Source organism: Hemitrygon akajei, chromosome 11 (genome assembly GCF_048418815.1).
Source record: "Hemitrygon akajei chromosome 11, sHemAka1.3, whole genome shotgun sequence".
NCBI classification, from domain to species: Eukaryota; Metazoa; Chordata; class Chondrichthyes; order Myliobatiformes; family Dasyatidae; genus Hemitrygon; species Hemitrygon akajei.
Genome location: NC_133134.1, coordinates 165,837,607 through 166,125,964, shown reverse-complemented (window position 1 = coordinate 166,125,964; position 288,358 = coordinate 165,837,607). Strand labels below are relative to the sequence as shown.

General features: G+C 43.7%; 2 protein-coding genes and 1 long non-coding RNA gene across 4 annotated transcripts; 1 reads left to right on the top strand and 2 right to left on the bottom strand.

Annotated features, from left to right (window-relative positions):
- Positions 1–52,053: 52,053 nt before the first annotated feature.
- On the bottom strand, positions 52,054–101,002 carry fam83c (family with sequence similarity 83 member C). The gene is made up of 4 exons (XM_073062173.1): positions 100,364–101,002; positions 86,706–86,873; positions 75,989–76,113; positions 52,054–55,215 (listed from the first exon to the last, which is right to left on the bottom strand). The coding sequence occupies exons 1-4, from the start codon at positions 100,898–100,900 to the stop codon at positions 54,414–54,416; spliced, it is 1,632 nt and encodes a 543-aa protein (XP_072918274.1). The 5' UTR covers positions 100,901–101,002; the 3' UTR covers positions 52,054–54,413.
- A 12,992-nt stretch (positions 101,003–113,994) lies between these two features.
- On the bottom strand, positions 113,995–284,626 carry uqcc1 (ubiquinol-cytochrome c reductase complex assembly factor 1). 2 transcript variants are annotated; one of them, XM_073062171.1, is made up of 9 exons: positions 284,526–284,626; positions 268,992–269,126; positions 262,752–262,862; positions 253,204–253,276; positions 245,560–245,617; positions 210,952–211,060; positions 150,445–150,522; positions 140,275–140,388; positions 113,995–115,902 (listed from the first exon to the last, which is right to left on the bottom strand). In XM_073062171.1, the coding sequence occupies exons 1-9, from the start codon at positions 284,541–284,543 to the stop codon at positions 115,768–115,770; spliced, it is 831 nt and encodes a 276-aa protein (XP_072918272.1). In that variant the 5' UTR covers positions 284,544–284,626; the 3' UTR covers positions 113,995–115,767. The 2 variants fall into 2 exon arrangements, with proteins under 2 accessions (XP_072918272.1, XP_072918273.1); XM_073062172.1 differs by having other exon boundaries at positions 262,752–262,859.
- LOC140736242 (uncharacterized) lies at positions 202,795–214,621 on the top strand. The gene is made up of 3 exons (XR_012100908.1): positions 202,795–203,258; positions 204,756–204,831; positions 214,488–214,621. It is a non-coding gene; the product is annotated as an uncharacterized lncRNA (long non-coding RNA).
- Positions 284,627–288,358: the final 3,732 nt, after the last annotated feature.

The window sequence follows — 288,358 nt, the reverse complement described above, 5'->3', positions numbered from 1 at the left end:
TGCACCATTTTTTTTTACCATCCTTGCCAAATTCCCACTGTTGTGACTGTGAATTGTCACCAGAGAGACTCTGAAGCTGGTGATATCAAAGTCTTTATTCAGCGCAACAAACAAGCAGTCTTCTAGAGACTCATAGAACACAAACAGGTCCTTCAGCCCATCTTGTCCAGCCTGAACCATTAATCTGCCTAGTCCCATTGACGTGAACCTGGACCATAGCCGTCCATACCCCTCCCATCCACGTACCTATATCCAAACTTCTCTTAAATGTTGAAATCGACCCCATATCTACCATTTACTATAGAAGCTCGTTCCACACTCTCACTGCCCCCTGAGTGAAGAACTTCTGCCTCATGTTCCCCTTAAACATTTCACCTTTTACCCTTAATCCATAAGTTCTAGTCGTAGTCCTACCCAATCTCAGCATAAAAAGTCTGCTTGCATTTACCCTAACTATACCCCTCATAATTTTGTATACCTCTATCAAATTTCCCCTCAATCTTCTACACACTCCAGGGAATAAAGTCCTAACCTATACAACCTTTCCCTATCAGCCATGATCAGCCATGATCTCAAAATGGCAGTGCAGGCTCGAAGGGCCAAATGGTCTACTTCTGCACCTGTTGTCTATTGTCTATTGTCTATAACCCAGGTCCTCCCATCCCAGCAATATCCTTGTCAATTTTCTCTGCACTCTTTCATTCTTAGCTACATCTTTCCTCTAGGTAGGTGACCAAAGAGGCACATAATGCTCCAAATTAAACCTCACAAAAGACTACTCCAAATTAGGTCACACAATTAGGTAGAGTCTCACAAACTCAAAATACATCACACTTTTATTCCCTTAAGGTGAAAGGTAACAGCAGGTGACTCAATGAAATGATATTGTTTTCTTCAATATTTTGGGTTGACATCCTTCCTTTAATTTACTGTGGGAGACACCTGTGGTGAACTACATATACCTGTCTGGACACACCCCCTGCTGACTGCTCCTGTGGCTCCTCCCACAGACCCCTGTATAAAGGCGATTGGAGGCACTGCTCCTCCCTCAGTCTCCAGGATGTTGTGTGATGGTCTCTTGCTGCTGACAGTGCTTTCTTCCAGCTAATAAAAGCCCATCTCTCGCCTCACGTCTCCAAGAGTTATTGATGGTGCACCAACACCTCTGAATATTGAAATACCTATGCTGGGACAAAGTAATTCACACAGATGGTCTAAAAGCTTCTGGGGACCGAGATCTCAGACACCCAAAAGTAATGTTGTCAGGGCTGACAATGAGTACACAAATAACCCAACTATTGATTCCAACTATACCTGTGATCATGTTTGATATGCTAAGTGTCAACATCAGTCTGGTCTGCCAACTCAAACTCAGGTCACAATGGTGCAAATAACATGTTGATGCTGACCTATTAACGTCACCCCATTGCACACAAGAATGATTGTGGTTACTTCGCTTTGCTAACCATATCTGCTAGCAGTCAGACGCCCACTGCAGGCCAGAGAGTGCTCTGCAGACAGTATTTATTTGCAAAGATGTCTTTTTGACTTCAAACTGGTCACTGCTTGCAATTTACAATTTACATTAAGAACCGAAGAGTGGTTCTTCAATATTGGCTATATTCACATAAGCCCAGAGTACTCCCTCACAGCCACACCCTCATCTCTCGCTGGGACACTGCAGAATTAAAGTGCCACTCTGTCCGACTGTGCACCTGATATTTACCCTTGCTGCCACAAGGGTTGAACTGAAGACACCTGCTGTCTTAACTCAGTCAGCTTGCTGAAGAATCAGTGTGGAACTTCAGACTGCTGTGTCAAGATTCAAGACTATTTAATGTCATTTCCAGTACACAAGTGCAAAGGAGAACGAAATAATTGTTACTCTGGATCCGATGCAGCAGAAGTAAAATACATAAAGTGACTCTAGGCTCAGAAGTATCTGTACACAAGAAGGCTCTGACAGGAAATGATAAAGTAGTGGTGGGGGGGGGGGAGTGTAGAAGGGTGAGTTATTGGATGAGATGTTGATCAGCCTTACTGCTTGGGGAAAGTAACTGTTTTTGAGTCTGGTGGTCCTAGTGTGTTACGTAGCCTCCTCCCTAATGGGAGAGGGACAGATAGTCCATGAGCAGGGTGGGTGGGATCCTTCATAATGTTACTGGCCCTTTTCTGTCCTTGATATACATCTTTCTGTATATACTGCATGTCCATGATAACTCTCCCCTTATCTGGGCCTTTAATACGATAAAGGTCCCAAGGCCCTATGTGAGAACATTGTCAAGGACCACTGTTCCCTCTAGCTTGCGAAGTTTTGCGGCCGCACAGTGACTGAAATGCTCCCACACACATAGCCTTTGTTGCCACATAGCTGGAGTTTCCTTTTATATAATATTAATTTTGAAATGATACAAATATAATTTTTAAATCTATGTTAATATAATTGTGAAATACCCTGTAATTAAGTGTGTTGATGAATATGATCCATAGGTTCTCTAAATAATAAATACTTTCTTTGCAACATTTTAAAGCTTCTATGTATTTTCATTGTCACTGTTACAAATTGCAACAAAAAACACAGAATGGGAGTTGGTAACTCGTTAATAAACCACCAACATGGGGAATGCCGATCCGCCTCGTCAAAACGTTTTACTTTTTCCATTGTGCCTTTCAGTTGTTTTGACTGCCTGACATCGTTTACTTGTGTTGTGCATTTTGGTTTGTATTTGCCTGATTACAAAAAAAGAAACATTGAAAGTGCCGCACAGTTTTCAGTGCGTGTAAAAATTTCCTGCTAGGAGTAACGGTCGGTCCGCGCAGCTATAAGAATAATTAGAGGGAACAGAGGCAACGTTGTCAAGGATGCAGGAAAAATTCTATCTGGCCTCTTGAAACTGCACTGGCCAAAAAGCAAAACTTCTCAGCCTAATCTGCCCTCCAGTGTTTGCCCTGTAGCCCGGCTGATTAAAAGATAAAATCAGCTTTATTTGTCGCATGTACATCAAAGCATCAAAACATAGGAAAATGCTTCGTTTGTGTCAACGACCAACACAGACCGAGACTGTGCTGGGGACAGTCTACAAAGATTCGCCATGTTTCCAGTGCCAACAGAGCCTGCCCACATCTTACTATCCCTTACCTGTACGTATGCTTTTCTGGAATGGGAGGAAACTGGAGCGTTCGGAGGATCCCACGTGGTCATGGGGAGAACGGACAAACTATCGTGCCTCAAGTTCACATCTGAGTAACGTTTCAGAGTGAGAAGAGTCCTTGCTTCAGGCAGTGAGTATCAGACCCCCCCAGTGCTCTCTGCCTGAGAAAAGTTTCTCTCATTTCCTCTCTCATCCTTCAGCCAGTGATGTCAGATTGACCTGACACTAAGGGAAGGAGGTTCTCACTGTTCTGTTTGTCCCAGCACCTCAGAACTTTACAGTACACAGTTACAGAGCTCAGGCAAGTATGTTCCCAAAAAAATAGCATGCTCTATCTTTCTAATAGTCCCAATCGTCTCCGAAGATCGTCATCTTGTTTTGGTGGAGAGGCTTGTGAGTTTCTGAGATCCCGAGAGTCTGCATGTTAGGGTCACCCGTGGTGGTAAGGTCAAGGGAGAGGTTTCAGACAGAGAGCAATTCAATCAAGACCTTGACAGTGCAGTTGGTGGATAATGATAACACACTGCTGCAGCAGTGAAGGGTCCCCAGTTGTCAGGCATTCCCCGCCACTGGGCCCTGTCCCCCATCCTTTAGGGACCATGTGGTGGTTTAGGCACTTGGTGTACAACAAAGTTCACACACAGGCGTTCTCCATTAAGGGAGTCCACCCTAACATCCGGGTTATGTCACCTACAGCCACCTGACAACCCACCGATAGACAACAACCCGTTAGGGGAATATCATGCTTGACTTGAGTGATCGAACTACTATTAAACATTTCCAAACCTGGTAACATTCTCACCAATCTTCTTTAATTCCTCTTAAGCACAATCTATCCTGTGGTGTATTGACCAGAATTGTACACCCTACTCATGCTGTTTGTGTGGCGGGGTGGAGGTGTGAGGTGCTCCTTCCCTCCGCTAGCCTGCAGGTCACCCTTGGGCAAGGTGTAGCATCTGCTCAGCTCCTCCTGCCCCGATCAGGGTCCGGTGAGGCCATGGGAACAGAAAGTGGATGGTCATTTGAGCAGCTGGTGCATATCACAGATCCTGGTTTTGTGATGTCACCCGTCTTGTAAAGACACTGCCCAGGAGAAGGCAATGGCAAGCCACTTGCGTAGAAAAATTTGCCAAGAACAATCATGGTCACATAGACCAGGATCACCCGTGTCACTCGACACAGCACATAACGATGATAACTCACGCTGTGGTCTGGCAGATAGTTGTATGTAAGCAGCATAGCCTCAAAAGTAATTTTTTTTAAAAAATTGCTGCAGATACTGGAAATTTAAAATAAGAACAGAAAATGCTGGTAAAGACTCTGCAGAACAAGCTGCATCTGCGAGAAAAGAAACAGAGCAGGCATTTCAGCTCAAAGACAGGTCAGGCAGCATCTGTAGAAGGAGAAACAGTTAATATGTTAGTGCTGGGATTTCCTGTGCCAGAAAATGGGGGAATAGCAAAGGTTTTCAGCAGGAAAACCTGAGTGGGATGGGGGGGGGGGGGGGGAATCTTTAGAACATATCGAATACATCAGATAGGACACGTCCATATAGCTTATTGAGAGCAGCTAACAGCAAATTAAATCTTTGTTGTCTGCACAAAGTGGCATCCCACAGGGACTGATGCTGGGGCCTTTGCTGTTTGCTGTTTACATAAGCAATTAGGGTGTGACTGTACAAAGTAAGTTTGAAGATGATACTAAAACAGGTGGTGGCATAGACAGTGAAGAAAGTTCTCACAAACTACAGGGAAACCTTGATCAGCTGAGTAAGTGGGCCAAGGGTGGGCAATGGCTTTCTATCCAGGTAAGTGTGAAGTACAGTCATTGGAAAGTAAAACCAAGGTAGACTTGTACAGTGAATGATTAGACTGGTGTGGAACAAAGAGATATGTGCACAGTCTGCTGGAAGTGTTGTCACAGGTAGACAGGACGGTAAAGAAAGCAATTGGTATGTTGGCCTTTATCAACACTTTACATGTTTTAGTAATATGCATACTATGAATATTTAGAATGAAAATTGAAAAATCACATACTTCTGATTTTATTTATTAATTGAAGGGTATAATGAAATTCAGTACGACAAAGGAAATCTTTTACTTTTCATAAACTTTTCCTCATCTGTCTTTATTACAAATCCATCGTCTGTAAACACTGTCCAGGTTAATTTCCTAACCAGATGAAAGGTAAATCTTAATTCTCATTAGATCATCTAATTGTTCCACTTCTAGTCTGTTTCTGGATTTACATTTGACTGAATTCATAAGACTGAATCCACGTTCACAATCGGCACTGGAAGATTGAAATGTTCCAACAATGTTTCCAAGAATTGACACTTCTTCCAGTTCTTCATTTCTAAGCAGATAGTTCAACTTATCATCTTACAGGGGCTCCCGACCTTTCTTATGCCATGGACCAATAAGCAAGGGTCCGTGGGCCCCAGGTTGGGAACCCCTGTACATCTTAATTGAACCAGTCTTTCTGAGAAACATCAAATTTGAAATCACAGTTTAGCTGTGATATTTTTGAGGCAATGCTTTCTTTGTAGTTTGTAATAGTAGCTGAGTAAATTTTGTCAGTCATACAACATTCTCTTTTCCACATTCAAAATGGGTAATATTTGCAGTAGCAGCAGGGTCAAAAGCTTTCCATTCTCCTAACTCATCACATCAGGAAATCTATTATCTAAGTGATTACACACACATTGAATGAACTGAACAACAGAGGCAGTATCAACATCAGAACTTATAGAAAGAAGCAGATATTTCACTTTACGCAAACACGAGGAAATCTGCAGATGCTGGAAATTCAAGCAACACACACAAAATGCTGGTGGAACACAGCAGGCGAGGCAGCATCTATAAGGAGAAGTACAGTTGACCTTTCAGGCCGAGACCCTTCATCAAGACTAACGTTAGTTGAAACATCGACAGCGCTTCTCCCTATAGATGCTGCCTGGCCTGCTGAGTTCCACCAGCATTTTGTGTGTGTTGCCAGATATTTCACTTTGTTACTCCAGAATGAGAGAGTGAGCCCAAAGCCTTCTATGCCCACTTTGAAAGAGAGAATACAACTACAGCTGTGAAGATCCCTGCTGCACCTGGTGACCCTGTGATCTCTGTCTCAGAGGCCGATGTCAGGCTGTCTTTCAGGAGAGTGAACCCTCGCAAGGCGATAGACCCTGTTAGAGTACCTAGTAAGGCTCTGAAAACTTGTGCCAACCAACTGGCAGTTGTACTCAAAAACATTTTTAATCTCTCATTGCTACAGTCAGAAGTTTCCACCTGCTTCAAAAGGGCAACAATTATCACGGTGCCCAAGAAGAGCAGTGTGAGCTGCCTTAATGACTATCGTCCGGTAGCGCTCACATCTCTGGTGATGAAATGCTTTGAGAGGTTGGTCATGGCTACAATGAACTGCTGCCTCAGCAAGGACCTGGACCCACTGCAATTTGCCTATCGCCACAATAGGTCCATGGCAGACACAGCCTCAATGACTCTTCATGTGGCCTTAGGTCACCTGGACAATACGAACACCTATGTAGGGATGCTGTTTATTGACTATAACTAAGCATTCAACATCATCAATTCTACAGCCCTGATTGAAAAATTACAGAACCTGGGCCTCTGTTCCTCCCTCTGTAATTGGGTCTTTGACTTCCAGTTATGAAGACCACAATCTGTGTGGATTGGTGACAATACCTCCACCTCGCTGATGATCAACACTGGTGCACCTCAGGGGTGTGTGCTTAGCCCACTGCCCTACTCTCTCTATACCCATGACTGTGTGCCTAGGCATAGCTGAAATGCCATCTATAAATTTGTTGATGATAACCATTGTTGGCAGAATCTCAGATGGAGACAAGAGGGTGTACAGGAGTGAGATAGAAACATAGAAATCTACTCACATTACAGGCTTTTTGGCCCACAATGTTGTGCTGACCATGTAACCTACTCTAGAAACTGCCTAGAATTTCCCTACCACTTAGCCCTCTATTTTTCTAAGCTCCAAATACCCATCTAAGAGTCTCTTTAAAGACCCTATTGTATCCGCCTCTACCACCTTCGCTGGCAGTGATCTCCATGAATCCACCACACTGTGTGAAAAACTTACCTCTGACATCCCCTTGTACCTACTTCCATGCACCTTAAAACTATGCCCTGGGAAAAAGCCTTTGGCTGTGCACGTAATCAATTCCTCTATCTTATACACCTCTATCAGGTCACCTCTCATCCTCCATCGTTCCAAGAGAAAAGGCCGAGTTCACTCAACCTCTTCTCATAAGGCATGCTCCCCATTCCAGGCAACATCCTTGTAAATCTCCTCTGCACCCTCTCTATAGTTTCCACATCCTTCCTGTAGTGAGGTGACCAGAACTGAGCACAGTACTCCAAGTGGGGTCTGACTAAGGTCTTATATAGCTGCAACATTACCTCTCAGCTCTTGAACTCAATCCCACAATTGATGAATGCCAACACACCATATGCCTTCTTAACAACACCGTCAAACTGCGCAGAAGCTTTGAGTGTTCTATGGGCACGTGCCTCAGGATCTCGCTCATCCTCTACATTGCCAAGAGTCTTACCATTAATACTATATTCTGTCTTCAAACTTGACCTACCAAAATGAACCACTTCACATTTATCTGGTTTGAACTCCATCTGCCACTTTTAAGCCCAGTTATGCATCCTATTGATATTGTGCTGCAACCTCTGACAACGCTCCAGATTATCCACAACACCCTCAACTTTTGTCTCATCAGCAAACTTATGAATCCACCCTTCTACTTCTGATTGGAAACCTCTGAACGGGGGACAAGGAGCGTGTCAAAATCTAGACAAAAAAGGAATTTGATCCAGTATTCACCAATAATAAGGACCTCAGCAATTGTGGGGATGACTTATAGTGGACTGAAATGCTTGAGTGTATAGACATTAAGAAAGAGGTTGTGCTGGAGCTTTTGGAAGGCATCAAGTTGGATAAGTTACCAGGAACTGATGAGATATATGCCAGGCTACTGTGGGAGGTGAGGGAGGAGATTGCTGAGCCTCTGGCAATGATCTTTGCATCATCAATGAGGATGAGACAGGGTCTGGAGGATTGGAAGGTTACGGATGTGCCCTTATTCGAGAAAGGGAGTAGAGATAGCTCAGGAAATTATAGACCAGTGAGTCTTACTTCAGTGGTTGGTAAATTGATGGAGAAGATCCTGAGAGGAAGGATTTATGAACATTTGGAGAGGTATAATATGATTAGGAATAGTCAGCATGGCTTTGTCAAAGGCAGAACATGCCTTATGAGCCTGATTGAATTTTTTGAGGATGTGACTAACCACATTGATGAAGGTAGAGCAATAGATGTAGTGTATATGGATTTCAGCAAGACATTTGATAAGGTACCCCATGCAAGGCTTATTGATAACGTAAGGAGGCATGGGATCCAAGGGTACATTGCTTTGTGGATCCAGAACTGGCTTGCTCACAGAAGGCAAAGAGTGGTTGTAGACGGGTCATATTCTGCATGGAGGTCAGTCACCAGTGGGGTGCCTCAGGGATCTGTTCTGGGACCCCTTCTCTTCGTGATTTTTTTAAATGACCTGGATGAGGAAGTGGAGGGATGGGTTAGTAAGTTTGCTGATGACACAAATGTTGGGGGTGTTGTGGATAGTGTGGAGAGCTGTCAGAGGTTAGGGTTAGGGTTAGGGTTAGAGGTTGTCAGAGGTTACCTCCTCTAACTTCATGCACGTTTCCACTATCGCTCCTGATCAACCTATTCTCACACAGAAAGACGACCAGCTGGTCGAGTGGTGCCACAGTAACAACCTGACACTCAACATCAGTAAGACCAAAGAGCTGATCGTGGACTTCAGGAAGTGTAGGACGAGGGAACATGAAGCAATCCTCATAGAGGGATCAGAAATGGAGAGAGTGAGCAGTTTCAAGTTCCTGGGTGTCAATATCTCTGAGGATCTAACTAGATCCCAACATATTGACGTACTATTAAGAAGACAAGACAGCAGCTATATTTCATTAAGGGTTTGGGGGGATTGGGTTTGTCATCTAAAACACTCGAAAACTTCTACAGATGTACCTTAGAGAGCATTCTGACAGTCTGCATCACCGTCTGGTATAGGGGAGGGGGGTGTGGGGGTGGGAAGCTACAGAAAGTTGTAAAATTTGTCAGCTCTATCTTGGGTACCAGCCTCCATAGTGTCCCTCTTCTCAGGAAGGAGGTACAAAAGTCTGAAAGAATACGCTCACAATTCAGAAACAGCTTCGTCCCCTCTGCTATCAGATTTCTGAATGGACGTTGAACACTGCATCACTACTTGTTTATTACTTCTGTTTTTGCACTACTATTTGTAATTTAACTATTTTATATATGTACTTTATTTATCTATTTATTCACTTATTTTCCAAATTTATCATGCATTGGATTGTACTCCTGCTGCAGAGCAAACAAATGCACGACATATGCCAATGTTAATAAACGATTCTGGTTCTGATTCTAATTCAATAAACAGTATCACCAATATACTATGACAGTAACTTTGTAAATTTTGCTTTTGTGTACTGCAGTGCTTCAAGTGTATTCAAACAGCTTTTTTAAGGAATCTTCCAGATCTGCCAGATCATCTAAAGCATCATTAAAGACACTTATGAACAAAATCATCAGACAGTCATTGCTGATTGTATCATTAGAAAATTCATGGACTATATTCATTAACGTAATTAATTACAGGGTACTTCACAATTAAATTATCATAGATTTCAAAATTATGTTAACATAATTCCAAAATTATATTAATACTGTATAAATAATATTCCAGCCGTGAGGCAACAAAGGCTATGTGCGCGGGGGCATTTCGGTCACTGCGTGGCCTGCACACCCGCCCGTGGAGCAGAGAGGGAACAGCAGTATGGATCCATAGGTTCCTGCAGTTTTACCTACAGAGACAAAGCCACTTTGTCATCTGACCACTAGAGGGAGCAGATTCACAATAATTTTAAACAAACTTTCTCTGAAGGATTGCCACAGTTCCTCCCTCGCAGTGTAGATTAAAATAAGTATGCATGAAATGTAATCAAAAGAGTACAGTAAGACCCTTAACGATGCCGACGAGCAGAGGGCTCTTGGTGTCCAAGTTCATAGCTCCGCAGGTTGATAGGGTGGTTAAGAAGGCATATGGTATGCTTGCTTTTCTTAGTTGAGGCATTGAGTTCAAAAGTCAGGAATTTATGTTGCAGTTTTATAAAACTCTGGTTAGGCTACATCCGGAGTATTGCAAACAGTTCTGGTCACCCCATTATAGAAATGATGATGAGACTTTAAAGAGGGTGCAGAAGAGGTTTACCAGGATGCTGCCTGGATTAGAGGGAATCTTTCATTGATTCTATTACGGTTCTTGGATTTATTGAGTATGCCGGCAAGAAGATGAGTCTCTAGATTGTCTGTAGTGACATATATGTACTTTGATAATAAATTTACTTTGAACTTTGAAACCGGAGCACGAGGTCATGGAGAGAATATACAGACCATGCTTCTTCAAGTGGACATACAAACTGCTTGCAGACAGTGGCAGGAACTGAGCTCTGATCACAATCACTGGCCTTGTAAAGTGATGCATTATGCTGCTCTCTTCTCGTTACTATCATCAGGGAGGAGGTGCAGGGGACTGAAGCAGGTTTATTCATTTACTGAGATACGGTGTGGAACAGGCCCTTCTGGCCCTTCGAGCCACGCGGACCAGCAACCCCTGATTTAACCCTACCCTGATCATGGAACAATATATAATGACCAGTTAACTGACTGACCGATACATCTTGGGACTGTGGGAAGAAACTGGAGCGCCCGGAGAACACCCATGCATTCCACGGGAAGGACGTACAGACTCCTTACAGGGGACGCCAGGATTAACAAATGAACTCTTGTGTCCCGCTGTGCTACCATGGTGCCCATGATGGCGATATAGAAGAAGTCTGAATTGTCCTTCATGCATCAGCATCAGAATGTCTGCTGCCTTCAGTATCGACTGACATGCAGAAAGATTCAGTTGAATCACGTGATGCAATTGCATTTCACCTTCATCAAGTTCATATCAAAGGTTCAGTGGTTCAATTTAATATCAGAGAATACGTACGGTATGTTGTTGCATGAATGAAACTGCCAGAGAAAATTACTGGTAGATACAAAGCAGCTTCTTTATTCAACAAAACAAGGTACTGCAGGCATCATATGGAGAGGCATCTGGTTAAAAGGTCTTCTGGCCCAACATGGGACTCGATAGCTTATGTGCCAAACGTCAAAAGACAACTCCATATTTACAATGTATGGACAAAGCTTTCTTTGAAATTTCACACTTCCTGATTCACTTCCACACCAAAGCCATCCAAATTAATTTTAATCAGCATTATCTGGTCTGGGATTCACAGCTTTTAGGAACTCATTATTCAGAACTGCACTCCAAATTAAATCCACAAAACATTTTCAGATGTGAAGACTGGCAGCCAAAGTCAATTGTTAAATGTACATGACCTAAACCCAAAAATCAGTCGAGCACCGTATACAGCCTGAAATTCTTTCTCTCCGTAGACATCCACAAAGCAAAGAATGAATGTCAGAAATATCAGAACTCCAGAACCTCCCCTACCCCCTCCCACACACAAGCAGTAGCAAAAGCATCGACCCTCCCCCACTTACACCAGCAAAAGCACCAACCTCCCCCCCCCCACCACGCAAGCAATAGAAAAGCTCCCAAAGAGACCCTGATCTGGATCCATCAAAACTACAGCCTGGCTCAGACTAGCGAGGGAAAGAGAGCAACATCAAGAGCCGGAGACAAGCATGTATTTAAATCCAGAGCAACACACAGGAGATGCTGGAGGAACTCGGCAGACCAGGCAGCATCCGTGGAGGATGACAATAAACAGCCGATATTTCGGGCTGAGACTCTTCATAAGGACCGGAAAGGAAGTGGGGAGGGGGTGGAAAGCAGGAACAAGAAGGTGGGGTGAGGGGAAGTAGTACAAGCTGGCAGGTGATAGGTGAGACCAGGTGAGGAGGAAAGTGGTGGGGGAGGGGTGAAGTGAGAAGCTGAGAAGTGAGAAGTAAGATTATGCATATGATGATTTTCAATTTTGCCAGTGGGCTTCGTGGTGATTGGTTGTCTGAGATTGCCATTTCTAGGCATAGAAACGTAGAAAACCTACAGCACAATACAGGCCCTTCGGCCCACAATGCTGTGCCGAGCATGTACTTACTGTAGAAATTATCTAGGGTTACCCATAGCCCTCTATTTTTCTAAGCTCCATGTACCTATCCAGGAGTCTCTTAAAAGACCCTATTGTATCCGCCTCCACCACCGTCGCCGGCAGCCCATTCCACGCACTCACCACTCTCTGTTTAAAAAACTTACCTCTGACATCTCCTCTGTACCTACTTCCAAGCACCTTAAAACTGTGCCCTCTTGTGCTAACCATTTCAGCCCTGGGAAAAAGCCTCTGACTATCCACACAATCAATACCTCTCATCATCTTGTACACCTCTATCAGGTCACCTCTCATCCTCCGTCGCTCCAAGGAGAAAAGGCCGCGTTCACTCAACCTATTCTCATAAGGCATGCTCCCCAATCCCCTTTCTATGGGTTCCACATCCTTCCTAGAGTGAGGTGACCAGAATTGAGTACAGTACTCCAAGAGGAGTCTGAACAGGGTCCTACATAGCTGCAACATTACCTCTCGGCTCCTAAACTCAATCCCATGATTGATGAAGGCCAATGCACCATACGCCTTCTTAACCACAGAGTCAACCTGCGCAGCAGCTTTGAGTGTCCTATGGACTCGGACCCCAAGATCCCTCTGATCTGCCCTCTATTTTTCTAAGCTCCATGTAACTATCTAGGAGTCTCTTAAAAGACCCTATTGTATCAGCCTCCACCACCATCACCATCAGCCCATTCCACAAACTCACCACTTTGTACCTTCATCAATGTGTTCAGTCATATCCTCAAAAAATTCAAACAGGCTCGTAAGGCATGACCTGCCTTTGACAAAGCCATGCCGACTACTCCTAATCATATTATGCCTCTCCAAATTGACCCCTTCCTGTTTCTAACTTCCACCCACAGAGACCCAGTAGACAACCCCTCCATGACTTCCTTCTTTTCTGCAGCCCTGACTCTATCTCTGATCAGCAGTGCCACACCCCCCACCTCTTTTGCCTCCCTCCCTATCCTTTATGAAACATCTAAAGCCTGACACTCTTAAGTAACCATTTCTGCCCCTGAGCCACCCAAGTCTCTGTAATGGCCACAACATTATAGCTCCAAGTACTGATCCACGCTCTAAGCTTATCTGCTTTGTTCATGATACTCCTTGCATTAAAATAGACACATCTCAAACCATTGGTCTGAGTGCATCCCTTCTCTATCACCTGTCTATCCTCCCTCTCACACTGTCTACAAGCTTTCTCTATTTGTGAGCCAACTGCCCCTTCCTCTGTCTCTTCAGTTCAGTTCCCACCCCCCAGCAATTCTAGTTTAAACTCTCCCCAATAACCTTAGCAAACCTTCCCACCAGGATATTGGGTCCCCTTGGATTCAAGTGCAACCCGTCCTTTTTGTACAGGTCACTCCTGCCCCAAAAGAGGTCCCAATGATCCAGAAATCTGAATCCCTGCCCTCTGCTCCAATCCCTCAGTCACGTATTTATCCTCCACCTCACTCTATTCCTATACTCACTGTCGCGTGGCACAGGCTGTAACCCCGAGATTACTACCTTTGAGGTCCTGCTTCTCAGCTTCTTTCCTAACTCCCTGTAGTCTGTTTTCAAGACCTCCTCCCTTTTCCTACCTATGTCATTGTTACCAATATGTACCACGACCTCTGGCTGTTCACCTTCCCACTTCAGGATATCGTGGACGTGGTCAGAGACATCCCGGACCCTGGCACCTGGAAGGCAAACTACCATCCGTGTTTCTTTCCTGCGGCCACAGAATCGCCTGTCTGACCCCCTAACTATAGAATCCCCTCTCACTGCTGCCATCCTCTTCCTTTCCCTACCCTTCTGAGCCACAGGGCCGGACTCTGTGCCAGAGGCATGGCCACTGTTGCTTTTCTCAGGTAGGTTGTGCCCCCCAACAGTGCTCAAACAGGAGTATTTATTGTTAAGGGGGACAGCCACAGGGGTACTCTCTAGTATCTGCCTCTTGCCCTTCCCTTTCCTGACTGTTACCCACTTATCTGTCTCCTGATGCCCCGGTGTGACTACTTGCCAACAGATCCTCTCTATCACATCCTCACTTTCCCTGACCAGACGAAGGTCATCGAGCTGCAGCTCCAGTTCCCTAACCCGGTCCCTCAGGAGCTGCAGCTCGAAGCACCAGGCGCAGATGTGGCCGTCCAAGAGGCTGGGAGTCTCCCGGACATCCCATACCCGACACCAAGTACAGAACACCGGCCTCACAGACATACTGTCTGCCTGTATTCTTCACAAGAAACTTACATCACCTCGACCCATTATCGCTGAAGTCCTCTTGCTCTGAGTCCCTCTACTCCAGCACCCATTCTATAAAGGTGTCTTCGTTTTAAGTTCTTTCCGCCGGTCTAACTCACTGGTGTCTACGCACCTGCGCAATCATGACTTATTTTGATATTTATCATGCATTGCCTTGTACTGCTGCCACTAAGTGAACAAATGTCGCAACATATGCTGGTGGTATTAAACCTGGTGCTGGTTCAGATCTTACAGTAAGTCCTGTCCTGTGCTTTACGTTCTGTGTTATCTAAAAGTCCATTCATTAAGACCATAAGATGTAGGAGCAGAATTAGGCCATTTGGCCCATTGACTCTGCTCTGCCATTTCACCATGATGAATCAATTTCCCTCTCAGCCCCAATCTCCTGCCTTCTCCCCATGTCCCTTCACGCTCTGAGCAATCAGCCTCTACCTTAAATATACCGAATGATCTGGCCTCCACAGTTGCCTGTGGGAACTAATTCCACACATTCAACATTCTCTGGCTAAAGAAATTCCTCCTCTTCTCTGTATAAATGGACATTCTGAGGCTGTGTCCACTGGTCTTAGACTCCCCCACCATAAGAAACATCCACTCTATCGAGGCTTTTCACCATTTGATAGTAGTAAGTAGTGCAAAAAGAGAGAAAATACTGAGGTGGTGTTCATGGGTTCATTGTCCATTCAGAAACCTGATTGCTGTGGGGGGAGAAGCTGTTCCTGAATGAATGTCATCAATTCTTCAAGTGTCTTCCCTCCAACTTTGGATGGAGCCGGTCTAGGTATTGTTTTGATTGAATTATAATTGTTTGTAGCAAACAAAAGCTAGGAACTAGATTCTTTAGTCACTTATGGAAAACAAGTGATCCGTTGATTCAGTTTATTCAACACATGACTTGGTTGAACTAATCTAAGTAATCAATTCAAGATTGTTTAATGCACAAGTGTAAAGGAGGATAAAATAATTGTTACTCCGGATCTGATGCAGTACAAAAAAAAACACAGCAAGATAAGGAACATGATAATAAGTTTTAAAAGCACATCAAGCATAATTACTCAAGATAGCTTACCGATATGTACATATTTATTTATTTTAGTGATACAGTACAGGTAGCCATTCCGGCCTCAGCAACCCCCAATATACCCCATCGCCCTAACCCATATTTACAATGGCCAGTTAACCTACCTGATATGTCTTTGGACTGTGGGTGGAAACCCGGAGAATCCCACGCATCCCGTAAGACCAGCGGACCATAAGATATAGGAGCAGAATTGAGTAATTTGTCCCATCGAGTCTGCTCCGCCACTTCTGCTCTCAGCCCCAATCTTCTGCCTTCTCCCCGTATCCCTTCATGCCCTGACCTATCAGGAACCTATCAACCTCTGCCTTAAATACACCCAATGACTTGGCCTCCACAGCTGCCTGTGGCAGTGAATTCCACTGACTCACCATCCTCTGGCTAAAGAAATGCCTCCTCATCTCAGCTCTAAAAAGATGCCCCTGTATTCTGAGGTTGTGCCCACTGGTCTTAGACTCTACCACCGTAGGAAACTATGGTTCCACAGGACTCATTGTAGAATGGCAACAAACTCTGAACCCTGGAAAGGCCTGAGTTTAAAGAGCATTGCACTAACCACTACGGCTACCCTGGTGCAATACAATAGATTGATTGTATGTCTGTAAAGTGAATGAAACATTCAGCAGAAAAACTGGATTCTTTTGAACCACCTTGCCTAGTGGGTTTTTGCTGTGACATTCTAATACAATGACAAATAAAGTTCAACTCAAATCTCAGTAAAGCTCCAAAACTAATTCCCCAAGATACCATCAAAGATAAACAATACTGACTCTGAAAAGAGCAGGGTTAATCCTTGCTGATTTCTGTTCAGAACCTGTAAAAGTTGAGTAATTCAAATTCAAAGTAAATTTATTGTCAAAGCATGTATATCCTATCCAACCATAGAACCATAGAACATTACAGCACAGAAACAGTCCCTTCGGCCCTTCTTAGCTGCGCCGAACCATTTTTCTGTCTAGTACCACTGACCTGCACTGGACCATATCCCTCCAAACCCCTCTCATCCATGTACCTGTCCAAGTTTTTCTTAAATGTTAAAAGTGAGCCTGCATTTACCACTTCATCTGGCAGCTCATTCCACACTCCCACCACTCTCTGTGTGAAGAAGCCTCCCCTAATGTTCCCTTTAAACTTTACCCCCTTCACCCTTAACCCATGTCCTCTGGTTTTTTTCTCCTCTAGCCTCAGTGGAAAAGGCCTGCTTTCATTCACTCTATCTATACCCATCATAATTTTATATATCTCTATCAAGTCTCCCCTCATTCTCCTACGTTCCAGGGAATAAAGTCCTAACCTATTCAACCTTTCTCTGTAACTCAGTTTCTCAAGTCCCGACAACATCCTTGTAAACCTTCTCTGCACTATTTCAGCCTTATTGATATCCTTCCTGTAATTTGGTGAACAAAACTTCACACAATATTCCAAATTCGGCCTCACCAATGTCTTATATAACCTCACCATAACATTCCAACTCTTACACTCAATACTTTGATTTATAAAGGCCATTGTACCAAAAGCTCTCTTTACAACCCTATCTACCCATGACGCCACTTTTAGGGAATTATGTATCTGTATTCCCAAATCCTTCTGTTCTGCTGCGGTCCTCAGTGCCCTACCATTTACCTTGTATGTTCTATCTTGGTTTGTCCTTCCAAAGTGCAATACCTCACATTTGTCCGCATTAAACTCCATCTTCCATTTTTCAGCCCATTTTTCCAGCTGGTTCAAATCCCTCTGCAAGCTTTGAAAACCTTCCTCACTGTCCACTACACCTCCAATCTTTGTATCATCAGCAAATTTGCTGATCCAGTTTACCACATTATCATCCAGATCATTGATATAGATGACAAATAACAATGGACCCAGCACTGATCCCTGTGGCACACCACTAGTCACAGGCCACTCAGAGTAGCAATCCTCCACTACCACACTCTGGCTTCTCCGATTGAGCCAATGTCTAATCCAATTTACTACCTCACCATGTATACCTAGTGACTGAATCTTCCTAACTAACCTCCCATGTGGGACCTTGTCAAAGGCCTTACTGAAGTCCATGTAGACAACATCCACCGCCTTCCTTTCATCCACTTTCCTGGTGACCTCCTCAAAAAACTCTAATAGATTGGTTAAACATGGCCTACCATGCACAAAGCCATGTTGACTCTCCCTAATAAGTCCCTGTCTATCTAAATACTTGTAGATCCTATCTCTTAGTACTCCTTCCAATAATTTACCTACTACCAACGTTAAACTTACTGGCCTATAATTTCCCAGATTACTTTTAGAGCCTTTTTTAAACAACAGAGCAACATGAGCTATCCTCCAATCCTCCAGCACCTCACCTGTAGATACTGACATTTTAAATATATCTGCCAGGGCCCCTGCAATTTCAACACTAGTCTCCTTCAAGGTCCGAGGGAACACCGTCAGGTCCTGGGGATTTACCTACTCTGATTTGCCTCAAGACAGCAAGCACCTCCTCCTCTTCAATCTGTATAGGTTCCATGACCTCACTACCTGTTTGCCTTGTTTCCATAGACATCATACCAGTTTCCTTAGTAAACACAGATGCAAAAAAACCCATTAAAGATCTCCCCCATTTCTTTTGGTTCCATACATAACCAACCACTCTGATCTTCAAGAGGACCAATTTTATCCCTTACTATCCTTTTGCTCTTAATATACCTGTAGAAGCTCTTAGGATTATCCTTTACCTAGACTGTTAAGTATTTTTTTGCACTTTTTATACTCCTCAGGCACCTTATTTGTTCCCTGTTGCCTATACATGTCATACATCTCTCTCTCTCTTCTTCTTTATCAGTGTTCTGATATCCCTCGAGAACTAAGGTTCCTTATTCTTATTCACTTTGCCTTTAATCCTGACAGGAACATACAAACTCTGCACTCTCAAAATTTCTCCTTTGAAGGCCTCCCACTTACCAATCACATCCTTACCAGAGAACAACCTGTCCCAATCCACGCTTTTTACATCCTTTCTAATTTCTTCAAATTTGGCCTTTTTCCAGTTTAGAACCTCAACCTGAGGACCAGATCTATCTTTATCCATGATCAAGTTGAAACTGATGGTGTTATGATCACTGATATCAAAGTGGTCCCCTACACATACTTCCGTCACCTGTCCTAACTCGTTTCCTAATAGGAGATCCAATATTGCATCCTCTCTAGTCGGTATCTCTATATATTGATTTAGAAAACTTTCCTGAACACATTTTACAAACTCTAACCTGTCTAGACCTTTAACAGTAAGGGAGTCCCAATCAATATGTGGAAATTTAAAATCCCCTTCTTGAAATTCATCTTCTTGCAGGCAGCCGTAAAACAAAGAAATACGATGGAACCCATGGCAAACCACACACAATAAAGACCGACAAACATCCAATGTGCAAAAGTGGACAAACTATGCAAGTAATAAAAAAGTAAATAAATAAAACATAGAACAAGAGCTGCAGAGTCCCCAAAAATGAGTCCACAGGCCGCAGAGACCCTGAAAGTGAGTCCACAGGCCGCAGAGACCCTGAAAGTGAGTCCACAGGCCGCAGAGACCCTGAAAGTGAGTCCACAGGCCGCAGAGACCCTGAAAGTGAGTCCACAGGCCTCCGGGACCCTAAAAGTGAGTCCACAGGCTGCAGAGACCTTGAAAGTGAATCCCCAGGCCTCCGGGACCCTGAAAGTGAGTCCACAGGCCGCAGGCTGAAGAGTGTTCTGCGATGAAGCTGGTTAAGATGGTTGAACATGATAGCGTGAGACCCAAGACCCGTCACACCTCCCACCCAATGGGAGATAGTGAGAAGAGAGCGGGGCTGCTCAAACACAGGCAGATGGGACTGGCTCAGGTGGAGGGATTTTGGTTGGCATGGAGTAGGGAGCTGAACACTGGTTCATATTCCGATCTTGGGCCTCAATCCTTTAATGTGGCCTGGTCCACCCCAGCAATGGCCACCCTGTCGGTGGCCAGCCTTCATCTTCAAGGTGTCATACCATCAATAACTCTCGGAGACGTGAGTTAAGGTAGGCTTTTATTGGCTGGAGGAGGAGCCACAGGAGCAGTCAGTGAGTGGGGGGAGGGGGGGGCGTGTCCAGACAGGTATATGTAGTTCACCACACATACCTATATTCCCAGGAGTCAAATTCACTGAATCATAAAATCAAAAGTTTGGTTAGTTGGTTCAAAAGTTCTTTAGTTAAAGGGAAATTACAGCTGAAGATTGCAGTGATCATAGAATTTCTCTCATGGTTTAATCATACGCTTTCCCACACAAAACTATTTTCTGCCTTTGTCTGACCACTGGAAGGAGTTGATAATGCGTATCACATCCTGGAATGATGGCTCCAATGCACAGGATCGCAAGAGACCGCAGAGGGCGTAGAGTCAGCAGCTCCATCACAGGCACAAACCTCCCCATTGAGGACATCTTCAAAAGGCGATGTCTGAATTGAATTGAATTGTATTGACCTTATTTCTTACACCTTTCACACGCGTGGAGTAAAAATCTTTACATTACATCTCCGTCTGAATGTGCAAATTATAGTCATTTGTAATAAATAGTATGTACAACAGGACAGGCAATATAGCATAGAAATACAATTGTATCAGCGTGAATTAATCAGTCTGATGTCTCGGAGCCTGTCGGTCCTGGCTTTTATGCTGTGGTACTATTTCCTGGATGGTAGCAGCTGGAACAGTTTGTGGTTGGGGTGACTTGGGTTCCCAATGATCCTTCAGGCCCTTTTTACATACCTGTCCTTGTAAGTGAATAGTGGGAAGTTCACATCTACAGATGCACTACTGAGCTGTCCGCACCACTCTCTGCAGAGTCCCTAAGGTGACATCCATCATTAAGGACTCTTAACATTTAGGAGAAGCCCTCTTCTTGTTAGTACCATTGGGAAGGAGGTACAGGAGCCTGACGACACACACTCAGAAATTTAAGAACAGCTTCTTCCCCTCCACCATCAGATTTCTGAATGGTCCATGAACACTGCCTCACTGTTCCTCTTTTGTACTATTTATTTATTTTGTAACTTATGTATTTTAATGTCTTGCCTGTATTACTGCCACAAGATAACAAATTTCACAACATATCAATGTAAATTTTATTATCAAAGTACATATACGTCACCAAATTTGCTGATGATACAACCATTGTTGGTAGAATCTCAGGTGGTGACGAGATAGTGTGCAGGAGTGAGATATGCCAACTAGTGGAATGGTGCCGCAGCAACAACCTGGCACTCAACGTCAGTAAGATGAAAGAGCTGATTGTGGATTACAGGAAGGGTAAGACGAAGGAACATATACCAATCCTCATAGAGGGATCAGAAGTGGAGAGAGTGAGCAGCTTCAAGTTCCTGGGTGTCAAGATCTCTGAGGATCTAACCTGGTATCAACATATTGATGTAGTTATAAAGAAGGCAAGACAGCGGCTATACTTTATTAGGAGTTTGAAGCGATTTGTCATGTCAACAAATACGCTCAAAAACTTTGATAGTTGTACCATGGAGAGCATTCTGACAGGCTGCATCACTGTCTGGTTTGGAGGGGCTACTGCACAGGACCGAAAGAATCTGCAGAAGGTTGTAAATCTAGTCAGCTCCATCTTGGGTACTAGCCTACAAAGTACCCAGGACATCTTTAGGGAATGGTGTCTCAGAAAGGCAGCGTCCATTATTAAGGATCTCCAGCACCCAGGGCATGCCCTTTTCTCATTGTTACCATCAGGTAGGAGATACAGAAGCCTGAAGGCACACACTCAGCGATTCAGGAACAGCTTCTTCCCCTCTGCCATCCGATTCCTAAATGGATATTGAAGCTTTGGACACCACCTCACTTTTTTTTAATATACAATATTTCTGTTTTTGCACATTTTAAAAAATCTACTCAGTATACATAATTGATTTACTTGTTTACTTATTATTATTTTCTATTTTATTTATTATTATTTTTTTCCTGCTTTTTTTTAGATTATGTATTGCATTGAGCTGCTGCTACGAAGTTAACAAATTTCACATCACAAGCCGGTGATAATAAACCTGATTCTGATTCTGATTCTGATATATAACCTCACGATTCATTTTCCTGTGGGCATACTTGGGATCTTGGGGTCCGAGTCCATAGGATGCTCAAAGCAGCTGTGCAGGTTGACTCTGTGGTTAAGAAGGCATATGGTGTATTGGCCTTCACCAATTGTGGAATTGAATTTAGGAGCCGAGTGGTAATATTACAGCTATATAGGACCCTGGTCAGACACCACTTGGAGTATTGTGCTCAGTTCTGGTCGCCTCACTACAGGAAGGATGTGGAAGCCATAGAAAGGGTGCAGAGGAGATTTACAAGGATGTTGCCTGGATTGGGGAGAATGCCTTATGAGAATAGGTTGAGTGAACTTGGCCTTTTCTCCTTGGAGTGATGGAGGATGAGAGGTGACCTGATAGAGGTGTATAAGATGGTGAGAGGCATTGATTGTGTGGATAGTCAGAGGCTTTTCCCCAGGGCTGAAATGGCTGCCACAAGAGGACACAGATTTAAGGTGCTGGGGAGTAGGTACAGAGGAGATGTCAGGGGTAAGTTTTTTACTCAGAGAGTGGTGAGTGCATGGAATGGGCTGCCGGTGACAGTGGTGGAGGCGGATACGATAGAGTCTTTTAAGAGATTTTTAGATAGGTACATGGAGCTTAGAAAAATAGAGGGCTATGGGTAACCCTAGTAATTTCTAAGGTAGGGACATGTTCGGCGCAGTTTTGTGGGCCGAAGGGCCTGTATTGTGCTGTAGGTTTTCTATGTTTCTATGTCACTCAGTAAATCTATAGAATAGTAACTATAACAGGATCAATGAAAGGCTGAGCATCTAGGGCATTCAACCAGAGTGCAGGAGACAATGAACCCCACAAATGCAAAAGAAAAAAACATTAATAATAATTAAGCAATAATTATTGAGAACATGAGATGAAGAGTGGTTGTGGGAGCATTTCAGTGAAGTTGAGTGAAGTTATCCCCTTTGGTTAGAGTCTGATGTCTGAGGGGTAGTAACTACTCTTGATGGTATGATTCCTAAGGCTCTTTTACCTTCTTCCTGATTGCAGCAGTGAGAAGAGAGCATGGCCTGGGTGGTGGATTTCCCATTCTAGGGAATTGGTGTTTCCATACCAGACTGTGAGGCAGCCAGACAATATCCTCACAACTACACATCTATAGAAGTTCGTCAAAGTTTTAGATGTCACGCCAAATCTCTGCAAACTTATAAGAAAGTAGAGCTGCAGTTGTTGTTAATCAGCCCGATTTTGATTCTGGTACTTCTATCAGATTTCTAAATGGACAATGAACCCATGAACACCACCTCACTTTTTGAACAAGTTGTTTATTTTTTTCTATTTCTTATTATAACTTCTAATAATTTTTTGAGCCTTGCACTGTTCTGCTGCTGTAAAACAACAAATTTCACAACATACAGGACAAGTTTTTTTCAAAAATGTTGCTTTCTCAGAATTTTATTTTTGTTTGTGATAGCCCACTTGAGGCTGAACACAAATATAATTTCAGATACTTGTATCATGTAGGAGTTTGGAGAAATGAGAAATTAACTTTTATTGAATGTAAATCATTTAGTTGCATAATTGTGCTGACCCTTTGCCATAGTTCAACAAAGCTAAAAATGTCTTGTTGATGATTTTCATTTATACTAAGTGTCTGAGGTTTCTCACTTCAGCATCCAACAATAATCAGCCAGGATTGATTGATTCCATTTGTCCTGATACCGTTTCTCTATGACCACAATCTCCTGGTAAAACCTTTCACCATGTTCGTCACTGACAGTGCCAAGATTTGCAGAAAAGAAGTCTAAATGGGAATGCAGAAAATGAATCTTTAGTGACTTCATGGTTTTGTATGCTTGAAGCATTTTATGAACCAGCTGCGTGTAGTTTGGTGCTCTGTAGTTGCCAAGAAAGTTTTCAACAACATCCTTGAATGCCTTCTGTTGACTGTTCGTCAATGGAACTAGGTTAGGAAACACTACACAACTCATAATTAATCAAAGCTCGCACTTTATTGTCTCTGTACAAACAACAACGTAACTATGTTGACCCCGGGCCAACAACTTAGAACATGAATTGTACTGCTTCCTCAGTACCAACACTCACTCAGACCACTTTTCCAATTTACAACACCAACATAGGGGATTTCCATTGGCCAGATGATCGATTCTTTCTTCACCCAGCCCCTGGCATGGCGGTTCTTCCTTGCCACGGTGGGTCTCTTGAGAGATTTATTGCTGATCGTTCCTTCCCAATTCAAATATTGCATTCCAGTGTCATTGGCTGTAAGTCCTCTGATTGACCTTGAACAAGTTTTATTGGCTCTGCTCCAGATCAGCATCCATTTAGTGCCCTCTTCCCAGCAAGTGACAGCTCTTTGATCTCTTCAGTAACCACTTCAAATCGCTCCAGGCAGGCACCAACCCCAACATTCACAAACCTGCATGTAATGTTAGATCAAAGACACCTCGCAAATAACTTGTTATCTGGAAATGATCTCCAGCCCAGCAGATGACCTGAAACATTATTGCATCTAATTTAAAACACAGAGAGCAAAGGAACTCCATCTCACAAAATGGAGGATGTAAAACAGTTCCACAAAATGGTAGCCTCCGTCTCCAAGCACATGGCAGGAACAAAGACAATTGCTCTGTCTGCTTCCACTGTCCTTGACCCATTCAAGTTCAACATTTTCAACAAGTAGAAGATACACTCAACAGTATTCAGGAAGCAAATCTTTGTTGTCCAATGTAATCTGCCTGATTTTGATTCTGATTCCAACTGGGATTTCCAGAGTTTCAATGAAATCTCCACTTCAGAATCAGAATCACTTTATTGCCAATAAGTGAAACATCCCAGAATTGAAAAGCACAAAATGCTGCCAGAACTCAGCAGGCCAGACAGCATCTATGGGAGGAGGTAGTGACGACGTTTCGGGCTTCTCAGAATTGATTGTGGTTTGGTGCCAAGCAGAAAACACAGGGCAATACCATTACAGACACACAATAACAACCAACAATTTGCAAGATAATTGTGTAAACAGCCCTGAACAATCAACAATTAGCAGAATAGTCACATGTACAAATGTAAATAATCAACTTTAAATAAATGTGAACATATGAGCAGATCAAATAATTCTCAACAGAACAAGGAGAGCAGAAAAGACCATCTAATGGATGTTGTGCAGGGGCAGCCAGGGTAGTTGTGGTGAACTACATATACCTGTCTGGACTGCTTCTGTGGCTCCTCCCACAGACCCCTGTATAAAGGCGATTGAGGCCTGATGCCTGGCCTCATTCTCCAGGATGTAGTTTTGTTCATTCTTCCAGTCAATAAAAGCCGATATCTCGTTTCTTACGTCTCAGAGTGAGTTATTGATGGTGCATCAGTAGTATACCCGAGTGAGTTTTGTTGAGAAGCTGGATAGTTACTGGAAGGAAGTTGTGGAAATGACGTGTAGCCCTAGTGGCAATGGACTTGCAGTACTTTCCTGATGACAATTTAGCAAATAGGTGACTGCTAGGGTGGGTGGGTTAGCAGTAATTTTTTCAGCTCTTTCCTTTGCTCTGACGATGAACAGGTCTTTTAATGCCGGTAGCTGACAGCCCGTGATCTTCTCTGCTGAGTGGGCCACTCACTGCAACCTAGACTTGGGAAGGGAGGAGTCGGCGGGAAACCGAACGGTGATAGAGGTGATCACATCACTGTCAAAGATGCCTGAGTAAAAATTTTTCAAGAAATGCCCTGAGATGTTCAGTTTCTAAGCTGCCATAGGAATTGGCCATAGGCCAATCGAGTCCGCTCCATCATTTCATCATAGTTGTCCAATTTTCCTTTCAGCTCCAATATCCTGTTCGTATCCCTTCATGCCCTGACCAATAAAAAAAATCTATCAACCTCTGCCTTAAATATACATAAAGACTTGGCCTCCAACCTGTCAGTCAATGAATTCCACAGATTCACCACTCTCTGGCTTTACTATGTGCCTCCAAGTACTCTGAAACCACATCCTTAACAAACGTCTTCCCAATCCAACATCCAACATCCTCCCAACCACTGAGGTCAGACTAGAAGAAGAAATCATTGGGAGGCCATCAAGACGGCGTTTTTTAGCAGGCTTTTTATTTTTACAATAGCCGAGTTGCTAGCTCGACACTCGAATCAGCAAGGATGGAAAGTGTGCAAGACAGTCAGCTGGATTCGAACACAGGAGCCTTTGCTCCGCAGTCCGGCGCTGATGCCACTACACCACCAGCCAGCCTGAGGCCTATAATTTCCTTTCTTCTGCCTCCCTCCCTTCTTCATGTGGAATGACATTTGCAATTTTCCAGTCTTCCGGAACCATACCAGGATCTACTGATTCTTGAAAGATCATTACTGATGCCTCCAAAATCTCTTTGGCCACTTGTTTCCGAACCCTGGGGTGCACACCATCTGGTCCAGGTGACTTATCTATCTTCAGACCTTTTACTTTCCAAATAACCTTCTCTCTATTAATCAGTGGTTCCCAACCTTTTCTATGCCCCACACCCCTAGGAAATGTTTGATTAATGTTCGCACCCCCTACAAAAGTAATATCACATTTGAAGATGAAGAAGTCTAATTTCTAATTTTTGAACCACGAATTGAACCACATACAATACTGTGGGTGAACAAATTAAACTTTAAAAAATAAGTTTTTAACTCAGTGCATAAAATGCAAATATAAATTGAGCAATTAGATTCTAATTTATTCAGAAAAAATTGTAAACAGTAAATTGATGAGACTCTTCAACTCTGAGGTGTAACTCCCAGGTAACACTGATGAGAATCCTCAACGCTGACTCGGGCAGTGGGAGACTGGAGTGAGTTTACGTCTCTCTCGACTTGGGCAGCGGGAGACGAGTGTGCTTGGGACAAACGTTACTACCACTTCTCAAGGCACACTGGCAGCTGGCTGAGTGATGACTCGTGACTCATCACTCATGCACACAAGCCACTCTTTGTCGCACCCCCTGAAATTCCATCTTGCCCCTCCCCCCCCGGGGGTGCGGGCACCCCAGGTTGGGAACCCCTGCTATTAATGGTAATTTCACATATTTTATCCTCCCTGACAGCTGGAACTTCCAGCATACTGCTAGTGTCTTCCACAGTGAAGACTGATGCAAAATACTTATTCAGTTTGTCAGCCATTTCATTGTCCCCCATTACAATCTCTCCAGCAATGTTTTCCAGTGGTCTGATATCCACTCTTGCCTCTCCTTTACTCTTTATGTATCTGAAGAAACTTTTGGTATCCTCTTTAATATTATTGGCTTGCTTACTTTCATATTCCATCTTTACCCTCTTAATTACTTTTTAGATGCCTTCCATTGGTTTGTAAAAGCTTCCCAATCCTCTAAATTCCCACTAATTCTTGCTCTATTATATGTCCTCCCTTGGGAAAATATAAGCCCATGATGTATTTCCTGGAATGAAGGAGATTGAGGGGAGGGGGGACCTGAGAGAGGTATGTAAGATCAGGAGGAGCATAGACAGGGTGAAAGCAGGTAGTCTTTTTGCCAGGGAGGGAGTTGCTAAAAACAGGGACTTGGTTTGAGATTTCCAATGCTGCTCGGAAGGAGTTTGTACGTTCTCCCCATGACCTTGTGGGTTTCCTCTGGCTGCTCCAGTTTCCTCCTACAGTCCAAAGATGTACCAGTTGGTAGGTTAGTTGATCATTGTGAATTGTCCCATGGTTAGGCTAGGATTAAATTGGGAATTGCTGGGTGGTGTGGCTCAAAGGGCTGGAAGGGCCTGTTCTGCCCTTTGTCTCAATAAATAAAAATAAAAATCAGAAGCGAGTGATTTAAAGGGGCAGCATCTTCACACAAGTGGTGACGCATATTTGGAGTGAGCTGCCTGAAGTAGTGGCTGAGGCAGCATTTAAAATCCATCTAGTGAGGTACGTGGCCGGGGAGGTTCCGAGAGCTATGGCCAAGTGTGGGTAAACAGGACCAGCTCACTGGACGGCACAGTCGGCACGGACGAGATGGGCTGAAGGGCCTGTTCCATGCTGTACGACTCTACTCAATTTCTCCTTAAGGCCTGCCTTCTCATTCTACTGAGCCTTGAAGCAATTTGTTTTGATAATAAGATTAAGGCAATCCAGGTGTGGTTTCACCAGAGCAAAACTTCCTCATTCTAATCTTAACTTTCTTGCAGATGACTCAGATGACATTTCCTCTTCCTGACTGCTTGCTAGACCAGCTGGTTAACCTTCTGTAATTTGTGTCCACTGCATGACTACATTTTACTTACTTATCTACTGAGGGATGCCGAGAAGAACCTGCCTTTCCAGCCCAACGAGCTGCACCATCCAGCAAATCACCTACTTAACCCTAGCCTGATCACGGGACAATTTGCACTGACCAATTAACCTACTAACCTGTATGTCTTTGGACTGTGGGAGGAAACCAGAACACCTGGAGGATACCCACGCGGTCACGGGGGGTAACCGTACAAACTCCTTACAGATGGCATTGGAAATAAGCTCTGGAATGCCCCGAGCTGTAGTAGTCTCGCACTGGCTGCCACGCTGCCAACTTCTACATGTATTAATCATTTAAAAACTACCTTGGCTTTACAGAGGAGAACTGTTAAACCAGTAGGCGTGGAGCTTTTATCATGCCAGAGAAGCTGCATTATTAAGTCCCAGCAACCACCTTGTAAGTCTCCTCTGCACTCTTTCCAGCGTAACGACATCTGCGTTTACAAGAACATATAACACGTAGATGGAGTGCTGCCACAGGAAAGCAGCATCCATCATCAAGAAGCCCCCAGCATCCAGGTCATGCCCATTTTCATGACTACCATCGGGCAGGAGGTACAAGAGCCCACAATTCCCACACCACCAGGTTCAGAGATGGGAGCATGTGGACAGTTTTGGTCTGGGTGCAGGTTTATGGTTCATTATGGACTAGATGGGCCGAATGGACTGTTTCTGTGCTACGATGTTCTATGACTCTATCGCAACATAATTCATAAGAACCAACCGTCCCAGTGTGTGATTAATCATGAAAATATTTGACAATAGATGTTGGGATAATTTGCTCCATGTTGAGAAGCTGCCTGTTAGTTTGTTATTGGTATTACCATCGGGATAGGAGAGAGATGAAAATTGTTCTGGCATCGTGAGCTTGAATTCACTGCCTGAAGCATGTTCAGTTGTGCCTTTGCAAAAGGAGAAATTTTCACCGTCAAGCACCGTCACAAAAAAGCAACGTCCATCATCCAGGACCCCCACCATCCACACCGTGCTCTCTTCTTGCTGTAACCATTGGGCACAGAGGTACAGGAGCCTTAGGTCCCACGCCACCAGATCCAGGAACAGTTATTACCCTTCAACTATCAGGTTCCTGAACCAGCGTAGATAACTTCACTCACCTCAATTCTGAACAGATTGCACATGGTGTGCAATGTACGCCACCAATCTAAGCATAAAGACTCTCCAATCTTCAAGGACTTTACAACTCATATTCTCAGTATTACTTATTTACCTGTTTTCTATCTATTTAATTTTAACTATCTGTCTATTTTGTATTTGGACTGTTTGTCTGCCTTTGTGTGCAGCTTTTTATTGTTCCTATTTCTTTGTTCTACTGTGAATGATTGCAAGAAAACGAATCTCAGAGTAGTATAGTAGTACATCCCACTTCGTAGTCCTAAAGGACTACTGAAAAAACGATAAGAAACCTTGACACCCGCCTGGAAGAATGTGCAGGGGTTCCGTTCAGAAAACAACATTTACCACAAGCTTCATCATTTCTTGTTTGCACTATTTATTTATACTAGTAATTGAAAGTCATTTTATGTCTTTGCATTGTACTAATGCTGCAAAACAACAAATTTCACGTCATATGTCCTTGATGATAAACCTGATTCTGATCCAGGCTCCTGTGGAATGGTCTTGAGAAACGAGCAGCTTATCAAGTGCACGTCTGACACTAGGACACAGTGAGCTCTGACTGGCTACCTGACATTTTCACTCAGTACAAACAGGCAGCCACAGTTGCAGCCAATCGTCAATTCATTGGTTGCTAAGTACTTAGATCATGAGACATGGGAGCAGAATTAGGCCATCTGGCCCATCGAGTCTGTTCCACCTTTCAATCATGGCTGATCCTTTTTCTTCTCCCCAAGGCCTTCTCCCCATAACCCTTGATGCCACGACTTAGAGATAAACTGAATTGATACCTCAGTCACTGCATTGTAAACACTTTAAATCACTTCTCACCTACCTATCACTACCCCCTGAGTCCCCCCCTCCTTCCCTTTCTCCTATGGTCCACTCTTCTCTTCTATCAAATACTTTCTTCTCCAGGCCATGTAACCATATAACAATTACAGCACGGAAACAGGCCATCTTGGCCCTTCTAGTCCATGCCGATGCTTACACTCACCTAGTCCCACCAACCTGCACTCAGCCCATAACCCTCCATTCCTTTCCTGTCCATATTCCTATCCAATTTTACTTTAAATGACAATACCGAACCTGCCTCTACCACTTCTACTGGAAGCTCATTCCACACAGCTACCACTCTCTGAGTAAAGAAAATCCCTCTCGTGTTACCCTTAAACTTTTGCCCCCTAACTCTCAAATCATGTCCTCTTGTTTGAATCTCCCCTACTCTCAATGGAAAAAGCCTATCCACGTCAACTCGATCTTTCCCCCTTGACCTTTCCCACCCAGCCGGCTTCACCTATCATCTTCCAGCTCGCGGCCTTCCCCTCCCCCTACCTTTCCATTCTGGCATCTTCCCCCTTCCTTCTCAGCTCTGAAGAAGGGTCTTGTCTCGAAGCGTCCACTGTTTATTCATTTCCATAGACGCTGGCTGACCTGCTGAGTTCCTCCAGCATTTTGTGCGTGTCATCTTTTATAAAGCTGTTTATTTTGTTAATACATGCTGGTGTTTATGCATTTATGCAAATTTTATTCCATTTCTGTGCTTTAACCTCTAACTTTATATTTTATATAACTTTTATTCTTTATGCTTATTGAATGATGTCACTTTTGTTGCACGTTGTGCTAACATTCCACAGCAAATGCTGTGAGACCGTAAGACGTAGGAGCAGAATGAGGCCATTCAGCCCATCGAGTCTGCTCTGCCATTTCATGGTTGATTTATTATCACTCTCAGCTCCAGTCTCCTGCCTTCCCCTCATGATCTTTGACACCCTTTCAAATTAAGAGCCTATCGACCTTCACTTTAAATTCCCCAAGAAGTCTGCCTCCACAGCCAGCTGTGGCAATCAGTTCCACAGTTTCACCACCCTTTGGCTAAAGAAATTCCTCTTCATCTCTGTTCTAAAGGGACATCCTTCTTTTCTGATACTGTGTCATCAGGTCCTAGATTCTCCCGCTATAGGAAACATCTTCTCCATGTCCACTCTGTCAAGGCCTTTCGATATTTGATAGGTTTCAACGAGATCCTCGTTGTTCTAAACTCCAGGAAGTACAGACCTTTATCAAATACATCAAATGTTCTTCATACATTAACTCTTTCATTCCCAAGAACCTCATGAACCTCCTCTGAACACTCTCCAATGCCAACACATCCTTAGCTAAGGAGTCCCAAACTGCTCACAGCCCTCGAAGTGTGGTCACCAATGCCTTAGTATTACAATGCTTGTTTTGATATTCGACTAGATGCAAAATTTTTCTGGCAAGTAAATATGATCCTTGATCCCTGGCAGATTCGCAACTTCCCAGGCCAAAAATAAAGATGCAGATGACCATAAAACTTACGGACACATCAGGCATTGCAGTAGTTTCTGAGACAGGACGGTCTGTGCCCTGAGGGTAGATTCCTATCGTCAGAGCTGGAGAGGTGGAAAATAACACACACTGCTTCACTGTTCACTGGCTGGCCTGTCAGGTTAAGGTGATTATTGAGGCAAAAGTCTGCCCAGATTTCAATACAGGTCTGTAGGTAATGATGCCATTGGTCTGTCAGAAATTTAGTGGGGGTGACTAACTAAGCTGAATATTATATCTTTCATTTTTACTCCACTGTTAAATATTCATAAGGAAAATTAAAATGGATGTCTCAGGGCTGTCTCACACTAGAAACCTCACAGACTCAGGACAGTATCACATATTGTGGGGCATAGTACCGAACAGCACAGACACAGGCCAGAATGTTGTACTGAACCAATTTGACACCTCCTGCCTGCACAATGTCCATATCCCTCCACTTCCTCCATAGGTGTGCCTATCGAGATGTCCTGGATGGCGAGGCCGATCAGCACCTCCACCCACTGACCCAGCCCACCACTACTACTTTTATATTTCCTGTCAGAGTCACCGTATGCACAAACACTCCTCTACCTAATATCATTTTATGTATATGCAGTCAGTCTATGTATACAAGCAAATCTTATGTATTTGTACTTGTTGTATTTTTGTTGTGTTTTTTATGCTGCTTCTGATCCGGAGTAACAATTGTTTTGTTTTCCTTGACACATTTGTACTGAAGGATGACAATAAACAAACTTGCACCTTCTATTGTGTATCTAGGAGTCACTTAAACACCTCTTACAAATGCCTAGGAGGCAGAAAAATTAAAGAATCACAATCAACTTTCTTCATCATCATCATTATAATACCATAAGACATGGGAGCAGAATTAGGCCATCTGGCCCATCGAGTCTGCTCCACCATTCAATCATGGCTGATCCTTTTTACACTCTCCTCCTCAACCCCAGTTCCCGGCCTTCTCCTTGTAACCTTTGATGCCATGTCCAATCAAGAACCTATCAATCTCTGCCTTAAATACACCCAACGACTTGGCCTCCACAGCTGCATGTGGCAACAAATTCCACAAATTCACCACTCTTTGGCTAAAGAAATTTCTCCGCATCTCTGTTTTGAAAGGGCGCCCTTCTGTCCTGAGGCTGTGCCCTCTTGTCCTAGACTCTCACACCATGGGAAACATCCTTTCCACATCTACTCTGTCTAGGCCTTTCAACATTCAAAATGTTTCAATGAGATCCCCTCTCATCCTTCTGAATTCCAGTGAGTACAGACCCAGAGCCATCAAACATTCCTCGTATGATAACCCTTTCATTCCTGGAATCATCCTTGTGAATCTCCCCTGGACCCTCTCCAATGCCAGCACATCTTTTCTAAGATGAGGGGCCCAAAACTGTTCACAGTACTCAAGGTGAGGCCTCACCAGTGCCTTATAAAGCCTCAGCATCACATCCTTGCTCTTGTATTCTAGACCTCTTGAAATGAATGCTAACATGGCATTTGCCTTCCTCACCACCAATTCAACCTGCAAGTTAACCTTCAGGGTGTTCTGCACAAGGATTCCCAAGTCCTTCTGCAACTCAGATTCCTGGATTTTCTCCCTGTTTAGAAAATAGTCCACACATTAATTTCTGCTTCGAAAGTGCATGATCAGAATTTTCCAACATTAAATTTCATTTGCCACTTTCTTGTCCATTCTCCTAATTTGTCTAAGTCCTTCTGCATCCTACCTGTTTCCTCAACACTACCTGCCCCTCCACCAATCATTGTATCATCTGCAAACTTGGCAACAAAGCCATCTATTCCATCATCTAAATCATTTATATACAGCATAAAAAGAAGTGGTCCCAACACCAACCCATGTGGAACACCACTAGTCACTGGCTGCCAACCAGAAAAGGATCCTTTTATTCCCACTCGCTGCCTCCTACCAATCAGCCAATGCTCTAATCATGTTAGTAACTTTCCTGTAATACCATGGGCTCTTAACTTGGTAAGCAGCCTCATGCGTGCCACCTTGTCGAAGGCTTTCTGAAAGTCCAAATGTACAACATCCACTGCATCCCCTTTATCTAGCCTTCTTGTAATCTAAAGAATTTCAACAGGTTTGTCAGGTAGGATTTTCCCTGAAGGAAACCATGCTGACTTTGTTCTATCTTGTTATGTGTCACCAAGTACTCCATCACCTCATCCTTAACAATTGACTCAAATATCTTCCCAACCACTGAGGTCAGGCTAACTGGTTTATAATTTCCTTTCTGCTGCCTTCCTCCTTTCTTAAAGAGTGGAGTGACATTTGCAAATTTTCAGTCCTCTGGCACCATGCCAGAATCCAATGAGCTTTGAAAGATCATTTCTAATGCCACCACAATCCCTAATGCTACCTCTTTCAGAACGCTAGGGTGCAGTTCCTCTGGTCTGGGTGACTTATGTATCTTTAGGTCTTTCAGACTTTTGAGCATCTTCTCTCTTGTAACAGTAGCTGCACCCACTTCTGTTCCTTCACACACAATATCAAGCATACTGATAGTGTCTTCCACAGTGAAGACTGATGCGAAATACTCATTTAGTTCATCAGCCATCTCCTTGTTTCCCCGCTATTATTTCTCCTGCCTCATTTTCTAGTGGTCCTTTATCCACTCTCATTTCTTTTTTTATTTTTAACATACTTGAAAGAACTTTTACTATCCACCTTGATATTCTTTGCTAGCTTGCTTTCATATTTCATCTTTTCCCTTCTCTCTGTAGGCTTTTAAAAACTTTCGAATCATGTATCTTCCACTAATTTTTGCTTTGTTGTATGTCCTTTCTTTTGCTTTTACAATAGGTTTGACTTCCCTTGTCAGCCATGGTTCTACTATTTTACCATTTGAGTATTTCTTCATTTTTGGAATACACATGTCCTGCACCTTCCTCATTTCCCCAGAAACACACGCCATTGCTGCTCTGCTGTCATCCCTGCCAGCAGCTCCTTCCAGTTTACTTTGGCCAACTCCTCTCTCATAATTTCCCTTACTCAACTGAAATACTGCTACATCAGATTTTATTTTCTTCCTATCAAATGTCAAGTTGAACTCAGTCACACTGTGATCACTGGTTCCCTAGGGTTCTTTTACCTTAAGCTCCCTAATCACCTCCGGTTCATTACATAACACCCAATCCAGTATAGCAGATCCCCTAGTAGGCTCAATGACATACTGCTCTGAAAAAATAACTCTTAAGCATTCAACAAACACTCTCTCTTGAGATCCATTACCAACCTGATTTTCCCAATCGACCTGCATGTTAAAATCTTCCATGACTACCATAACATTGCCCTTTTGACTGGCCTTTTCTATTACCTATTGTAACCTGTGGTCCACATCCTAGCCATTGCTGGGAGTCCTGTTTGTAACTACCATCAACGTCCTTTTACCTTCACAGTTTCTTAACTCAACCCACAAGGATTCAACATCTTTCAATCCTGTCACATCTTTCTACCAATTTGATGCCATTCCTTACCAGTAGAGCCACACCACCTCCTCTGCCTATCTTCTTGACCCTCGGATATAATGTGTAACCTTGGACATTCAATTCCCAACTACAACAATCATTCAGCCACGATTCAGTAATGGCCACAACATCATACCTGGTAATCTGTAGTATTTCAACAAGATTGTCCATCTTATTTCTTCTGCTACGTGTATTTAGATACAACACTTTGAGTACTGTATTTGCTATCCTTTCTGATTCTACATCCCTAATGATTTGATACTCAGCCTGTTAGCTGCAACTAAGTCCCATCACCTGCCTGCCCCTCTTGACAGTTTGACTGCACTCTATCTTTGCTTTTTTATTGTCCATACTATCCCAAGTCCCTTCACTCCAGTTCTTACCCACTTGCCGAGTTAGTTTAAACCCTCCCCAACAGTTCTATGTGCTGTTCCGTATGATGTGGGAAATCATGATCTTTGACTGTGATTATTCTTGGCAAATTTTCCTACGGAAAAATTTGGGCTGTGTCTTTACAAGACAGGTGACTCCAGCCATTATCAATACTCTTCAGAGATTGTCTGCCTGGTGTCAGTGGTCACATAACCAGGACTTGTGATCTGTACCAGCTGCTCATATGACCATCCACCACCTGCTCCCATGGCTTCACATGACCCTGATTGGGGGCTAAGCAGATGTTTCCTATGGTGGGAGAGCCTAAGACCAGAGGACACAGCCTCAGAATAGAGGGACATCCATTTAGAACAGAAATGAGAAGGAATTTCTTTAGCCAGAGTGGTGTATCTGTGGAATTCATTGCCACAGATTCACTAATCTCCGGTTAATGAAGTTCCTCTTCATCTCCATAACGACAGATGCCACCTTCTTGACATAGTGAATGTTGAAAATGTCCTCGACAAGGGGGAGGGTTGTGTCCATAGCTGAATCCACAACCTCTGGACCCCTTGTGATTCTGTGCAGTGAAGCCTCCATACCAGGCTGGGATGCAACCCACAGACATTTGCAATTCTCCTCAAACTCATAATGAAGTAGAGATGTTGGCAGGCCCTCTTCAAGATTGTATCTACGTTAGTCCCATTTACCTGTGTTTGGCCCAGTTCTTTCTACACTTATCTAATCCAAGGATTTAAGCAAGTCTCTCTTAAATGTCCTTATTGTACCCGCCTCAACCAGTTCCTCTGGCTGCTCGTTCCATATTGTCATGACCATATAATAACAATTGGATCCCCCCTTTTCCAGCCCTGTATCTCTTTCACCAATCAACTTCCCAGCTCTTTACTTCACCCCCACCGCCCTGGTTTCACCTATCACTTACCACCTTGTACTTCTTCCTCCCTACCTTCCACCTTTTCACTCAGACTCCTCATCTTCTTTTCTCCAGTCCTGATGAAGGATCTTGGCCCAAAACATTGACCGTACTCTTTTCCATAGATGCTGCCTGGCCTACTGAGTTACTCCAGCATTTTGTGTATATTGCTTGGATTTCCAGCTTCTGCAGATTTTATTTTGTTGGTGTTCTCCTGTTGGTGAATCTTTCACACCATTTATTGATTTATTTTAATTGGAACTTATAATATTTATGTCTTGCACTGTACTGCTGCCACAAAACAACAGATTTGACAACATATGTCAGTGATAATAAACCTGATTCTGATTCTCATCTTCATTTTTGTTAACTTTCATTCCCTCTCTTTTCTCCATTCCAACTGCCCTCTCTGCAGTCTTACATTTATTTGATCATATTTCCAATTCGAAGGAAGAATGCTTGACACCTCCCTTTTCTTCCAAAGCTTAAAGTAGAAAGTTCAAAGGAAATTTATTATCAAGGTACGTTTATGTTACTGTATTCTGTGCCTTCCTCATGCTCTGGTCTGATTTATTTTCCTTCTTAAACCCAGTCTCCTGCCTTCTCCCATAATCTTAGGAACCCTTACCAATCAATTTATCAACCTCTGCTTTAAATACACTGAACGACTTGGATGAGAGTCTTTTTCCGTGCTGTGCTCTTCGACACTCTGCACTTTATTAGGTACGCCTGTACATCAGCTTGTTAATGCAAGTATCTAATCAGTATAAAAGCATGCAGACATGGTCAAGAGGTTCAGTTGTTTCTCAGACCAAACATCAGAATGGGGAAGAAATGTGATTTAAGTGACTTTGACTGTAGAATGATTATTGGTGCCAGATGGGATAATTTGAGTATCTTAGAAACCTCTGATCTCCTGGGATTTTCACGCACAACGGTCTCTAGAGTTTACGGAGAATGGTGCGGAAAGCAAAAGAAAATCTGGTGAGCAGCTGTTCTGTGGGTGAATACACCTCGTTAATGAGAGAGGTCGGAGGAGAATGGCCAGACTGGTTCAAGCTGACAGGAAGGCGACGGTTACTTAAATAACCGTACGTCACAACAGTGGTGTGCAGAAGAGCATCTCTGAATGCACAACACATTGAACCTTGAGATGGTTACAGATGGCTACTGCGGTAGATAACAACAAACATACACTTGGTGGACACTGAGTGTGCGTTCTACGTCAAAATCCAAAGTAATCAGTGTGGCAATTAGCGTAATGTTACTGCAGCTTGGGGAGTCAGAATTTGGAGTTCGATACTGACACCTTCTGTAAGAAGTTTTAAAATCCATCCCATGAGCAAGTGCTCCAGTCGCACCCTCATGCCCATAGCCCAGAAACGTGCTGGTTAGTAGGTCGTTGTAACTTTTTCTGTGATTAGGCCAGGGTTAAATGGGTGGGCTGCTGGGAGGTATGGCTAATTTGGCTGGAAGGATCTGTTCTGCATTGTATCTCTGAATAAAAATCAATGAAAAATAAAAAGAAATAAATTCAGGATATTACTGTGAAATTTCCACTTAATCCACTGCCTTAAGGAAATGAACTGAGACTAAGGCACCTGGTAGGTTGATGCCTCTTGCCCTGGTTAAATATTTATATCAGTGATACACTAAATGCTCTCAAGAGACATAATGAAATATTCAGAAGTCCTACCATATGGCAATCTTAACTGGGTTTCATCCCAGAGCTCAGCAGCTGAGGTTGGAGTCCCTCCATCAGTTTGCGTGTGTTACTCTGGATTTCCATCCTCCTGTGCTAATGGGCTTCATTCTAGTTTCCTTCGTGCTGTTCCTCAGAGCTCTCAGGAGGAGATGGTTTGGATGCTAATTGTTACTGAGTAAAAGTTTTTGTTCTGGTGAATTAATAAGGAGTTTTAATTAACTAGCACTAGTTGTGATGATTATGTTCATGTGCTGAAGACATTAGGTTTTAAGCTTCCTAATTTATTTTCCTTATTAAATCCAGTCTCCTGCTTTCTCCCATAATCTTAGGTACCTTTACTAATCAGGAAATTATCAACCTCTGCTTTAAATATACCAAATGACTTGGCCTGTACGGTACACCCATCTGTGTCAATGTATTCCAAAGATTCACAACCCTCTGTCTAAAGAAATTACTCCTCATCTCTGTTCTAAATGGATGTCCCTCAATTCTGAGGCTGTGCTCCCTAGTCTTAAATTCACCCACTATAGGAAACATCCTCTCCACATCCGCTCTAACTAGACCTTTCCAGATTCAATAGGCTTTGATGAGATCTCCCCTCATTCTTCAAAACTCCATTGTTGGTAGAATCTCAGGTGGTGACGAGAGGGCGTACAGGAGTGAGATATGCCAACTAGTGGAATGGTGCCGCAGCAACAACCTGGCACTCAACGTCAGTAAGACGAAAGAGCTGATTGTGGGCTTCAGGAAGGGTAAGACGAAGGAAAACATACCAATCCTCATAGAGGGATCAGAAGTGGAGAGAGTGAGCAGCTTCACATTCCTGGGTGTCAAGATCTCTGAGGTTCTAACCCGGTCCCAACACGCTGATGTAGTTATAAAGAAGGCAAGACAACGGCTTGAAGCGATTTGACATGTCAACAAATACCCTCAAAAACTTCTATAATTGTACTGTGGAGAGCATTCTGACAGGCTGCATCACTGTCTGGAATGGGGGGGGCTACTGCACAGGACCAAAAGAAGCTTCAGAAGATTGTAAATCTAGTCAGCTCCATCTTGGGTACTAGTCTACAAAGTACCCAGGGCATCTTTAGGGAGCGGTGTCTCAGAAAGGCAGTGTCCTTTATTAAAGACCTGCAGCACCCAGAGCATGCCCTTTTCTCACTGTTACCATCAGGTAGGAGATACAGAAGCCTGAAGGCACACACTCACTGATTCAAGAACAGCTTCTTCCCCTTTGCCATCCGATTCCTGAATGGACTTTGAAGCTTTGGACACTACCTCACTTTTTTTCAATATACAGTATTTCTGTTTTTGCATATTTTTTAATAATCTATTCAATATACATAATTCAGACAGACAGACATACTTTATTAATTGATTTACTTGTTTATTTATTATTATGTTTTATTTTATTTTTTTCTCTCTCTCTGCTAGATTATATATTGCACTGAATTGCTGTTGCTAAGTTAACAAATTTCATGTCACATGCCATTGATAATTAATCGGATTCCGATTCTGATTCTGAAAACTCCGTACAGGCCCACAGTTATCAAACGCTCCTCATACATGAACCCTCTTGTCCCCGGGAAAATTCTCGTGAACCTTCTTTGGGCCCTCCCCAATGCCGGCACATCTTTCTTTAGATAAGGGGCCCAAAACTGTTTATGATACTCTGTGTGGCCTGTCCAATAAACCCTCAGCATTACATCCTTGCTTTTATATTCTCATCATCATCGCCATTTTGTGCCGTGCCTTATGACGTGGGCAGTCATGGTATTATGACCATAATTGTTCTTGGCAAATTCTTCCACAGAAGTGGTTTCTTCTGGGCAGAAACTTTACAAGACAGGTGACCCCGGTCATTATCAATAACCTTCAGAGATTGTCCGCCTGACGTCAGTGGTCGCATAACCGGGAATTGTGAAAAACACCAGCTGCTCGTATGACCATCCACTACCTGCTCCTATGGTTTCACGTGACTCTGATCGGAGGGGTGGGGAGGCTAAGCAGGTGCTACACCTTGCTCAGGTGTGACCTGTAAACTAGCACCTTACACATTTTTTGGTAACTCCACCTCGGCATCTGATGACTTGGGTTGACTTTATATTCCAGTTCCCTTAAAGTGAATGCTGCCATCGCATTTGCCTTCCTTACCACTGAATCACCTCTGATTTCTGGATCTTTACCCTGTTTTGTAATTGTGCCACCTGAAATGATGCTATCTCCAAGATGCTAACTGGTAAATTAATTTCTAGATGACTCACACAGCCAGTATTTCTTATTCATCCCTCTTGCCCTTGAGATAGAGATCAGCTGTGGATTTATCCAAAAGATAAAGAAAATCTAAAGATTAACTTTATTAGTCATATACACTGAAACATCGAAACAGGCAGTGAAATGCGTCATTTGTATCAACGACCAAAACAGTCCAAGGATGCGCTGGGGGCAGCCTGCAAGTGTCAACAAAGCAAGCTCACCAACTTACTCTCCTTAACTGGAACGTCTTTGGACTACGGCAGGAAACTGGAGCACTTGGAGGAAGCCCATGTGGTCACGGGGAGAACGTACAAACTCCTTACAGACAGCGGGGGGATTGGGACTCTGATCACTGTACTGTCACACTAACCACGATGCTACTTTGGCTCGCAAAGCTAAGTTTGTCACTGAATGGTGGCGTGGTTGATAAGCAGTAATAAACAATAGCTTTGTTGTTTGTGCTGAGTTCCAGTCTGAATAACCAGTTTATCCACTTCTTATGTGACTCAGCCTCAGCTGACAACTGGCAAGCTGCAAGAGTACGCATTACAAACAAGAGAAAATCTGCCGATAGAAACACAAAACGCTGGCAGAACTCAGCAGGCCAGACAGCATCTATGGGAGGAGGTAGTGACAACGTTTCGGGCCGAAACCCTTCATCGGGAGTGAAGTAACATGGGATGGTGGAGAGGGGATAAGAAGTGGGGGGAGGGATGAAGTAGTGAGCTGGGAAGTGATAGGCTGGAGGGAAATGGGCTAGGGGGAAGGTAGAGAATTATGGGAAATAAAAGAGAAAGAAAAGTAGGGCTGGGGGAGATGTGAGGGGGGAAAGGGGGAGAAAGAGAACCAGACTAAAATAATAGATAGGGATGGGGGTAAGGGGGGGGGGCAGGTGTATCACAGACCTCCGTTGATACACTTCTTCCCTCACCACCATCCCAGGCCCCAGACAGTCCTTTCAGGTGAGGCACCACTTCACCTGCGAGTCAACTGGGGTGATATACTGTATCTGGTGCTTCCGATGTGGCCATTTATACATTGGGGAGACCCGCCGCAGACTGGGAGACCGTTTCGCCGAACACCGGCGCTCGGTCCTCCAGCAGTGGCGGGATCTCCCTGTGGCCGCACACTTCAATTCCACAGACCACTCCCACTCCGACCTGTCTGTCCATGGCCTCCTCTACCGTCAAGATGAGGCCACACGCAGGCCAATGGAGCAATACCTTATCTCCCGCCTAGGTAGCCTCCTACCTGGCGGCATGAACATCCAACTCACAGACCTGTCTGGCCTGCTGAGTTCTGCCAGCATTTTGTGTTTTTATTTATCTCCAGCATCTGCAGATTCACTCGTGTTGCCTTTGAAAATCTGCCGATGCTGGAGATCCAGAGCCACACACACAAAATGCTGGAGGAACTCAGCAGGCCAGGCAGCATCTATGGAAAAGAATAAACAGTCGATGTTTCAGGCCAAAACCCTTCATCAGGTCTCAAGTCTGAGATGTTGCTTGGAACTTTGTTTGTCAAATGTACCAACGTTGGCAGTGAATGAAGAGTTGTTTCGACAATGGTAGAGCCTTTGATCAATGAAGTGCACCATTGCGTGTGATTACTCTGGATGGGCATTGCGAAGCTCGGGGCCATTGAGAGCAGTTATCATGTCACACGCTGGTGATAATAAACCTGATTCTGATTCAGACACAGAAACCCCGTCTAAGTGGCAGAAGGGACACACGGTGTCACAAACCACCCACCCGCCTGCCTAATCAGTCACCTTCTGGTGGAACAGTCCCAATTTCCCTAGTCAATCACCTTCAGAAGCTGCAGAACTAGCCAGAAGCAAATCACCAAAGAGGAGAGGATGATAAATCTGGTCACTAGATAATGAGACATAATTGCTACCCTTTTTAAAGAGCCAATCAAACAGTGACGGAACCACACAGTGAAGGGAAAGAATTATTGCTGATCTGTGAAAATTGGCTGAAGTAAACATGCAGTGAACCTCTCGCACCATCGGTCACAGGGTAAATTCATTTTGAAAATCAGCTGCTCTGATACAGGAGCAGCTGGTAATTGATCACCACTGAACTTATTTACAAGGAGCGCTGCCACGGGAAAGCAGACCCATCATTCAGGACATTCCCTCTTCTTAATGCTTGGTGCTGACTGCAGCCTCCACCAGGAAGGGCCCACACCACCAGCTTCCGCAAGAGTTATTACCCCTCAACCATCAGGTTCCTGAACCAGAGTGGATAACTTCACTCACCTCAACACTGACTCACTTTCAAGGACTCTACAACTCATGATTTCAGTATGATTAATTTATTATTATCGTTAATCTTATTTACATTTGCACAGTTTACTTCTTTTGCACATTGTAGATTTTTCATTGATTCTATTGTGTTTCAAAGTTCAAAGTACATTTATTATCAAAGTATATATGCATTACACAGCCTTGAGATTTGTCTCTTTACAGGCAGCCATAAAACAAAGAAACCAATTAAATAGACCAACAACAAACACCCAAAGCGCAGAGAAAAAACAAACAAATTGTGTAAACATTAGAAGTAAGCTAAATGGCATTCAGAGTTGACAGACACAAAGCCTGGCATCAGTGCAGCCAGAGCGGGCCACAGCCTCAGTTCCGCACAGAGCAGAGTAAATGCTGCAAAGCAGTGAGCAGAACGGCCTGTCCCTTGCCTCTAGCCCTGACACCCTGCCTTTTCAATCTGGCCCAGCATTTAAATCACCCAAACATTATCTTGCTCTCGGACCTGGACCCTGTTGCTTCAATATGCTCTGACTCTGACTTCTCATCTTTTATCTCCGGTCCTGATGAAGGTCTTGGACTGGAACATTGACTATTTACTCTTTTCTATTGAGGCTGCCTGGCCTGCTGAGTTCCTCCAGCGTTTTGTTTTTGCTTAATAAGGTATTTAGTCGTTTTCTTAGTTTTGTTTGCTGCTGGTAAGTAGTATTCACCAGTGCCATCTTAAACCAGAAGAATTTCTTTGTTCTGCTGTGAATGCCTACAAGAAAATGAATCTCAGAGTAGAATTTGGTGATATATACATACTTTGATGATTAATCTGTTTTGATCTTTGATGAATAAATCTGTAATAAAAAGGTTGTGTTAGTAATGAAACTGCTAGACTGTCCGAAATGAAATTAAAATTCTCAGTACAATCTCCGATTGATACTTTCTCACACACACATAACAACAATAACGTGTCCGTGCATGGAAATAACTTGGAAGCTGTGTACTTGAGTGGTTAATGGTTGGGCTGAGTTGTTCTCTGATCTTGACCATTTACATACAAACGTTTTGTCACCACACGCGAGGAGACATCATCAGTGCACTGGTGACTGTGCTGTGTCCTCTGAATGGAATTTTAGATAAGACCAACGTGGTCTATAACATCCAATGTGGGGACCGCAGCATATGTTACGTCAGCCACACTGGGAGAAAACTGTCAACAATGATCCAGGAACATCAACTGACAGTAAAACGGCATGACCAACTCTCCCTGGCCTCTACCCACGAAGATTGAGGAGATCACAAATTCGACTGGGTATCAATGAAAGTCATGGCACAAGCGAACACATGGCATACAAGAGAATTCCTGGAAGCATGGCTTTATGTGAAGAATTCCATGAACGAACACGTAGACCTTGATCCTATTTATCAGCCGATGCAGCCAGAACGCCAGACCACAACGCACAGCCAATCAACGACGAGTTTCTGAAATGACGTCCAATCACCTGATTGAAAAGTATGTAAAGGGAAAGCATTTGGAGGACACACCACATCAGCAGCCCACTGATGAAGTCTCCCCTCATGGTTACGAGACATTTCCAAGTAAGTTGCCAAGACTGGAGAACAACTCAACCCAACCATGTGCATGCAGAATCAGAATCAGGTTTATTATCACTGGCATGTGATGTGAAATTTGTTAATTTAGCAACAGCAGTACAATGCAATACATAATCTAGCAGAGAGAGAAAAAAATAATAAATAAAATAAAACATAATAATAAATAAACAAGTAAATTAATTACATATATTCTATAGGTTATTAAAAATGTGCAAAAACAGAAATACTGTATATTTTAAAAAATGAGGTGGTGTCCAAAGCTTCAAAGTCCATTTAGGAATCTGATGGCAGAGGGGAAGAAGCTGTTCCTGAATCGCTGAGTGTGTGCCTTCAGGCTTCTGTACCTCCTACCTGATGGTAACAGTGAGAAAAGGACATGCCCTGGGTGCTGGGGGTCCTTAATAATGGACACTGCCTTTCTGAGACACCGCTCCCTGAAGATGTCCTGGGTACTTTGTAGGCTAGTGCCCAAGAAGGAGCTGACTAGATTTACAACCTTCTGCAGCTTCTTTCAGTCCCGTGCAGTAGCCCCTCCATTCCAGACAGTGATGCAGCCTGTCAGAATGCTCTCCACGGTACAACTATAGAGGTTTTTGAGAGTATTTGTTGACATGCCAAATCACTTCAAACTCCTAATGAAGCATAGCCCTGTCTTGCCTTCTTTATAACTACATCGATATGTTGGGACCAGGTTAGATCCTCAGAGATCTTGACACCCAGGAACTTGAAGCTGCTCACTCAATAGCCTACCATGACATATTACAGCTGGTCAAAAACCCTAGAATAATCCATTCCTATTAATGTGATATACAGTCCCATGTGATTTTAGACCTGATTCAGGAAACAGAGCCTAAAGAAACAGCAGAGACTGATACAGTTTGACACCAGTGATGCTGCAGGAATTTGCAGTCAGTGTTGAAGTCAACATGGGATGCCTTAGGAGCTCGAGCTCCAGACTTCTCCTCAGGGTGCACTCCCAAAGCCTGCCCCATCAGTAGGTATGGTGACTGAGCTTTGAGATCAGTTTTTCTTCTCCCAGATGAGCTGCCAACCATGGTTGACGAGCTCCATAGGCCCTAAAATTTTCTGACAAAAGATGGAACTGATTAAGCATAAAATATTTAACTTTTTATTTATCTTCAGTGAGGTGGAGAGAGATGAAACCCTGGTGGTTTGCTTAAAAAAACATTACTCAGGGAATTAGTAACTGAATGATGGGAGATATTCAAGAAGGAGAAGATACGGATATCGTCAAGGATATTTTTTTAGGAAAAAGAGAATTTATTTAAATCTACATCCATCCCACAATGTGAGGGAGTAAAAATCTGTGTGTTATGACTCTGTTGCAATGTACAGACATGTGAATTTAAAAGTCTCATGCTTTGTAGAGAGAAGCTGTCCCATAGCCTGTTGGTCCTGGCTTTAATGCTGCGGTACAGTTTCCCAGATGGAAGCAGCTGAAACGGTTTATGGTTGGGGTGTCTGGCGTCCCCAATGATCTTCCAGGTCTTCTTTCTGCACCTGCTGCTGTAAATGTCCTCAATGGAGGGAACTTCATGTCCGCAGATGTGCTGGGCTGCCTGAACCACTCTCTGCGGTGCCCAGTGACAGAGGTTGGTGCAGTTACCATATCAGGGGGAGGGAGAGTACAGTCAGTAATTATGCTCTCAATGGGGCCCTTGTAGAAGGTCTTGAGGATCTGGGGGCCCATGCCGAACTTCTTCAGTCGCCTGAGGTGGAAGGGATGACGTTGTGCTTTTTTGCCACAAAATCGGTGTGTACAGTCCACGTGAGATCATCGGTGATGTGTATACCGAGGAACTTGAAACTACTCAACTTTATTCACCATATACATTCATATGTTTTGGGAATTTGCTGCGGTGTGTTGGTCAAGATGTGACATGGAATAAAAAAAGCTGATAGAGTTAGGAGTTAAAATTCAAATAAGGAATAAATGTGCATAAATACCACCATGTATTTACAATGGAAACAGCTCTATAAACAGTGGTTTGAAGTGGTTACATCACTGTGCAGTGAGAGAGAGAGAGATGGAGTAGGGGCAAGCTAGAATCGATCTTCAGATTAACTCCTGGGGGGAGGGAACTTTTAAAACAGCATGTAGTTTTTCTTTTAATAACTCTATAGTGTTGTGCAGAAGGGAACTTTAGGAGAAGGGTTTGTTGGGTTGGAAGGGTCTGCAATGATTTTCCCTGCCTACACCTTTGTCCTGGACACATACTACACCTGCTGTGATGGTAGACTGCAGCCAATGACACACACTCCGATAGGAGACAAGGAATTGGAACTTGCTTGGTGAATCGAGCCTCGTGGCGGTGTAGTGCTTTGTGTAATGCGATTACAGCACCAGTGATGGGCCGTCACTGTAAAGATTTACAGTATTTTGCCGCCTGTAAAGATTTTGTGTGTTTTCCCGTGACTGCACAGGTTTCCTCCTGGTACTCCGGTTCCGTTCCACATACCAAAGGCGTATGAGTCAGGGTGGTAAGCTGTGAGCATACTATGTTGCCATGATGAAGCTGGTAGGCTGCCCCCAGCATATCTTTCGAGGTATTGGTCATTGACACAAACAGCTCATTTCACTGTATATTATGATGTACATTTGACAAATACCGCTACTTTTCATCTTTAATTTCTTTAAATAAAACATACAAAATGCTTATGGGAACTACAATAGAGAGCAAATACAGAGTGCAAAGTAAATTTATTATCCAAGAACGTATATGCCACTCTTGTGAACATACACAATAAATCCAAGAAACAGAATGGAATCAATGAAAGATCGCACCCAACAAGACGGACACACAGCTAATGTCCAGAAGACAACAAACTGTACAAGTACAAAAGAAAAAAAAAGACTAAAAAGATAATTGAACTCATATCCCCCTCTTGTCATTTGGGACTTCAACATGCCTTCAGCTCTGGTCTCGGGCACATCCTAATTCACATCACTTGGTAGTTGTAGCTTTGAGCTCCCTGCCTCCCATGTCATCCGATTCCCTCATAAAGTTCTCCATTACTCTTTCACTGTCTACTCCCAAGGACAAGACCAGCTCCAGAGACTTCAGTGCAACTTGAGAGGAGAGCTGCAGTGTTGGAGATGCTGACCAAGGTAGGCTGCTCCCTCAGATTGATGGAAAAGATTCATGGAATTATTCGAAGATTAGTTGAGTTCTCCTTGGTGTCTTGGTCCATGTTTATCCTCAACTAACATGACTATTACTGATTAGGTTATTACTGTTTCTAGGAGCTTGATCAATGCAAACTATTTAGCTTAGATTAAATTTATTTATTAATCACATGTACATTGAAACATGAAGTGAAATATGGGAAGAAAATGGGGTTGAGAGGGGAAATAAGTCACCATGATGGAACGACAGTGCAGGTTCAATCGGTCGAATGGCTTAATTCTGCTCCCATGTCTTATGGCCTTAACAATCTGATCTTCCTGATCAAAGCTACACCAGAACTGGCTGAGGGGCATTACAGCTCAAGCTGGCTTATTACTAAAGACGCTGTCATTGGGCCTGAAGGTTCGGTGTCAGCTGTGGATGTGCATTCAGCCTCTCTGCTTCATTTGACTTCTCAAGCTCATGGCAATATTTCTTACCCTATCATCAACAGATACTCATAACACGTGCCAAAAATTTAATCACAACCATCTAGTTCTGAAGAGCAGGGCTAATCATAGAGAGAGCCTCTTTTCATTTCAGTTCATACTCTCCTGAATTATTCAGGGGGACCTGCTCCAAGGTGTCAAATGTTGGTGTTCACTTTGGTCTCATATTGCAGTAGAAAGCAGAAATAAATATTGACCCATGCTAAATCACTGCCTTATTTTCATTTTCTTCACATCTAAACGGCCCTCAAATACCCTGATGAAACAAAACCACGACACATAGCAACGAATTTGTACCGGCTGTCTCCTCCTAACTTTCAGAAAATCTGACGAGTCCTGCCTGAAACACTGACTGTCCACTTCCCTCCACAGACGTTGCCTGACCTGATGACGCTTTTGTCAATTGCTCCAGAGTCCAGCACATGCCGCCTCTTGTGTCTTTTTAAAGCTCAAAGTTAAGTTGTGAATGAGGTTTAATTTTTTTTTGTTTTATTTATTCAGCAATACAGTGTGGAGTTAGATCTTCCAGCCCTACGAACCATGCTACCCCACAACCTCTATTAACCCTAACCTAATCACGGTATGTGGGAGGAAACCTGTTCATTGCACGAGGAGGACGTACAGAGAGGTGCCGGAATTGAACTCTGAACTCCGGAATGGCCTGAGCTGCAATAGTGTCATGCTAACCCCTGTGCAACTGTGCTCCCCGGCTCTTATTTACTGCATTTAAAAACTGATCCGCCTTCTGAAAATGGAACGCCTTCATCAGAACATTTAACAGACAGATCGGCTTGCACTCTCCCATCGTGAGGCACGGATTTTCCAAATGCATTCTGCAGAAACAGTGAAAAAATGCATTCCTCAACATTTACTATTTCCCCATGTTTTACAAATCTAACTTTCTTTATTTAAAAAAAAACACTGAAGTTTCTAATTCCCATGCTCCCTGTCTCTGAACACGGCCGTTATGAATCCTTGCCTGAATAACATCCACGACACGGCACAGAAGGTGAACACTTCGGTTTATGTGAAACACACAAAATGCTGGAGGAACTCATCAGGAGACTCACTTTCAAGGACGCTTCATCTCACGCTCTCGATATTTATTATTATTTCTTTCTTTCTGTATTCGCACAGTTTGTTGTCTTTTGCACACTGGTTGAATGCCTAGTTGGTGTGGTTTTTCATTGACTCTACTATAGATAGATAGATAGATAGATACTTTATTCATCCCCATGGGGAAATTCAACATTTTTTCCAATGTCCCATACACTTATTGTAGCAAAACTAATTACATACAATACTTAACTCAGTAAAAATATGATATGCATCTAAAATCACCCTCTCAAAAAGCATTAATAATAGCTTTTAAAAAGTTCTTAAGTAGTTTACTTAAATACATTGAGTCCTAACCCCGGCACTTTAACATATCTTACTCCTGGCGGTTGAATTGTAAAGCCGAATGGCATTGGGGAGTATTGATCTCTTCATCCTGTCTGAGGAGCATTGCATCGATAGTAACCTGTCGCTGAAAAAAGTGTTATTCTACTTTGGATTACATGTATATGATGACATATATACATTTATTTTGAGCTTTGATCAGGTCAGGCAGCATCCACGAAGTGAAAAAGACAGCTGATGTTTCTGGCCCAGACAACATTTACTGTTTACTTTTCTCCATAGATGCTGCCTGACTCGCTGAGTTCCTGCAGCAGCACTCTGTGTATTTTGCATATGCCCAGCTTTGGTGTAGTTAACCATATAACCCCACTCCCTGACATTTCCCATGTTTTTCCTCTTCCCGTTGCAAGTTACTACTGAATATCTTCCACTGTCCGTTTCAGACAATGCATTTTGTGTGGTCTGGCAGGGGTCGAGGACGGACTCCATCATGTACTGAAACCAGGAGATATTCCTTGGCTGGGAGCGTCACTGTAAATCCATGGAATTCTCTACTCCAAATGAGCGAGTCCCCTTACTTGTTGACCCTGCAACTCAAGTGGATCAAAATGGAGGTTGAGGAGGAAAATAGATTTCAGGCCGACCACGTTCTACTTTATTCATTTAGAGATACAGGGTGGGACAGGCCCTTCGAGCCTCACCACCCAGTAACCCACCTATTTAACCCTAGGCTAACCACAGAACAATCTACCATGACCAATTAACCTACTAACCGGTTCGTCTTTGGACTGTGGGAGGAATCCAGAGCACTGGAGGAAACCACACACAGTCATGGGGAGCATGCACAAGCTTTTTACAGAGGATTCTGTAAATGAACTCTGAACTCTGACCCCCATGTGTTCATAGCGTTCACGGTAACTGTCACGTACCGTGGCTCCCCAGTTGATACTGCTTTGCCATTCATACTTAATGAATGGTATATACAGTTTCAAGAGCTCATGTTGTGTGGCTCTACTCCCATCTCGTAAGGTTTTATTCCATTGCCTGGAAGCATTAAGGGCGACACAGTAGTGCAGCAGTTAGCCTAACGTTATTACAATGCCAGTGACCCAGGTTCAGTTCCCGTTGCTGACTGTAAGGAGCTTGCATGTCTTCCCCATGACTCTGTGGGATTCCTCTGGGTGTCAGAGTCATGGAGAAAAATGCAGCACAGAAACAGGCCCTTTTGCCATCTAGTCCGTACCAAACCATGGATGTAATTGGGTGACACAGTGGATCTTTGGGCCAGAAGGGTGTTGCCTGGGTTGGGGAGCATGCCTTATGAGAATAGGTTGAGTGAACTTGGCCTTTTCTCCTTGGAGCGACGGAGGATGAGAGGTGACCTGATAGAGGTGTATAAGATAATGAGAGGCATTGATTGTGTGGATAGTCAGAGGCTTTTTTTCCAGGGCTGAAGTGGTTGCCACGAGAGGACACAGGTTTAAGGTGCTGGGGAGTAGATACAGAGGAGATGTCAGAGGTAAGTTTTTTACGCAGGGAGTGGTGAGTGTGTGGAATGGGCTGCCGGCAACGGTGGTGGAGGCGGATACGATAGGGTCTTTTAAGAGGCTTTTGGATAAGTACATGGAGCTTAGTAAACTAGAGGGCTATGGGTAAGCCTAGTAATTTCTAAGGTAGGGACATGTTTGGCACAACTTTTTGGCCTGTACTGTGCTGTAGGCTTTCTATGTTCCTATGTTTCTAAGGGCCTGTTACCATGTTGTATCTCTAAGAAAAAAATTAAAAGATTCTGCCTTGATCTTTTGACAAGTTTTTCTTAAAAATGTCAATTCATTTCTGATCACAAGTTATGATTTAATCTCAGTTGGAGGTTCTGTCCCAGAAAAAGCTCACAGTTTCTATTTTCAGAGGAAGTTTTGCCTCTGGTCAGGCTGCCTTTTAAAGTTCAAAGTAAATTTATTATCTTCTTTCTTCTCTCATCATGGTTTTGCTTTTCTCTCTCTCTCTCTCTCTCTCTCTCTCTCTCTCTCTCTCTCTCTCTCTCTCTCTCTCTCTCTCTCTCACTTCAGTCTGGTATAATTCACGTTCTGAGTGTTGTTTGTGTCTATGTGCCTGTGTCGCTGCAGCAAGCAAGTATTTTGTTGTCCCTGTACCTCAAAGTTCAAAGAAAATGTTATTATTGAAGTACACATATGCCACCATAGATTGATTTTCTTGTGGGCATACTCATAAATCTATGGAATAATAACCATAACAGAATCAATGAAGGACCACCCAAATAGAGCATTCAACCAGAGCACAGAAGACAAAAACTGTACAAATACAAAAAGAAGAAATAATTACAATAAATAAATAAGCAATAAGTATAAAGAACATGAGATGAAGAATCCTTGAAGGTGATTTCATTGATGGGGCAAGTGAAGTTGAGTGAAGTTATCTCCTTCGGTTCAAGGGCCTGATGGTTGAGGAGTAATAACTGTTCTTGACCCTGGTAGTGTCAGTCCTGAGGCTCCTGTATCTTCTTCCTGGTGGCCACAGTGAGAAGAGAGCATGTCCTGGGTGGTGGGGGTCCCTGATGATGGAGGCTGCTTTCCTGCGACAGCGTATCATGTAGATGTGCTCATTTGTGGGGAGGGCTTTACCTGGACTGGGTCATACCCACTACTTTTTGTAGGATTTTCTGTTCAAGGGCACTGGTGTTTCCATACCAGGCTGTGATGCAGCCAGTCAATATACTCTCTGCTAACATACTTGTACACATAACAGTGAACTTGACTTCATTCAAAATTCAAAGTTCAAATTTATTGTCAAAGTACGTATATGGTACCTTGAGATTCATTTTCCTGTACATTTAAAAAAATAAAGAAATGTGATAGAGCTATAAAAAAGCTAAAAATAAACAGAGTGACAAAGAACTATTGTGCAAAAGAATATTGGATTATAGCTTGAAATTCAGAACAGAATTATATCATGTTTGTGAACCGTGGGAGATTTTAACGTCAACCAGATCTGTTGTAAGATTACAGATTTGACACTATGTACAGGATTAGGTTGATAAATGTTAGAAATACAAGACGTGGTATTTCTGTATGCACATTTCATGACCTCGGTCAAACTTTACCAGTGTTTGGATCAACCAATATGCAAATATAAACTCCCAAAAACATCACAGAACATAGAACAGTACAGCATAGTATACACCCTTCATGCCTATCCTTTTATCTTATCTAAGATCCATCTAATCCTTCCCTCCTGCTTAGCCCTCCATTTTTCTATCATCCATGTGTCTTTCTAAGAGTCTGATAAATGTCCCTAATATATCTGCCTCTGCTGCTACCCCTGGCAGGGCATTTCATGCACCCACCACCCTCTGTGTAAAGACCTTTCATCTGACATCCCCCGATACTTTCCTCCAATCACCTTAAAAGTATGCCGCCTCATATTAGCCATTTCCACCTTGGGAAAAAGTCTCTGGCTATCCTCTCTCTCTGTGCCTCTTACCGTCTTCTACACAATATATATATATAATAACTCTCTGTACAATAGGGAAAGAGCCATCTCCCACTTCCCAAGAATAACTTAGAAAATATTTATGATAATATTAGTCTGGTTTAATATGGTAGCAATTTTGCATATTGTTTGAACATTTGAGATCTCTTAATGGAACACAATATTTCCTACTTAAGTGAGGCCAGTACACAGTCCAAAAGAATGTTTGACAAAGATAATTTGCCAGCTTATACTCCTCCCCTCCCCCACCTTCTTATTATACCTTCTTGCCCTTTCCTTTCCAGTCTTGATGAAGAGTCTTGTCCTGAAATGTTGATGATTCTCCTCAGTAGATGCTGTCTGACCTGATGAGTTCCCCTAGCATTTCGTGTGTGCTCCAACAAAATGTACACACAGTGGCCACTTCATTAGGTACAACTAATTTACAAGGATGTTGCCTGGATTGGAGAGCATGCCTTATGAGAACAGGTTGAGTGAACTCGGCCTTTTCTCCTTGGAGCGACGGAGGATGAGAGGTGACCTGATAGAGGTGTATAAGATGATGAGAGGCATTGATCGGGTGGATAGTCAGAGGGCTGAAATAGTTGCCACAAGAGGATACAGGTTTAAGGTGCTGGGAAGTAGGTACAGAGAAGATGGCAGGGGTAAGTTTTTTACGCAGAGAGTGGTGAGTGCGTGGAATGGGCTGCCAGCGACAGTGGTGGAGGTTAATAGGGACTTTTAAGAGACTCTTGGATAGGTACATGAAATAGAGGGCAATGAGTAAGCCTAGGTAGTTCTAAGGTAAGGAAATGTTCGGCACAGCTTTGTGGGCCGAAGGGCCTGTATTCTGCTGTAGGTTTTCTATATTTCTACCTGTACACCTGATCATTGATGCAAAATCTCTAATCAGCCAATCATGTGGCAATAATACCATGTATAAAAGCATGCAAGAATGGCCACGAGGTTCAGTTGTTGTTCAGATCAAACACCAGAATGGGGAAGAAATGTGATCTAAGTGACTCTGACCGAAGAATAATTGTTGGCTTTAATATCTCAGAAACTTCTGATCTCCTGGGATTTTCATGTACAACTGTCTCCAGAGTTTACAGAGAACGATGTGAGAAACAAAAAACATTCAGTGAGCGGCAGTTCTGTGGGCGCAAATGCCTTGTTAATGAGAGAGGTCAGAGGAGAATGGCCAGACGGGTTCAAGCTGACAGGAAGGCTACAGTAACTCAAATAACCACACGTTATCTAATAAAGAGGCAACTGAGTGTCTTTCTCGGCTGAGATGCCTACTGAATGTGTAAATTTTGCTCAGCCGTGGCTGACACTGCAAAGCAGACTTTAGGGGGGAAAATAAAGATGAACAATAATTCTCCTTCTCTGTGCAAGGGTAAAGATGCCTTTGTCCTCACCTGCCACTGAACAATCAGTAATCTAGCTCTCAAAAGTCATTCTCAATGCACAGTGTTTCGGAGTGTCTCTTGCCACCTTCCCACCCAAGGTCCAACGCCTGCATCTCAGACCTTTACACAGCTCAGAGGGACACTACTCTGTCATGAAGCAGACCCGTGCAGAGGCTCCATGTCGGAAATGGCTCTTCACGGTGACTTTGATGACTGGATTGCACGCTGACCATGCCATACTCTGAAGACTCACTGCCAGTTCGACAAAGCCACCCTTAGGAGTCGTGCTTCACCAACTCAAAGCGGCTGAAAGCATTCCTGGCCCTCACCTTATCATTGCATTCCTTCATCATTTCTAGCTTACTATGCCCCAGGGTCATTCGCGCTCCCGTTCTCATAAACTCCTTCGGAGGTTCATACAGATCTTTGCTGAAGCCTTGGTCCTCCTCTGTTTGGTAGAGTAATTCCCCACGATTGAACAAAACGGGAGGTGATGGCAGGGAGATGGTGCTTTCGTCCTCCGAATCATCTCTCAATATTTTGTTTCTCGATGGGACCCCAGGACCTTGCAGCGCGTTCCCAAACGCCAGGTCTGCAAAGTGAGCGTTGAGTACAAAGGGGAAACCTGGTCCGTGGTTTGGTTTGGGCCCCAGTGGACTTGCTCTGCCCAGTGCGTCAGGAGCCCAGCCATTGCCCAGTCTGTCATTCTCTCTGAATTTCCAGTTGATGGTGGTCGCGTTGTTGGAAGCGCACGGGCTGGTGCGCTTGCGTTCCCTCAGCACCTGAGCCGCAGGTGTGGCTGCCTGGGTGCTACTGAGAGGGCTGCTCCCAGATAAGCTGCTCGACGGGTTGGAGTGGGCCACGTCCGCCAGCCTTTCCTTCGCGAAATGGTGGTTTGCGGCAATCCTGAGCTTGGACGTGTAGCAAGAAAGGTCATCGTCTGCAGAGGAGGAGAATCGATCGATTGGTTTTGACATAGCGTAAAGGCAGCGAAATTCATCATCGAATTCTTGGGTCAGCTCTCCCGTCAGTAACATGACGAAGTTGAAGTGCACCTGTCCTGAGAGCCAGGTAAAACTGCAAGAGAGAACACAGACAGTCAGTGTCCTTGCATAACTAAATCTTCAAATATTCTGGATTTTCTCGTCAAACCTGCACATATGGCAACAGATGGGTAACCGGCTCTGTGGTTGCTCCACACTGTTTAAATTAGTAACTTAGTTCACTATTTATACATTTATACATAAAGTGGCCACTTTATTAGGTACACCTGCACCCCTGCCCATTAATTCAAATACCTAGCCAGCCAACTCAATGCATAAAACAAGCAGAGATGGTCGAGGTTCAGTTGTTGTTCTGACTAAACATCAGGGCGAGAAAGAAATGTGGCTTTGATCATGGAATGATTGTTGGTGCCAGACAGGGTGGTTTGAATATCAGGGTGCTGATCTCAATAGACAATAGGTGCAGAAGTAGACCATTTGGCCCTTCGAGCCTGCACCGCCACTCTGAGATCATGGCTGATCATCTACTATCAATACCCGGTTCCTGCCTTGTCCCCATATCTCCTGGGACTTTCACTCACAACAGTCGCTAGAGTTTACAGAGAATGGTGTGAACAGTGAAAAACATCCAGTGAGTGGCAGTTCTGTGGGTGAAAATGCCTTGTTAATGAGAGAGGGCAGAGGAGAACGGACAGACTGGTTCAAGCTGACAGTAACTCGAATAACCACGTGTTGTAACAGTGGTGTGCAGAAGAGCATCTCTAAACACACAACACGCTGAAGCTCAACGTGGAGGGGTTACAGCAGCAGAAGACCACACCGGAGTTCCACTCCTGAGGGGAAAATCAGTGTATACTTCTTTGTATACTTCTTTGTGGTGGCGTGTTGGGGAGGAAGCATTAAGAAGAAGGACGCCTCACGTCTTAATAAGCTGGTAAGGAAGGCGGGCTCTGTCGTGGGCAAAGTACTGGAGAGTTTAACATCGGTAGCTGAGCGAAGGGCGCTGAGTAGGCTACGGTCAATTATGGAAAACCCTGAACATCCTCTACATAGCACCATCCAGAGACAGAGAAGCAGTTTCAGCGACAGGTTACTGTCGATGCAATGCTCCTCAGACAGGATGAAGAGGTCAATACTCCCCAATGCCATTAGGCTTTACAATTCAACTGCCAGGACTTAAGAACTTTTTTTAAAGCTATTATTAATGCTTTTTGAGTTAGTGATTTAGATGCATATCATATTATTACTGAGTTAAGTATTGTATGTAATGAGTTTTTGCTACAACAAGTGTATGGGACATTGGAAAAAATGTTGAATTTCCCCATGGGGATGAATAAAGTATCTATCTATCTATCTATCTATCTACAGTGAAACGTTTAGTTTTGTGTACCTGCTATATACAGTAGATCATTTCTTCACATCAGCGCATCGAGATAGTAGAAGGGAAAACAATAACAGAATGCAGAATAAGATGTTACGGTTAAGGAGAAAGTGCAGTGCAGGTTGACAAGGTGCAAGGACATGCAGAGGTAGATTCTGCGGTCAAGAGTCCATCTTACCGTACTAGCAGCCATTCATTAGTTTGATAACAGTTGGTTAGAAGCTGTCCTTGATTCCAGGCCTCTGTATCTACTGCCCAACAGGAGTGGAGAGAAAAGAGAATGCCAGGGCTGCCCTCTTTACTGAGGGGGGATAGAGTCTACAGAGGGGACACTAGCTTCCGGGGGCATAGACTGAGGGTGAGAGGGGAACGTTTTATAAGTGACCTTATAATGTTTTAACACAGAAGGTGGTGAGTATATGGAACAAGCTGCCTGGGGAAGTGGCTGAGGCAGGTACAATAATATCATTTAAGAGGCATAAACACAAGAAAATCTGCACATGCAGGGAATCCAGAGCAACACACACAAAATGCTGGAGGAACTCAGCAGGTCCGGCCGCATCAATGGAAAAGAGTAAACAGTCGACGTTTCGGGCCGAGGTCCTGATAAAGGGTCACAGCCGGAAACGTCAACTGTTTACTTTTTTCCATAGATGCTGCCTGACCTGCTGCGTTCCTCCAGCATTTTGTGTGTGTTCATTTAAGAGGCACTTGGAGGGATATGGGCTGAAGGCAGGAAGATGGGACTAGCTGGGTGGGCACTGTTATTAGCATGGACTGGTAGGCAAAATATCTATCTGTGCAGTCATGCTCTATGAGTCATAAGAACATAAGAAATAGGAACAGGAGTAGGCCATCCGGCCCATCGAGCCTGCCCCGCCATTCAATAAGATCATGGCTGATCTGTCCGTAAACTCAGCTCCATCTACCTGCCTTTTCCCCATAACCCTTAATGCCCCTACTATGTAAAAACCTATCTAACTGTTTCTTATATATATTTAGTGAAGAAGCCTCAACTGCTTCCCTGGGCAGAGAATTCCACAGATTCATCACTCTCTGGGAAAAACAGTTTCTCCTCATCTCTGTCCCAAATCTTCTCCCCTGAATCTTGAGGCAATGTCCCCTAGTTCGTCTCACCTACCAATGGAAACAACTTTCCAACTTCTATCTGACCTATCCTTTTCAAAATTTTTATGTTTCTATAAGATCCCCCCTCATTCTTCTGAACTCCAGAGAGTATAGTCCCAGGCGACTCAATCGCACCTCACAGATTAACCCCTTCGTCCCTGGAATCAAACTGGTGAACCTCCTCTGCACTGCCTCCAAAGCCAGTATATCCTTCCTCAAGTATGGAGACACAGTACTCCAGGTGTGGCCTCACCAGTGCCCTGTATAGTTGTTGCATGACCTATTTTGAATGACACCTCCATTTCTTGTAAATACAGACATGCGCCTGAGGCATAAGTGACAAGCAGCTGAAATCTCCCCCCAAGTGATTCCATCCAGTAACTCCATCATGCATGGTCCCAAGCCCGGCTGTGAGAGGAGGGGGGTTGGGCATGGGGCCAGAAATGCTAACTGGAGCTCCAGGAAGGATCTTTTCCTAGAAGGCGTGTGAAGTCATGTGGCGAGTGGAAGCCAGCGGGTCGATCGACCTCCTACCGGCCCAGGACAGAGGACTCTGGCGAGCTGCTGTTGGCCGCTTATGCCCCAGTAGGGGTGATGGGCTTCAGAAGAAGAAGGAACATCACCCATAAGACCAGAAGATATAGGAACAGGATGAGGCCATCTGCCCCATTTCATCATGGCTGATCTATTTCCCTCTCAGCCCCAATCTCCTGCCTTCTCCCCATATCCCTTCATGCCCTGACCAATCAAGAATCTATCAGCCCCTGCTTTAAATATACATAATGACTCGGCCTCCACAGCCACGAGTCAGCACGCACTCCTGGACAGAGAGTTCCAATAACATTAATAATTAATATTCTTGATCTGCATATCCTTAAAATAACATTCCCTGTCCCTCGAGGCCTTATCACCACACTGCTTTGCTTACCTTCTGGGCCTGATTGCCAACATCAGTTTTTATTGGAACTGCAGATTGATTTGATACAAGCTGTACGGGGAAGTGCGGATGGGGTTTGAATCATAGAGCACAGCACAAAAGCAGGCCTTTTGGCCCGTCTAGTCCATGCCAAACTGCTAGTCTGCATAGTCCCTAAAACCTGCACCTGCATATAGCCCTTCATGTACTTACCCCAACTTGTCTTACTGAAATGTTGAAATCACACCCACTACTTGCACTGGCAGCTCATTCCACACTCTCACCACCTTCTGAGTGAAAAAGTTCTCCCTCAGGTTCCCTTTAAATACTGCACCTTTCACCCTTAACCCATGACCTCTAGTTCTAGTCTCATCCAACCTCAGGGGAAAAGGCCTGGCTGCATTTACTCTCTCAATATCCCTCATTATTTTGTATACCTCTGCTAAATCTCCCCTCATTCTCCTTCACTGCAGCAAATAAAGTCCTGACCTATTCAATCCTTCCCTACAACTTAGGCCCTCAAGTTCCGGCAACATCCTTGAAAATTTTCTGTTTACTCTTTCAATCTTATTGATGTCATTCCTGTAGGTAGTTCATCAGAACTACACACAACTCCAAATTCAGCCTTACCAATGTGCCAAAAGCTGTCTTTAGAGCCCTCATTTACCTGTGACACCTCTTTAAAGGAATTATGGATCTCTTTGTTCTGGGGCATTCCTCAGTCCTACCCTGGTTTCACCCCCTAAAGCACAACACCTCACACTTGTCTGCATTGAATTCCAGCTGCCATCTTCCAGCCCATATTCCCAGGAGGGCCAAGGTGTCTGAGAAAAGCACAGGAGGCCCATTTTTGTTTAATTACTAAATGCAGTGATGTGCTGTGATCGAGAATATGTTGCCTAGAAGCAGATTCAGGCGCAACATTCAAAAAGAGATTTGAATATTTTGGAGCTAAGGTCAAGTGGAGCTAATTGGACTTCTTTTCAGAGAGTTGGCATGGGGATCTGGGGTTGAAGTGACTCTTTCTTTGATGTTTCCGTAATGATGCAAGAACAATTAATTCAAATAAAATTGAAGATCAGCCAATCGATTATACCCTCGTACTCTGACTGGGTAGCCTCCAATCTGACAGCATAAACATTGATTTCTCTAACTTCCTGTAATTTCTTTCCACACTCCTACCTCTGTCTTCTTCCACTCCCCATTCTGCCATCCTCTCACCTCTTCTCTTCTCTATCATCTCCCACTGGTGTCCTTCCCTTTTCCCCATGGTTCACTCTCTTCTCCTATCATATTCCTTTTTATTCAGCCCTTCATCTTTTCCACCTATCACCTCCCAGCTTTTCATTTCATCCCCCCCCCCTCACCCACCCACCTTTCCCCTCACAGGTTTCACCTGTCATCTTTTAGCTTCTTCTCCTCCCATACACCCCCCAACACCTTCTGATTCCTGCATCTTCCCCCTTTCTTTCTATCCCAATGAAGGGTCTCGGCCCAAAACATCAACTCCTCTCCTTAGATGCTGTCTGACCTCCTGAGTTCCTCCAGAATTTTGAAAAACATTTCACTGTTTGCCACTAGAAGATTTTTTTGGATATTTTTTTAAACACTGGAGATTCTGCAGATGCTGGAAATCGAGAGCAACACACACAAAATTCTGGAGGAACTCAACAGGTCAGGCAGCATCTATGGAGATGAAATCAGGCTGAAATATAGTGTACTATTGGGTATTCTAGCACCTTATTTTTTAATGTTTTGGTTTTAGTTTAATTTGATTTTATTTAGAAATACACCGCAGAACAGGCCCTCCTGGACCAACAAGCTGCGCTACTCAGCGATCCACCAATTTAACACGAGCCTAATCACAGGACAATTGACAATGACCAATTAGCCTACCAACCAGTATGTTTTTCGACTGTGGGAGAAAACCAGAGCGTCCGGAGGAAACCCGTGTGGTCATAGGGACATTGTGCAGATGGTGTTAGAATTGAACTCTGCAGTTTGATGCTCCAAGCTGTACTAGTGACACGCTAACCTCTACGTCGTGTGCAAGACTTTTGCTGTCTGTTTCTTAAAAATGTTGATGTATTTGAAGGCTTGGGAGGATCCTCATCAGGGGATCAGAGGTGGAGAGGGGCAGCAACAACACCCTCTTACTCAATATCAGTAAGACCAAGGAACTGATTATTGACCAGGAGGAGGAACCTGGAGGTCTATGAACCAGGCCTCACCAAAGTTCGAAGTACGTTTATTATCAAAGTATGTATAAATCGTACAGCCTTGAGATTCATCTGCTCAAGGCAACCACAAAAGAAGAAACTCGAAAGAACCCATTAAAAAGAAGACCAACACCCAATGTGCATCGGGGGATGGGAGGTGGAGAGGGTCAGCAACTTTAAATTCCTTGGTTTCTGCCACCAATTTCAGAGAATTTCAGCTCGTAAATGTAATTACAAAGAAAGCACAGCAGGCTTCTACTTCCTTAGAAGGTTATTAAGATTTGACAAACTTCTATAGATGTACAGTGGAGAGTATACTGACTGGTTGCATCACAGCCTGGTATGGTAACACTAATTCCCTTGAACATGAGTAAAGCCCTCCCCATTGATCACATCTACAGGAAAGTGGCGTCCATCAACAAGGACCCTCATCGTCAGGACATGCTCTCCTCTCATTGCTGCCATCCGGAAGAAGGTACAGGAGCCTCAGAACTCACACTACGAGATTCAGGAACAGTTATTACCCCTCAATCATCAGGCTCTTGAACCAAAGGGGATGACTTTACTCAAGTTTATTGAAATGTTCCCATAACCAATGAACTCACTTTCAAAGACTTTTCATCTCACGTTCTCCAGGTTTATTCTTTTTTAAGTTTTGCATTTGCACAGTCTGTTGTCTTTTGCACACGGGTTGTTTGTCCGCCCTGTTGGGTGCGGTCTCTCATTGATTGCATTACGATTCTTAGATTTAATCAATTTGCCAGGATTGCATATGGCGACATATATGTACTTTGATTAATTTTAAAAAATACTTTACACTTTGATTAGTGTGTGAGATGGGAGTAAGCAGGAAAGCGAGCATGTATCACTGCATCTACAGGACACTGAACACTAACCGAAGATGAGTGCAGTGCTCGGGACAGTGACTCCTTCCAGTAAAGAAAATTAAAAGTAGCAAGGACACGTTCCTCCTTTCAGACGGGCTCCTCCTCCCTCTCCCCCTCTGATTTGGTGCCGCACGCCAGTCAGTTCCCTCCTAATTGCTCCCATTATGTCCCTCCCCTCTCAGTTTGTAGCTCAATAGCCCTTTCTGTTCCTTCATTGCCACAGGTACTGGGTTGGCTGGTGGGGGGAGATACGTCTCTACCAAAGGAGGTGTAAGGTGCTCCTTCCCTTCGCTAGCCTGCAGGTCACCCTTGGGCGAGGTGTAGCACCTGCTTAGTCCTCGATCAGGGTCACGTGAAGCCATGGGAGCAGGTGGTGGATGGTCGTCTGAGCAGCCGATGCAGATCGCAAGTCCTGGTTATGTGACCACTGACAATCTCTGAAGAGTATTGATAACGGCTGGGGTCACCTGTCTTGTAAAGACACAGCCCAGAAGAAAGCAATGGCAAACCACTTCTGTAGAAAAGTTTGCCAAGAACAATCATGGTCATGGGTCCATGATTTCCTATGTCATACAACATGGCACATGATGATGATGATGATGAGTGCTCTATGACTGCAAGCTCTTGTATACGCTGCCTGATGGAAGAGGGAAGAAGTAAGATTGAGGTGGGAGAAGCTGTTACTTTTGGGGGGGGGGGTGCAGTAAGTGTCTTCCCCACCTCACTCCATGCTTTCTGTTTTGTTTTCCTCCATCTATCTCCTACCTGCTCCTACCTCTCAATTCACCCCTCCCCTACTTCAACCTTCATCCCTCCTCAGTCCACCAATCCCTCAGTCTCCTGTCTCATCACACCTCCAGGTTTTTCAACAGGTTCGATGAGGAGGCTTCTTGTTTACCCCTCTACAACCCATCCACCCCCCAGCTCCTCCCCTCTCACCACTCGCCCTCCAACTCTCTCTGGAAGGACACCGGAGAGCCAATGACCACAGACACGTGGACTGTCACTGCTGAGCAGGTAAGGAGAGAGCTCGGCAGACTTCACCCAGGCAAGGCTGTGGGACCGGACGGCATCAGCACCAAGGGTTCTCCAGGTGTGTGCTACTGAGCTGGGTGCAGTCTTTAATCTGAGCCTGAGCCTGGAGAGGGTCCCTGTGCTGTGGAAAATATCCTGCCCAAGGAGACATGTCCCACCATGCCCAGAGACCAGTGGCACTGACCTCACATGTTATGAAATCATTAAGATCGCTGGACCTGTCATTATCTTCCCACTTCAGTGGGGTTTCACCATTTGGATGAGCCAGGCAGCACTGTGAGAATCATGTTCTTTGCTTTCTCCAGAGCTTTTAACACCATACGACCTGCTTTACTAGGGCGGGAGCTCATGGAGATGCAGGTGGATGCTCCACTAGTGTCCTAGATGACAGACTACCTGTCCAGACAGCTACACTATGTGAGATTGCAGAGCTGTGAATCAGATACTGTGTTTAGCAGCACAGGGGCACCTCAGGGGACTGTCCTGTCCTGTTTTCCATCTACACCTCGGGCTTCAGATACAACTCAGAGTCCTGCCACCTGCAGAAATTTTCCGACGATTCGGCAGTTGTGGGCTGTATCAGACGGGGTCAAGAGGCTGAGGACAGAAGAGTGGTGGACAACTGGTTGAGTGGTGTGGGCTGGATCACCTGCAGCTCAACATCAGTAAGACAAAGGAGTTGGTGGTGGACTTCAAGAAGGTGGAAATACCCTGCATTCCCATCTCCATCAAGGGAATGGATGTGGAAGTCATCTGGGACTACAAACACCTGGGAACTCACCTAGACGAGAAACTGGACTGGACTAAAAATGCAGAGGCTCTGTACACTGAGATGCACCACTGAACGCCACAGGAGATCCCTTCTCCGTGGCTATAAGACTCTACAACTCCTCCTCCTGAAGCATATGTGGTTTCACTGCACATCAGTATTTTGCACTATTACTTTTTAATGCACATTTTGTATTTTTCCCATACCTCAATGCTTACATTTTGTATTTTAAAGTATATATTTCTGACTGAGCAACCTTGTAACAATAATTTCCTCCGAGATAAATGAAGTTTTATTTATCTTATCTTATTTTAGCATGATTTTCTCTAGACCCCAAGCCTCCTATCTCAGTCCTGCTCAGGGTTTCAACATGCAGCACCTGGAGTACTGCACACAGTTCTGGTTCCTCACTATAGGAAGGATGTTGAGGTTTTGGAGAGGGTGCGGAAGAGGTTTACCAGATTCTGCCTGGATTAGAGGGTGTGTGTTGGACAAACTTGAGTTGTTTCTAAGGAGTGGCAGAGGCTGAGGGGAGATCTGGTAGAGGTTTATAAGATTATGACAGACAGTATCTTTCTCCCAGGGTTGGAATGTCTAATACCAGAGGGCATGCATTTAAGGTGAGAGGGGGTAATTTCAAGAGAGAGGTAAGTTTTTTGTACAGAGAGTGGTGGGTGCCTGGAATTCACTGCCTAGGGTAGTGGTAAAGACAAGTACATTAGGGACTTTTAAGAGAAGTTTAGAAATGGACATGAATGTGAGGAAAATGGAGGAATGTTGATCTTGTGCAGGCAGAAGGGATCGGTTTAGTTTGCAATTTGATTACTGATTTAATCAGCTTGGCACAACATTGTGGACCGGGGCCTCTTCCTGTGCTGTACTACGTTGACAGCTCCTCTCCCTCAACAGCTGCTGCTCAGGGTCCTCCAATGGATTGTCCATTGCTTCTGAACCAGCATCGGATGTCTTGAGTGCTGCCATTTTATGAACTCCATTCAGTTTGCTTCATTCAACCAAAAAGCACCTGTCTTAGTCTTGGTAATGTCTGAGAGCTTTAGGTTCCTAGATATGAATGCAATCAACAGCTTGGGCTGATCCAACCATGTAGATGCGAGACCCAAACAAGCTCACCAGCACCTCTACAGGAAAGTCTGCAGACTGTGGTGGATACAGCCCGGTCCATCACAGGAAAAGCACATCGACAAGGAGTGTCCATTGTCAAAGACCTCCACCATCCAGGACATACTCTCTTCTTGCTACTACCAGCAGAAGGGGGGCAGAAACTGCTCTGGCCGTGACTCTCAGAGTTGTGGACGCAGCTCAGCACATTGCAGAGAGCAGCCTCCCCTCCACTTCTCACTACCTCAGGAAAGTAGCCAACATAATCAAAAGCCCCTCACATCGTGGACATTTTCTCTTCTCCTCACCTACCATCAGGAAGAGATAGAAAGGCTTGAAAAGTCACCCCATCGGGCCCAAGGACAGATTCTATCCCACTGTTACAAGATTTCAGAACGGACTTCATACAGTAAAAATAACCCTGCTCGTGGACTGTTTGTCCCATTCCCATCAGGGAGGAGGCTACGCCACATCCACATCAATCCACCGGACTCAAAAACAGTTTCTTTCCCCAAGTCGTAAGGCTGATCAACCCACCCACTCACTCACCCACCCCTACACACCCCCAACCACCACAACTTTATCATTTTTTTTCTGCCACCTTATGTACAGACTCTCCTGAGCCTAGTGTCACTTTATGGACATAAAATCCATCTATGCATGTAAGGCACTTTATGGTCCTGTGCGGAAGTCTTACAGCTAGGGTGCCTAAGACTTCTGCACAGTTCTGTATTTGTCAACGTGGAGCGGAGAGCGAGTTTGTAAATCTGACAGGAGCAAAGAATGTTAAGAATGGCAAGGGTGGAGTGTTGTGGGAGGGGTGTGGGACAGATGGCAGAGAAGGAGTGACAGGGCAGGGGTGTAGTGTGGGTTCAGACTCACACAGCCCTGAGACACCATGCGACGTCATTTGATTCCAAACAATAGGTTTATTGATCATTACAGAATGCCTGTCTGGTGCTCCCTGCTCCCTTCCCTATCCCCTCCTGTCTCCCAACCATGATTCCCCTCTCTCTGCCCCCTTCCCTCTCTCAGTCCACAACAGAGACCCATTTCAGAATCAGGTTTATCCTACTGTATGTCATGAAATCTGGTTTTTTTTTGTGGTAGCAATACAGTGCAATACATAAAATTACTACAGTACTGTGCACAAGTCTCAGGCACCCTAGCTATATTTATGTGCCTTAGACTTTTGCACAATATTGTATATATTTATATTTATTGTGCTTTTTATTATTAGTGTGTTCTTTATCTTATTGTGTGTTTTTGTACTACATCGGATCCAGAGAAACAAATACTTTCTTCTGCTTTACACTTGTGTACTGGAAATTACATTAAACAAATTTGAATCTCCTCCTCAAGACTTTATTACCTGCCTGCACCACACTTCCTCTGCCATTGTAACGATTATGCATGGCATGCAAAACAAGGTTGATAGGTGATGACGATAAACCAGTTCAGAAAGGCAGTTGAGAAACCTGCCCTCCCAGTTGATATAAATCTGTCTCTAAGCCAGTTTCAGAGCAGCCCTGAGCTGAAAGAGTCTGGTACCTGAGCTCTAAAGCCCTGGCTGGAGGGTTCACTGATACCTCTAACTTCTTGCTTCAGCAATCTGAGGTACCCACCTGCCTCACCGGCCCACTGTCCTTCATAAATCAAAGTATTGAGTACAGGAGATGGAATGTTATGTTGAAGTTGAATTTAGATGGTGGTGAGGCCTAATCTGGAAGTAGTGTGCGCAGTTTTGGTCATCTACCTACAGGAAAGATGTAAGTAAGTTTGAAAGAGTGCAGAGAAAATTTACAAGGATATTGCAGGGTCTGGAGGACGTGAGTTATAAGGAGAGATTGAATAGGTTACGACTCTATTCCTTACAACCTAGAAGACTGACAGGAGATTTGACTGAGGCATACAAAATGATGAAGGTTATAGATAGAGTTAAAGCAAGCAGGCTTTTTCCACTGAGGTCAGGTGACTACACCAAAAGGTCGTGGGTTAAAGGTGAAAGGTTTAAGGGGAACAGGAAAGGAAATTTCTTCACTCAGAGGGTTATGAGAGTGTGGAAGAAGATACCAGCACAAGTGGTGCATGGAAGCTCAATTTCAATGTTTAAGTGAAAATTAGACAGGTTAATGGATGGTAGGGGTATGGAGGGCTATGGTCCCAGTGCAGGTCGATGGGAGTTAGGCAGTTTAAATGGTTTTACACAGACTAGATGGGCTGAAGGACATACTTCTGAACTGTACTTTCCTATGGTTCTATGACTCATATGAAACATATCATCTCCTGCCTAAGAAGCAACTTTGATCCATTCCAATTTGCCTACCGGAGCAACATGCCCACTGTAGATACCGTCTCATTGGCTCTTCAACCCTGGAACATCTGGACAGCAAAGATGTATTCATCAGGATCCTCTTTAGCAACAGCTGCTCAGCGTTCAATACCATCATCCCTTCAAAACTAATCAATAAGCTTCAAGACATTGGCCTCAATACCTCCGTGTGCAATTGGATCTCCAATTTCCACACTTGCAGACGCCAGTCAGTTTGCATTGGCAACAACCTCCCTTCAACGGTCTCCATCAGCATATGTGCAGCACAAGGCTGTGTGCTTAGCCCCCTGCTCTACTCACTTTATATTTAAGATTGTGAGGCTAAGCACAGCTCCAATGCCATATTTAAGTTCGCTGACAACACCGCTGTTGTAGGCCGAATCAAAGGTGGTGATGAATCAGCAAATAGGAGGGAGACTGAAAATCTGGTTGAATGTCAGCAAGATCAAAGAGCTGATTATTGACTTCAGGAGGAAGTACCGGAAATCCAGGAGCCAGTCCTCATTAGGGGATCAGAGGTGGAGAGGGTCAGCAACTTCAAATTGCTCATTATGATCTTCCCTTGGCCCAGCACGTAAGTGCAATGATGAAGAAAGCATAGCCGTGCCCCTACTTCCTTAGAAGTTTGCTAAGATTCAGCATACCTAAAATTTTATCTTAAAAAACACCTGTAAATGTGTGGTGGAGAGTTTATTGACTGGCTGCATCATAGCCTGTTATGGAAACACCAATGGCCTTGATAATAGAATCCTACATAAGGTAGTGTATATAGCCCAGTCCATCACGGGTAAATCCTTCCCCACCATTGAGCACATCTACATGGAGTGCTACCGTAGGAAAGCAGCTTCTATCATCAAGGACCCTCCACCACTCAGGTCGTGCTCTCTTCTCACTGTCGCCATCAGGAAGGAGGTACGGGAACCTCAGGACTCACATCACCAGGTTCAGGAATGACCCTCAACCATCAGATTCTTGAACCAGAGGGGATAACTTCACTCAACTTCGCTCACTCCCTCGCGGAACAGTTCCCACAACCAATGGACTCACTTTCAATGACTCTTCATTTCATGTTGTCAGTATTTATCGCTTATTTATTATTAATATGTTTCTTTTCTCTTTCAGATTTGCAGTTTGTTGTTTTTGCACATCGGTTGTTTGTCCGTCCTGTTGGGTGAGGTCTTTCATAGATTCTTCTATATTTCTTGCATTTACTGTGCATGCCCACAAGAAAATAAATCTCAGGGCTGTACATGGTGACACATATGTACTTTGATAAATCTACTTTGAAGTTGAATCATTTACTTTGAACTCTCAACATTCCTGAAAAGGATGGGTTGGAGGTTTGGAGGCTTGCATACCTCAATGGGCCAGGGAGCCATGATGGCTGGAGTCAGGGATTTATGCTTTGGCTCTTGGTAGGGCCACCCGTGCCAAACAGGTTAAAAGGTAGAGGGCAGACTATGAGTAATCTGCCTATGATTACTGCCTAGTAATCTGCCAGACTATGAGTCCTCCAGGTTCAGAGGTTCAAGCTAGGGCTAACAACCCTGACTGATCAAACAAAATTTCTACAGAGTGGCAGAGCTGTTGTGCTAGGTGATTCCATGGTAAGGGGAATAGAGAGGAGCTTCTGTGGCCGCAATCGGGACTCCCGGGTGCAAGGGTCAGAGTTGTCTTGGAGAGGCTGCAGGGCATTCTGAAAGGGGAGGGTGAGCAGCCAGCTGTCGTGGTGCATGTAGGTACTAATGATGTAGGAGGAAAGCAGGATGAGGTCCTACAAGCTGAATTTAAGGAGCTAGGAGATAAATTAAAGAGCAGGACCTCAAAGGTAATGATCTCAGGATTACTACCGGTGCCTCATGCTAGCCAGATTCGGAATAGCAGGATAGCTAGAATGAATATGTGGCTTGAGCGGTGGTGCAGGAGGAAGGGTTTCAGATTCTTGGGCATTGGAACCACTTCTGGGGGAGGTGGGACCAGTATCGTGCGGACGGTCTATATCTGGGCAGGGCCAGGATCAATGTCCTAGGGAGATTGTTTGCTAGTGCTGTTGGGGAGGCTTTAAGCTAATATGGCAGGGGGTTGGGAACCCACACAGAAAAGAAGAGGGAAGTGATGCAGAGACCAAAGCTAGAGTCGGTGAAGAAAAAAGTAAGAGTAGAGTGCATAAAAGTAAAAAGCAAAAATCACATAGGTCACTAGATTCTAAAAGGACAAGGAGAATAAGGGCACTTTATCTAAATGCCCGTAGTATTAGAAACAAGGTTAGTGAACTTGTGGCACAGATCAGCACCAAGGCATATGAGTTAGTGGCCATTACTGAAACCTGGTTGCAAGGTGGAGATGACTGGGAATTAAATATCCAAGGGTATCGGGTATCAGAAGGATAAGCAGGAAGGCAGAGGAGGTGGAGTGGCGCTCTTGATTAGGGATGAGATCAGGGCAGTTGTGAGAGATGATATAAGATCTACAGAGCAGAATGTTGAGTCTGTCTGGGTAGAGATTAAGAATAGTAAAGGGAAAAAAAATCAGTGGTGAGCATTGTCTATAGGCCACCTAATAAAAATATTGCAGTGGCAGAGGTGATTAACCAAGAAATGACTGAAGCTTGTAAGAATGGAACAGCAGTTGTCATGGGGGATTTTAACTTCCACACAGATTGGGTGAATCAGGTTGGTCAAGGAAGTCTTGAGGAGGACTTCATAGAATGCATCCGTGATGGCTTTCTCGAGCAGCATGTTAGTGAACTTACAAGGGAAAATGTTATCTTAGATCTAGTCTTGTGCAATGAGACAGGTAAGATTAATGATCTTGTAGTCAGGGATCCTCTTGGAAAGAGTGATCATAGTATGATTGAATTTCACATTCAGATGGAGGACAAATAGTTAGATCTAAAACTAGTGTACTATGCTTGAACAAGGGAGACTACAACAGGATGAGGGAGGAGTTGTCTAATGTGGATTGGGAGCACAGGCTATTGGTAGGACAGTTGAGGAACAGTGGAATACTTCCAAAGAGATTTTTCACAGTGCTCAACAAAAGTATATTCCAGTCAAAAGTAAGGACAGTAAGTGTGGGGAGAGCCAGCCTTGGGTAACTAAGGAAATAAAAGATAGTATCAGATTAAAAGCTCATGTGTACAAAGTTGCAAAGAGTAGTGGGAGACTGGAGGATTGGGACAATTTTAAAAAGCAACATAGAACAACTAAACAAGAAATAAGGAAAGGGAAGATAGAGTATGAAAGTAAATTAGCACAAAATATAAAAACAGATAGCAAAAGTTTTTATAAATATATAAAGTGGAAGAGAGTGGCTAAAGTCAACGTAGGTCCCTTGGAAGACGATAAGGGGAAATTGATATTGGGTGAAATGGCTGAGGCATTGAACGACTATTTTGTGTCGGTCTTCATGGTGGAGGACACGTCTAATATGCCAAAGAGGATGTTATGGACGAAATGGGAGGTGAGGACCTCAATAAAATCACTGTCACTAAAGAGATAGGGATGAGCAAACTAGAGGGCCTGAAGGTGGATAAGTCCCCTGGTTGGGGGTGCATCCCAGGGTGCTGAAGGAATTGGCGGAGGTTATAGTAGACATGTGGGTAATCATTTATCAAAACTCTCTAGACTCTGGGCAGGTCCTGGCAGATTGGAAGACAGCAAATGTCACGCCACTTTTTAAAAAATGATGTAGGCAAAAGATGGGCAACTATAGGCCAGTTAGCTTAACATATGTAGTCGGGAAAATCCTTGAAGCTGTCATTAAGGAAGAAATAGCGAAACATTTAGAAAGGAATGGTTCCATTAGACAGACGCAGCACGGATTCAGAAAGGGCAGGTCCTGTTTGACAAACTTACTGGAGTTCTTTGAGGACATGATGAGTGCAGTGGATAGAGGGGAACAGGTGGATGTCGTATACTTGGATTTCCAGAAGGCGTTTGATAAGGTGCCGCACAAGAGACTTATAAATAAGATACGGATGCATGGAGTCGGAGAAAGTGTATTGGCATGGATAGTGCATTGGTTAACCAATAGAAGGCAGAGAGTTGGTATAAATGGGTGTTTCTCTGGTTGGCAGTCAATGGTGAGTGGGGTGCCGCAGGGGTTGGTGCTGGGCCCACAGCTGTTTATCATTTATATTGATGATTTGGAAGAGGGGACTGAGTGTAGTAAATTGTACAGAGGATGTGGAGAGTCTGCAGAGGGATATAGATAGGTTAAGTGAGTAGGCAAGGGTCTGGCAGATGGAGTACAATGTTGGTAAATGCGAGGTCATCTACTTTGGAAGGAATAATAGAAAAGTAGATTAATATTTAGATGGTGAAAGATTGCAGCATGCTGTTGTGCAGAGGGACTTGGGAGTGCTTGTGCATAAGTCACAAAAAGTTGGTTTGCAGGTGCAACAGGTTATTAAGAAGGCAAACGGAATGTTGGCCTTCATTGCTAGAGGGATTGAATTCAAGAGCAGGGAGGTCATGCTGCAACTATACAGGGTACAGGTGAGGCCACACCTGGAGTACTGTGTGCAGTTCTGGTCTCCATACTTGAGGAAGATATATTGGCTTTGGAGGCAGTGCAGAGGAGGTTCACCAGGTTGATTCCAGGGATGAAGGGGTTAACCTGTGAGGAGAGATTGATTTGCTTGGGACTATACTCTCTGGAATTCAGAAGAATGAGAGAGGATCTTATAGAAACATACAAAATTTTGAAAGGGATAGATAAGATAGAAGTAGGAAAGTTGTTTCCATTGGTAGGTGAGGCTAGAACTAGGGGACATTGCCTCAAGATTCAGGGGAGAAGATTTAGGATGGAGATGAGGAGAAACTGTTTTTCCCAGAGATTGGTGAATCTCTGGAATTCTCTGCCCAGGGAAGCAGTTGAGGCTTCTTCACTAGATATATTTAAGAAACAGTTAGATAGGTTTTTATATAGTAAGGGAATTTAAAAGGTGTTTTAAAAGGAATAGGATGGGAGATAGAAAAGGGGGAGGGTAGTGGCATTGCTGGTCAGGGATAGTATCACGGCTATAGAAAGGGAGGACGCTGCAGAGTGAGTGTCCACTGAGTCGGTCTGGGTGGAAGTCAGAAATAGGAAGGGATCAGTCACTGTGCTGGGAGTAGTCTATGGGCCCCCAAATAGCCCTCGGGACACTGAGGAGCAGATAAGCAGGCAGATTTTAGAATGGTGCAGGAAATACAGTGTAGTAGATATGGGTGATTTCAACTTCCCTCATATTGACTGGCACCTCCTGAGTGCAAGGGGGATAGATGGGGCTGAATTTGTCAGGTGTGTTCAAGAAGGGTTCCTGACACAGTATGTGGACTGGCCAATGAGAGGAGAGGCCATACTGGATCTAGTTCTGGGTAATGAACCTGGTCAGGTGACAGACCTCTTGGTGGGGGAGCATTTTGGTGAGAGTGACCACAACTCCCTTAGCTTCAGCATAGCTATGGAAAGGGATGAAATCAGACGAAATGGTAAAGTGCTTAACTGGGGAAGGGCTAACTTTGAAGGGATGAGGCAGGAAATAGCGAGAGTAAATTGGAAACAGATGTTCAAAGGGGAAAGCACAGAAGTAATGTGGGAGAAGTTTAGGGACCACTTGAGCTAGGTTCAGGATAGGTTTATCCCACTGAGGCAAGGAAAAAATAGTAGGAAAAGGGAACCGTGGCTGACGAAACATGTGAGGCAACTCGTCAAGAGGAAAAAGGAAGCATATGTTAGATATAAGAAGCAAGAAGTAGGAGGGGCTCATGAGATGTAGAGGCGGAAGCATGGATGAGTAAGTTTGCGGATGACACGAAGATTGGAGGAGTTGTAGATGGAGCTGTAGGTTGTCGAAGGTTACAAGAGGATATAGACAGGCTGCAGAGTTGGGCACAAAAATAGCAGATGGAGTTCAATCCAGATAAGTGTGAGGTGATGCATTTTGGAAGGACAAACCAGAAGACTGAGTACAGGATTAATGGTCAGTTACTTAAGAGTGTGGATGAACAAAGGGACCTTGGGGTTCAAATCCATACATCCCTCAAGGTCGCTGTGCAGGTTGATAGGGTAGTTAAGAAGGCCTATGGGATGCTAGGCTTCATTAACAGGGGGATTGATTTCAAGAGTAGAGAGGCCATGTTGCAACTCTACAAATCTCTGGTGAGACCGCACTTAGAGTATTGTGTTCAATTCTGGTCACCTCATTATAAGAAGGATGTGGAAGCTTTGGAGTGGGTGCAGAGGAGATTTACCAGGATGTTGCCTGGTTTGGAGAACAAGTCATATGAAGCTAGGTTAGCAGAGCTGGGACTTTTCTCTTTGGAGCGTAGAAAAATGAGAGGGGACTTGATAGAGGTCTACAAGATTATGAGAGGCACAGATAGGGTGGATAGTCAGTACCTGTTTCCCAGGGCACCAATAGCAAACACCAGAGGGCATATGTACAAAATTAAGGGAGGAAAGTTTAGGGGAGACATCAGGGGTAAGTTTTTTACACAGAGGGTTGTGAGTGCCTGGAGTGACTTGCCAGGGATGGTGGTGGAGGCTAAAACATTAGGGGTATTTGAGAGCCTCTTGGACAGGCACATGGATGAAAGAAAAATAGAGGGTTATGGGGTATGTGGGTTTAGTACTTTTTTTAAAGGATTTTATGGGTCAGCACAACATGGAGGGCTGAAGGGCCTGTGCTGTGCTGTAGTGTTCTATGGTTCTATGGAATTAAGGGTTATGGGGAAAAGGCAGGTAGATGGAGCTGAGTTTACAGACAGATCAGCCATGATCTTATTGAATGGTGGGGCAGGCTCGATGGGCCGGATGGCCTACACCTGCTCCTATATCTTGTGTTGTTCTTGTGTAAACAGAAATGAAGTATGAATCTCCTGATAGCCACTTTAACACATAGGAACAGAATTAGGCCATTTGGTCCATCCAGTTTGCTCTGCCATTCCATCACGGCTGATTTATTAACCCTCTCAACCCCATTCTCTTTTTCTCTCCCTAGGTTTCAATCAGATCCCCCTCATTATTCCAAACTCCAGTGAGCACAGGCTCAGAGCCATCCAACGCGCCTCATATGTTAACCCTTTCCTTCCCGGGATCAATCTCGTCAACCCCCTCTGGACTCTCTGCAATGGCAGCATATCTTTTCTTAGGTAAGCGGCCGGAAGCTGCTCAGAGTACTCCACGTGGTCTGACCAAAGTCATCCTCGACGCTCAGAAGCCTGAAGGACAGGGCAAGAGTAGGAGGGGGCAAGGAAGTCCTGGGAATGTCGGATGCTTGGAACATAAGGTTGATGCATAGGCAGCATACGCTCAGTGGCCACGTTATTAGGCCCCTCGTGTATGTTCAGCTCCATCACGGACCGTCCCAAGCCCGGCCGCGAAAGGGGGAGGGTTAGCAACCCCATCCCATAAAAAGCAACACACACAAAAAGCTGGGGGAACCCAGCAGGCCAGGCAGCACGGGAAAAAAGTACAATCACGATTCGGGCCGTCACCCTCGGGCAGGACTGGAGATAAAAAGATGAGGAGTAGATTTAAAAAGTGGGGGAGGGGAGAGAGGAACACAAGGTGAAAGGTGAAACTGAGAGAGGGAGGGATGAAGTAGAGAGCTGGGAAGTCGATTGGTGAGAGAGACACAGGGCTGGAGAAGGGGGTTTCTGATCGGAGAGGACAGAAGGCAATGGATGAAAGAAAAGGGGGGGGGGGGAAGGAGCACCAGAGGGAGGCAATGGGCAGGCAAGGAGATCAGATGAGAGAGGGAAAAGGGGATGGGGAATAGTGAAGTGGGGGGTGGGGGGGGGTAGACATTACCGGAAGTTTGAGAAATTGATGTTCATGCCATCAGGTTGGAGGCTCCCCAGATGGAATGTAAGGTGCTGTTCCTCCAATCTGAGTGTGGCTTCATTCACGACAGTAGAGGAGGCCATGACTTGACTTATTGGAATAGGAATGGAAAGTGGAATTAAAATGGGTGGTCACTGGGAGATCTCGCTTTTTCTGGCAGATGGAGTGTAGGTGTTCAGCGAAGTGGTCTCCCGGTCTACTTCGGATCTCACCGATACACAGGAGGCCACACCAGGGGTGCCAGGCACAGTATACGACCCCAACAGACTCACAGGTGAAGTGTCGCCTCACCTGGAAGGACTGTTTGGGACACTGAATGCTGGTGAGGGAGGAGGTGTAGGGACAAGTGTAGCACTTGTTCCGCTTACAAGGATAAGTGCCAGGAGGGGGATCAGTGCGGAGGGACGAATGGACAAGGGAGTCGTGTAGGGAGTGATCCCTGTGGAAAGCAGATCCTGTAAAAACCCAGGGCTACAGAAACACCAACAGGAGCTCCATGGTGAGGAATGATCATCGAAGATTAGCCACATCTGGGACAAACTGCAAGACTGGCCCAGGGTAGAGGACTCGGGCAGGCTGTCAGCAGCCCATACCCCTGTAGTGGTGATGGGCTTTAGTAAGCAAGTGAGTGTATGTTCACGGTTTTCTGCGGCTCTAGTCTATCCACTTCAAGGTTCAACATGCTGTGTGTTCACAGATGCTCTTCTGCACACCACTGTTGGTTACTTGTGTTACTGTCGCCTTCCTGTCAGTCTGAACCAGTCTGGCCATTCTCCTCTGATCTCTCTCATTAACGAGGTGTTTTCCCCCACAGAACTGCCGCTCACTGGATGTTTTTTGTTTCTCACATCGTTCTCTGTAAACTCCAGAGACCGTAATGCATGAAAAATCCCAGGAGATCGGCAGAGATACACAAACCACACTGTCTGGTATCAACATTTGTTCCATGGTCAAAGTCACTTCGATCACATTTCTTCCCCCTTCTGATGTTTGGTCTGAACAACCAAACCTTTTGACCATGTCTGCATGTTTTTATGCATTGAGTTGCTGCCACATGATTGGCTGATTAGATATTTGGATAATTAGATGTATCAAAGAAGAGCCACTGATTGTATATTAAAATGGAAATCATTGGGGGAGGATAGCCATGAAACTCTGGCAATGAGCTCCCCCAGCATATTTTTTGAATTGCTCAAGTGTTTGGTTTAAATCACTTTAATTACTTACCTGTATGAACCAGCCACCACCTTCTCCAGGTCAATTATCAGGAACTTTTCCAGGACCTGACCATTAAACTTCTTCCCGGACTTTGTACAGTAGGTGTCTCCCACCACACTCCGGATCCGCATGTTCTAGAGAGGGAGAAAGAAAACAACGGTATGTTTACTTGGGCTGAGAGCAGAGAGATGAATGAGCCAGCAATAGTCAGTACCACACACTGCCAGCTGGAGTTGTCACTATCTAGGGTGGTGAGTGTTGAATGGGTTCAGAACCAGTCACTCTCCCAGTGAACACACTCGCTAGCTCTGTCGGTTACACTAAGCAATGTCAATTAAGCATGTATAAGGAATGAGCTAGTATCATAAAAACTTGCATTAAAACAATGCCCACAAAGGTGGTAAAAATGGACCAAGACTTTGACCTTTTTACCATAGGACCATAAGATATAGGAGCAGAATTAAGCTATTTGGCCCATCCAGCCTTCTCTTGCCATTTTGTCATGGGTGATCGATTTCGCTCTCAGCCCCAATCTCCTGCCTTCTCCCTGTAACCCTTCACGCCCTGTCCAATCAAGAATCATCAGCTTCTGCTTTAAGTACACCCAATGACTTGGCCTCTGCAGGGGCCTGTGGCAACAAAGCATGTTACATGTTTTACATGTCAGCGCGTCTGAGAGTCCGGGGCCAAGCGCCGATGGTCAGAGACCCGAAGGTGGCCAGTCCTGAGGTTTGAGGCCTGAGTGGGTGGGTGTTACCTTGCTGTTGTTGCTTGTGTTGTTCTGCCGAGCGTTGTGGACATGTTGGTGTCAGAACGTGTGGCAACATCTGCAGCCTCCGGATGTGTTGGTTGTTAACGCAGACTACATATCTCACTGAGTGTTTGGATGCACATGTGATCAATGAATCTGAATCGGACAGGTCTGGTCAGCTGCAAAGAACAATGGACTTGCAGCAGCATTACAGCTGCAAACGGGCAGGACAGCAACATTCGCAAAGAAAAACATACATTCAACACGACTTCTACAGAATTAGAAAGCAGATTATCAAGGACGCTCTCTTCTCACTGCTGCCATCAGGAAGAAGATACAAGAAGCTCAGTGCCTGTGCCACCAGGATCAGGAACAGTTATTACCCCTCAACTATCAGGCTCCTGAACCAGAGGGATGTCTTCACTCAACTTCATTGCCCCATCGCTGAACTGTTCCCGCAGCCTATGTACTCTTTACTCATTCTCAATATTTATTGTTTAATTATTCATTATTTTTCTCCTTTGTATTTGCACAGTTTGTTGTTTTTGCACATCAGTTGTTTGTCCATCTTGCTCTGTGTTTGTCCACCTTGTTCATTGATTCTTTTGTGTTTCTGTGTATTTACTGTGAATGCTGGCAAGAAAACGAGTCTCATTTACGTACTTGGGAAATAAATTCACTTCAAACTTTGAACACAATAAGTACAAAAAAAAAGAGCCAAGATTCTGCAGATCTTTTGGATTACCAGTACTTGAAAGTCTAGGAGTAGGAAAGCCTTTGACAAAAATTGCTAAAACATAGTTGTGAGGTACAGAAAAAGATTGACCATGGATAATGTAATGCCTCCATGGGAGTGCTCAAACATCAGGAACGGTGTTTCAGCCCAGTTAAAACAACTCTGATCAAAGCATGTTTGGGATATTGCAGCATCGGGAAGACGTGTTAACCCAGAAATGCATGGTGTTGCATGCATGCCCGCCTCCCATCTGGAAAACTTCAATAAGTCCGAGACATATCTGCAATAGTATCAGCCTCTTGCACCATCCACTCAGTCTAACTGAGCAGAGTATGTGGGAAGGACCTGGTTACAGTTAACAGGAGACTGGGAGGAAAAATGACAGCACCACATCCTTTCTTTCTTTTTCAATCTTTTTATTGAATTTTCCAAAAACAGATACGTAACAGTCATAATAGTACAAAGGGAATGAGATTACATTGTTGGCAATTAACACATGAGTAAAAATTATAGATAACACCATATAATAGACCTCCCAAACCCTTACACCACAGCCTAATTAGCTCCGGAGTCTTGCTTCAGGAAGGAGACACAATCAGAACCTGAGCCAGGTTTATTATCAGTTATGCATGTTGTGAAGTTTGTTGGTTTGGGTGGCCCCTGTACAGTGCTATACGCAAAAAAAATGTTACAATAAGAAATATGTGTATATTATATAAATAAGTAGTGCAAAATGAGAGGAAAAAAGTGAGGTTGTGTTCACAATGCATTCAAAAATCTGACGACAGGGTGAAGGAGTTGCTCCTAAAACACTGAGCATATGCCTTCGGGCTCCAGTACCTCCTCCTCGATAGTTGTAATGGGAAGAGGGCCTGTCCTAACCGTTAACATGAGGAAGTCTACAGATGCTGGAAATCCAAAGTAACACAAACAAGATGCTGGAGGAACTCAGCAGGTCAGGCAGCATTTACGGAAAAGAGTAAACAGTCAATGTTTCGACCCTTCTTCGGGGCCAAGAAGGAAGGGGGAAGATGCCAGAATAAAGAAGTGGTGAGATGGGAAAGAGGCTGGCTGGATGGTAATAGGTGAAGCCAGGTGGGTGGGAAAGGTCAAGGGCTGGAGAAGAAAAAAAATTCAGATAGGAGAGGAGAATGGACAATAGGAGAGAGGGAAGAAGGGGACCCAGAGGGAAGTAATAGATTGGTGAGAAGAGGTAAAAGGTTAGAGTGGGGAACAGAGGCGGTGGTGGTGAAATTAATTCACCAGAAGAGAAATTTATATTTATGCCATCAGGTTGGAGGCTGCCCATACAGAATATAAGGTTTTGCTTCTCCACCCTGGGGGTGGCCTCATCTTGGCACCAGAGGAGGCCGTGGATCGACACATTGGAACAAAGGAGATCGGAATTATGGCAGTTGGTGCTAACCGTTTGTGGTTTGAGAGCTCCACTAAAATGAGTCTTGTTCGACACCCGTTGCACAGGCTACACTGATGTAGCCTGTGTGCCTTGTATCGTAAAGGAATATTTCAGCATGTTTGACAGGTACTGGCCACATATATGCAAATGAATTTGGGAGAAAAAGGGAAAAGAGGTGTGCCTTTCATGTTATTTGACATCACATCTGAACACGTAACAAACTGAACGCCATATGCAAACTGGTTAACAATAACACGGTTTTCTTGTTCAGCTCATCTAAAAACACACTGGTGTATAAATACCATGGTGCTATAGAACCATAAAACATTACAGCACAGAAACAGGTTTTTTGGCCCTTCTTGGCTGTGCTGAACCATTTTTCTGCCTAGTCCCACTGACCTGCACCTGGACCATATCCGTCCATACCCCTCTCATCCATGTACCTGTCCAAGTTTTTCTTAAATGTCAAAAGTGAGCCTGCATTCACCACTTCATCTGGCAGCTCATTCCACACTCCCACCACTCTCTGCGTGAAGAAGCCCCCCCTAATGTTCCCTTTAAACTTTTCCCCCTTCACCCTTAACCCATGACCTCTGTTTTTTTTCTCCCCGAGCCTCAGTGGAAAAAGCCTGCTTGCATTCACTCTGTCTATACCCATCATAATTTTATACATCTCTATCAAATCACCCTTCATTCTGCTACGCTCCAGCGAATAAAGTTCTAATCTATTCAACCTTTCTCTGTAACTCAGTTTCTCAAGTCCCGGCAACATCCTTGTAAACCTTCTCTGCACTCTTTCAACCTTATTAATATTCTTCCTGTAATTAGGTGACCAAAACTGCACACAATACTCCAGGTTCGGCCTCACCAATGTCTTATACAACCTCACCATTACATTCCAACTCTTATACTCAATACATCGATTTATAAAGACCAATGTACCGAAAGCTCTCTTTACGACCCTATCTACCTGTGACGCCACTTTTAGGGAATTTTGTATCTGTATTCCCAGATCACCCTGTTCTACTGCACTCCCCAGTGCCCTACCATTTACCCCTTGTATGTTCTACCTTGGTTTGTCCTTCCAAAGTGCAATACATCACACTTGTCTGTATTAAACTCCATCTGCCATTTTTCAGCCCATTTTTCCAGCCGGTCCAAATCCCTCTGCAAGCTTTGAAAACCTTCCTCACTGTCCACTGCACCTCCAATCTTTGTATCATCAGCAAATCTGCTGATCCAATTTACCACATTATCATCCAGATCACTGATATAGATGACAAATAACAATGGACCCAGCACTGATCCCTGTGGCACACCACTAGTCACAGGCCTCCACTCAGAGTAGCAATCCTCCACTACCACTCTCTGGCTTCTCCGATTGAGCCAATGTCTAATCCAATTTACTACCTCGCCATGTATACCTAGCGACTGAATCTTCCTAACTAACCTCCCATGTGGGACCTTGTCAATGGCCTTACTGAAGTCCAAGTAGACAACATCCACCACCTTCCCTTCATCCACTTTCCTGGTAACTTCCTCGAAAAACTCTAATAGATTGGTTAAACATGACCTACCACGCACAAAGCCATGTTGACTCTCCCTAATAAGTCCCTGTCTATCTAAATAGTTGTAGATCCTATCTCTTAGTACTCCTTCCAATAATTTACCTACTACCAGCCTATAATTTCCCGGATTACTTTTAGAGCCTTTTTTAAACAACGGAACACCATGAGCTATCCTCCAATCCTCCGGCACCTCACCCATAGTTACCGACATTTTAAATATATCTGCCAGGGCCTATGGAAAAGAATTCAGCCCTGCACTAGTTCCAGGTACCAAGCGGTAAAGGGGACTTGCTTTTAAATGTTTGCAATGCAAGATATGATTGAGGTTCAGAGGATCTTGAGTAAAAGAGGAATGGGAACTGACAGAGGTATGGTTTACTATTGCCACACGTAGTGAACCCATGACTAAGGAACCTCAACACACAGGACATGCCCTCTTCTCTTTGCTACCATCAAGGAGGAGGTGCAGGAGCCTGAAGATCCACACACAGTATTTTAGGAACAGCTTCTTTCCCACTGCCATCAGATTTCTAAATGAGCCATTAACTGACGTACACTACTTCACTACTTTGCTCTCTGTTTGTACTATTTATTTATTTTAAAAATATTTCTTACTGTAATTTGTAGTAAGTTTTAATGTATTGTACTGGACTGCTGCTGCAAAACAACAAATTTCATGACATATGTCGAAGATCACAGAATATGCCACCATAAACTGCCACAAGATACATTTTCTTTTGGGCATACACAGGAAAATAAAGCAATACAATAGAATTTATAAAAAAAACTATCCATAAAGAAACTGACAAATAACCAATGTACAAAAGAAGACATTAAAAAAAAAAATTGGATAGGTATATGGACAGGAAAGGAATGGAGGGTTATGGGCTGAGTGCAGGTTGGTGGGACTAGGTGAGAGTAAGCGTTCGGCATGGACTAGAAGGGCCAAGATGGCTTGTTTCCATGCTGTAATTGTTATATGGTTATAAGACAAATCATGCAACTAATATAAAGAGATAAATAGGTATATAGATAGATGGATAGATAGACAGATAGATAAATGGATAGATTTATAGATAAAACTGAGACCATGAGTTGTAGAGTACTTGAAAGTGAATCCATAAGACATAGGAGCAGGATTAGGCCACCTGGTCCATCGAGTCTGCTCCGCCATTCAATTATGACTGATCCTTTTCTATCTCCTCCTCAACCCCAGTTCCAGATCTTCTCCCTGTAACCTTTGATGCCATATCCAATCAAGAACCTATCAATCTCTGCTTTAAATACACCCAATGACCTGGCCTCCATAGCTGCATGTGGCAACAAATTCCACAAATTCACCACCTTTCGGCTAACGAAGTTTCTCTGCAACTCTGTTTCAAAAGGGCGTTCCTTTATCCTAAGCCTGTGCCCTCTTGTCCTAAACTCTCCCACCATGGGAAACATTCTTTCCACATCTACTCTGTCTAGGCCTTTCAACATTCGAAAATTTTCAATGAGATCCCCCCCTTATCCTTCTGAATTCCAGCAAGTAGGGACCCAGAGCCATCAAACATTCCTCGTATGACAACCCTCTCATTCCTGGAATCATCCTTGTGAACCTCCTCTGGACCCTCTCCAATGCCAGCACATCTTATCTAAGATGAGGGGCCCAAAACTGTTCACAATACTCAAGGTGAGGCCTCACCAGTGCCTTATAAAGCCTCAGCATCACATCCCTACTCTAGATCTTTTGAAATGAATGCTAACATGGCATTTGCCTTCCTCACAACCAACTTAACCTGCAAGTTAAACCTTCAAGGTGTTCTGCACAAGGACTCCCAAGTGTCTTTGCATCTCAGATTCCTGGATTTTCGCCCTGTTTAGAAAATAATCCACACATTTATTTCTACTACCAAAGTGCATGACCATGTATTTTCCAACATTGCACTTCAATTGCCACTTTCTTGCCCATTCTCCTAATCTGTCTAAATCCTTCTGCAGCCTACCTGTTTCCTCAACACTACCTACCCTCCACCAATCTTCATGTCATCTGCAAATTTGGCAAAAAAAACCCCCATCTATTTCATCATCTAAATCATTTTTATACAGCATAAAAAGAAGTGGTCCCAACACCAACCCCTGCAGAACACCACTAGTCACTGGCAGCCAACCAGAAAAGGATCCTTTTATTCCCACTCTCTGCCTCTTACCAATCAGCCAATGCTCTAACCATGCTAGTAACTTTCCTGTAATACCATGGGCTCTGAACTTGGTAAGCAGCCTCATGCGTGCCACCTTGTCAAAGGCCTTCTGAAAGTCTGAATATACAACATCCACTGCATCCCCTTTATCCATCCTTCTTGTAATCTCAAAGAATTCCAACAGGTAGGCCAGGCAGGATTTTCCCTGAAGGAAACCATGCTGACTTTGTATTACCTTAGCTAATGCCACCACAGATTAGATAATTTCTAATGCCACCACAATCTCTAATGTTACCTCTTTCAGAACCCTGGGGTGCAGTTCATCTGGTCCGGGTGACTTATGTACCTTTAGGTCTTTCAGCTTTTTGAGCACCTTCTGTCTTTTAACAGTAACTGCTCCCACTTCTCTTCCTTCACACACAATATCAAGCATACTGCTAGTCTTCCACGTTAAAAACTGATGCAAAATACTCATTTAGTTAATCAGTCATCTCCTTGTCCCCTGTTATTATTTTTCCTGCCTCATTTTCTAGCGGTTCTATGTCCACTTTCATTTCTCTTTTATTTTTAATATACTTGAAAAAACTTTTACTATCCACTTTGATATTATTTGCTAACTTGCTTTCATATTTCATCTTTTCCCTTCTAATGAATTTTTTAGTTGCTCTCTGTTGGTTTTTAAAAACTTCCCAATCCTCTATCTTCCCAATAATTTTTGCTTTCTTGTGTGCCCTTTCTTTTGCTTTTACAGTAGTTTTGACTTCCCTTGTCAGCCATGGTTTTACTATTTGAGTATTTCTTCATTTTTGGAATACACATGTCCTGAACCTTCCTCATTTTTCCCAGAAACTCACACCATTGCCGCTCTGCTGTCATCCCTGCCAGCATCTCCTTCCAATTTACTTTGGCCAACTCCTCTCTCATACCACTGTAATTTCCTTTACTCCACTGAAATACTGCTACATCAGACCTTACTTTCTCCCTATCAAATTTCAAGTTGAACTCAATCATATTGTGATCACTGGTTCCTAAGGGTTCTTTTTATCTTAAGCTCCCCAAGTGTCTCTGATTCATTACATAACACCCAATCCAGTATAGTTGATCCCCTAGTAGGCTCAATGACAAACTCTAAAAAGCCATCTCTTAGGAACCCAACAAACTCACTTTCTTGAGATCCACTACCAACCTGATTTTCTCAATTGAACTGCATGTTAAAACCTCCCATGACTACCACAACATTGCCCTTTCTACTGGCCTTTTCTATTTCCTGTTGTAACCTGTGGTCCACCTCCCAGCCACTGTTGGGAGGTCTGAATATAACTGCCAGCAACGTCCTTTTACCCTTGCACTTTCTTAACTCAACCCACAAGGATTCAATATTTTCTGATTTGATGCCATTCTTTACCAGCAGAGCCATGCCACCCTCTCTGCCTACCTTCCTATCCCTCTGATACAGCGTGTAACCTTGGACATTCAATTCCCAACTACAACCATCCTTCAGCCACGGTTCAGTGATGGCCACAACATCACACCTGGCAATCTGTAATATTGCAACAAGATCATCCACCTTATTTCTTACACTACGCGCACTTAGATACAACACCTTGAGTATCGTCCTTGCCATCCTTTCTGATTTTGCATCCCTAATGAGTTGATACTCACCCTGTTGGCTATGACTGTGTCCCATCACCTGCCTGCCCTTCCTGACACTCTGACTGCACGTTACCTTTAATTTTTTACCACCCGTCCCATCCTGAGTCCCTTCACTCTGGTTCCCACATCCCTGCCAAGTCCATAGGTTCTGGAATCAGTTCAGAGTTGAGGCGAGAGAAGTTATCCACACTGGTTCAGGAGCCTGATGATTGATGGGTAAAACTGTTCCCGAACCTGGTGGTGTGGGACCTGAGGCTCCTGTACCTCCTTCCCAATGATACGAGAGCATGACTTGGATGGTGCGGGTCCTTGATGACGGATGCCGTTCTCTCGTGGCTGCATGACTTCTAGATGTGTCAGTGGTAGGGAGGGCTTTGCCTGTGATAGGCTGGGCTGTATAACTATTATTTAGTTTTTCTCAGCTCAAGCTGGTAAAACCTGAGATCCGGTCATAGCCAAGCATGCTCATTTGCCAATTGTAGGAATGTTTGGACTATTCTAGTAGATTTCTGAAGATTCACATAAATATCGCTGTGTAGGCATGATTATCTTTACTATTGAGCTCTGTTTGGCAGATTTTCTTAAACCTTGAAGTAAATTCTGTTGAGCTTTCCCTTTATCGCACTATGATCTATTTCCTTATTGATATCCCAGATACTTACGGGTTTCATGTTCATCCACCAGTTGTTTTGTATCCTGCTTCTCTGATTTACGCTCTACTTACACTTTTCTTTGTTTAGCGTTCTGCATTTATCTAGTTCAAAGTTCACGTTTATATCTTTAGAAATTAGTTCTACTTGAATTAATTGCTTTAGCTTTACTAATGAAGGAGCGTATAATTTCAAATCGTTCATGTACAGGTGGTGTGCCAAAATATAATTTGTTTGGTTGTCTGTGATTGATATCCTATCTTTGTCCCAATTCAGTAAATTAGAGAGCAGGTTTAAAGCGAGACAAACCATAGTGGGCTTAGGGAGTCGCCCTGGAAAATGCCTCGGTTTATTTTGATAATGGTGGTTGTTCTTTTTGGTTGATAATAGATAGGATGAGTACAGTACACCAATGCTTCATTAGATGTTGTAGAAATTTCACAATACTGGGTGTCGTTTATATATCTTAACAACTTCTATTAACCATGAGTGTGGGACAGTCAAATGCCTTTCAGTAGTCAATATAACAATAGACAATAGACAATAGGTGCAGAAGTAGACCATTCGGCCCTTCGAGCCTGCACCGCCATTTTGAGATCATGGCTGATCATCTACTATCAATACCCGGTTCCTGCCTTGTCCCCATATCCCTTGATTCCCCTATCCATAAGATACCTATCTAGCTCCTTCGTGAAAGCAACATAACAACATGAAAGATTTCTGCTTTTCCACTGGGCTTGATTTAGAATTACAGAAGCTATTATCAGTTGTTCTTTACATCCTCTCATACTCTTACAACATCCTTTCTGTTCCTCTGTAAGTATATTGTGGTTGTCTAAGCGAGTGGTGATTAATTATAAGATACATGATGTTACGATTTTAAATACAGTTTTTAAACAAGTAATAGGATGACATTTTGATGGATCTTTTGTGATCCCTCCTTTAGGTAAGAGATATCTTTTATCTTCTCTCAAAGTTCAGGCACTTTTTCAAGAAAATTATTGATATATATTAATCGGTACAGATGAAGGCAAGTAATTTTTATGCCAATGATTATCAATACTATCACTACTGGTACTTTTCCAGTTGTGGGTATCTTTTGTAACATCTTTCAGCGTATCCATTGTAACTTCAGGTGTTTGCATTTCTTCAATTGTGTGACTGCGTTCTTTTCCCTCCCGAATGCAGCTGGACCAAAACTGCTTATCTCTGTGTTTGCTGGTAACTCTGTGCTCGGGTTGCTGAGGTTTTTGTGCATTGAATTTAGTTTCAATATCCTGTTGGAGCCATTTTCATTCCCTCTGAACTGATAATTCTGTTTTCTTTGTCCGGTGCATTTCATGTATCCAGTTAGTCTGGCTTTGTATGCACCAAGTTTTTATTCCATAAACTCTATCATGCTTTCGTTAGGCTGATCGTATCTTGCATGGACCTTATATTTCTTCAGTATTTTCTTAGTTTTTCTCTTAACTTTCTTGCTTTTCATACTCACTTTTTATACTCAGTTAGGAAAGCTCTTAAAGTTTCAATTTTGTTTTTTTATCTCTTCTGCCATTTCAGTGATATTTATTATTATTATTATTTGCTCAGTTTGTTGGTTCTAAGTCAGATTTTTCTTTGATGCTATTGTAGTTCTTTGTTCTACTGTTAATGCACAGAAAGGATTAATCTCAAAATAGTATATGGTGACCTATATGTACTTTGATAGTGAATTTCCTTTGACCTTTGAACCGCCCACTTGCACAAAGCAGCCAACTCAGCAGCTTACCTTAATGTGTTCCTTTTGGATGTCGAGTTCATCGCACATTGATATAAAATGCTCCAGGTTACTTTCATCCAGCAGTAGGTAGACAGGGACTTTTCGTTTGTTGGAAGCTTCCAGCAAATCACAGAGTATGTCTATGTCAGTGAACAGATCCATCACAATCGCAATGAGCTGAGGACGACAGAAAGGGAAGACGTTGTTATATTAAGGTGATAAGACATGGGAACAGAAGTAGGCCATTCGGCCCATCGACTCTGCTCCACCATTCGGTCATGGCTGATTTATTCTCCTGCTTCTCCCTCTAACTTTTGACACCCTGACTAACCCAGAACCTATCAATCTCCACTTTAAACATACCCGAAGACATGACATCCACAGCTGTCTGTGGCAATGCATTCCACAGATTCATCACCCTCTGGCCAAAGAAATGCCTCCTCATCTCTATTCTAAAGGGTTGTCCCTCTATTCTGAGGCTCTACCCTGTGGTCCTAGACTCTCCCATTATAGGAACATCCTCTCCATATCCATTCTATCCATTCAATGTTCGATAGATTTCAATAAGATCTCCCTCATTCTTCTAAATTCCAGCAAGTACAGACCAGAGCCATCAAATGCTGCTCATATGCTAACCCTTCCATTCCCAGGGTCATGCTTATGAACCTCCTCTGGACCCTCTCCAACGCCAGCACACCATTTCTTAGACAACAGGTTCAAAACTACTCACAACACTCCATCTGTGGTCTGACCAATGCTTTATAAAGCCTCAGTATTGCATCCTTTTAATATCTGTATGTTCTTCTGGTGAAAGAAAAATATTATTACTGAAAGTAGAAGTGTCTTCTGCAATGTAGCCAGCAATGAAATTTTTAGTAACACACACAAAATGCTGGAGGAACTCAACAGGTCAGGCAGCATCTATGGAAAAGAGTAAACAGTCGACGTTTCGGACCAAGACCCTTCATTAGGATTCTTAAATAAACCTTTATTGAGTGCACACCCAGAGACTTTTCCCCAGGGTGGAAATGGCTAATATGAGGGGCTATAATTTTAAGGTGACTGGAGGAAAGTATGGGGGGGGGGGGATTGTTGTCAGAGGTAGATTTTTTACACAGAGAGTAGATCTTATACACATGGACTCTGCAGGGTGAAGATAGAGGCAGATACATTAGTAACATTTAAAAGACTCTTAGTAAAGCACGTGGATGTTAGAAAAATGAAGGTCTATGCAGGAGGGGAGGGTTAGATTGATCTTAAAGAGTAGGTTAAAAGGGTCAGCACAACATTGTGGGCTGAAGGGCCTGTACTGTGCTGCAATGTCCTACGTTCTATGTTTCTGAATAGCTTCCAACTGTGTATCTGGAACAAAACGGGGTCTGTCCATTTGAAAACTATACAAGGCAGCAATGATAAGACAACTGCAGCAACAAAGAGAAACTCTCGATGGATTTTATTCTCTTTGAAGCAGAGAACGGTCTCAGAACACGGTCTTTGAACCGCACCAAGTTTCTGCCACCATCTCCCTTGTCCCTTTCCTTCCCACACTCTGTAAAGTTCACATTTCTCCTCGTGGCCTTTGGTAAGAATGCAATGTCTGGCAAGGACCCTTGTTATTCATTATTTGTACAAATGATTTAGATGCAAATGCACAGGGCTTGATAAACTGTGACATGACACATTAGACCATAGATCATAGAACAGTACAGGCCCTTCAGCCCACGATGTTGTGACAACCTTTTAACCTACTCTAAGATCAATCAAACCCTTCCTTCCTCCATAACCCTCCATTTTTCTACCATCCATCTGCCGATCTAAGGTTTTCTTAAGTGTCCCTAATGTATCTGCCTCTACCACTACCCCCGGCAGGGAGTTCACCCACCCATCACTCGCTGTGTATCGTTGATAGTGAGGAGGAGATTGTGGTCTTGATCAGATAGGAAGATGGGCTGAGGACTAGCTAATGGGTTTCAATACAGATGACCGCGCCGCGTTGGACTTTGGGAAGTGAAGCTAATGCAGGGCTTACACCACAGGGTGTAGGGAGTATTATAGGATAGAGGAACCTGGGGTGAAAGTGCATAGTTCATTGAAAGAGGCACCACAGTCAAACAGAGTGGTGAACAGCGACTCCTTTGCTTGCATCTTCAGAAACAGCTCTTCTTCCATCTTCAATATCTCTATTTTTCCCTCTCTGGGTTCCTTTGAAGACCCTGACCTGGAGTTACACACTGACTTTGCGGGAATGGGACCCACTCTCCGGGTTTCATGAATTGCCGTTGTTTGGCGTGCCGAGGGCGTGGCCTAAGAGCTCAGTTCGCCTTCGGAGGCCGAGATCTCGTGGCTCTGGAGACGGGGGGATCGGAGCTCGGTGTCTGGGCAGATCGGTGTGCTGTGGGAGATGGAAGATCTAAGGCTGTATGCCCAGAGTCCCCAGATCTTTGGGTACAGATCTTCGAAAAAGCGGTGCAATGGACTTTTAACATCATAAACCAGCAAATTGCCTGTTATATCTCCCCTTTCACTGTGAAATAGAGACATTTCTTACTCCCTTATTAGGGAGAGAGAGAGCCTGTGGTATGTTGAATACCGGGTGAACGCAGAGTCTTTGGGGTAACTGCAAGTCTGCGTCTTTGCTGTTGCTTTGCCCACGCTCGAGTGCTCGGTGGCGGGTGACGATGCTTTTTTTTGCCGGTGGGGGGAAGGGGGCATTTGTTGCTTGCTGCCACTTACGCCCGGGAGGGAGGGGAACGGGGGGGGGGGACTTTGGGGCTCAAACATTTAACTGTCTTTCATTCTTTGGGGCGCTTCTCTGTTTTCATGGATGTTTGTGAAGAAAAAGCATTTCAGGGTGTATATTGTATACATTTCTCTGACATTAAATTGGACCTTTGAAATAATCAGTTAGCACGCTGACCTTCATCGAGGTTAGGGTGGGGACATTACATTGCAGTTATTTGAGTCGTTGGTGGGGCCACGCTGTGCACCGTTTTGGTCTCCCTGTTATACAGAAGATGTGGTTAAAATGGAAAGATTTCGGAGGAAGCTACCTGGACTAGAAGCCCTGTGTTAAAGGGAGAGGCGGAGCAGGCTAGGTCTTCACTCCCTGGAAAGCAGGAGAACGCAGGGTGACCTTACCAAGGCTTATAACATCACGAGGGGAGTAAACAGAGAGTAGGGGAGACCAAAACTAGGGGGGCTGGCATAGATTTAGGGTGAGAGGGCAACGATTTAAAAGGGCCCAAGAGGCAACTTTTCCATGGAGAGGCTGGCAAGCGCTCTTCACTGAGGCTGTGGCTGAGGTTGAGGCTGTGGCTGAGGTTGAGGCTGAGGCTGAGGCTGAGGCTGAGGTTGAGGTTGAGGCTGAAGCTGAATCTGAGGCTGAAGCTGAGGTTGAGGCTGTGGCTGAGGTTGAGGCTGAGGCTGAGGCTGAGGTTGAGGCTGAGGCTGAAGCTGAGGTTGAGGCTGAGGCAGAAGCTGAGGCTGAGGCTGAGGCAGAAGCTGACATTGAGGCTGAGGCTGAGGTTGAGGCTGAGGCTGAAGCTGAGGTTGAGGCTGAGGCTGAAGCTGAGGCTGAGGCTGAGGCTGAGGTTGAGGCTGAGGCTGAAGCTGAGGTTGAGGCTGATGTTGAGGCTGAGGCTGAGGCTGAGGTTGAGGCTGAGGCTGAAGCTGGGGCTGAGGCTAAAGCTGACATTGAGGCTGAGGCTGAGGTTGAGGCTGAGGCTGAAGCTGAGGTTGAGGCTGAGGTTGAGGTTGAGGTTGAGGCTGAAGCTGCTAAAGCTGAGGTTGAGGTTGAGGCTAAAGCTGACGTTGAGGCTGAGGTTGAAGCTGAAGCTGAGGTTGAGGCTAAAGCTGACGTTGAAGTTGAGGCTAAAGCTGACATTGAGGCTGAGGCTAAAGCTGATGTTGAGGCTGAGGTTGAGGCTGAGGTTGAGGCTAAAGCTGACGTTGAGGCTGAGGCTGAAGCTGAAGCTGAGGCTGAAGCTGAAGCTGAGGTTGAGGCTAAAGCTGACGTTGAAGTTGAGGCTAAAGCTGACATTGAGGCTGAGGCTAAAGCTGATGTTGAGGCTGAGGTTGAGGCTAAAGCTGACGTTGAGGCTGAGGCTGAAGCTGAAGCTGAGGCTGAAGCTGAAGCTGAGGTTGAGGCTAAAGCTGACGTTGAAGTTGAGGCTAAAGCTGACATTGAGGCTGAGGCTAAAGCTTACGTTGAGGCTGAGGCTGAAGCTGAAGCTGAGGTTGAGGCTAAAGCTGACGTTGAGGTTGAGCCTGCTCCAGCTGCTCTGGTCTTTGTGTCTATGGCCTCACTTTGGTTCTGAATGCTGTTGCTTGCTCTGATAACTTGTGTGTTTTGTGTATATTTCTCATCAGGTGTTTGTTAGTCTCTTTTTATGGGTTCCTTTGGGTTTTTTGGTTTTGTGGCTGCCCGTAAGGAGACAAACCTCAAGGTTGTGTAATTTATGTAAACTTTGACAATAAATATACTTTGAACTTTGGTTAATATATCCAGAGGAAGTGGTTCGAGCAGGTACAACAGTAAGAATTAAGGAGCACCTGGACAGACACAGGGCTCAGAGGGATATGGGCCGAACGCAGGACACTGGAGCTGACCGTGGTTAGGCTAAAGGGCCTGTATCCATGATGAATTGCTCTGTGACATGAACCACGGCAGGTCAGACAGCATCTGTGGAAAGAAGCAGACAGACAATGTACCGGTCAAGACTCTTCACCTGAACTGATGAAGGGTTCTAGAGGAAGGGTCTTGACCTGCAATGTCGATGGTCCATTTCCCTCCACAGACACTGCCTGACCCGCTGACTTCATCCAGTGCTTTGTGTGTTTTTGTACATTGCCCAGTTCAATGGCCGCCCACCTACAGGGAAGATGTAAAAAGGATTGAAAGAGTGCAGAGAAAATTCACAAAGATACTGCCAGGACTTGAAGGCCTGAGTTACAGGGAAAGATTGAATAGGTTAGGGTTTCATTCCCCAGAGCGTAGGAGAATGAGAGGAGATCTGATAAGGTATAAATAGGAGTAATGCAGGTAGGCTTTTTCCACTGAGGTTGGGTGAGACTAGAACTAGAGGTCATGGGTTAGGGGTGAAAGGTGAAGTGTTGAAGGGGAAGGTGAGGGGGAACTTCTTCACTCAGGGAGTGATGAGAATGTGGAATGAACTGCCAGCAGAACTGGTGGATGGATAGATAGATAGATAGATAGATAGATAGATAGATAGATACTTTATTCATCCCCATGGGGAAATTCAACTTTTTTTTCCAATGTCCCATACACTTGTTGTAGCAAAACTACTTACATACAATACTTAACTCAGTAAAAAAATATGATATGCATCTAAATCACTATCTCAAAAAGCATTAATAATAGCTTTTAAAAAGTTCTTAAGTCCTGGCGGTTGAATTGTAAAGCCTAATGGCATTGGGGAGTATTGACCTCTTCATCCTGTCTGAGGAGCACTGCATCGATAGTAACCTGTCGCTGAAACTGCTTCTCTGTCTCTGGATGGTGCTATGTAGAGGATGTTCAGAGTTATCCATAATTGACCGTAGCCTACTCAGCGCCCTTCGCTCAGCTACCGATGTTAAATTCTCCAGCACTTTGCCCACGACAGAGCCCGCCTTCCTTACCAGCTTATTAAGACGTGAGGCGTCCCTCTTCTTAATGCTTCCTCCCCAACACGCCACCACAAAGAAGAGGGCGCTCTCCACAACTGACCTATAGAACATCTTCAGCATCTCACTACAGACATTGAATGACGCCAACCTTCTTAGGAAGTACAGTCGACTCTGTGCCTTCCTGCACAAGGCATCTGTGTTGGCAGTCCAGTCTAGCTTCTCGTCTAACTGTACTCCCAGATACTTGTAGGTCTTAACCTGCTCCACACATTCTCCATTAATGATCACTGGCTCCATATGAGGCCTAGATCTCCTAAAGTCCACCACCATCTCCTTGGTCTTGGTGATATTGAGACGCAGGTAGTTTGAGTTGCACCATATCACAAAGTCCTGTATCAGTTTCCTATACTCCTCCTCCTGTCCATTCCTGACACACCCCACTATGGCCGTGTCATCAGCGAACTTCTGCACATGGCAGGACTCCGAGTTATATTGGAAGTCTGATGTGTACAGGGTGAACAGGACCGGAGAGAGCACGGTCCCCTGCGGCGCTCCTGTGCTGCTGACCACCGTGTCACACCTACAGTCTCCCAACCGCACATACTGAGGTCTATCTGTCAAGTAGTCCACTATCCAATCCACCATGTGAGAGTCTACTCCCATCTCCATTAGTTTGTGCCTTAAGATCTTGGGCTGGATGGTGTTAAAGGCACTAGAGAAGTCAAGGAATGTAATCCTCACAGCACAACTGACCCCATCTAGGTGAGAGAGTGATTTGTGCAGCAAATACGTGATAGCATCCTCCACTCCCACCTTCTCCTTATACGCAAACTGAAGAGGATCCTGGGCGTGCCTGGTTTGTGGCCTCAGATTCTGTATTATCAGCCGCTCCATGGTCTTCATCACGTGCGACGTCAAGGCAACAGGTCTGAAGTCATTCAACTCCTTTGGTTGTGGTTTCTTCGGTACCGGGACAATACAGGAGGTTTTCCACTGTCTGGGTACTCTTCTCTGCTCCAGGCTCATGTTGAAGATGCGCTGTAGTGGTTCTCCCAGGATTGATTTCAACTCTCAGGAGAAATTTCAATAGGTACATGGACAGGAGGGGTAGGGAAGGCTTTGGTCCGGATGCAGATCGATGCAACTAGGAAGATTAAAAGTTTGACATGGACTAGATGGGCTGAAGACCCTGTTTCTGTGCTGTAGTGTTTGATGACTCTATGACTCTTTTACTGTACATACAATTACAGGTGCAATGAAAAACTTACTTGCCACAGCATCACAGGCACAACTTATATAAACAGTATTCACAAAAAAAAACATACATTATACACAATTTTTACAGAATACACAATGAGTACATAAAAAGCCCATTTTGTGCAAAGTGATCACAGTGTTGCTAAACTGTAGTGATTAGGGTTTAACACATACATAACACTGGAGGAACTCAGAAAGGCAGGCAGCGTTTATGGAGAGGAAAGAAATGGTTGATCTGGGTTTTGCAAGTTGGTCCAAGAACCGAGCGGTTGAAGGGAAGTCATTGTTCCTGAATGTTTCTGTACACTACCCAGCAACCTGCCCTTCAAAGTAACCCTCCATTGTACTTTAATCTCACAGGCTCTCTCCGAGGTTAATATAACATGATTAATGGTGAGCAAACTAACATTTGACTTTGAAATGTTAGAGCAGGGGTTCCCTTCCCAACCTGAGGTCCCCCACGGTTAATAAAACTATAAGATCTAGGAGAAGAATGAGGCCATTTGGCCCATTGAGTCTGCTCTGCCATTTCATCATGGCTGATCCAATCTCCCTCTTTTTTTAAAAAGTGCAATTGTGAACAATAGCCAGATCAGCAATGCTGATCAAGTCAACTAGTTCCCAAAGAGAACTCTGATAGGCCAATCAGATGGTTCACTACTGCTCAACAATAGAACACAAAAAAAATCATGTGTACAATACAGGAGCCCCAATCTCCTGCCTTCTCCCCATATTTGTTCACGCCCTGACTAATCAAGAATATATCAACCCCTGCCTTAAATATACCCAATGACTTGGCCTCTACACCCACCTGGGAACACATTCCACAGATCCACCACTCTCTGGCTACAGAAATTCCTCCTGATTTCCATTCTAAAAGGATGCCCCTCTACTCTGAGGCTGTGTCCTCTAGTCGTAGACTCCCCCACCATCCCCTCCACATCCACTCTATGGAGGACTTTCAAAATTCAATAAGTAATAGTAGGGGTCCATGGCTTAGAAAAGGTTGGGAACCCCATTGTTTGAGGAAGTTGCTAAGAAATTCACGGTTCAAGATTCAAGATTGTTTTAGGTTCTTTGCTGTACACAAGTGTAAAGAACAAAATAATTGTTACTCAAAATCCAATGCAGCATAAAAAGATAAAAAACACAATAATAAAAAATATAACATAGCTTTATATACAGTGCCATAAAAAAATTCACCCCACTCCCCTTGGAAGTTTTCATATTTTATTGTTTTACAACATTGAATCACAGTGGATTTAATTTGGTTTTTTTTGACACTGATCAACAGAAAGACTCTTTTGTGTCAAAGTGAAAACAGATCTGTACAAAGTGATATAAATTAATTACAAATATAAAACACAAAATAATTGATTGCGTAAGTATTCACCCCTTTAATATGACACACCAAATATCACTGGTGCAGCCAATGGATTTTAGAAGTCACGTAATTACTTAAATGGAGATCGGTTGTTCGAGACCTGTGTGCAGCCAAGGTGTTTCAATTGACTGTAGTAAAAATATACCTGTATCAGGAAGATCCAACTGCTGGTAAGTCAGTATCCTGGCAAAAACTACATCATAAAGACAAAAAAATGCTCCAAACAACTCAGGTTATTGAAAAGCACATCAGGAGATGGATACAGGAAAACTTCCAAGTCACCGAATATCCCTTGGAGTACAGTTAAGTCAATCATCAAGAAATGAAAAGAATATGGCACAGGTGTAAATCTGCCTCGAGCAGACGGCACTCAAAAGCTGAGTGACCGTGCAAAAAGGGTGAATGAGGCCACCAAGAGACCTATGACAACTCTGGAAGAGTGGCTGAGATGGGAGAGAGTCACAGCGTTGTGGGAGAGTGCAAAGAGAAAGCCACTGTGGGAAAAACTCACATGAAATCTCGGCTAGAGTTTGTCAGAAGGCATGTGGGAGACTCTGAAAGCAGTTGGAAGAAAGATGAAACCAAAACTGAGCTTTCTGGTCATCAAACTAACACTATGTTTGCTGTAAGCCAAACACTGCACATCATCAAAAACACACCACCCTACCATAAATCATGCTGTGGGGATACTTCACTGCAACAGGTCCTGGAAGGCTTGTGAAGGTAGAGGGTAAAACGAATGCAACAAAATACAGGGAAATCCTGGAGGAAAACCTGATGCAGTTTGCAAGAGAACTGCGACTTGGGAGATTTGTTTTCCAGCAAGAAAATGACTCTAAGCATAAAGCCAAAGCCGCACAGGAATGGCTTAAAAACAACCAAGTTAATGTCCTGGAGTGGCCAGACCTCAATCCAATTGAGAATTTGTGCCTGGACTCGAAAAGTGCTGTTCACTCATGATCCCCTTGCAATCTGACAGAGCTTGAGCAGTTTTGTAAAGAAGAATGGAGAAAAATTGCAGTGCCCTGATGTGCAAAGACTCCACACACATTCAAGGCTGTAATTGCTGCTAAAGGTGCATCTACTAAATACTGACTTGAAAGGGTAGTGTAATTATGCAACAATTATTTTGTGCTTAACGCCGGCTGGTGGCATAGTGGGATCAGAGGTCCCGAGTTCGAATCCAGCCGGCTCCCTTGCACGCTCTCCATCCATGCCTGGGTTGAGTGTCGAGCTAGCAACTCAACCTCGTAAAAAAAAACCTGGAGAGGGATGGGCTCCTCTAGGTTTCTGATGCCCAAGACGATGAGCAATCAGCAAAAAGATCGGTGCTAAAAGCTTGTCATAATGGTGCCCCGACGACTCCGTCAGGAGTTACACACACACACATTTTGAGCTTGGTAATTATAATAAATTTATACAAATTTGCGGAAATTTGTTTTCACTTTGACATGAAAGAGTCTTTTCTGTTGATCAGTGTCAAAAAAGTCAAATTAAATCCACTGTGAATCACTTTTGTAAAACAATAAAACATGAAAACTTCTAAGGGGGGGGGGGGGTGAATACTTTTTATAGGCACTGTACAAAGATCGCCTGACAGGAAATGATACAGTTGTGGTGGTGGGTGGAGTTGTTGATTAGCCTCACTTCTTTCATCCCACGAGTTGATATCACAGTCAAATATCATTAATATCACAGTCAAATCTATTCAGAGAGAAGTATGTATTAGGGAGATTTTTTGAATACAGTACGTCACATGCTTTTGCCAACGTCAACGTATGGTGGAGTTTCCAATTATGCTGAATTTCTGGAATGGTTGGTCTACAGTTCAATGCAGGCCTAGAATTTGCAACTCGATTTATCAAAGGTGTGAAATGATGATCTGGAATTGACCAGTGAAAGCGAGTCAAGGATGAAGGATCATCGTTACTCATCATATACATTTTATACACGTTAGGAATTTTCTGTGGTGTGTTGGCGCGACATACAACAAAAAGCAACATTCAGCAATTCGAAAGATTAAAGTTTCATATGAAATATAGAGGTTAAAGTATAGCTATGGAATAAAACGTGCCTAAATACCTGCATCTATTTACAATGTAAACAGTATGATAAGAAGGGATTTAAAGTATTTATAGTGCAGTGACTGGGGTAATAGAGGGGGTGGGGTGGGGTTAACTAGAATGGTCAATCAGATTGACTGCCTGGGAGAAAAAACTTCTAAGATGGTGTGAAGTTTTTGTTTTAAGAGCCCTATAGCACTTTTCAGAAGGGAGATTTTAGAAAAGACGTTTCATAGGGTGGGTAAATTTTCCCGCTCCCTTCTTTGTCCTGGACACATGAAAGTCCTGCAGAGATTGTAGACTACAGCCAACGACCTTTTATGCTGACCTGACAAGTTCACAGATTTCACAAAATCCACCACAGTCATAGTGAAGATGCTTCCAGAGATCCGTTGTTATGGAATTGCAGATTTAGACTGGGAAAGCTTACCGAGCAAGAGGCTTGATGTTATAGTGCGATTATGTCCACTATGCCCACTGGCTGTATCACGGCCTGGTATGGGAACACAAATGCCTTTGAACGGAAAATCCTACAAAAGGTAGGGGATTCGGCCCAGTACATCACAGGTAAAGCTCCCGAACATTGAGCACATCTACATGAAATGCTGTCAGGGGAAAGCAGCATCCATCATCAGGGATCCCCACCAACCAGTCCAGGCTCTCTTCTCGCTGCTGCCATCAAGTAGAAAGTACAAGAACCTCAGGACCTGCACCACCAGGTTCAAGAACAGTTGCTACCCCACAACCATCAGGCTCTTGAACAAAGGGAGATAACTACACTCACTTACCCCATCATTGAGATGTTCCCACAACCAATGATCTCACTTTAAGGACTCTTTACCTCATTATCTCATGTTCTTATTACTTATCACTATTTGTTTATATTTTCATTTGCACAGTTTGCTGTCTTCTGCACTCTGGTTGATCTTTCATTGATCAGTTATAGTTACTATTCTATAGATTTATTGAGCGTGCCCACAGGAAAATTAATCTCAGGGTGACATACATGCACTTTGATAATAAAATTTACCTTGAACTTTAAAACCCTTTCAAAAAATGTCCAGCAGGGGCTCATTTGTGGGAAGAACTGCACCCGAATGACATGGTGACACATGCGGTTAAATTTGTGACCTCTCATCTCCAGCATTCCCGGGTTCAACCCCTATCTTGGCTGCGGTCTGTGTGAAGGTTGCACGCTCTCGCTGCAATCCTGTGTTTTTTCTCTGGGTGCTCTAGCTTCCTCACACATCCCAAAGATGACTGGTTAATTAGTCACCGTCAATTACCCCTGAGTGGCATTGGCTTATTATTGTCACACTAACTGAGTGAAGAGCTTTAATCTGCTTCGTAGAGCTCTCTATACACCCATGACTCTGTGGGCAGGCACAGATCAAATACCATCTATAAGTCTGCCAATGACACAACTACTGTTGGCAGAATTCCAGATGGTGATGAGGAGGCGTACAGGAGCGAGATAGATCAGCGTGTTGAGTGATGTCACAGCAACAACTTTGCTCCCAGTGTCAGTAAGACCAAGGAATTGATTGTGGACCAGAAAGGAGAAGTCGAGGGAACACACACACCAAGGGATCAGAAGTGGAAAGGGTGAGCAGTTTCAAATTCCTGGATGTCAGCATCTCTGATGACCTACCCTGGGCCTAATATATTGATGCAATTACAAAGAAGGCTACATCTCTATATCAGTGTCTATATCTCATTAGGAGTTTGAGGAGATTCAGTATGTCGCTGAAGACTCTCGCAAATTTCTACAGATGTACTGCGGAGAGCAATCTAACTGCTTACATCACAATCTGGTACAGACGGGCCATGCACTGTGTTGGGAAAATGCTACAGAAATTTGTAATCTCTGCCAGATCAATCAATCAATCAATCAACCAGATCATCAATCATCAATCTTCCCCAGCAATGAGGATACCTCCAAACAGTGATCGTCAGAAAGGCAGCATCTGTCATTAAGAACCCCCATCACCAGAACTTTGCATTATTACCATCAACGAGGAGGTACAGGAGCTTGGAGACACACTCAACATTTCAGAGACAGCAAGACTGCAGAAGGTTCAGAGGATTGTAGACTTAGCCGGCTCCTCCCCACCACTGAGGATACGTTCAAGGTGTGGTGACTGAAGAAAGCGGCATCCATCACAAAGGACCCTCACCATCTGGGTCTTGCCCTCTTCCCATTGCTACCATCAGGGAGCAGGTACAGAAGCCTAAAGGCACACATTCAGTGATTCAGGAACAGCTTCTTCCCCTCTGCCATCCGATTTCTGAATGGACATTGAACCCATCAACACTACTTCACTATTCCTTTTTATTTGTTCTATCTATCTATCTTAAAATAAACAATCACTGCTGCATCAAAACAGCAATATTTTTTCAGCCAGTGAGGAGAGGAGCAAGGAGGGGTGCCCCCGGAACTAGCAAAGATGGAAACCTGTGGATGTGGGCAGGAGATAGTTCCGCCTATCAGACCGACTGGCAATGTATGTATGAGGCTGGGTAACCGCGGAAGAAGGAACGCATGGTGTCCGTGGGTACCATGGAGGTGTTCTGGGCACCCACAGGGGGTAAATATCTTTAACAGGGTTGGGAACATCTTAATTTATTTTTCCATTAGTGATTGTGTTATTCAGAATGGGTTTAACATCACCAGCATAGGTTGTAAAATTTGTTGTTTTGCAGCAGCAGTACATTGTAATAAATAATAATTTTAAAACTATAAATTACAATAAAATATGTATATAAAATCAAATTAAACTGATAGTGCAAAAAGATTTAAAAACGCAGTGGGTTCATTGTCCGTTCAGAAATCTGATGGCAGAGGGGATGAAGCTGTACCTGAATGGTTGAGTGTGGGTCTTCAGGCTCCTGTACCTGCTCCCTGATGGTGGCAATGAGAAGAGGACATGTCCTGGGTGGTGGGTGTCTCTGTGATTGTTGTAGAATGTATTTTGTAATGAACATATCTTTGTAAAACCTTCTAGAAGTCAGTGATAATATATCTGATTTTGATTCAGGAGAGGGGGAATGGGACAGGTGTGAGAGTCAACCCGATGGGCCAAAGAGCTTTGTGGTTTTATTATACTTAAACCGCAGGTTGCTAGGTTCTTGATTAGTCAGGGCCTCAAACGTTAACGGGGAGAAGCAGGAGACTGGGGTTCAGAAAGGTAATAAATTAGCCATGATGGAATGGCGGAGCAGACTCGATGGGCTGAATTCTGCTCCTCTGTCCTATGATCTACAAGACCCAGGCCAGACCGGGACCTGGCCGTGTGCCACATAAATGCAAGTCTGCCACTCTACGGTGCACCTACCGTCCTGGCTTTGTTCAGCAGGCTCCGGATGGTGTCCTTGATGCTGTGGCTTCTATCCCTCTGGAAGATGATCTGGGACTCGGAGGGCAGGCAGACAGCTCTCGGGGGTTTGGACCAGCCCAGGTCGAGGAGCGGCGCCTCCGAGTCCGTCTGCACGGGGAAGTACGTGGCCGAGGTCAGCTCCGACACCTCGTCCCCCTCGCAGTAGCTCTGGCGGTTGCCCCTTTCGCGGAGCTCCGCCGTGGGGCTCAGCAGCCTGGCAGCTCCACTCCGGCTGATGTAGTCGATCTCCAACTGGGACAGGAAACCCAGCTCCCTCTCGGCGGCCAGCGTTCGCTGGTAACCCGGGACTCCGGACTCCAACAGCGCGTCCGTGGCCAGTCTGGCCGCTTCGCTGTGACTGAGCTCCAGCGCGGAGCTCTGCCTCCAGGAACATTTCACTTCCTCCAGCCTCTGACACAGTTTGCCCAGCGGTTTGCGGTACGCGGGCTTCTGCAACAAGGTGGCATCACCGGTAGTTTTACCGTTAACGTTCATCGTGGAAACCAGCGGCTCCTGATCCAGGGCTTCCCACCCCGGGGAGACCTTTCACTTCCTCGACAGGTGATCAGTCTGTTACTACCTGTCGGAGCGTCTCCAGAATCCAGCAACTCTACCAATGGCTGTGAGCTGCACCGAGCCCCACCTGCACCTGTTACCCAGGCAGCCAATCACATCTCAAGCACAGCTCCACCGTATCGGGTGCTATGTGAATGCAAGACAACGTCCATACATCCCCCAAAGTTGCCGCACAAGTTGACAGGGTTGTTAAGAAAGCCTTCAGTGCTAGGGATATTGAATTCAAGAGCACAGAGGTAATGTTGCAGCTCTGTAAAAGCCTGTTTAGATCACACTTGGAGTATTGTGTTCAGTTCTGGTGGCCTCATTATGGGAAGGATGTGGAAGCTTCAGAGAGGGTGCAGAGGAGATTGACCAGGATGCTGCCTGGATTAGAGAGCACGTCTTATGAGGACAGGTTGAGTGGGCTAGGGTGTTTCTCTTTTGAACAAAGGAAGATGAAATGTGACATGGAAGAGACGTACATGATGATAAGAGGCATAGACAGAGACATTTCCCCCTAGCCTCCACGAGATGGCCTAATTTTAAGGTGATTGGCGGAATGGAGAGCGGGATGTCGGAGTCAGAGGTCCATTCCTTGCACAGGGAATGATGAGTGGAATGCGTTGCCGGGGTGGTAGTAGAGGCATTTAAGAAACATTTGGATAAGCATATGGTTGGTAGAATCCCAGAGGGCGATGTGGCAGGGAAGGGGTAGATTGATTTTAGTGTAAGTTCAAAGGTCAGCACAACATTGTGGGCCAAAGGGCCTGTACTGAGCTGTAGTGATCTATTTCCTCCTGCACCTATCGTTCTGGATGGTGACCCCTGTGTCTTGACAATGGCTTGCCCAGATCCAGATGGGAATAATTTAGAGAGGGTACAGTTCCAATGCACAGGCACAAAAGAGGTTGGAGAGAATAGTAGACACTTCCCAGGCACGGGCCTCTCCACCACACAGAGCATCTACAAAGGTAGATCATACTGCCTACCATCTCTCTCTGGGGTCCCCTCCTCCTCCCCTTTCTCCTACGGTCCATTCTTCTGTCCTATCAGATTCCATCCTCTCAGCCCTTTACCTTTCCTACCTACCTGCCTCCCTGGCTTCACCTATCACTTTCTAGCTGGTCCTCCTTCTCCCCCCACCATTTTATTCTGGCATTTCCCCCCCTTCATTTCCAGTCCACTAGAAGAGACTTGAACCGAAATGTTGACTGTTTATTCATCTCCATCGATGCTGCCTGACCTGCTGAGTTCCTCCTGCACCCTGTGTGTGTTGCTTTGGATTTTCAGCAGCTGCTGAGTTTCTCCTGTTTGTGATCTACAAGGGGTTTGACCTCAAGAAATATCAAGGATCACTTCCATCTGGGCTGTGACCTTTTCTCACTGCGACCTTTGGACATGAGGTACAGACAGCACCACCAAGACTCACATCACCAAGTTCAGAAGCAGCTCCCAATGACCTGCACAACCCAAACCCAACTTCAGCAACAGTCCACTACTATGGACTTCAAGCTTTTTATCATTCAGCTGTGTACGTGCTTACCACCAAATAATTAGCAAATACTAAGGTGCATTCATGTCACAAGTTAAAAAGTAAACATTACTGGGGCTTCATATGTGATGAGACATGGGTGGTGGCAGGAAGTTCAGTAGTCTCACAGCCTGGGGGAAGAAACTGTTTCCCATCCTGACAGTTCTTGTCCTAATGCTACAGAAACTCCAGCCCAATGGTCAGGGGTCAAGGAGATTGTGGGGTGGATGGGAGGGATCAGTGACAACTGACTTGACCCTGATTCTGTCTTTTTTGCACTATGGTCTTGTTTTTGTTGTTTTTCTCCTCTCTCTTCAGTGTTGAAGAACTGAGGTATAATTTACTTTTGGTGTGTTGTCTGCACCTGCGTGTCTGTGATGTTGCTACATCATTGTATCTGTAACTCACTGTACCCGTGCATATGTCAATAAACTTGACTTAATTCAAAGTTCAATGTAAATGTGTTATCAAAATATGTATATTTTATCATATATTACCCTGTGATTCAATTCCTTGCAGGCATTTACATTAAAAATAAAGAAATACATTAGAATTTATGAAAAATTGTATATGAAGAAAGACTGACAAAAACCTAATGTGCAAAATCAGGAACAGAATTGTGTTTAATATCAATGGCATATGCTGTGAAATTTGTTGTTTTACAGCAGCAGAACAGTACAATACTTAAAATATATTATAAACTACATAAAATATACATAAAAATTAAATAGGTAGTGCAAAAGGAGCAAAATAATGAGGTAGTGTTCATGGGTTCATTGTCTGTTCAGAAATCTGGTCGGTGGACAGGAAGAAGCTGTTGCTCACAACAGTGTTGCTGGGACGAGAGAGCTCGAGTTATTAGGAGATGTTGGATAGTTTGTGACCTCTATTCCTTTGAGCGTAGGAGGCTGAGGAGTGACCTTACAGAAGTTTATAAAATCATGGGGTATATTGATTAGGTGAAAGGTCACAGTCCTTTCCCCTGGGTAGGGGAGTGTAAAGTTACAGGGCAGAGATGTAAAACGAGAGTAGAATGATTTAAAGGGGACATGAGGGGAAATAAAAATTCATCAAGTTATACAGCATGGAAACAGTCCATTTGCCCCAACTCACCTATGTTGCCTAATTGAGTTAGTCCATTTCCATGCATTTGGCCCATCTACCTTTCCTATCTATGGACCCATCACATTGTAATTTTATCCACCTTTGCCACTTCCTCTGGCAGCTCTTTACATAGACTCAATACCCTTTGTGCCAAAGCAGCTTAGCACCCTGATCAACTTTGAGATTCATTTTCTTGTGGCATACTCTATAAATCTATGGAATAATAACCATAACAGAATCAATGGAAGACTGCCCAACTTGGGCATTCAACCAGCGTGCAGAAAACAAATTGTGTAAATACAAAAGACGGAAATAACAATAATAAATAAGTAAGCAATAAGTATTGAGAACATGAGATGAGGTCCTTGAAAATGACTCCATTGGTCGTGGGAACATTTCAATGATTGGGCAGGTGAACTTGAGTGAAGTTATCCCCTCTGGTTCAGGAGCCTGATGGGTTAGGGGTAATACCTGTTCCTGAACTTGGTGATGTGAGTCCTGAGGCTCCCATATCTTCTTCCTGGTGGCAGCAAAGTGAAGAGAGCATGGCCCATGTGGTAGAGGTCTTCTCATCTTCCTTCGCTCCATAGAGAACAGCCTCAGCTAACTCATCCTACCTTCATCGTCTGCCTGCACTTCCTCTGTAATCTTAACTCTTTACGCTGTTATTGTTTTTCCCTTGAATTAGCTCAATGCACTGACATATTGCAAATGTCACTCCAATCTTCAAGAAGGGAGAGAGGCAGAAGAAAGGAAACTATAGGCCAATTACTCTGACCTCAGTGGTTGGGAAGATGTTAGAGTCAATTGTTAAGGTTGTGGTTTCAGGGTTTCCTCAAGGGAAAATCTTGTCTGACAAATTTCTTGGAATTCTTTGAAAAAATAACAAATAGGATAGACAAAAAAGATTGGGTTTATGTTGTGTACTTGGATTTTCAGTAGGCCTGTGACAAGATGCCACACATGAGGTTGCTTAACAAGTTATGAGCCCATGCTATTACAGGAAAGGTTCTAGCATGGATAAAGCAGTGGCTGATTGGCAGGAGGCAAAGAGTGGGAATAAAGGGAACCTTTTCTGGTTGGCTTCCATTGATTAGTGGTATTCCACAGCGGTCAGTGCTGTGACTGATTCTTTTTACATTATATGTCAGTGATTTGGATGATGGAATTGATGGCTTTGTTGTAAAGAAATAAAGGGTAGACTATTTTCTAAATGAAGAGAAAATACAAAAATTTGTGGCACAAAAGGATTTGGGGGTCTTTGTGCAGAATTCCCTAAAGATTCATTTGCAGGTTGAGTCTGTGGTGAGGAAGGCAAATGCAATGTTAGCATTCACTTCAAGAGGACTAGAATATAAAAGCAAGGATGTAATGTTGAGACTTTATAAAGCCCTGGTGAGGCCTCACTTGGAGTATTGTGAGCAGTTTTGGGCCAAAGGATGTGCTGAAACTGGAGAGGGTTCAAATGAGGTTCATGAAAATTATTCCAGGATTAAACAGCTTGTCATTTGAAGACTTGATGATTCTGGGCCTGTATTCACTGGAATTCAGAAGAATGAGGGGTGACCTAATTGAAGACTACTGAATGGTGAAAGGCCTTGATAGAGTGGATGTGATGTTTCCTATGGTGGGAGTATCTAAGACCGGCTGACACAGCCTCAGAATAGAAGGACGAACTTTTAGAACAGAGATGAGAAGGAATTTCTTTAGTTGGAGAGAAGTGAATCTACGGAATTCATTGTCACAGGCAGCTATGGGGTCTAAGTATTGATGTATACTTAAGGCAGAGGTTGATAGATTCTTGATTGGTCAGGGCATGAAGGGATATGGGGGGAAGGCAGGAGATTGGGGCTGAGAGGAAAATTGGATCAGCCATGATGAAATGGTGGAGCAGACTCGATGGGCCAAATGACCTTATTCAGCTCCTCTATCTTATGGTAATGGAATGATCTGTGTGGACTCCATACAAAGTAATGTTCTTCACTGTACATGTGTCAATGATAATCCAATCTACTCTTCATAGAAATCATTGTGAGGCCTTGATTTGGAAACAAGCAACAGATTAGGTCAGTACAGTGGTGCAGAGGGTCGAGCTGCCTCACAACGACAGAGACATGGGTTCAATCCAGACCTTGGGTGCTGTCTGTGTGGAGTCTGCATGCTTCCCCTTACACCCCAAAGACATGTGGATTGATCAGCTATTGACCACTCCAAAATATCCACCAAGCCCCATCTGTAGATGACCAAAATCTCTGAATCATGTTCTTAGTACTATTTATTTATTTATTAATTATTGTTTTGTACTTGCACAGTTTGGGCAACATTTTGCTTTGCTGTCTTCAAGAAGGTTCCAAGAGGCGAGTGGCTTTAAGACCAAGAAGCTTAGAGACTGAGAGCAAGCCCATGATCGAGTCCATTTCTCGCTGAGGAAGATTGAAACATTGAGGTGAGCAGTTTCAAATTCCTGGGTGTTAAGATCTCTAAGGATCTAACCTGATCCCAACATATCAATGCAGTTGTAAAGCAGGCGAGACAGTGACTATACATCATTAGGAGTTTGAAGAGATTTAGTATGTCAACAAATACACTCAAGGACTTCTATAGATGTACCATGGAGAGCATTCTGACAGGCTACATCACTGTCTGGTATGGAGGGGCTACTGCACAGGACCGAAAGAAGCTGCAGAAGGTTGTAAATCTAGTCAGCTCCATCTTGGGTACTAGCCTACAAAGTACCCAGGACATCTTTAGGGAGTGGTGTCTCAGAAAGGCAGCGTCCATTATTAAGGACCTCCAGCACCCAGGGCATGCCCTTTTCTCACTGTTACCATCAGGTAGGAGGTACAGAAGCCTGAAGGCACACACTCAGCGATTCAGGAACAGCTTCTTCCCCTCTGCCATCCGATTCCTAAATGAACATTGAACCCTTGGACACTAACTCACTTTTTAATATATTGCATTTCTGTTTTTTGCCCAATTTTTAATCTATACAATATATGTATACTGTAATTGATTTACTTATTTATTATTATTAATTTATTTTGTTTTTTTCTTCTACATTGTGTATTGCATTGAACTGCTGCTGCTCAGTTAACAAATTTCACATCACATGCCAGTGATTCTGATTCTGAGCCTGTGTTCAGCACGTTTACCACCCTCTCCCTCACTGCTGCCGGAGGAAGGTCTCTCTCTCCTGCAATGCTTTCGAAGGATGGCACTGACGATTGGACTCTTGATTTTGTGTTTTTATATTCTGTTTTCATGTGTGTGTGTGTGTGTGTGTGTGTGTGTGTGTGTGTGTGTGTGTGTGTGTGTGTGTGTGTGTGTGTGTGTGTGTGTGTGTGTGTGTGTGTGTGTGTGTGTGTGTGTGTGTGTGTGTGTGTGTGTGTGTGCGCGTGTGTGTTGGGGGGGAGGGTGTTGTAGATATTTTTCTTTGAATGGCTTCCACGGTTTTCTTTGTTTCATGCCTGTCTGGAGAAGATGAATCTCAGAGTTGTGTACTGCACACACACTTTGATAATAAATGTACTTTGAACTTTGTGTTCTTTTGCACATTGGATGTTTGTCAATCTCTGTGTGTAGTTTTTCATTGATTCTATTGTATTTCTTTGTTCTACTCTGAATCTCAAGGTAGCGTCTGATGACATGTGTACTTAGATAATAAATTTACTTTGAATTGGAAAGAATTGATAGAAGTATAGGGAGGATAAAAGGATTAGGTCGGCACAGTGGGCTGAATTCCTTTTTACTGTGCTGAAGCTCTCTATGACCATCAGATACACACAATTCCTAAACATTTCATGTTGGCTGAGTGATTGTCTATTTTCCTTTGTTAAATTTAGCTCCAGCCAAAGTCAAGTTTATGCATAGTTGCAAAGAAAAGCTTTCTTTCAAGTAAATTGTGGGCATGTTATGTTGGCGCTGGAAGTGTGGCGACACTTGTGGGCTGCCCCCAGCACATCCTTGGACTGTGTTATTTGCTGGTGCAAATGATACATTTCAATGTTTCAACATACACGAGAAATAAACGTTAAAATATCATTACTCATAGCAGCATCACACGCATATAGCACCATATAAGGAACAATCACAAATCTTGAATTAAATACCAATTCTGAAATCTTTACCAGAAGAACACAACATGAACACAAAAGTCCATTTGCTGTGCAAAGTGATCAGAGCGGTCAATAGCGTTGCTGAACTGTGATTAGGGTTCTTGAGATGAATGGTTGAAGTTATTCTTACCTGGTGGTGTGGGGTTTTAGGCTTTGGTTCCTCCTGCCCCTTTTAAGTACGCCAGGAGTTAACTAGCCATTTGAAGCCCCGTGTACCTGAACGCTTGTTTTCATCAGTGTTTAGGCCTTTCAGAACACTAAAAGCTATTTGGCTATAAGGTGGCTCACTGGCGTCCTCTAGTGCCAGAAACGGAGTAATGCTGGCTGATTTACCAAGGCAGCGCCAAGTGCAGAGTCCATGGAGGGGAGGCTAGCTCCTGTGATGAGCTGCGCTATGACCCCAACTCAGCAGTTTCTTGTGACCGGCAGAGCAGTTACCATACCAAATGTCATAACCCACACCCAGTGTTAGTGAAAGCAAACTTCATTTGCAGTTTACCAAACATGTCCAATGATGAAATTCATGCAACAGATGTTGTGCAGACTAAATCACTGGGTATATTTAAGGCAGAGTTTTATTTATCAGGTCATGAAGGGATATGAGGAGAAGCCAGGAGAACAGGGTTAAGGGGGATAATAAATCACCCATGATGGAATGGCGGAGCACTCAGGCCTAATTCTGCTACTATGTCTTATGACTACTTTGTTCTGCTTGCTCAGATCCTGCCCTTCTAGAGCAGCACAATTTCTGGGACAGCTCATCCTTCTGGAGAACCTAGACATGAGTAAATCATATTCATATTCTCCTCTAGCTGGGGATCCAAGTCCAAAACTCCCCGAAAATGGCTGCAGAAGTTGAGAGGGTGGTAAAGAGGGCAATAAGGCATACTGCATAATGATATGAAGACTGGTGGATTGCAGATAGCGTGGAATACGGCAAAGGATATAGTGAGATGCGGCACGGGGAGGAAAATGCCAGATGGAGTTTAATCTGACCAGACATGAGTTTGGGAAATCAAATGTTGGTGGCAAAACCCATCAAGAGAGGGATCATGGAGTGCAAGCTCATAGCTCCCTGAAAGTGGCTGCACAAGTCAACGGGTAGTTAAGAAGGCAATGGCATGTTTGCATTTATTAGTCAAGGCACCGAGTTCAAGAATGAAGTTATGCTGCAGTTAAATAAAACTGATGAGACCGTATCTTGAGCATTGCATTCAATTCTGGTCGCTCTTTTTTAGGAAGGATGTGGAGGCTTTGGAGAGGATGCAGAAGGGGTTTACCAAGAAGCTGCCTGAATTAGAAGGTATGAGAGGTTGGATAAATGTGGGTTGTTCTCTCTGAAGTGACATCTGATAGAAGTTTATAAGATTATGAGAGGAACAGACAGAGTAGATATTCATTGTTTTCTCCCCCCAGGGTTGAAATGTCTATTACCTGAAGGCACGTATTTAAGGTGAGAGGGGGCAAGTTCAATAAAATAGATGTGCAGGATAGGGTGGTGGAGCAGGCAACTATGACAGAGATGTTCAACAGTCTCTTTGATAGGCACACGAATCTGCAGGGAATGGAAAGACTGGACATTGCGTAGACAGAAGGGATTAGTTTATCTGGGCATTCAGCATTGTAGACTGAAGGGCCTGTTCCTGTTCTATCTCCAAATATCAAGATATTAAGTGTAATTAAAACATAAAAACAATAAGCAAAATAATGCAGAATTACAGCAGGAGATAAAAAAGGCATGTCAGAAGGGCAATGTCATGATCATCGTTGGGGATTTTAACATGAAAGTGGATTGGGAAAACCAGGTCAGAACTGGACTTCAAGAGAGAGAATTTGTAGAATGTCTAAGGGTTGTCTTTTTAGAACAGCTTGTTATTGAACCCACTAGGTGATCGGCTGTGCTGGATTGGGTGTTCTGCAATGATCCGGAGGTGATAAGAGAGCTTAAGGTTTAGGAACCCTTAGGGAACAGTGATCACAGTATGATCAAGTTCACTTTGAAATTTGAGAAGGAGAAACTTAATTCCAATGTGTCGGTATGAATAAAGGAAATTACAATGGCATGAGAGGGGAACTGGCCAAGGTGGACCGGAAAGGGACACTAACAGGAAGGACAGTAGAGCAGCAATGGCTGGAGTTTCTGTGAAAAATGAGGGAAGTGCAAGACAGATACATTCCAAAGAAGACATTTTCAAAGGGAAGAAGGACACTACCCTGGCTGACAAGTGAAGTAAGAGCCAAAGTAAAAGCAAAAGAAAGGGCATACAAGGAAGCCAGAGCTAGTGGAAGATAGAGGATTGGGAAGCTTATAAAAACTTGCAGAAAGAAACTAAGGTCATTAGGAAGGAAAAGATGAATGATGAAAAGAAGCTGGCAACTAATATCGAAGAAGATACTAAAAGTTTTTTTCAAGTATATAAAGGGTAAAAGAGAGTTGAGGATGGATATAGGACCAATAGAAAATAACACTGGAGATATTGTAATGAGAGACACATAGTTGGCATAGGAACTGAATGTGTATTTTACATCAGTCTTCACAATGGAAGACATTTGCAGTATACTGGACATTCAAGAGTGTCAGGGAAGTGAAGTTTGTGCAGTGAAAATTATGACTGAGAAGGTGCTCAGGAAGCTTAATGGTCTGAGGTGGATAAATCTGAACCTGATGGAATGCACCCTTGAGTTCTTAAGGAAGTAGCTGGAGAGATTGTGGAGGCATTAACAATGATCTGTCAAGAATCGATAGATTCTGGCATTGTACTGGATGACTGGAAAACTGTAAATGTTACTTTGCTATTTAAGAAGGGTGGGAGGCAGTAGAAAAGAAACTATAGACCATCTAGCTTGACACTAGTGGTTGGGAAATTATTGGAATCAATTGTTAGGGACGAGATTAGTTGTCGTGGCTATTCTTCAAGATCGAAGATGATTGTCTTCGTTCCGTTGATCAAAGATGTAGCCCACAGAGCGAAGACGCCTGTGCGTGTATTTGTTTAATGTGTACTTGATGTTGCACTCCAAGAAGCACACGATACTTCACAAATCAACCGATTCCAATGGCATGGAAACCACAATGATTGGAGCTGACGGATTTGTTGCAGTCTTCATCCACTTTCACAGCTGTTGAGTTTGAAGTAACTTTCCACTGCTGAGGTCTTGGTTGGATGGTCCTTTGTCAGGGACCTCACCCTCGACCATATCGCCTTGGGTGACCCTACCAGGAGCATAACTCCAGGCGGCATCGTTCTCGAGATCTCCATAAACTTCTCCACCATGACAAGGTGGCAATCCATGGAGAAGAGGGATGAGATTACGGAGTACCTGGAGGCACGACAAGATAGGCCAAAGCCAGCATGGTTTCCTGAAAGAAAAATTCTGCTTGACAAACCTACTGCAATTCTTTTAGGAAATTACAAGCAGGTTAGCAAAGGAGATGCAGCAGATGTGGTGTACTTGGATTTTCAGAAGGTGCTGCACATGAGGCTGCTTAGCAAGATAAGAGCCCATGGAATTACAGGGAAGTTACTAGCATGGCTGGAGCGTTGGCTGATCAGTAGAAAACAGAATGTGTAAATAAAGGGATACTATTTTGGCTGGCTGCTGGTTACCAGTGGAGTTCCACAAGGGTCAGTGTTGGGACTGCTGCTTTTTATGATGTATGTCAATGATTTGGACTATGGGATCAATGGATTTGAGGCTAAATTTACTGATACAAAGATAGGTGGAGGAGCAAGAAGTGTTGAGGAAACAGAGAGCCTATAGACAGACTTGGATAGTTTAGGGGAACGGGCGAAGAAGTGGCAAATGAAATACAATGTGGGAAAGTGTATGGTCATGCACTTTGGTGGAAGAAATAAATGAGCAGACTATTATTTAGATGGGGAGAGAAATCAAAATGCAGAGATGCAAAGGGACTTGGAGACCTTGTGCAAGATACCCCAAGGCTAATCTCCGGGTTGAGTTGGTTGTGAAGAAGGCGAATGCAATGTTGGCATTCACTTCTAGAGGTATAGAATATAAGAGCAGGGATGTGATGTTGAGGCTCTATAAGGCACTTGTGAGACCACACTTGGAGTATTGTGTGCAATTTTGGGCTCATTATTTTAGAAACAATACACTGACAATGGAGATGGTTCAGGGAAGATTCACGAGAATGATTTCAGGAATGGAAGGATTACCACATAAGGAATGTCTGGCAACTCTTAGGCTGTATTCCCTAGAGTTCAGGAGAATGAGGGGAGATCTCATAGAAACATTCCAAATGTTAAAAGGCCTGATCAGATTAGATATGGCAAAGTTATTACCCATGGTAGGGGAGACCAGGACAAGAGGGCACGACTTCAAGATTGAAGGATGACCATTTAGAACAGAGATGTGGAGAAATTACTTTAGTCAGAGGGTGGTAAATCTATGGAATTTGTTGCCACAAGTGGCTGTGGAGGCCAAGTCATTGGGTGCATTTAAGGCAGAGATAGATAGGTTCTTGATTAACCAGGGCATCCAAGGGTATGGGGAGAAGGCAGGGGAGTGGGGATGACTGGAAGAATTGGATCAGCCCATGATTGAATAGTGGAGCAGACTCGATGGGCCAAATGGCCTACTTTGGCTCCTATCTCATGGTCTTATAAGTACAGCTCTGCCCATCAAGGACATCCATAAGAAGAAATGCCTCAGGAAGCTGAAAACATCATCAGGGACCCCACCATTGGGACCATTCCTTCTTCTTGATGATGCCATCAGGCAGGAATTACTTGAGCCTGAACACACACCTCAAGGTTCAATAGGAACCTCCTCCCCACTGCCTTCAGGTTTTTGAACAAACCTGAAAAACCCTAACACTACCTTGGACAGTCTATTTTTTCTCTCTCACTCTTGTACTACTATCATTGCACATGTGCACATTATGTATAAGTTATGCTAGTTCATGTTTGTCCTCATCTTACGTAACACACTGTGGTGCTCATTTTCATGACATGTGTAGCCTGTGTAGTTGGTAGTGTGTTCGCTTGAGTTGAGTATGATATTCTCCTATAGGGCTATTCCCTTAATGGAGAACGCCTGTGTGTGACTTTGTTTCACATGGGGAGGCAGATGCATAGGCAGTCACCACACAGTCCTTGCCAGATTGGGTTCAAGGTCCAGTGCCATGGAATGCAAGTTGACTGGGGACCTTTCACTGCTGTTGTGATGTCATTATCTTCGTTGAGGTCTTGGTTAAACTGCTCTTTATCTGGGATCCCCCCCTCCCTTCACCTCACCACCAGGGGTGACCCTACCAGGAGCTAAGATCCAGACAGCATCACTCTTGGGATCGAACTCACAAGCCTCTCCATGACAAGGTGACGATCCTCAGAGAAAATACCCAGTGTACGTGTGCCTATAACAACATCGTCAGGGGCACACCCTCTCCACCATCAGAGTTCTGAATGTCCATGAACCCATAAACACTACCTCTTTATTCCTTTTTTTCTTTTTTAGTTACTTGTTTTAATTTTTAGTAATTTTATGCCCTTGCACTCTAGAAAACTTCATATAAAACTGTGGTAATAAACCTGATTTTAAACTTGAACTTGATTGGAATACATTGTACTAACATTCACAATCTGTATAGTATACAGCTTTGGTGATCTACTGTGGCAATGGTTAAGGAGTAGCCATTGGCAGCAACCCACTGCTGTTTCAAAAGGGGCACCGGGACCTATTATATCCTCAGACAAAGCAGAGGGGATGCATCCAACAATCAGTCTTTCCAAGAGACACAGTACTCCGTAGCCTGTTCTCCTTCCTTCCCTCTTCTTTTCCAGTCCTGATGGAGGGTCTCAGCCTGAAACGTCGAGTCTTCATTCTTCTCCAAAAATACTGCCCGACCTGCCGAGTTCCTCCAGCATTTTGTGTGTGTTACTCTCTAGGACTGTAGTAGGGTAGTGGCTAGCATAATGTTTTACAGTGACGGCTGTAAAGTTGGGGGTTCAATTTCTACTGCTGTCCATCAGGAGCTTGTATGTGACCATGTGACCATGTGGATTTCCTTCGGGTGCTCCAGCTTCCTGCCACATTCCAAAGACGGGTTAGGATCAGCAAGTTGTGGGTGCTAGAAGCGTGCTGACACTTGTGGTCTGCCTCAAATACATCCTCGCATCAAACATGGATGTGTTCTGATGTGACAACTAAAGCTAATTTTTAATCTCCAATCTCTTGTGAGGATCTCAGATTCTCAAACTTGTGCTCATAAGAGAGCTTTACCTCTGAGCTGTGAGTGAGAGAGGTACACAATAGGAAACTACTCAAAGTACACACTTTATTCTTCCTTCAAGTACATTTTTTTGCCACCAAAACTGACAAATAATCTACTTTTCCTGCTGAGAACAGTTATTGTTAAATCTTTCATTCTGAACCACACCACTAGTGAGTGGAGTGCAGGGGCTGTGGTGCAGACGATAATGCTCACAGGTAAGTTAATTACCACAGGACACATTACGACCTGCATAGCAACTAAATGAAATATTACCTGATACAGTGCAATAATGAAACCCCACTGCACTGGGAAACAAGCTGACTGAACCTTTTCAGTACAAACTGAAGGAACTTGATAGAAACGGACTTTTATATTGTTACATAAAAAGCCCTGATTTTCAGGCTCAGAAACCACACCAAGGAAGAGAACTGGCAGCCTCCTGCTCTCCACTCGAGATACAAGTAGACACTGTTGTGTTGCCAGGCCAGTGCTTTCCTGTATCGTCATTTGCAGTCTGAATCTTTCTTCACCAGGATTCCAACTTAGTAGAGAACTCAGTCTCTCAGCAAGAGTGCACAAGTGTAACGGGGGAAGGAATGGTGGGGCAGCAGTGATGAGATCCCAGTGAATTCAAAACGAGAGTTCCTGATACTTGCAATCCAAGTTATTCAATTACTGAGAAGTCCGTCCCAAGTTTTTTATTTCAAGAACAAAAATAAACTCTCCCAACTGTGAAAGGAGGAGGGTTGAGCGTGGAGCTAGCAACCCCATCCAGTAAAAACCCAGAGCTACAGAAACAGGAGCTCCAAAGACCTCATCCCTGGGAGGGGACGGATCTTTGCCTGAAGGCATATAGAGTTAGGTGGTGAAACCAGAAGCCACAAGGACAGAGGACTCTGGCGAGCTGCTGCTGGCAGTCTATGTCCCAGTAGGTATGATGGGCTGAAGAAGAAGAAATATGAACTCTCCCGGGAGAAGCTGAGCTGAGGGTGAGAGGGCACATGGGACACTCACAGCCTTCAGCCCCCATAATGACTTTGGCTACCAATCCTGCTCTCTAAGAAAAAAAATGTTTTGCTTTTATGCAGACCCATTCTACACCACTTTTCAGCCAAGTTTGACGTAACTAGTTTGTGTGCAGAGGAAACTTTGGTTTTTTATTGAAACACAGTGTACTTCTCATACGCAGCACCCTGCTTTACAGTTTGTTCTTACGATTTAGGATTTTATTGAGGCTTTCCAGTCTAAAATAAAGACAACAGGTCAGTTTACGAGCTTTGTTCAACAGCAGCATTTTGCACCAGCAATGTGTGCCTCATTTTCTGCTCACCTTGCCTGCACACCACACTTTTCTACAGTGCGTTTGAACCTTGGGCTCATTTAGCTTAAAAGAGGCCCCATCGTTAGATAACCGACAGAAAGGATTAATCATGAGATTTCAGCTCAATCAGTTCCCACATTGCCTGAAACACAAGATACATCTTCTCCTTTTAAACCGTGTCTGCTAGGTCACCCAGAGTCCAGCTTTAGCCTGGTTCGGCTTGGATCAAGGCTTTGAGAAAGATCCCTTGAGTGAACCGGGAAACGATGCAGGGTAGGAGCACTACCCTGTCTCACCCACTCCAAGACGGGGACATTTCAGGTAGGGGACAAAGAACCCAGGATTAGAATCTGAACCAGTGGATTGGGTTGGGGGCAGGGGAAAAACCCAGGAATAAATACAAATCTTTTTGAAACTGGATTGAGAAATGGAGTTGGCTTAGTACAGGTTACGATTGTCACTGAGCGCTTAGGTGCCTGACGGGAAGGCACACTTGAGTCAGAGGCCCTCGTCGTTGTAGGCAGGTGGGTCTGGTTTCAGGATACTCTGGGGGTTGTCCTCGAGCAGAGGCCTCCACTTCACCTCCCCGGTCAGCAGCAGGTCCTCTCCATTCATCGAGTCCAGGTACTGGATCTGAGGAGGGAGAGCAGGTTAGTCACACTGACAGAATCAGAATTAGGTTTTTATTACTATTTATCGACAGTGGTTTACAGTGGGAGGCCATAAGACACAGAATCAGGCCATTCAGCCCATCAAGTACTTACATCATTCCATTTTGACTTATTTATTATCCCCCTCAGCTCCATTCTCTTGCCTTCTCCCTTACTAATCAAGAACCTATCAACCTCTGCTTTAAATATACCCAATGATTTGGTCTCCCCACAGTCACCTCTAGCAAAGAATCGCACAGATTCACCACCCTCTGGCTGAGAGAGGTAAAATGTAGAGAAGATGTGCCAGAGGAAGACACAAAGAAGGGTACAATTACAGCGTTTAACATACATTTAGAAAGGTGCATGAACAGGAAAGGATGAGAAGGATATGTTTAAAATGTGTGGGATTGGACAGCAGCATAGCAGTTAGTGGAATGTTTTAGTATGTCTGTGATTGGGGTTCAATTCCTTCTGCTGTCTGTCAGCATAAGAACAGGCCCTTTGGCCCACAATGTTGTGCCAAACCAAATAAACTAATCACCAAATGGCCAGAAAACTAATCCCCTCTGCATACACAATGTGCATATCCTTCCATTTTCCTCACATTCACGTGCCTAGCTGAACATTTCTTAAAGAGTCCTTAATGTACCAGCCTTCACCACCTCGCCTGGTAGCACATTCCTGGCACCCACCACTCTCTGAGTAAAAAAAAATCTCTCCTACCCCTCCCTCCTTTACTTTAGTATTTGTCTTCTTTGCACAATGGTTGCTTGTCATTGATTCAACTGTGTTTCTTTGTATCTGCTCTGTATGACAACAAGAAAATGAATCTCAGGGTTATATATGATGACATATATGTACTTCGTTAATAAGTTTACCTTGAACTTTGAACTGTGATACCATAATCCACATTCTGTTTTCTTTCTATATCTCAATGTACTGATGTATGGAAAGATCTGTCTGGATGGCATGCAAAACAAACTTTTTCTCTGTTATAGAGTCAAATAGTATGGAAACAAGTCCTTCAGCCATCTAAGCTAGTCCCATTTGCCCATGTTTGGCCCATATCCCTTTAAACCAGAGAATCCCGATCTTTTATTATGCATGGACAAATATATTTCAGCAAGTTGGGAATCTCTGCTCAAAGCTTTTCCTATCTATCTACTTGTCCAAGTACCCTTTAAATGTCGATAATGTACCAGGCCTCAACCTCTCTCATGGTAACTCCGTATACGTGACAATGGTAAAACAACACCAACCCACAGGTGCATCATGGGAGAAAGGGTGGATTATATTGGCTTCATTTCTCCATTTATATTGGCTCGATTAGACAGCATGTCTCATGAGGAAACGATGAGCGAGCTTGGGAGCAAAGAAGGATAAGAGGTGACTTGATAAGAGGTGTACAAGATGAAAAGGAGCATAGATTGGGTGGACAGCCAGCTCCTTTTACTCGAAGTGGAAATAGCCAATAGGAGTGGTCATGGATTTAAGGTGACTGGAGGAACGTATAGGAGGAATATCAGAGAGTGATGGAAGTGTGGATAGCGGTAGAGGCAGATAAAATAGGAAAATTTAAGGGACTCTTAAACAGGCACATTGATGATAGAAAAGTAGAGGGCTTTGTAGGAGGGAATGGTTAGATTGATTTAGGAGTTGGTTAAAAGGTGGGCACAACATTGTGGGCTAAAGGGCGTGTACAAACTGCTCTATGCCCTTCGATCATTCTTGGTGTCAGACAGAGGATAAACATTTGTACCAAATGGCCCATTTCTCTGGTTTAAGTTTGTTGTAACTGCCTGAATCTTGGGGGGGGGGGGGGGGGGGAGGTGGGTGAAGGGTAGAATTCTACGAACAAGGCTAAACACAATTATCACCAGGCCTTAAATAACAAAATTCGGTAGTGAATCGTCCGTACAGGCCAGAGCACACTTTACAACCTGGATCTGAACTGCAGCAGAGATATAGAAATGTATGTGTGGAAGTTGCAGCAAGGAAAGAGTTAAAAATGGTGCGCTAACAGAACAGAGCACACACACACTCTGTGTGTCGAAATTCACTCAGTCAGCAGTCAAGATGATGAACTGACAGAGACAGTGTGCAGACACAGTGCAGTCACCCAGGCTGAACACGGCCCTTGAAAGCCTAACTCTCCTTTGTACAGCCTTTGAACCAAGGTCACCAGGCATACCAAGACAAGATAAAGATGCAAACAAAGGGTTCTCAGGTAATACTTCCTATTGGACAGGTATCTTACTAATTCTCAAGTATTACTGGCCTTTAACACTTAGATTTAATTTACTATTAATAGCGAAATAAGTACTATGATTGGTACTTCAATATGCAAATAATGGGATTCAGAAATACACAAGGTTTTTATTGGTTCAATATCTGTCTGCAACTGTCAATAGAAACATTAATTCTTTTGTTCAAACTTCAGAATAGTTAGGTGATAGGGGCAGAACGCATGACCGGCAACAGCCTACCTGCCATCAAGGACACATATACAGAAAGGTGCTGGAAAAGGGGCAGTAACATTATGAAGGATCCCACTGTGCTCATGGACTGTTTGTCCCACTCCCATTGGGGAGGAGGCTACGTAGCATCCACGCCAGGACCACCAGACAGTTATTTCCCCAAGCAGTAAGGCTGATCAACACCTCCGCCCACACGAACCCACCACTGTCAGGAAATGAGGCGGAGGCTCGACCCACAAGCAGAGCAGTGGAGATGATCGATCAGTAAACAATATTTACTAATAAACTGCAAAATAATGAGCCACGAGGGGCCATAAAAGAAGAAGGGAAAGATATTTAACATGACAAGGCAACAAGGTAACTGGAGACGAGAAGCAACTGGTTGAGGTTGGCTGGCTCGATGGGTGAACAAGGACTGTGGATGAGAGCAGGGTTTCAATAGGCTGCAGGTGACTCCAGTTAGGTGGGTGGAGACTAGAAGGTGGCTGCCTGAGCAGGCTTGACAACCACCACTACTTTATCATTTCCTGTCAGTCTCCTTACGTACAGACACTCCTGTGCCTAGCACCACTTTATGGACATACAATCAATCTAGGTACATAAGATACATTTATTGTGTTCTTTATGTACTGCATTTATTTTGTGCTGCACCAGATCTGGAGTAGCAATTACAGTCGGCCCTCCTTATCTGCAGATTCCGCATGCGCGGATTCAACCAACCTTGTATCGGGAAAACCCGGAAGTTCTCTCTCCAGCACTTGTTGCTTGAGCATGTACAGACTATTTTTTCTTGTCATTATTCCCTAAACAATACAGTATAGCAACTATTTACATAGCATTTACATTGTATAAGGTATTATAAGTAATCTAGAAATGACTTAAAAGTACAAGCAGTCCCCAGGTTATGAATGAGTTCCATTCCTGAGTCTGTCTTTAAGTCGGATTTGAAGTTGGAACAGGTACATCCGGTATTATTTAGCATCAGTTAGTCAAACATTCTTCTTAGTATTTAGTACATATTTTACCTTTCTATGCATCTAAAACACTTAAGAAACATACGTATTTCAATAATTTAACCACTGCGTTGCTTAGTAATAATTGTAGCTTTCATCGGGGCAGGGCCTTTCACATGCTCCATTAAAATTGTTCCGATCGTTGACCGACTGTAGCCTAACGCTTTTCCAATGACCGATGGCGTTTCACCTCTTTCCGATCGCGTTATTACTTCCACCTTATTTTCAATCGCGATCGTGATTATTTTCATGAACAGAAACACTGCGGATTCAGAGCTGCGTCGCCAGGTCCTAATGTCCACCGCATGGAGACATGTTAAATAAAGTCCGGGATTCCGCTGGGTCCTAAAGACCACCGCACTGATACATGTTAAATAAGGGACTTGAGCATCTGCGAATTTTGGTATCCGCGGGGGGCCCTGGAACCAAACCCCCGTGGATAAGGAGGGCCGACTGTATTTCGTTCTCCTTTAAACTTGTGTACTGAGAATGACATTAAACAATCTTGAATCTTGTGCATGAGTAAACAAAGTGTGATTGACGAACAAGTGCAAGTCGTCAGAGTCCAGTTAAGTGATGACACCAGATGCACCAGGTTACTGCAATCCACTACACTATGGTTGGAAGGGGTTAATACAGGGGGGAGTTTGCTTCAGTTTTGATTGACACTGTGGAAAAAGATGAGAGGAAAAAAATGTTGGCAGTAAGGAGAGGTGAAAGATGGACACTGGCATCAGAGTTGAGTTCTGTATAAATGTGCAATTCCCCAGCTTCGCTGAGTGACCTTGCCTGACTCGATGAAACCCTTCCAACACTGTACGACAGGCTGAAAGATGGGAATTCAGTTAATTGTCCACTTCCTGATTTCAAACAAGCCCTGAATGTACGATTACTGGCCCCAACACCTGATGTTTGTGTATTGGAAAGGAAAGTTCTCAGAAGATTTGACTGCATCAGTCACAACTCTCACATTTTCTGCAGTCATGAACACAACTGGCTATCTGTTCAGTGACAGGATTTAGAGTGGCCAAACCCCTAATACTTCCAGAAATGTTTATTCTTTCCTGTCGGGATTCCAGGTAACCTCAAGGACGAAATGCAGCAGATGTTCATGCCTTGCATCAAGAGCCCTCAGCAGGGAGTTTTCTTTGAGGAAGGGAGAAAGAGAGTGGAGCTAGTAGGGTTACTGATATTCCAACAGCATTGCCCATAAGTACTTGTGAGCACATCCTCATTCATGCTTCTGATCCCCAGAGTTGTGCTGGAACATCAGAGCATTTGTTGCTTTTTACAGTTCAGAACAAAGAACATTACAGCACAGTACAGGCCCTTCAGCCCACAATGTTGTGCCAAACTTTAACCTAACCCTTCCCTCCTACGTAGCCCTCTAGTTTTCTATCATCCATGTGTCTGAGTTTCTTAAATGTTCCTAATGTATCTGCCTCTACCACTACCCATAGCATTGTGTTCCACGTGCCCACCACTCTTGTATAAAAAAAACTACTTTTGACAATCCTCATACTTTCCTCCAATCACCTTAGCTTTATGCCCTCTTGTATTAGTCATTTCTATCTTGGGAAAAAGAAGCTGGCTGTCTACTTTATCTATGCCTCTTAAATGCTCCCAATGTATCTGCCTTCTGGCAGGGCATTCCCCTCACCCACCTCTATCTCTGCGTTAAAAAAACCTCCCTGTGAATCCCTCCTATACTTTCTTCCACTCACCTTCACTTTAAGTTTACGACCCCTTGTACTGGCCTTTTTCGCCCTTGGTTAAAGTCTTTGGCTGTCCACTCGATCCAAGCCCCTTATTATCCAGTACACCTCTATCAGGTCACATCTTCCATCCATTTTCACTCCAGTTCATCTGGTCTGGGTGACTTACGTACCTTTAGGTCTTTCAGATTTTTGAATACTTTCTGTCTTGTAACAGTAACTGCACCCACTTCTCTTCCTTCACACATTACAACATCAGGCATACTGCTAGTGTCTTCCACAGTGAAGACTGATGCAAAATACTAATTTAGTTCATTTGCCATCTCCTTGTCCCCTGTTATTATTTCTCCTGCCTGATTTTCTAGTGGTCCTCTATCCACTCTCATTTCTCTTTTACTTTTAACATACTTGAAAGAACTTTTACTATCCACTTTGATATTATTTGCTAGCTTGCTTTCATATTTCATCTTTTCCCTTCTAATGATTTTTTTAGCTGGTCTCTGTAGGTTTTAAAAAACTTCCCAAACCTTTATCTTCATTTTTGCTTTGTTGTATGCCCTTTCTTTTGCTTTTACAATAGCTTTGACTTCCCTTGTCAGCCATGGTTCTACTATTTTACCATTTGAGTATTTCTTCATTTTTGGAATACACATGTCCTGCATCTTCCTCATTTTCCCCAGAAACACAAGCCATTTCTGCTCTGATGACATCCCTGCCAGCAGCTCCTTCCAGTTTACTTTGGCCAGCTCCTCTCTCATAGCACTGTAATTTCCCTTACTCCACTGAAATACTGCTACATCAGACTTCACTTTCTCCCTCAAATTTCAAGTTGAACACAATCATTTTGTGATCACTGGTTCCTAAGGGTTCTTTTATCTTAAGCTCCCTAATCGTCTCCGATTCATTATATAACACCCAATCCAGTATAGCTGATCCCCTAGTAGGCTCAACAACAAACTGCTCTAAAGAGCTATCTCTTAGGCACTCAACAAACTCACTCTCTTGACTAGCAGAGCCACACCACCCCCTCTGCCTACCTTCCTATCCCTCCGATACAACGTGTACCTTGGACATTCAGCTCCCAACTACAACCATCCTTCAGCCATGATTCAGTGATGGCCACAACATCATACCTGGCAATCTGTAATAGTGCAAAAAGATCATCCACCTTATTTCTTATGCTATGCACTTTTTAGATACAACACTTTGAGTACCATATTTGCTATCCTTTCTGATTCTGCATCCCTAATGATTTGATACTCAGCCTGTTGGCTGCAACCAAGTCCCATCATCTATCTGCCCTTCCTGACAATCTGACTGCACGTTATCTTTACTTTTTTTTTACTATCCGTCCCATCCTGAGACCCTTCACTCCGGTTCCCACCCCCCTGCCAAGTTAGTTTAAACACTCCCAACAGCTCGAACAAACCTGCCCATGAGAATATTGGTCCCCCTCGGACTGAAGTGCAACCTGTCACTTTTGAACAGGTCATACCTTCCCCAGAAGAAATCCCAATTGTCCAAGAATCTGAAGCCCTGTCCCCTGCACCAGCTTCTCATCCACGCATTTATCTGCCAAATCGTCCTGTTTCTACCTTCACCGGCGCGTGGCTCAGGCAGCAATCCAGAAATTACTACCTGGGAAGTCCTGCTTCTCAGCTTTCTACCTAGCTCTCTCAATTCTCTTTTCAGGACCTCATTGCTTTTCCTTCCTGTGTCATTGGTACCAATATGTACCAAGACATCCGGATGCTCCCCCTCCCTCTCTAAAATGTCGTGGACATGATCTGAGATATCCCTGACCCTGGCACTATGGGAGGCAACATACCATCTGGGTGTCCCATTCACGTCCACAGAATCTCCTGTCTGTTCCTCTCACTATCGAGTCCCCCAACACTACCGCTGTGTTGTACGTATCAACGTGCCTATGATGATGCTGTAAGTAAGCTTTTCATTGTCCCTGTACCTCACCATACACTCATAGAGCACTAGGGCACCAAAACAGTTTCTAGTCCATGCTGAACCACGTGCCTTCTAAATCTTGCCAGTTATACCATAGGATATAGGAGCAGAATTAGGCCATTTGGCCCATCGAGTCTGCTTTGCCGTTTCGTCATGGCTGTTCCATTTCCCCCTCAGTCCCAATCTCCTGTTTTCCCCAGGTATCCTTTCATGCCCTGACTATTTAAGAACCTGTCAACCTCTACCTTAAATATACTCAATGACTTGGCCTCCAAGTCGCCTGTGGCAATTACGTTCCACAGATTCACCACCCCTTGGCTAAAGATGCAGGGGGGCTATGTGCAGGTTGAGGATCGACCGAACCCGCCTGTGATCTGTCCAACACTCAGCCCCTCACATGGCCCAGGCGACGGCGACGTCTTCAAGGTCACACTGGCTTACTATGACATTGTCCAGTAGGTGTCGGTGTTTGGACCTGGGATGCATGCAGGTTGTTTTGTACTTGTTTGCAAGTCTGAACGTCGTGTTAGTGATGCACAGGTTGAGCTTGGCACACTTGCTCAGAATCAGCAGGCCATTACTGTTTAGTTTTCCCACCTCATGTCTCCCAAGGACTCCATCCCAGTTGTCGCTATCTGTCCCCACCCTAGCGTTGAAGTCGCCCAAGATGACAAGATTGTCGCTGGCAGGGGTTGTCCAAATAGTCTGGTCCAGGTCCTCGTAGAACCTTTCCTTGTCTTCGTCTGGACTCACGAGGGTTGGTGCATAGACACTGACAATGGTGATATACCGGGACTTGCTGAGAGGAAGGTGGAACTTCATGATACGTTCATTTATTCCAGTGGGTAGAGTAGGGATCTTCTTCAGCAGAGCAGTTTTGATTGCAAAACCTACTCCGTGGATCCTGTCGTCAGTCTGTGGTTTCCTTTTCCAAAGGAACGTCTATCCACTCACTGCTTCCTGTAATGAACCCTCGTCTGCAAGCCTGGTCTCACTGAGTGCAGCGATGTCAATGTGATAACGGCGAAATTCAGCTGCTATGAGTGCTGTTCGTCTTTCAGGCCTTGCCACCTCGTCTCTATCCAGCAAAGTGTGGACGCTCCAGGCTCCAAAGATGAGTCTTCTCTGATTTGTTTTTCTCGATGCCTGTGACCGCTAAGGAGATGATCCGCCAGCCGCGGTTTGCTAGCCAGATGTTGTGGGGCAGGCAATGTTTATGGTACCTTTTCTAACCCCCCTCCCTCATGCGAGGGTGGGCAATGCTGTCCTAAAAAGGGCTGCCCAGTCGCCCTGGATGTTGCTGGACATCTCTGCTGCCCCGGGTACAGAGACGAACGACCACTGGTCCAAAGGCTGCCTACGTGCAAGTTTGTGACTACAACTGCCAGTGGTCACCTCCACCTGTGGCTTCACCACTCCCCCATCGCCACAGGGCTTGACGAGTTGAGTTTGGACTGAGATGAATCACACAACAGAAACCTGTGCGTGATGGAGTTTTCAGTGGAACTGCCGTTGCACAGGGCGATCCCACTCTCTCGGCAGAAGAGACCTTGATCCAGTGGCACAGACAAACCGCTATGGCTGGAGACCTCTCCTGCTGCAGTGGATGACCAGGACGTCTAAGTGTCTTGTCATGCTCTTAGTGCTCCACAATGCTAAGAGCACAGAGTGTATGGGATGTCCAGGGAGGGGTAGCACCTCTTGGGGGGGGGTTTGCCGTGCTCTTTTCAGGGCAGCTCGTCTACCTTTGGTCCCCACCTGGTGCTCAGCTCTCACTTGTGGCTCCAAGTAGCTGTAATACGCGCAGCAGCCATATCCTGGTAAACCGTCTTGGCAAACGGGTCAAACCAGGTGAGAGTAGCCGATGGGTCCTCGACCCTTGGTGAGATAGGGGATCTGTCTACCCCAGCGTGTGAAGTCTGGCCCTGGCAGATTGAGTGGAGGAGACCGATTAATGGTCCAACAGTCAAGAAGGCAGGCCCATGCTAGTATCTTTCCTGTAATACCGTGGGTTCCTAACTAGTTAAGTAACCTCATGTGTGGCACCTTGTCAAAGGCTTTCTGAAAATCCAAGTACAAAACATCCACTGATTTTCCTTTGTCTATCCTGATTGTTATTTCTTCAAAGAAATTCCAAGAGATTTAAGAGATTTAACAAAAAAGCTTTGGCCTACTTCATCATGTGCCTCCAATACCCCAAATGCACATCCTTAACAACTGACTCCAATATCTTCCCAAGTACAGAGGTCAGACTAACTGGCCTGTAATTTCCTTTCTTCTGCCTCTATCCCTTCTTTAAGAGTGGAGTGCATTTGCAATTTTCCATTCCTCTAGAACCATGCCAGAATCAATTGATTCTTTAAAGATCATTACCAATTCCTCCACAATTTCTTTAGCCACCTCTTTCGAAACTTTGGGGCATATACCATCTAGCCCAGGTGATTTACCTACCTTCAGACTTTTCAGTTTCTCAGGCACCTTCTGTCTGGTAATGGCAGCTTCAATCACTTCTGCCCCTTGACACTGCTGAACCTCTGGTATATTGTTAGTGTCTTCCACAGTGAAAACTGATGCAAAATACTTAGCCAGTTCATCTGCTATTTCCTTGTCTCCCATTGCTATCACTCCAGCAACATTTTCCAACAATCCGATATCTTTTCTTGCTTCTCTTTTACACTTTATATATCTGAAGAAATTTTTGGTACCCTCTTTAATATTATGGCTAGCTGACTTTTGTATTCCATCTTTTTCCTTCCTAATGACCTGACGAAGGGTCTCGGCCCGAAACACTGACTGCTCATTTCCACGGATGCTGCCCGACCTGCTTGTTGTATGTGTTGCTAATGCCTTTTTAAGTTGCCTTCTGTTGGTTTTTAAAAGCTTTCCAATCCTCTCACTGCCCACCAATTTTTGTTTTATTATATGGTTTTTATAAAAACTCTCTGGTTTTTATGGTAGCTTTGACTTCTCTCGTCAGCCACAGCTGCGTCATCCTGCCTTTAGATCACTCCTTCTTCTTCGGGATATAATTATCCTGCACTTCCGAATTGCTCCCAGAAATATCAGCTATTGTGTCTCTGTCATCATCCCAGCTAGTATTCTCTTCCAGTCAGTTTTGGCCAGCTCCTCTCTCCTGCCTCTGCAATTCTCTTTACTCCACTGTAATACAGATACATCTGACTTTAGCTTCTCCTTCTCATATTTCAGAGTGAATTCAATCATATTATGATCACTTTCTCCTAAGGGTTCTTTTACCTTAAGCTCTTTAATCAATTCCAGTTCACTGCACAACAACCAATCCAGAACAGCCAATCCCCCAGTGGGCTCAACCACAAGTTGCTCTAAAAAGCCATTTTGTAAGCATTCTAGAAATACCCCTTCTTGGGATCCAGTATCAAATCGATTTTCCCAAACTATCTGCATATTGAAATCCCCCATGACTATTGCAACATTGCCCTTTTGGCACGTGTTTTCTATCTCCCATTGTAAGATGTAAACCACATCTTTGCTACTGTTTGGCGATCTGTATGTAATTTCCATCATGATGTTTTTACTCTTGCTATTTCTTACCTTGACCCACAAAAATTCAGCACCTTCTGACCCGATGTCACTTCCTTCTAAAGATTTGATTTCATTTTTACTAAGAGCCATTCCACCCCCCTCTGCCTACCTGCCTGTTCTTTTGATACAATGTGAATTCTTGAATGTTAAGCTCCCAGTTATAATCTTTCAGCCATGACTTTGTAATGCCCATAACATCATACATCCCAACCTGTAAATGTGCTGTAAGTTCATGTACCTCATTCTGTATACAGAATGCATTTAAAAATCACACCTTCAGGCAACAGACACATAATGCTGGATGAACTCAGCAGGCCAGGCAACATCTATGGAAAAGGGTATACAGGCAGTCCCTGGGTTACGTACGAGTTCCGTTCCTGAGTCCGTCTTTAAGTCGGATTTGTACATAAGTCGGAACAAGTAAATCCAGTATTATTTAGCGTTTAACGTTTAGCGTCAAACGTTTATCTTAGTAGATAGTATATATTTTACCTTTCTATGCATATAAAACACTTAAGAAACGTATGTATTCCAATAATTAAACCACTGCGTTGCTTAGTAATAATTGTAGCTTTCATCGGGGCAGGGTGTTTCACATGCTCCATTGTTCTCACTTTATCCGTTATCCTTTAAAATTGTTCTGATCATTGACCAACTGTAGCCTAACAGTTTTCCAATGACCGATGGCATTTCACCTCTTTCTAAACGCTTTATTATTTCCACTTTATTTTCAATCGCGATCGCTTCCCGTCAATGGAATAGAAACACTGCGGGTGGCGGGTCCCAAGCTCTGCCGGCTCCCGAGGTCCGCTGGTTCCTAAGGAACGCCACATTGAGACAGGCTAAATGGGATAAGTGGGGGCTGTGCTGGGTTGGGTATTCGATCCTCCACAATATTCCGCATGGGAATTTAAACTGGAGGTGGCAGTGTTTTTTTTTTACGAGGTCGAGTTGCGAGCTCGACATCAACCCGGCACAGGAGCGGTCTGTCACTGGATTGAACTCGGAGACCTCCGTTCTCCAGCCCGGCGCTGATCTCACTGCGCCACCAGCTGACTGGAGTGGGGTCAGGGTGAATCTTACTAAGAAAAATTTAAGCCAAATGGCAGACAGTGTCGCGATCTGACTTAAAATGGCGGACGGAATTCTCCTTCCTCGGTTCGTAAGTACGAGTTGTCTGTAAGTCGGACGTTCGTAACTCGGGGACTACCTGTAGTTGATGTTTCTGGCTGAGACCCTTCACCAGGATTGGAGAGAAAAAAATACATCTCTTACATTTCATGCACGTCTGCCCTCACCATATCCTCCTGCCACCCCACTAGCTTCCGCATCCAGCACATAATTCTCCGTAACTTCCGCCACTCCAACGGGATCCCACCATCAAGCACGCCTTTCCATCTTCTTATTTCCTGCTATTCGCAGGGTTCGCTCCCTACAGGACTCACTTGTCTATTCGTCCCTCCCCACTGATCTCCCTGCTGGCTCTTATCCTTGCAAGCAGAACAACACCTCCTCCCCCACTACCATTCAGTGCGCTGAACAGTCCTTCCAGGTGAGGCAATACTTCACCTGTGAGCCTGTTGGGGTCATATACTCTGTCTGGTGCTCTCGGTGTTACCTGACATACATTGAGAGACCGCTTCACCAAGCACTTACACTCCAGCTGCCAGAAAAAAACAGGATCTCCCAGGCCACCCATTTTAATTTCACTTCCCATTCCGACATGTCAGTTCATGGACTCCTCTACTATCACAATGAGGCCAAACTCAGATTGGAGGAGCAATACCTTATGTTCCATTTAAGTATTCTCCAACCTGATGGCATGAACATCAATTTCTCAAATATCCAGTAATGACTGCCCCTTCACCATTCCCTTTTCCCGCTCTCACCTTAACTCTTTACCTGCTCAACACCTCCGTCTGGTGCTCCACTGCCGTATCTCTTTCATCAATCAACTTTCCAGCTCTTTACTTCACCCCTCACCTCCACCACCCCAGCTTAATCTATCACTTTGTGTTTCTTCCTCCCCCTCATCTTCCAACTCTGACTCATCATCTTTTTTCCTCCCATTCGCGTGAAGGGTCTCATCCCAAAATGTCGACTGTTTACTCTTTTGCATAGATGTTGCCTGGCCTGCTGAGTTCCTTCAGCATTTTGTGTGTGTTGCTTGGATTTCCAGCATCTGCAGATTTTCTGTTGTTTGTGATAAATTTCCAGTCCTGGATTCAAATCACCCTTTTCGATTTTGTCCACGTTTTACATTGCAACTCATCCTGCTAACTGCAATTTTGCCTTATCATCAGCCTCTCCTTGCTAGCTGTCTCACTACATACAGACTCTGTCAGTGAACCAACTGCCTCATCTTCAGCACTATCACTCTAGTTCTCATCCTTCTGCCAGTTAGTTTAAACCCTCCTGAACAGCTCCAGCAAACCTGCCTGCAAGGATATTGGAACCCCTCCAGTTCAGGTGTAACGTCCAATTTCTACAGGTCGTACCTTCCCCAGAAGAGATCCCAATGATCCAGAAATCTGAACCCCTGCACCCTGCACCAATTCCTCAGCCACACAATCACTTGCCAAATCATCCTATTCTTACCATCACTGGTATGTGGCATGGGCAGTAATTCTGAGATTGCTACTCTGGAGGTCCTACTTTTCAGCTTTCTATCTAGCTCCCTAAAATCTCTCTTTAGGACCTCCTCACCTTTCCTGCCTATGTCATTGGCGCTGATATGTACCAAGACTTCTGGTTGCTCACCCCCCCCCCCCCCCCTTGAAATGTTGTGGACCTGATCCCTCCTTGACCCGGGCACCTGGGAGGCAACATAGCATCTGGATGTCTCCATCATGCTCACAGGATCTTGTCCCTGTTCCTCTGATTATGGAATCTCCTATCACCACTGCAGTCTGCTTCACCTCTCTTCTCCTCAGAACTACAGCACCAGAACATTGGTCCCTGTGGTTCCCCCCCCCCAGAAGGTCATCCCCCTCAATAGTATCTAAAGCTGTATACTTATTATTGAGAGGAACAGTCATAGCGGTACTCTGAACTTGCTGCCCATTTCCTTTCCTTCTCCTGACAGTCACCTGTCTCCTATAACCTAGGGGTGACTACCTCCCTTAGGCTCCTATCTCTCCCCTCCTCATTCTCCCATATGAGCTGAAGGTCATCGAGCTGCAACTCCAGTTCATTAACACGTTCTCTGAGGAGCTGCAGCTCGGTGTACCTGAGAGGCTGAAGGACACAACACAGCCCCTGGAGCCATTCCCACTGCACTAACTGTGCCCTAACAGACGAGGAGTGAAGAATACCAAGAAGAAACTAACCAGATTCTTACTTCATCCAAGCCTAACCTCGCTGAAGTTTGATGAGCTGAAACCACTCCAACACTGGCCCACTCACGCAATGGCCGAACTGCTTGTGCCTGCTTTATTTATATTTGCTATTTCTAATGATTGGTTGCAGTCCAACTCTGAAAAACTGCTGCGAAGCACTGCCTTTTTAAGCTTGAGTGCGAACCCATGTGAAAAGGTAGTTCTCTTCTCCTGCTCCCGCTCAGTGATTGGTCGCTCTCCGGTCCAAGCGTTTGTTTAACTACTTTGTAAATGCTGAGGTTCTGCCTCTGTCACACACTCAGCAATCAGCTTCTGAGTGACATACATTTTCCTCAGATTTGCAAGTTCTGACCAAGAGTTTTCGACCTGAAACATTAACTGTTTAGCTGCTTTTCTCTCTCCAGAGATGCTGCCTGACCTGTTGAGTGTTTTTTGTGGTTTCTGCTTTTTATTTCAGATTCTTTCAAGAACAGGTAAGCTCTCCCAGAATTGTTGTTAGAACATGAATCCTTTTCAAAATTTTCAAAAGGAGGAGAGATATTGGAGGATGAGGGTTCTTAATGAGGAAATAGTGGTTTCAATGTATTTTAGGGGAAAATTTAGAAGGGATCTACGAGGCAAATAGTTTTTTAAATACACAGAGAGGTAGCCTGGAATGCACTGCAAGGGTAGCTGGTAGAAACTGGTATGACAACAATATATGAGGAGCATTTAGAACAAGCAGGGAATGGAGGGACATAGACAATATGAAGGCAAAATGGGATTAGTTTGGGTTAGCAACATGGTTGGTGCAGACCTCGTAGGCTGAAAGGCCTGTTTCTGTGCTGTATTGTTCTATGTTAGACCATAAGATATAGGAGCAAATTAGGCCATTCAACCCATCAAATCTGCTGCACCATTCGATCATGGCTGTTTTATTATCCCTCTTTATTATCCCATTCTCCTCATAACCTTTGACAGCCTTAATAATCAAGAACTTATCAATCTCCATTTCAAATACACTCAATGATTTGATCTCCGCAGTCGTCTGTGGCAATAAATTCCAGATTCACCACCCTCTGACTAAAGAAGCTGTTCCTATTGGGTTGTAGACAGTGATATGGGAATAAGGCTGTTCTTTCAAGAGCTGACGCCTGTTAAATAAGTGGCCTCCTTCTGTGGTTTAACCTTCTACAATTCCATCATTTAATTGACAATAATTACTCTGTATGGTTAATATGGAAAAATGTGTCAAATTACAAAACCTGAATACATCTCCACAACAGGCATCTAATTGGTAAATTTTGAAATGGATGTGTGAGGAATCATATTTTGGGAAGAAAAATATGGGTTTCAATGTATTTGGAAGCCATGAATCTAAATAGAGTACAGGAACAAAGATCTGGGGTTACAGATAAATCAGAAAAAATTGCATTGCAAAGCTGCCAAAAAAAGCAAAAAAATGGGCCTTATTTTTAGAAGTATGGTATTGAAAAGCAGTGAAGTTATGTCAAACTCGCACTGAACTTTGATTAGATCTTAATAAGGTGCATATCAAAGGCATGAGACCATACCCGTTGGGAGAGGCTAAAATTACTGCATCTCATACTCTCTCTCTCGCTCAAAAGAGAAGCCCAAGGGAGATCTTTAATATTCATGAAAGATTTGACGGAACAGTATTCTAACAGAAGAACCTCCACTTGTGAGATGCCATGGTAGCGTAGCAGCTAATGTAACATTACTACAACATGCATGAAATGCTGGAGGAATTCAGCAGGCCGGGCAACATCTAGGTAAAGAGTACAGTCAACATTTTGGGCCGACGTCCCGCCTTAGGGTTTCGGCCCGAAACGTCGAATGTACTCATTTCCTAGATGCTGACTGGCCTGCTGAGTTCCTCCAGCGTTTTGTGTGTGTTGCTCAGATTTCCAGCATCTGCAGATTTTCTGTTGTTTGTAATGCTCAGGTCGCCAACAGTCTGGCACTTAATTCTGTAAGCATGTTTATATGTTTTAACCCATGTGCATGTTGGTTTCCTCCCACAGCCCAAAGACATACCAGTGAAGACGTAAAGATCAAGTGGTCATTGCAAATTGTCCCGTGATTAAGCTAGAGTTAATTCAGCAGTTTGCTGGGTGGCAGAGCTGGAAGGGCCTGCTATGAAATGTATCTCCAAATAAATGAATAAATAAAATAGAATTCTGGAGACACACCTTTAGTTAGGGAAAAGCAAGAATCTGGAACTCACTCCTATGAGAAGCCGTTGGGACAAACAGTGAGGTACTTCGAAGGGGAAGTGGAGATCAGCACAAGGGAGGAGGAAACGTGAAGGGCTGTGAAGAAGAATTGCCAGTGGTGTGGTGGGAATGGCAGATGGGCCTTCAGCTTAATGCCTCAGCTGAGACCCTGGGCCTTCCCAAATCCAGGTCTCGCTGAGCAGTGGACTGGGTATCCGCCACGCATTTTGTGTCTTCTTCACTGGTGGAGACTTCAAAGACAAAGTTGTCTGATTCAGTCAAGAGTGCTGCAATTCTCATCTGCTCTTTTCAGATGCTCCCCTCATATTCCCCCTTTGCAAAAGTACTCAACCACCCAAATGGCTCCAGCATCTGCTCTGCACATCTCTGTCAATATTTCCGAGGATCTATCCTGGGCCCAACAGACTGATACAGTTACAAAGAAGGCACAACAGCAGCTATATTTCATTAGGAGTTTGAGGGGCCCTTGTCTTTTACCAAAGATACTCACAAATTTCTACAGATGTACCATGGAGATCATTCTAACCTGTTCTATCATCGTCTGGTATAGAGGGGCCACTGCACAGGGTCGGAAAAGGCTGCAGAAAGTTGTAAACTCAGCCAGCTCTATCATGGGCACTAGTCTCCCCAGAATCAGGTTTGTTATCACCGGCATGTGTCGTAAAATTTGTTAACTTAGCAGCAGCAGTTCAATGCAATACATAATAATATAGAAAGAAAAAAAGTAAATCAAGGACATCTTCAAAAGGTGATGTATCAAAAAGTTGGTATCCATCATTAAGTACACTCAGCACCCAGGATGTATTGTCTTCTCACTGCTACCATCAAGGAGTCTGAACATTACCTCACTATTTTTATTTCCTCTCTTATTACACCACTTATTTAATTTTTTTAGCTATACTTCTTAGTGTAGAGTTTTAGTGCAAAACAAAATAATTTCAAGACTCATGCCAGTGATATTAAACCTGATTTTGATTCACATAAGAAGGCACAAACAACAATGCCTCTACTTTCTTAAAAGTTTGTGCAGATTCGTCGTGTGACTAAAAATTGGGACAAACTTCTATAGATACGCTGTGGAGAATATCCTGACTGACGATGTCTAAAAAAAGGTAAGTCTACAGAAAGTGACCGGCCCATCACCAGCTAAGCCACATAATTGAGCACATTTACTTTGAGCTCTGCCACAGGAAAACAGCATCCATCATCCAGGTCATCCTCTCTTCTAACTTGGGCAGTGGATACAGGAACCTCAGGTCCCACACCACCAGGTTCAGGAACAGTTATTATTCTTCAACCATCGGGCTCCTGAACCAGCGTGGATAACTTCACTTACCTCAACCCTGAACTGATTCCACAACCTACAGACTCACAAAAACAACAGCTTTATCATTTGCACGATTTGCCTTCATTTTTACCTTGCTGTTTTTCAGTCTTCCTTTATGCACCTCCACTCCATCTGCCACAAGCAGAACTTCCCACTGGCCAATTCTGATTCCCATTCCTGTTCTGATATGCCGGTCCATGGCTTCCTCTAGTGCCAATATGAGGAACAACACCTTATATCCCATCTGGGTAGCCTCCAAACTGATGGCACGATTATCAATTTCTCGTTCCGGTAAAAACATCCCACCCCACTCTGACCTTTTACCTCTTCTCACCTGCCTATTACTTTCCCCTGGGTCCCCTCCTCCTTCCCTTTCTCCTATAGTCCACTTTCCTCTCCTGTCAGATTCCTTCTTCACTAGCACATGACCTTTCCACCCACCTGGCATCACCTATCACCCTCCAGCTAGCCGCCTTCCCCTCCCCCTACCTTTTTATTTTGGCATCTTCCCCATTCACTCCCTGTCCTGATGTAGGATCCTGGTCCAAAACATTGACTATTTATTCATTTCCACAGAAGCTGCCTGGCCTGCTGAGTTCCTCCAGCGTTTTGTGTGAATTGCTTTGGATCTCCAGCACCTGCAGATTCTCTTGTCTTTTTGTTTATATAACTTTTTCTTGTAGATTCTATTGCGTTTCTTTAATTTGCTGTAAACGCACGCAAAAAACTGAATCTCAAGGTAGTATATGGTAACATATATGTACTTAGATAATAAATTTTACTTCAAGGATCAATTTGACCTAAAGCTCTCGCAAGGGTTTGCTTTATCAGGGCTCCACAGGTATCCGATTATCTCAGCAAAGGCTGAGAGTGGTCTGATGATATCTGCCCTGGATATGAATACACTTCAGATTGCTGGTGGATTAAATAAAAGTTTCTTTTGCTGTCAGTGTGCTCCCTGAGCCAGGCCTGCTCTTGAGCTTGGATCCTGGATTGTTGCCAAATCAGAATAGTTCCTGGCTCAGTGATCAGATCGCTATTCCTAGAACTGATTTACCTGGTTCTTGGAGGACAGACCAACTCTGCGGTTGTTAAGAGAGGGTGTATTATATATCTATAAATAGGGAGTGCCCCAGAACTTACTGGGAGTACTCTGTGCTGCTAGAAACATCCTACCACTGGAAACTTTGGGGGCCTCTTGTGGCTTTTACTGAATAGAAACTTTTACTCAGTCGCCGTGTCTCTGCCAAGCGTTACCTCCGCAGGAAAGAGGGCCATTTCATCTATTGTCAGCCTGCATTAATGGCATGGCAACTTACAAAAGAAAAGCAAAACAACCATCGGTCTAACAGGCTATGGCAATGATTATCTTTTTGCAAAGTATAATTGGATCAAAATCCTATCATAAGCTAAAATGACAGTATGCTTCAAAGCTGTTCATTCCTGCAACAAACCATTTCAATCAGATTTTGAGCTGTAAAACGTAGGAGCAGAATTAGGTCATTTGGCCATTGTGTCTGTTCTACCATTCCATAATGGCCGATTTATTATCCTTCTCAAACCCATTCTCCTGCCTTCTCCCCTGTAACCTTAGATATGCTTGCTAATTAAAAACTATCAACCTCTGCTTCAACACGAGGAAATCTGCAGATGCTGGAAATGTATGCTTAATGATTTAGCCTTCACAGCTGTCTGTGGCAATAAATTCCACAGATTCACCACCCTCTGGCTAAAGAAATTGCTCCTCATCTCTGTTCTAAAGTCTTTCTATTCTAATGCTGCACCCTCTGAACCTAGGCACCCCTACTATAGGAAACATCCTCTCCATGTCCACTCTATCAACACCTTTCAATATGTTTCAATGAGATCCCTCCCTCCTTTTTCTAAACTCTAGTAAATCCAATCCCAGAGCCATCAAATGCTCTTCATATGTTAACCTATTCCCAGCATCTTTCTTGTGAAGCTCTTCTGGGTCCTCCCAAATGCCAGCACATCCTTTCTTAGATAAGAGGCAACTGAGAAATACCTCTCTCTTTTGATGAAGAGTGTTGGTCCTCAAGATGAGATCTTGGAAAACTGACACAGAATATTGTAACATTGGAACAGCGAGTTGCCGGTCTCTACTCTTGCTGTTTCAGGAATGACCTCTCTCTCCCTCGCTGGGGAGGGAGGGAGGGAGAGGGGGAGAGAGAGAAAGGGAGAGAGTGGGGGAGAGAGGGGGGGAGAGAGGGGGGAGAGAGGGGGGAGAGGGGGGGAGAGAGGGGGAGAGGGGGAGAGAGAGGGGGAGAGAGAGGGGGAGAGGGGAGAGAGGGGGGAGAGAAGGGGAGAGAAGGGGAGAGGGGGGAGAGAGGGGGAGAGAGGGGGGAGAGAGAGGGGGGAGAGAGAGGGGGAGAGAGGGGGGGGAGAGAGGGGGGGGAGAGAGGGGGGGGGGAGAGAGGGGGGGGGGAGAGAGGGGGTGGGGAGAGAGGGGGGGGAGAGAGAGGGGGAGAGGGAGAGGGAGAGAACCTGAGATACCAAAGTGCTGGTTTGTGAACTGTAGTTTGATGGACTCTGGATCAATGGACTCTTTGGGGCTTCTGTTATTGCTGGCATGGTAGTGGTGGTGGGGGGGGTTGGTGCTTCTGCTGATGTGGGTGGGGGTTGGGAGAAGTCTATGCTTTTGCTGCCGCTTGTGCAAAGGTGGGGGGGGTTCTTTGGGGCTTCGATGTTTCAATTGTTCTATGGTGTTTCTTTGTTTTGTGGATGTCTGTGAGGAGGACGAATCATAGGCTATATACTGAATACATACTCTGATACTAAATGTATTTTGAAACTTTGAAACACTGAATGTCCATAAGTTACTAATCCTAACCATTTACGTTTGGAACGTGGGAGGAAACTGGAACATCCGGGGAAAACGCACGTTGGTATAATAGATGGATGGTAACTACCATTCACCACAACAACCATGAGAGGGGTTGAAAAACCTACTCAATGGCTATTTTATTAGATAGTTCCTGTACCTAATGTAACACCCTGGGAAAGGTTTCTCTGCTAATGCAATGATCTTTCTGGAGAAGCAGTGTTTGGATTATGGTTAGAGATAACGGGTGCTTTGGAATGTGAGGAGTCTTTTGTTTGGTGGAAGAGGGAAGAGCTGGACAAAGCCAGTCGTGACCCGGTGGGGAACTGTGATTCAATGGAGCCAGGTGCCGAGATCGACTGAGGATTGGAGAATATGAATTTTGAGAAGCGTTGTGCACATTTCACTGTTTAATTATAATGGGCCCTTTGTTTTTTTTCTCTTTCTTTTCTTTACTAACCCTTTAGTTAAGATTCATAAATATAATTCTTTTAATCGAATGCAGTGTGCTGTCTGTTATTTCTTGGCACTGAGTTGTAACAGGGTAGCAATTTACACAGCGGCCACACAAACTGGGGTTTGGGGTGGAATAGCTGTCTCAGTCTCATGGGTTAGCCAAGGGAACCAGGGAGGTTTCACTAATAAAGTGTTTCTGGTCTTATGCTGCTGCAACCCATCCATTTCAAGGTTTGATGTGCTGTGCAGTCAGAGATGTTCTTCTGCACACCACTGTTGTAATGCGTGGTTATTTGAGTTACTGTCACCTTCAACCAGTCTGGCCATTCTCCCCTGACCTCTTTCATTAACAAGGCATTTTTGGCCACGCAACTGCTGCTTTTTGTACCATTCTCTGTAATCTCAGAAATATGGCTATGCATGAAAATCCCTGGATATCAGCCATTTTCGAGATTCTCAAACCGCCCCATCTGGCACCAACAATCATTCCACAGTCAAGGTCACATTTCTTCCCCATTCTGATGCTTACTGAACCTCTTGACCTCTTGAGGTTCTCTTTGAACCTCTTTATGGTTCAAAGTTCAAAAATATTAATTTATTATCGAAGTACGTATGTCACTGTGTACAATCCTGAGATTCATCTTCTTCCATCATCACAATAAATCCAATAACCATATAGAATCAATGAAAGACCAAACCAACAGACCAACAACCAGAGTGCAGAAGACAATGAACTGTGCAAGTACAAAAAGAAAGAAATAATAAAAAATAAATAAGCAATAAATTTCGAGAACAAGTTGAAGAGTCCTTGAATGTATGTCCATAGGTTGAACAAACAGTTCAATGATGAAGCGAGTGAAGTGATTAGTATTTGCTTTAATGAGCAGGTGTAAAGGTGTACCTAATGAAGTGGCCACTGAGTGTACTTAGAGCAAGCATCAGAATATTTAAAGACACCCTTACTCGCTGCGAATGTTGGATGCTGAATGTATATTGATAAAATAGATGCAATGGATGTGGGGAAAGAATAGGGAAGTAAAATTATGCTCATTGCACTTTCGAAGACTAAATTTGAGGAGCTGCGAAAGGATTTAGAGAAAAGCTAACTTTGAGGAGATATGAAAGGATTTACAGAAAGGCTCACTTTGAGGAGATGCGAAAGGATTTAGAGAAAGGTTAACTTTGAGGAGATGCGAAAGGATTTAAAAGGAGTGGATTGGGACAATTTGTTTTATGGGAAGGATGTAATAGAGAAATGGCGGTCATTTAAAGGTGAAATTTTGAGGGTACAGAATCTTTATGTTCCTGTTAGGTTGAAAGGAAAGGTTAAAAGTTTGAGAGAGCCATGGTTTTCAAGGAATATTGGAAACTTGGTTCGGAAAAAGAGAGAGATCTACAATAAATATAGGCAGCATGGAGTAAATGTGATGCTCGAGGAATATAAAGAATGTAAAAAAATCTTAAGAAAGTAATTAGAAAAGCTAAAAGATATGAGGCTGCTTTGACAAGTAAGGTGAAAATAAATCCAAAGGGTTTATACAGTTATATTAATAGCAAAAGGATAGTGAGGGATAAAATTGGTCCCTTAGAGAATCAGAGTGGACAGCTATGTGTGGAGCCAAAAGAGATGGGGGAGATTTTGAACAATTTCTTTTCATCGGTATTCACTAAGGAAAAGGATATTGAATTGTGTAAGGTAAGGGAAACAAGTAGGGTAGTTATGGAAACTATGATGATTAAAGAAGAGGAAGTACTAGAGCTTTTAAAGAATATAAAAGTGGATAAGTCTCTGGGTCCTGACAGGATATTCCCTAGGACCTTGAGGGAAGTTAGTGTAGAAATAGCAGGGGCTCTGACAGAAATATTTCAAATGTCATTAGAAACAGGAATGGTGCCGGAGGACTGGTGTATTGCTCATGTGGTTCCATTGTTTAAAAAGGGTTCTAAGAGTAAACCTGGCAATTATAGGCCTGTAAGTTTGACGTCAGTGGTGGGTAAATTAATGGAAAGTATTCTTAGAGATGGTATATATAATTATTTGGATAGACAGGGTCTGATTAGGAACAGTCAACATGGATTTGTGCGTGGAAGGTCATGTTTGACAGATCTTATTGAATTTTTTGAAGAGGTTACAAGGAAAGTTGACGAGGGTAAAGCAGTGGATGTTGTCTATATGGACTTCAGTAAGGCCTTTGACAAGGTTCCGCATGGAAGGTTAGTTAGGAAGATTCAATTGTTAGGTATTAATATTGAAGTAGTAAAATGGATTCAACAGTGGCTGGATGGGAGATGCCAGAGAGTAGTGGTGGATAACTGTTTGTCAGGTTGGAGGCCGGTGACTAGTGGTGTGCCTCAGGGATCTGTACAGGGTCCAATGTTGTTTGTCATATACATTAATGAACTGGATGATGAGGTGGTAAATTGGATTAGTAAGTATGCAGATGATACTAAGATAGGTAGTGTTGTGGATAATGAAGTAGGTTTTCAAAACTTGCAGAGAGATTTAGGCCAGTTAGAAGAGTGGGCTGAATGATGGCAGATGGAGTTTAATGCTGTGTGAGGTGCTACATTTTGGTAGGACTAATCAAAATAGGACATACATGGTAAATGGTAGGGCATTGAGGAATGCAGTAGAACAGAGTGATCTAGGAATAATGGTGCATGGTTCCCTGAAGGTGGAATTTCATGTGGATAGGGTGGTGAAGAAAGCTTTTGGTGTGTTGGTCTTTATAAATCAGAGCATTGAGTATAGGAGTTGGGATGTAATGTTAAAATTGTACAAGGCATTGGTGAGGCCACATTTGGAGTACTGGTCACCAAATTATAGGAAAGGTGTCAACAAAATAGAGAGAGTACAGATTTACTAGAATGTTACCTGGGTTTCAGAGAAAGGTTACAGAGAAAAGTTACAGAGAAAGGTTGAACAAGTTAGGTCTTTATTCTTAGGAGTGAAGAAGGTTGAGGGGGGGACTTGATAGAGGTATTTAAAATTATGAGGGGGATAGATAGAGTTGACGTGGATAGGCTTTTTCCATTGAGAGTAGGGGAGATTCAAACAAGAGGACATGAGTTGAGAGTTAAGGGGCAAAAGTTTAGGGGTAACACGAGGGGGAACTTCTTTACTCAGAGAGTGGTAGCTGTGTGGAACGAGCTTCCAGTAGAAGTGGTAGAGGCAGGTTCGGTTTTGTCATTAAAAAAAAAATTGGATAGGTATATGGACAGGAAAGGAATGGAGGGTTATGGGCTGAGTGCAGGTCGGTGGGACTAGGTGAGAGTAAGCATTCGGCACAGACTAGAAGGGCCGAGATGGCCTGTTTCCGTGCTGTAATTGTTATATGGTTACATGACTGACCTACCCTGCAGCATTGCAAGGTTCAGCCTCGGTAACAGATTAGAGTTCATTCACACAATTTAGTTATAGTACCTGTTTGCGGACATATTCGACCATCAGCTCCAGCTGTCTTGGGTCCTCGCACTGTTTATTGAAGAAGTGTCTCCACAGAGATGCAGCCAAGACACGATCATCTGACAATATTCCCTGATTGACAGAAGAAAAGCCAAGAGGAGTTTTCATCACGATCCAGACTGAGCAGGATACAGATGTCAGGCTCCAGTCAGTAGTCAAACTACCCGACACATCATCGGCACCAGCCTACCCGACATCAGTGACATATATACACAAATTTGCCAGAAAATTCTCAGTAAAATCATGAAAGATCCCATCCACCCTGCTCATGGACTGTTTGTCTCATTCCCATCAGGGAGAAGGCAATGCAGCATCCATGCTAGGACTACCAGACTCAAAAACAGTTACTTTCCCAAGCCATAAGGCTGATTAACACTTTTGCCCACTAAATCAGCCCTCCACCACTACTTTATCATTTTCTGTCAGACACTCCTGAACCAAGTGAAACCACATGGACATACAATCAATCTATGCACAGAAGCTGTCTTATCTAGTTATTGCGTTTTTTTTATGATGATTGTGTTCTTCACTTTATTGTGTCTTTTTTGTGCTGCATCTTATCCAGAGTAACAACTATTTTGTTCTCCTTTACACTTGTGTACTAGAAATTTCATTAAACAATCTTGAATCTTCATGCAGTCAAAGCACAAGGAGTAACAGGATGGCTGACAGACATTAGTGCCCATTACTGGAACACAATAGGGTGGGAGCAGGTACAATCTAGAAGAGAAAAAACTTCAATACATTAAACGCTACTCGATCTATGCCTCTTAGCATCTTGAACACCTCTAACAATTTGTCTCTCATCCTCCTTTGTTCCAAAGAGAAAGCTTCTGGCTTGTCCAATGTTTTAAATTTCACACTCTAGCTTTACAAATAGTGCAATTGTCATTTATACAGATTGCAATAAATGAACAATGAATAAATCTGCTTTTGATGCAATAATTAGCTCATAATCTGGTGGAAACTTCAGCGGAAAATTTTATTGTGATGCAATCACAAACAAGAGCAAAGACCGTAAAATCATAAGACATAGGTGCAGAATTAGGCCTGAGTATGTTCCGCCATTCAATCATTGTTGATCCTTTTTTCCCCTCCTCAGCCCCACTCTCCAGCCTTCTCCTTGTAACCTTTGATGCTGTGTCAAATCAAGAATCTATCAAGCTCTGCCTTAAATACACCCAATGAGTTGGCCTCCGTTAGTGGTAATAAATTCCACACATTCGCCACCCTCTGACTAAAGAAAATCCTCTGCATCCCTGTATTAAATGGACACCTCTCTATTCTGAGGCTGTGCCCTCTTGGCCTAGACTCACTCACCATGGCAAACATTCCTTCCACATCTACTCTGTCCAGTCCTTTCAACACTTGAAAGGTTTCAATGAAATCATCCCCCCATCCTTAAAAATTCCATCAAGTACTGACCCAGAGCTATTGAATGTTCCTTGTATGATAACCCTTTCATTCCCGGAATTGTCCTTGTGAACCTCCTCTGAACCCTCTCCAATGCCAGCACATCTTTTCTTAGATGAAGAGCCCAAAAATGTTCGCAATATTCAAGACTAGACCTCACCAGTGCCTTATAAAGCTGCAGCATCACATCCCAGCTCTTGAACTGCTAACATTGCATTTGCCTTCCTCACCACTGATTCTAAGGTGTTCTGCATAAGGATTCCCAAGTCCCTTTGCATCTCAGATTTTTGGATTTTCTCCCCTTTTAGAAAATAGTCTGCACACTTATTTCTACTAACAAAGTGCATGACCATGCCTTTTCCAACATTCGTGCCCAGTCTCCTAATTTGTGTAAGTCCTTCAGCAGTCTACCTGTTTCCTCAACACAAACTACTCCTCCACCAATCTTCATATCATCTGCAAACTTGGCAACAAAGCCATCTATTCCATCATCTAAATCATTGATATAGAGCATAAAAAGAAGTGGTACCAACACTGACCCTTCTGGAACACCACTAGTCACTGGCAGCCAACCAGAAAGGGATCCTTTTATTCCCACTCGCTGTCTCCTACCTATCAGCCAATGCTCTAACCATGTTAGTAACTTTCCTGTAATACCATGGGCTCTTAACTTGGCAAGCAGCCTCATGTGTGGCACCTTGTCAAAGGCCTTCTGAAAGTCCAAAAATACAACATCCACTACATCCCCTTTATCTACTCTGCGTGTAATCTCCTCAAAGAATTCCAACAGGTTTGTCAGGCAGGATTTTCCCTGAAAGAAACCATACTGACTTTGTACTATCTTGTCCTGTGTCATCAAGTACACCATCATTTTACCATGTCTGTCTACCTTCCTATCCCTCCAATACAACATTGGACATTCAGCTCCCAACTACAACCATCCTTCAGCCGTGATTCAGTGATGGCCACAACATCAGACCTGACAATCTGTAATAGTGCAACAAGATCATCCACTTCATTTTTTATTCTCTGTGCATTGAGATATAACACTGAACACTGTATTTGAAACCCTTTTTGATTTTGCATCCCTAATGCACTGATACTCACCCTACTGGCTGCAATTATCTCCTATCATCTGCCTGTCCTTCCTGACAGTCTGACTGCATGTTATATTTGCTTTTTTTTTACCATTATGTCCTGTCCTGAGTCTCTTCAATCTGGTTCCCACCCCCTGTCAAATGAGTTTAAACCTTCCCCAACAGCTCTAACAAACCTGCCCGTGAGAATATTGGTTCATCTTGGGTTCAGGTGCAACTTGTCCACTTTTGAAGAGGTCATACCTCCCTCAGAAGAGATCCCAATGATCCAAGAAACTGAAAACCTGGCCCCTGCACCAGCTTCACGTAGGTTCATGAGGTTAATTCCCAGGATGGCGGGAATGTCATATGTTGAAAGATTGGAGCGACTTGGCTTGTGTACACTGGAATTTCGAAGGATGAGAGGGGATCTGATTGAAACATATAAGATTATTAAGGGATTGGACACGCTAGAGGCAGGAAACATGTTCCTGATGTTGGGGGAGTCCAGAACCAGAGGCCACAATTTAAGAATAAGGGGTAGGCCATTTAGAACGGAGTTGAGGAAAAAGTTTTTCACCCAGAGTAGTGGATATGGCGAATGCTCTGCCTCAGAAGGCAGTGGAGGCCAATTCTCTGGATGCTTTCAGGAAAGAGTTAAAAAGAGCTCTTAAAGATAGCAGAGTCAAGGGATATGGAGAGAAGGCAGGAACGGGGGTACTGATTATGGATGATCAGCCATGATCACATTGAATGGCGGTGCTGGCTCGAAGGGCCAAATGGCCTACTCTTGCAACTATTATCTGTTGTCACTTTGCTTTTCTTTCCATTGTCATTGGTATCAATATGTACCAAGACATCTGGCAGTTTTTCTCCCTTTCCAAAGCTGAGAAAACTCTTGTTTTCCTCTGGTTAACACACAGCTGAGAGTCCTTGACTAACACACTTGGATTGTAAGTCCAATGCTCAAGTCCTATTCCAGAAAATAAGCATGAAGTCCAGGCTGAAACCCTCTTCCAGTACTGAGAGGGTGCCACTCGTTAAGTGTGATCACTCCAGTTGAGTGTGATGTTCTCCTCAGGGGTTATTCCCTTAGTGGAGAACTTTGTTTAACATGGGGAGGCTGATACACAGGCAGCTACAACAAACTCCTTGATAGATCAGGGTCAACGTCCAAAGGCATGGAATGCAAGACGACTGGGAACCCTTCAAAGCTGCAGACTTCCTCCACCTTCACTGCCATTGTGATGTGTCATCATCTTCTGCTGGCTCCACCGTTAACTTCTTGGTTGGATCACTTTATCTGGAACCTCCCCCTTGACTTTGACAGCCCTGGTGACACTACCAGGAGTTAAACTCCAGACAGCATCGCTGTTGTGTTCTCATGAACTCACAAGTCTCTCTGGCAGGACAAAGTAACGATCCTCAGAGAAGAAGGGAGTGCCACTATTCCCATCCAACTGACAGAGCTGGCATCTTTCAGAAGAGAAGATTAATCAAGGGGTCATCTATCATCTCAAGATCCTGTGGCATAATTTTGAAGAGCAGAAGACTGTGGCCAATACTTAATAGCCGAACAACATCTAAAGCTGATGATCTGCTCATCAGCACATTGCCGTTTGAGGAACCTTGCTCTACATCTGAATCGAAGGCTAAGGACGTTACAGAGATTATGCATGCTTACATTGAGCACTGTCACAAGAAAGCAGCAGCCTTCAGCAAGGGCCCCTACCATCCAGGCTGTGCTCTCTTCTCACTACTATCATTGGGCAGGAGTTACATAGCCTTAGGTCTCTCACCACCAGGTTCACAAACAGTTATTAATCACAACTATAGGATTCTGAACGGGGTAGATAACTTCACTCACCAAATCTCTGAACTGATTCAACAACCTAAGGATTCACTTCCAGGGATTCTACAACTCATGTTCTCAGTATCAATTATTTTCTGTTTGTCAGTCTTTGCATACAGATTTTCATCAATTCTATTGTATTTCTGCATTTTTCTGTAAATGCCTGTCACGTCGTGCAAAGAAAGCATGGCAGCACCTCTACTTCTTCAGGTGCCTGCAAAGATTTGGCACGTCATCAAAAACCTTGGCAAACTCCTGTAGATGTGTGGTGGGAAATGAGCTGCCAGGCTGCATTAAGTCCGGGACGGGAACACCAAAGCCTTAGAGTGGAAAATGCTACAAAAGGTGGCAGATTCGGCCCAGTACATCATGGGCAAAGCCCTCCCAACCATTAAGCACAGCCAAACAAAATGTTCCCGTAGAAAGCAGTATCTATCATCAAACATCCCCACCACCCAGGCCGTGCTCTTTTCTCACTGATGTCATTAGGTAGAAGGCACAGGAGCCTCAGGACTCGCACCACCAGGTTCAAGAACAGTTATTACTTCACAACCATCAGGCTCTTGAACAAAAGCGGATAACTGCACTCATTCTATTTCTAGTATTCCCACAACTGATGGTCTCACTTTAAGGACTCTTTATCTGTTATTTCATACACATTATTTATTGCTATTTATTTATATTTGCATTTGCAATTTGTTGTTCATTGATCCTGTTTACAGTTACTGTTTAATAGATTTGCTAAGTATGTCCGCAGGAAAAAGTGTCTCAGGGTTGTATGTGGTGACATGTATGTACTCTGATCATAAATTTAATTGAACTTTGAATAAACTTTACTTTGAACTTTTGAAATTTGAAATGCCTGCAAGAATGAAGAAATTTATTTTGATCTTGAAAATTAATCTCATAGTAGCATATGATGATATAAAAGTGCATTGACAATAAATTTACTTTGATTTTAAAAAATGGAACATAAAAGCAGTGATAATGCTGACTGAAAAATAGATTCAGTATTAAAATAGAATACACTCAATGTTCAGCAGATGGTATAAACTACAGTATATTATCATAAGCAACACATAAAATGCTGGAGGAACTCAGCAGGCCAGGCAGCATCTATGGAAAGAGTACAGTTGACATTTCGGGCTGAGACCCTTCAGCAGGGTCTGCCTGGCCTGCTGGGTTCCTCCAGCATTTTGTGTGTGTTGCTTGGAATTCCAGCATCTGCAGAATTTCTCTTGTTTGTAATTATCATAAGCAAAGCAGGTTAAACTATATCTTATACCAACTACAGATCTCAGATCAAACATTACAGCAAAGTCCCAAATTGGTTCTCAACTGCTCTGTGACTCTCAAACGGGCTACAAAGGAGCTCTATTATGAAATAAACGCTCATCTTTCAAATTCACTCAGTGGCGACAGAGAAGGGAAGCCAGACAGGGAAAGGGGACACCTATCTTGTCTCGGCAGAATTCATTTCAGTGAGGTTAGGATTCGTGTAGAAGGTAAGCAAGGAAGTGAGTGTACTGTACAAGTGCCTAATGGCATTTCACAGGGATTCATTCCAAACAAAATAAGACAAATCGGTGCCAAATGATTTTGGTTTAGAAACACACTATAGGCTTGTTCTGACACAAGCTTTTTGATGGAAGCAGTATTATTTTAACACCTTGTGGGTAAAGCATGTATGAAGAGTTTTTGGCTGCTGAAAGGACCAAATCAGGAGCGAACATCCTGAGTGAGTGGCCATGAACATAGGACTCTCACTAACAAATCCAGAAGGGAACACAGAAATGTTCTTCACAGGAGAATGATGAACTTGCTTCCACAGAGGGGTTAATTGAGGCCACTACTGTTTGAGGAAAGGTAAGGTGGGCATAAGGGAGATTCCCTTCGAAGGACATGCTGACAGGGTGAGGTAAAGTGGGGTGGAAGCAGGCTTGTGTACAGCATAGACCCCAGGGTTAAATGGCCACGTCTCTCTACTCTAAGCACTTGGTTCTGCTACATCTCACTGTAGGACGTTCAAAGCACCACAACACACTTCAAAATGACCGGATGGTGAAGAAGACTTTTGGCATGCTGGCATTCCATCAGACAGGGCACTGAGTACAGAGCATCCATGCTCCATCCGCCAAAAGTGAACTTCCCAATGACCCAACATTATAATTCTGAATCCTATTTCTGTTTCAACATGTCAGTTCATGGCCTCCTCTTGTGCCATGATGAGGCCACTTGCAGGGTGGAGAAGCAATACTTTATATTCCGTCTGGGTAGTCTCCAAACTGATGGAATGAACATTGATTTCTCCCTCCAGGAAAAAACTCTTTTCTCTCCCACTCCACTCTTCTTCTATTCCTGACTCTGGCCTCTTACTGCTTTTCACCTGCCTATCATTTCTCCTGGTGCCTATCCTCCATACCCTTCTCCTACTGTCCACTCTCTTCTTCTATCAGATTACTTCCTCTCTAACCCTTGACCTTTGACACCTACTTGGCTTCACCTATCACCTTCCAGCTAGCCTCCTTCCAGTCCCCATCCTTTTTATTCTGGCATCTTCCCCCTTCCTTTCTAGTCCTGAAGAAGGGTCTCAGCTTGAAACATCAATTGTTTGTTCATTTCCATAGACACTGCCTGACCCAAGTTCCTCCTGCACGTTGTGTGTGTTGCAGTGTACAGAAATTGGGATGTTTTGTTATGTTTTGCTACAGGGGTTGTATTGAGAGTATCCTGAGCAGCTGCATCACTGCCTGGTTCGAAAATTGCACCATCTCGGATCGCAAGACCCTGTAGCGGTTAGTGAGGTCAGCTGAGAAGATCATCGGAGTCTCTCTTCCCGCCATTACGGACATTTACACTACATGTTGCATCCACAAAGCAAACAGCATTATGAAGGACCCCACGCACCCCTCATACAAACTCTTCTCCCCCCTGCTGTCTGGGAAAAGGCACCGAAGCATTCGGGCTCTCACAACCAGACTACGTAACAGTTTCTTCCCCCGAGCTATCAGACTCCTCAATACCCAGAGCCTGGACTGACACCTTACTGCCCTAATGTCCTGTTTATTATTTATTGTAATGCCTGCACTGTTTTGTGCACTTTATGCAGTCCTGGGTAGGTCTGTAGTCTAGTCTAGTTTTTTTTTCTCTGTGCTGTTTTTTTACGTAGTTCAGTCTAGCTTTTGTACTGTGTCATGTAACACCATGGTCCTGAAAAAACGATGTCTCATTTTTACTATGTACTGTACCAGCAGTTATGGTCAAAATGACAATAAAAGTGACTTGACTTGACTTGACGTTCTCATAAGATGCTGGTGAGGCCACATCTGGAAAAGTGTGTTCAGTTTTGGTCACCCGAAAAAGAAAGAAACTGGAAAGAGTGCAGAAAAGATTTACAAGGATTTTGCCATGAATTAAGCAAACTGAGTTACAGAGAGAGGAGAGCAGGATAGGACTTATTGATTGGAGCACAGGAGAACAAGGGCGAGAGCTCGAGGGCACGCATTTAAAAGGTTCAAAGGTTTATTTCTAATTCAAGTACACAACTCTGAAATTCTTCTTCTCCAGGTAGCCATGAAACCAAGAAAGAAAAGAACTGCAGCACGATCATCAACCCCAAATTCCCCCTCCACACTCAAAAAAAATGGAACAGGCACATCAACCCCCTCTCCCCAAATCCTCCTATCCTGCATACAAAAAAAAAGAGAAGGATCGAACAAAAAACACAGAATATAAAAAACAGACCGCAAGAAGTCCATAGTCCAAGTTCATATCGAAAACGCAGAAAACCTGGCTAACATTCTCTGGGCACAGTTGCAGGCTCTCTCCTCTCTGGCAGCAGAGCGATCCCACCAGCAATCAAAAGGTAGGCAGCCGGTGCTCACCTTCTGCATTCGCCTCGATGTTTCAATCTGCTTTCTCTCTTTAATCGGTGAACAATGGAAGCTTTAATCAGCAAAATGGAGTCGACCATTTGCTCATGTCCTCTCCAGTGGCATTCTCGCCATGAGATTCGTGCTCACTGGCTCTGTCTCCTGGAATCCTCTTGGAGATTGCAGAGTGCTGAAGCACCTAAATGATCTCCAAACTACCAATCACAGGCTCCAATAGTTCCAGAAACACATTCAAGAGGAAAAACAACGCAAAAGACATAAAAGAGGTAAAATACACGGTTTCATGGCCAATCCAGAAGATGTCAGCCGTGGGAGCATTACACAGGCGCATCTTGTCCGGAAAGGTTAGAGGTAAGGCGAGAGGGAGAAAGTTTAAGTGAGATATGCAAGGCAAGTTTTTATTTTACAGACAGAGGTGGGTGCCTGGAACATGCTGCCAGGGGTAGTGATGGAAGAAGATATAATAGTGGCATTTCAGAGGATTTTAGATAGAATTTGCAGGACATTAGGGTGGCACGCTGGAGATATGTCTCTACCAAAGGAGGTGTAATGCGCTCCTTCTCTCTGCTAGCCTGCACATCACCCTTGGGTAAGGTGTAGCACTTACTTGCTCCCCCCCCCCCCCCGCCCCACCTGATCAGGGTCACGTGAAGCCATGACAGATGGTCGTATGAGCAGCTGGTGCATATCATGTCCTGGTTAGGTGACCACTGCCACTAGGCAGACAATCGCTGAAGAGTATTGATAACTGCTGGGGTCACCCATCTCATAAAGACAATGCCCAGAAGAAGGTAATGGCAAACCACTTCAACAGAAAAATTTGCCAAGAACAATCATGGTCACAGGAAAAACCATGATCACCCATGTTGTGATACGACATGGCACATAACAAACAAATGCAGGAAATGGAGGGATATGGATCATGTACAGGCAGAAGAGATTTAGTTTATTTGGCACGGTGTTCAGCACAGATAGGATGGGCCGAAGGGCCGGTTGCTATGCTGCATTATTCTTTGAAATTTCAATTCTGCCAGCAGCAACAGGTTTGAGTGGGGAATGACTGAAGGAACAAAGGGAAGGATGAGAGTGATCTTGACCTTGTCGAGGTGGACTATAGAAATGTAGATAGTAGATGGTTAGGAAAATGAAAGCACATAATCTGGTCTATTAGCATTGTCCACTGGTATTGACATACAGTGAAAAACTTTGTTTTGTATGTCAGCCACACAATTCATTTCATTACACTCGGGTAATACAAAAACAGAGTGCAGAATAAAATATTACAGAAAGAATGCAGCAACATTTAGCGCAAAGCTACGACGAGGTACATTGTGAGGTCAACAGTCCACCTTATCGTATTAGGGGACTCTAACAGCAGGATAGAGGCTGTCCTCAAGACTGGTGCTATGTGCTTTCAGACTTTTGCATCTCCTGCCCAATGGAGAGGTGAGAAGAGAGAATGCTCTGTGTGGGTGGGGTCTTTGATTATGCTTGCTGCTTTACCGAGGCGGCAGAAGGTACAGATAATCTATAGAGTGGACTGGTTTCTGTAAAATGCTGAGATGTGCCCACAACTCTCTACAGTTTCTTGTGGTATTCCGAATAGGATCCTTTCTATGATGCATTGATAAAAGTTAGTGAGGGTAAAACAGCTCATGCCACATTTCTTTATCTCCCGAGAAAGTGAAAGTAGAAATGTAAACTAAAAGTCTCAGAAGGCGAAGAGAAAGAACAGGCAGGTTTAGGGACTGGAGGGCTTTGTGTAGTTGGGCTTCAATATGCTCAGTTCCTTTATTTTGTGTGGTGCACAAATGTTAACGATTTGATCTTAAGTATTGCTTGGCCAAAAGTGAAAAAGTGATAGAGGACCAGAAATTCAAAATAAAACACTCACCTCATCATACCCAAATATAGCAGCGTAGAAGTTTTCCGTCATAGCTCGTATGTGCTGCTTCAACACAATCGATTCGATCTGAGGGACACAAATAGTAGCAGAAATGAGCAGTGGGCAGAGGACAGAAGGCAGATTACAATAAACTGGTAATATGAACACTACCTCACTACTTTTTTATTTCTATTTCTGCACTATTTTAATTTAACTATTTTTATATAGATATACACTTACTGTAATTCAGAGTTTTTCTCCCTCTATATTATGTATTGCATTGTACTGCTGCCATAAAGTCAACAAATGTCACAACACATGCCAGTGATATTAAACCTGACTCTGATTCTGCTTCTGAAGTGCAGAGAGTTTAAGAAATGCACTCTCCAGCAGAAATGGTAGATGTAGGTTCAATTTCAACAGTTAAGAGAAATTTGGTTAGGTACATTGATGGGAGAGGTATGGAGGGCTATTGTCCAGGAGGAGGAATCCTATCAGATTCCTTCCTCTCCAGCCCTTTATTTTTCCCACACTTGGCTTCACTTATCACCTTCTAGCTATCCTCCTTACCCTCTCCCCACCTTTTTTATTCTGGTGTCTTCCCCCTTCCTTTCCAGTCCTGAAGAAGGGTCTCAGCCCGAAATGTAGACTGTTTATTTATTTCCACAGACGCTGCCTGGCCTGCAGAGTTCCTCCAGCATTTTGTGTGTATTGCTTTGGATTTCCAGCATCTGCAGACTTTGTCATGTTTAGAATAAAGTTTGGCATGGACTAGATGGGCCAAAAGGTCTGCTTTTCTGCTGTAAGTGTTCTACGATGCTATAAGAGCATTCTTACCCCATCTGCAATGTACCATTAACCAGGCAGTATATATTATAAATTGTTGAACTGTAAGACAAATGCCAGCATGAACTAGCTAGGTGAGTGACCTGTATATTTTATATAGCACTTTTCCCCCTCATTGCAGCTTTCAATATTCCCTGTCATTTATTTCATCTCTCCCACCACTACTCCCCGTCCTAACCCTTTCTCCATTAGGGAAAACTAAGGCACACACGTGTACTTAACTGGGAGAGGAGGAGCAACAACACAGAGGGGTCACAGATGGCTGGGAAATCTGGGTAAACCCAGTTTGCATATGTTTCAGACATGGGCAGATGTTCCTTCTCTGAAAGGTGGCGCCCAGAGTTGACATTAACTCTGAGAATGAAAGGCCTTCACCACTAAGGGATTGTTATGGCGTTCCTCACGGAATTCCTTTCGCTTATGCAAGAGGAAAAAATGTCAGTGCTCTTAATCCTTGGATCAATTTCAAATCTGACCAATGTCAGCACCTCAACATTTGGCTGCAGACCTGCCATCACTACTCCCTAGCTTATGAAAGATTGTACTTTTTGAGAAATTGTTGTTCTCAGGGGTAAGAGCTGGATGGTGTTGGTGGTTAGTATGCTGACTGCTTGTTGCTACAGTGTAACTTTTCTTTTCTGCTGATTTTCTTTGCTTTATTCTACTTGCTTTTCCTCAAGGAGATTGAGCTCCTTGCTGAAGTACTCAGAAACCAGAGTGGACTTCACTCACCCCAAAACTGAACTAATTTCACAACCTGTTGACTCACTTTCAAGGTCTCTACAACTTACGTTCTCAATATTATTTATTTACTTATTTATTAATATTATTTTTGTTTTTTTTGTATTTATACAGTTTGTCTTCTTTTGAGTGTGGTTTTTTGTTGATTCTATTGTATTTCTTTGCTCGACTGTGAATGCCTGCAGGAAAATGAATCTCAGGGTCGTATATGATGACACATACCTACCTTGATAATAAATTTACTTTGAACTTTAATCTCAAGGCACCAGATGAAACTAGGTCAGCGAACAATCTGCTGGAAGAACTCAGTGGGTCAAGCAGCAACTCTTCATCAGTGCTGAATCCAGAATGTTTGTCAATTCTTTCCCTCAGACAGATGCTGCCCGACTCGCTGAGTTCCTCCAGCAAGTTGTTTCTTGCTCTGGAATGGAGCACCTGCAGTCTAATAAGGAGAGGCTGGACAACCTGGGCTATTTTCTCCAGAGTGGCAGAGACTGAAGGAAGACCAGAGAGAAGTTTATCAGATTATGGGAGACATAAATAGATTAGATAGATTGTTGGTTGGCAGGGTGGAGATACGTCTCTACCAAAGGAAGTGTAAGGTGGTCCTTCTTTCTGCTAGTCTGCAGGACACCCTTGGGCAAGGTGCAGCACCTGCTTAGACCCCCAATCAGGGTCACATGAAGCCATGGGAGTAGGTGGTGGATGGTTGTGACATAAATCCTGGTTATGCGACCACTGACACCAGGCAGGCAATCTCTGAAGAGTATTGATAATGGCTGGGGTCACCCGTCTGGTAAAGACACTGCCCAGAGAAAGCCAAAGGCAAATCACTTCTGTTGAAAAATTTGCCAAGAACAATCATGGTCATGGAAAGACCACGATCGCCCATGTTCTTCCCATAATGGTGTGAGTTTCCTCCACGTTCCAAAAAACGTACAGGCTAATAGATCAATTGGTCACACGGGGGTTATTGAGTAGCACAAGGCCATTGGGAAGGAAAGGCCTGTTACCCTGTTGTATCTCTAAACAAATAAATAAAATGCCCTCAAAGCCTCTTCTGCATCGTCTTCAAAACCTCCAAATACCTCCTATAACAGGGCAAACACTCCAGAAGAGGCCCAACCAGTGTTTTACAAAACTACAAGATAACTTCCTTGAGTCCTGAACTCAGTGTCTCGATAAATGGAGGGAAGCATGCCATTTGCCTTCTTTATCACCCTGCTAATCTATGCAGCCACTTTCAGGGAGTCAAAGATCCTTCTAGGTCTTGCCTGTAGCAGGTCTTCCAATGACTATCTCAGGAAAACGGAACCTCTTGTGCTCATCTCATTACTGAAAGGTTAGCTTAATTTGTCACACGTCGATGACCCACACAGTCCGAGGATGTGTGGAGGGGCAACTGGCAAGTATCAAAATAATGCAGCATGCTCACAGCGCACTAACCCTAGCTCATATGTCTTTAGAACGTGGCAGGAAACAGCAGCACCTGGAGGAAGCCCATGTGGGCACAAGGGAACATACAAACACCTTGCAGACAGCAGCGGACCCAGGTTACTGGCACTGAAATGGCATTATACTAACCACTATGCGACCGTGCCGCCCTTAGTTAGCTAGTTACATCACAGCTGACCTATATCTCAGCTCCACTCTCTTTTGGTTCCACAATGCTTAGTGACTTTGCCCTTCCAGGAACAAGAACTAAGCTAAAACAAGAATCTATTTATCTCTGTTCCGAAACTTTCAATGACCAAAGTTTGTCTTCCAGAGTTCCATTGCCCTGTGGGTTTGTGAAGATACAAACAACCTATTGTTTTATAACCCTGCTCAAGCTCTCAGGTCTTCTTCCACCAGTATCTTAAATTTAAACAATTTCCCTCAAAACATTATTAGCAGGTCAGCTTTTCTGAACTACGCTCCTAAACTGTGGAACTCAATACCTAAAACCATAAAGGACGCCAACTCAGTTGACATTTTTAAACACCAGCTCAAAACCTATTTAGTTAATCTTGCTTTTAACTAACATCTTATTGTCCTTTATTTTCAAGTTTACACTTTATCCCATTGTAAATTACGTTGAACTACATTGTCTGTACGAAAAGGGCTCACTGAATAAGTAAGTTGTATTATATTAATACCTATCGGCCCTGAACAGTTAGAAATTCAAGATGTGCCATTCTATTCCAAATCAAGAGGAAATAGTTCAATTCATCTGATAAAATCTTTGTTGTTGTTCCTTTATGTGCCTTGTGGTGCATTGGGTGGCATTTTTTGCTGTTTCCATAGCATTTGACCATTTTGTTTACGAGGCCGAGTTGCTAGCTCGATGCACAACCCAGCACGGATTGGAAAGCGTGCACCGAGCCAGCTGGATTCAAACCTGGGACCATTCGGCTCAAAGTCCGGTGTTGATGCCACTACACCATTGGCTGGCTGGATAAAATCTTTGAACCATCAGAAATACCTCAGCTACATCATATTAATACTTTATACTCAAGGAAATAAAAGCCAAAACTGTATAAATTCTCCATAAAATTTAACCCTTTAAGAGGAAAAAACTGTAAACTCAATCTCAAAGTGATTGATCGTCAAAGCACTATTTAGATGTGATCAAGTTTCAAATGAGGCAGCCAACTAGTGCACAGCAGGCTGCCATAAAAACAGTTTCATTTCTGTGGGGGTTAAGGGCTAAATATTGCCCACAACGTTGAGGCACCAAGGTAGTGTAGCGGCTAGCTTGACACTATTACAACTCATGACATCAGAGTTCGGAGTTCAATTCCAATGCCATCTGCAAAGAGTTTGTACCTCCTTCCTGTGAGCATGTGGGTTTCCTCTGGGTGCTCCAGTTCCCTCCCAGAGTATACCGATTGGTAGGTTAATTGGTCACTGTAAGTTGTCCTGATTAGACTGGGGTTTAATGAATGGGTTGCCAGATGGTGTTGCCCGAAGGAAGTGTTCCACACTGCATCTCTAACTACAATAAAATAAAATTCTAACAGCTTTCTTCAGAACTCTGCCAGTGAATCCTGCAGTTCTACAAACAGCAGATGGAGGCCACTGTTTAACAATTCACCTGAAAAGACTTCACATCGAACAGTAAAGCACTGCGGCACTGCATAACCGTACTAGTGAATCAGCTAGGAATTTTGCTCTGAAGTCTCTGGAATGAGATTTCAACATTATCTGTGGATTTGTATGCTCCTTCTCTGGTGATTTTTTTCTTCCTCAGAATCAGAATCAGATTTATCATCACCGGCATGTGACGTGAAATTTTCTAACTTAGTAGCAGCAGTTCAATGCAATACATAATATAGAAGAAACAAAATAAAACAATAACAGTAATAAGTAAATCTTATTCAGTATACGTATATTGAATAGACTAAAATCGTGCAAAAAAACAGAAATACTGTATATTAAAAAAAAGTGAGTGCATGCCTTCAGGCTTCTGCACCTCCTACCTGATGGTTACAGTGAGAAAAGGGCATGCCCTGGGTGCTGAAGGTCCTTAATAATGGACGCTGCCTTTCTGAGACACCGCTCCCTCAAGATGTCCTGGGTGCTTTGTAAGCTAGTGCCCAAGATGGAGCTGACTAGATTTACAACCTTCTGCAGCTTCTTTCAGTCCTGTGCAGTAGCGCCCCACCCCCCCATACCAGACAATGATGCAGCCTGTCAGAATGCTCTCCACTGTACAATTATAGAAGTTTTTGAGTGTATTTGTTGACATGCCAAGTCTCTTCAAACTCCTAATAAAGTATAGCCGCTGCATGCCTTCTTTATAACTACATCGATATGTTGGGACCAGGTTAGATCCTCAGAGATGTTGACACCCAGGAACTTGAAACTGCTCACTCTCTCCACTTCTGATCCCTCTATGAGGATTGGTACGTGCTCCTTCGTCTTACCCTTCCTACTTTCTGCATTGGCTTAATTCTGTGTGGCCTGGGCATGTCTATGGACCAAAGAGCTTAATTTCATCCCCATTCCGAGCACAGAGTATGTACTGACCCTCTCCCCTCGCGTGGATACTATTTATATTTGTCCAGATTCAACTGCAATAGCTTCTGTTCAGAAAAATTCCCTTTACTTGTCACATGAACATTGAAACATACTGTGAAATGCTTTGTTTTGTGTCATCAACCAACACAGTCTGAGGATGTGCCAGGGGCAGCCCACAAATGTCACCATGCTTCTGGTGCCAACGTAGCATGCCCACAACTTACTAACCTCAACCTGTACGCCTTTGGAATGCAGTAGGAAACCGTAGCATCTGGAGGAAACCTACACGGTCACGGGGAGAACACAGAAACTCCTTACAGACAGTGGCAGGAATCAAACTCCGATTGCTCGTACTGACCACAAGGCTCATGGAAATTGCTGCACTGGCTCTTTCTTCATCAAAAGGCTCTGCTACTCACTGCAGTAAATGATGAGGGTTTGGAATGACAGAGAAGATCAGTTGCTCGGGTTGGTTGCTTGTTTGTGATGACAAAACATTTGCAACCTAGCTTCCAAGCTCAGCGTACAACCCGACAAACAACGATGAGAGTCTTCCTCTGACTACTCTATGTAACAGGTCTGACAAGCTCAAATGGCTTCCAATGCCTCTCCTTCCTCAGGAGTCTGAAGGAATTTGGCATGTCCCCATCAGCTCTTACTAATTTTTACTGATGCACCACAGCAAGAATTCTGTCCAGAAGCATAACAGCTTGGTACGGCAACGGCTCTTTAGGTGACTGCAGGAAACCGCAGAGAGTTGTGGACACAGCTCAGCACATCATGGGAACCATCCTCTCCTCTATGGAGTCTATCTACGCTTCTTGCTGCCTCAGTAAGAAAATCTAACGTAATCAAGTACCTCACCCACCCTGGACATTCTCTCTTCTCCCCTCTCCCACTGCGCAGAAGAAACAGAAGCCTGAAAGTACATACCACCAGATTCAAAGACAGTTTCCAACCCACTGTTACCACTCTCTTGAACGGGTGGATTGTATAGTAAGATGCATTAGTTGCCTTTCACTCTACCTTGTTATGATTTTATCATTTACCTGCACTGCACTTTCTCTGAAGCTGTTACACTTTATTCTTCATTGTGTATTCTTCAGTGTATTCTTCAATACACTGGAATTTAGAAGGATGAGAGGGGATCTGATTGAAACATATAAGATTATTAAGGGATTGGACACACTGGAGGCAGGAAGCATGTTCCCGCTGATGGGTGAGTCCAGAACTAGAGGCCACAGTTTAAGAATAAGGGGTAGGCCATTTAGAATAGAGATGCGGAAAAACTTTTTCACCCAGAGAGTGGTGGATATGTGGAATGCTCTGCCCCAGAAGGCAGTGGAGGCCAAGTCTCTGGATGCATTCAAGAAAGAGTTAGATAGAGCTCTTGTAGATAGCGGGGTCAAGGGATATGGGGAGAGGGCAGGAACGGGGTACTGATTGTGTATGATCAGCCATGATCACAGTGAATGGCAGTGCTGGCTAGAAGGGCCAAATGGCCTACTCCTGCACCTACTGTCTATTGTCTATTGTTACTGTTTTACCCTGCTCCACCTCAATGCACTGTGGAGTGATCTGATCATGGAAACATCAATGAAGAATCCTTCTACATCTGAGGGTGATGATATTCCTGAGTTTCATGGATGACAGTAGTGAAAACTGAGAGGAAGCTGCTGGCCCAATGAAGGAAGCCCTGAACACCGATGGAGGATGCTCACTGCTGCCCTAAACGCTGACAGGCATAACGGGCAACGAGTAAAATAACACAAGCCTTGTAAAGTCAATCTCGGAGAAGCTGAGAGGGATTGAGAAAGGACTGATCCATCACACTGAGAAATGCTTGTAATGACAAGATACATCCACCCTCCCCTCGTCCCCCCTCCCCTTCGTTTATGTGGCTTTGTTACATGGGTTATGATGAGGACAATTTCCACACTTGAACCTAAGAAGTTTGTTCCATTTTCCCTTACTATGACTTCCCCAATTCACAAGTCTGATAGGAAAATTGTGGGTTATGTAAGAGGGAAGGGTTAGATTGATCATAGAGGAAATTAAAAGGCTGGCACAACATCATGGATTGACGAGCCTATACTGTGCTGTACGGTCCTAGAGTGTGTTCTGGGTTTTGTAACTTCCAGTGAACGACAGGGTCCTGGGGAGTGCTGGATTGCAAAGGAACTTGGACATGGTTCCCTAAAAGCAGTGCTGCTGGCAGACAGAGTGGTGAAGGAGGCTTTTGGCATGTTGGCATTCATCAGAGCATCGAGTATTAAGTTGGTATATTATGTTGCAGTTATACAAGATGCTGGTGAGGCCACATTTGGGATAGATGTTCAGTTCTGGTCAGTTATAGGGGCATAGATCACACAGTCTTTTTCCCAGCTTTGAGGAATCAAGAACTAGAGGGCATAGGTTTAAGGAACTTGGACTGGTTCGTGGATAGGAAGGGTTTAAAGGAATTTGGACTATACACTGATAAATGGAAGCTTGAAGGGCCTGTTCATGTATGGGGTCTCGAGCCACCTTCCCTGCCAACCTGGAGCCTGTCACGGTGCACCGCCGGCGGGGGAAATGCACTTGGCAGCAGCCGAGCCCACGTGGGAGGTGGTCTCCTTGTGTAGAAGTGACACGACTATAAGATCGCCTCCATTATCCTAGGGTAAGGAGCCTGTCCAACTGGCGACATGGTCCCCACCTCCCACCCCGGTTTCAATTACAGGGTTGGGGAAGGGAAGGTCTCAGCTACTGAAAACCAGCACAGAATTGCTTCCTGACAGTGGAACAAACAAAAGTTGTGAAATGCACAGATGCTCCAGTGTTATTTAACAAGGCTACCAAATTGTCATCTTCCGTGAGAAACATGGCAAAAGCTCAGTGTCAGGAAAGGCCCAGACCAATACAGCTGAACTATCTATCTCCACCAAGCTACCAAGTCTAAAACCTTGGAAACACATCCTGCTCACCAGGAGAATACAGCTGTCCAAAAATCACACCCAGGTGCCCGATAAGCGAATATTTCATCTAGATTAATCTTCACGGAAAACCCAAACCATTTGCGATCAAAGCTGGTTGTATTCCTTCCTCTTACTCTGTACCACCCCGTGTACATTTCTGGTGCACTTAAGCAAACAGCCAGCAGCTGATTATGCATTCTTTCACGACTTCAAGCCTTATTTACTCTGAAGCATATTCCACATGGCTTCTGCTGAGAGTAAGTCTATTTCTGGTTTCCAACCAATATATAGCAAGTTAAAACTTTCCCTAAAATTGAGCAGCGTACACAAAATGTTGGAACATTCACCAGTTCAGGAAGCATTTATGGAAGGGAATGATCAGTCAATGTTTCGGGCTGAGACCGTTCATCTGGATTCCCCTCCACAGATGCTAGCTGACCTGCTGAGTTTCTCCAATGTTTTGTGTGCGTTGCTCAAGATTTCCAGTATCTGCAGGATCTGTTGAGTCCTTAAAACTGAAATAGTTGACACAAAGCTTATAAGCTTTTGATTGAACTTGGAAGTACATTTCCCAGAGAGTTAGCCATGGTGAGAGGTGAAAGAATACGAATCCACTGACAGAAACCTGTTCTCAGTAATGGTGAACACAAGATATTCTGCAGATGCTGGAAATCTTGAGCAAGACACACAAAACACTGGAGGAACTCAGCAAGTTAGGCAGCATTAATGGAGGGGAATAAACTATTGGTGGTACTGCAGCATGGTGGCTAGTGTAGTGCTATTACAGTGTCCAAGTTCCAAGGTTGTCAAGCCGAGGGGTGGTAGAGGGAAAAACTCCTACTACCTAAAAGTGCTCCTCACAGCATGTGCCTCAAATAGCCTCTGACAACCAAGTCCAACTCCTGGCCTTCTCGTGTGGCTTAGCCTCTAAGCCTAGTAGAACTGTTTCTACTGACAGGAGAAGGGGCAAAGGCAGGTCCTGGCGCCTAAAACCAGTGCTTTGGGTAGATGGAGCTCGTCAACCTGGGAAGGCAGTCTATCTAAGAGAGGGAAAACTCTGATTTCAAACCTCTGCTGCCTTGCAGCCATACCCACTTATGGGAAAGGCTTCGGGAGTAAACCCTGAGGACAAATCCGGAGCTGGAGTCCCTAAGGCAGTCCGATGTAGCTTTCAACCTCGCTCTGGCAATTCCTGCGACATCACTGGTGCCAAGCTGTATCAGCCCTTGCCTTTCCCTTGGACAACATTGGTGGCGTGGAGAGGGGAGACTTGCTGCGTGGGCAACTGCCAGTCTTCCATACAACCCTGCCCAGGCCTGCGCCCTGGAGAGGCTGAAGCAAGACTTTCCAGGCGCAGATCCATGGTCTCGCGAGACGAACGGATGCCATTCATACAGTGTCAGTGATCCGGGTTCAATTCCCCCTCTGTCCATAAGCAGCTTGTATGTTCACCCCATGACCACATAGGTTTCCTCCCGGTGATCCTGTTTCCTCCCACATTCCAAGCACTGTGAGCTCGTAGGTTAATTGCTCACACCAGTATAACTAGACAGCACAGGCTTGTTACCGTGCTGTATTTCTAAATAAATTAAAAATAAAAACAGCCAACAGTTTGGGACAAGGCCCTTCCTGAATAGCTTCTACCCCCTTCCTTTCCAGCCCTGATGAAAATGTCAACTGTTTGTTCCCCTCCGTCAATGCTGCATGACCCACTGAGTTGCTCAGTGGTGGTAGCCTGCTGCCTTGCAGGGACAGAATAAGTTAGAAGCAGGCTGCCTGCAAAACACTGTAGTTAAACTCTTGTGGCCAGTGCTTCAGGGGCAAACTTGCTGCCAATTAAAAGCAGGACAAACATCCCGAGAACCGCAAAGGAAGCCCTGGCCTTTGGGACGGCTGCTCGGCCCCCTGAGGCTTCAACAGCGCACATGCATTCTGTCTGTGAGCAAAATAGAGCATCAGTTCTCTCTCTGCACCCCTTCTCCCCCCACAATAACTTGCAGCAAGGGGCCACTGGTGCAGGAGGCAGGTGGAATATATTACAAGCTGAGTACAGCAGCAGCCTAAGGGCCAGTCTCCAACTAGGAAGGAAAACATTGCCTCATTAAATAAACTGACAAAAAAAGCAGAAATAAAACAACATTGCATGAGCTCTTTAAAGAAAACCTAATTAAATAAAATTCTGCTAACCCCTGCAATAACTGATTGAAGCAATATCTTCTTACGGAGCTCTGGGTGTAAGAATCTCTGTGAGTCCACTGGGGTAGTCAAAGGCCCAATGTCTGCGTGTCCAAGAGCTCTGGAGGCCGAAGGACACAGGCCGATTTGGTGGGAGGGAGAAAAAAAGGGTTGTTTTGCTGCTGTTGTTTTATTGTGTGTTGTTCTCTGTTTTGTTATAGAGTCATAGAAAAGTACAGTACAGAAAAAGGCCCTTTGGCCCATTTAGTCCATGCTGAACCATTTAAAATGCCTACACCCATCAACTTGTACCCGGACCATAGCCCGTACCGCTACCATGCTGGCATCAATTCAATTAAAAATTGAAATTGAGCTTGCATGCACCACTTGTGCTGGCAGTTCATTCCACACTCTTACAACCCTCTGAGTAAAGCTGTTTCCCCTCATGATCCTCTTCGACTTTTCACCTTTCACCCTTAACCCAAAACTTCTAGTTGTAGTCCCACCAAATCTCAGTGGAAAAAGCTTGCTTGCATTTACCCTATCTATACCCTTCATAATTTTGTATACCTCCATCAAATCTCCCCTCAATCTTCTATGTTCCAAGGAATAAAGTCCTAACCTATTCAATCCTCCCTTGTAATTCCGGTCTTCTAGTCCCAGCAACATCTTTCTAAATCTCTGTACTCTTTCAACCTTATTTACATCTTTCCTGGAGGGAGGTGACCAAACTGCACCCATACTCCAAATTAGGCCTAATCAACGTCTTATACAACTTCAACGTAACATCGATTCTCCTGTACTCAATACTTTGATTAAGGAATGCCAACATGCCAAAAGCTTTCTTTACGATCTTACGTACCTGTGCCGCGATGTTCAATGGATTGTGGAGCATATTCCCAGATCCCTTTGCTCTACTGCATTCCTCAGTGCCCTACCGTTGAGTTGTGTTTTGCTGTGTTCTGTGTTGTTTGGCTGAGCATTGTGGAAATACTCTGTTGGCACCGGAATGTGTGGCGCACTTTGCGGCTGCTCCCAACACAGCCTTGGGTGTGTTGATTGTTAACGTTAATGACACATTTCACTGTATGTTCTGATGTACATGTGATAAATAAATTTGAATTTTGAATCTTATTATAGAGCTTTCATTCAGGGATCGATTGTATTCACCATATACATTTACAAACATTTGGAATTTGCTGCTGTGTGTTGGTGTGACACGCAATAAGAAACAATATTCAATAATTATAAGGAAAATGAATTATATAAAAAATAAAGATAGAGGTTAAAGTACAGATATGGAATAAAATGTGCATTAATATATAAATATCAGCATGTAGACAGCGTTTTAAAGAGTGGGGGTTTGAGGTGTTTTTAGAACAGTGATGGGGCTGAAGGCGAGTGTCAAAGTAAAGTCCCACCCACATTGATGCCATTTCATCCACACAGAGAGAGTATATTCAAACTCTTTAGAGCAGGGGTTCCCAACCTGGGATCCACAAACCCCCCTTGGTTAATGGTAAAGGTACATGGCATAAATCCCTGCTTTAAGACTGACAAGGAAAAGTGTCAAAGGAAAATTGTTTTTTGTCTTGAAGTAACACATACAAAATGCTGGAGGAACTCAGTAGGTCAGGCAGCATCTACGAAGAGGAATAAACAGTTAACACTTTGGGCTGAGACCCTTCAGTCATGATGAAGGGTTTTGGCCCAAAATATCAACTGTTTATTCTTCTTCACAGATTCTGCCTGACCTGCAGAATTCCACAAGCATTTTGCATGCGTTACTCCTGATTTCCAGCATCTGCAGAAGCTCTTGTGTTTTTGTTTTGAAGGATAATTTTCAACGGGATTAACCCTTTAAGAGCATAAGCTATGAAGAAAGGTTAAGCAAGCTAGGGCTTTTCTCTTTGGAGTGAAAGAGGATGATAAGCGACTTGATAGAGGTGTACAAGATGATAAGACGCACAGAAGTTTTGTTTAGCCAGAGGGTGGAAATAACAGATACAAGGTGACCGGAGGAGAGTATAGGAGATGTCAGGGGAAGCATTTTTTTTTACAGAGGGTGGTAGGGTGCGTGGAACGCTCTACCAAGGATGGTGGTACAGGCAGATACATTAGAGACATTTCAAAAACTCAGGTGTACACATGGATGATAGAAAAATGGAGGGCAATGTGGGAGGAAAGGGCAGATCCGATTGATATTAGAGTAGGTTAAAAGATCGGTATTATATTGTGTACTTTGCTGTAATGTTCTATTTTCTTTCAGTAGCAGTCTGGCCATCTACCTGTTCTGATTTCAATATGACTGTGGTCACTGATATATCTTACCTACTCACCATCCTAACTTAATACTCCTTTAACATCCAAACATCCATCAAGCTCGGCCTTGAACAACAAAAGCATCTCAACCCTCGGATTCTATTCAAACCAGCTAGCCTGCAGTCAGTTATTGGCAAGTGTTGGAACTCATTATTTTAATGACATAGTACAGAGCACTTAGAAATCACATAAAGATTAGGCAGAATTAATATGCTTTTGCAAAGGAATGCCTTTAACAAATTTAACTTCAATGTCACAATTCTTGAAAAGAATGAGTTGGCATTGAATAGCAACTTTCACATCTCTGTCCTTTTCATAACCAAATACTTGCAGAAACAAACACCAGCCTAAATTGTGTACAGCAAAATACCACAATGACCAGGAAACTTTTGGTTCCAGAGATGAAAGTGTTCAGCAAAGCAGCAAGACTACAGATAGAAGTGGGATTGATTTCCTTGTGCAGGAGAAAGCCAAAGTGAAACTGATGAATTATATTATGATGGTCTAAGACAGAGAAAGATAAGGATAAAATTGGTAAATTGGTTTATTATTGTAACATGTACAAAGTACAGAGAAAAAGTTGCCTTGCATATTTTATTTATTTATTTACTCGCTCATTTATTTAGAGACATACCATGGAACAAGCCCTTCTGGCCTAACAAACCGTGCCGTCCTGCTACCCATCTATATAAACCTAGTCTAATCATAGGACAATTTACAATGCCCAATTGACCTACTAGCCGGTACAATTTTGGGTTGTGGGAGGAAACCAAAGCAAAACTCCACATTGTCATGGAACGAATATACAGACTCCTTATACAGGACACTGGATTTGAAATCCCAACTCTGACACCCAGAGCTGGAATAGTGAGGCGCTAACTGTTATGTTGCTGTGATGCCCTAATATTAAATATGCTATTCATACAGATCAATCGTTACACAGTGATGTAGTACAAGGGAAAAGTAATAACAGAGTGCAGAATAAAGTTTTACAGTTATAAAGTACAGTGCAGGTCGACAATAAGGTGCAAGAGCATAATGAGATAGATTGTGAGGTCAAGATTCTATCTTATCATACTAGGAAACCATTCAATAGTCTTGTAAGAGCGGGATAAAAGCTGCTCTTGAACTTTTATAGCCAAGTACCTCCATAAGTACTTCGAGGTGGGATTAAAAGGGAAAAATGCAGAATGCAGCAGATAACGTCAATTACAGCAGAAGTGCAGAGCAGGCAAATAAATAAAATAAAAGGCCACGATGAGGTAGATTGTGAGGTCAGAAGTCCATCAGGGAGAAGATTTAGGACGGAGATGAGGAGAAACTGTTTTTCCCAGAGAGTGGTGAATCTGTGGAATTCTCTGCCCAGGGAAGCAGTTGAGGTTTCTTCACTAAATATATTTAAGATACAGTTAGATAGGTTTTTACATAGTAGGGGAATTAAGGGTTATGGGGAAAGGGCAGGTAGATGGAGCTAAGTTTATGGATCAGCCATGATCTTATTGAATGGCGGGGCAGGCTCGATGGGCTGGATGGCCGACTCCTGCTCCTGTTTCTTACATTCTTTATTGTATAAGAGGTCCATTTAAGAGGATTATACATGTGGTGTCAGAAGGTTTACATCCATCTGTGAATATTGTCAAACATCTTGCAAAATTGATGAGAAATTTGGATAAGTACATGGAAAAGAGGGGCATTGAGGGTCATGGTCCAGGTGCAGGTCAATGGGAGTAAGCAGAATAACAGTTCAGCATGGACCAGATGGGCTGTAGTGCTCTATGGCTATCTTGCCCATCCACAATCAGGCATCACTCCAAGGATGCACCAGAGGTCTAATGACATCCCTGCAGACAATCGTACTTCCAACAGTATCTAGCTCAGAGTTCAGCCTGCCCCCACAGAGGAAGAGAAAACCTCAGGAAGAATATGCTCGGCCTCAATAGTTTACAATAAGGCAGACAGATAGGACTGGATTTATTAGAAAGAAACCTGAAACTTATAGAATTTATTTAGCCTGAGGGGGGTGAATCTGTAGAATTCATTGCTACAGACAACTGTAGAGGCCAAGTCATTGCGTATATTTAAAGCGGAGGTTGATAGGTTCTTGATTAGTCAGGGTGTCAAAGATAATGGGGAGAAGGCAGGAGAATTGGGTTGAGCATTGGGTATATTTAAAGTGGAGGTTGATATTAACACCATAAGACATAGGAGCAGAATTAGGCCATTCAGCCCACTGAGTCTGCTCCGCCATACGATCATGGCTGATCTCGGATCCCACTCAACCCCATACACCTGTCTTCTCACCATATCCTTTGATGCCCTGGCCAATCAGGAAATAATCAACTTCTGCCTTAAATATACCCATGGACATCACCTCCACCACTATCTGTGGCAGAGCATTCCACAGATTCACTGCTCTCTGGCTAAAAAAAATTCCTCCTTACCTCTGTTCTAAAAAGTCACCCCTCAATTTTGAGGCTGTGCCCTCTAGTTCTGGATACCCCCACCAGAGGAAACATCCTCTCCACATCCACCTGATCTAGTCCCTTCAATATTCGGTAGGTTTCAATGAGATCCCCACGCTTTCTTCCAAATTCCACTGAATACAGGCTCAAGGCAGCCAAACACTCCTCATGTGTTAACCCCTTCATTCCTGGAATCATCCTCAAAAACCTCCTCTGGACTCTCTCCAATGACAATACATCCTTTCTGAGGTATGGTGCCCAAAGCTGTTGACAATATTCAAAGTGCGGCCTGACTAGTGCCTCATAAAGGCTCAGCATTGTCTCTTTGTTTTTATATTCTATTCCCCTTGAAATAAATGCCAACATTGCACTTCCCTTCTTCACCACAGACTCAACTTGTAAATTAACCCTCTGGGGGTCTTGCACGAGGACTCCCAAGTCCCTCTGCACTTCATGTTTGAACCTTCCTCCTATTTAAATAATATAGACTATAATCAGCCTATCATAGGCAATAACCTATTATTCTTTTTACCAAGATGCATGATCATACATTTTCCAACTGTTTTTAATCTGCCACTTTTTTGCCTATTCTTTCAATTTGTCTAAGTCCTGCTACAGTCACATTGCTTCCTCAGCACTCCCTACCCCTCCACTTCTCTCTGTGCCACCCGCAAACTTTGCCACAAAGCCTTCAATTCCATTATCCAAATCACTGACAATCTGAAAAGTAGTGGTACCAAAATTGACCCCTGAGGAACACCACTAGTCACTGGCATCCGACCAGGAAAGGCCCCTTACTCTCACTTGCTGCCCCTTGCCTGTCAGCCATTCCTCTTTCCATACCAGTATCTTTCCTGTAACACCATAGGAACTTGTTATGTGTGGTACCTATCAAATGTCTTCTCATAATCTAAGTAAATGACATCCACTGCCTCTCCTTTGGCCACCCTGCTTGTTACTTCCTCGAAGAACTCTAACAGATTTGTTAGGCAAGATTTCCCTTTACAGAAACCATGCTGACTTTGACTTATTTTATCATTTGTCTCCAACTACCCCAAAACCTCATCCTTAATAATAGACTCCAACACTTTCCCAACCACTGAGGTTAGGCTAACTGGCCTATAATTTCCTTCCTTTTGCCTTCCCCCCTTCTTAAAGAGTGCAGTGACATTTGCAACCGTCTTTTGAGATCATGCCAGAATCAAGTAATTCAAGTCAAGTCACTTTTTATTGTCAGTTCGACCATAACTGCTGGTACAGTACATAGTAAAAATGAGACAAATTTTTTTCAGGACCTGACACAGTACAAAAACTAGACTGAACTATGTAAAAAACACAGGAAAAAAAAAACTAGACTACAGACCTACCCAGGACTGCATAAATAATAAATAATAATAATTTGTTTACAATAAATAATAAACAAGACAATAGGGCAGTAAGGTGTCAGTCCAGGCTGTGGGTATTGAGGAGTCTGATAGCTTGGGGGAAGAAACTGTTACATAGTCTGGTCGTGAGAGCCCGAATGCTTCGGTGCCTTTTCCCAGATGGCAGGAGAGAGAAGAGTTTGTATGAGAGGTGTGTGGGGTCCTTCATAATGCTGTTTGCTTTGCGGATGCAGCGTGTAGTGTAAATGCCCGTGATGGCAGGAAGAGAGACCCCAATGATCTTCTCAGCTGACCTCACTATCCGCTGCAGGGTCTTGCAATCCGAGATGGTGCAATTTCCAAACCAGGCAGTGATGCAGCTGCTCAGGATACTCTCAATACAACCCTGTAGAATGTGATGAGGACAGGGGGTGGGAGATGGACTTTCCTCAGCCTTCGCAGAAAGTAGAGCCACTGCTGGGCTTTCTTTGCTATGGAGCTGGCGTTGAGGGACCAGGTAAGATTCTCTGCCAGGTGAACACCAAGAAATTTGGTGCTCTTAGCTACATTTGTATGTCTACCGAGGAGCCGTCGATGTTCAGCGGGGAGTGGTTGCTCCATGCCCTCTTGAAAGATAATGACCAATGCATCCGTTATCTCTTCAGCAACCTCTCTCAGGACTCTGGGATGTCATCCATCTGGTCCAGGTGACTTATCCACCTTAAGACCTTTGAGTTTGCCTAGTACTTTCTCCTTTGTAATAGCAATGGCACTCACTCCTGCTCCCTGACCCTCACAGACCTCTGCCACACTGCTAGTGTCTTCCACAGTGCAGAGAGATGCAATGTACCCATTAAGTTCATCTGCCATTTCTTTGTCCTCCATTACCACCTCACCAGCATCATTTTTCAGTGGTCCAATATTAACTCTCATCTCCCTTTTGCTCTTTATATAACTGAAAAATACTTTCAGTATCCTACTTTACATTGGCTAGTTCACCCTCGTATTTCATCTTTTCCTTTCTTATAGCTTTTTTTAAAATTGCCTTTCGTTGCATTTAAAAAGTTTCCCAATCGTCCAACTTCCCACTCATTTTTGCTACCTTATATGCCCTTTCCTTGGCTTTTAGGCAGTCCTTAACTTCCCTTGTCAGCCATGGTTGCCTTCCCCTGCTATTTGAGAACTACTTCTGTGGGACATATCTATCCTGCTCCTTGTGAACTATTCCCAGAAATTTCAGCCATCTCTGCTCTGTCGTCATCCCCACCAGTATCCTCCTCCAATCCACCTGGGCAAGCTCCTCTCATGCCTCTGTAATTCCCTTTATTCATTGCAAAACTGATACACGTGACTGTTGCTTCTCCTTCTCAAACTACAGTATGAATTCAAATGATCACTGCCCCTGAAGGGTTCCTTTACATTAAGCTCTCTAAGGCTATGTCCACACAAGACCGGATAATTTTGAAAACGCCACTTTCGCTTAAAAACGATAGGAGTCCACACTAGGCGTTTTAAAAAATATCTCTGTCCACATTGAAATAGATATTTCAGCGAACCTCCTACTGTGCATGCGCAGGACACATCTACCGAAAACAAGCGACATGTTTGGTGTCAAATCTCACTGTGAAAGACGGTGCGTGTTTGTTCGGTTACAGACTAGAAAAACTTAAACGACGGACAGCTGTTGGCTCTCGTGCAGGAGGACTTAAACCTAAAAAAAACAAATACTGGAGCGTATGGAGGCAACCGACAGGGAGTTCATGGACAGTATGACCCAGCTAACGACAAACATTGAAAAACTGATGAACTCTGCTGAATTAATAAAGCCCCTTGTTAAATGCATAAAACATTTCTGCATCAGTATTATCTTGTACTTCCAAACAATGTTACATTAGGCTGTTACACATCTACTGTCAGAGAAGTACTTGCATAAATAGGTAAACCACCTTCATACAAGCAAGGACAGAAAACAGAGCAAAGTGAGTACAGTCAGCCCTCCTTATCCGTGAGGGATTGGTTCCGGGACCCCTCGCGGATACCAAAATTCGCTGATGCTCAAGTCCCTTATTCAACCTGTTCAATGCAGTGGACCTTAGGACCCAGTGGAACCCAAGACCTTATTTAACCAGTCTCAATGCGATGGACATTAGGACCCAGCGGCAGTGAGCTGAATCCGCAGTGTTTCTGTTCATGAAAATAATCACGATAACGATTGAAAATAAAGTGGAAATAATAAATCGATTGGAAAAAGGTGAAATGCCATCGGTCACTGGAAAAGCGTTAGGCTTGTTAGGGTTAATGTTAGGGTTAATTCGAGACCGCCATTACAGGTCAGGAGTGGCTCACGTAATAGTAGGAGGCCGGAATGCGAGGGAGGGGGGAGCGAAACTGGGGACCCCGCTACACCGAAACTACTAGTGTCACGCGATTCAGTAAACAAAAGAAACAGGTAACTCGTGAGCATATGGCTGCGGGCCAATAAGATGGACACAAGTGCCCGATATTACCTAATATGTAGCGGGGGGTTGTGCTGGGGGGAAAAGGGATATAAATAAGAGCAGATTGTAAGGGGAGGTCGGAACGCGTCTTCTCCAGCGACTCCGTCGATTCGCTGTGCCAGTTACGAATTCTGCAATAAACCCAAGTTTTGTAATATTCCAGTGTTGGTTGTCTCTCTTCCTAAACGAACACAGGGCAGAATTTCAAGCCCAACATTTGGTGACCCCGACGTGGAGAGGGAGAGACAACACAGGCTGGCGGGTCCGACAGCAGACAACTTGCGGCCGCAACCTCGACTAAGGTCAGGAAGTGCCTGTTATATCGAAGACTTCCACTAGATAGTTAAATCACCGAGTTAGATCTTGTCTGCTGACGGATCCTCACCAACCCCAAATTACCCTGGGAAAGATTATTCCCGGTGCAGAATCGTGTCTGGTAAGTACTAACTCTTATCTGTTTTTAGGAAGATCCTCCGCCCGTGGAAAAGTCTTCTGAGTGAGGGTACCCGCCGCCCACGATGGGCATAAAAGTCTCAGGAGTGAGGAGGAGAAGAGAAAGTGTTCCGCGGTACACCTTAGTGCACGGGGATATTGACGGCGCCCACCTTAGACTGGTTGTTAAGAGGAGAAATCTCCCACGCAAAGGTCAGGTTTTGAAAGGCGACCGTCCCACATTTGATCCTCTCTGTGTACTAGGGAGCCATGGAGCACTTCAATTTCAAGTTACCAAAACTCAGACATTTGTGTGTTGAGTAACAGAGTATATGAGAGTTTTTAGAAATATGGTAAAATTGATAACTGTGCGAGTTCAATAATCTAACAGTGAGCAGCCGCAGGGGTCGGACACCATCAAGGTAGGAGTGGAAGTGTTCCTCCGAGGCCCGGGGAAGCTCACCTGGAACGGAAAACGGTGGCATGGTCCATACCCTGTCACCGAGGTCTCCAACAGGGCATTAAAAGGTAAGAAGGGAGGGGGACAATAACTGGCATCATTTTCTACTGGCTAAATAAGACCTTTGGTAAGTGAGGAGCGTTTCTGGGACAGTCGGCTCTAGGACTGTCTATTTCAATTGCTATCTTTATTACGTGTGGTTGTTGTTGCGGGACTATAGATCGAGCCTTGACCGGAAAGGATGGACCTCCACCGGCGTACCAGGCACCCTTGTTCCCGGTGGAAGGGGAGAACACGGCCCTCCCGGAAAGCGGACGCGCTATGGGAGGACACGGACTGAAATGGACCATGGCAAGGGGGGGATTGTGAATTTGTTCTTGAATAAGTTTTCTGAAATGTTGCATGCTACTTGTAAAAATTGCGGATGTTTAGGGAACCCCTACACATATTTTGTGACCCTAGGTCGGACAAATCAGGATATGCAAAGAGGGAGGACATGCCAAAGAGTGCCGGGGGACGCTCACCTCCCTGCCTGGTCCCGACAGCCGCGGAAAAGTTTGTAAGGGTTGTGGCCTCTGGGAGGCCAAGGGAGGGAGTGTTAGGGTTAATGTTAGGGTTAATTCGAGACCGCCATTACAGGTCAGGAGTGGCTCACGTAATAGTAGGAGGCCGGAATGCGAGGGAGGGGGGAGCGAAACTGGGGACCCCGCTACACCGAAACTACTAGTGTCACGCGATTCAGTAAACAAAAGAAACAGGTAACTCGTGAGCATATGGCTGCGGGCCAATAAGATGGACACAAGTGCCCGATATTACCTAATATGTAGCGGGGGGTTGTGCTGGGGGGAAAAGGGATATAAATAAGAGCAGATTGTAAGGGGAGGTCGGAACGCGCCTTCTCCAGCGACTCCGTCGATTTGCTGTGCCAGTTACGAATTCTGCAATAAACCCAAGTTTTGTAATATTCCGGTGTTGGTTGTCTCTCTTCCTAAACGAACACAGGGCAGAATTTCAAGCCCAACAGGCTACAGTCAGTCAACGATCGGAACAATTTTAAAGGATAAAGTGAGAAAGGCTCTGCCCTGATGAAAGCTACAATTATTACTAAGCAACGCAGTGGTTTAATTATTGGATTTTTGATCCTCCACATCAACCCGGCACGGTGGAAAGTGCACTCGATAGTGATCTGTCACTAGATCGAACTCGGGAACTTCCCGAGCCCGGCGCTAAAACATACGTTCTTAAGCGTTTTATATGCATAGAAAGGTGAAATATATACTATGTACAAATGCAAACGTTTGACTAACTGACGCTAAATAATACCTGATGTACCTGTTCTGACTTACTTAGTAAGAGAACTTCCGATTTTTTTCGATCCTGATCCACGATAACCTATGCACATCCTCCAGTATACTTTAAATCATCTCTAGATTACTTATAATATCTAATACAATGTAAATGCTATGTAAAATAGTTGTTATACTGCATTGTTTAGGGAATAATGACAAGAAAAAAAGTCTGTACATGCTCGAACAACAAGTGCTGGAAGAGCACTTCCGGGTTTTCGCGATTCGCAGTTGGTTGAATTCGTGGATAAGGAGGGCCGACTGTATACTTATTTATTCAATAAGTTATGGGTCAAAGTATTTGGTGAGTACATTCCTAGCTATTCTGGCTTCAGTCTCTTTGCCGTCTGTTCTGAAATTGTTAGGTTGCGTTCAAGAAAACAATGAAATGGCGCGCTGCCGTCACCATCTGTCATGACAACGTTTTCAGATTTCTCCAGTTATCGAATCCACACTGATCTGCCCAAGCGGCGTTTTCAAAATTACACACCCTGGAGAGCATTTCTGAAAAGCTCTGGTTTCAGGGGACGAAAACGCAGTTTTAGTGTGGTTGGAGGGTAAAAACGAAGAGAAAAAGCTTCGGTTACGGATTTATCCGGTGTAGTGTGAACGTAGCCTAAGATGTTGTCAGTCCAGAGGCAAGAGCCAATTCACACCTGATTGGACGCATTAATCAATGAGAATGACGTTAATCCTACATAACAGTCAACTGACACAGCCTGGACAACAATCACCTAATCGGATTTTAATGAACCATAATAGGTACCAATATAAATGGCACATACATCCACATACACACACGCACACAAATGGACTAATCACAGGACATATAAAAGACAAACACTGTAGATCACCAAAATTTCATTTGAAGTTGTACTGATGATTTTGCCTAGCTGGGTAACAAAATGTCTGCAAGCTAACAAGGCCGTTCAGCGAGCTACTCAATAACATTAAGCTCTCTAATAAGATCTGGGTTATTACACACCTGATCTAAGACAGCCTTTCCCTGAGTAGCCTCAGCACAAGCTGATCTAAAAAGCCATCTCATAGGCATTCAACAAATTCCCTCTTTTGCGATCCGAAACCATGCTGACTTTCCCAATCCCAATGCATACTGAAGTCTACAATTACAAGTGTGTCATTACCCTTATTACATGCCTTGTCCAGCTTGCTTTACAATTTCAACCCCATATCCTGGTTATTATTTGGAGGCCTATATATGATTTGCATAATGTTTTTTTTAAACCCTTGCAGTTTCTTAACTCCACCCACAAAGATTCAACATTCTCTGACCCTATGTAACCTCTTTCTAAAGATGTAATTCCATCTCTTACCAACAGAGCCACACCACCGCCTATGCCTTCCTGCCTGTCCTTTCAATACAAAGTATATTCCTTGACGTTAAGCTCCCAACTATGGTTTTCTTTCAGTCACGACTCAGTGATGGTCACGTCATACCAACCAATCTGTAAATGCGCCACGAGTTCGTCCACCTTATTCTGAATGTGACGTACATTTAAATACAGAACTTTCAGACCTGCATTCTTCACCCTTTTGAATTTTGCCTCTGTGGTACGATTTAGCTCTTGGGTCTGCATTTGTACCCAGTTTGGGTTGTCCTTCCTTACATTAATGTTACATCCATCATCTACTTGTAAACCTGCTGGCTGATCCTCAGCTCTATCATCCTGGTTCCCATCCCCTTGCCCTATTATTTAAACCACTCCCAATAGCTCTAGTAAACTGCATTATATTCTTGATTAGTAAGGTAAAGGCATCAAAGGCAGGAGAACAGGGTTGAGTATTGGGTATATTTAAAGCAGAAATTGATATGGTTTTGATTAGCAAGTACATCAAAGGGAATGGGGAGAAGGCAGGAGAATGGGGTTGAGAGGAATAATAAATCAGCCAGGATGAGCAGATGGGCCAAATAGCCTGATTCTGCTCTCATGTCTTATGGAGATATAAGAGTGTAAGATTCAGGGAACCTCTGTGGATAAGTCACCATTCATTAAAATGAATAGGACATTAGATTGGCAAGTTTCTGTGGAAGTGCTGCAGTACAAAGGAAGCAACCACACTGTGCAAAGCAGTGACTTACACACAGATCTTTAACAGATGAATATATGAAAGTTTTAAGTTTGTTGAGCTAAAATAATCAATACACATTTCTCAGCTACAGCACAGAAACAAAGCCCTCCTCGGAAACACACCAGATAAATGACCTTGAGTTATTCTCTAGCCTTGATCAGTCTTGCAACTTTTAATTTAAAAAAAATGTATACCCTTAATGAAACTTGAGTGGAATAGTTGAAAGCGCTGAGGTCAGGAGCTCTTTGTGATGTTTACACAGCTGTGTCAATGTTCCACTCTTAAACTTCAACCAGTCCAGCTCAAGCTCCTCTGATTAGCTAGAGGACGTGCAGAAAAGAGGGGAGCTTTGCTGAGCATTTTATCCCAGCCTCAAATCTCAGAATTCGATGACTTCAATTCAAACAAACATTAGCTATCTAATAATGGTTACCACATGTCTGCAGCTGACTTGCAGCTTACACTGGGATGAGGGCTTGTCACAAGAACGTGTTAGTAACCAGCTATTTGGAAATTTTCTTTTAAAATCCCCGTTTTCAAAACATGTCCTAATGGAATTGAGAAGGAAGGTACCCTGGCTCACTGGCTATTATCGCCGCCCAAAATAGAGACAAGCTGCGACAAATCACCCCGTAAGCCACACCGTGCTTCATGGGAGCTTTATCTGATCTCACTTAACTGTGTTGTGCTTAAGGTATTAGCAGGACAGATGACCATAATAAAAAATCTCCAAATCGATCAGTGTTAAGGAACATCACAAGGGAGCAGAGGTGGAGGCAGAGACATTTAAATAGGGATTTCCAGAGTTTACAGCTTTGATTGTTGATGCTGTAATAGGCATTGGGGGTTACACGCATGAGCAGGATTAGATAAGCAGAAATCTTGAGAGGGTTCTGTAGGCTTAACGGGGGGGAGAATAAGGTCATGGGGAGAATGATAAGAATTCTAAAGAGGTGATGCAGTACAGTGGACAACAGCAGAGCTCTGGATAAGCTGGTATACTGCCCCTGAGTGCCACATGAGGGGCAGAAATGCTACTGATGTGTCGGAATGTAATAGAACAGTAAAGAAAACATTGACTCTGAATGTAAAAATATTAAAGGACATTACATGTGCAAAAGGTCAAAGTAAATTTATTATCAAAGTACAAATGTCACCATATACAACCCTGAGATTCCTTTTCTTGTGGGCGTACACAGCAAATCCAAGAAACACTACAGAACAGATTTTACTTTGGACAGCTTCCCCCAGAACTCATCTCATCAACTGGCAAACTTTTGCAGTTTGGCACCAGTCCTTCAAGGTTAGTTGAGACATAAGTCACTGTTGTAAACAGTGCAGCAAGCAACACTCTCATTATTTTTGACCCCTATTAGTCAGGGGTACACTTTAGTGTAGTCTGGGGTGAAGTATGTTTTATATTTTCTTTTTTTGGAACACTCCGCCATGGCGCAACTGAACTGATGGACAATGAAAGAGAGAGAGAATTCGACTGTAAAGCCCGGCCACAGAGAAAACTGATAGGTTTACTTAGCACAAAGAGAGACCAATCAGGATGCTCTCTCTGTCATGTCTGTCACTCGCTATGTCTCTCTTTCTCTCCCCCTCTCGCTCACTTGCTCTCAAAGAAATAGATTTACGGGATATTGTATATAATTTGCGGGCGTCAGGGATCCGCTAACAATATGCGGGAGACTCCCGGAACTTCTGGGAGAGGTGGGATGTCTGCCATCACCAACCTTGCAAAGCACTTCATTGCAGTGGATGGAAATTCTACTGGACCACAGTCACTGAGGCAGCTTACCACATTCTTCTTAAGCACCAGTATAACTGAAGCTTGCCAAAGACTACCAAAGTGAGAGGTTAAGGATATCAGTGAACACTCCAGTGAGTTGATCAGCACCGGCCAGGTAGTCTCTCTGGGCCGGATGCTTTCAGTGGGTTCACCCTCTTGAAGGATGCTCTCATGTCGGCCTCAGAGACGGAAATCACAGAGTCATCGGGGGCTGTGGGAGTTTGTGAAGGTACCTCCGGGTTTTGATGGTCAAAGCGAGTGTAGAAGGCATTGAGCTTATCTGAGAGCAATGCCTTGTTGTCACCTACATCACTTGGTTTCACTTTGTAAGAGCATCCTTCAGTGATTCAAGTTTGGTCTAGATTACCACCTCACATGAGGTGGCTTCCTGGAAATTGTATCTGGACCTCTTGTATCTTGGTTGCTAGACCTGAATGCTTCTGATCGGCCCTCAGCAGATTCTGGATCTCGTGCTTCATCAAGGGCTTCTGGTTGGGTAAGATTCTGATGAATTTGTGGGAACACAGTTTATTTACGACTATTTTAATGAAGTCCATGACAACTGTGGTATATTCTTTCAGATCCTCTGATGAGTTTTTGAACACGGCCCAGTGCACTGACCTGAAGCAATCCTACAGCCACTCCTCTGCCTCCCAAGACCACCTCAATGACAGCCAAGTGATCCGATTTCCCAAGGTGCAGTCTAAGCGTGGAGTGGTAAGCATTCTTTATCGAAGTATAATCTAGTGTGTTGGAATCCCTGGTGCTGCAGATAAAATGCTGATGATAATTGGGCAAGAGATTTCTTCAAACAAGTTGATTAAAGTGCATGGCAATGATTTGAAATGCGTCGGAGTAGGCTGTTTCTTGTTTGGTGATGGCAGATTCAATACTGTGCATGCCTGATTAGTCGGCTTTTGGTAGTATCTAAACTGTGGCCAAGGAGAACTTCCTTAGTAAGTAGAGCAGTTGGTACTTAATAGTTTGATGCTCCAGGTCAGGGGAACAAGAGAGCAACAAATCTGCCAAGGCTGAGCACCACAAAAAGTTTATCACGAAACACAAACCCCCACATTTTGCCTTCTCCGAATCAGCAGTCTGGTTCAGCCTGTGTATTGAGAAGTCTTCTGGTCTTACTGACGTATCCGGCACGTCCAGAGTGAACCATGTTTCTGTGATCCTCATTTCCCTTCGACACAGCAATCTTGCCCTTAGGTCCTCAATCTCCTTCTCCAGCGACTGTACAGTACATTCGTTAACAAGATGCTGGGTAGAGGATGTATCTTCATTCCTTGGTGTTCCAGTCAGGCATGTTTTATTCTTGTAAATACATTGTAGAAATTTAAAAAAATAATTGATGTGCAGTGGAGAGTGTATTGACTGGCTGCACCACAGGCTGGAAACACCAATGCCATTGAATGGAACATTCGACAAAAAGTCCATCATGAGTAAAGCCCTCCCAACCATTAAGCACATCTATATGAAATGCTGTCACAGGAAAGCAGCATCCATCATTAGGGATCTCCATTACCCAAAACATGCTCTCTTCTTGCTGTCACCATCAGGAAGAAAGTCCTCAGGACTCAGAGCACTGGGTTCAGGAATATTTACTACCACTCAATTATCAGGCTCTTGAACCAAAGGGGGTAACTTCATTCAGCTTCACTTGCCCCACAATTGAAATGTTCCCACAACCAATGGCCTAACTTTCAAGGACTCTTCATTTCATGTTCTCAATATTTATTGCTTATTTATTTATCTATCTATTTATTTATTTATTAATTATTAATATTTCTTCTTTTTGTATTTTCACAGTTTGCTGTCCGGTTGAATGTACTAGTTGGAAGATCTTTCATTGAGTTTGTTATAGTTATAATTATTTACATTTATCAAGCATGCCCACAAGAAAATGAAACTCAGGGTTGCATATGGCGACATATTTGTTCTTCAATAAAAAAAATTACTTTGAACTTTATTTTGATTTAAAACAAGCTCTGGATAAGCTGGTGTTTGCAGAGAGGCAAAGAGAGGGTGAGCCAAGGGGGTATTACCTTTAAAGCATTCACCAACCCCGCTGTCACAAGAAATAACTGACTGCTTGTGTTTGATTTTACAATGAACGGTCCAGTGTGAGGAGATATGCTCACTTGGAAGATCGAGAATCTGGCTGGTTTCATCTCAATAACAACTGCATTTCCAGGAGATCAGACAGGCAGCAGAATTGAGAGGTTTCAGGTCCCAGTAAGCACAAGTGAAAACATTCCTTTCACATGTGGGACTGTGACTCATATCCATTTCAGACTGGGATTGAAATGTCTCCTCTGGGAACAGTAGGAAAAGTGATGGAAAGACAATGTTAATCCAGCTCCTGCTAGGCATCAGTCCACAAGCCTAACAGCCAATTTATTTGGCACCAATGGTCAATTTCACTCACTGAGGAATTGGGGGAAAATATCAGGACTTATTAGGCTCAATAGTGTGGAGGACTGGAGGAACTTCCAATCTGCATTTAACACATTGGATTGGAGAGTGCTTCCACTGAGGATTGGAGTGCGCTCTCATCTACGTCCCTTGGATAAATTTGAACAAGCTCATTGTCATTCTGCACTGGGCCCCACTGCCAGTTTGGCAGAACAATAAGCTGCTAAGTTAATAAACAGCTACCTGGTAAAACAAAGCTGTACTGTTTTGGTGTGCTAGAGGGAAGGAGCTGGACCCTTACTAATCAAGAACCTATCAACCTCTGCTTTAAATATATCAATGACCTGGCCTCCACAGCCATTCTGTGACAATGAATTCCACAGATTCACCACCCTCCAGATAAGGCATTTCCTTCTCATCTCTGTTCTAAAGAGATGTCCTTGTATTTCCTGACTTTGACTTCCCTTCCCTTAAAATCAGTACAAGCAAATTTTGAAAGTGGAACACACTCTGCACACTTAATAACAGCTTGAACTGTCACTGTTCCTTGGTGTGGGGGCTAGTGGGAATAAGCACCCACTTCTGATGAAATACTCATAATGGCTTGCGTCTCAAATAGTGGATATGCAAGCCTGGACAAACTGTTAGCTATGCACAGGCTCCTCCTCTCCATGCAGCTGATGAACCCAAAGGAAAGGCAGAGACCAATATAATTTGGCACAGTGGCAGTCAGCTTTGAACTCAACATAGGGACTCCAGGTCCAGATTTTACCTCGGGATTTACTCCTGACGCCTTCCCCATGAGTGGGCATTGCCATAAGGAAGCAGAGGTTTGAGATCAGAGTTTTCTTTCTCCAAGATGGGCTGCCAACAATAGACAATAGGTGCAGGAGTAGGCCATTCAGCCCTTCTAGCCAGCACCGCCATTCAATGTGATCATGGCCGATCATCCACAATCAGTACCCCGTTCCTGCCTTCCCCCCATATCCCTTGACTCCGCTATCTTTAAGAGCTCTATCTAACTCTTTCTTGAAAGCATCCAGAGAATTGGCCTCCACTGCCTTCTGAGGCAGAGCATTCCACAGATCCACCACTCTCTGGGTGAAAAAGTTTTTCCTCAACTCCATTCTAAATGGTCTACCCCTTATTCTTAAACTGTGGCCTCTAGTTCTGGACTCCCCCAACATCAGGAACATGTTTCCTGCCTCTAGCGTGTCCAATCCCTTAATAATCTTATATGTTTCAATCAGATCCCCTCTCATCCTTCTAAATTCCAGTGTATACAAGCCCAGTCGCTCCAATCTTCCAACATATGACAGCCCCGCTATCCAGGGAATTAACCTTGTGAACCTATGCTGCACTCCCTCAATAGCAAGAATGTCCTTCCTCAAATTTGGAGACCAAATCTGAAAACAATACTCCAGGTGTGGTCTCACCAGGGCCCTGTACAACTGCAGAAGAACCTCTTTGTTCTTATACTCAACTCCCCTTGTTATGAAGGCCAGCATGCCATTAGCTTTCTTCACTGCCTGCTGTACCTGCATGCTTACTTTTAGTGACTGATGTACAAGAACACCTAGATCTCGTTGTACTTCCCCTTTTCCTAACTTGACACCATTCAGATAGTAATCCGCCTTCCTTTTCTTGCCACCAAAGTGGATAACCTCACATTTATCCACATTAAACTGTATTTGCCATGCATCTGCCCACTCACCCAACCTGTCCAAGTCACCCTGCATTCTCCTAACATCCTCCTCATATTTCACACTGCCACCCGGCTTTGAGTCATCTGCAAATTTGCTAATGTTACTTTCAATCCCTTCATCTAAATCATTAAAGTATATTGTAAATAGCTGCAGTCCCAGCACCGAGCCTTGCTATACCCCACTAGTCACTGCCTGCCATTATGAAAAGGACCCGTTAATCCCTACTCTTTGTTTCCTGTCTGCCAACCAATTTTCTATCCATGTTAGTATCCTATGCCCAATTCCATGTGCTCTAATTTTGCCCACTAATCTCCTATGTGGGACCTTATCAAAGGCTTTCTGAAAATCCAGGTACACTACATCCACTGGCTCTCCTTTGTCTATTTTCATAGTTACATCCTCAACCATGGCTGATGAGCCCCATTTGCCTGAAGCGACTGGTTTTCAGGCCCCAGTAACGGCCTTTGCTCCTTCTCCTGTCAGTAGAAACGGATCCGGTGGGCTTAGTAGTTTAAGTCACACGTGAGGGCCAGGTGCTGGACTTGGGTGTCCGCTAAGATGCAATATCCATGGTTGACTCTGACCAGCGGAGGTCCTTCAAGCACTCCCAAGTTTTTCTGCCTTTTTTACTTGATTCAGTTAGCTGACTGTGGCAATAAGACCTGCATTGACAAGCAATTCTACAGAGCATGGCGAGTCCAGAGGTAGAAACCTAAAGGATGAACACCAAAGGGCCAGGGCAACCGGGGTCAGAGGTCTGTGTGTCCAGAAGTTGAGGCCCAAAGGTCAAACCCATGATTGCCATGACCTGGGGTGAAGTCCAAAACTAGAAGCTTGATGTCTGTGAGTCTGAGTGTCCAGGGTCAAGGACTGGAAGTGGCCGGTCCTGGGATTGGAGGCCTGTCTGTGTGTGGGTGGGAGCTTGGGAAAGGGGCTTGTATTGTTATGCTGAACATTGTGGATATGCGATGCTGGCACCAAAAGGTGTGGTAACAGTGCGGGCTGCCCCCAACACTTTCTTAGGTATGCCAGTTGTTAACATAAATGACACATTTCACTGTATGTTTCGATGTACATGTGATAAATAAAACTGAATCTAACTTGCTGGAAATCTTGATCAACACCTACAAAATGTAACTCAGCAAGTCAAGACTCAGAGAATGGTGAGTGCGTGGAATGGGCTGCCAGCGACGGTGGTGGAGGTGGATACGATAGGGTCTTTTAAGAGACTCCTGGATAGGTACATGGAGCTCAGAAAAATAGAGGGCTATGAGTACTCCTAGGTAATTTCTAAGGTAAGAACATGTTCAGCACAGCTTTGTGGGCCAAAGGGCTTGTATTAAGCTGTAGGTTTTCTATGTTTCTACTCCAGATTCAATGCAGCATAAAAAACACAATAAGCAAAAAGACAATAAATATAAATACATACAATTAGCTTATATACATGGACTGGTTGAATGCCCTAGTTGGGCAGCTGTTCATCGATTCTGTTATGGCTATTATTACATAGACTGATTAAGCCAGAAGAAAATGGATCTCAGGGTTGTATATGGTGACATACATGTACTCTGGTAATAAAATTAACTATGATTACATAAAAGGACATTAAATACAGGAGCATCTGCACATAAGGCGACTCTGACAGGAAATGATCAAATTGTGGTGCATGGGAGTGTGGAAAGGTGGGTTAGTGGTTGGAGGCATTGATTAACCTGTCAGATGGTATCTATGGAGGGGAACGAACAGTCACTGTTTTAGCCCACTGCCTGCAGTGGTCAAATGATCCTCTTACCTCTCGATGGCCTATAATGCTTGCAATGTTTACGACACAGCACATGCTGAATAATATTGGGTTAAGTCTAACATTCTGCTGTAGTGTGCTGGTGCCAGTGACAACACTGGCTTGGGGACTGAAGGAATCCCAGTGGCAGTGCTTCTTACGTACATCGATAAAAAGAGAGTTTCATATTTTCTGTGCGGGAGGGACCTGTACAAATATACTACTTGGAGAGATCCACAAGTAGTTACACAATCTTGGGAGGCCTCAGACAAACTTCTGTTAACATCAACCACCCAAAGGGAATGAATGCTTCTGGTGCAGAAGACAGCCCTTTGTCAGCGTTGTAACGAGCTGAAATTGGCCCAAGACCAAGTGGTCGATTAGAGGTGCCAACTAGCCTCCAAGCTGGAAGACATTTATTCATTGTGGTGAGATGGTGACAGAGAATAGAAAAGCAAGCCAGAGCAGATGCTACAGGTCTGAAATAGGAGAATATGCTAGTAAAAAACATCATCAATGCAAGGCATGAACACTCTTTCATTCTCTTTCCTCACAGATGCAGCCCCTCTGGCCAATTACTTTAATAACTGGGATCAGTTTACAGGCCACATCTTACAGCATAGAACAGTACAGCACAGGAACAGGCCCTTCAGCCTACAATCCTGTTCTGAACTAATTAATTTAGTAATAAAATGGCCGACTAAACTAATCTCCTCTGCCTACACAATATCCCTTTCCCTCACATTCATTTGCCTATCTTGCTGTCTCTGAAAAAACAGAAATGTCTCTGCCTCTACCACCATCCCAGGCAGTACATTCCAAACAGCCATCACTCTGTAAAAAAAAACATTGCCCCTTTAAAATTACCCCCTCATCTTAAATATATCCCCTCTTGTATTCGTCATTTTAACCCTGGGAAAAAAGATATTGTCTGTCTACTCTATCTATGCCTCTCATAATCCTATAAACCTCCATCAGATCTCCCCTCAGCCTCTACTGCTCCAGAGAAAACAACCCCGGTTTGTCCACCCTCTTGTTATTGCACATGCTCTCTAATCAAGGCAGTATCTTTCCTTCTTTGCACCTGCCTTCCTAAACTCTCCTTACCTTTTACCCTCACAGCTGGGAAATTCTCCTCCATAGCTTTCAGTGCAGAAAGGAAGTTTAAAGGAGATGTGCAGCGTGAGCTTATTTTTACACAGCAAGTGGTGTTGTGCCAGGGTTTGTGGAGGAAACAGATAATATAATGATGTTTAGGAGGCATTTAGACAGACACATGAACATGCTGGGAATGGAGGGATAAGGATGGGTTAATTCACTTTAACAAGAGGGTAAAAAGGGCTTGTTTCTGTTCTGTACTTCCACTCTAGTTTTATGGCTTCTGAAATGATTAATGAGACCGACAGATTTTTCCAGAGATGGAACAGGGGATGGCTAATGGATAAGATCAGTGAACCAGTGCCCCTCCATCCACCCGAGTCCACATATTGTCCTGGTGCATGGACTCAGGCCTCTGAGTGTTACCTAGAGGGCTTCTCCACTTCCAGGGATTCCCAGGAGAGAGTGGCGATGTTACAGCTCCCCCCACCCCCCCCCCCCCCAAGGAGGCTTTGAGAACATCCTTGAATCTTTTAGTCTGCTTGCTCAATAACCTCTTACAGCAACATAGTTTAGAACAGAGTATGTGTTTTGGGTACAGGGCATGTGGGTGATGTGGCCAATTGGGACCATGTTTCTGGGGATGTTGGCCTGGGACAGGACACCTTCAATTGGTCCTTCAGTGGACCTAGAGTATTTTACAAAGGCAACATTGACGGAGTTTCTTCGATCCTTTGAGGTGCCTGCTGGAGGCAGTCCAAGAGAGGAAGGCAAGGATCGCTGTGCCCAGTACACCAAGGGCTTTGTGCCAGGTTTGAGGTCTTGATTTTCCAAACATCCTCATCTTCAGTCAGCCAAAGGCTACACCACAGCATTGAAGGTGACAGTGAATATCTCATTAATGCTGACAGGTAGCTTATGAGACATAGTAACAGGAGCATGTTTTCAGCCTGCAGAATCTCAGGCAGATGCTCTTGCAGAAAAGGGGGAAGTTTGTAAAGAACCTTTCTTTTGTAGATGTTCAGTACAATGCTTCCCTACCCCTGTCTCATATACTTAGACCCTAAGACCATAAGATATAGGAGCAGAATTAGGCCATTTGGCCCACCGTTTCATCATGGCTGATCCATTTTTCCTTTCAGTCCCAATCTCCTGCTTTCTCCCTGTATCCCTTCACGCCCTGACCAATCAAGAATCTATCAACCTCTGCTTTAAATATACATAAAGACTCCACAGCTGCCTGTGGCAATCAATTCCACAGATTCACCACTCTCTGGCTAAAGAAATTCCTCCTTATCTCCGTTCTAAAAGGATGCCTCTCAATTTTGAGGCTGCACCTTCTGGTCTTAGATACTCCCGCTATAGGAAATATCCTCTCCACATCCACTCTATCACCATTCAGTAGGTTTCAATTAGGTCACCCCTCATTCCTCTGAATTCCAGTGAATACAGGCCCAGAGCCATCAACCGGTCTTCATATGACAAGCTGTTTAATCCTGGAGTCATTTTCTGGATTTCTTTGAATCCTCTCCAGTTTCAGCACATTCTTTCTCAGATAAGGGGCCCAAAACTACTCACAATACTCTTCAGTGAAGAATCACCAGTGCTTTATAAAGTTTCAACATTATACATCCTTGCTTTTATATTCTAGTCCTTTTGAAATGAATGCTAACAATGCATTTTCCTACCTCACCACAGACTCAACCTGCAAATTAAAGTTCAGGGAATCCTGCTCAAGGACTCCCAAGTCCCTTTGCACCTCAGATTTTTGAGTTTGCTCTCCGTTTAGAAAATAGTTGACCCTTTCATTTGTTCTACCATAGTGCATGGCCAAACACTTCCTGACATTGCATTACATCTGCCACTTCTTTGCCCATTCTCCTAATCTAAGTCCTTCTTTAGCTTCCAGATTTCCTCAAAACTACCTACCCCTTCACCTATCTTCGTATCATCTACAAACTTTGCAACAAAGTCAACAATTCCATCATCCAAATCATTGACATATAACGTAAAAAGAACCAGTCCCAACACATCCCCTGTGGAACACCTCTAGTCACCAGCAGCCAACCAGAAAAGCTTTATTCTCATTCTTTGCCTCCTGCCAATCAACCACTGTTTTATCCATGCTAGAATATTTCCTGTAATACCATGAACTCATAGTTTGTTAAGCAGCCTCATCTGTCAAAGGCCTTTTGAAAATTCAAGTACACAACATCAACCAATTCTCCTTTGTCTGCCTCCTTGTTACTTAAGCAGTAAAGTCATTGATAATCTTGGAGCATGGCTTGTCGGTGGTGAGGAAGACAAACACAATATTAGCATTCATTTCGAGAGGACTAGAAAATAAAAGCAAGGATTAATGTTGAGGCTTTATGAGGTATTGGACAGATTGCACTTGGAATATTGTGCGATGTTTTGGACCCCTTATCTAAGGAAAGATATGTGGGTATTCAAGAGGATCCAGAGGAAGTTCACGAGAATGATCCTGAGAATGAAAAGATTAATGTATGAGGGGTATTCTGTACCCACTGGAATTTATAAGAATGAAGGAGAATCTCATCGAAACCCAATGAATATTGAAAGGCCTCAACAGAGTGGATGTGGAGAGGATGTTTCCAAGAGCAAGTAAGTCTAAGACCAGAGGGCATAAACTCAGAATATAAGGATATCCCTTTAGAACAGAGATGAAGAGGAATTTCTTTAACCAGAGAGTGGTGAATCCGTGGAATGGCTGTGGAGGCCAAGCCATTGAGCATATTTAAAATGGAGGTTGATAGGTTCTTGATTAGTCAGGGCATCACAGGTAACGGGGAGAAGGCAGGAGAATGGGGTTGAGAGCGATAATAAATCAGTCATGATGGAATGGTGGAGCAGACTCGATGGGTTGAATGGCCTAATTCTGCTCCTGTGTCTTAAGACTACCGGTATTTATTTTTGTATCACGGCATACCCTAATAGACAGGGTAGTGGATGTGTTTCACACACTCTGTCAGGGCACTGCGTACAGGAGTTAAGTTACAGCTGTAGTGAGACCATACTTGGAATACTGTGTATAGTTCTGGTCACCAGAGTACAGGAAAAATGTCATTAAAATGGAAAGAGTGCAGAAGTGATTCACAGATATATTACTGAGGACTGAAGGTTTGAGCTCTAATGAGAGGCCAGATAGGCTAGAACTTTCCTCAATTTGAGTGTTGGAGGCTGAGAGGTTTATAAAATCAGACAAGATGGACAAGTCTTTTCTCCAGGATATGGGAGTACAGAACCAGAAAGCATATATTTAAAGTGAGAGTAAGATTTTGAGATTATTAAGATTAACTTTATTTGTCACAGATGCATCAAAACATACAGTGAAATGTGTCATTTAAGACCATAAGACAGTAAGATATAGGAGCAGTAGGCCATTTGGCCCATCAAGTCTGCTCTACCATTCCATCATGGGCTGATCCAAGTCTTCCAGTCATCCCCACTTCCCTGCCTTCTCCCCGTCCACTTTGATACCCTGGTTAATCAAGAACCTATCTATCTCTGCCTTAAATGCACCCAATGACTTGGCCTCCACAGCCACTCGTGGCAACAAATTCCACCCTCTGACTAAAGTTATGTCTCCGTACCTCTGCTCTAAATGGACGTCCTTCAATCCTGAAGTTGTGCCCTCTTGTCCTAGAGTACCCTACCATGGGAAATAACTTTGCCATATCTAATCTGTTCAGGCCTTTTAACATTCAGAATGTTTCTATGAGATCCCCCTCATTCTACTGAACTCCAGGGAATACAGCCCAAGAGCTGCCAGACGTTCCTCATACGGTAACCCTTTCAGTCTTGGAATCATTCTGAACCCTCTCCAATGTCAGCCCAAAACTGCACACAATACTCCAAGTATGGTCTCATGAGTGCCTTATAGAGCTCAACATTACATCCCTGCTCTTACATTCTATATCTCTAGAAATGAATGCCAACATTGCATTCACCTTCTTCACAACTGACTCAACCTGGAGGATAACCTTTAGGGCATCTTGCACAAGGACTCCCAAGTCTCTTTGCATCTCTGCATTTTGAATTTTCTCTATGTCTAAACAATAGTCTGCCAGGTTATTTCTTCCACCAAAATGTATGACCATACACTTTCCAACATTGTATTTCATTTGCCACTTCTTTGCCCATTCCCCTAAACTATCTAAGTCTCTTGCAGGCTCTCTGTTTCCTCAACACTACCCGCTCCTCCACCTATCTTTGTATCATCGGCAAGTTTAGCTACAAATCCATTAATACCGTAGTCCAAATAATTGACATACATTGTAAAAAGCAGCGGTCCCAACACTGAGCCCTGTGGAACTCTGATGGTAACCAGCAGCCAGCCAGAATAGGATCCCTTTATTCCCACTCTCTGTTTTCTGCTGACCAGCCATTGCTCCACCCATGCTAGTAACTTCCCTGTGATTTCATGGGCTCTTATCTTGCTAAGCAGCCTCATGAGTGATACCTTGTTCAAAGGCCTTCTGAAAATCCAGGTACACCACATCTACTGTATCTCCTTTGTCTACCCTGCTTGTAATTTCCTCAAAAAATTGAAGTAAGTTAGTCTGACTTCACTGGTCAGCCACAGTAGTGTCCTTCTTCCATTTGAAAATTTCTTCTTATTTGGAATATATCTGTCTTGCACTTCCCTCATTCTTCACAGCAACTCTGGCCATTGCTGCCCTGCTGTCCTTCCTGCTAGTATTTCTTTCCAGTCAACTCTGGCTAGTTCTCCTCTCATGCCATTGTAATTTCCTTGAAATAAGGACTGCCAAATCTCTTTACATCTCCGTATTTTGAATTCTATCCACGTCTAAACAATAGTCTGCCTGTTTGTGTATCGAAATACTGACACATTGGAATTTAGTTTCTCCTTCTCAAATTTCAAAGTGAACTTGATCATACTGTGATTACTGTTCCCTAAGGGTTCCTTAACCTTAAGCTCTCTTATCACCTCTGGATCATTGCACAACATCCAATCCAGCACAGCCGATCCCCGCGTGGGCTCAACAACAATAATAAGCATCAAATCATCGAGCATCGCGCTGAGCAACTTACAAGTGTTGCCAGACTTCCGACGCCAACACAGCATGCGCACAACTCACTAACCCTACCCATACATCTTCAGAATGTGGAAGGAAACGGAAGCACCTGGAGTGAACCCACACAGTCATGGGGAAAACATACAATCTCCTTACAGACAGCTGGCACCGTACAGCGATTGCACTAACCGCTATACTACCAAGCCACCTCATACGCGAGAGGACAAGGGACTTACAGGGTGCTGGGTATATGGAATAGGCCATCAGAGTAGAGGGTACAGTTACTATGATCACAAATCATTTGGATAGGTACATGGATAGGAAATGTTTCGAGCAGGGGTTCCCAACCTGAGGTCCATTGAGCCCTCAGTTAATGGTAGGGGTCCATGGCATAAAAAAGGTTGGGAATCCCTGGTTTAGAGGGATGTGGGACAAACATGGGGAAATAGGACCAGCTCAAGTAGAAAACCTGGCAGACATTGAGAGCTGTGCCGAATGGCCTGCTTGCTTTTTGTTATGACTCTAAAGGCACAATCAGTCTTAGCTATCTTCATCAGTGGTGCAGAAAGAAAGTGTATTGAATGATTGTCAAATTTGCACCATTCTAAATCTGTCACGGGTTGATTTGGCTCAGTGACTCTCTCAACCCTAGAAGTGGTCCACACAACTCTTTTCCTGGAGTTGGCTCATGCTGGTCTGCAGCCATCTGTGTGAGAGATTAACCAGAACGGAAAACTTGAGCTAGACATTGAGGCACTCCCGACAATAACAGGGTTTATGTTCATTAACACTAACCCTTGTGCACTTGTATCCCTTTCACATTATAAATACACTTTCTCTTTAATTTCTGTAGACAATCTTTGAGCATTAGGATATACAAAGATTGGTCAAATGTCTCATTAAGGCTGTTCTGCCACTCAATAAGATCAATAATGATGTACCATCTCAAACACCACCTTTCTACTTCATACTGATATCCCACAAGTCCACATTGCTTTCCTCAAAGAACGTTCCCCATTGAACATATTTAAAGCCTGCACAACTGCAGCCCTCTACCATACAGATGTCTGAAGATTTGAAACCTTTTAAGTGAAGAAAGTTTTTTTTCTGCTCTTGTAGACAGATACCTTATCCTAAGTTCTAGACCTCTAGTCAGAGGTTTGGAACTAAAAACACATTTTCTTTGCAGTTATATCGACAAATTCACAAAAGGGTTTTGTACGTTTCAATGAAATGTATTTATTTATTATAATTATTACTTGTTTCTTTTTGTATTTGCACAGTTTGTCAGTCTGTGTTTGTAGTTTTTCATTGATTCTATTGTATTTCGTTATTCTACCATGAATGCTTGCAAGAAAATGAATCTCCAGGTAGTATATAGTGGCATATATGTCCTTTGATAATAAATTTAATTGAAATGATCTTTTTTGTTAAACGCCAGGAAAAATGGATTAGCTTTGTCATACGTATCATTTGCATCAAATCAAATCAGAAGATTGTGCTGGAGACAGCCGCAGGTGTCGGCACATTTCCAGCACCAACGTAGAATGCCCACAACTTGCTAGCACTAACCTGTATGTCTTTGGAATGTGGGATGAAACCCATGTGACTACAGGGAGAACATCCAACGTTCTTACAGATCGTGTCGAGAATCGAGCTGTAAAGCATTGTGCTAACTGCTATGCTATCGTGCTGCTCCATTCTCAATATAAGAACATTCACACAGACTCCCTTATGATATCACCTCTTTGCCTCAACTCCAAGAAACAGCCAAGTTTCTATGCTTCAGTTGAAACCTTAACTAACAGCACATTAACTCACTATAGAAAGCATCCTATCTGGGTGCATCATGGATTGGTATGGCAACTGCACTGTCTGTGATGGCAAAAAACTGCAGAGAGTTGTGGCAACAGCTCAGCACATCGAAGGAAAGTGCCTCCCCTCCACAGACTCTGCCTCTTTCCCACTCAGCAAAATCAAAGACCAACCCACCCCAGCTATTCTCCTTTCTCTCCCCTCCCATCAGGCACGTGGTACAGAAGCACGAAAACACGTACTACCAGGCTCAAAGACAGATTCCTTTCTGCTATTATAAAACTATAGAATGGTCCCCTTGTACGACAAGATGGACTCAACCTCAGAAGCTACCTTGTCATGACCTTGTACCTATTGTCTGCCTGTACTGCACTTTCTCTGTAACTGAAACGATTTTGCATTCTGTTGTCCTGACGACGTGTTTCAGCCTGAAAGGTTGACTATTTACTCACAAAAATACAACTGCAGATGCTGTGGATCAAAGAATACGTACACAACGCTGGAAGAACTCAGCAGGTCAGGCAGCATCCATGATTAAAGAGTAGCCAACATTTTGGGGCGAGACCCTTAATCAGGAATGGGGGGGGGGGGGGGGGGAGAGAGGACCGAAGCCCAGTAATAGAGATAGGGGAGGGGGTAGGGCCTAGAGGCGCCAGGTGGAAAACCAATCAGAGGAAAGATAAAGGGGGGAGGGGGAGGGGATAAGCATGAAAGAACTGTAGAGATAAAGAAGCAGAAAGTTGAAAGGGGAGAGAGGCAGAGAGGAACCTGGGATAGGGGAAGGGGGAGGGGGAGGAAATTACTGGAAATTGGAGAATTCAATGTTTATACCACCAGGCTGGAGGCTACCCAGACGGTAGATGAGGTGTTGCTCCTCCAACCTGAGTTTGGCCTCATCATGGCAGTAGAGGAGGCCATGTATGGACATATCTAGATTTGAATGAGAGGCAGAGTTGAAGTGGGTGGCAACCGGGAGATCCTGTCTATTGTGACGGACGGAGCGGAGGTGCTTGACGAAGCGGTCCCCCAATCTGTCTCGGGTCTCGCCGATGTAGAGGAGACCGCACCAGGAGCACTGGATGCAGTAGATGACTCCAGCAGACTCGCAGGTGAAGTGTTGCCTCACCTGGAAGGACTGTCTAGGGCCCAGAATGGTGGTAAGGGGGTAGGTGTGAGGACAGGTGTAGCATTTGCACTTGCAAGGGAGGTGGGAGTTCTGTGGGGAGGGACGTGTGGACCAGGTAGTCGCGGAGGGAACGATCCCTGCGAAAAGCTGAGAGGGGCAGGGAGGGAAAGATGTGCTCGGTGGTGGGGTCCTGTTGAAGGTGGCAGAAGTTGCGGAGGATAATATGTTGGATCCGGAGGCTGGTGGGGTGGTAAGTGAGGACAAGGGACTATTTACTCCTTTCCAGAGACACTGTCTCCAGCATTTGGATGTATTGCTTGGATTTCTAGCATCTGCAGATTTTCTCTTGTTGGTATTCAGTTAATGGCCTTTCCTTAGAACTACCTTAATATGATCTGTATGAATCTCTGCAGATATCTGCACAAGCAAAACAAAGTTTTTCATTGTCTCTCGATGCATATGACAATAATAAACTAACTTAAACATCAAATTACCCGTCTTTTTCACCACAGCTTTTAGAGCTGTCATCTCTTTCCTTGAAATAAACCTTCACCCTGCTTGTAATAAGTAAACTGTTTGACTGTATTTATCTCCTTGATAACAATGAATCAGCAGGCTTTTCAATGTAATGGGCGCAAGAGCTTTTTCTAAAGGAGATACAGTGGTGCAGTGACTTGAGCTCCAGTAACTTGGGGACAGCTCTGACGTTGGGTGCTGTTTGTGTGGAGTTTGCATGTTTTTCCTGTACCTGCATGGATTTCCCAGGGTGCACCAACTTCCTCCCACATCCCAAAGATATGCTAGTAAAGATAAAGATTAGCTTTATTTATCAGGCGTATATTGAAACATAGAGCGAAATGCATTATTCGTGTCAAATCAAATCAGCAAGGATTGTGTTGGGCAGCTCACAAGTATCACCACAGCATGCCCACAACTCACGAACCTTAACCATCAGACTTCAGAATGTGGGAGGAAACCAGAGCACTCAGGAAAAAACCCACTCGATCACAGGGAGAACCTAGGAACTCCTTACCAACAGCAGTGGGAATTGAACCCCGATCTTACAGCTGGAAGCACTTGCTGCTGTCCCATATATTTGAGGGCTAGTGTGAAGTTGGTGGACTGAAGGGCCTGTTCCCATGCAAAATGATTTAAACATTATTTATCAATTGCCAGGACAGACATTAATGGCTTGTTAAATCTCCAAGGATATTATTTATTATCTTTCAGATGGGTATTTCTTACACCACATGCAAACTTTTCAACATTAGAGACATCCTCCCTCGTATACCTGCAGAGCTAACATACCCAAAGCACTATATGACAGATACCTTGTGCACACAAAGGAAGGAGAGCCAACCATTCCTTCCCTTGAGGATATCCCACCCTTTATATCAGGGGTTCCCAACCTGGGGTCCACAGACCCCTCAGTTAATGGTAAGGCTCCATAGCATAAATCAGGTTGGGAACCCTTGTTTAGGTAGATCACTGCCAGTCTCACTACCCAGTGGGCAGCTGTTCCACAATCTTTAATACCCTTACCCAGTTACAATTCGTTCATTGCAGTTCTAAATAATTAAGTGAATTTATTATTAAAGTACATATATGTTACCATATACTACCTTGAGATTAATTTTCTACAAGGCATTTACAGGAAAAATATAATGGAACTTACAAAATAAATCTACATTAACAAAGACTGACAAACAACCAATGCGCAAATGAACACAAACTGAACAAATAAAAAAATACTGAGAACACAAGTTGTAGAGTCCTTGTAAGTGAGTCTGTAGGTTGTGGAATCAGCTCATTGTTGAGGTGAGTGAAGTTATCCACACTGGTTCAGGATCCTGATGGTTGAAGGATAGTAATGGTTCCTGAACGTGGTGGTGTGGAACCTAAGTGTCCTGTAAACACAAAGTACACTGCAGATGCTGGGGTCAAAGCGACACGTACAACAAGCTGGAGGAACTCAGCAGGTCGGGCAGCATCCGTGCAAATGAGCAATCAACGTTTCCGGCCTGACAAAGGGTCTTGGCCCGAAACGTTGACTGCTCATTTCCACGGATGCTGCCCGACCTGCTGAGTTCCTCCAGCATGTTGTATGTGTTGCTAAGTGTCCTGTATCTCCTGCCTGACGGCAGTAGTTAAAAATGGGCTTGGCTTGATTGGTGAGGGGTGGGGGACTTTCTTGCGGCAGAGCTCCTTGTAAATGTACTCAATGGTGGGAAGGCTTGTCCTGTGCTGGACTGGGCTGTATTCACCATTTTCTGTAGAGTTTTCTGTTCTTGGGCAATGGTAATTCCATACCAGACTGTGGTGACCAGTTAGAATATTCTCCACAGTGCATCTACAGAAGTTTATCAAAAATCTCAGTCTTTGAAGCTTTGATCTGTCTCCCTGCCTGAAAATTATTATTTTTTAAAACAGGAGAGAGCTGCTGGTTTCCGCTGCCCGACATCACCTCTACTTGACTCAAGGCCTCACCCCAGCGCTCTGCAAAAGAGCCAACCTCAAACCTGATGATCTCATAACCCTTGGGAAACTGACTCAAAAATTTATGAGCTAAAGTGAAAAAACAAATCAAATTAATTCAGCCAGGCACACTTCTGCGGTTACTGGCAGTGAACAATAAAATCCAAGAGGCGTATTTTATTTGCAGCCTGGATGTCAGGTAGATGACAGGGTCTGGTAATTCTCCTTACGTGCATTTGCAAATGAGTACTTTTAACTATAACGAGCATGCAATGCCATATTTAATCACTATGTAATTCACAGTTTGCTATGTGTCAGTTTTGTAAGGTATTTACAGTCTTGAATGAAAATATTTCACCCTGACTGTAAACAGGGCGATATGGTAGCATAGCGGTCAGCGTAATGCTTTGCAGTGCCAGCGATCACCCACTGGAGTTCAGTTCCCACTGCTCTCTGCAAGGAGCTTGTACATTCTCCCTGTGACCGTGTGGGTATCCTCGGGTGCTCTGGCTCCTCTCACGTTCCAAAGATATACAGGTTGGGGTTAGTAAGCTGTGGTAATGATATTTTGGTGCTGAAAGCATGATAACACTCACGGGCTGCCTCCAGCACATCCTTGGACTGTGTTGCTTGATGATGCAAACAGCGTATTTCACTGTATGTTTGTTTATACAGGTGCCCCCCGCTTTACGAATGTTCACTTTACGCCGCTTCGCTTTTACAAAAGGCCTACATTAGTAACCTGTTTTCGCATTACAGAGGATTTTCGCTTTTATGAAAATTTTTCCCATATAAATTAATGGTTCTTCACTTTACATCATTTCAGGTTAAGAAAGGTTTCATAGGAACGTTCTACCTTTGTAAAGGTGGGGGGTCACCTGTATTATTAGAGATACAGCACCATTATTAGAGATTCGGCCTTTTGAGTTGCGCTGCCCACCAACACTTGACAACCTTGACTTAACCCTAACCTAATCACGGGACAAGTAACAATGAACCTACCTGGACATTCGCAGGTTGACAGTGCTCATTTAAAAGGAGAGCTGTTATCATTCTGGTAGTCCAATGATCAGCAGGAGCAGTGCACAGTGAGGAGGTTACTCTCAGGTCAGTGGCGCTCGTTTAAAAGGAGAGCGCTGCAGCCTAAGCAGTGGCAGGAGCAGTACAGAGAGGAGTAAATAAAAGTACAGAAGGGACAAGCGGAACTGCTATTGTTGGGAGTGGGCCAGTGGTGAGAGGGAATGTCAGGCTTTGGCTCATAGGAGGCTTCAGTTGGGAAGAGGCATCGGCTCATGCTGGATGTTGCAGTACTGCGAGAATCTCCCAGGGACTACATCTGTGTGAAGTGCATCCAGCTGCAGCTCCTTGAAGATCATGTCAGGGATCTGGAGCAGCAGCTGGATGATCTTCGGCTTATATGGGAGAGTGAGGAGATAATTGGTCAGAGTTACAGCAAAGTAGTCACCCTTAAGTTGCAGGAGGCAAGTAGCTGGGTGATTGTCAGGAGAAGGAATGGGAAGGTGAATAGGCAGTTAGCGCAGGGCACCCCTGTGGCCATTCCCCTCAATGATATATATATCGTTTTCGATTCTGCTGTGGGTAATGACCTCCCAGGCGAATGCCACAGAGACTGGATTACTGCCACTGTGCATGGGTCTCTGGTGCAGAAGGGAAAGAGGGAGAAGAGGATAGAAAAAGCTTTTTCAAGTATATAAAAAATAAAAGAGGGATAAGAGTGGCGACAGGACCACTAGAAAATGAGGCCAGAGAAATAATAACGGGGGACAAGGAGAAGGCAGATGAACTAAATTAATATTTTGCATTAGTCTTTACTGTGGAGGACACTAGCCGTGCACCAGGTGTTGAAGAGTCTGATGGAAGAGAAGTGAGCACAGTACAAGGGAGAAGGTGCTCAAAAAGCTGAAAACCTAAAGCTGCATAAGTCACCCCGTCCAGATAAGCTGCACCCTAGGGTTCTGAAAGAGGTAGCAGTAGAGATTATGGTGGCATTAGAAATTATCTTTCAAAAATCATTGGACTCTGCCATGGTGCCAGAGAACTGGAAAACTGCAAATGTCACTCCACTCTTTAAGAAAGGAGGAAGGCAGCAGAAAGGAAATTATAGACCAGTTAGCCTGACCTCAGTGGTTGGGAAGATGTTAGAGTCAATTGTTAAGGATGAGATTATGGAGTACTTGGTGACACAGGACAAGATAGGACAAAGTCAGCATGGTTTCCTTCTGGGAAAATCCTGCCTGACAAACCTGTTGGAATTCTTTGAGGAGATTACAAGTAGGATAGATAAAGGGGATGCAGTGGATGTTGTATATTTGGACTATCAGAAGGCCTTTGACATGGTGCAACACATGAGGCTGCTTACCAGGTTAATAGCCCCTGGTATTACAGGAAAGTTACTAACATGGTTAGAACATTGGCTGATTAGAAGAAGGCAGCGAGTGGAAATAAAAGTATCCTTGTCTGGGTGGCTGCCAGTGACCAGTGGTGTTACGTAGGGGTTGCTGTTGGGACCACTTATTTTTGAGCTGTATGTAAATGATTTAGATGATGGAATAGATGGCTCTGCTTTCAAGTATGCAGATGATACGAAGATTGGTTGAGGGGTGGATCGTGTTGATGAAACAGGAAGGCTGCAGAAGGACTTAGATTAGGAGAATGGGCAAGAAAGTGGAAAATGCATGGTCATGCAGTTTGGTAGTAGAAATAAATGTGCAGTGAGGAAGGCAAATGCCATGTTAGCATTCATTTCAAGAGGTCTAGAATACCAGAGCAAGGATGTGATGCTGAGGCTTTATAAGGCACTGGTGAGGGCTCACCTTGAGTATTGTGAATAGTTTTGGACTCTTTATCTAAAAGATGTGCTGGCATTGGGGAAGGTTTAGAAGAGGTTCACATGGAATGAAGGGGTTATCATATGAGGATTGTTTAATGGCTCTGGGCCTGTACTTGCTGGAATTTAGGAGGATGAGTGGGAATCTCTGAAACCTTTTGAATGTTGAAAGGCCCAGACAGAGTTAATGTGGAAAGGATATTTCCCATGGTGGAGATTCCAGGAAAAGAGGGCACATCCTTAGGATAAAGGGGTGTCCATTTAAAACAGATGCGGAGAAACTTCCTTTATCAGAGGGTGGTGAATTTGGGGAATTTGTTGCCACGTGCAGCTGTGGAGGTCAGGTCGTTGGGTGTATTTAAGACAGATATTGATAGGTTTTTGATTGGCCAGGGCATCAAAGGTTACAGGGAGAAGACCAGGGAGTGAGGCTGAGGAGGGGGAGAAAAAAGGATCAGCCATGATTGAATGACGGAGCAGACTTGATGGGCGAAATGTCTCCTATGTCTTATGGTCTTTGCAACTGTGGGAGGAACCCAGAGCACCCAGAGGAAGCCGTGCATCCCAAGGGGAAGGCAGACAGACTCCATATGGATAACACCGTATTCACCACGTAGATTTTGATGGCATAGGTGACTAATAAAGCTAATCTTTAAATCTCTTTAATCTCACCTTTTGATGATCTTTGCTAGTGTTTATCCTCCTCCACATGAACCTCCTTCCATCCTCATCTAACCACATCAATATATCCAGTGCTTTGTCATATGGATAACCACATTCTGTTCCCCTCTTTAAACAGATGCAATAGATGGTAGGGTGGAGATACATCTCTACCAAAGGAGGTGTAAGGCACTCCTTCCCTCCACTAGCCTGTAGGTCACCCTTGGGCAAGGTGTGGCACCTGCTTAGCCCCCGATCAGATTCACATGAAGCCATGGGAGCAGGTGGTGGGTGGTCACATGAGCAGCTGGTACATATCACAGGTCCTGGTTATGCGACCACTGATGCCAGGCAGACAATCTCTGAAGAGTATTGATAATGGCTGGGGTCACCCATCTTGTAAAGACACTGCCCAGAAGAATGTAATGGCAAACCACTTCTGTAGAAAAATTTGCCGAGAACAATCATGGTCATGGAAAGACCATGATCGCCCATGTCACAGGACATGGAACATAATGATGATCACAAATGCTGACCTCATCTAAAAAAAGGATCCAGTGCTTTCCTGGCATAAACTCTTCTCGGGCTTCCAGCCGGGTACAGATATCGACTATAACTGACGCTTCGATGACAAACTCTGCCATCTTCATCAAGCATCATCCCTGATGGGTTGATCATCAGAAAGCTGGTTATAATCGATACCTATACCCGGCTGGAAGCCTGAGAAGAGCTTATTTGGTTCACCTCATTTGCTTAATGGAGTAATAAAGACCTTATAATAAATCTGGGGTAACAATGCTTTACAGTTGATGTTTTGCACCAAGACCCTTCATCGGGAATGGACAAGAAGGGGGAGTAAGCCAGAATAAGATGGAAAGAGGGAAAGCAGCACAAGCTGGCAGGTGATAGGTAAGATCAGGTGAGGGGGAAGGTAGGTTGGTGGGGGGAGGGGGTATAGTAAGAAGCTGAGAGGTGATAAGTAGAAGTGGTAAAGGACTGAAGAAGTAGGAATCTGATAGGAGAAGGCAGGAGCCATGGGAGAAAGGGAAGGAAGAGGGGAACCAGGGTAGTTGATGGGCAGGTGAGGAGAAGAGAATGGGGAATGGAAACAAAGAGAATGGGGGGGGGGGGAATTAGTGGAAGTTTCAGAAACTGATGTTCATTGTGTAGGGTTCTCAGATTACTAACTGTATGTTAACTGCTAACTGCATATATAAAATGGCTGCTCTGTAGGGTGAAAATGAAATGGCTTCTTTGTGGGTAACTGATGAGGTAATGCTCTGTTTAGTTGGAATGTTTGGGTTATAATTATTGATAACGGAGGAACTAACCAGTGGTAGCAATGTTGTTCTATCTGTATGTGTGGGAACCTGGAGTGGGTGCGCGGGTTTTCGGGGAGGAGAACCAATGAAGGAGGACGTGCTGGTAGCGCTCTGGTCGACCACCGAGGTTGGTCCTAGGCGGCGGGTCGAGGAGGCCGGAGAAGATCGAATAGTGGACCGAAGACTTCGATAATTGAGCCCCAATGGTTGTACACGAATTGATTGAACTCTGATAAGTTTTGGCGTCTTTTCTTTTCTTTTTTATATATTGTATCGCTATTAGTTACCTAGTTCTAGTAAGATTTATGAAGCGTACTCTGTAAATGTACATGGTGTGCGGTCTGATATTGTGTTTGAGTTTGTACCAGTGTGCATTTCACAGCATCCACGTATACGGGAGGCACTGTTTGGCGGGTGGACGGATTTTCCCCTAGACATACATAAACCGATAGCGTGGGCATTACAATTGTGTCAGCTTGAAAGCTACCCAGACGGAAAATGAGGTTTTGCTCTTCCAACCTGAGTTCAGCCTCATAATAGCAGTGGAGGAGGTCAGAGACATGTTGGAATGGGAATGGGAAGGCAAATTGGAATGGGTGGCCTCTAGGAAATCCTGCCTTTTGTGACAGACAGAGCAAAGGTGTTCAACAAAGTGGTCTCCCAATCTATGCCGGGTCTCACTGATGTAGAGGGGACCCTGACTGACTCACAGGTGAAGTGTAGACTCACCTGGAAAGTCAGTTTAGACCCCGGAATAGTGGTGAGGAAGAAGACGTAAGGGCTGGTGTAGCACGTATCCTGCTTTCAGGGATAAGTGGCAGGAGGGAGATCAGTGGGGAGGGACGAATGGACAAGAAAGTCACGTTGTGACTGATCCCTGCAGAAAGTGGACAGTGGGGGGAAGGGAAAGGTGTATTTAGTGGTAGATGGCAGAAGTTACAGAGAATGGTGCTCTGGATACGGAGGGTCATGGGGAGGTAGGGAAGGACCAGGGGAATCCTATCCCTGTTTTGTTGGTGGAAGGATAGGGTACATAAATGCAAGTGATTCTGCAGATACTAGAAATCCAGAGCAACACATACAAAATGCCCGCAAATATGCCCACAAGAAAATGAATCTCAGGGTTGCACATGGTGACATATACAAAACATATTGATAATAAATTTACTTTGAACAACTTCCTGAAGGAGGGTACTTTCTCTCAGCAGCTCTGGAGGGTGAAAATCTATAAAGTTCAAGTCCAGTTTATTGTCACTCAACCATTCACATGTATACCACCGAACGAAACAACAATCTCCAGACCACGGTGCACAGTGCAGTATTTATAACTCACAAACACAACACATAAAGCAATATTACCACAAATAAATTAACAAATAATAAGGTCTATTTATGACACAAGTTAAAATGTAAACAGTATAACGCTACTGGCGCTTCATACATGATGAGGCCTGGGTGGGGGCAGGGAGTTCAGTCGTCTTATGGCCTGGGAGAAGAAGCTGTTTCCCATCCTAACAGTTATTGTTACAATATCAATAAAACACATCACTGCCCTCAAGAAAATCTTGGCTCCTCTCACAACAGAGCAATATCTCTGAGGAGGTAATATAACGAGATTTTGCTGTGTGATTCACCGCCAGCTTGCCCAGCAAGTGAACACAACCGTCATTGGCACACTTTCACACGGTGATGAGCAGGCATGCAGGAGTGAGAGATATTGACTGGTGTCATAACAGCAACCTCGCACTCAATGTCAGTAAGATCAAGAAATTGATTGCGGACTTCAGGAAGGGGAAGTTGAGGTCCTCTTTGAGGGGCCATCAATGGAAAGGGTGAGCAGTTTCAAATTCCTGGGTGTTAACGTTTCAGAAGATCTATCCTGGGCCCAACATACTGATGCAATTACAAAGGAGGCATGCCAGCGGCTATATTTCATTATGATTTCGAGGAGATTTCGTACGTCACCAAAGACTCCAGCAAATTTCTACAGATGTACCGTGGAGAGCATTCTAACTAGTTGCATCACCATCTGGTATGGAGGGGCCACTGCACAGGATTGGAAAAAAAGCTATAGAAAGGTTGTAAACTCAGTCAGCTCCATCATGGGCAACATTCTCCTCAGCATCGAGGACATCTTCAAAAGACATTAGCTCAAGAAGATGGCCATCATCATTAAGGTCTGCGACCGTCCAGGATATGCTCTCTTCTCATTACTACCATCAGGGAGGAGGCGGCATGGGTGCGTGAAGGTACACACTGAGCGATTCAGAAACAACTTCTTCCCCTCTGCCATCAGATTTCCGAACGGACAATGAACCCATGAATACTACCTCACTATTTTGGCTCTCTTCTTGCACTACTTATTTAATTTTTATATATGTATTTCTTAATGCATTTTATAGTACTTTAATGTATTGCACTGTAATATAAATTACATTAAGAAATATATATTTCCTCTCTAATGGTAGTAATGAGAAGAGGGCATGTCCTGGCAACGGGGGGTACTTAATGATGGACGCATCTTTGAAGACATTGCCTTTTAAAGATGTCCTCAATGGTGCCAAGGCTAGTGCCCACAACAGAGCTGGCAGAGTTTGCAACACCCTTTTTCTGATCCTTTGAAGTGGCTCTCCCCACCCCCCAATACCCGATGCTTATGCAACCATTTAGAATGCTCTCGTTTGCACATCCGTAGAAGTTTGCAAGTCTTTGGTGACATAAGTCAGTGATATTAAACCGGATTCTACTCTGAAAAATATGCGGAACAAGATGGGAAATAAAGCAAGCCATTGTTAAAGAGTGGGGCGAGGGGGAATATGTCTACACTGTACCATCAACTAAACTGCCTTGTCGATAAGAAAACAGCAGTACAGCCTTACAGAAAGAACCTCAGAGGCAGATTTAAATACTGAACACCACGTACTGGCACGGCTGCATGAGGTTGCTGGCAAAGCAGACGGCAGAGGTGAAGGAACCACTAACATTGAAAGTTTAGCTTGGAGCAGCTTATTTGCTTTGCATTTCACAAACCACATTTCAGAATGCTCTGGTATTAGTGAAGGACCCCTATTGTGCTTCCATTTTGGAAACATCCACATAAAAGCACGCAGGCTGGGTGAACTGACCTGGATTTCCAGGGAGGACAACTAGTCATAGAGAATGCTTTCATGGAAAACTGGCTCCCATTTAATAACTGCTCTTTTCATTCTCGTCTGCTCGACACAGATGGCAGCTGACAATCTGAATTCAGTTTAAAGACTTCCTTTAGATCTGAAATTAGAAAGACCTGTTTGAAAAAAAAAAGTGGAAGTGGGATCCCGTAAATAGTTTTGGGAAAGAGCTGGACAGCTAATGGAGAACACCAATTTATAGGATCATCAGAAAGAAAGAGCAGGGAAGCAAAGAGCATGTCAGAGACCCAGTAGAGCACAATGGCTCAAATGGTTTCATTAAGAACAAGGAACAGTACAGGACCTTAGTGAGAATAACATTTATTCCATAGTTTAAAGAACATCTTCCAAGTGTTGTTGCAATTGTCTCACCGTTGTTCCCCTGGTTTGTTTTCAAATGGACAGACCCATATTTTGTTTCAGATAGATAGTTGGAAACTAATCAGAAACATAGAACAGTAGAGCACAGTACTGTCCCTTTGGCCCACAATGTTCTGCTGACCTTATAACCCACTCTGAGGTGAATCTAACCCTCCCCTCCCACATAGCCCTCCATTTTTCTAAGAATCTCTTAAATGCCCCTAATGTACAAGTCTCTACCACCATCCACGGTAGGGCGTTTCACGCATCCACCACTCTCCCTGTAAAATACTTACTTCTGACATCCCACCTATGCATTCCTCCAAATACCTTATAATTATGCCCCCTTGTATTAGCACTAAGTGTTGCAAAGTTTCTTAACGTGCTTCCATAATCAGTCAGTGAATGTGAATTTCCCAGACTCAGTTAGTTCATCCACGTTATGGGTCAAATATGGACAAATGAGACTAGTTTAGATGGGAATTTTGGATGGCATAGACCAGTTGGGCCGAAGGGCCTCTATGATCCAAATCCTCTACTAGTCAGTGTATGCCGATAATGTAAATATGTAAGACGATAAATAGAATTAGATCATTCAGTACCTTATCCTTGCTGTGTTATTCAATTAAATGGCTGCTCTTTACCACCGAAGCATTTACTTACCTCATTCTTGAATAAAATCTGAGATAGAGATTCAAAACAGTTCTGAACAGTCCAGACAAGGGAACATCAATTCTGTATCTACCCTGACAAGCCACTGAAAAATCGGAGTACTTCACTTATCATTCAAAGCTCAGGAGAGCAGAGGTTTTATCTGCTTAACCTCTCAGATGACAAATCTACCATTCCAGAAATCCTCAATGTAATCTCCTTCTATTGCAAATGCATCCTTTCAGCAGGAAACTCCTACACCTGCACACAATTGTTCAGAGACGGACGCAACAAGCTCTACCCTTGAATTCAGAAGGATTAGGGAGGCGATCTAAAGGAAACCTACCAGATACTGAAAAACCTGATAGTGGGCATGGAGAGGATCTTTTCATCAGCAGGAGAATCTAGGATCGGAGGACACAACCTCAGAATAAAGGGACGTCTCTTTAAAATTGAGATGAGGTGGAATTTGACAGGCTGATTCAGGTCAGGGAGAATTGTCAGATATCTCAAATTAGTTACGAGGTTTACAGTGCAGAAGAGTGACCTTTTGTGCACTGTATCCGATCCCAAGTGTCACGTTCACTCAGCGTGAACAAGTTCTTCATTCAATCGCAGAGTCAGTGGGCTGTGTACTCCCGTGCTCGCCAGTTTATGACAGCACTCGTTGTTTTCAGTGAAGTGACGGGGCACAATTCCCAGCAAAGAAACTTGACAACTTTCTGACTGACAGGAGAACAACACACAGAGGATACGAGCTCCCTACCAACAGCTGGCCAGGGAAAAGCAAGCACAGAAAATGAACAAACAGACGAGTCCAACAGAGGAATGATAAATCAGGCAAGTTATCTTGGATTTGTATCAAGACAAACAGATACAAAAAGGTCATACACTGGCAGCTCATTTGTTGTCAGTATTGAAAGCTAGCTATCTACATACTCACTAGGCAGTAGACAGTGTCAGTACAAACCTTTCGCTATCACTTTATATGTCTTAACTCAAAATCCATAAGGCCAGAGATCAACAATGCAAAAGGCCTTCTTGTCAATATTTTATCACTTTGTTTTCTCTCAACAGTATTTCAAGTGCTTGAAGTGTCCTTGCTGTAGTACCCACTGCACAGAGAGGAGAGGGTGACCAAATCAGAATCAGGTTTAATATCACTGGCATATGTCATCACATTAGTTATTTTACTGTAGGAGTACATAATAATAACAATTATAAATTATAACATTTATTGTGCCTAAGACTTTTGCACAGTACTGTAGTAATTTTATGTACTGCATTGTACTGCTGTCGCAAAAATAAAACTAATTTCATGACATGTGAGTGATGATAAACCCGATTCTGATATGGGTCTCTATTGTGGAGTGAGAGTGGGAAGGGGGCAGGGAGAAAGGAATCAAGGTTGGTGAAGGGGGAGGGAGTGGGAAGCACCAGAGAAACATTCTGTAATGATCAATAAACTAATTGTTTGATGTAATGATCAAATGACCTTGCCTGGTGTCTCAGGGCTAGGTGTGTCTGAACCCGTGCCTCACCCCAGTTCCTGGCACTCCTTGACTGTCACCTATCCCACATCCCTCATGTGCCACTCCACCCTTGTCATTCCCAACATCCTTTGCTCTACTCCATGTTGACAAATACAGTACTGTGTAAAAGTCTTAGGCACCCTAGATACATACACTGTATGTGCCTAATGACTTTTGCACAGTTCTGTACATATAACTTAAATATGTAGTGCAACAAGAGAGGGAAAACGTGTTCACTGTCCATTCTGAAATGTGATGGCAGTATCTCAGTATTCCTGAAATACTGAGTGTGGATCTTCAAGCTCCTGTACATATGTCCTCCTTGATGGCAGCTGGCGTACAGGGAATGATGTCAGTGTATAGGTTTAGTTGAGTTGGTTCCATGGCACAGGGTCAATTGCATGAAGCAAATCAGATTGAGAAACAGAGACAGCACATGCTGGAATTTGGAGCAACAATCTGCTGGAGGAACTCAACGTGTCGAGCAGCACTGACTGACCTCTCAAGCATCAACACTTCTTCCAACCCCCATAGATGCTGCTTGACCGACTGAGTTCCTCCAGCAGATTAGTTGTTGCTTAGGAAATGTGCCCACACCAACGTGCAAACATTATGGACATTTTTAAAGAATCATAAAGCAACATTCAGATATGAACCAGCCTGCAGGTGGAACTGACCCTCAGGTTCCTTTTAAATCTCTCCCCTCATCTTAAACCTATCTCTGCCCTCTTGTCTTGTAATCTGTGTGTTTATTGCTCTTTTTTTATTGCCATTTGCGTGATTCGTTCTCTTTTTTGCACGTTAGGTGTTTGATGTTTTCACTGAACGGGTTCCATGGTGTTTCTTTGTTTCATGGCTCTCTGTGGGAAGAAGAATTTCAGGTTTGTGTATTGTATACATCCTTTGATAATAAATGCACTATGTATCTTTGTTTTTTATTCCCCTTCCCTGGGAATCGACACTGCACACTCTCCCTATCTGTGCCTCCCATGACACTGTGCTGACCTTTCAACATCTAACCCTCCCTTCTACATAGACTTCCATTTTTTGTCTTTTATCCCTGTGCCTAAGGGTTTCTTAAATACTCCTAAAGTATCTACTGCTAACACTAACCTTGGCAGCGTCCTCCATGCACCTACCTCTCTCTGTGTAAAAAAACTTACCTCTGACATCCTCCCTGGAATTTCTTCCAATCTCCTTAAAATCATGCCCCCTTGTATTACATTTTAAAAACCAGAGCCATCTCTATTTCCTGAGGAGACTGAGGTCCTTTAACATCTGCCGGACGATGCTGAGGATGTTCTACGAGGCTGTGGTGACCAGTGCTATCATGTTTGCTGTTGTGTGTTGAGGCCGAGGGTAGCAGACACCAACAGAATCAACAAACTCATTCGTAAGGCCAGTGATGTTGTGGGGGTGGAACTGGACTCACTGATGGTGGTGTCTGAAAAGAGGATGCTGTCCAAGTTGCATGCCATCTTGGACAATGTCTCCCATCCACTCCATAATGTACTGGTTAGGCACAGGAGTACATTCAGCCAGAGACTCATTCCACCGAGATGCAACACTGAGCATCATAAGAAGTCATTCCTACCTGCGGCCATCAAACTTTACAACTCCTCCCTCGGAACGTCAAACACCCAATGAGCAGAGAGAGAGAGAAAAAACAAATTGTGTAAACAATAAAAGTAAGCAAATACCATTTAGAACGGAAGTGAGTCCTCAGACACGAAGCCCGGAGCAGGCCACAGCCTCAGCCTTAATGCAGTGCAGAGCGGAGTAAACGTCGAGCACTGAGCAGAGCATCGTAGCTCCCATGGGCAGGAGGTGCAGAAACCTGAAGTCCCACACCACCAGGTTCAACAACAGCTTCTTCACATCAATCATCTGGTAAAACTCTAATCACTACAATTTGAGTATCTTGCACTAAAATGGGCAGTTATTTCTTCTAGCGCAAACATGAGGAAATCTGCAGATGCTGGAAATTCAAACAACACACAGAAAGTCCTGACACACACCAGTCCTGACGAAGGGTCTCGGCCTGAAACGTTGACAGCGCTTCTCCTTATAGATGCTGCCTGGCCTGCTGTGTTCCACCAGCACTTTGTGTGCGTAGTTATTTCTTCTACAGTGATCTTCCTTGCAAAAACTGTTTCTTGAAAACACAAGTATTTTTTGAGAATGCTGCTTATCCAATGACTTGTGCCTGTGACACTGCCGCAAGTAAGCTTGTCCATCGCTCCTGTGCATATATATTCCTATGACTTTGACTTCATATCCCTTTTGCACAGTGCAATAGCTCTAAGACAGGGGTTTCCAATACAATTAAGCAAGGGGGTCCATGAACCCCATATTGAGAACCCCTGCTCTAAGAGAAACAGAGCTGCAATGGTCAACACCAGATAAGGTTCACCGATTACTGTTAGTGACATCGCCACCTAACCAAGAAGCTATTTGCAGTACTGTGGCATTCTCTCCAATGGCACTGCTCTTCATATATCAAGCTATCATGAGCCAGAAGAAACGTTTAAAATTTTATAAGGAATTTGAAGTTCTTAACATAGTGTTAAATATAATTACTCCATACAGCTGGTGCCCTGATTAACTTGCAGACAGAATCATCATGGAAGGCAAAGTCTGCAGAATGGTACTTACGCAAGTCTAAAATGAGCAGGGCATGTGACATAGACCAGGAAAAAACAATTTAATTGCTATTCACTTCATCGTGCACCTTTGTGCCATCCGCCAAAATTGGCTTCCTGGAAGCCAGATTTTTAATTCTGATTCCCATTATGACATGACAGTGTGCATGGCCTCCTCTTGTGCCATGATGGGACTACCCTCAGGGTGGAGGAGAAACACCTTAAGATTCCATCTGGGTAGACTTCAGCCTGATGGCATGAACATCAATTTCTCTTTTCCACAAAAAAAATTTACCTCCTGTTCCCCTCTTCTATTCTCCACTCAGGCCGCTTCCCTCTTCTCAACTGCCTGGGTCCCCCCCCCCCCCCCCCCCACCTTCCCTTTCTCCTATGGTCCACTCTCCTATTAGATTCTTTCATCTCTAGCTCTTTACCTTTCCGACCCACCTGGCTTCACCTATCACCTTCGAGCTTGCCTTTTTCCTGTTCCCCCCCTCCACCTTTTTATTCTGGCATCTTCCCCTTTCTTTCCAGATCTGAAGGGTCTCAGCCCGAAATGTAGACTGCTTATTCATTTCCACAGATGCTGCCTGACCTGCTGAGTTCCTCTGGAATTTTGTGTGTGTTGTTCTGGATTTCTGGCATTTGCAGAATTTCTGGTGTTAATGGTTCTTATTTTTTTTTATTTGGAGATAGAGCATGGTAACAGGCCATTCCAGTACAACGAGCCCATATCATCCAATTACACCCATGTGACCTACTAACCCAAATGTCTTTGCAATATGAGAGGAAACACATGAAGTCGAGGGGAGAAGGTACAGGCTCCTTCCAGGTAGTGACAGGATTGAGCCCGGCTCGCGGGCTCTCTAATAGCGTGATGCTGATCATTATACTATCGTGCCCACAAATTTGTAAGTTCACATCTTGGAAGCTTCTGTAAGCATCCAATAAGAAAAAAAAGCATCTGACGAAGGGTCTCAGCCCGAAATGTCGACAGTGCTTCTCCCTATAGACGCTGCCTGGCCTGCTGTGTTCCACCAGCATTTTGTGTGTGTTATTTGAATTTCCAGCATCTGCAGATTTCCTCGTGTTTGTTGAAGTTTAGTTGTTTTTCAAAACTTTTACTAAGCTCTACTTGAAACAATGAAATTATAAGGCATAGTACACATAATCACGGAATAAATGGGGTTTCTCAACTTAAATAGATTTTAATATACATACTGAAGTTTATGCAGGAAAAAGTTCTTTTCTGATGATTTTAGTAGAAAAGCTTTTTTATTATTTCAAGTTATCTCAAGGACTCACACGTGAGATTATGGTGTAGATGTAGCCGTGCGGTCAGGTGTTACTTCACATTAATCAACTCATTGAACTAGATCCTGATCTCAAAAGACAGCTCCAAATCTACAGCAATGAATTTTCATTGGTACCTTGTGTTACTCAATCATCAGCCAGATTTACTTTTCAAAGACTGATGTTAACAATGATTTTCCCAAGGTGCAATCAGTCAATGTCAGAGCTGTGGAACAGAGTGCTTACAGGTGCCCTGAATCAGGCTGGCTAACAAAACTCCCCTGCATTTTCCTCCTACATCAGTGGGGAATTTCCCACTTCAGCGCGCAGCAGCTCTTGGAGAGGAGGAGGTTTTTTTTTGCTCTGCATACTCATGTACCCACAATGGAACAAGCAGAGCTGTTACGTTTGTTTCTAAGTCCCGATCAAGAGTCTCAGCCCAAAACATTGACTGTTTATTCCTCTCCATAGATGCTGCCTAACTTGCTGAGCTCCTCCAGTATTTTGTGTTGCACTGTTTTAATACTTAAAGGGATGAGTGATTTTGCTCATGAGGGTGAACTGAACAGAAGAATGACTAGATCACTTTCTTCCAGCTGTGAGACCTCCACTACGTTCTCTCGCCCTTTGTGTTCTGGCTTCTTTCCCTTCTCCTTTCCAGTCCCAATGAAGAGTCTCGGTCCAAAATGTTGACTGTTTATTCCTTTCCATACTTACTGAGTTCCTCAAGAATTTTGTGTGTGCTGTTCTGGATTTCCAGCATCTGTGGGATCTCGCGTTTGTGCTGACTAAGAGCTAGAAGGGATCCCTGAACACCCATGGTTAGAGCTCCTCTGGTCTTCGCTTACCACCTCACCAGTCTCCATATCCAACCCACAATTCTTCACCATCTACCTGCATTGAGATTCCATCACCATTTGCATTTTCTCCTCCTCTTTCAGTACTCCAAAGGGATGCTTCTCTTCACAACTCTTTGATCTGCTCTTGCTTGAGAAGTCTACAAAAAATGGTGGACATAGCCTAGTTCATCACAGGCAAAGCTCTCCCCACCATTAAGCACATTGAGAATCAATCGAGTGTGCACTGTCATGTTCTTTTGATTAACTGTAAATGAACAAAATCAGTGCCGTCACCTAGTGCAGACAATGGACTGTCTTCATACAATGCTTTCAATGATTGCATCCTCCAAATCTTCATTTTCATTGTAACATTCAAGATGACTTTGGATACCTTCAATTTCTTCACAGCTCCTGACTTGAAGTAGTGAAATTATTTCATTTTCACTCCCGGTTGTTTTGGGCATCTCCAAGCCTGAATGCTTGAAACCGCAGTGAGCAAAACTGTTCTGAATTGTCCACCAACTATCAGTGGCAAAAAACACTGCTTTTTGAATACAAACACACACAACTGATGCCATTTAAAAACTGTTCATTTCAAGCACAGTGTAGAGTCCAAAGGCCACACAAGTGCATGAGACTGATGCTAGTTAGAAGTCTTCTACCCAAAATGTTAAGTGTTTCTCTTTCCACAGATGTTGCCTGACCTGTTTAGTGCTTCCAGCACTTTTGTCATTTATTTCAGATCTGCTGCGCCTGTACTTATTTTGATTTCCAAAGTTATTTGGAACCATTTATGCATGCAGTTCCTACAGATGTACTGTGGAGAGAATTCTAACTATTTACATCACCAGCTGGTACAGTACTAAGGGGCCATTGCACAGGATTGGAAAAAACTGCAGAAGGTTGTAAACTTAGCTGGCTCTATCATGGGCACTAACCTACCCACCATCTACAGGTACAGCAAATTCAATTAACAATGCCTCAAGGAGGCAGAATCCATTATGAAGGATCCTTATCATCTGGGACATACCCTCTTATTACTATCATCAGGGAGGAAATACAGCAGCTTGAAAAGACAGCTTTTAGGAGCAGCTTCTTCCTCTCCACCATCAGATTTCTGAAAGATTCATGAACTCATGAGCACTACCTCACTATCTTGCTCTTGTTTTGCAATACTTACTTATTTTTAAGATACTTCTTTGTATCATTTACAGCACCTTTGAGTACTGCACTGCACTTGTGCCACAAAGCAACACATTTCACGTCAGTGATAAAAAACCTGATTCTGATTCAAGCACACAGCCCATTAGACCAATGACCAAAGCACACAAAGACCATATTCAGTCATTCTCCGAGGCACAGGAGCATAAGAAAGCTATTCAACTCACCTTGCAATTCTGGCTCTTTGCAATTGCCCCCACTCCCATCTGCTCCCAGACCACAGCCCTGAACGTCTTTCCCCTCTTCAAAAATTTCAAGGTTCAAAATAAATTTATTACTAGTGTCACCTTGAGATTCATGTTTTTGCAGGCATTTACAGGAAAATAAAGAAATACAATAGAATTTATGTAGAACTATGTATATGAACAAAAAAGACAAAGCATACTAACATCAGTAATAATAAATAAATGACAGACAAAAGACACACAGATAAATCATTCTGAGAATGTGAGTTGTAGAATCCTTATAAGTGACGGCATAGCCTGGATGGTGGGGGTCCTGGATGATGGACGTTGCTTCCTTGTGATGGTGCCTGACGGTGGAAATTTCACAACTGAAGTGTATTCAAGCTCACGATGCCAGAACAATTCTCATCTCTCTCTTGTCAGGTTGGTCTCTCAAAGTGCATTAAAGTCCATCTTCCAGTTTTCCAGCTGGCCTTGATCCCACTGCGAGCTCTGAAACCCTCCTTCGCTCCAATCCACCCCCAATCTTTCTGTCATCCACAAATTTGTCAAATTATCATTCAACAAACAACAACAGACCCAGCATTGATGATGTCCCTGGAGCGCTGCACTAGTCACAGACCTCCAGTCAGAGAGACAACCTTCTACTACCACACTCTGACTTCTCCTGCCAAACTCAATGTCTAACCCCATTTACTACCTTATCTTGAATGTTAAGCATTAGCGAAATAGCAATATCTAGTGTGAATTTTTTTTTTTACATACCCATTAAATATCAAGAGGAAACATCTTCCAGACGTGTTATAGAATCACTGACTTACCCCCATTATTTTTCCCCGTTGCTGCAAGTCCTCCCACATGGAGTGCACAATGTATCTGCACATATATTTGCCCTCACGACCTTCCTGTTTCATACGCACCAGGGCCATCCTGCAAACAAAAAAGCAAAGTGTGACTCGGGCAGCACTATCATCCTCTGAAGATGTTGCCAGGACCAGGGGTCCTGAGTTTGCCTTCTCCCACCCATGCACCAGCTAAATGGTCGAGGATCTTTACTCTATCATGGGAGACAGCTTCGTCAAACACCTGCACTCCGTCTGCCACTACAGGCAGGATTTTCCCGGTGATCACCCTTTTTAATTTGACTTCTCATTTCTATTCCAACATCCTCCTCGACTGCCACAATCAAGCCAGTCTCAGGTTGGAGGAGCAGTGCCTTATATTCCATCTGGACTTCAACCTGATGGCACGAACATCGATTTCTCTAACTTCTGTTCATTTCTCTCCCGTCCTGCCTCTCTCCTTTTCAATCCCCTTTTCTGGTTCCCTTCTCGCTCTTTTTCTTCTCTTTGCCTGCCCATCACCTCCCTCTACTGCCCTTCCTTCTTCCCTTTCTTCCACGATCCACTCTACTCTATCAGATTCCTTCTTCCTCAGTCCTTACCTCTTCCATCTATCACCTTGTAGCTTTTCACTTCTTCCCCACCCACCCACCCAGCTTCCCCCCTTACCTGGTCTCTCATATCATCTGCCAGTTTGTACTCTTTTTTTCCTTCCCCCACCTTTTTACTCTAGCTTCTTTCCCTTTCCTTTCCAGTCCCAAATAAAGGTCTTGGTTGAAAACATCACCTGTTCATTCCTCTCCCTAGATGCTGCCTGTTCTGCTGAGCTCCTCCAGCATTTTGTGCGTGCTTGCATAGTGAGAGCTTGGCTAGGCCTGGTCTTTAGTTCTTCCAACACAGAATAACAGCTGACTTTATAGATGCATTTAAGATAATGAAAGGCATAGATAGAATGGATAGTGACAGTCTTTTCCTCAGACAGAACCCAAATTCAGAGGCATAGCTTTAGGGTGACAGGGGAGAGATTTAAAAGGAACCTGAGAAGCAGATTTGATGAGCCAAACAGCCTAATTCTGCTCCAGTATCATACAGTTTAAAAATGTTGGAGGGCCTCAGTGTACGAAGATGACTGTTTATACCTCGCCATTGATTCTGCCTGGCCTACTGAGGTTTTTCCAGTATTTTGTGTATGTTGTTTTAGATTTCCAGTATCTACAGAATCTCTTGTACATTAGTGAGTGAGAGACAGTGAGACAAAGAGAGAGAGAGAGAGAGAGAGAGAGAGAGAGAGAGAGAGAGAGAGAGAGAGGAGAGAGAGAGAGAGAGAGAGAGAGAGAGAGAGAGAGAGAGAGAGAGAGAGAGAGAGAGAGAGATACAGAGAAAGATAGAGAGAGGGAAAGGAAAGAAAGGGGACAGGGATAAGGGGAGGGGGACCAAGGGGACGGGGGAGAGGAGGGAAGAGGAAAGGAGGATGGAGGGGAGGGAGAGTGTGTACTAAAGTTGTAATGAAAGTTTTGACTTATATTAGATGGGGTGGCAATACATATCTGGTAAAAGAAGTGGACAATCTGCATCCACAGTTCCTACAACCTCCTATGTCTTCCTACAACCATTACCATCCCCAAAACAGAACACTGCAGTCAAAAGTCTTCCTACATTCATCATATTTGCTAATTTGCCTAAAAATGTACCCAGTGATAACCAAGAGTGAAAGTAGAACATTACAGCACAGTACAGGCCTTTTGGCCCACAATGCTGTGCCAACATCTTATTTTCCTCCAGACATCACTGCAGTAGCGGACCAATGCCGTGAATGGCGAGTTTCTGATACAAGCTTGCTTTGAAGAATGGTGACAGCTTGTGAAAGCTAGATGGATTTCAGAAAATAAGCATTTTGTTATCCTGTCAGGGATGTTCCAATCCTCTAATTCCTTTCTAGTTATGCAATGATAGCAGCTGCCTCAGGAGTAGAATTATCAATTACAGGCACGCAAATCCTTCAGAGAAATATACCCAGAAACCAACCCATCAAAGCATAATCAGAACCGGTATAAATCTTCTAGTCAGGATGGCACCTGCGTACAATGCTCCTTCCATAGACATCTTTTGGATAGATCATGAAACCATATATTTCACTTCTTTTATGTCTTTTACTTTAGTTTTTCATCTGGAATGTGATTCTAGAACTGTGGAAGCCTGTGAGTTGCAGTTTGGAGATCAGAGAGTTTCCAGCCCTCTGTAGTCTCTGAGGAGTCTAAAAGGCATAGGCAGCTTGCGCGAGCCTCGTGACGAAAAAGCCATGAGCTGCCAATCAACTCCATTTCGCTGATTAAAGCAACGAGGGAGATTGAAACAAGGAGGCGAATGCAGAGGGTGAGCGTCAGCTGCCTGCCTTTTGATTTTGGATCATTCTGCTGCCAAAGAGGGCAGACTTCCTTTTGATCACTGGTAGGATCACTCTGAAACCGGAGAGGGGAGACTGCCTTCTGATCACTGGTGGGATCACCCTGTTGTTGAAATGGGGAGACTGCCTTTTGATTGCTGGTGGGATCGCTCTGCTATGGAGAGAGGAGACTGCCTTTTGATCACTGGTGGGATCGCTCTAAAACCGGCGAGGGGAGACTGCCTTCTGATCACTGGTGGGATCACCCTGTTGCTGAAATGGGGAGACTGCCTTGGGATCTTCTGCTGCTGAAGAGGGAAAGGCCTGCTGCTGTGCCCGGAGAGTGTTAGCCAGATTTTCTACATTTTGGATATGGACTTGGACTACAGACTTTATTTCAGTCTTATAGCTTTTTTATGTTTCATGTTTTTTGCCCAATCTTTCTCATTTTTTTTGTGTCCGAGGGAGATAGATTTGGGGATTAATGCGCCTGTTGCGTTTTTGTTCGTTTTTTTGTGCGGGGAGGAGCAATGGGGGGGGGGTTTGTGCTGCTGTACTTTCCTTTCTTGGCTTTGTGGTTATCTGGAGAAGAAGAATTTCAGAGTTGTATATTTTGAAACTTTGAACCTGCCGGGTCACTTTGACTTCAGCTTCCTTTAAAAGGTGAAGTTGGTGAACAAACTCCTACTCCTCAGTATAAATATATCACTTTGAGTGATAGGGTACAGATACATCTCTATCAAAGAAGATGTAAGGCGCTCATTCCCTCCACTAACCTGCAGGTCACCCTTGGGCAAGGTGTAACACCTGCTCAGCTCCCTGACCAAGCTGAGCAGGTGGTGGATGGCTTTATGAGAAGCTTGTGCATATCACAAAGTCTTGGTCATGTGACCATCAATGCCAGACAGACTATCTCTGAAGAGTATTGATAATGGCTGGGGTCACCCATCGTGTTAAGACACTGCCTAGAAGGAGGGAATGGCAAAACACTTCTGTAGGAAAATTTGCCAAGAACAGTCATGGTCATTGAAAGAACATGATCGTCCACAATGTATGACATGGCATAAAACGAACAAACAAATAAAATAGAAATGACATTAACCAATACTCATTCTTCTCACTGTTCTTAAAGCTGCAGCTCGAGAGTGAACCAGACTGAATGTTGCTGTCAAGGCCACCAGAGGGAGCCATTCACCACCTGAAGCTCTACTGATCACTAAACAGCCTCATTTGGGGTACAGTAACACTATGCACATGTTGCTTCTAAAGCACAGGAGATGGAGTCAAGTCTCACCACAGCAGCTGGAGAATTAAAAATAAGTTAATAGAATAAATCAATAATAACTCAAGACACAAGAGACTGCAGATGCTGCAGTCCAGAGGAACTCAGTGGGCCAGACAGCATCTGTGGAAGGAAATGGATAGTTGATGTTTTTGGATTGAGACCCTTCTGGGATTAAAACTCATCCAATTTGATAATGTCTGCCACAGTTACTCATCTGGGTTTTACATGTTTTCAGACCAATGGCAATAGTTTTCCTGAAACTGTCCGGTGAAATGCATCAAAACTGCTGTATCAAATTGTCTCCAGATTCCAGTGTTTGTGGTCTCCCATGTGTTGTGGCTCAGGGGAAAGGCTCAGGGACCAAGGGGTATGGGCAATAAATGCTGGGCATTCTAGCGTCTCCCATACCCTGAAGGGATTTTTAAAAAATCCATGATTTTATATTGCAGCTAACTGATTTATTACCTCTGCAATACTGTGATAGAAACAATACTAGAGAACAGAAGTACCTTGCAGGTTGTGCTCTCCAGGTTCCTTAAATGAACTGAAAATGCACCTCCCTCCAAGATTACAAAATACGCAGCAAAGAAGGGAATAAACGTACACAGTACATCATAATACAGGCCCTTCGGCCCATAATGTCCTCAACATTTTAACCTACTCGAAGATCAATCTAACCCTTCCCTCCTACATAGCCCTCCAATTTTATATCACCTGTCTGCCTATCTAAGAGTTTCTTAAATGCACCTAATATATTGCCCTCTACTACCATCCTTGGCAGGACATTCCGCACCCGCCACTCTTAAAACCTGCCTCCGACATTGTTGCATCCTTTCCTCCAGTTGCCTTAAAATTATGCCCATTCGTATTAGCCATTCCGCCCTGGGATAAAGTCTCTGGCTGTCCACTTGATCTATGCCTCTTAACATCTCGTACAGCCCTATCAAATCACCCCTTGTTCTCCTTCTCTCCATAGAGAAAAGCCCTGGCTCACTCAGCCTATCCTCATAAGACATGCTCTCTAACACAGGCATCATCCTGGTAAATCTCCTCTGTGCCCTCTTTAAAGCTTCCACATCCTTCCTATAATGTGACCAGAACTGAACACAATACTTCTAATATCGAATAGTGAAAGACCTACATAGAATGGATGTGGAGAGGAAGTTTCCTACAGTGTGCGAGTCTAAGACCAGAGGGTACAGCCTCAGAATAAAGGACCATCCACTTAAAATAGAGCTAAGGAGGAACTTCATCACCCAGACAGTGGTGAATCTGTGGTATACATTGCCACAGACAGCTGTGAAGGCCAAGTTATTGGGTATATTTAAAGCAGGGATTGACAGGTTCTTGATTTAGTCAGGGTGTTAATGTTACAAGAAAGTAGCAGGAAAATGGGTTTGAGAGGGATAATAAATCAGCCACGATGGAATGGCAGAACAGACTCAATGGACCAAATGGCTTAATTCTGCTTCTATTTCTTATGGTCTAATACTTCAAATGTGGTCTAACCAGAGTTTTATAGAGCTGCAACATTAACTCGCGCCTCTTGAACTCAGTCCCCTGACCAGCGAAGGCCAATACACCACACGCCTTTTTGACAACCCTATCAACTTGCATGGTAGCTTACCCACCGTGGTTGTGCCAACTCTTTGACAATACTGACCAATTAATCTCGATCTCGCATAGCTTGACGCAAGCACCATGGTAATAATGCTCAGTCCTGTATGAGCTGGCACTTACCAAGTTCCATTTAAACCACAAATACTATAGTTATTAATCATGAGTTCCTAACCAGGTTTTGGGTGACTGGAGACTTGGGAAAGAACCAGTGGGCCAAAAAAAAAAGTTCCAGTTACAAACACAGGTTGCAGAGTGCTTGGCAGCAACTCCGTTGCATACAGAAGATTAAGTGATGATCTAATTGGGATAGTTGAGGACTTGCAATTGGAAAGAGATAAAGTATTTCTTCTGGTGTGCAGGAGTTTGGTGCAAAGCCCAGAACTAGGAGGAAAAGCCTTCAAATTAGAGCCAGCTGAACCTCTTTGCATACATATCTGGAACGCCTGCACTATACCATAAAATTTGAAACTGCAGTTCACCAGAGAATTTCACAAGAGAGATTGATAGATTTTTTTTGTTAGGCAAGGGTACTGAGGAATTAAGGTGGATAAATGGTGTTAAGAAGCAGATCAGTTGTGGAAATTGGGAAAGGCTCAAGGTACATCATGGGCCACAACACACAATCTGCTGGAGGAAGTCCAGCAAAGATAGTCTCAAGAACAGTAACCACATATTTTGGTCGATAAGATGGACTTCTTGCATGGTAGCACAGTGCTTAACGTAGTGCTTTACTGGGCCAGTTGTCTGATCGAGGTTCAATTCCTGCCACTGCCTGTAAGGAGTTTGTATGTTCTCCCCATGACAGTGTGGGTTTCCTCCTACATTTCAAAGACGTACCAGTTAGGATTGCGATGTTGGTGGTGGAAGAGTGGTGACGCTTCTGTGCGTTTGTCCCGACTGTGTTGGCCGTTGGCACAAATGATGCATTTGACCATATACTTCGATGTTTATGTGCCAAATAAAGCAACTGGACGGTCGCCTCTTACAATAAGATGGACTCCTGGCCTTACAACCTACCTCGTTATGACCTTACACTTTATCATTTACCTTTTCCGGTAGCTTTTACACTTTATTCTGCATTGTTACTGTTTTACTTTATTCAAGCTCAATACACTCAGAATTTGATCTGGATGAACAGTATATTAGAAACTTTTCACCACCTGGTGCATGTGACAATAATAAACCAGTAATAGTAATAATACCATAACTACTAGCTTGTTGTACAACAGGCCAAGTCTTTATGGAGAAAAAGGGATAGATGACGTTTTCAGTCAGGATCTTTCAGAAAACCACCCTCTTCCCTCCACTGACGCTGACTTCCTCCAGTGCTTTGTCTGTTGCTCCAGATTCTAGCATCCACAGTCCCTTGTGTCTCCTGTTTGCTGTTAAAACCAAGAAGAAAATACCAGATTCTTGTGTAAACCCATCTTGGTCACTAATGTCGTCTATGGAAGAAAAATCTGCCGCCCTTGTGCATTCTGATTGAATTTCGACTCCAGACCTACCAATGTTTTCCACTGGTAACATCTTCCTCAGTTCAAGGGCAATCAAATATAGAACATAGACATAGGAAACCTACAGCACAATACAGGCCCTTCGGCCCACAACGCTGTGCCGAATATGTTGTTACCTTAGAACTATCTAGGGTTATCCGTAGCCCTCTATTTTTCTATCTGTACCTGTCCAGGAGTCTCTTAAAAGAACCCACCACTGTCGCCAGCAGCCCATTCCACACACTCACCACTCTCTGCGTAAAATACTTACCCCTGACATCTCCTCTGTACATACTTCCAAGCACCTTAAACCTGTGCTCTCTCATGCTCCCCATTTCAATCCTGGGAGAAGCCTCTGATTATCCACACGATTAATGCCTCTCATCAGCTTATACACCTCTATTAGGTCACCTCTCAACCCCCATTGCTCCAAGGAACTCCACCTATTCTCATAAGGCATGCTCCCCAATCCAGGCAACATCCTTGTAAATCTCCTCTGCACCCTTTCTATGGTTTCCATATCCTTCCTGTAGTGCAGCGACTAGAAATGAGCACAGTACTCCAAGTGGGGTCTGACCAAGGTCCTATATTACAACATTACAATAAGATGGACTTTAGAGTCAGTATGGGTAGGTCAGGAACAGGAAGGGAGCAGTTACTCTATTGGGAGTATTCTATAGGCCCCCTGGTAGCAGCAGAGATACCGAGGAGCAGATTGGGAGGCAGATTTTGGAAATGTGCAAAAATAACAGGGTTAATATCGTGGATGACTTTAACTTCCCTAATATTGATTGGCACCTGATTAGTTCCAATAATTTAGATGGGGCAGAGTTTGTTAAGTGTGTCCAGGATGGATTCCTGTCACAGTATGTTGACAGGCCGACTAGAGGGAATGCCATACTAGATCTAGTATTGGGTGACGAACTGGATCAGGTCACAGATCTCTCAGTGGGTGAGCATCTGTGGGACAGTGGCCACCGCTCCCTGGCCTTTAGCATTATCATGGAAAAGGACAGAATCAAAGAGGACAAGAAAATTTTTAATTGGGGAAGGGCAAATTATGAGGCTATAAGGCTAGAACTTGCGGGTGTGAATTGGAATGATGTTTTTGCAGGGAAATGTACTATGGACATGTGGTCAATGTTTAGGGATCTCTTGCAGGATGTTAGGGATAAATTTGTCCCAGTGAGGAAGATAAAGAATGGTAGGGTGAAGGAACCATGGGTGACAAGTGAGGTGGAAAATCTAGTCAGATGGAAGAAGGCAGCATACATGAGGTTTAGGAAGCAAGGATCAGATGGGTCTATTGAGGAATATAGGGTAGCAAGAAAGGAGCTTAAGAAGGGGCTGAGGAAAGCAAGAAGGGGACATAAGAAGGCCTTGGCGAGTAGGGTAAAGGAAAACCCCAAGGCATTCTTCAATTATGTAAAGAACAAAAGGATGACAAGAGTGAAGGTAGGACTGATTAGAGATAAAGGTGGGAAGATGAGCCTGGAGGCTGTGGAAGTGAGCGAGGTCCTCAATGAATACTTCTCTTTGGTATTCACCAATGAGAGGGAACTTGATGATGGTGAGGACAATATGAGTGAGGTTGATGTTCTGGAGCATGTTGATATTAAGGGAGAGGAGGTGTTGGAGTTGTTAAAATACATTAGGATGGATAAGTCCCCAGGGCCTGACTGAATATTCCCCAGGCTGCTCCACGAGGCGAGGGAAAAGATTGCTGAACGTCTGGCTAGGATCTTTATGTCCTCATTGACGGAATGGTACTGGAGGATTGGAGAGAGGCCAATGTTGTCACCTTGTTCAAAAAAGGATTAGGGATAGTCTGGGTAATTATAAACCATTGAGCCTTACGTCTGTGGTGGGAAAGCTGTTGGATAAGATTCTTAGAGATAGGATCTATGGGCATTTAGAGAATCATGGTCTGATCAGGGACAGACAGCATGGCTTTGTGAAGGGCAGATCGTGCCTAACAAGCCTGATAGAGTTCTTTGAGGAGGTGACCAGGCATATAGATGAGGGTAGTGCAGTGGATGTGATCTACATGGATTTTAGTAAGGCATTTGACAAGGTTCCACATGGTAGACTTATTCAGAAAGTCAGAAGGCATGGGATCCAGGGAAGTTTGGCCAGGTGGATTCAGAATTGGCTTGCCTGCAGAAGGCAGAGGGTCGTGGTGGAGGAAGTACATTCACATTGGAGGGTTGTGACTAGTGGTGTCCCGCAAGGATCTGTTCCGGGACCTCCACTTTTTGTGATTTTTATTAATGACCAGGATGTGGGGATAGAAGGGTGGGTTGGCAAGTTTGCAGATGACACAAAGGTTGGTGGTGTTGTGGATAGTATAGAGGATTGTCGAAGATTGCAGAGAGACATTGATAGGATGCAGAAGTGGGCTGAGAAGTGACAGATGGAGTTCAACCTGGAGAAGTGTGAGGTGGTACACTTTGGAAGGACAAACTCCAAGGCAGAGTACAAAGTAAATGGCAGGATACTTGGTAGTGTGGAGGAGCAGAGGGATCTGGGGGTACATGTCCACAGATCCCTGAAAGTTGCCTCACAGGTAGATAGGGTAGTTAAGAAAGCTTATGGGGTGTTAGCTTTCATAAGTCGAGGGATAGAGTTTAAGAGACGCTATGTAATGATGCAGCTCTATAAAACTCTGGTTAGGCCACACTTGGAGTACTGTGTCCAGTTCTGGTCGCCTCACTATAGGAAGGATGTGGAAGCATTGGAAAGGGTACAGAGGAGATTTACCAGGATGCTGCCTGGTTTAGAGAGCATGCATTATGATCAGAGATTAAGGAAGCTAGGGCATTACTCTTTGGAGAGGAGGAGGATGAGAGGAGACATGATAGAGGTATACAAGATATTAAGAGGAATAGTTAGAGTGGAAGCTAGCGCCTCTTCCCCAGGGCACCACTGCTCAGTACAAGAGGACATGGCTTTAAGGTAAGGGGTGGGAAGTTCAAGGGGGATATTAGAGGAAGGTTTTTTACTCAGAGAGTGGTTGGTGCGTGGAATGCACTGCCTGAGTCAGTGGTGGAGGCAGATACACTAGTGAAATTTAAGAGACTACTAGACAGGTGTATGGAGGAATTTAAGGTGGGGGGTTATAAGGGATGCAGGGGTTAAGGGTCGGCACAACATTGTGGGCCGAAAGGCCTGTACTGTGCTGTACTATTCTATGTTGTATGTTCTATGTAACATTACCACTCAGTTCCTAAACTTAATACCACGATTGATGAAGGCCATTGCACCATATTCCTTCTTAACCACAGAGTCAACCTGTGCAGCAGCTTTGAGTGTCCTATGGACTCGAACCCCAAAATCCCTCTGATCCTCCACACTGCCAAGAGTCTTATCTTGACAGACAGTCATACTTTATTGTCTGTCTTACAAAAGGTGAAAAAAAACTAGGTAATGATAGAGATCTCAAAGATTATAAAGCTAGCAGGAAGGAGTTTAAGAAAGAAATTAGGAGAGCCAGAAGCAGCCATGAGAAGGCCTTGGCGGACAGGATTAAGGAGAACCCCAAGGCATTCAACAAGTATGTGAAGAGCATAAGGGTAAGATGTGAGAGCTCTTCTTTTCTTCTTGATTAGATTTACAACAGCCTTTGTACACCCTGAACATTTGCCACTTTTCTTCTGAGCATTTCCGAGAACATCTGTTTCCAATTTATGCTTCTAAGTTCCTGCCTGATAGCCTGATATATCCTCTTACTCTAATTAAGTGCTTTCCTAACTTGTCTGTTCCTATCTCTCTCCAGTGCTATTGGTAACGGAGATAGAATTGTGATCACTATCTCCAAAATGCTGTCTCACTGAGAGATCTGACACCTGACCAGGTTTATTTCCCAATACCAAATCAAGTACAGCCTCTCCTCTTGTAGACTTATCTACATATTGTGTCAAGAAACCTTCCTGAACACAACTAACAAACTCCACCCCATCTAAACCACTCGCTCTAGGGTCATACCGATCGATATTTGGGAAGTTAAAATCTCCCACTACAACAACCCTGTTATTATTATACCTTTCCAGAATCTGTCTCCCTATCTGCTCCTCGATGTCCCTGTTACTATTGGGTGGTCTATAAAAAACACTCTGTGGAGTTATTGACCCCTTCCTGTTCCTAACTTCCACTCACAGAGATTCCGTAGACAATCCCTCCATGTCTTCCTCCTTTTCTGCAGCTGTGACACTATCTCTGATCAACAGTGCCACGCCCCACCTCTTTTGCCCCCCTCCCTGTCCTTTCTGAAACATCTAAAGCCTGGCATTTGAAATAACCATTCCTGCGCCTTGTCATCCAAGTCTCTGTAATGGCCACAACATCATAGCTCCAAGTACTGATCCACACTCTAAGCTCATCCGCTTTATTCACAACACTCCTTGTGTTAAAATAGACACATCTCAAACCTTCGGTCTGAGCACGTCCCTTCTCTGTCACCTGCCTATCCTCCCTCACACACTGTCTCCAAGCTTTCTCTATTTGTGAGCCAACCACCTCTTCCTCCGTCTCTTCAGTTTGGTTCCCACTCCCCAAGCAATCCTAGTTTAAACTCTTTCCAATAACCTTAGCAAACCTCCCTACCAAGATATTGGTCCCCCTGGGATTCAGGTGCAACCCGTCCTTTTTGTACAGGTCACTCCTGCCCCAAAGGAGGACCCAATGATCCAGAAATCTGAATCCCTGCCCCCTGCTCCAATCCCTCAGCCACGCATTCATCCTCCACCTCACTCTATTCCTATACTCACTGTCACATGGCACAGGCAGTAATCCCGAGATTTCTCAACTTCTTTCCTAACTCCCTGTAGTTTGCTTTCAGGACCTCCTCCTTTTTCCTGCCTATGTCACTGGTACCAATATGTACCAAGACCTCTGGCTGTTCTTCCCACTTCAAGATATCGTGGATGTGATCAGAAACATCCCGGACCCTGGCACCTGGAAGGCAAACTACCATATGTACTTCTTTCCTGCAGCCACAGAATCGTCTGTCTGCCCCCCTAACTATATAGTCCCCTATCACTACTACCATCCTCTTCCTTTCCCTACCCTTCTGAGCCACAGGGCTGGACTCTTGTGTCAGAGGTGTGGCCACTGTTGCTTACTGTTGGCAGGCTGTCCTCCCCAGCAGTACTCAAGCAGAACTACTTATTGTTAAGGGGGACAGCCACAGGGGTACTCTCTGGCATCTGACTGCTGCAATTCCCTCTCCTGACTGTTACCCACTTATCTATCTCCCGAGGCCCCGGTTTGACTACCTGCCTATAGCTCCTCTCTATCACCTCCTCGCTCTCCCTGACCAGACGAAGGTGATTGAGCTGCATCTCCAATTCCCTAACACGATCCCTAAGGAGCTGCAGCTCAACACACCTGGCACAGATGTGGCCGTTCAGGAGGCTGGGAGTCTCACAGACATCCCACATCTGACACCGTGCACAGAACACCAGATTCACACACATTCTTCCTGTCTGTATTCTACACAGGCAACCTACTTTGCCTCGACCCGTTATCGCCGAAGCCCCATTGGGCCAAAGCCTTCCTACTCTGTCTCCCTCTACTCCATCGCCTGCTCCTCTCTCACCCGCCCTATAAAGCCATCTCCTTTTAAATTCTTCTCACTGTTCTCACTGGCTAACGGCCATGCTCTTGCATAGTCATGCCCCAATCAAACTGCTGAAGAAATAACTGTGGACAATAAATATGGACAATAAACACTGGTATTGCCAGTGTAATTCCACATCCCAACTGGATCAGGTACCAATGTTTTTGCTGTAGGCACATTCTCCTGACTCTGAAGGCCTGGACCCTTTTTCACATTCAGATTCCTCAGATGCAGGGTATCACAGTAGTGGTTAGCGCAGAGTTACTGGGATGTTCTGCAGTTCAGAGTTCAATTCCGGAGCCTTCTGCAGTACATTATTCACGTGTATTGCGTGGGTTTCCTCTGGATTGTCCAGTTTCCTCCCAAAGTTCAAAGTTAGTAGGTTAATTGGTCAACACACACAAATGCTGGAGGAACTCAGCAGGCCAGGCAGCATCTATGGAGAAAAAGTACAGTCGATGTTTCAGACCAAAACCCTTCGGCAGGACTGGAGAAAGAAAGGTGGCGGGAGGGGAGAGAGAGCCACCAGGTGACAGGTGAAACCTGGAGGGGGAGGAATGAAGTTAAGAGCTGGGAAGCTGATTGGTGAGATGAGGTGAGAGAGGGAAAAGGGATGGAAAATGGAGCAGGAAGGGAGGGGAAGCTTGGGGAGACATTACCAGAAGTTGGAGAAATCAATGTTCATGCCATCAGTTTGGAGGCTACCCAAACGGAACATAATGTGTTGTTCCTCCAATGTAAGTGTGGCCTCACTGCGACAGTGGAGGAGGCCATGGATGGACATATTGGGAAGGGAACGGGAAGTGGAATTAAAATGGGTGGCCACTGGGAGATCTCACTTGTTCTGGCAGAACAAGCGTAGAGTCTTGACGAAGCCGTCCCCCAATCCATGTCAGGTCTTACCGATGTACCAGGAGCACTGAACACAGTAAATGACCCCAACAGACTCACAGGTGAGGTGTCACCTCATCTGGATGAGCCCTGAATGTTAGTGAGGGAGGAGGTGTAGGGGCAGGTGAAACGCTTATTCTGCTTGCAAGGATAAGTGCCAGGTGAGAGATCAGTAGGGAGGGACAAATGGACAAGGGATCCCTGTGGAAAGCAGAGCGTGGGGGGTGGGGGGGAGGGAAAGATGTGAAAGATGTGCTTGGTGGTGGGATCCCATCATGGTGGTGGGAGGTGGCAGAAGTTTCGGAGAATTATGTGCTGGACGCAGAGGCTGGTGGGGTGGTAGGTGAGGACCAGAGGAACCCTATCCCTGATAGGGTGGTGAGGTGGTGGTGTAAGAGCAGACGAGCGTGAAATGGAAGAGATGCGGTTGAGGACAGCATTAATGGAGGAGGAAGGGAAGCCATTCTTTTTGAAAAAGGAGGCATATCCTTCACTCTCAAATGAAAAACCTCATCGCGAGAGAAGATGTGGCAGAGACGAAGGAATTGAGAAAAGGGGATGGCATTTTGAACCCCTGAAGAAGATTAATTGGTCATTGTAAATTGTCTCTGATTAGGCTAGGGTTAAATAGATTGGTTGCTGGACAGTGTGGCTTGTTGGGCTTGTAGGGCCTGTTCTGCACTGTATTTCTAAATAATAATAGTTTATCATGTACATCAAAACACAAATGACACATTTCACTGTACATTAACAACCAACACATTGGAGCATGCGTTGGGGGCAGCCCGCAAGTGTCAACACAAATTCTGACAATAACACAGCATGCCCACAACACTCAGCAGAACACAACTAAAGATCCAACGTTCTCATTGTAGACATACTCCCCAGCTCGAAAGTCCTGGACCCTTCTCCAGCAGGGTTTCTGGGTTCAGAGTAGGCCCGAATAGCCAGGAAGAGATTAGACAAGAGACTGAAGAGTTAGTGCTCTCACCATGGAGAAGTCGTCGACCTGGTGGACAACTGGCCTGTACCTGCTGCAGAGACATACATACCCTGAGTGCGAGAGACTCAGCTGACTTCATTGATTTCACCTATCCTGGTCTACCGAAGTACCTTCTCATCAACACAAAAGGCTGCAGATGCTGAAAATCCAGATCAATACACACAAGACGCTTCAGGAACTCTGCATCAATGGACAGGAATAAACTGTCGATGTTTTGGGCTCAAACCCTTTAACACAACTGGAGAGGAAGGGGGTAGAAGCCAGAATAAGGTGGTGGGGGAAGGGGGGAGTACACATGGCAGGTGATAGGTAAGACCAGACCAGGTGAGGGTGAAGATGGGTGTGTGGAGGAGGGCCAGACAAAGTAAGAAGCTGGCAAGGGATAAGTGGAAAAGGTAAAGGGCTGACGAAGGAGGAAACTGATTGGAGAGTGGACCATGGGAGAAAGGGAAGGAGAAGAGGCACCAGTGAGAAGTGACGGGCAGGTGAGGAGAAGGGAAGGGGCGAGAGGTGAGCCAGAACGGGGAATGGAAAAGAGAAGGGGAGGGGGTAGAAGTTACCAGAAGTTAGAGAAATCAATTCTCATGCCACTAGGTTGGAGGCTAACTAGACAGAATATGAGTTGTTGCTCCTCCAACTTGAAAGTGGCAGCAGAGGAGGCCACAGACCAACATGTCAGAATGGGAACAGGAAGTAAAATTAAAATGGGTGGTCACAAGGAAATCCAGCCTGTTATGGTGGAAGGTGCTCGACGAAGTGGATCTCCAATCTACAATGGGTCTCACCGATGTATCTTTACTTGGAAAGTGACAGTACTACAGCCTCAGAGGCTTTCCGATGTTCCACAGAGGGTAAAAGCTTGTCGAGAAATGTGTAGTGGATGCCGCTGCATGGGAACATGCAGGATTTGAAGGACTCAGTCAAAATTACTTGCCCTACTTTAAAAACATCTACAGGAGTCCGATGACAATGGCTTTACACTGTAGGACTAGCTAGTTATTGATGGAAATGTGTACCACATTTGACTAACAATTTAACTGGATAGAGGCACACCAGGATCTTTTTCACAGTAACTTGTAAAATAACAAGGTTTTGTATTAATCAGAACATAACCCAGCGAATGTCTATGATTTAATCCATGTGGATGAATGTCACTTGAGGGTTATTTGAACCAGACCTCCTCTTAGGCAGTCCCTTGGACAAAGTACAGTATGCATTGCTTCCACTGTTGGTTCTGAGGTGGTTGAAGAGTCCGATAGAAGATCTGCAGATTGCTACAGATACTGTAGATACTGCCTGGCAGGACAGGTGAAGGGATTCCTTGTGTGGACCTTCTGCTGTTTTCACATGCCCCATACCTTTTCCTGTCATGGGACTTAGAATTCAGTAAATTCCCAAATACTTCTCCACTGTTTAAGACAGAATGCATCAGTTAGTAACTGATACATTTATTCAAGGTGACTTTGGGATGGCTTTAATGCAGCTCAAAGTCCAAAGTAAATTTATAATCAAAGTACATATACGTCACCATATACAACCTTGAGATTCATTTTCTTGCAGGCATTCACAGTAGAACAAAGAAATACAGCATAATCAATGATAAACTACACACAAAGACTAACAATCAGTGTGAGACAAACAGTTAATACTGAGAACAAGAGCGTAGAGCCTTCGAAAGTGAGTCTATAAGTTGGTGGAATCAGTTCAGTGTTGAGGTGAATAAAGTTATCCATGCTGGTTCAGGAGCCCAGGAGCCTGATGGTTGAAAGGTAATAATTGCTCTTGAAAATGGTGGGGTCTTCCCCTGTTCCCTTGACAACCTCTTGATATAATAGAATTTAGGATTGTTACAACCTTGACAGCAACTCCCTCACCCTGGCTATAAGATGAATAACTGCATTTTGTGTGTGTTGGAGTTTTTTTGGGAGTCATAAAAATGGTGATGTTCTTATAATAAAATCATTTCTTGTCACTTGACACCTATCAATCTGGTGAAGATGACACAGAGCTGCAGTCATGGCTAAGCTTTAATTTTTCTTTTAGATTCACAGGGATAGTTTTGGGGACAGAGGCGTGTTAGGGGTCAGGTTACGGTTTAGAGACAGGGATGTGGAAGAGTTAAGAGGTCAGGCCGGTAAGCGCTGTGGATGACGACAAGCAAGGCCCCCCCCCCCTCCCCCAGGTCAGCGAGTCCCCCCAGTTTGTCAGGAAGTCCCGGCATCAGAGGCCCATCAAGACAAGAGGCTGAGGCACGAGGTCAGGTGACCACCAAGGTACATGAGTTGACGCTTCTGGAGTTCAAGGTCTGGGGTTTGGAGTCCCATCATCTGGGAATCTGGAGATCCGTGTCCTGTCATCGGTGAGTCCTGGGTCAATACCAAAGATCGAAGCCCAAAAGTCAATCAAAAGTCTTGAAGTTGAGGCCCAAATGCAGAAGCCCTGAGTCTACAAGTCTCTGTGAAAAATTGGGCATTTTTGTTTTTTTGAAAAAGATAAGAAAATGCACAAATTTTCTAATTCTCTAACAATTTCCAGCTAACGGTGAAACACTAACCTATCCAATCACAATTAAGTATGGAAATTATAATAATCCAGATTATTACCATGAATTATCCAATCATCTGACAGAACAACTTAGTAACGTATCCTCAAACAAATGCACAGTCACAAATTTGTCCACAATATACCTATTTTAAAAGCCACATTCCTAAAGCAAAAATGCACAGATGACGTTATTAAATATATCACCAACAAACTGAATTATTGATGAAAATAGCCTGAATATTTTGAGAAGGTCTTTGGGGTTGCTCTCTGCAATTGAGTAGAATCTCAAGAATGCAGGCCATAGTTATAAAACACCGTACAACATCCAGAGGTGGTGACAAGACACCACAGCAATGCAAATTTATCTCAGATAGGTCAGCCGCAGGTCACAGCAAGCCACCGAAGCTCCATTTTCCACGGATTTTGGCATCTGGAAAGATCAAGTTGTTTGTTCAACAGTTAATTGGACCACTGGTTAATCAGGGCTGCCACTTATTTGTGACAAGTCTTACAGAACAAAATCTAATTAAGAAAATAGCAGGGATTCCCATTGTTTATCTTGGACACTATGTTGCTTATCTGGGACAGAAGACTGTTGCCAATCAGTTTCTAAATAGCATCAGTCACGTGCACTTTTGTGGCCGTTAGGGACTACACTGTGCTTAGAATGAGCAGTTTTTAAGTAATGTCCGTTGTGTATGATTTTTGCCACTGATAGTGGTGAATAATAAGCATTAAGACAATTCAGAACAATTTTGCTCACTGCAGTTTCAAGCATTCATACTTGGAGATGTCAAGAACAGCTGGGAGTGAAAATGAAACAATTTCACTACTTCACCAAGTTAGGAACCACGAAGAATTTGAAGGTATCACCAATCATCTTGAATGTTACAATGAAAATGATGATCTGGATGATGCAATAGTCAAAAGAATTGTATGAAGGCAGTCTTTTATCTGTGCTGATTTTGTTCATTTACAGTCAATCAAAAGAACATGGTAGCATACACTGGATGAATTCCTCCATCGACAACTATTAGGCACTACACAGTTTTATAGTATTGTAATGGTATTGGCAGTGTCCTAATTTATTCTGTATTTCATTTAAATATACAATTTGTTACTCAGTTAAACAGCAGTTTTTTTTTATAAATACCTTTTTAATTATTTCTATGAAACTTTGGCTAATTGAGACAGCCGCTTAATTGGACCAAAATGTACTGGCCCCAATGTGTCCCAATTAACTGGAATTCACTACGTATATATAAACCTGCTGTAAATGGGAGCATAAATCCCTTTAAACATCCCTGGAGTTTACTACCAAAAGATGCACGAGGGAGTACTAGAAATTCAGCAGTGTTAACAACACAAAAATATGAATCATCTTATTGAAGATTGATGAGAAAACAACATTTCAAAACAAATAAAAGTTATTGCCGACTGGCATATTCACACAGGAAAAGGTACCTGAAATTTCAGCTCTCTTCTCGTAAAGTTATCCAGCCACCCGATTAGATTACACCCAGTAATCACTCCCAGGTAGCCACTATTCTATCACCAAGTCATGTTTTCCTTTCAGTCACTCATCTCAACAACAATCAGAAGCCCTGCTGTACCAGTGCTCTGAAAAGAAACAGATTTTCCCCAAACATTCATTAATGTGCATAGATGATATTAAAAGGATGCATGGGGGGTGGGGGGGGGGAGCAGAAAGGATTAAGAGTCAACCGTGGGATCAGTCCAAACAAACAAAGCTGAGGAAAATCTCCCAACCTAACAGCCTCCCCAGACTCTCAGAAGTAAGGCTCTAACTCACTTGCAGGTGTATGACTTAGAAGATCTTTTAAAACGCACTTGTGTATTGCGAGAGAGAAGTGGAAACGATTCAGAGGAACTAAAAGAAAAATGTACTTAAGTAGTCATGCAGAGAAAATAAACAATTACGGCTATTCTCAATCGCTCTTTACTCTTCTATGGATTTGAAGAACATTTTAAAACAGAAAGATCTAATCTCATTGGAGAAGGGAGCCTGAGACTGTGGTGGAGTTGAAATAACACACTTAAGGTGAGCCTCATTAGATTAATGACCGTTTCTCTCACGTTAACTTACCTCCCTTCCTGTTATTGCCAGACACTAGCACATACCGGTACCTCCTGTGACATCGCTGCTCAGGGTTTCCATAAAACATCCACAAACCAGCAGTGGACAGCATAAAGAATTCCTTCACCCACTCCACTGCTCTCTATAATTAATTACTTTATGAAGAAGGTTTTCTGATGATGAGAAACCCATCGTGGGAGCTTGCTGTGTATAAGAGGCTGCCGTAGTTACCACAGCAACTACACTTCACCTGTATTTAAGTACTTTACTACAACCAGAGGTCACATAAAGTGCTGCATAAACGTGCACTCCATTCATAATACTGAGGTGCATCATTGTAATGAACATAACTCTAGTTCAGGCTTTGAAGACAAAACTGGGAAATATGTTCTTTTCATCTTTTCCTTTCCCCTCTAATCTTATCCTATCCTCTCCAAAAATACAAAATTTGTTCTCATTGATGGGACTAAGGGTGTCAAATATTCCTCTCTCTGAGCCTGAGAAGCACTGTAAGTTTAGATTAACCAAGGGAAAGACTAAGGTGCAATCCTGAGTAAAATTACTTAATTAGAAGAGCCTCCATTAGTAGAGTTTAATTAGAAAGGTCTGGCATGAGCATCGATTTCACTAACTTCTGGTAATCTCCCCTACCTCTCTTTTTCCATTCTTCATTCTGGTTCTCCTCTTCTCATGGCCTCCCTCTGGTTTCCCTCATCCTTTCCTTTCTTCCATGGTTCACTGTCTTCTCCTATCACATTCCATTTTCTTCAGTCCTTTACCTTTTCCACCTAACTCCCCCAACCCAACTTTCTAGGTCAGACCTCTTCCCCCTCCCTCCATTTATCCACCTTCCTCCTCATCTGGTCTCACCAATCACCTGTCAGTTTGTATTCCTTCCCCTTCTCCACCTTCTTATTCTCATTTTGTTTGGACAATTCAGTTATGGTAGGACATCACTGTATAGGCCCTTCAGCTCACATAGGAGAATTAGGTCATTTGACCAATTGAGTCTACTCTGTCATTTAATCACAGCTGATCCTTTTTCTCCCTCTCCTCAGCCCCACTCCCTGGCTTTTTCCCCATAACCTTGGATCCAATCAAGAACCTATCAATCTCTGCCTTAAATACACCCAATGACCTGGCCTCCACAGCTGCATGTGGTAATAGATTCCACAAATTTACCACTCTCTGGTGAAAGAAATTTCTCAGCCTCTTGTTTTAAATGCACACCCCTCAATCCTGAGGCTGTGCCCTCTTGTCCTAGACTCCCCCACCATGGGAAACATCCTTTCCACATTTACTATGTCTAGGGCTTTCAACATTTGAAAAATTTCAAAGAGATCCCCTTTCATCCTTCTAAATTCCAGCGAGTACAGACCCAGAGCTATCAAAAAACATTTCTCATATGATAACCCTTTCATTCCCAGAATGATCCTTGTGAACCTCCTCTGAACCTACTCCAATGCCAGCATACCTTATCTTAGATGAGGGGCCCAAAACTGTTCACAATACTCAATGTGAGGCCTGACCAGTGCCTTATAAAGCCTCAGCATCACATCCCTGCTCTTGTATTCTAGACCTCTTGAAATGAAAGCTAACATTGCATTTGCCTTCCTCACCACTGACTCTACCTGCAGTTAAATGTTAGGGTGTCCTTCACAAGAACTCCCAAGTCCCTTTGCATCTCAGATTTTTCAATTTTCTCCCCATTTAGAAAATAGTCTGCGCATTTATTTCTTCAACCAAACCGCATGAAAACACATTTTCCAACATTGTATTTCATTTGCCACTTTCTTGCCAATTCTTTTCATCTGTCCAAATCCCTCTGCAGCCTACCCATTTCCTCAACACTACCTGCCCCTCCACTAATCTTCGCATCATCTGTAAACATGGCAACAAAGCCATCTATTCCATCATCTAAATCATTTATATACAGCTTAAAAAGAAATGGTCCCAACACTGACCCCTGTGAAACACCACTAGTCATTGGCACCCAACCAGAAAAGGATCCTTTTACTCTCACTTGATGCCTCCTATCAATCAGCCAATGCTCTAACCATGTCAGTAACTTTTCTGTATTACCACGGGTTCTTAACTTGGTAAGCAGACTCATGGCTGGCACGTTGTGAATGGCCTTCTGAAAGTCCAAATATACAACACCCACTGCATCCCCTTTATCTACCCTACTTGCAATCTCCTCAAAGAATTCCAGCAGGTTCGTCAGGTAACATTTTTCCTTAAGAAAACCATGCTGACTTTGTCCTATCTTGTCCTATGTCACTAAGTACCCCATAACCTCTTCCTTAACAATTAACTCTAACTCTTTCCAACCACTGAGGTCAAGCTAACTGGTCTATAATTTCCTTTCCGGTGCCTTCCTCTTCTCTTAAAGAGTGGAGTGACAATTGAAATTTCCAGTCCTCTGGCACCATGCCAGAGTCCAATGATTATTGAAAAATCATTTCTAATGCTTCCACAATCTCTACGTTACCTCTTTCAGAAGCCTAGGCTGCAGTTTATCTGGCCTGAGAGACTTAAGTGCCCTTAGATCTTTTAGCTTTTTGAGCACCTTCTTCCTTGTAACAGTTACTGCACTCATTTCTCTTCCCTCATACCCTTCAACATCAGGCACACTGCTAGCGTCGTCCACAGTGAAGATTGATGCAAAGTACTCATTTAGTTCACCTGCCATCTCCTTTGGAATCAATGAAGTATGTAATGCGAAGGAAGCATTGTCAACCCAAAGTATTGGAGTAAACAATGTAATTTTAACCACTGAAACTGTATTGAGTTATCATTGATCTTAAGGGTATAAAAATGTGATGTACTCTGAGTTTAGGGGCCTCTTTTTCCGAGAACGTCTTCAGTATGATGCCTGCTTGATTTGCTGAATTAAAATTTCTATATTCACCAGCTTCAGTATCTCTCCGATGCCTTTGTTCACAGTCACAACAGTGAAAATTCAAATTTCTCTTAATTGTTGAAATGAAGTCCACATCCACCACCTCCGCTGGCAGCTCGCTCCACATTTCCGCCACCGTTTGAGTGAAGAGGTCCCCCTCATGTTCCCCTTATACTTATCACCTTTCACCCTTAATCTATAACCAGTAGTTCTAGTCTCACCCAACCTGAGTGCAAAAGCCCACTTGCATTTACCCTATCTACACCCTATCAAATCTCCCCTCATTCTCCTATGCTCACTCATTTCATCTCTGAACTGATTTACAGATTGCAAATTTGTCTTTTGCACATTAGTAGTTTGTTACTCTACGTCTATGCATTTTTAAAAAAAAATTCCATTGTATTTTTTTGATGCAAGAATGTGGATCTCAGGTGACATTTACGTACTTTGATGACAAATTTGACATTAAAGATGCAAAGCACTGAAACTTCAGTACATGACATCATTGGTGGAATCCAGAAGGAGCACACATGCAAAGTAACTTACTGATTCAGATCAGCAACAGGAAAGACAAGCTCTGAGTAAATGCGCCACGGGCAGAAGCTGTCAAGTTTCATTATTCAGACCGATTAATTCAGAAGCAACTCATGTCGAAGAGCAAAATAAAGTCACTGCAAAACAGACAAAGGGAAAAACCTGTGGAGAAAAAATCCACAGGGACATCTTTGGGGCTTAACATTGAAATAAATTCACTCTGGATTTCAAATCATCACTGACACTTCGTCAAACTTCAAGCCATCTTTCCCCATAAAAAGCTTCAGTCCAAACATGGACCCAACATTCCTGAAGAGAGGTGAATTTCAAAATCAGAGTCAAATTTATTATCAAAATACTTACACTCACTGGCCCTTTTATTAGGTATATCTGCTCATTAATGCAAATATCTGATCAGACGCTCATATGGGAGCAACTCAATTCATAAAAGCATGAAGACATGGTCAAGAGGTTCAGTTGTTGGTCAGACCAAACATCAGAATGGGGAAGAAATGTCATCTAAGTGGCTTTGACCGTGGAATGATTGTTGGCGTCAGGCAGAATGCTTTGAGTATCTGAGAAACTGCTGATCTTCTGGGATTGTTACATACAAGAGTCTCTAGAACTTAGAGAGAATGGTGCAAGAAACAAACATGCAGTGAGTGAAAACGGCTTGTTCATGAGAGAGATCAGAGGAGAATGGCCAGAAGGGTTCAAGCTGACAGGAAGGGTACTGTAACTCGTATAACCACGCTTTACAACAGGTCAAGGATGGGCTACAGTAGCAGATGAACGCAACGGGTTCCACTCCTGTACAAATCAAGTGTTAACAGCATACACGTCACCATATGCTGTCTTGAGATTCATTTTCTTGCAAGCAGTTGCAGAAAAACAATGAAATACAGTAGAATTTATGAAAAACTCTAAAGAAAGATGGACAAACAACTAACGTGCAAAAGACAACAAACTGTGCAATTAAAAAAAAGTACTGAAAACATACAAGAGAAAATCTGCAGATGCTGGAAATCCAAACAACAGACAAAATGCTGGAGGAACTCAACAGACCAGGCAGAATCTAGGAAAAGAGCAGAATCGATGTTTCAGGCTGAAAACCTTTGGTAGGACTGGAGAAAAAAAGATGAGGAGTAATCCTGCCAGAAGTTAGTGAGTAGTGGGCATACTATGTTAATGCTGGATGCACTGCCATACTTGTGGACTGTGTTGGTTGTTGACACAAATTATGCATTTCACTGTATGTATCGATGCACATATGATAAATGAAGCTCATCTAATCACATTAAACCCAGCTTTGAACTGACCAAATAAACATAACCAAGGGAAGAAAATGCTAAGGACTATGCAGCAAAAGACTAGAGTTTTGATTCATCAAAGCCCTGCCAGGATAACAATAGATCGTTTTTCACTGCACCAGATGGGTGGAACACTGACACTCCCAAAGATGCACACCTGTCAAGCCAAAGCAGCACACTGGATTGGCAAACACTCCTAACACATGCACCATTCTTTCCTTCCACCACCAGGACTTTGTACCAACTACACGCTGCATGGAGGTGACTTGCCTGGGCTCCTCTCAAATCAACTTCCTCCACTATCTTAAGGACTAACAAATGGACAAAACAACCATCAACACTCCCTTCCAATCACTGAAGCACTCAGATTTGTTAATAAACTCATCACTATTATGTGCCGTATCTTATAATGTGGGCCATCATGGTCTTGACCATGATTATTCTTGGCAAATTTTTTGTACAGAAGTGGCTTACCATTGCTTTCTTCAGGGCAGTGTCTTTACAAGACGGTGACCCCAGCCATTATCAATACTCTTCAGAGATTGTTTGCCTGACGTCAGTGGTCGCATAACCAGGACTCGGGAGGTGCATCAGCTGCTCGTACTACCATCCACCATCTGCTCCTACGGCTTCACGTGACACCGATTGCGGGGCAGGGAAGAAGGTGCTACACCTTGCCCATGGGCGACTGTTAGGCTAGCGGAGGGAAGGAGCCCCTTTATTAGAGAAGCATCGCCATCCCGTAACCTTTTTCAAAAGCTCCCTTTTGGAAAGCGCTACAGGGCTATTAAAACAAAAACACGCCATCTTCCTTCAGGCAGTTAATCTGATCAACCATTCTAGTTAGCCCCTCACCTTCCTCCATCACTGCACTGTAACCACTTTAAAACACTTTTGATAAGGTTTACATTGTATATACATGCTGTGGTTTGTGCATTTTATTCCATACAAAGGCCTTTCGGCCCACCATGTCTGTGTTGACCACACTGTTAAAATAAACTAACACATCCATATCCCTCCATTCCCAGCATCACCGTCCTATCTGTTTCCACCACAAGCCCTGGTTGCCCATTCCCAGCACACCACCGCTTGCTGTGTAAAAATAAACTCACCCTGCACATCTCCTTTAAACTTCCTTTCCACACTAAAAGCTCTGTGGAAGAGGAGGAGAATTTCCCAGCTGTGAGGGTAAAAGGCAAGGAGAGATTAGGGAGGAAGGTGCCAAGGGTAAGGTGTTGCCTAGATTGGAAGGTATGTGCTATAACGGACAAGCTTGGGCTGCTTTTTCTGGAGCGACAGAGGCTGAGTGGAGATCTGAAAAAGGTTTATAAATGACGAGGGGCACAGACAGAGTAGATAGACATCACCTTTTTCCCAGGCTTCAAATGTCTAATACCAGAGGGCATACATTTAAGGTGAGGGAGGAGGTAATTTCAATGGACATGTGAGGGTGTGTGAGTGAGTGAGAGTGTGTGTGTGAGTGTGTGTGTGTGAGTGTGTGAGTGTGTGAGTGTGTGAGTGAGTGAGTGAGTGTGTGTGTGTGTGTGTGTGTGTGTGTGAGAGTGTGTGTGTGTGTGTGAGTGTGAGTGTGAGTGTGCGTGAGTGTGAGTGTGAGTGTGTGTGTGTGTGAGTGTGTGTGTGTGTGTGTGTGTGAGTGTGAGTGTGAGTGTGCGTGAGCGTGAGTGTGTGTGTGAGTGTGTGTGTGTGTGTGTGTGTGTGTGTGTGTGTGTGTGTGTGTGTGTGTGTGTGTGTGTGTGTGTGTGTGTGTGTGTGTGTGTGTGTGTGTGTGTGCTTCTTTTCCACAGAGAGTGGTGGGTGCCTGGAATGCATTGTCCGGGGTGGTGGTAGGCAGATACATTTTGGGTTTTTTTTAAAGAGACGTTTAGATAGGCACATGAATGTGAGGAAAATGGAAAGTTATGGACATTGTGTAGGCAGAAATTTAGTTGAAAATTGGGGATCTGGGGGTCAATGTGCCTGATCGGATTTTGTTCTTTTTTTGTGTGGGAGGAGGGATGTGGGAGTGGATATGACTGATCCATTTTGCTTGGTTTTGTGTGGGAGGAGGGATTTAGGGGTTGATGTGCCTGTCTGATTTTTGTTCTTTTTTTTTATGCAGGGAGATGGGATTTGGGGTTGATGACCATGCTATCGTTTTTGGGCTCCAAGTCTACTGGGGAAGTCAGAGGCCCAATGTCTCTGAGGCTACTGCAGGCTGGAGACCAGGAGGCGATCCGTACCGGGGTTGGGGACTAAATGGGTGGCTGGAGGATGAAGAAAGGAGCTTGCTGTTGCTGCTTGTGTTTTCTGCTGAGAACTGTGGGCACGCTTCGATGGTGCTGGAATGTGTGGTGACTGAGATTGTGTTGGTTGTAATATGAACGATGCATTTCACTCTATGTTTTGATTTACGTGGAATAAGTGAATGTGAATCACTACAATAGGGCGTACCACTCAAACAAAGGACAGAGGGCTGATGTCCTCACTGAAAACTGGCGTACAGATCCAAGTAACACTCAAGCAGCGTATAAGCAGCCGGTTGAGCAAGTCCTAAGTTCCCAAGGCTACTGGCCAACTTAGAGTCACAGAGTAGAAACAGACCCCTCAGCCTAACCCATCCATGGCAACCACTGTGCTCACCTAAGCCAGTCTCATTTGACCACGTCCGGCCAATATCCCTCTAAACCAGGGACTGGTAGTTTGGGGTCCATGACATAAAAAAAAGGGTTGAGAACACTTGCTTTAAACCTTTTCCATCCATGTACCTATCCAGATATCTTCTATATGTTGTTATTGTGCCTGCCTCAACTACTTTCTTGTTCCATCTACACACCACCTTTTGAGTGAAGTTGCCCCTCAAGTCTCTTTTAAATTTTTAAATCTTCTCCACCTCACATTAAACCTATGCACCCTAGTTCTGCATACTCTTTAGACCGGGGTTCCCAATCTGGGGTCCATGACTCCTTGGTTAACAGCTCCATGGCATAAAAGAGGTTGGGAAGCCCTGCTTTAGAATTACATTTCTAAAAAAATTTTCAAATGCCTGTGGTTTCAGCATCTTTACTCTTTTAATTGGGGTAATATATAGGCAGGATGTCAAATGCAAGTATTTTTTACATAGAGAATGGCGGGTATGTGGAATGTGCTGCCAGGGATGGTAGTAGAAACAGAAATATATGAAGACATTTAAGAAACTCGTAGATAGGATGATAGAAAAATGGAGGCTATACAGGAGGGAAGAGACATAGATTGAGTGGACAGCCAGACTTTTGCTCCAGGGCAGAAATGGATAATATGTGTGGGCATAATTTTGAGGAAAGTGTCAGGGGGATATCAGAGGCAAGTTTTCTTTTTACAGAGAGTGGTGAGTTTGTGGAATGCCCTGTCAGGGGTGTTGGTAAAGACAGATACAGTAGGAACATTTCAGAAACTCTTAAGATAGGCACGTGGATGATAGAAAAATGGAGGGCTATGTGGGAGAGAAGAGTTAGTTTGATTTTAGAGTAAGTTAGAAGGTTGCCAAAACATCATGTGCTGAAGGGCCTGTATGGTGCTGTTATGTTTTATGAAATATATACGTACAGCCATGCATCATTGGACATGTCCTTTCAAACTAGTTGAAAATTAAATGTAACACACACACACAAAAGCTGGAGGAACTTAGCGGGTCAGGTAGCATCTATGGAAAGAAATAAAGAGTCAATATTTTGGACCAAGACCCTTCACCAAGGCCATTTATAATGTAATCTATAGAATGAGCAGCAACCCCAGTTTTTTCAGCATCTTTTAAAAAAAAAGTCCAGTCATTTCATCAGCCCAGCCCCCACCACCCCACCTTCTCGTTCTCAAATAAATCACGTCACTCATTCAAAACTTTCTCACCCACAGCAGTCCACTTGCTTGACATATTGCACAGCCTTAGCCTCATTAATCAGAGATTATGGGAGGGTGAGGTAATGGATGTGACCATTTTCTTTTTAAACTGCTGCTGTTTATTATGGTGACTGTCACGGGCTTTTCCTTACATTAACTGCTCCGCAAGCTTAACATATTGTGGCACTGATTAAAAGAAACATTCACACAGTGGTCAATTGTCACCAGAACACTCGACTAAAAATGCTCCCTTTCTCAAAAAAAATGTTAAGTCAACAATTAAATTAAAAGGAAAACATTCAGAGCCTTAATCAGAGCCATTAAAACAACCACATAAAAACAAATCGCTGCTGATTGACCAAAGATGTTTCATACAGTTTGGTATTTGGGCAGAGACTTCCTATAGGAATTAGTGGTTAAGGGACTGCCCGATAATGTTGCAATGAGACCTTCATGGCATTCACTAACTGCCTTGAGAAGAGCTCTTTGATGATGTTGGCTTGGCTAAAGTTGGTCACGGCTCAATTTGATTTTTGTTCCTGCCTCCATCACAGTTCCTGCAAAATAGCTCGACTCTTTGCTCCTTCCCCTCGCCTTTCCCATGGGGCGCCATGGTCGCGTAGCAGTGCAACACTATTACAGCTCAGGGCATCGGGGCTTGGAGTTCAATTTCAGCATCCCTGTAGGTTTCTATACGGGCTCCCTGTAACTGTGTGGGTTTCCTCCGGGTGCTCCTGCTTCCTCCCACATTCCCAAGGCGTACTGGTTAATAGGTTAATTGGTCAATGTAAACTGTTCTGTGATTAGGCTAAGGTTAAATAGGTGGGTTGCTGGGTGGTGTGACTAATAGGGTCAAAAGGGCCTGTTCCACACCGTATTCTGAATAAAATAAATAAACTGTATTTCAATATATATGCTCTATGTTTGATAAAATGGAGGGCTACATGGGAGGGCAGGGTTAGATTGATCTTAGAGTACGTTAATAAGTCAGCACAACATCATAGGCCTGTACTGTTCTATGTTCTATGTGACTAAACTTGGCCACAGTAATATATACTTTTGTAGATGTAGAGATTAACATTTAAAGAACTGTACAAAGGTGTTTAGAGTGGCAAAGTATCTATCCTCAAGCCAGTTTGTTACTCTCTGAAACTACTGCATTCAGATTTAGTAGACATACATGAGATATCCTTGTCTGTGTTCTTTAAACAAGATAATGACTTACTGATTCAAACAACTCTATCAAAATAATGAATACACACATTTCAACCCAGAAAAACAGGATTTCTGCACACAACCCTCCTAGACTTCTGGAACGGCGAATACTCTCCCTCACTAATCATTGGTAATCACATTTACCTGTAAAGAGATTCACAACATTTTAAATGTACTACATTGGTCAAAGAATTAAGAGACTGCAAATGCTGAATTCTGGGAGTGAAGAGGAACGAGCTGCGGGAAGAACTTAGTGGATTAGGCAGTATCTGTGGAGGAGGAGAATGGCAATTAGTGTTTTGGCTCAAGATCTGTACTGGATCAGCAGGTTCAAGGCAAAATTGTGACCATCTATTTCCTCCTCAGATGCTGCCTGACCCGCCGAGTTCCTCTAGCAGTACTTCTTTTCATAAAAATTAAATTCTTCACTGACTTCCCATTAGACCCTAAGACATTAGACTAAAATTAGGTCATTCAACCCATTGAGTCTACTCCGCCATTCCATCATAGCCAATTTACTTTCCCTCTCAATCCCATTCTTCTGCCCATAACCTTTGACACTCTTGCTAATTAAGATTCTCTCTCTCAACCCCATTCCCCCTGTAAACTTTGATGCCTTGACTAATCAAGAATCTATCAGCCTCTGCTTTTAATATACCCAATGACTTGGCCTCCACAGCTGTCTGTGATAACGATTTCCACCCTCTGGCTAAAGAAATTCCTCCTCATCTCTGTTCTTAAGTGATGTCCTTGTATTCTGAGACTGTGCCCTTTGGACCTAGATTCCCCCACTACTGGAAACATCTTCTCCATGTCCACTCTCTCGAGGCCTTTCAAGGACTTGCACTAGTGTCACTACATTCACTGTATATTTCTGCAAATGTTTAACCTTTATGCTAATTTAGCTTATGCTAACTTACACCCATGTTTATAATGTACTGTGCTGTTGCAGCAAAACAAGTTAACTTTCATGGCATTTACACCCTGTCCATGTGTCATTCATATGTTGTGTGCCATGTTGTATGACACAGGCCATCATGACCATGATTGTTCTTGGCAAATTTTTCTTCAGAAGTGGTTTGCCATTGCCTTCTTCTGTGCAGTGTTTTTACAAGATGGGTAACCTCAGCTTTGATCCGGGGAGGTGGGGGGGGGGGGGGGGGGCTAAGCAGGTGCCACACCTCGCCCAAGGGTGAGCTGCAGGCTAGCAGAGAGAAGGAGCACCTTACACCTCCTTTGGTAGAGACGCATCTCCACCCCAACACCCACTGTCTTTGTATGCCTATCACGATAAACAAACTGTTCCTGGGGACAGAACAGGTAATGTTCAAACCTCTCCCATACCTTTGTTCCCTCTGGACTCAGCGGCTCCTCAAGCTAGTTTCCTGTCCCTCACCCTCTATAGTCTTGAGTTCTGTTTTATCTACACTCCAACTGTCACCATGACCTATTAACTGATGAGCCCTGAGGGAAGCTGGAGATACAGCTATGTCTCATCTAAATACAAGCCCTACCATGCCACCAATGCTCACTGTACTTCTGCAAGCTCACCACCACCACCAGGTAGAGGAAGCGTCTGATCCAAAATGTCAAAAGTTTATTCTACTCCATAGACGCTACCTGACCTGCTGAGTTCCTCCAGCATTTTGTGAACATTGCTTCCTTCCCAATTTACCATCTAACGTCATCTAGGTTCATTCTCCTGCATTCACCAATCAAGCCCTCCCCAAACATTTCCACCTCTCCGCCCTCCTTTAAATGGATTGTTAATACCCAAGGTTTGATTAATCTTCTTTTCTTGCACACCCCCACCCGTACATCCCATCGGCTTATATACAATTATCGACATTTGTTGCCTAATGCTTAAATGAGAAGACTCAAGGCCGATCGGAGGTCCGGATCGAAGCCCGAAGGCCGATCGGAGGTCCGGATCGAAGCCCGAAGGCCGATCGGAGGTCCGGATCGAAGCCCGAAGGCCGATCGGAGGTCCGGATCGAAGCCCGAAGGCCGATCGGAGGTCTGGATCATAGCCTTAAGGAGAAATAGGGGCCCAGATCTAAGCCGGAAGGCTGATTTTTACGTCTAATGGGGAAGTCAGGGCCTAGTGTCTGTGAATCCATGAGTCTTCTAGAGGCTGAAGGAGATGGTCTGCTCTGCAGTGAAAGGACTGTGTATGCGTGTGAATGGGTGGGTGGGAGGAACAGGGCTTATTTCACTGTTCTAGCTTTGCTGCTTGGTACATTCGATTTGCTGTGTTCTGCCAAGCATTGTGGACACGCTATGTTGGCGCCAGAATGTGGGGTGACACTTGCAAGCTGCCCCCAGCACACCCTTGGGTATTAACACAAATGACAGATTTCACTGTATGTTATGATGTACACGTGATAAATAAATCCAAATCTGAAATCTTCTCTTTCATGAATGAAAAGCTTGTAGTTATCACTGGAGCGCTAATATCTGGGAGCAGAATCTTAAGGCACATGTTCTACTTATAGCCCGTCTACTTCTCAAAGGCGAGCTTGCCTCAAATGTGCTTGGAACACTGGGGCCCAGAAAACCAAGATAAATAAAGAAATCCTCTATTCTAAGCAAGCTCCATACATGAGAATTGTGACTGGATTAAAATAATCGAGTTTCTGAATGTTACCTTTGGTTCAGTTCCAGTTTTCAAAATAAGACTGGGGTCAAAATAGTCAGGGTAACAAGTGCCTAGTCATTGACAATATCAAGCAAGGAAAATTAAACCAATACACAAGTGCTTTCCCCAAGCAGTAAGGCTGATCAACACCTCCACCCACTTCTCCACAACCCCCACCACTATCATTTCCTGACAGTCATCTTAAGATCCTGTGGATAGAGTCAACTTATGGACATGCATTCAGGATTGGGTTTAATATCACTGGTAGTGGTATCACTAGTATGAGGTAGTGTTCATGATTTCAATATACATTCATAATCGGATGCCAGAGCTTATAACTACGTTTATAAGCTATCTAATGCATTTATAGGTATTTATTGTGTTTCTTTTTATTCTCTTTGTGTTCTTTATCTCATTGTCCTTTTTGTGCTGCATTGGATCTGGAGTAACAATTATTTCAAATTATTTCATTCTTGATGACTGACAGGAAATGATAAAATGGTGGTGGGGGGTGTGGATGGGTGGGTTAGTGGGTGGAGGTGTTGATCAGCCTCACTGCTTGGAGGAAACACTTGTGGATTTGTGTAATTGAAATGACATTAAATAATCTTGAATTGAGATGAAATTGAAGTGAATTTTGAAGTAAGAAACAAAACTAACTGTAGATCATGCCGCTGTGCCAAAACGAATGTACGGTTGAAAACTGCCCATTTAGTTTTGTAGCCGGTGTTAAAATAAAGCCCAGTTTTCAGTCTCTCACTCTCTCCCTACGATGGAAACTAGGCTGCTCGGTGCCAACACCACCTGGACCTGAAGCACAGATGAAAGACGACAGAATTGGGCAGCTGCAGTTGCGTTTTCTGGCAGCAGTGGTACTGGGCGCGGATGGCGATGATTACCCTGGCACGCCATACTGTCAACTACGCCAGTTTACTCAGCTGCTGTCATCTGCACTCAGGAACTCCAGTCCAGCAGGCAAAAGTCAGATGGGAAAACACTTAGCACTAATCAGGAATGAGAAAGTAGAAACACAAGAGCAACCTATAAAGAAATATAGAAGCAGGCTATTAAAAATTTCTAAACACAAGAGATTCTGCAGAAGCTGGATATCCAGAGTAACACACACACACACACACACACACACACACACAGAATGCTGTAAGAACTCAAAAGGTCAGGCAGCATCTCTGGAGGTGAATGAACAGTGGATGTTTCAGTCTGACACCCTTTATCAGGATGTCAATGTTCTACATGAAGGGTCTCAGTCAAAAATGTCAACTCTTTACTCCACTCTACAGATGCTGCCTAAGCTGCTGAGTTCCTCCATCATTTTGTGTTTAAAAACTCTATAGCTTTACGAAAAGAAAGTTAATATGCAAACTTCTCACATCAAGTCAGGAAAAATTAACTGGGAAATAAGGAATAGAGAAATTAGAAACAGATTTATTATTAGTGATGTAGATGTCATGAATTTTGTGGTAGAAGTACAGTGCAAAGATATAAAAGAGAAGGAATACCAAGGTAAAGTTCATGGATTTCCTCCAACAAGGACCACAACCTTACGTGTCCAGAACTTATTAACCCTAACCCGTACATCTTTCCTCCAAGACAACCACAACCTTGCTGTGGTTTGGAGGCTTGCGTGCCTCAATGACCCAGAGAGTCATGCTGACTGGAGTCAGGGCTTTATGCTTTGGCTTTTGGTGGGGTCACCCATGCCAAAACAAGTCAAAGGGTAGAAGCCAGACTAAGAATAGTCCACCAGTCCTCAGATTCGGGGGTTCAGCTCAGGTTTAACAACCCTGACTGCTAAAACAAAACTGTTACAGAAACAGCAATGAAGAATCCTTCTTCATCTGAGTGCAGCAGTATTCCTGAGTCTCCACCCTGGGTTTGCATTGCTGACAGTAGTGAAAACTGAGAGGAAGCAAGGCCAGAGATGGAGGACCTTCATTGCTGCCCTAAACAGCAATGGCATAACAAATAGTAAACAAGTTAGTTCATAAGTTTCATGTACTGTATTAAATAAAAAATAACTATTCAAAGTATTAAACAAATTGTTTGTGCCTATCTCCATGGAAGGCACAGGAAAACCTCTGGAAATAGTGGAGAATATTGAATGTTGAGCCAGAAGTATTAGTTTCCTAAAATCTTTAACTTAATTATTAAGTGGCATGGTACTGTAGCAGTATGAGCAATGCTGGAGAGTGCCAGCTGTAAGATCTGGATTCAATTTCCACCACTGTCTGTAAGGAGCTTGTTTGCTCTCCGCGTGGGCATGTGGGTTTCCTCCTGGGGCCGTGTGTTCCCCCACATTCCAAAGACGTACATTTCGGGTTAGTAAGTTCTGGGTATGTTGGCACCAGAATCACGGTGATACTTGCAGGCTGTCCCCAGCGCATCCCTGACACAAGCGACACATTTCACTGTGTATCGATGTGCTTGCGACAAGTTGATCTTCATCTTTAACCTTCAGAATAGCATCCAAAGATTTTGAAAGAAGCAATGAAGATCATGAAAACATGGTTTAAGATTCTTTAATAGCCCAGGTTCTACATGGCTCCAACGGAATGGAACATAACAAATGTAAATCCATTGCTTAGAAAGGAGGGAGAGATTAAATACCATAGGTAAGAACCAATCAGTACAAGGGAAAATTCTAAGATTTATTCTTATGGAAATAGTAGCAAGAGAATTGAAAAAAATCATAATGAGGAATGTGCAGGGTCGATATAGAATTATGAAATGAAAATTGTTTTTAACAATAATTTACCCAGGTCTGTGAGATGTGGAAAAAAACTGGAGCAGAGTTACAGGGAGAACTTGCAAGTTCCACACACAGACAGCATCCAAGGACAGGATCGAATTTGAGTCACTGGACTTATGAGGTAGCAGTAACCAAACCCTACGCCATGCATCCAAAGTGAAACCCTGGAATTCTACACCCTTGGGCTGTGGAGCTGGTATCATTGGCTGTAGTCACAACACAGACGGATGAATTTTTGGACATGAAAGGAATGAAAGGACATGTGGTTGTTAAAGGGAAGTGGTGCTAAGATCAAAGCCCAACCACGAATTAAATAAATAGTTGGAACAGGTGTAAACAGACTAGCAGCCTCCTACTTCTTCACACTAGACTCTTTGCAAGATCCTTACAATATTTGAACACTAGTTTACTCACCAGACGTGAAGCTGTGTAACCAGAAACCACGAGCTCAGTGTGTCTGACAAACTGCATCCTGCATGCAAACAGAAATACATCTATTTCAGTTTAACAAAAAAAACAAAAACCCAAGTTTAGAGCTTTATCCTAGCCAAACCAGAAAAGGACTCTTCCTAAGAACTGATCTACTTTATTAGGGATTTGTTAATGCATATATCTAATCAGCCAATCACGTGGCAGGAACTCAATACATAAAAGCATGCAGAGATGGTCAACAGGTTCAGTTGTTGTTCAGACCAAATGTCAGAATGGGGAAGAAATGTCATCTAAGTGACCTTGACCGTGAAATGACTGTTGGTGTCAGACAGGGTGGCTTGAGTATCTGAGAAACTGCTGATCTCCAGAGATTTTCGTGTACAACAGCCTCCAGAGTTTAGAAAGAATGATGCAAAAAACAAAAAACATCAAGTGAGTGACAGTTCTGTGGTGAAAACACCTTGTTAATGAAAGAGGTCAAAAGTGAATAGCTAGACAGGTTCAAGCTGACAGGAAGGCAACAGTAATTCGAATAACCACGCGTTACAGCAGTGGTGTGCAGAAAAGCATCTCCGAATGCACAACATGTCGAACCCTAAAGTGGATGGGCTACAACAGCAGAAAATCACATATACTCAGTGGCCACTTTATTAAGTACAGGGGTCTCCTTTTTAATGAAGTGACCACTGACTGCTTAATACAGTGTCCTGGCAATCAGTGGAAAGTGTATGATGGGAGCTCCCTTCGTCTTCAAACATGCTTTTAGAAATGAGACTTTGAAGTAACTAACAACCTGTTTATGTAGAAGCAAAGTTGGGAAAATAACTCGAAGTGAGGAAACCAAAATATTGGTTATTGAATTGAATGGAGGAACGAGGCAGGACCACCTAGTGTGTAATGCCATGTAGATTAAAAGTCCTAGTCAGCTAAACAGAGAACCAGAATGTCCCAAACTGAAAGCCATTGCAATGGAGAGTGCTCCTAATCAAGGAGCAGGTATCATTAAATTCCTACTTGCTTTCGGTTAGACAAATTTCAAAGTAAATTTAATATCAAAGTACATATATGTCACCATACTGTACACTACCCTGGGATTCATTTTCCTACAGGCATTCAAAGAAACACAATAGAATTAATGACAGCAATAACCCAAAGCTAGAATTATGATACAGGAAGACCTAGACAGGGTGGATGTAGAGAGGATGCTTCCTATAATAGGGAAGTATTAGACCAGAGGGCACAGCCTTAGAACAAAGTTGAAGAGAAATTTCTTCAGCCAGAGTGTGGTGAATCTGTGGAATTCATTGCCACTGACAGCTATAGATGCCATCATCGGGTGTATTTAAAGTGAAGGTTGTTAGGTTCTTGATTAGCAAGGGTGGCAAAGGTTACAGGGAGAAGGCAGGAGAATGGGGTTGAGAAATAAAATAAATCAGTCAAGGAGGCAATGAAAATAAGGTCAGTAAAAGAGGTAAAGAGTCAATATTTCATGCCAAGAGCCTTCTTCAGGACTAGGTCTCAGCCCGAAACGCCGACTCTTTATTCACTTCCATAGTTGCTGTCTGACCTGCTGAGTTCCCCCAGCATTTTGTGGGTGTTGCTCTGGATTTCCAGCATCTGCAGAATCTCTTGAGTTTATGTGCTACAATAAATGGTCAAGGCTTCAATCCAAACTCACAGCTCCATCACCTAAAGAGGTACGGGCTTTGCTGTTGAGTTCCCTCTAAACCGTGAACTCCATGGAAGTGAAAATCCACTGACCTTACATCATTAGTTGATAGGTCCAGACATGAGAGCTCCCTACCAACAGCACATTGAGAGGGCCTTCACAGCACAGGAACAGGTCTGACTCAAAGCAACAGCTGACCAAAGTAAACTCACTGATAAATTCACGAGAGGCACCAAGAGGATAAGCCAATTCTGTATCCATATACCCAAATTTCTCAGGATCAAATGCCTCCCGACTTTCTTACCATGGGCAACATTATCAAACGTCTTAATAAAATCCATATATACCACATCCACTACTCTCAATGTGCTTTGTCACATCCTCAAAGAATTCAGTCAGGTTCGTGAGGGACAGTCAGCCCCTCACAAAGCCATGCTGACCATCCCTCATCAGACTATGCTTCTCTGAACACTCGTAAATACTGTCTCTGAGTATCTTTACCAGTAATTCGCCGACAACTGAAGTAACTCACAGGTTTATAATTCCCAGGGTTATCCTTACTCCCTTTCTTGAAAGAAGGAATAACATTTGCCACCCTCCAATTACCTGGTACTACTGCAGTGGTCACTGAGAACACATCGATCATTGTCAAAGACAGCAATCTATTCCCTCGCTTCCCATAGTAACCTGGGGTATATCACATCTGACCCGGGAACTAACCTATCCTAATGGTTTTCAAATCTATGAAAAGTCATACATTTTTCACTTAAAGTTTTTGATCTAATGGTTTTCAAGTCATCAGGTCAGGCAGGATCTACAGAGGCAAATAAACAGATGGGGTTCAGCCCAGAATATTGACTTTTTATTTCGCTCCATTGATGCTGCCTGACCTACTGAATTCCTCCAGCATTTTGTGTGTGTTACTACCAACTTTTTGGCTGGCTGGTACAGGGGAAACAATAACAGTGAGGTAACAAAAAGAAACCACAGTCAGGAACCGTACATAAGTTTGCATTGTAGTAAAACAGTGCAGATTAACCCCTCAGATACCTCTTGGAAATTTTCCCCTTTGTATACGTCCAAAAATTCCCTTTGATTCTGGGGGCATAAGCAATTATGCTCAAGGGCGCTACTCAAGTGCTACACAAGGACAGCGTGTGACACCTTTCAAAGTCTAAATGGCTTGCCACAGCCACTGCAAGATTTATAATAAAGGCAACTTGGGCACAGAAGTCAGAGCGCTTAAGGCTGCTGACAAATAAGAGAAATTGGAATGGAGGGATGCAGTCATTATAAAACCACAGGAAGGTGTTCAGAACACAAAATGACGTTAACCTCATAAGTCATTGCAAAACCAAATGGAGATCTCTCTTGGGTCTTAAAAAAAACTGTTTGATTTCTCAGGATGTAGAAATGAAAGGTAATATTATACAGGAATGGTGAAATTAATTAGTAAAGCAGTCATGTGGATCAAGCACTATGCAACTCTTCGACACCAAGCCAATTTTGTACTTTATCCTAACACAGCCTTGCTTTCACATGGCCTCTGTTACTTAATGCTGGTAAAAGAAAGGTGTGTTTCTTTACAAGGGACCATGCAAGGACACTGGAATTGCAAGGCTCAATTTAGAGAAGGTTCCTCTAAAGCTGCCACTCTTAATATTTCCGTCAGTAGCTCCAGGCATTTATCCAGAGTCAAAGACAGTGCCAACTTTAATCCCCTGGTCCACACTCACTTAGCCCTCGAATTAGACGAACTTCATCGTGCCAGCAGTTAGTTGGGCTTGTTCTCTTTGAAGTAAAAGAGAGTGTTAGGAGATGTGAAGGAGATGCACAACTGACAAAAGTGATGCGTGACAGTTTGGGGAGGGGTGTTGCGGTGGAGAGAAATATGAGGAAGCATTTATTATTTATTTAAAGATACAGTGCGGAACAAGCCCTTTTGGTCCAATGAGCCGCGTTGCCCAGCAACCAACCTATTTAACACTAACCAAGCAAAGAACAATTTACAATGACCAATTAACCTGCTAACTGGTACGTCTTTAGAGTGTGGAGGAAACCAGAGCACCTGGAGAAGATCCACATGGCTCATGGGGAGAACGTATAAACTCTTTACAGACTGTGCCGGAACTGAACTCTGAACTCTAGAACACCCCAAACTGCAATAGCATTGCGCTAAGCATGACACTAACATGGAGAGTTAGTGTCCATGTTGAATTGGAGAGTGACTCCAACCTGAAACTCACCGCTGGGAGGTAGTGGATAACAAGACAAAAATGGCTTGTGAAAGGAGAACCAGATAGGAACTTGATGGGAGAAATTAAACTTCCCGGTCTACAGAGTAAGGATTAAGGATTAATTTTACATTAACATGCATTAGGAATTTGCTGTGGTGTATTGGTCAGGGCATGACATACAACAATAAACATTCAATAACTATAATGAATAAGGAATTACATGAAATATAAAGTTAGAAGTTAAAGTAAAGATATGGAACAAAATGTGCATCTATCAGCATATATTTACAATGTAAATAACATTATAATGAGTGGTTTAAAATATTTACAGTACAGCGTAGTGATGCGGGTAATAGAAGGGTGGGGGATAACTGGAATGGTTGATCAGATTAACTGCCTGGGGGAAGAAACTTTTAAACTGGCGTGAAGGTTTTATATTTAACAGCCCTACAGCACTTTCCCGAAGGGAGATTTTGGAAAAGGCAGTTTGCAGGGTGGGTAGTATCCACTATAATTTTTCCCACCCACTTCTTTGTCCTGGACACATACGAGCCCTGCAGTGATGGTAGACTGCAGCCAATGATCTTTTCTGCTGACCTGGCAGTCTGCAGGAATTTTCAGATATTGTGAGAGGATGCTGCACCAAACCAGACAGCAATGGCTGGTGTGAGGATGCTCTCTGTGATGGCAGTGTAGAATTACAGCAGAATGCTCTGGGAAGATGGTTAAGTATTCAAGTCATATTCAACACTCTCTTTGCTTCATCGCTGACACACAGTTTTCAGGATCACAGCGAAATCAGGGCCACTGGCTGGGAAACAAGGAAGTCAACTGGCACCCTCCAACCCCAAAACTGCACCCCAATTAGTCCAAACCTGTGAGGAGTGTGAGGGATTCAAAGGGAGAAAGAGGCAATCATCAGTGTTATAGTTTGATTTATCTTATTTATAGTTCTTTTAGGTAACCAGCCTTTTGGCTGGATGGTCAATTTAATCCTTTGCAACACACACAAAATGCTGGAGAAATTCAGCAGGTCATGCAGCATTTATGGAAATGAATAAACAGTTATTTTGGGCCAAGAACAACCTTCTTCAGTACTAGAAGGGGGAAGACGCCAGAATAAAATGTGGGGGGAGAGGGGAGAAGGATAGCTGGAAGATGATAGTGAAGTCAGGTGAGTAGGAAAGGTAAACAGCTAAAGACAAAGGAATCTGGTATGAAAGGAGAGTGGACCATAGGAAAAAGGGAAGGAGGAGGGAACACAGGATGAGACAAGTGAGAAGACGTAAGAAGCCAGAGTGAGGAATAGAAGAGAGGAGGAGAGAATTTTTTTTTTAAAGCAGAAGGAGAAGTCGTTATTCGTGTCATCAGAGTGGAGGCTACCCAGTCGGAATATTTGAGGGTGGCCTCATCTTGGCACAAGAGGACACCATGAACTGACACGTCTGCTGAACATGCTGTCACAGTGCTTTCAGCAGATGCAATGGAGGTGCTTGACAAAGCAGTCCCCCAATTTATGACCGGTCTCACCAATGTAGAGGAGACTGCCTTGGGAGCTCTGGACACAATAGACAATGGAAAAGGATAAACAGCTGACATTTCAGACCAAGACCCTTCATCAGGACTGGGTCTCAGCATGGAACATTGACTGTTTATTCCTCTTCACAGACCCTGTTGAGTTCTCCAGTACTTTGTATGCGTTTCTCAGAAATAAATTAGTTTGGATGGCTCCATGGGAAGAAACCTCTTCACAAAGAGTCTACTGAATTAGAAAGATAGAATTATTGATCAAACAGAATTCAAAGGATATTTCTAAAGAGCGCTCTGTATCCAACTGTGATGAGGTCACAAACCCATCAAAACTTATTGCAGTCTCCAAAGAATTAAGGTAGGAGGGTCCACTGAGGGTGGGTGAGACTAGAACAAAAGGTCATAGGTTATGGGTGAAAGGTGAAACATTTAAAGGGGTCCTGAGGAGAAACTTCTTCAATAAGAAGGTGGTGCAATATGGAATGAGCTGCCAGTGAAGTGGTGGATGTGGGTTCGATTGCCACATTTAAGAGAAGTTTGAATAGGTACAAGGATGGGAGGGATGTGGAGGGCTATGGTCCAGATGCAGGTCGATGGGACTAGGCAGCATAACAGTTTAGCACCAAGGGCCTGTTTTTGGACGGTCACTCTCTCTTTCTCTCTATTTCTTTGCTTGTACAACATACCCAACCTGAACCCAATTGGTTTGAATCCATTCATCCAGTCCAAACTCAACTAACAAACTTGAACCACATTGGGGTTCAGTCCAGGAACCCTTCTCAAAAAGGAGCTCCTTCCCACATGTATCACGTAGACATGGATTTAAAAAAAGGAGAGTTAACAGTAGCCAAACGACATGAAAGAGTTCAATATCCACAACCCAAATTCTCAGGAGTCCCACCAAATGTTTTCAATGTTACAAAGTAACTCCAAAAAAGGAAGAAAAAGTGTAAGTGACTTTTCCTGACCTTGTTTTCATTGCCTGCTTGGCTGCAACACAGTTCTCTGCAGGAATTCTATCTCATAAGAAACTTTAGGAACAGGAAGAGATGATTAGCCCAGCAGGGCAGTGCTCTTTTCATGAATCAAACCTACTGATCTGGCCATGCATTGAGTGCCTCATTCCCTTCCTACTCTGAAACGATTCCAAGTGGCTCACTTCACTGCTTCATGGCCTTTCCAGGTATCCCATCCACATCTTGGAAATGGAGACTGCGCTTGAAATCTCTCTTGGAATCCAAATCTTTAAAACACACCCTTGCAGGTTAAAGAGGAACTCAAGAAAGGAATAAACAGTCAAAGTTCAGATTGAGAACCTTTATCAGGACTGCCCATCCTGAAGAAGGTTTTCAACCCAAAATGTCAACTATGTATTCCTCTCCATAGATGCTGTCTGACCTGCTGAGTTCCTCTTTAACATTCAAGGAAGTGTTTTAAAAATTTGGATTTCCAAGAGAGATTTCAAGCGCAGTCTCCATTTGCAAGATGTGGATGGGATACCTGGATAAACCAATGAAGCAGTGAGGTGCTCTACTGCCTCTCACTTTATTACTTAGAGAAGGCTCTTCCCTCTCCTTTTAATTTCAAAAGTAGTTGAACATTTGCTTTTGCCCCTATGCAGGCCACCCTGGGTTACCATACCCCAACTTATTGACACCCATTACATATGAATGATCTCCCAAAATATAGCTAAATTCAAAAGTTCAAGATATGTTCCTTCCTACAACCATCAGAAATAGTTTCCTTTCTTTCTCAATTTTTAGCAAATATTCCCTTTTAATCAGTCTTATGTGTTTTTGTAGCCATTCATTGCAATACTGCATGGGTTACCACAGCATACCTTTGCTTACTTTTCCAACTTATGTACAAAGTCAACTTAAGAACGACTATAAAAACAGAACCCATTCGTTACCTGGGGACAGCCTGTGCTGATTTTGGCCATCCACTTAATCCATTAATATCTTAGTGATTTTAAGCTTCCATTATATTGTAAAAGACAGGAAACCATTGTAACTGGGGGCTTTCTTTCAGCATTATACCTTAGATTGCTTGACATTGGTAGAATGGGATATGACTTTGGATCTCAGGAGACAATTTCAAAATGCAACTCTATATACTGAATTAATAAAAAGGCAAGTATTAAATAGAGCCTAGGTTAATATGCTACAGAGCCCCTTTGACTGTACATACTTTCAAAGAGTTCTTCGTAGTCTATTTTCTCCACACAGCACGTGTACATGCGTAGACCAGCAATCTTAATCTTCTGCAAAAAGAATACATTAGAAGAAAGTTGGTAAGTGAAAAATTGAGATGGAAGAGAAACAGACTGTCAGAAATTTACAGCATTGTCACTTCACATGTAGTCTATAGGAGATCGGCTTTTTAGAGCAGCTTGTGATTGAGCACACTAGGGGAATGGCACCTCTGGATTGGGTGTTGCGTCATGAACCAAATTTGATAAGGGAGTTTAAGGTAAAGGAGCCCTTAGGAGTCAGTGATTATAATATGATAGAATTTACCCTACAGTTTGAGAGAAAAAAGATAAAGTCAGATGTATCAGTATAACAGTGGAGTAAACAGAATTACAGAGGCATTAGTGGGGAGCTGGGTGAAGTTGTCTAGCAGGGATGACGACAGAACAGTACTGGAGTTTCTAGGGGCAATTTGGAAGGCACAGAAATCAGTACATCCCGAAGATGAAGTAGTATTCTAAAGGGAGAATGAGGCAATACTGGCTGGCAAGGGTGACCAAAGACAGCATAAAAACAAAAGAGAGGGCAAATAATATAGCAAAAATTAGAGGACAGGGAATCTTTCAAAAACCAACAGCAGGGATCTAAAAAAACATGAGTCAAAAGATGAAATATCAAGGTTTTATCAGAGGATACTAAAAGTTTTTTTTCAGATATATAAAGAACAAAAGAGAGTCAAGAGTGGATAATGGACCGCTGGAAGATCCTGCTGGAGAGGCAGTAATTTGGAACAAAGAAATGGCAGACAAACTTATTAAAAATGTTGTGTCACTAGCAGCATGTCAGAAATTTGAGTGTCAGGTGGCAGAAGTCAGTCTAGTTACTGTTACTAAGGAGAAGATGTTGGGAAGCTGAAAGGTCTGAAGGTAGGTGAATCACCTGGACCAGACAGACAACACCCCAGGGTTCTGAAAGAAGTGGCTAGAGAGATTGTAGAGGCATGAGTAATGATCTTTCAGGAATCATTAGATTCTGGAATGGTTTCATAGGACTGGAAAATTGCAGGTGTCACTCTACTCTTTAAGAAGGTAGGGAGGCAGAAGAAAGGATAGTATTGGTCAGTTAGCCTGACTTCAGCTGTTTGAAAGTTAGAATCCATTATTAAGGATAAAGTTTCAGGATACTTGGAGGCGAATGATAAAGTAGCCCAAAGTCAGCTTGGTTTCCATAAGGGGAAATCTTGCCATACAATTCTGTTGGAAACCTTGGAAGAAATAACAAGCAGGATAGACAAAGGAGAATCAGTGGATGCTGTTTACTTGGATTTTCTGCTTAACAGGGATTTATACTAGCATAGATAGAAGACTGGCCAACTGGCAGGAGACAAAGAACCGGAATAAAGGGGGCTTATTTTGGATGACAGAATTGATGGCTTTGTGGCCAAGTTTGCAGACAAAGATAGGTAGAGGACAAGCAGTTTTGAGGAAACAAGAAGTCTGCAGAAGAATTTGGACAGATTGGGAGAATGAGCAAAGAAGTGGCAGACAGAAGAGTGTAGGGAAGCACTTTGATAGATGGAATAAAGGCAGAGTCGATTTTCTAAATATAGAAAAAATTCTAAAATCAGAGGTGCAAAGGGACTTGAAAGTCCTTGTGCATGATTCTTTAATGGTTAACTTGCAGATTGAGTCAGTGGTAAGGAAGACAAATGGAATGTTAGCATTTATTTCAAGAGGACGAGAATATAAGAGCAAGGATGTGATGCTGAGGATTTATAAGGCATTGGTTAGACCACACTCGGAATACTGTGAGCAGTTTGGGGCTCCTAATCTAAGGAAAGATATGCTGGCATTGGAGAGGGTCCAGAGGAGGTTTGTGAGAATGATTCTGAGAATGAAAGTGTTAACCTATGAAGATCGTTTGATTGCTCTCTGTAATTTAGAAGAATGAGGGGGGGAATCTCATTGAAGTGTGTCGAATATTGAAAGGCCTAGATGGAGTGTATGTGGAGAAGCTGTTTCTTATAGTGAGTCCAGAACCAGATGGCACAGTCTCAGAATACAGGGACGTCCATTTAGAACAGAGATGAGAAGGAATTTCTTTAGCCAGAGGGTGGCAGATCTGTGAAACTCATTGCCACAGATGGCTGTGGAGGCCAAGTCATTGGGTATGTTTAAAGCAGAGGTTGATAGGTTTTTGATTAGTCAGGGTGTCAAATGTTATAGAAAAAAGGCAGCAGAATGAGATTGAGAGGGATAATAAATCACCCACTATGGAAATGGCAGAGTAGACACAATGGGCCACATGGCCCAGTTCTTCTCCTAGGTCTTATGATCTAAATGAGCCTTGCTTAACCCAATAAACTTAACACAAGCATTTTATATAATTATCTATAGTTGGTCACCAAAGTCGGCTCTTAGAACACAGAACAGCATAGGAGCGGGTCTTTTGGCCAATCACATCCGCATGTAGCCACTGTAAGTGGATTTAATATGAGAAAAATGTACTTTATGCAAAGCTCGCTACAAACTGTTCTTCTCTTTCCAGCGGCTTCATTCCCCCATGTAAATAATCTGATACTTGGGGAATTGTGGCAGTGTTTATGTAGGTGAGTCCAAAGTGAACGAGAGGAGCCATATCTCAAGTTGCACTGAAACGTAAGGAAGAGGGGCCATTCAGCCCTTAAAGATTAAATACAAGTGTTATTCATCACTTGATTATCTATATTTGTCAGATGCATATCAAAATGATCAAAACAGACTGTGAAATGTCTCCTTTCTGTCAAATCAAATCAGTGTTGGGCCACCCACAAGTCTCACCATGCTTCGGGCACCAACTCCGCATGTCCACAACTCACGAGCCAGCATACATCTTTAGAACATGGAAGGAAACCAGAGCACCAAGAGGAAACCTGTGCAGTCACAGGGTGGCACGGATTCTTAGTACGTAGAACAATACTTCACAGTACCAGTGAAGTGTACTTCATCCCTTCTGTCATCAGATTTATGAACAAGCAGTGAACATTATCTCATTATTTGTCTTTATTTTGCAGTTTATTCTAACTTATACGTCTTGAACTGTACTGCTGCCACTAAACAACATATGCCTGTGATAATATACCTAATTCTGATTCCTATCAGACCCATAAGCCATCTGGGTATAATTTTGTTTATATTTCCCATTTATGAAGTCTCCTCACCATTGAATAAAGCCTTTAGATTTTTACTAAAGATTTCCTTTTATACTTTGTTATTTCTAGATTCTTCTCTAAGCCTCTCTTTTACTTCTTGGCTGACTCTGCCTTGGAGATGGTGAATGCAGTAGATGTTCATTTTCCATCCAGTTAAAACATATCCTAACATACAAAGTAAAGAATGAACACAACTTTGTCATTTTGATTAGGGAAGGAGCAATTTGGGACGACATAGCTCCCAACTATTAAAGGCCTTTTACAAGAGGCTGTTGCCTGGGTTAGAGGATATTAGTTATCAGGAGAGGTTGGACAAACTGGTTGTTTTCTATAAAGCTTTAGAGGCCGAGTGGAGACCAGATAGAAGTTTATATTGCATACATGGGCTAGATGATCAGAATCTTTTCCCCAGGGAAGAGATGTCAAGTAATAGAAATTAAACACAAGAGATTCTGCAGGTGCTGGAAATCTTGAGTAATACACAGAACATGCTAGAGGCATCTGTGAGTTTAAGAATCCGGGGCCAAAGACTAGAGACCCGGAGGCAGCCTGCCCTGGGGTTTGAGCCTTGTGTGACTGAGTGGTTGAGAGGGGAGGAAAAGGGGCTTGTTTTGCCCTGGTCTTGTTTTGTTCTATTGCTGTACACTATACAGTTCTGTACTGTGTGTTGCGTTGAACACTGTAAGCATGCAATGGAATGTCTGGCAACACTTATGGGCTGCCACCACCACACCTGTTGTTCTGTTGGTTGTTAATGCAAAAGATGCATTTCATGGTATGTTTCGATGTACATGTGGTAAATAAATCTGAATCTGAGCTCAGCAAATCCTGATGAAGGGTCTTGGTCAGAAATGTCAACTGTTTATTCCTCTCCTGCTGCCTGATTTCCTGATTTCCTCCAGCACTCTGTGCATGTTGCTCAAGTATTAGTGGACATACATTTATCATGTGGTGGACTAGTTTAAAAGAACTGTATGGGACAAGCTCCCCCCCACCGCCCCCAGAATGCTAGGTGCCTTGAGCGATCTGCCTTGGCAAGTGATGGGAAGCAGAAATGATTGTGGTGTTTAAGAAGTTGTTAGACATACATGATTATGGACAGATAGGAATTATGTGCAGACAGAAAAGATTTAGCTTAGTTCAAAGTTCAGAGGAAATTTATTATCAAAGTACATATATATGTCACTATATACAACCCTGAGATTTATTTTCTTGTGGCCATATTCAAGAAACATAATAAATCCAAGAAAGACCGCACCTAACAGGACAGACAAACAACCAATGTGCAAAAGACAACAAACTGTGCAAATACAAAAGAAAAAAAGAAATAATAATCATAAATAAATAGACAATAAATATCAAGAATATGAGATGAAGAGTCCTTGAAAGTGAGTCCACAGGTTGTGGGAACAGTTCAACAGTGGGGCAAGTAAAATTGAGTAAAGTTATCTCCTCCAGTTCAGGAGCCTAATGGCTATGGGATAATAACTATTCCTGAACCTGGTGGTGTGGGTCCTGAGGCTCCTGTACCTTCTTCCTGATGGCAGCAGTGAGAAGAGTGTATGACAGTGTATTAAGGTGGGGGTCCCTTAATTCATCATCGTGTAATTGCCCCCACCTCTTCACCATTGCCCCATTCCTATCACCCTCTCTTATTTTATCTCCTTACCTGCCCATCACCTCCCTTTGGTGCTCCTTCCCCTTCCCTTTCTTCCACCCTCTCCTATCAGATTCCCCCTTCTCCAGCCCTTTATCTCTTTCACCAATCAACTTCCCAGCCGTTTACTTCACCCCTCTCCACTCCCAGTTTCACCTATCACCTGCCACCTTGTAATTCTTCCTCCCCTCCCTCCCACGTTCTTGCTCTGATTTCTCATCTTTTCCAGTCCCGATGAAGGTTCTTGGCGCAAAATGTCGCCGGTTTACTCTTTAGCATAGATGCTGCCCTACTTGTTGAGTTCCTCCAGCACTTTGTGGGTGTTGCTTGGATTTCTAGAATCTGCAGATTTTCTCATTTGTGCTTCATTCCTGGGTGCAATGTTTAGCTAATACTGTCCTAGCAAGCAGAAATAGTGCTTCTCTATCTATATCAGGGATTCCCAACCTTTTTTATGCCATGGACCCCTACCATTGAATGAGGGGTCGGCAGACCCCCAGGCTGGGAGCCCCTGATCTATATCATTATAGCATAACATGTAAGTTACCAAGATAGAAACTGGCCTCACTATCCAGGCTATGCTCTCTTCTCAGTACTACCATCGGGCTGGAGTGACAGGAGCCTTGGGTCCTACACCACCAGGTTCAGGAAAGGCTATTCAAAGATCAAAGCAATTTTGTTATCTGAGTATGTATGTCACCATTTTCTTGCAGCCATTCATAGTAGATACAAAGAAACACAACAGAATGAATGAAAAGTCCACACACAACAAAGAGGGGCAACCAACCAGTATGCAAAAGAGAACAAATTGTGCAAATACAAACAAGAAAAACAAAATAATAATAAATAATATGGAGAGCATTACCCTACAACTCTGAACTGATTTTACAACCAATAGATTCACTTTCAAGGACCTTTTATAACTCATGTTCTCAGTATTGTTTGCTTGATAATTTAATTTTATTTGCAGTTTGTTTTCTTTTCTGCAACTCATTCTCAATGTTTTTTTATTTGCACATTTTGTCTTCATTTTCACATCGGTTGTTTGTTAGTCTTCTCCATGAGTGGTTATAGCCGCAGAGGAGGTATCAGATCAGACTTCCTTCTCCTAGATGCACTGCCAGCCACAGCTAACGAGCCCCATCTGCCCAAAAGAACTGGTTTTAAGGTGCCAGTAACCCACCTTCTTCTGTCAGTGGGAACAGTTTTACTGGGCTTAGTAGCTAAACCACACATGAAGGCGAAGAGTAGGCTTGGTTGTCAGAGGCTGTTTGAGATGCAAGCTATTGGGAATGTTTAATAGGTAGTGGGAGCTTATTCACGTTACCGCCATAGGCTACACCCACTCATGGAGAAGGTTACAGGAGTAAACCCTGAGGGAAAAATCCGGAGCTGGAGTCCCTAAGGCAGTCCAATGTTGAGTTCAACGCTGACTGGAACTCCTGTGACTCTGCTGGTGCCAAACTGTATCGCTCTCTGCATTTCCTTTAGATTCATCAGCTGCGTGGAGAGGGGGAGCCTGCTACATGGACAACAGCTTGCTCTCCGTATCGTTAACACCTCGGCTTGCGACCCTGACCAACAGAGGGCCACAAAAGTAATTGTCAGTTTATGTATAGTTTTCAAAAATTCTATTTCAATTCTTTATTTTCCTATAAATGCCTGCAAGAAATTGCATCTCAAGGAAGTATATAGTGACATATACATACTTTGATAATAAACTTACTTTGACTTTGGATTCCTGATTCAGAGACGTGACTTGGAATTTAAATTCAGATAATTAAGTCCATTTGGAATGAAAAGCTAGTTTCAGTAATGTGACCACATAAATGACCAGGCTGCTGTAAAAACACACCTGGCTCACAAATGTCTTTAGGGGGAAAAAAAATCTACCATCCTTGCCCAGTCCTGCTTATATCTGACACCAGGCCTACCAGTATGGATGACTGCCCTCTGAGAAGGCTTAGCACGTCACTTTAATCAAGGGAACATTAGGTTTGGGCAATAAACACAATTAGACCACAAGGGATAGGAGCAGATATAGGCCATTCAGCCCATCAAGACTGCTGCACATTCAATCATGGCAGATTTATTATCTCTCTGAATGGCATTCTCTTGCCTTCTGCCCATAACCTTTGACACCCTTAGTAATCAAGAACCTATTGTAGGAAACATCCTCTCTACATTCACTCTATCTAGGCCAGAGGTTCCAAGGACACCCTGCTTAATGACATTGAACCACATCTTAAAAAAGGTTGGGAACCCCTAATCTAAGCCTTTTTATATTCAGTAGGTTTCATTGAGATTCTGCCCTCATTCTGCTAAACTCCAGTGATTACAAGTGCAGGGCCATCAAACGCTCTTCATATATTAAGCCCTACCAGCAACATCATCACACAAACAAATAGATCTTAATTAGTTGTAAAATTTTACCAAATCGCCACTTGATATTCTAAGTACTGAACCCTGGTTAGTGTAAACTTTTTGCCTGATTTATTATTAGTTGTATATTGTCCATAGTTTAGCTACATTCATCATCTGTTAACTATTTCAATTTTATGTCCAAATCTAGTATGTCCATAAATTATCACTCCAGCATAGAGAGCTGGGCCAACAATGCTACATGAAGTCTTAAATCTACTTTTCCCTGTGTGCAGTTTATACCCATCATCGTTTTCATACAGAACATCAACCTTGTGGAATTTAGACTCCAGTTACTTCATCAGAATATACTCAGTGGCCACTTTATTAGGTACACCTGCGCATTAATGCAAATCTCTAATCAGCCAATCATGTGGCAACAATTCAATGCATAAAAACATGCAGACATGGTCAAGAAGTTCAGCTGTTGTTCAGACCAACATCGGAATGGGGCAATAATGTGATCTAAGTGACTTTGACTGTGGATTGATTGTTGGTGCCAGATGGGGAGGTTTGAGTATCTGACAAACTGCTGATCTCCTGTGATTTTCACGCACAACAGTTTCTAGGGTTTACAGAGTATGGTGCAAAAACAAAAAACATCCAGTTCTGTGGGTAAAAATGCCTTGTCAATGAGAGAGGTCAGAGGAGAATGGCCAGATTGGTTTAAGCTGATAGGAAGGCGACAGAAATTCAAATAACCATGTATTACAACAGTGGTGAGCAGAAGAGCATCTCTGAATGCACATGTTGAACCTTGAAATGGAAGAGCTATAGCAGCAGAAAACCACACTATACAGAAATACACTCAGTGGCCACTTTATTACACACCTCCAATCTGCACGTGTCATACTGTGAGGATGAGGCTTAGAGCAAACATCGGCTTTAATACTGAAGCCACTGACAGTTTGACAACAACATATTTGTTGTGTTGGCACACCTGTTTCATATTTAACTTATGTTGACATTACCTATCATGTAGCCTGCACTATTTCCTCGGGACAATTTTGAATGTCTATATAATCAATAATATACTTTTGAACTGGAAGTTAGTTACCCAGTTTATCGGAAAACTCAGTTAGAATGGGATTCTTCTTGCACTCCAGGCTGTACTGTCAGTTCGCAGTTGATGAGTATCAAGCAACACCAGCAACAGTTCAGTGGGCTGGAAGCCTGGCAACACCAGATGTTTAGACTCCATTTTACTGAGACCAAGACCGAGGTCGAGATCGATGATCCAGACGCAGCATGAAGGGTGTGATGGCCATGGTACTAAATTTCCAAAAGAAACCTTAAACCAAGATTCCATGACTACTGAACAGGCTACCTGTACAATAAGATGGATCCTTGACCTCACTCTACAATGTCATTAAAAGGCAGCATCCATAATTAGGGACCCCCACAACCCAGTACATGCCCTCTTCTCATTGTTACTATCAGGGAGGAGATACAGGAGCCTGAAGACACACATTTAACGTTTTAAGAACAGAGTCTTCCCATCCGCTATCAGGTTTCTGCACAGACACTAAACCTGTGAACAGTATCTCAATATTTTTGTACTACTTATTCAATGATTATAAATATATATATTTCTTATAATTTATAGTATTGCACTATACTGCTGATGCGAAACAATAAATTTCATGACAAACATGTGTCTGATCCTCATTTATCATGTGCATCAAAACATCCAGTGAGGTGCATGATTTGCGTCGACGATTAACAGTGCGAGGATGTGCTGGGGGGGGTCACAACGCTTCTCGCGCCAACACAGCACGCCCACAACTTACTAACCCGTACACCTTTGGAATGTGGCAGTGAAGGCCTATTCTGCACTGCATCACTAAATAAACAAACTAAACCACAGCATCTGGAGGCCATGGAGAGAACATACAAACTCCTTACAGACTGCTGCAGGAACTGAACCCTGAAAATCACCCCTCTAACCTCTACGCTACTGGGCCACCCATGAGTCTGAAGATCCACACTGAATGGTTCAGAAACAGCTTCTTTGCCTTAACCATCAGATTTCTGAATGGTCAATGAACACAACCCAATTAGTCCATTTTGTTTTGCATGATCTGTTTTTGTAATTTATATTAATTCTATGTCTGCACTGTACTGCTGCCATAAAAAAACACATTTCACAGCATACATGTCAGTGTTAATAAACCCAATTCTGAACACCACAGCATTAGAACCCACTATTTCTTTTAAAGGAGAGATTGCACAACTTCCAAAATCTCCCAAGTGCATCAGTATAAAACAAAAGTAGTACCCATTTGCTGTACTTCAGCGGTCCAGTGAATCCTAATGCTTCTATCAGTTTGGTGAAGGGTCCAACTTCTTCCTCAACAGGCTGGGCTGTATTTTTCACATTGTAACACTGCTAAAAACAGAGCAAACATGTCAGTGATAGATCAGCAGAACAATGCTTATCAAACCATGAACTCAAATGCCAGGGACAACAGTAGTCAAACATGCACTAACAAGCCACTTCACAGGAACATTATCAGACAAGTCAACAGTGGGCCACAACAGAAGATACGAGACAATCAAATGCTTTGCAAAGGATTAGGCTTGGAGGAATACTTTGCTGAGGGTACTCCTCCAAATATTGAAAGGCCTAGATAGAGTGGACTTGGAGAGTATGTTTCCTATAGTGAGAATTTAGGACCAGAATACAGGCTCAGGATACAAGCAAGCCTCTTCAGAACAGACATGAGGAAGGATTTCTTTAGCCAGAGTGAGGCTGTGGAGGCAAAGTCATTGGGTATATTTAAAGCTGAAGCTAGTAAGTTCTTGAATGGTCAGGATGTCAAATGTTACGGAGAGAAGGCAGGAGAATGGGGTTTGAGAGAAAAAATAAATCAGCCAAGACTGAAGGGTTGAGCAGATTCAAAAGGCCATATGCCCAATTCCACTCTATGTCTTATAGTCTTATGACACAAGTGCATAGTTCTGAGAGGAGGGAATTTTAACCTTAGGTTGCTGACAACATGACTACCAGTGATGAAGGGGTGAAATCTGGAGAGTGATTAAGAGGCTGGAACTGGAGCAGCACAAGTATCTTAGTTTAGAAGTCATCGTGGAGATAGTGAAGGACAAAGCCAGGAAAGAATGGGGAAAAGAAATTTAGAATTTGCCAGGAGGGATCATGAGTTCAAAATCATTGTTAAAATAATTATCAAAGTATTCACAAGTTACCATCTACTACCTTGAGATTCATTTCCTTGCAAGTATTTATAGGATAATAAAGAAATAGAATACAATTGATGAACAACTATACATAAAGACTGACAAACAACCAGCGTTCAAAGGAAGACAAATTGTGCAAATAACAAAATAAATAATACTGAGAACATGAGTTGTTGAGTCTTTGAAAATGAGCCTGTAGATTGTGGAATCAGAGTTGTGGTGAGTGAAATTATATGTGCCAATTCAGGAGCCTGATGGTTGTAGGGTAATAACTGTCCCTGAACCTGGTGGTGTGGGATTTAAGGCTGCCATGGCCTGGGTGGCAGGGTTGTTGACAATGGATGCTGCTTTCTTGTTTCCGTGGTTCCATGTAAACGTGCTCAATGGTGGGGAATTCTTTGCCTGTGATGGTCTGGGCTGCACCCATCATAGAGAGGTACAGCACAAAAACAGGCCCTTCAGCCCATCTCTTCCATGCTGAAAACATTTTAATTGCTTACTCCCATCGACATGCACAGGGACTATAGCCCTCCATACCCCTACTTTCCATGTACTTCTCTTAAACATTGAAAGCAAGCTTGCATGCACTTGTGTTGGCAGCTCATACCACAATCTCACAACTCTCTGAGTGAAGATGTTTCCCCTCAAGTTCCCCTTAAACTTCTCACCTTTCACCCATGACCTCTGGCTGTGGTCCCCACCCAATCTCAGTGAAAAAAGCCTCTATATATGTCCCTCAAAATTTAATATAACTATCAAATATCCCCTCCAGACTTTTCTACTCCTGGACATTAGTGTTCCCATACCAGACTGTGGTACAACCAGCTAGGACATTCTCCATTGTGCATCCATAGATGTTTGCCAAAGTTTTAGGTGACTTGCCGAACCAATGCAAATATCTAAGGAAATTGTTGTGCCCTCTTTGTGAGGTCACTTACACGCTAATTCCAGGATAGATTGTCCGATAATATTAACGCCAAGGAATTTACCGACCCTCTTCACCTCTGATCCCCTAATGAGGACTGACTCACGGACCTCCGGGCTTTTTTCTACAATTGATATGGTGTTGCTGACATTGAGTGGCAGTTTCTGGTGAAAGTGATGCGGTGCAAGTCAGCAAGCCGAGTCTCGGAGAAGCAGACAGAAGTGGAAAATAAAGCAGGAAGTGGTATCCCTGAGCAAATAGATTCTGATATGGGGAAAGGCAGAACAACCAAAATCCGTGCTGAATTTTTCAGAATTTCCTACATTTGAATCAAATCTAAATTCCTTTCACTGACATACCTGCACTAATCTTGCCAAGTCTCCTCAGATTTATTATTATTCAATCATGAGATATAGGCATTGCTGGCAAGGACAGCATTAAATTCTCAACCCTAACAGGTGGTGTTGAGCTGCCCTCTTAACTGCTGGTGCTCAGGGGCTGCTAGCTGAGCAGTTCCAGAATTCAAACCAAGCAACAAAGAAGGAACGACAAAATATCTCCATGTCAGAATGGTGTGGAGAACTTGCAGAGCGTACTCTAATGTCTGTTGTTCCTCTCCTCCGGGATTGTAGGTCACAGATTTTGGAGGGTGCTGTTTATGATCTCAGATAAGAAGCAAGCAGTGGGACTTCAAATGGAGAAAACATGGGGTGGAATGCAGCAGCAGGATGCTAGAACCTGAAGTGCTGAACTCAGCTCAAGGGGAGGCACGATAACGTAGCGGTTAGCAAATTGCTTTACAGTGCCAGTGACCTGGGATCAATTCCCGCTGTAAGGAGTATGTACTGGATTCGGAATTAGTTCCTGAGGATTGGAGGGTGGCTAATGTAACCCCATTTTTTTAAAAAGGAGGGAGAGAGAAACCGGGGAATTATAGACCGGTTAGTCTGACATCAGTGGTGGGGGAAATGCTAGAGTTGGTTATCAAAGATGTGATAACAGCACATTTGGAAAGAGGTAAAATCATTGGACAAAGTCAGCATGGATTTGTGAAAGGAAAATCATGTCTGATGAATCTTATAGAATTTTTTGAGGATGTAACTAGTAGAGTGGATAGGGGAGAACCAGTGGAGGTGGTATATTTGGATTTTCAAAAAAAATTTTGACAAGGTCCCACACAGGAAATTAGTGTGCAAACTTAAAGCACACGGTATTGGGGTTATGGTATTGATGTGGATAGAGAATTGGTTGGCAGACAGGAAGCAAAGAGTGGGAATAAATGGGACCTTTTCAGAATGGCAGGCAGTGACTAGTGGGGTACCGCAAGGCTCAGTGCTGGGACCCCAGTTGTTTATAATATATATTAATGATTTAGATGAGGGAATTAAATGCAGCATCTCCAAGTTTGCGGATGACACGAAGCTGGGCGGCAGTGTTAGCTGTGAGGAGGATGCTAAGAGGATGCAGGGTGACTTGGATAGGTTAGGTGAGTGGGCAAATTCATGGCAGATGCAATTTAATGTGGATAAATGTGAAGTTATCCACTTTGGTTGCAAGAACAGGAAAACAGATTATTATCTGAATGGTGGCCGATTAGGAAAAGGGGAGGTGCAACGAGACCTGGGTGTCATTGTACACTAGTCATTGAAGGTGGGCATGCAGGTACAGCAGGCAGTGAAAAAGGCGAATGGTATGTTGGTGCTCATAGCAAGAGGATTTGAGTACAGGAGCAGGGAGGTTCTACTGCAGTTGTACAAGGCCTTGGTGAGACTGCACCTAGAATATTGTGTGCAGTTTTGGTCCCCTAATCTGAGGAAAGACATTCTTGCCATAGAGGGAGTACAAAGAAGGTTCACCAGATTGATTCCTGGGATGGCAGGACTTTCATATGAAGAAAGACTGGATCGACTAGGCTTATACTCACTGGAATTTAGAAGATTGAGGGGGGATCTTATTGAAACGTATAAAATTCTAAAGGGATTGGAGAGGCAAGATGCAGGAAGCTTGTTCCCGATGTTGGGGAAGTCCAGAACGAGGGGTCACAGTTTAAGGATAAAGGGGAAGCCTTTTAGGACCGAGACGAGGAAAAACTTCTTCACACAGAGAGTGGTGAATCTGTGGAATTCTCTGCCACAGGAAACAGTTGAGGCTGGTTCATTGGTTATACTTAAGAGGAAGTTAGATATGGCCCTTGTAGCTAAAGGGGTCAGGGGGTATGGAGAGAAAGCAGGTACAGGGTTCTGAGTTGGATGATGAGCCATGATCATACTGAATGGCGGTGCAGGCTTGAAGGGCCAAATGGCCTACTCCTGCACCTATTTTCTATGTTTCTGTGTTTTACTGTACGTTCTCCATTTGACCACATGGGTTTCCTCCAGGTGCTCACGTTTCCTCTCATGTTCCAAAGATGTATGGGTTAGTAGGTTCACAAACAGAAAATCTGCAAATGCTGGAAATCCAAAGGAACGCATACAAAATGCTAGACAAACTCAGTGGTTCAGGCAGCATCTATTGAAAAGAGTAAATGGTCAACGTTTTGGGCCGAGACCCTTCATCAGGTTTAATAGGAAAATTGGTCACATGAATGTAACAGAGCAGCGTGGGCCTGTTGGACCAGAAGGGCCTGCTACCATGTTGTATCTCAAATGAAATAAATAAAAATTTCAGTGAATCTGTGGGGCAAGTTTTTCACCCAGAGGGTGGTCAGTGTACAGAATAAACCGCAGAGAAAGTAATGGAGGCTGGTACATTCATTTATTCGTCTTGTACTGTGTCGTATAAAATGGCCAATCATGGCCTATTCATGACGATGACTGTTCTTGGCAAATTTTTCTACAGAAATGGATTGCCATTGCCTTCTTCTGGGCAATGCCTTTACAAGATGGGTGACCCCAGCCATTACCAATGCACCTCAGAGATTGCCTGGCTCCAGTGGTCGCATAACCAGGACTTGTGATATGTACCGGCTGTTAAGAAGACCATCCTCCACCTGCTCCCATGGCTTCATGCGAAGCTGATCAGTGGGGGAAGCGGGGACTATGCAGGTACTACACCTGCACGAGGATGACGTGCAGGCCAGCGGAGGGAAGGAGCGCCTTACAGCTCCTCGGGTAGAGACGTATCTCCGCCTCACCACCTAGCAGGTACATTTAAAAGGCATTTGAACAGGCACATGGATAAGAAAAATTTATGGGCTAAAGGCAGTCAGATGGGACCAGCTTAGATGGGCATCTTGATTGGTAGGGCCGGTTGCTGCCCCGTATGATGCTTTGACATACACTAGCTAAATAAAGCTGAATATTGGGTTGTGGCTTTGTATAAATTAAAAACGAACTCAGATTCTCTTTTGAACTGACCAATACATTAAGTAATTCACCTTAATCTGCGATGGATATTCAGCACATTCAAGACAAGTTCAAGCTTATTGCCATTCGATCAGACACGTGTATCCATCTACAGGAAATCACTAGTCCTCTGGGGCCAAGGTGCAAACCACAGTACACACAGTCACACACAGCACATGCAGTCTCAAAATATCAGCACAAGTCCATGTGTGGCATGACCTGGAGAGTGACAGGCTGACATAAAGTGTGAGGTACATGATTATGTGAGACAGCATAATGTCACTGATACTATCATAATTAAATAAATAGTTGTATAAATATGCAAAACAATAAAAAGTAACCAGTGCAGAATGAGAGTGTGTCTGTGAGCTGAGGAGTGGGAGGAGGGCATTCAGACAGGGGGTATATGTGTGCTGGATTACAACAGGGTATTAAGAAGTCTAACAGCCACCCATCCGCAACCAATAAGTTTGAATTAGAGTCATAGAACATCATGGAGAGGTATAGCACAGAAACAGGCCCTTTGGCCCATCTAGTCCGTGCTGAAACCATTTAAACTGCCTACTTCCATCGACCTGCATCAGGACCATAGCCCTCCATACCCCTACTACCCATGTACCTATCCAAACTTCTTTTAAGTTTTGAAATTGAGCCCAAGTGCAGCACTTGTGCTGGCAGCTCATTCCACACTGCCACAACCCTCTGAGTGAAGAAGTTTCTCCTCATGTACCCCTTAACCTTCTCACCTTTCACCCTTAACCTCTGGTTGTAGTTGCACCCAACCTCAGTGAAAAAAGCCTGGTTGCATCTACCCTATCTATACCCCTCATAATTTTGCATACCTGTAGAGTACAGATAGCTAAGATACAGAGCTGGGGTAGGTGACAATTAATTATCTAGTCTCAAGATTTTTTGCTTTGAATTGCAAATAAGCTGATAAATAGCTTGGCAACAGGAATATTTCAGTGTCAAGGAGCTATCCTGAAGCAGATGGTTTTGAAGCTTTGTATGATTTTTGTACAGATCACACGCTTCCCCTCACAGAACTCACCCTTGGTGTGGAGTGAGCAGCCCAGAATGGCAGTGGATGTCCAGGTGATGCACGCAGTAGCCTACTGCCCAAGGCAGGTCTGCCCAGCCTGAAGAGGTTGATGCCAAATCCTGCACTCTGCCACAACACACGGAGCTGAAAGGAAACGAAAAGGCAAATCAAATCTGCGCAGTGCACGAACACCAAAACCTGTCCGTTACTCTGATCAGTAGGAGTGAAAGGGCAATGGCCACATTTCCCCCATCTCATCACCTGCTGTGAACTCTTACTCGTGCTCAAAGGGAAGAGGAGTGTGTTCAGTTCTGGTTGATTCTTTATAGGAAGGACGTGAAAGCTTTAGAGAGCGCAGAGGAGATTTATCCAGACTCTGCCCGAATTAGACAGCATGTCTTATGAGGATAGGTTGAGCAAGAGGTCTGGAGGCTTTTCTCTCTGGAGAGAAGGATGACAAGAGATTTGACAAGAGATGTATAAAATGATAAAAAGCAAAGAGACTGTCTCCCAGTACTGAAATGAGTAATACAAAAGGTATCTGGAGGAAAGCATAGGGAGGACAGCAGTAGCTTTGTTTTACAGAGAGTGGTTGGTACACGGAATACGTTGTGAGGGTGGTGGCAGAGGCAGAAATATTACGGACATTTAAGAAACTCTTAGATAGGCGCTTGGATGATAGAAAGATGGAGGGCTATGTAGAAGGGAACGGATCATAGAGCAAGTTAAAAGGTCAACATATCGTGGGCCAAAAGGGTTGTACTGTGCTGTAATATTCTATTTCCCCATCATGTTTCCTTTTGTGAATTTTACTCGTGCTCAGAGAAAGGTGGAAGCAACCGTCCTCACCTGTTTTCACAGGCAAGAAATTATTCACTTGAATAAATGTGCCACCTTAAATCTCACCACCCACTCCAACTTCACATAGTGAGGTGAGTTTACCCATAGGTACCATCCAATATTCCCAAGTCTTCGTGATTCCCTGCAATTGCTGAAGTGCTAATACAGGACTTCAGTGTTGAAGCTCGCTGCAAAGTTTAAATAATAACCAAACTTCAAACACCAGCCCACTTATGTCAAATGCAAAGGTTGAATGGCTCATGTGAAGCCAGATAACTCGTGCACTCTGTTTTGAAGAATGAGACGTCTTGACAGTAGTACGAGACAGTGGTGGAACTCCAGACTGTTCCATTGCCATGATTACTTCCAGTTCTAAAGCAAGGCAAAGTGAAAAAAATATACAGGAACACGAGGGAATTGAAATGCATCAGAGTACTCACTGACCATGTTCCAGTGGAAAACAATGAGGAGAATGGCCCTCCCTCTTTACTGCAACTTGCTACCAAATTGCAAAGGAAATTACGGGGGAAGATTTTATATATGTAATAATACACACAGGACCTTCTAAACCACAACATATTTCCTCATCATAGGTCACAGATAATGTAGCTACATATAAGAAATTAAACCACTTTACACCAGCCAGATTATTACACACAGCATAGAGCAGGGCAGTAATGATCTGAAATGTTTTGCCTGACAGTGTGATTGAGAGAGTAACCTTAAAACTATTGTGTAAATACTTGAAAGGGAATATTTATTGAGCTCTGGGGGAGCTGCAATGGGATAGACACAAGGACAAAAAGCTGAATGTCTCCTCCGGGACTGTTCTCAGAACTAGTCAGTGATAGTGCTCTCTGAGCACCAGAATGCACAATGCATCTGGGAGTTGGAGTCAGGATTAATTTACTTATTACAAGTGTTGCATCTGAGTGAATAAAATTGTTACTTTTTTTCTTGTAGTTTCACTTTTCCTGTTGTTGCGTATATTTAGAAAAAATTAACTATATACATGTAACTGCTCAGTGACTTTTCCAATAATTGTAGTGTAGCTGATTCTATATTCTTTTAGGGCAGGGGTTTCCAACCTTTTTTATGCCATGAACCAACACTATTAAGCAAGGGGTCTGTGGACTCCAGGTTAGGAACTCCTGAACTACAAGCTTCATACTTTTTCTGCAGCAAGCAGCACACCACCCGAACGTGGCTATTCAAAAGTTTGAAATGTCTTGTTACTTTTCTAGTTTAAGGTAATTTTTAGTATTGGATGACAACAACTTACTTGTCATGTCTTTTCTTTGTATCCTTATTACACTTAATAAACACCACAATCACAAAGTTTTCCGCCTCATTTTTGACTTCTGAAGAATTTATGGATCACGAACTCATCAGGTTCCAACACAAAACAGGCCACTTGGCCCATTGGATCAATGCCAGCTCCTAGCTGAGTCAACCCAGCAGTTCCATTCCACAGCTCAGAGACAACCTTCTGTGCAAAAAGAAACATCTCCTACTCTGTTTCAAACGCATTATGTTTGATAGAGGTTTGGTGGGGTAAATAAATGCTAACTAATTGTCCCATATACATCAAAACATACAATAAAATGTATACCTTATATACCGGCTGGGTAGCCTCCAACCTGATGGCATGAACATTGACTTCTCTAACTTCCGTTAATGCCCCTCCTCCCCTTCTTACCCCATCCCTGACATATTTAGTTGTTTGCCTGTTCTCCATCTCCCTCTGGTGCTTCCCCCCTCCTTTCTTTCTCCTGAGGCCTCCCGTCCCATAATCCTTTCCTTTCTCCAGCTCTGTATCACTTTCGCCAATCACCTTTCCAGCTCTTAGCTTCATCCCACCCCCTCCGGTCTACTCCTATCATTTCGCATTTCCCCCTCCCCCCACTACTTTCAAATCTCTTACTATCTTTCCTTTCGGTTAGTCCTGACGAAGGGTCTCGGCCTGAAACGTCGACATCGCTTCTCCCTACAGATGCTGCCTAGCCTGCTGTGTTCTACCAGCATTTTGTGTGTGTTGTTGTTAATAAAATGTGTTGTTTTGTGTCAATGACCAACTCAATCTAAAAGGTCCTGAAGGAAACCTGCAAGTCGCCACGCTACCGACACCAACACAGCATGCCCACAACTCACTGAGCTCTCTGGAACGTGGAAGGAAACCAGAGGAAACCCACCCAGTCATGGGGAGAACCTACAAACTGCTTACAGAGAAAGCATGGAACCCAACCCCAATCTTACACTAACCACGACACAACCAGAAACAACTCTTCCCACTGGCAGGAGGTTGGTAACTGGAAGATATCGATTTGAAATAACAGGCAAATAAAAACCAAAAGCAATTGGAGATGTTGGGATGAAAGCATGAGAATATCTAAAAGCACTGCTTGCTGTTGGGGCCCAGAAATTCAGGCGGTTTATGGGAATGATCAGACCAGCGAGTAACTTGGAGTAAACTGTGGCCATGAAGGTTGGAAGGCCCATCCACAGAGAGACATGTCTGTCCACCAACAACAAAGTGTCATGTTTTTAAAGCATAGAGAAATGCAGCTTTCCACCTGACTGGTCCCAGTCTAAAAAAAACAAATCCCACGTAGCTCGAGTGCTTTTGAGACGTGGGCATCTGCCATAATTGGTTCTATGTGGAGAAACAAGGTATATTTAACAAGGTTTGCAGGAAGGGCACAAAGTAAGTTGGAATTGGTTTATTACTGTCACATGTACTGAGTTACTGTGAAAAGCTTGTTTTGCGTACTCTTCAAACAGATCAAATCATTCCACAGTGCATTGAGCTGGAATAGGGTAAAACAACACCAATGCAGAATAAAGTGTAAAAGCTACAGAGAAAGTTCAGTGCCGGTAAAAAATTAAGTACTTATGCCCGTTATGCCTGCTTGCGCTCAGGGCAGCGATGAAGGTCCTCTGCCACTGTCTGTCCTTCACCATCGTTGTAGAAACTAATTTAGGTCTTGTTCTTGGAGGAGTTCCGGGCTGCCTTCATCGTGCCAGTAGTTTCCTCTCAGTTTTCACTACTGTCAGCCACGCAAGTCCCAGGTGGAGACTCAGAAATACTGCCGCACACAGTGTAGAAGGATTCTTCATTACTGTTTCTCTAATGGTTTTATTTGACCAGTCAGGATTATTAGCCCTGAGCTGAACCCCTGAACCCAGAGCACCACTCTTAAACCGGTCTCTACCCTCTGACCTGTTGGGATTGGTCACTCTCTCAAGAGAGAAAGCATAACACCCAGATGCAAGCCAACATAGGTCTCTGGGTCATCGAGGCATGAAAGCCTCCGTACAATGACAACATTATGGGCCCTTGGAGGAAACAATAAAGTGCAAGGTTATAACAAGTTAGACTGTGATTGCGTAGATTATACACCTATTTTATCAATAGTCCTGAATTAAAGAGAAGCACAATGCAAATGACAAGTTTCAGTCACAGGAATAGTCAGTTCTGTTTGGAGAAGCTGGGACACAGTCACTTAATGCAAATAGGCTGCCAAGCATTTGGCAAGGATGCTCATTCCAAGTTGTGTAACCAAGCCTCAGGGTAAAGTTGGTTGCACTAACATCCAGATGGCTTTGTATAATTTATATATAAGTTGTCTCTCACAATTCCGTGACTACCACTGCTTACTCAGAGATACAGCATAGACCAGGCCCTTCCAGCCCTTTGAGCTGTGCCATCCGGCATCCCACCAACTTAACCCTAGCCTAATCACATGACAATTTACAATGATCAATTCACCTACTAACTGGCACGTCTTTGAACTGAGAGGGGAAACCGGAGCACCTGGAAGAAACCTCTGTGCAACCTACGTTTCAGGATATATATTATATACATTTCTCTGACATTAAATGTACTATTGAAACAGGAAGGAACGTATGAACTTTCTTACAAACAATGCCAGAATTGAACTCCACCCTCTGAGTTGTAATAGCATCGTGCTAATCCCCATGCCACCACAGCACCCCAAATATTTCTGTTGCATTGAAATCAAAGTAAATTTATTACCAAAATACATATATGTCCCCAAATACAACCTGAAATTCATTTTCTTGTGGGCAATTCACAGCAAATACAAGAAACACGATAGAACCAATGAAAGACTGCATCAAACAGAATGGAGAATGTGCAAAAGACAGCAAATTGTGTAAATAAAAAAGAAAAATAATAATAATAAATAGGCAATAAATATTGAGAGCACCGGATGTAGAGTCCTTTAAAAAAGTTGTGGAAACTGTTTAGTGATGGAGCAAATGGAGTGAAGATATCCCCTCTGGTTCAAGAACCTGATGGCTGAGGGGTAATGACTGTTCCTGAAGCTGGTGGTGCGGGTCCCGAGTCTCCGCTGGGAACAGCAAGAAGACAGGATGACCTGGGTGGTGGTGTTTGTTTCTGAAACACTGCGTGATTAAACCTTCAAAAATCAAACACTTTGATTTTCATTGCCTTTATTTTTAGAAATGCCCGCTGTGGCACCAGTTTAGAAACATCCAAGACATCGTGGTACATTGACATTGAATTATTGTAATGTAGGAAGCATTACAATAATGATGCTGGTTTAAGTATTTAAAAAACACTCAGGACAAAAGCACCCCATTACAGAAACCAATTGTGCTGTGTTGTGTGCAATCAAACTTAGGTACTGTCTGGAATGGATTTGGAGCCTCCAGTAACTCACAAGAAGTATCAGGGGCTTTGGAATGAGCTCCTCACTGTCACAGGCAGAAAACCACCAATCTGAGCTGCACATAATGACCTGCAATAGAGCCAGGTGCCAGAATTCGTGGCTGGGATTCCAGATTTTACAGAGATTTTATTTTATACGTAGAGTGACATGCTTTGATACAGAAGGCACCAACAGAAAAGTTGAAGGATAGTAAAATGAAGAGTGACATTTAAAAGGAAATTGGATGAATATATGAAAGCAATTTCCAGGACTCAGCATTCATGGATCAGAAGGCTGGGCTTGTACTAAATGGATAGCTCTTATGTACAGCCAGTAAGAGGAAGAAGGACTGAATAGCTTCCTGTTACATAACAGCTTCTCCAATATAATGTATGTTCCCTTTTCCCAAAAACTGTAGAAATTAGTCTCTGTCTACCAGATTACAGGGTTAGCACACATACAGATCTGCATGACCATGATCTGCACACTTTGCATCAAAGGACAAGACCACTCAAACCTTCCAGTTCATGCTATAAGAAAAGACTGAGTAAGTTAGGGACTGTATTCCTTGAAACGTAGAAGATTGGGAGGAAACTTGATAGAGGTACACAAAATTATAAAGGACTACAGACAGGGAAAATGCAAGGTGGCTTTTACCACTGAGGTTAGGTGGGACTACAACTACAGGTCATGGGTTAAGGTGAAAAGTTTAAGGGGATCATGAGGGGAAACTTCTTCACTCAGTGGGTCATGAGAGTGTGGAACCAGCTGCCAGCACAAGTGGTGCTGCATGTGAGCTTGATTTCAATGTTTTAGAGAAGTTTGGATAGGTACCTGGACGGTAGGGGTATGGAGGGCTATGGTCCCGATGCAGGTCGATAGGAGTAGCGGTTTAAATGGTTTGGTATGGGCTAGATGGGCTGAATGGCCTAGTTCTGTGCTGGACATTTCTATGACTCCCTGTTGCAATGCTTCACCCAGATGATGAAACTTGGTAAATTTCTACCCAGGAAGGTTCTGCGTGATGTATTCATGAGTGTATTCAAGAAAGGTTGATGGATTTTTGGATCTTAGGGGAATTGAAGTCTGTTTGAGGTTAGTGCAACAGGGTGGTGAGCTAAAAGACCAGCCGTGACCTTCACAAAAAGTTGGAGCACTTGCATCTGACACTAAAGTCGTCAAAAATTAGCACTTCCAGAAAGAGCAGCAACATTTTGTACTATGCATTTTCTTGCAAATGTAATCCCTGAAATTTGATCTCAATAAAGGTTGGCAAAAACTTCTGATCCTTGCCTGCCTTTAGAATTTCTAAAGATTGCGTTAGTATTCTGTGGTGATCGTGTTCTCACAGTTCTCAATCATTATCATTTCCAGATTTAACGTTAAACATCACAATGTGGCTTTCATTTTACTGAAGCCACAGTTTATCAGCACATATTTCAAAACTACACATGGAACAGGGATTCCCTTTCTGAAGTCCACAGATCCCTTGCTTAATGGTACAGGTCCAATGGCATAAAAAAGGAAGGGAACCCCTGACAGGGAAGAATAGCTATGGAAAGCCACGGTTTATCTGAGAAATCCCAGCAGAACTGAGGAATCATTTGAACTTCATTCTGTTTATCTATTCAGTTAAACACATGTACTAACCGAGAGGTTTGTAGACCAATCCCTCAATTTCTCATAGTTCAATAATAAAGGATCCTTCCTAATCTCAGTTTCACTGCCTATTATCTATTCACTCTGGAACATTAACCAAATGCAGTAGCCTCCAGGGGAGTGCCGCAGAGAACATTCTAACAGCATTACCAGAAAAAAGCTAGCCAGGGTCTGGTTACGACTTGCATTTGACTCAAAGCCCCATGATTTCTTGCACACATCTCCAGGCAAAGGAGGCTCTGCCTTCATTCACAGGTATGCACTGAGGTGTAGTGGTTAGCACAACACTTTACAGCACCAGTGACCTGGGTACATTCTCACAGTGACCACATGGATTTCCTCCAGGTGCTCTGGTTTCCTCCCACAGTCCAAAGACGTAACAGTTGATAGGTTAATTGGTCATTATAAATCGTCCCGTGACTAGGCTAGCGTTAAAATGGGGGCTGCTGAGCCACATGGCTCAAAGGGTTGGAAAAACCTGTTCTGCACTGCATCTCAATAAAAATAAAAAAATAAAAGATCCTGCGACACTATTCAAAGTGGTGAAAGAGAGCCATCTCTCAGTTGCCAGGCAACATTTATCACCCAATGTACATCATCAAGTTAAAAGTACGTGGGGCTTGTTGTGTACGTGGATTGCTATAGTTCCTACTTCATGGATAGAAATACAGTGGCATGCAAATATTTGGGCACCCCTGGTCAAAATTTCTGTTATTGTGAATAGTCAAGCAAGTAAAAGATGACCAGATTTCCAAAAGGTATGAGGTTAAAGATGACACATTTCTTTAATATTTTAAGTTTTTTTTTATTTCCATCTTTACAGTTTCAAAATAATAAAAAAGGAAAAGGGCCCGAAGCAAAAGTTCGGGCACCCTGCATGGTCAGTACAGTCGGCCCTCCTTATCCGTGAATTCCGCATCTGCGAATTCAACCAACCACGAATCGCGAAAACCCGGAAGTGCTCTTCCAGCACTTGTTGTTCGAGCATGTACAGACTTTTTTTTCTTGTCATTATTCCCTAAACAATGCAGTATAACAACCATTTTACATAGCATTTACATTGTATTAGGTATTATAAGTAATCTAGAGATGATTTATACAGGAGGATGTGCGTGGGTTATCATGGATCGGGATCAAAAAAGAATCGGAAGTTCTCTTACTAAGTAAGTCAGAACAGGTACATCCAATATTATTTAGCATCAGTTAGTCAAACATTTGTCTTAGTATATAGTTTATATTTTACCTTTCTATGCATATAAAACACGTAAGAACATATGTTTCAGTGCCGGGCTCGGGAACGGAAGTTCTTGCGACTCGGGACAGATTGCTCCCAAGTGCGCTCTCCACCGTGCAGGGTTGATGTGGAGGATCAAAAACCCAAAACCCAATAATTAAACCACTGCAACATGAGTGATTCTGCAGATGCTGGAAATAAATAAAAACACAAAATGCTGGAAGAACTCAGCAGGCTAGACAGCATCTATGGGAGGAGGTAGTGACGACGTTTCTGGCCGAAACCCTTCATCAGGAGGGTTTGCTTACTGTGTTGCTTAGTAATAATTGTAGCTTTCATCGGGGCAGGGCCTTTCTCACTTTATCCTTTAAAATTGTTGCAATCATTGACTGACGTAGCCTAACGCTTTTCCAATGACCGATGGCATTTCACCTCTTTCCGATCGCTTTATTATTTCCACTTTATTTTCAATCGTGTTTGTGATTAGTTTCGCGAACAGAAACACTGCGGATTCAGATCTCTACCGCCGGGTCCTAATGTCCACCGCACTGAGACAGGTTAAATAAGGTCTGGGGTTCTGCTGGGTCCTAAGGTCCACCGCTTTCGAGACAGGTTGAATAAGGGACCTGAGCATCCACGAATTTTGGTATCCACGAGGGGTCCAGGAACCAATCCCCCGCGGATAGGCAAGGCCAATTATACTTAGTAACACCCCCTTTGGCAAGTATCACAGCTTGTAAGCACTTTCTGTAGCCAGGTAAGAGTTTTTTGATTGTTGTTTGGGGGATTTTTGCCCATTCTTCCTTGCAAAAGGCTTCTAGTTCTGTGAGATTCTTGGGCCACCTTGCATGCACTGCTCTTTTGAGGTCTATCCACAGATTTTCGATGATGTTTAGGTCGGGGGACTCTGAGGGCCATGGTAAAACCTTCAGCTTGCGCCTTTTGAGGTAGTCCATTGTGGATTTTGAGGTGTGTTTAGGATCATTATCCTGTTGTAGAAGCCATCCTCTTTTCATCTTCAGTTTTTTTACAGACAGTGTGATGTTTGCTTCCAGAATTTGCTGGTATTTAATTGAATTCATTCTTCCTTCTACCAGTGAAATGTTCCCCATGCTTAACAATTGGAGAGGTGTTCTTTTCATTAAATTCTGCACCCTTTTTTCTCCAAACATACCTTTGCTCATTGTGGCCAAAAAGTTCTATTTTAACTTCATCAGTCCACAGGACTTGTTTCCAAAATGCATCAGGCTTGTTTAGATGTTCCTTTGCAAACTTCTGACGCTGAATTTTGTGGTGAAGATGCAGGAAAGGTTTTCTTCTGATGACTCTTCCATGAAGGTCAGATTTGTGCAGGTGTTGCTGCACAGTAGAACAGTGCACCACCACTCCAGAGTCTGCTAAATCTTCCTGAAGGCCTTTTGCAGTCAAATGGGGGTTTTGATTTGTCTTTCTAGCAATCCTACGAGCAGTTCTCTCGGAAAGTTTTCTTGGTCTTCCAGTCCTCAAGTTGACTTCCACTGTTCCTGTTAACTGCCATTTCTTAATTACATTACAAACTGAGGAAACGGCTACCTGAAAACACTTTATCTTCCTATAGCCTTCTCCTACTTTGTGGGCATCATTTATTTTAATTTTTAAAAGAGTGCTAGGCAGCTGCTTAGAGGAGCTCATGGCTGCTGATTGGTGGGACAAGGTTTGAGGAGTCAGGGTATTTATAAAGCTTTGAAATTTGCATCACCTGGCCTTTCCTAACGATGACTGTGAACAAGCCATAGCCTTAACAAGCTAATTAAAGTCTGAGACCTTGGTAAAAGTTATCTGAGAGTTCAAATCTCTTCGGGTGCCCAAACTTTTGCATGGTGCTCCTTTCCTTTGTTTCACTCTAAAATTGTACAAAACAAAAATAATACACTAATCTTACATAAAATGTTGAAAAGAATGTTTCACCTTTAACTTTATGGCTTTTGGAGATCAGTTCATCTTCTACTCACTTAACTATTCACAATAACAGAAATTTTGACCAGGGGTGCCCAAACTTTTGCATGCCACTGTACTTCAATAGCTAGGATGGAAGGCTATCAGATAAATACTAATCTTTCCCCAGAATATACAATTATTCAATTCTGAACTGCAGTGACATGTAGGCAAACCTGACAGTGAACTTGTGCACCAAAAGCTAACGTGTTGTGCGGTTCGTTCTTGTATAGGTTGAATGTTGACGCAGACGTGAAGAGAACTCCCTTCTGCTTTTGAACAGTGGTGGGGCAATCTGCCAATCACTTGAACTTCACCGATTCTTCTCCGAGGATTGTCACCCCGTCGTGGTGGAGAGGCTTGTGAGTTCCTGAGATCCCAAGAGTGAGGTCATCTGGACTAAGGTAAGGTCGAGAACGATCCAACCAAGCCCTCAGTGATGAAGCTGATGGCACATCACAATGGCAGTGAAGGATGCCCAGTCATCTTTCATGCTATGCCACTGGATCCTGACCCCGACCTGTCAAGGACCGTGTGGTGACTGTTCGCACATCAGCCACCCCATGTTAAACAAAGCTAAGCACAAGTATTCTCCATTAAAGGCAGAAGATGTTCAAAGCAAATTTATTTTCAAAGTACATATATATCACTATAAACCACACTGAGATTCATTTGTTTGTGGGCAGAAAGGAACACAATAGAAAAAAAACAGGGCAGAGACAAACAACCAGAGTGCAAAAGAGCACAAACTTTGTAAGTACAAAAAGAAAATACCAGTAGTAAATAAATAAGCAAAAAATATCAAGAACACAAGTTGTAGAGTCCTTGTGAGTTCATGGAAAATACAATTATTCTATTCTATGACAAACAGGTCATTGTTGGGGTAAATGAAGTTATTGCCTTTGGTTCAGGAGCCTAATGGCTGAGGGGTAATAAGTGTTCCTGAACCTGGTGGTGTGGGTTCCAGATTGGCCACTACAACCTGATTTCAGGAATGAAGGGGTTAACATATGAGGAGCATACAAGGAGGTACATAGGAGACTGACAGCAAATGATAAAGTAGTGGTGGTTGGTACTGTGCTAGGTTGGGCTAGTGGGTAGAGGTGTTGATCAGCCTTACTGCTTGGGGACAGCATCCGTTTTGTGTGCAGTGGTCCTGGCATGGATGCTACGTAGCCTCCTTTAGAACCATAGGACATTACAGCACAGAAACAGCCCTTCTGGCCCTTCTTGGCTGTGCCGAACCATTTTTCTGCCTAGTCCCACTGACCTGCACCTGGACCATATCCCTCTATACCCCTCTCATCCATGTACCTGTCCAAGTTTTTCTCAAATGTTAAAATTGAGCCCGTATTTACCACTTCATCTGGCAGCTCATTCCACACTCCCACCACTCTCTGTGTGAAGAAACCCCCCCCCCCAATGTTCCCTTTAAACTTTTCCCCCTTCACCCTTAACCCATGTCCTCTGGTTTTTTTCTCCCCTAGCTTCAGTGGAAAAAGCCTGCTTGCATTCACTGTCTATACCCATCATAATTTTATATACCTCTATCAAGTCTCCCCTCATTCATCTACGCTCCAGGGAATAAAGTACTAACCTATTCAACCTTTCTCTGTAACTCAGTTTCTCAAGTCCCAGCAACATCCTTGTAAACCTTCTCTGCAATTTTTCAACTTATTAATATCCTTCCAGTAATTAGGTGACCAAAACTGCACACAATACTCCAAATTCGGCCTCACCAATGCCTTATACAACCTCACCATAACATTCCAACTCTTATACTCAATACTTTGATTTATAAAGGCCAATGTACTAAAAGCTCTCTTTACAACCCTATCTACTTGTGATGCCACTTTTAGGGAATTATGTATCTGTACTCCCAGATCCCTCTGTTCTACTGCACTCCTCAGTGTCCTACCATTTACCTTGTATGCTCTACCTTGGTTTGACCTTCCAAAGTGCAATACCTCACACTTGTCTGTATTAAACTCCATCTGCCATTTTTCAGCCCATTTTTCCAGCTGGTCCAAATCCCTCTGCAAGCTTTGAAAACCTTCCTCACTGTCCACTACACCTCCAATCTTTGTATCATCAGCAAATTTGCTGATCCAATTTGCCACATTATCATCCAGATCACTGATATAGATGACAAATAACAATGGACCCAGCACTGATCCCTGTGGCACACCACTAGTCACAGGACTCCACTCAGAGGAGCAATCCTCCACTACCACTCTCTGGCTTCTTCCATTGAGCCAATGTCTAATCCAATTTACTACCTCTCCATGTATACCTAGTGACTGAATCTTCCTAACTAACCTCCCATGCGGGATCTTTCTGACGGGAATGAGACAAAGAGTCCATGAGCAGAGTGCCTAGCATCCATCCTGATGTCACTGGTCCTTTTCAGACACTATTCTGTTGAAACCCCCAAGTTTCCTTGGCTGTGTAAGTCTAGAGTAAACAATCTCCAGTCTTGCCAAACTCGTGAGACTATGAACCTGGGCGTTACACTGTATATATGTCCTTGATGGTGGGTAGGATGGTGCTGGTGATGCGTTGGGCAGTTTTGACCACCCGTTGTAGAGTCTTTTTGTCTGTCACAGTGCAGTTTCCACACCACGCAGTGATGCAGCATGTTAGGATGCTCTCGACTGCACAACTGTAGAATGATGTGAGCCTCCTCAGAAAGCAGGGGCTTTGGTGAGCTTCCCTGATTGTGTTCCTGTCCAATGAGCCTCTGCTACCCAGCCAACACACTTTTTGTCCCACTTCCCTCTGGGAGAAGGTTCAGGAGCTTGAAGAATCGTACGGCCAGATTTGGGAACAGCTTCTTTCCAACTGTGGTAAGACTGCTGAACAGATCCTGACCCAGATCTGGGCCGTACCTTCCAAATATCTGGACCTGACTTGCACTACCTTACTTTCCCTTTTCTATTTTCTAACTATGATTTATAATTTAAATTATTATATTTATTACGATTTGTACTTCAGGGAGCGCGAAGAGCAGAAACAAATATCACTGTGATGTGTATGCTCTAGCATCAATTGTTTGGTGACAATAAAAGTAAAGTAAAATTAAAACCATGTGACCAAGTAATCTACTATTCCATAGGACTTTGGAATATGGGAGAATCCCGAGCACCTGGAAGAAACTTACAGACATGGGGAGAATGTATGAATGCCTTAAACATCAATGGAATTGAACCTGGCTCACCGGGGCTGTAACAGCATTAAGCTACCTTGCCACCCAATTCTGTGCATTCTGGAAGGCTATTCTGTTGATACATTCACACATCTTCAGCACAGCTTTCAATACCATGAATCAATAATAGATATTCCTCCATGTAACAACATCTGCAACAAAGTTGTGAACTTGGCATACATTCAATATAATGAATCTTTATTTTTCTGCTTTAAAAAAAGTGTGCCACTCTACACATAGAAAAACAATGTGCTAAAATATGCATCATACCTTTCACCCAACCTTTGTAATTTGCAAAATTTCTCTTAGTTTTTTTTTGAGGAACACATTGCTTTTCTAAATGGATGAAAGACTGCATGACTTTAAAAGAAATAGTGAACAGCTCACATGTCCTTAACTCTAACAACATCCAAGAAACACAAAGCTATCAGGCACCCTGTTCACCATTCTCCGTCCCTCACTGATGTGTTGTTGCTGACATGTGTGACATCAAGTGAATGTACAGCAATTACTTAACAAGATTCCATTAACAGCACCTCACAAATACACAACCCCCTTCAGCAGCAGTGAATAAGAACAACATCCAGCAACCAGCGTAAAATTCCTTGGTGTTATTTAGCCAGAAGGTGGTGAATCTGTGGAATTCATTGCCACAGACAGCTGTGCAGGCCAAGTCATTGTGTCTACTTAAGGCAGAGGTTGACAGGATTTTGATGAATCAGGTTATGGAAAGAAAGCAGAATGGGGTTCAGAGAGATGATGGATCAGCCATGATGGAGTGGCAGAGCAGACTTAATGGGCTGAATGGCCTAATCCAGCTCCTATGCCTTCTGGTCATCACATCAGAGAATCTGTCCTAAAACCAACATACAAGTGGCACCAAAAAGGCAGCACGGCACTGCGATAAGACACAGAAGCAAAATCAGGTCATTCAGCCCAGAGTCTGCACCATCATACAATCATGCCAGATTTATATTCTGTCTCAAATCTAGTCTCCTGCCTTCTCCCTGTCACCTCTGAAGCTCTTACTAATCAAGCACTTATCAACCTCCACTTTAAATATACCCAGTGATTTGACCTATGCAGCCATCCTTAGTAATAAATTCCACAGATTCATCCCCTCTGGCTAAAAAAATGCCTCTTCATCTCTGTTCCAAAGGGATGTCCTTCTGTTCTGAGGCTGATCTCTCTGGTCCTAGACTGTCCCACGATTGGAAAGATCCTCCCCATGTCCCCTTTGTCTAGATCTTCCTTAAGTCCACCCAGCAAATGTCTGTCCATAGTGAGTTAGATCACTTCCTCAACAACCATCACTGAGGAATCAATATTTCTTCTAGGTTCATCACATAAACACTCACTCTTTGCCCCTACTCCCTGCCTCAGCTCCTCGCCCCTCACTCCCTCAGTCTGCAGACTCTCCCACTGCCTTCTCCTTCCCACTCCCTACCTCCTCACGTTCCTCCCCCCCCACTTACAAGAGGACGACCACCACCCCATCCTTCACCCTCACTCACCAAAGGACCACCTCTCCCTCTCCTTCCTTCACTTCAATCCCCTCACTCAATCGTGAACGTCCCCTCTCTCCCTCTCTTTTCAGAGATCCACCCTTCCTCAATCATTAGAGGACACCCCTCACTCCCACCCTCCATCACCAGTGAGCCTCCACTCCCTTTCTCCTCTTCATGCCCTCCCACTCCTTCCTTCACCACCCTCCTCACTCACTAGCGAACCCTCCCTCCCTCGTCAGAAATCTAGTCCTTCCTCAATCATTCATTTGAAGACATACCCTCTCCTGAGGGACACCCCTCACTCACACCCTCAGCAGAGGGATAAAACTCTCTCCCACCCTCACTCCCCAGTGAGCCTCCGCTCCTTCCACCCCCTCCCTCATTCACCAGAGAACCTCCACTCTTTCTCCTCTCCCTCTACTCACTCACCAGGGAGCCTCCACTCATCCCCCCGCCGATGCTGTCCTGACCTTCCCCTCGAGTTTCCGGTCCCCAGCTGTCCCAGTCCGACTCTGAGTCGAACACGGTGCTCTCCACTCACCACTCCGGGTAGCTGCGGAAAACATGGAACACTAAACAAACGTTCCTATCCCGGCACCAGCGGAGTCCGCTGGACTCCCCAGATCGGACTGGGAGCAGCCCTGGGGAGAGCGGGAGACTCCGTGGGAATTATCACATGCTGGAATTGATGCAGGAACAAATTGTAATTGCACAATCTTATATTTTAATTTTCTTTAAAACCATATTGTTTCTGATATTCAGTCAATGGTAACAAGTATTTAAGAGTGGAATTAATGGTTAATAGTTCACAAAATCCTTTGCTTTTTCTTTCCAGGAGTTTGCTGCATTAAACAAAAATTCTAAGCCAGACAAGCAGGTCACGTTCATTTCAGCATAGGGAACATTAGGGAGTTATGATGGTTATTAAAATATTTGCTGGTAATTCATGCATTAACATTCAGCGGGGAAGCATTTGCCTCAGGCAGAGGTGCATGTTGGAGAGCTAAAATTTGGCTCAAAACAGTCAAATTCAGCAAGATCCGTTGACTTAAGAAACAAATAAAGTAGAGGGAATATGAAAGAAAGAAAGACTGCAGCCTCTTCTCCATTGCTGAGACCCGACATCGACTGCGTGACTGCTTTGACGAGCACCTTTGCCCCATCCGCAAAAAAAAAGCAAGATTTCCCGTTTTAATTCCAATCCCCATTCCCATTCTGACGCGTCAGTCCATGGCCTCCTTTACTGCCACGATGAGGCCACTCAGGTTGGAGGAGCGACAGTTCTTATTCCATGTGGGTAGCCTCCAACCTGAGGGCATGAGCAGCAATTTCTACCCACTCCCATTCCCTCTCCTTCAATTCCCCACTCCAGGCTCTTAACTCTTCTCCTCATATGCCTCTCTCCCTCCCCCTGCTCAATGGTCCACTCTCCTTCAGGTTGTGCGGAAGAGTGAGGAGATAATCGATCAGAGTTACAGGGAAGTAATCACCCCGAAGTTGCAAGAGGCGATTAACTGGGTGACTGTCAAGAAAAGGAATGTGACAGTGAATAGACACTTAGAGCAGAACACACCTGTAGGCATTCCCCGAAATAATTACTATACCATTTTGGATACTGCTGTGGGAGATGACCTCCCAGGGGAATGCCATGGAGACCGGGTTACTGACACAGAGCATGGGTTCCTGGTGCAGAAGGGAAAGAGGAGAAGAGGGGAGCGGTAGTGATAGGGGTCTCAATAGTCAAGTGAACAGACAGGAGATTCTGTGAATGGGACACCCAGATGGTATGTTGCCTCCCAGGTTCTAGGGTCAAGGACGTCTCTGATCCCGTCCACAGCATTTGGAGGGGGAGGGAGAGCAGCCAAATGTCTTGGTACATATTGGTACCAATGACATAAGAAGGAAAAGCAAAGAGGTCCTGAAAAGAGAGATCTAGGCAGAAAGCTGAGAAGCAGGACCTCCAGGGTAGTAATTTCCGGATTGCAGCCCATGCCACGTGCCAGTGAGGGTAGAAACGGGATGACTTGGCAGATAAATGCGTGGCTGAGAAGCTGGTGCGGGGGGCAGAGCTTGGATCATTGGGAACTCTTCTGGGGGAGGAGAAAAGTACAAAAGGTACGGGTTGCACCTGAACTCGAGGGGGACCAATATTCTTGCGGCAGGTTTGTTAAAGCTGTTGGGAGGGGGGTTAAAATAATTTGACAGGGGGGTGGGAACCTGAGTGAAGGGACTCAGGATAGGATGGATGGTAAGAAAGCAAAGATATTGTGCAGTCAGACTGTCAGGAAGGGCAGGTGGAAGATAGGAGATAACTGCAGCCAGTAGGGTGAGTATCAGTGCATTAGGGATGCAGAATCAAAAAGGCTAGCAAATACAGAACTCAAACTGTTATATCTCAATGTATGGAGTATAAGAAATAAAGTGGATGATCCTGTTGCACTTTTACAGATTTTTGGGTATGATGTTGTGGCCATCACTGAATCGTGACTGAAGGATGGTTGTAGTTGGGAATTGAATGTCCAAGGTTACACGCTGTATCAGAGGGATAGGAAGGTAGGCAGAGAGGGTGGCATGGCTCTGCTGGTAAAGAATGGCATCAAATCGTGACAAAGATGTGACATAGGATCGGAAGATGTTGAATCCTTGTGGATTGAGCTAAGAAACTGCAAGGGTAAAAGGACGTTGATGGCAGTTATATACAGGCCTCCCAACAGAAGCTGGGATGTGGACCACAGGTTACAATGGGAAATTGAAAAGACGTGTCAAAAGAGCAATGTTATGGGAGATTTCAGCAAGCACATTGATTGGGAAGATCAGGTTGGCAATGGATCTTCAGAGAGTGAGTTTGTTGAATGCCTATGAGATTAATTTATAGAGCAGCTTGTCCTTGAGTCTACTAGGGGATCAGCTAATGAACCAGAGATGATTAGCCACCTTACGGTAAAAGAACCCTTAGGAGGCAGTGATCACAATATGATTGAGTTCAACTTGAAATCCAGTGGGGAGAAAAAAACATCTGGCATAGCTGTATTTCGTGGAGTAAAGGAAATAACAGTGGTATGAGAGAGGAGTTGACCAAAGTAAATTGGAAGGAGATGCTGGCAGAGATGACAGCAGAGTAGCAATTGCATGAATTTCTGGGAAAAGTGAGGAAGATGCAGAATAGACGCATTACAAAAATGAAAAAAATACTGAAATGGCAAAATAATACAAATGTGGCTGGCAAGGGGAGTCGAAGGTAAGTAAAAGCAAAAGAGAGGGCAAACAACAAAGCAAAAATTAGTGGGAAGACAGAGAACTGGGAAGCTTTTAAAACCCTACAGAGAGCATCTGAAAGAATCATTAGAAGGGAAAAGATGAAATATGAAAGCAAGCTAGCAAACAATATCAAAGTGGGTAGTAAAAGCTTCCCAAGTATGTAAAAAAAATGAAAGAGAGATGAGAGTGGATAGAGGACCGCTAGAAAATAAGGACAGAGAAATACTAACAGGGATAAGGAGACAGCAGATGAACTAAATGACTATTTTCCATCAGTCTTCACTGTGGAAGACACTAGCAGTATGCCAGATGTTGTAGTGTGTGAGGGAAGAGAAGTGGGTGCAGTTACTATTACAAGAGAGAAGGTACTCAAAAATCTGAAAGACCTAAAAGTACATGAGTCACATAGACCAGAGGAACTGCACCCTAGGGTTCTGCAAGAGGTAGCGTTAGAGATTGTGGTGGCATTAGAAATGGTCTTTTAAAAATCATTGGACTCCAGCATGGTGCCAGAGGACTGGAAAATTGCAAATGTCACTCCACTCTTTAAGAAAGGAGGAAGGCAGCAGAAAGGAAATTATAGACCAGTTAGCCTAATCTCAGTGGTTGCGAAGATGTTGGAGTCACTTGTTAAGGATGAGGATACAGAGATAGGGCAAAGCCAGCATGGTTTCCTTAAGGGAAAATCTTGACTGATGAATTTGTTGGAATTTTTTTATGGAGATTACAAGTAGGATTGATAAAGGGGGTGTAGTGGATGTTGTGTATTTGGACTATCAGAATGCCTTTGACAAGGTGCCACACATGAAGCTGCTTACCAAGGTAAGAGCCCATGGTATTACAGGAAAGTTACTAACATGGTTAGAGCATTGGCTGATTGGTAGGAGGCAGCAAGTGGGAATAAAAGGATCCTTTTCTGGTTGGCTGCCAGTGGCTAGTGGTGTTCCACAGGGGTTAGTGTTGGGACCACTTCTTTTTATGCAGTATATAAATGATTTAGATGA

Coding starts and splice junctions, on each gene's coding strand:
- fam83c (XM_073062173.1), bottom strand. CDS start 100,900: ATGAACGTTAACGGTAAAACTACCGGTGATGCCACCTTGTTGCAGAAG. Junction 86,874..100,363: donor TGCTGAACAAAGCCAGGACG/GTAGGTGCACCG, acceptor TGTCGTCCTCAG/CTCATTGCGATTGTGATGGA. Junction 76,114..86,705: donor TCCAAAAGGAACACATTAAG/GTAAGCTGCTGA, acceptor CTCCCTCTCTAG/AACATGCGGATCCGGAGTGT.
- uqcc1 (XM_073062171.1), bottom strand. Junction 253,277..262,751: donor CGCTGAAGTACAGCAAATGG/GTACTACTTTTG, acceptor TTCTTTTTGCAG/AAGATTAAGATTGCTGGTCT. Junction 150,523..210,951: donor AACGGGGAAAAATAATGGGG/GTAAGTCAGTGA, acceptor TGTGTCCCTCAG/ATCGAATCGATTGTGTTGAA.